At 39.2% G+C, this 261,134-nt stretch overlaps 1 protein-coding gene, 2 long non-coding RNA genes and 2 other non-coding genes across 10 annotated transcripts, besides 3 other annotated features; 3 read left to right on the top strand and 2 right to left on the bottom strand.

The window, feature by feature from the left end:
• Positions 25,375-26,069: an enhancer, noted in NCBI's record as "OCT4-NANOG hESC enhancer chr4:22524554-22525248 (GRCh37/hg19 assembly coordinates)". NCBI's record gives its function as "activates a minimal SCP1, AML or CMV promoter by ChIP-STARR-seq in primed H9 embryonic stem cells {active_cell/tissue: H9 hESC(primed)}" and the evidence as "EXISTENCE:reporter gene assay evidence [ECO:0000049][PMID:30033119]".
• ADGRA3 (adhesion G protein-coupled receptor A3) lies at positions 32,934-161,624 on the top strand. 6 transcript variants are annotated; one of them, NM_145290.4, is made up of 19 exons: positions 32,934-33,472; positions 75,157-75,228; positions 87,192-87,263; positions 94,063-94,134; positions 101,489-101,560; positions 103,867-104,027; positions 106,137-106,350; positions 110,580-110,744; positions 112,359-112,560; positions 113,534-113,689; positions 124,648-124,809; positions 127,911-128,114; positions 135,186-135,399; positions 135,610-135,818; positions 146,201-146,325; positions 147,446-147,569; positions 156,310-156,455; positions 159,817-159,912; positions 160,053-161,624. In NM_145290.4, exons 1-19 carry the CDS (start codon positions 33,216-33,218, stop codon positions 161,293-161,295), a joined length of 3,966 nt encoding a protein of 1,321 aa, NP_660333.2. In that variant the 5' UTR covers positions 32,934-33,215; the 3' UTR covers positions 161,296-161,624. The 6 variants fall into 6 exon arrangements, 5 of the variants coding, with proteins under 5 accessions (NP_660333.2, XP_005248194.1, XP_047305659.1 ...); XM_047449703.1 differs by lacking the exon at positions 32,934-33,472 and adding an exon at positions 46,108-71,376; XM_047449704.1 differs by lacking the exon at positions 32,934-33,472 and adding an exon at positions 73,710-73,727.
• Positions 33,615-33,688, bottom strand: MIR12115 (microRNA 12115). Its single transcript, NR_162129.1, has one exon. It is a non-coding gene; the product is annotated as a microRNA 12115 (primary transcript).
• Positions 132,427-132,627: a silencer, noted in NCBI's record as "peak5007 fragment used in MPRA reporter construct". NCBI's record gives its function as "represses an SCP1 promoter by STARR-seq MPRAs in K562 erythroleukemia cells {active_cell/tissue: K562}" and the evidence as "EXISTENCE:reporter gene assay evidence [ECO:0000049][PMID:32103011]".
• Positions 162,508-163,707: an enhancer, noted in NCBI's record as "P300/CBP strongly-dependent group 1 enhancer chr4:22386916-22388115 (GRCh37/hg19 assembly coordinates)". NCBI's record gives its function as "activates an origin of replication core promoter dependent on BRD2, BRD4, P300/CBP, MED14 and CDK7 cofactors, with strong dependence on P300/CBP, by STARR-seq in HCT116 cells {active_cell/tissue: HCT116}" and the evidence as "EXISTENCE:reporter gene assay evidence [ECO:0000049][PMID:35650434]".
• On the top strand, positions 172,760-182,428 carry LOC124900841 (uncharacterized). The gene is made up of 2 exons (XR_007058429.1): positions 172,760-173,270; positions 173,624-182,428. It is a non-coding gene; the product is annotated as an uncharacterized LOC124900841 (long non-coding RNA).
• Positions 182,429-199,445: 17,017 nt separating this feature from the next.
• LOC124900906 (small nucleolar RNA U13) lies at positions 199,446-199,550 on the bottom strand. The gene has a single exon (XR_007058548.1). It is a non-coding gene; the product is annotated as a small nucleolar RNA U13 (small nucleolar RNA).
• Positions 199,551-209,333: 9,783 nt separating this feature from the next.
• LOC100505912 (uncharacterized) lies at positions 209,334-221,646 on the top strand. The gene is made up of 4 exons (NR_037877.1): positions 209,334-209,420; positions 213,833-213,959; positions 218,996-219,143; positions 221,111-221,646. It is a non-coding gene; the product is annotated as an uncharacterized LOC100505912 (long non-coding RNA).
• Positions 221,647-261,134: the final 39,488 nt, after the last annotated feature.

Below are 261,134 nucleotides of genomic sequence, written 5' to 3'. Positions count from 1 at the left end.
GAATTCACTTCCAATCTCTCTAGGACTCTAGGTCAAGATGGCCAGAGGACAGGTAAAATTAAGGAACAGAAACTTGTGGAAAGAAGTTTGAGGTTTAAAATATAGATTTTGGAGCTTGACAGTATATAAATGACTTTTGAGGTAAAAATAATAAATGAGATTCATCAACGAGTGAAGAAAGAGCTAGAAAAATGTATTCCACGAACTGAACCTTGCCTTTAAAAAATGAATTATCTGCTGGGCGCGGAGGCTCGCGCCTGTAATCCCTGCACTTTGAGAGGCTGAGGCAGTTGGATCACCTGAGGTTGGGAGCTTGAGACCAGCCTGACCAACATGGAGAAACCCCATCTCTACTAAAAATACAAAATTAGCCGGGCGTGGTGGTGCATGCCTGTAATCTCAGCTACTCGGGAGGCTGAGGCAAGAGAATCGCTTGAACCTGGGAAGTGGAGGTTGCTGTGAGCCAAGATCATGCCATTGCACTCCAGTGGGCAACAAGAGTGAAACTCTGTCTCAAAAAAAAAAAAAAAAAAAAAAGATTTATCTGTGAAGTTCTTTTAAGAAAGACCTGTAATTGCAAAAGTTTCACTTTGTATTAACATAGGCTTGCTTTTGCCTTTCAGCAACCCAAATTCTTGGTTTCGATAAATATTGACTAGAAAAAAAATGGAAAGGCAATACAAAGATTCCTAAGTCTGGCAAGAGGTTTTGCATAAACCCAGTTCCCAAGGTATGTATCCAGTGAGATAGAATACTTACACATGTCAGGAAAAGCAAATGTATTACTCACAAATAGGCAACAAGAATCAACAGAAGCCTAGGATCTATGGCAAGCCCATTCCCCAAGGCTCCAGAAAGTTGCATAGGGTTGGATGGAGTCTTGTCTGCGCATGACTTATAGCTAAGGATTCCCTCAAGCACTCTGCTCTGGGTTTTACACCCTGGGCAGCACAGGGATGATGGAGCACAAGAACTGCAGAACATCCCATTCTGGAAAGAATCAGAACACAGCCCAGATTGTTCTAGACATTTTTTTCTTATCTCAGGATGTTGCATTCTCTGTATATTCTGCACAAGATTGCAAGCAAGAGGGGAAAGAGTGGAGTTGGCCAAGATTATTTGAAGATTTGTCCTCCTGTAGATGGAGCCAGAATTTTGTTCTGGAAGGTCAGGACTATAAGAAACTTAACTGATTTGCATAATGCAAAAAGTTGTTCTTGTTAGAGACAAAAAGTTGACTGCTCTCTTAATCTATTCTATGTGCTACAATAAAATAGCATAAACTAGGTAGCTTATAAATAGCAGAAATTTATGTATAACAATTTTGGAGGCTTAGCAAATCAAAAACCAAGGTGCCAATAGATTAGGTATCTGGTGAGGATCACTTTCTCATAGATGGTGTCTTTTTGCTGTCTCTTCACATGGTGGAAGGGGCAAACAAGCTCCCTCAGGTCTCTTTTATAAGAACACTAATCCCATTCATTAGGGCTCCACTCTCATTATGTAAACTCCTTCTAAAGGCCCCACATTTCAAGATCATCACCTTGGAATTTGGAATTTGAATTTTGGCAATAAAACGGTTTGGCTCTGTGTCCCCACCCAAATATCATCCTGAATTGTATAATAATCCCCACAATCCCCACGTGTGGAGGGAGGGACAAGATGGGAGGTTGTTAGATCATGGGGGTGGTTTTCTCTTTGCTGTTCTAGTGATAGTGAGTGAGTTCTCATGAAATCTGATGGCTTTATAAGGCAGTTTTCCCTGTGGTTGCTTGCCCTCTCTTGCCTGCCACCATGTAAGACATGCTTCTTCTCCTTCCACCATGATTGTAAGTTTCTTGAAGCCTCATCAGCCATGCAGGACTGTGTGTCAATTAAGCCTATTTTCTTTATAAATTACTCAGTCTTGGGTATGTCTTTGTAGCAGTGTGAAAATGAACTAATACAATACATTGGTACCAAGAGTGGGGTACTGCTATAAAGATACATGAAAATGTGGACGTGACATTGGAACTGAGTAACAGGCAGAGGTTGGAACAGTTTGGAGGGCTCAGAAAAGAGAGGAAGATGTGGGAAAATTTGGAACTTCCTAGAGAGTTGTTGAATGGTTTTGACCAAAATGCTCATGGTGATATAGACAATGAAGTCAAGATTGAGATGGTCTCAGATCATGATGAAGAACTTGTTGGGAACCAGAGCAAAGGTCACTCTTGCTATCTTTAGCAAAGAGATTGGCAGCATTTTGCCCTGTCCTAGAAATCTGTGGAACTTTCAACTTGCAACTTGAGATGATCTGAAATTTAAACTTAAGTTTAAAAGGGAAGAGGAGGATAAAAGTTTGAAATATTTGCAGCCTGATGAGGTCATAGAAAAGAGAAACACGTTTTCTAGGAGGAATTCAGGCCAGCTGTAGAAATTTGCATAAGTTATGAGGAGCAGAATGTTAATCACCAAGACAACGGGGAAAATGTCTCGAGGGCATGTCAGAGACCTTCACAGCACACCCTCCCATCACAGACCTGAAGGGCTAGGAGGGAAAAATGGTTTCATGGGCCCAGACCCAGGGCCCCATTGCTGCTCTGTGCAGCCTTGGGACTTGGCACCTGCATAACAGCCATGGCTAAAAGAGGTCAAAGTACCACTCAGGCCATTGTTTCAGAGGGTGAAAGTCCCAAGTCTTGGTGGCTTCCATGTAGTGTTAGGCCTGCCAGTGCATAGAAGTCAGAATTGAGGTTTGGAAACCTCAACCTAGATTTCAGAGGATGTATGGAAATGCCTGGATGTCCAGGCAGAAGTTTGCTGCAAGGGTGGAGCACTCATGGAGAACCCCTGCTAGGGCAGTGTGGAAGGGAAATGTGGGGTTGGAGCCCCCACACAGTGTCCCAACTGGGGCACTTTCTAGTGGAGCTGTCAGAAGAGGGCCACTGTCCTCCAGACCGCAGAATGCACATGGAAAAATTGGAGACACTCAATGCCAGCCAGGAGAGGGCTGTACCCTGCAAAGCCACAGGGATGTAGCTGCCCAAGACTGTGGGAACCCACTTCCTGCATCACCGTGACCTGGATGTGAGGCATGGACTCAAAGGAGATTATTTAGGAGCTCTAAGATTTAATGACTGTGCCACTGTATTTTGGACTTGCATGGGGCTTGTAGCCCCTTTGTTTTAGACTATTCCTCTCATTTGGAATGGGAGCATTTATCCAATGCCTCTACCCCCACTGTATCTTGGAATTAACTAACTTGCTTCTGATTTTACAGGCTCCTAGGCAGAAAGGACTTGCTTTCTCTCAGATGAGACTTTGGACTGTGGACTTTTGAGTTAATGCTGAAATGAGTTAAGACTTTGGAGGACAGTTGAGAAGACATGATTGTGTTTTGAAATGTGAGGATGTGAAATTTTGGAGAAATGAGGAGTGGAATAATATGGTTTGTCTCTGTGTCCCCATCTAAATCTCATCTATAATTGAAATCCCCATCATCCTCACATGTCAAGGGAGGGACCAAATGGGCAGTGATTGGATCATGAGAATGGTTCCCCATGCTGTTCTAGTGATAGTGAGTGAGTTCTCACAAGATCTGAGAGTTTTATAAGGCAGGTTTCCCTGCTTTTTTGCATTCTCTCTCACATGCCACCATGTAAGATGTGCCTCTTCCCCTTCCACCATGATTATAAGTTTCTTGAGGCCTCCCCAGCCATGCAGAACTGTGAGTCAATTAAACCTCTTTTCTTTATAAATTACCCAGTCTGAGGTATGTCTTTATAGCAGGGTGAAAATGTACTAATACAGGAGGGGACATAAATAATTAAACCATACAGGGTTAACTGGTCTTCATCCATGAATCTCTCACAAAAATATTCTTTTTCATTTTACCACAGTCTCTAGAAGTTCTGGCATACGCTTTGATTCAATCTAGCATAATGGCATTAAATGCAATATAAATAATAATGATTCTCAAATTTTTATTTATAGCCAAACCTTTTACCTTAGACTTAGGCTTATATATCCAAGCACCAAGTCATCTCCTCTACTTGGGCATCAAAAATGCAACTCAAAGTCAACATGTTAAAACCTAAGACTTGATTCCTTCCTATCCTTGACAAAATATTTTCCTGCAAGTTTTTGCCATTTCAGAAAACAGCAATTTCATTCTTCCAGTGGCTTATACCAAATGCCACAGTTACTCTTGCGACTATTCTTCTTCTCACATCTATATCCAATACCTCACTAAATATTATTAGTTTGAACTTCAAAATACATCCAGAATCTGCACAGGAAGCAGAGCTTTAGGAACAGTTTAGCCACTAGCATTCCACATATACAAAGCCAAGGAAACATCAATAGCTCTAACAATATATTAGTAACACTCTAAATTGTTTCCTTGTGTCTTTCCTTGCCTCCTTGCTTCTGACATGGATCCCAATAATTCTGCCTCCTGGTACCCATGCCTTTATATAATCTCCTCCCCTTGAATGTAGGCTGGACATAATGACTTACTTTTTTTAAAAAAGCATATATTTAAGAGGGGCAACATGATGTTTTGATATATACATACATACACATAGCAAAATGATTGCTATAGTCAAGCAAATCAACCTATCTCTCATCTCACATAGTTAAATTTCCTTTGTGTGTGTCATAAGCACCTAAAATCCACACAGCAAATATCCCAAATACAACATTAACTGTAGTCCCCATGTTGTACATTAGATCTCTATATTTGCTTATCCTATAAATTTACAACATTCTATCCTTTTACCTATATCTCCCCATTTCCTCTCCACTCCCACCACCCATAGCAAACACTCTATCTCTGTGGTTTTGACCTTTTTTTTTTTTTTTAGATTCTGTGTATAAGTGAGATAATGCAGTATTTTTCTTTCTGTGTCTGGCTTAATTCACCTAGTATAATATCCTCCAGTTCCATCCATGTTGTGGCAAATGGAAGAATCTTGTTCTTTTTTCTCTCTTTTTTAAAAATTTTATTTGTATCAATGTAAGGAGACAAATGCAGTTTTGTTATGTGAATATGTTGTGTAGTAATGTAGTCTGGGCTTTTAATGTAACCATCACCAGAATACTGTACCTTGCACCTATTAATTAATTTCTCATCCATCACCACCCCCTCACCCTCCTATCCTTCAGAGTCTGCAATGCCTATTATTCCACTGTATGTCCAATTATACACGTTATTTGGCTCCCACATACAAGGGAGAAAATGTGATATTTGACTTTATGTTTCTGAGTTGTTTCACTTAAAATAATGGCCTCCAGTTCCATTCATATTGCTGCAAAAGCTATGATATCATTCATTTTTACTCCTTCTTTTTTATTTTTTTATTTTTATTTTTTTGAGATGGAGTTTCATTCTTGTTGCCCAGGCTAGAGTGCAATGGCATGATCTTGGCTCACCGCAACCTCTGCCTCCCAGGTTCAAGCGATTCTCCTGCCTCAGCCTACTGCTTCTTTTTAAAGACTGATAATATTCCATTGTATATGTATACCACAGCCTCTTTATTCATTCATCCATCAATGGACAATTCAGTTGTTTCCATGATTGGTTTTTAATGAAACAAACACAGTAAAAGTGACAGAATATTACTTCTATGATTAGGTTACAAAAGACACTGACTTTTATCTTACTGAGATTTCCTCTCTGGCTCTTCATACTTGCTTGTCCTGATGAAGAGGACTACTGGGTAAGAATTGAGAGTGGCCTCTGGCCATTAGCCAACAAGGAGCTAAGGCCCTCAGCCCAACAACCCTTGAAGAACTGAACCCTGCTGACTACTGAATGAGGTTGGTGGCAAATTCTGCCCCAGTTGAACCTTGGCATTTCTGAGGCCCCAGTCAACACCTTGATTACAAATTTGTGAAGACCCTTAAGCAGATGACCCAGCAAAGCCATGCTCAATTTCTGACCCACAAAAATGGATGTTGTGTTAAGTTGCTGAATACTGATGCAATTTGTTACATAGTAATAGTTAACTAATGTATCTCGCTAAAGTCTAACGTTAAATGCAGCCAAAAGGACTGTAAAAGTCAGATCAAGCTGCTCCTCTACCTAAAATCAAGCAATAGCTTTCAATCTCACTTGGGGCAAAAGCCAAAATCCTGTGCTAGGCATTGAGGTCATATTTGATCAGGCCGCCATTAGTTCTCTGACTTGATCTCCTGTGATTCTCACTCTTGTGTTTTTGTTTCACGTGGACCTTTTGGATGTTCTTGAACCTGTAAGCATGCTCCCTTATTTAGAGTCTTTGTACTTGCTTTTTCATCTGCTTGAAAACTTTTCTCTTTATATCCACATGGTTTGTTCCTTCACTCTTTGATCTCTGCTCAAATGTCTCCTTATCAGTAAGACCTTCCCTAATCACCTTATAAAGTATAAACAATTTTCCTCCCTGGCCCTTTTACCTTCCCTAATATATTCTTCTCTCTATTTATTATATCTACTTATGCCTTTACCTATATACATATATATTATAAGTAATTATGTGTATTATTTTCCCCCTAACAAAATAAAAGCTCAAGGAAGGAAAAGACTGATGTGTTTGCTGCTGTATCCCCAGTGCTAGAACAGAGCTTAACGTGTAAATGTTCAATAAACATTTGTTGAATAAATAAATGAACTACTGTTTCTTTAGCAGTGAAATTGGTACATTTGACAGTTGTAAACATTTAAGGAGAGAAAAATGAGGATGGGACAGGGTTCTACTCAGGAACTGTCTTAGCAAACAGCACATAAATAGTCATAAGAATATAACTTGCTATTAACAACCCATCATTGGCTAGAATATGGAGCAAAATTATAATTTAATGGTATTATAAACTAGTAATTTTTCACATAAAGAAAAAAATCTGTTTCATAATCACAGACTGTACCCCTAATCTTGGCTAATCATCTTGCAAATGCCTGCGATTAGTCACAATGGCTAATGTGAAAGGGAGTGCCAGTGGCTCAGGCAGCACAATCCATCACCAACACAGGGGAAATAACTCAAATTTTGTATCCTACTAATGGCGGGTCAGTAGCTTCAATTTTGTATTTGAAGAGCAATCCAAACCAAATTCCCTAAAACACACCAAATTTTTTATAACTGGTCTTTGCTAAAACTAGCATTATCTAGCAATACAACAGATTCCACATTTTAAAAAAATTTTAGCAATTGGGAAAGCAAGAGAATTAAAAGCATATAAAAAAAAACCTTGTAAGGTAATCTTGTTGGTTGTTTTAATAGAACTTCTAAATGTATGGCTATCGAAAAGGACATAATTTTATCGAAATATCAGAATATCTTACTCATTTTTTAAATGGAACCTAACAATTTGATTCAAATTGCCTTTCAATACCCATGCTATGTATTGAGAACAGATTGAAAGGTATGCTATATGGCCCTATAGGGGATTACTGTTGCATCCATCCTATGATGTAATGTCTTAACACTGGAAGCTGAATATAAGAGAGTAATAGGAACCTCTAACAATACCCAGAAAGGCAAAAAGCTAAGTGAATTAGGTATCTAAAGACATTAAAGATGATAAGGATTTTTCAACTGTTTGGAGCAAGAAAATAAATCATGGAATAGGCCTGCTTTTCAAGGATAACAATGGACCCAGCATGGTGGCTCACGCCTGTAATCCCAGCACTTTGGGAGGGCGAGGCAGGCAGATCACCTGAGGTCAGGAGTTCGACACCAGCCTGGCCAACATGGTGAAACCTCGTCTCTAATAAAAATACAAAAATTAGCCGGGTGTGGTGGCAGATGCCTGTAATCCCAGCTACTCAGGAGGCTGAGGCAGGAGAATCACTTGAACCCAGGAGGCAGAGGTTGCAGTGAGCTGAGGTTACGCCATTGCACTCCAGCCTGGGTGACACAGTGAGACTCCATCTCAAAAAAAAAAAAAATGTTAACAGGTGAGAGAATACTAAAATATTTCTATTTGGTCTCCTTCAAGTTAGAAAGGTCCAATTTAAGGAAAAAAAAAAAAAAAAAAGGAATCCTAGCCCAAGATAGCTGAAAAGATAGTAAAAAGGGAACTTAGCCACTCTGAATTTAAGTCTCTAAGACCAAGCAAATTACATCCTCAGAAGCTGAAGGAATTTGTAGATGGAATCTCAGCACTGCTATTTGGTATGAAGATTAGTGTAGAAGTCAGAAAATTAAAGGTAGCTCTATGTTGCTCTGTTTTTTAAAAAAATAAAATACAGATTTTTTTTAAAAGCAACAGCCATAGATCTCAGACAAAATCCAAGAGAGGATGTATTAAGCAAATACATTGTAAACATCTGGAAAATAAAGTACTGATAGTTCTGCATCAATGTGGGCTCACAAACACAAGGTCTAAATTGAACTCATTGCCTTTCCTGTTGGTTTGCATTTGGTTTGTTGTTTGTTTTATTTTCAGAAGGCACAGGTTTGGCAGCAAGAGCTCCCTGAGCTTTGGAGTCAAGGAACTGAACATGGATTTGAATCCTGGCTCTAATACTTTCTTCCTGGGCAACAACCTTGGAGAAGATACATCACTCCCTCTCTAAGGCTGTTTATTCATAAGTCTGCCTCAAAGGGCTGTTGTAAAGATCCCACAGGCTAATCAAAATAAAGCTCCTTGCACCATTCCCAGCACATGGTTGACTTAGTATTAGAGACCGGTGGAAATCCTCCATTTCTCTATCTCTGTATTCTCTTGGAGAGTGACTTTAGCTATAGTAACACACATGAATTCTCTTCCTACTCCTCTTATTTATCTTATTTGTAAACATGGGAGAAGAAAGTTGGGTCTGTCCAGCTCAGACTCTTTTCTCTTTCCTTTTGCAGCCAGCTTACAGGAAGGATACATGCATTCATGTCACCTTTTTTTTTTTGCCAAGCACAAAGCTTATTGTGTCAGATTTGATTCATGCAAAAGGGAGGAACATGGTTGTCCAACACTGCCTATGACTGAGTAGGTAAAATCATCTAATGTAGGAGGATATCTGAAAACCCTGGTGGCCATGGGTTAAACCACATTCCTCAGTTCTGTTTTATCAGGAGTAAAGCTGATATCCTAATTTCCATCTAAGCCTGACTCCTGTGTCTTTATTAGGGGTCAATTTTGGAGACAGAAGCAGAGAAAAAGTATTATCAGGTAGATCAACTAGAACCTCAACAAGGTGACAATGACAATGGTGATGGTGATAAAACCAGTGTATTGGGATAATTCTGCATAGATATTTTACACTTGAATCTCAGTTTCTTAAATGTCAAAAGCTCTTAGTGCTGTCTGCTAAGAAAATGGTAAAATGCATGTAACTATATAAGTAATAAATTACATAGTAGCCAAAAAAGCATTGACTAATAATAGTTAATAATCCTTGTCACCAACCACTTAGCTAAGTGCTTCACATGCACCATCTTACATATTCTTCTCAACAGCCATATGAGGCAGATATTATAATTCCCCACTTTATAAGTGAAAAAACTAGAGTTCAAAGTGATCAAGTGACTTGCCCAAGGTCACATAGCTAACAAATAGGAAAGTCAGGATACAAACACAGTTCTGTCTGATTCCACAGTCCATACTCTGATAAAAGAACCGAAAAACTTCATGTGGCTTGTTGCCCATTTTTATGAATACAGTTTCATCGGAACACAGCCAGGCTCATTTACTTACTTATTGTCTATTTGCTACTTTTGTGCTATAATGGAAAAATTGAGCAGTTGCAACAGAAACCATATGGTTTGCAAAGCTGAAAATATTGAATATCTGGGCCTTTTCAGAAAAAAATTGCATACCTCTGCTTTACTATAAACTATTATGTAATGTTCTTTCAGTTGAACATCTTGAGGGATTCTATCTCATGTTATAAAAATGAATCAAAACTAGTTCTTCGCCTAACACTGGGAGACTAGATAAAATCTTGAAATCTTTGAGGTATACTCATTCCTTTTTCATAAATTGAAATTTAGCAAAATACTTTGATAGCCCCATAATGTTCTCTTTTGTTACTTACTTTTCTTCCTAGAGCTTCAGCACTGATTTCAAATCATTCCAAGCTCCCTAATGGTGTTTCGTTTTCTTTTGTTTTGTTTTTGTTTTAAGGTCTCACTTTGTCACCAGGCTAGAATGGAGTGGTGTGATCTTGGCTCACTGCAACCTCCGCCTCCTGAGCTCAAACGATCCTCCCACCCCAGCCTCCCTATTAGCTGGGAATACAGGCATGCACTACCGTCCCTGGATGATTTTTTAGGAACTTTTTTGTAGAAATGGGTTTTTACCCTGTTGCCCAGGCTGATCTCAAACTCCTGGACTCAAGAGATCCACCCCGCCTCCGCCTCCCAAAGTGCTGGGATTACAGGCATGAGCCATCACACTGGGCCTATACCTCTTGACTATAACAGATTTGACCCTTTGAAAGAACCAAAACGATTGCTAACAAATACAACTGTTAGAACCAACTTCCAAACTGAATATGTGGAGTTTTTTCCACTTTATATTATGAAAAATTTCAAACATATGCAAAAGTAGAGTAAACAATGTACTAAAACCCTATCCATCCATCACCTGGCTTCAAAATTATCTACCTCAAGGCTAATCTTGTTTCATCTATAAATCTTCTTCCCCTAACCCCCACCAGACTGTTTGAAATAAATTGCAGACAATATATGATTTTAGTTCTAAATATTACAGGTGCTTTTAACACAGAGTTAGGGCACATAAACCAATAGGATATGAGCTCCTATATACTATGAGTACATAGAAGCTGCATACTCTTTAGTACTGGCAAACCTGTAATTGGGCTCAAACTCAGATATTTATACTAATTCTCTGCTTGTAGGAATGACATTGTATAATACATTTTCTGTCAAAGGAAGGATTACTTTGAGAGAATATGCTGTTCAAAAGCCATTAGGAAAGGAGTTCAGGCACTGTCATAGCAGTGTATGTCTTGTGGTATCAGGTGATCTCCATTCTTCACCCAGCAGCAAATCCCCAGAGGGCCAGGAATAAGACAGAGTCCACATAATAAATGATATGAGGGCAAGAAAGAAGAAACCTCAGTCATGATGTGCCAACAAAAATAATAAATATCCCACCTGCCATATCTCCTTGCAAGATTTTATAGCAAAGTTACTAAGACCATTATATACTTCTCAAGATTACCATGATAATATAGCGATTGCTGTTGAAAGCTGTCTTCTAAATAAAGTTACAATTTATCTTTTAAAGAGGACAGCACAAATTGGCCATTTATAAATGTTCTTGAAATCTAGATGTGTAATTTTGCTCTATGAAAAACAACTAAAAAAGATCTTGTAGAAAGCCAGCTATTCAAATATTACATAACCTTTTGATAAGATGAAGCTAAGTATATTGTTCACTATATTAAGGGAGAATACCATTCTGCATAGCTTTGGTAATGTCTCAGTAGGGAAGCAAAGTCAGAATTTATTGAGAATCAGTTTAGTTCAAGGTAGGTCTTTCAGTGCAAGGAAGCTTGGTTAGAATTGTGTAAAGATTAAGATACAAAAGCCCAGGATTGCTGAAAACAGCAAGGTGAGACATTCGAAGAATCATAGAGTGCAAACCATCTGTTGATGATTTTCAGTGAAGAATTGATGGGTAATTGGGGAATGAAGACATACCAATGAAGACAATGGGAAAATAAAGTCATGTTAAGAGAAACAGTTAACTATGGGGGGAGTGAGAGGAGCAGGCATTTCTGCTCCTCAGTGTCCAAGCTGTGAGGGAGGGCTGGTGGGTTCAGTTCTTGACCTTCGTATTCAAATCAGAATGGTTATCATTGAATAATCTGCAGATAGGTAGATAAATTATATAACATAGACAAGATATATACATATGTTTATAGATAATCTCTCTATACATTTATTTTTAAAATGATGTAGCATAGACAGTGTTTAGATGATCCAGCAGGTTTGTGATTAAGATGCTAGTAAAGCATCTCTGAGCTGGACATAGGGGCTCATGCTGTAATACCGGCACTTCAGGAGGCTGAGGTGGGAAGATCACTTGAATCCAGGAGTACAAGACCAATCTGAGCAACACAGTGAGATACTATCTCTTCATAAGAGAAAAAAAAAATTAGCCAGGTGTGATGGCCCGAGCCTATAGTACCAGCTACTCCAGAGGCTGATGTGAGGGGATCACTTGAGCCCAGGAATTCGAGGCTGCAGTGAACTGTGATTGCACCACCGCACTCCAACCTGGGGGACAGAGCCAGACCCTATCTCGAAACAAAAAAAAAAGCGTCTCTAAAAATGATCCATTGGATATCTTTTCTCTTCTTCATTTATGAGTTCTGCCAATCTTCTTTCTTGTATCTTCTGAGGTGTGGCCCTACTTCATTCTCTCATCATTAATCAGAGGCTTATTACCAGCTTCAGAGAACTTTCAGTCTTGTAGAGAATTATTTCCAGTCTCTGCATCTCTAATTGTTCAAAGTTTACATTATTGATGCAGACACATCATAATCTCCAGTAAAAATGGAAGGTCTTTCATCTATTCTTTCCACATAATGCATACTCCTAGTTACTTAGAACTCAGGAATTTCTTTTCTTTCTCTGTATTTTGTGGTAATTCTAAAATGTGTTGTGGATATTAACACTATTAAACATCCTCCCTGAGAGCAAGAGTTTAGAAGCCTTAGAGTTTAATACTTCTGCTTCTTAACTTTATTTATTTTATTTATTTATTTATTTTTGGGACAGAGTCTCACTATGTTGCCCAGGCTGGAGTGCAGTGGTATGATCTCAGCTCACTGCAAACTCTCCCTCCTGTGTTCAAGTGATTCTCCTGCCTCAGCCTCCTAAGTAGCTGGGATTACAGGCATGCACCACCACACCTGGCTAATTTTTGTATTTTTAGTAGAGACAGGGTTTCACCATGTTGGCCAAGCTGGCCTGGAACTCCTGACTTTGTGATCCTCCTACCTTGGCCTCCCAAAGTGCTGGGATTACAGGTGTGAGCCACCACGCCTGGCCTGCTTCTTAGCTTTAAGTCCATGTGTCTACACTGTATTTATGTTATCGGCAGAAGATGAATTACAGAGACATTTGGGAGGTCCTAAATCATTGTAATATACTAGTTATATAAGTGAGGTGAAAAACCAAAGAGTTAAATTTCCAATATTGCTTTCTTATTTCATTATATCTTATGTCATTATATGGCTAGTGTTCACCCCTACTCAAAAGAAGGCTCACAATATACATGTTCTACCTGCCTGTGAAGTGAGAGAAAATGTTATGCTTTCTTAAAGTTGTTAGTGTTTCAGCTTAGAAATTGTCAATTCAGGAAGAATATCTGGTGAAAGAGAGAGTCAGACCTCAAAGACCTTGGTCTTGTATTAAGAGATTTTTCATTAATTTTCTCTGCTACCTAAAGAAGGTGTGGCTCCCTCCTTGACGTTTTCTTCTGGGAAGGAACACAGGACTCTCCTCTTAATACTTCATGGTGCAGCTGGAACCAGACTGAAAGACTGAAAGTAATTTACTGAGTACTGAAGGCTAAAAGGTACAAAAAGAGAAAGAAATACCAAAAGTAACTTGCTACAAAATGATCAACTTTATGCTATTTTCTTAGTCCATTTGTGCTCAAAATATCTGAAACTGAGTAATTTATAAAGAACATAAATTCATTGTTCACTGTGATTGAGGTTGGAAAGTCCAAGATCATGGTTTGGTATCTAGTGAGGATCCAGTCTTTGCTTCCAGGATGATGCACTGAATGTTTTGTCCTCACTTGGCAGAAGGCAAAGGGGTTCTGAGCTAGTTTCCTCCAGCACTTTTATAAGGCACTAATATATTCATGAGAGTAGAGCTCTTGTGACATAATCACTTCCCTAAGGGTCCACCTGTTAATACTACCACAAAGGGGATTAAGTTTCAACATGAATTTTGGAGTGGACACATTCAAACCATAGCAATTATATACTTTATTTATCTTCCACTGGGAGGTCCTTGTAGAACTTCTTTCTTACTAGTTCCATACCTAGTTCCAGATCTGCCTCAATCAAGCTAAGGTAATTCTTCTCACTACCTAGAAATATACTCTTACACATGACTGGACTTGTTGGAGACCAAACCCAGTAAAGTAATTCCAAAAGGAAGATGGAAATGTCCCTTTCTACCTGCCTTAGATCTGTCAAAGACACAAGCTTATCAAGTAAGGAGATTGATTTTATTCTTACTGTTGCAATAGGGAGTACACCCTAGATCTCAAGAATCAGAGTTTCTCAGCAGGGTGGTTTTCCCTTAGGCTTTTATGGGGGTCTTAGACAAGGTACAAGTAACTTACAGTTGAAATTGTTTTGCAATCAGGAGAGGCTTAGTTAACTAGCTAAAGAGGACACTTTTCTTTCTGTGGTTAATTTCAGGACAGATACAATTTTAATCTTAGCTAATCACTCATGAGACAAAGAATGAGAAGCTGGCTAAGGGGAAAAGGTGAAGGGTACATGTCTGGCCTTGTCAGCAGGTTGAGAAAATGGGAGAAAGTTATATGTTTGGCCTCACATTTGGCCTTGTGTATTAGTCAGGTTTCTCCAAAGAAACAGAACCAATAGAATAGAACAGAAGAGAGAGAGAGACAAAACGAGATATTTACTGGGCTTGTCTCATGTGATTATGAAAGCTGAGAAGTCCCATGATCTGTTTTCTGCAAGCCAGATCTGTTCTCCTTCTGTGACATTACCCAGGAAAGCTGGTGTTATAGTTCCAATCCAAGCCTGAAGAGGTGAGAACCAGGTATCTGAGGGCAGGAGAAGATGGATGGCCCAGCTCAAGTTGGGAGAGAAAATTTGTCCTTCTTCTGTCTTTTTTTTTTCTCTTTGGGCCCGCAACAGATTGGATGATATTCACCAACATGGGTGGGGGTGATCTTCTTTACTTAATCTATCAGTTCAAATGCTAGCCTCTTCTGGAAACACCCTCACAGACATCCTGAGAAATAATGTTTTACCAGCAATCCGGGCATTTGTAACCCAGTTACAATGACACATAAAATTAACCATCACACCTTATCACACCTCCCTCCCTCTTGTTTAAGACAACCATAAAGCTGGGCACAGTGGCTCACACTTGTAATCCCAGCTTGTAATCCCTTTGGGAGGATGAGGGAGGCAGATCACCTGAGGTCAGGAGTTTGAGATCAGCCTGGCCAACATGGCAAAACCCTGTCTCTCCTAAAAATACAAAAAAATTAGCTGGGCATGGTGGTGCCTGCTTGTAATCCCAGCTACCAGGAGGGCTGAGGCAGGAGGATCGCTTGAACCTGGTAGGCAGAGGTTGCAGTGAGCCAAGATGGTGCCACTGCACTCCAGCCTGGGCAACACAGAGAGACTTCATCTCCAAAAAAAAAAAAAAGAAAGAAAAAAAAAGACAACCATAAGCTTATTCTTAAATAACTACACAGGGCAATGAGGAATGTCCAAATTTATACCATTGTCAAATCAGTTTCAGTTTTGGTGTTTAAATCTATCCAAGATGGTATTCTTTATAGCTTTGCAGCAGTGTTGGTGGTTAGGAGGGCAGAGTTAGGTCTTTTCAACCTGGATTCAAGATTTTTTTTTCCAGAAGACTAGGTCTCTAACCTAAAATTCATGTAAGGGCTGTGGTGGGGTGTCTAGGGGAAAGACATAATTGACCTGCTGGTGATAAACAAAAGTGGATTTAATAAAACCTGGCAATACTTATGTATATTGGATGGAATCAAATAAGAGTCTCATAAAATCAAAAAGAGTATAGATCCCCCCTGGCTTGCCAGTAATTATTTCATAAGAGAATAATCAATGTTGACTGTAGAGGCAGGAATGAGGGATCATCAGGGCTCAAGTCAAGACTCTGAGTAGGCAGTTAACGTTCCTAGGTGAATCTAAGTGGTTTGGCTGGTTGGCTCACTCTGTTTTTCCAGAGGATTAAAGAGGGTACAGATGATGCAATTTTTGTGACTAAATGCACTTGTTGAATGTGTTGGATAACTTTACTGGTAAAATGAGTGTCCCTATTACTAGAGAGGAACAAATCATTGCCCTAGTGCTATCTCTTAGCAACAATGGTTGTGGCAGCCTGTTTGCAAGGAAAAACTTCTAAAAATTCTGAAAACATGCAGACTCTTGTTGGAATATATTCCTGTTATGAAACTTTAAGATGTGAATTAAATCCATTTGCCAATGGAGAAACACTCCCAAGGGAGTTGGTTCTCATCCTTATCTTTACATTTTTACCAGAATTGTGTTTCTTGTAGATGGTGCAAGTTGAGGTTACCTGTTCAATATGAGGGCTTGAGGCATTCCCACCAATATTTAAATTTATGATGGTCAGCCAGGAACAAATACAGAGAGTGAAATAACTGTAAAAAAGTTGTATCACATTCTATCCTACTAGACATTATTGGCCCAAGGTCATTTCAGGCTAAGGGCTCCTGAGCATTCAAAATGAATTTCAAGAATTCATACTGACTTTACAGGCTGATACCAAAAGAACTTCTTGGGTTAGATTCCCTCTCAAAATGGCTCTAAGTGCTTTTAATTACATTTCAAACATCTGCAGCAACAATCACAGCTCTGTCCTAGTTTTTGCAGCCCAAAGATTGACAGACACCATCTTTACTGACAACAGTTCTGATTCAACCTCAGCTTGAGTTGTGAGAATTTGTAGTTGGGAGCCTTACCTGAGCTGTCACCATTACGTCTTATAAACCACAAGCAAATGGCTGTCCTCAGATGGTGCAGACTACTAAGATTGCCTTAAATAAGAATGCTGGAGAAACTGAACTCTAATATTGCTAGGGATTTTTTTATCCCTAAGGTTTAACATTTTCATTTTCAACAACTGGAATTGAATTTTCTGAATTACTTATTAGGGGAGTGAAGCAAGTGGTGACAACTCAGGAGAAAAGCTGTCATGATGGTCTTCCTGTAGGGCAGGGGTCAATCCACCATCTGTTTTTATGAAGTCCACAAGTTCCAATGGTTTATGCATTTTTTAAGTGCATAGGGAGTAAATCAAAAGAATAACAACATGAAAATCATATAAAATTATAATTTCACATGAAAATTATATGAAACTCCAATTTCCATGGCTATAAATAAGGTTTAATTGAAACACAGTTGCATTCTTTCATGTATTGTCTATTGCTGCTTTCACCGTAGTAGTTGCAACTGAGACTGTTGTGTTAGCCAGCAAAAGCTAATGTATTTACCATCTGGTCCTTTACAGAAAAAGATTACCAACCTCTACTCTAATGTTCTGGAGACAAATAAAAATTCTCTCTGAAAGTCTGCCCTAATACTTTTATCTATTTTTGCCCAAAGAGGAAGCTTTTGCTAGAGACCTTGTAAAAATTAGACTAAATATTTATCTTTAAGGGCCACAAATGGGCAAAAGTTGGCCCTGATTCAGTGATTGACTTCTCAGGCATCCCGCCATTATAACTTGATGACAGTAAAATCCTCAGAAGTGCATCCTCAGTTGCCATCTGGCAAGAAATTTTTAGTTCTGTCTCCTGAGAACTGAGCAGAGACACAAAGAAAATAATTATTCTCTTTTGACTCTTGGAACAGCTGAAGAGGAGTCAGCTGGAATTCCGATACTTACTAGTAAAACTCAGAGGCAATTGCACAAAAAGCTGCGCCACCAATGGTAAAAGGATATATTTGCTCAGAGATGGGGATGGAGGTGGGGAGGACAGAGTGTAGCTGGGCATGGCATGGAGGACAGGGGATTTTGTGCTTTTCGTGTTGGCCTTTTCTTCCCCTTTTGTGTTTAAATTGGTGTTTAACTCCTTTGGTGTTTCTGAAGGCAATTTAAGCGGGGTTAATTTAAAATACATAGTGTTCTTGATAAACAAAGGTTTTTTGAAATCTTGCTTGACAGTAAGTGCTCTCATTAACTTGGCAAGGGAAGAAAACATCAAATGATCACAGGGATTTATCACTAGTTTCTGACTATGTTATTCGTAAGGAAATGCCACACTTAGGTTTCATTCTGTGTTCTCTTGTCATTCTTTCTCTGCTGTCAACACCTTCTCTTATTCCATCTCTGCATTTCCTTCTCCTCTCCCAGCATTTAAAAGTGGGCTTTCTTGGCAGGGTGCAGTGGATCATGCCTGTAATCCCAGCATTTTGGGAGGCCAAGGCAGGAGGATCACTTGAGGCCAGGAGTTTGAGACCAGCCTGGGTAATATGGCGAAACCTAAAAATATAAAAATTAGCTGGGCGTGGTGGCGGGCGCCTGTAATCCCAGTTACTCGGGGGGCTGAGACAGGAGAATTGCTTGAACCGGGAAGGCGGAGGTTGCAGTGAGCTGAGATCATGCCATTGCACTCCAGCCTGGGTAACAGAGTGAGATTCCATCTCAAAAAAATAATAAAAATAAAAATAAAAAAGTGGGCTTTCTTTAGGATAAGTGCTACCTTATCCTTTTTCCTTTCTCCTCTAATTTTTCTACCTAGGGAATCCCATCCACACATATGGTTTCAAATAAAGTTTATGTGCTCTAACTAAAAATAATAGTAATCTCTCACCCTTGCTGAAAACTCCAGACTATTTATAACACTACCTATTCAACATTGCCTCTTGAATGTTTAAAATGGACCTCAGACTCAACATCTCCCAACAGCATCATGCTATGGTGAATGGATGGCATCCACATCCACTCAGGGAAAAAAACGGAGTAATTTTTCACATTTTCCCTCCCTTATGTCTTCTATCCAAACGATCAAGAAAATGAGTCTTGTTTCTTAAATACTGTGTCATCACTTTCACTTCTTTTCATGTCCATTCCCATCTTTCTAGTTGAAGCTGCTTGAATCTCTGATCTACGGCTACAGACTCCTGATGGTTTCCCAGAATATATTATTGTGCAGTCTCTCATCACCTTCCAATCTCAACACAGGAGTCGAAAGAGGCATATAAAAATGCAACTTTTATTGTCTTCTTTCCTTTGCTTTAAATCCTTCAATGGCTTCCAACCTTTACTAAAGTGAAAAATATTCTTTTTTTTTTTTTTTTTTGAGATGTAGTCTTGCTCTGTTGCCCAGGCTGGAGTGCAATGGCATGATCTCGGCTCACTGCAACCTCCACCTCCCGGGTTCAAGACATTCTCCTGCCTCAGCCTCCCAAGTAGCTGGGAATTACAGGCGCATGCCATCATGCCTGGCTATTTTTTGTATTTTTAGTAGAGACGGGGTTTCACCATGTTAGCCAGGCTGGTCTCAACCTCCTGACCTCAGGTGATCCACCAGCCTCAGCCTCCCAAAGTGCTGGGATTACAGGCATAAGTCACCATGCCTGGCCAAAAACATCATTCTTAATAAACAAAGCCATAAGCCTCCCTGGAGCTTAGTTTTTTCTATATCACCAGTCTTATTGGATAGCACTCTTTCCCTGTGCTTCACTGCCCTGGTCTTTTCTCATTTTCCCAAATGTTCCATTTTCTTTCTAGCTACAAGATCCTTCCACAAGCTGTTCCCTCTCCCAGAGTGCAGCTAAAACGTTATTTACTCACAATAGAACTACCTCAAGACTACTTAAGGGAAACATAATGCTACTGTATGTCAGAAGGGTCTTGGTCTTCAGAGTCTCCATCCCTTCTACCAAGAATCTCCTTTGCCCCTATAAGTTTACTCACATGACACTTCCCCTACCCCTTTCACCACGATAGGAAATCCTGGAGGAAGACTGCTTTACAGGGGAGGATCGTGATGCTGTTGGGAGACATTGAGTCTGAGGACCATTTTAAACATTCAAGAGGCAATGTCGAATAGGCAGTATTATAAATAGTCTGGAATTTTCAGCAAGGGTATGAGATTATTATTATTTTTTAGTTAGAGCATATGACTGTGCTAAAGTTAAAAAGATGTTTAAAAGAACAGTTTTAGGCCAGGCGGGGTGACTCATACCTGTAATCCCAGCACTTTGGGAGGCTGTGGGTGGATCACCTGAGGTCAGGAGTTCGAGGTCAGCCTGACCAACATGGCAAAACCCCGTTTTTACTAAAAATACAAAAATTAGCTGGGCGTGGTGGCGCATTCCTGTAATCCCAGCTACTTGGGAGGCTGAGGCAGAAGAATTGCTTGAACCTGGGAGACGGAGGTTGCAGTGAGCCGAGATCACGCCACTGCACTCCAGCCTGGGTGACAGAGCAAGACACCGTCTCAAAAAAAAAAAAAAGAACAGTTTTAGTCAACCTATTAAAAAAAAAAAAAAGACCCCCTCAAGGCAATGGGTACCTTTTTGCTTTATATTTTTTATGCTTACATAATTAAGAGGTTTCCTTCAAATTGATGAATGGAGAAATACTATCCATTCTTTTGCTTATTCACTCTTTCAGTAAATATTTATGGACTGTCTATTGCATGCCAGGCACTGAAAGTGCCTGAAAATACAGTAATAAACAAGACAAAAGCTTTCCTCTCTCATGCAACATACATTCTGAAGCTTTTATTGAGCTGAACTTAGAATATATGTATATTAATCTGCAGAAGGATGGATATTCACTTACAAAGGGATGAGGATAATCGAGGTACTTCATTGGACAAGTAGTACTGTAAAACTCAGAAAATGTGAAGAATATGGGCTTGCCTTCTCCTGACTTTTCTGTATGATTGACTCAATTCTCCACTTTGCCTTGCTGGTGGAATTGTTGTCTAAGAATGTTCACAGCACTCACATTGTTGGGATTTAGAGATCTAGAGATGAAAAAACTGATATATGTAATTGCAATGTAGTGTTACTAAAGATTAAATGCTTTTCAAATTTATGTTTATAATGATATGGCTACATAGAATGTTTTTCCCTGTGGTTTCTCCCATGCGTTATCTCTTCACCTTTCTAATATTGCTGGAATGTAGGGGGACAATTATTACCCTTCAATTTTGCAGGTAGGGAAACAAATTTAGTGAGTGACTTATCTAAATCATAATGTTTTACTAGACTTATAAGAAAATCTGATTACAGGTTAATAAGGGAATGGAATTACACCACAACCCAGAGTTGTGGTTCAAACTTTTACATGAACCAAGGATATAACCTTAGACACATTCATTTTACCTCTCTTGGTTTCAGTTTCTTCATCTGGAATATGAGGCAATGGGCTAGATTCATATTCATCCAATCTTTATTAGGCATCTGTTATGTGAAAGTCATGTTTTCAAAGTTACATTCAATTAGATCAGGTACAGTGGCTCACAGTGGCATGTAATCCCAGCACTTTGGGAGGCTGAGGCAGGAGGATCACATGAGACCAGGCATTTGAGACCAGCCTGGGCAACAGAGCGAGACCCCATCTCTACAGAAAATAAGAAATTAGGCATGGCGGCGCACACCTGTAGTCCTAGCTACTCAGGAAGCTGAGGTGGGAGGATCACTTGAACCTAGGAAGTACAGGCTGTAATGAGCTATGATCATGCCACTGCACCCCAGCCTGGGTGACAGAGTGAGACCTATCTCTTAAAAATTGTTTTTAATGTAATTTAATTGAACCCTCACAGAAAATGAAGAAAACTAGGTATCAAGAAGTTAAGTAATTTGCCCAAGGTAAGCCAGCTAAAGCTGGAGTCAATATGTTAATCCAGATTTCCTGACTTCAAAATCAATTGTTTTTCCTGTCTATGTAGTGAACAGATGAAAATGGTGGAACAAACGAGAAAATTACTTATATGTAGTAAAGAATAGGAGGACTGAATGTATACCAAATATTTCTGATTCACTAAATATATATGAGGCACTCAATGCTTATTGAGTACTTTCGTTTAAATTTAGCATTCTTGGAGTTATACAAAAATATAATGTGTTTTGATTTATTGACATATCAACTAAAATAATCATATTACCAAAGTACTAAAAATGTTCGTGTAATGAGTAAAATAATGTATTTACGTTAATTTTTTTTTTTTTAGATGGAGTCTCACTCTGTCACCCGGGCTGGAGTGCAGTGGCGCGATCTCGGCTCACTGCAACTGCTGCCTCACGGGTTCAAGCAATTCTCCGCCTCAGCCTCCCAAGTAGCTGGGATTACAGGCGCCCACCACCACGCCCGGCTAATTTTTTGTATTTTTAGTAGAGACGAGGTTTCACCATCTTGGTCAGGCTGGTTTTGAACTCCTGACATCAGGTGATCCACCTGCCTTGGCCTCCCAGTGTGGGGATTACAGGCATGAGCCACCGCGCCCAGCCTTAAATTAAAATTTTTTATATTTCACTAATTTATACAACCAAATTATTTATAATGTAATAATGTTTGAGGCCTCTAAGTGATATAACAAAGTATTAAAAAATAAATGTAGAAGTCCAAATAACAGGAAGTTATTTGTGTTATCAACATACTGGTTCAGAGGTAGATTCAAGACTACCACTATAATTAGTTTGTTAAGAAAGACATAATTTCAAATATCCCTTCTCATTCTGCTTGGCTCAACAAATGGATTTTGGTATGTTAACTGACACAAAGGAAGTAGAATTTTTTTCCCTTGCTTAAGAAAAAAGATTTTGATGAAATTTCACGATTGGCAAATCTGCTACTGAGCCTATCATTAATAGTTATTAGTTGGCTGACAGATGATCTTCATTATAGTTGGTATTATCAGGACAAAATCTGATAATAACATAGATAGCCAAAATGAAAAGGCAGATTGTAATTATCTTTGGACAATAGATACTCAGAAAATAATGCTTTGGGGGGAAACTAGCTATATTTCTAGTGTGGGCTATATTTTTAAATTTCTCCCTAACTCTGTTCTTTCTTTTTTCATGTAATATGTTATCAGTATTATTTAGGAATATTTAATTCTGCTATGGAAAATAAGAGGCGAAAGGAAGGAGAATATATAATACTAAGTATAGAAGCCAATAGCTTATGACACATAGAAAAAGTAAGTTGAGTACTTATGTGGTAAACTGGCAAAAACAGTGGAACAAATAAGAAAATCACTTAAACATAGTAAAGAATAGAAGGACTGAGTATGCACCAAATATTCATTGATTCATGAAATATGCATATGAGGCATATGAGGCACTCAATATTTATTGCACTGAAAATAAGCCACCCATTGGTGACATACAGTCTGGCCGCATATATCCTCTGTCCAAGAGGAATAGTAAAGTACTTAAATGCTTACTGGGCTATTTGGCAAGTTATAATTGTGGCCCGGCATCATTGCCCTTGCATCTCTCTAATAAAGCAACTGGCCCCATGTATTTTACATCTGTTGGGCCACTTTGTTCTTAGACCTCCACCCTGGTTTTTGCAATCACACCGTCAGTGGGTAAAGCTGGTGTGGCTGAGTTTGGCAAGAGAAAGACAAAAAGGTGAATTAATCCAGGCAGTTCATGTGAGCATTGTGTGATATTCAGGTGACATGACCTTTCATCTGTTTGTACCCTATCCTTCAAGGATTAATCTACCCTCTTTCCTTTGCTTCTCACTGTATGTTTTAGATTGATGTAATAAACTGTGTGATTTGAGCATCTTAATTTGAACTGTGAACCTTCCTATTCGATGACATCTGTGCTCACCTGCCTGGTTGTATACCTGGAAACTACCATTGCATGAAAGTAATTCCCCACATGGCAGTGCTGGTCAATTTTTGCCTCATATTTCTTCCTTATATTTACAATTGATGGTAATTACACTGGAGTGGGTAAAGAATATACCATTTCAGAAAGGTATTTGAGCATCTAAAGAGAGCATTTAACTGTCACTATTATCGGAATACATTCCAATAATAGTCTGGCTGCAGCAGACAAACAAAAGAAGAATTCATGGTTCAGCAGGATAAAAATCATAGCACTTTAAAACTGATTCCAGTTCAAGCTTTCATTTTGAAAGATGAGATATAGCGACTTGCCAAACGTCACTATTTCTAGCAACTAGTAAGACAGAACAGGAGCCAATGCTGTCTAAAGAAGCTGGAGGTTATTTGAGATACTACTGCTGTTCCTATCCGGATCCTGAATAATGACCAAGCTCATATGATAGCACATGCTATGTAATGCCCAAAAATATAAACTACAGCTGTCAAAATTAACAAATTAACATTAAATGATGCAAAAATAAACAGAGAATGTCTGTTATTAACAGGGCTTATAGAGGTGTCATTGAGACTTTTCAAGTGCTAAAAATTGCTGTTCTGCTGTTAATTTCATCGTAACATTACAGATTTCCATTTGACTACAGAAGACTGAACTTTAGTCAATCATCTCAAGTTATTTGACTTTAGCTGGGAGTCTATGCCTAGTTATTCAAAATATTCATTTCTAACAAAACTTTTAGTCCTTAGCCAATATACACAAGGAACTGTGATGTTTAGAACATAAAAATGAATAAAATTTAACTACATGAATCAAGTGTTTTTGAGTTCTCTCTGTGTGTCAGGCACTGTCCTTGGCCCTAGAAAACCATAATAGGAGTGGCTTAAACCTGGGAATACTCGTTATTGATAAATAAATCCAGAGAGTTGACTGGCAGTTCAACTATGACCTCAGGGACCTAGATGGTTTCTGTCCTTCCGTTCCCTTTTATTATGTTGGACTTTTCCTTTAGGCTGTTTGTCTGGTGGTCACAAAATACCTGCTTCAGCTCCAGGCCTCACAAGACAATGTTCTCACAAGACCATGTCCAAAGCTTGAAGAATGGGTGTGGTGAGAGAGAGGTCTTCTCATGGAAGCCTCTTTTCATCACACACACACACACAAACACACACCACTCCATCCTGCAGCTTCTCAGTCAACTTCCCCTCACATTGGTGTCAACCAGAATAACTTTCTAAGATGTTGGAACTATGCTATAGTCTGTGTTATCAAAAATGGTATCCACCAGTGGCATGTAGCTTGTGAGCACTTGAGTATGGCTAGACTGCCTAAAGAACTGAATGTGGTCGGGCGCAGTGCCTCACGCCTGTAATCCCAGCACTTTGGGAGGCTGAGGCGGGCGGATCACGAGGTCAGGAGATTGAGACCATCCTGGTTAACACGGTGAAGCCCCGTCTCTACTAAAAATACAAAAAATTAGCCGGGCACGGTGGCAGGCACCTGTAGTCCCAGCTACTTGGGAGGCTGAGGCAGGAGAATGGCGTGAACCCGGGAGGAGGAGCTTGCAGTGAGATGAGATCGCGCCACTGCACTCCGGCCTGGGCGAAAGAGCAAGACTCCGTCTAAAAAAAAAAAAAAAAAAAAAAAAAAAAAAAAAGAACTGAATGTTTAGTTTTATTTCATTTCATTTTAATTAATTAAAATTAAAATTTATACCTAGGCAGAGTGGCTTAAGCCTGTAATCCCAGCACTTTGGAAGGCCAATGCAGGAGGATTGCTTGAGTTCAGGAGTTTGAGACCATCCTGGGCAACATAAGACCCCCATCCCTTAAAAAAAAGAGTTAGCTGGTCATGGTGGCGTGTGCCCATTTTCCTAGCTACTCAGCAGGTTGAGGCGAGAGGATTGCTTGAGCCCAGGAGTTTGAGACCACAGTGAGTTATGATCCCACCACTTCACTCTGGCCAGGGTGACAGATCGAGATCCTGTCTCAAAAAATAAATACATAAATAAATTTAGTTACCTACATGTGTCTAGAGGCTATGTGAAAGGAAAATAAATCTTGGGACCCCAGAATCACTAAGCTAAAGGGAAAAGTCAAGCTGGGAACCGCTTAGGGCAAACCTGCCTTCCAGTCTATTCAAAGTCATCGCACTGCTCACCAAGATAAATGCATATCTGATTGCCTCCTTTGGAGACGCTAATCAGAAACTCAAAAGAATGCAACCATTTGTCTCTCACCTACCTGTGACCTGGAAACCCCCTCCCTGCTTAAAATGTGTAAAACCAAGCTGTGCCCCGACCACCTTGGGCACGTGTCGTCAGGACCTCCTGAGGCTGTGTCACAGGCACATGTCCTCAACCTTGGCAAAATAAACTTTCTAAATTAACTGAGACCTGTCTCAGATATTCCGGGTTCACATCTACCATATTGAACAGCATAGCCTTTAATTCTTCTTGGCTACAACTGGGCCATATGACCACTAACAGAAGGTGGGAAAGTGATTACCCAGCTCTAAGTGAGAAAAAGTTTGAGAATGACTCTGTGGCAGCTACCAACAGTGTGTGTCATAAAAAGTAAATAAGAGCATCATAGAGCTGATATTAGTGGGGGAGGCTAACAACATAAAAATGTAAACAAATTAGAAAATAAGCTATGTGCAGGTTTGGACAAGCTGTGAAGATTATCAAGATTCCATCTAGATAATAAGTCTAGATTCTAGAGTAATGTAATAGGGAATAATGGAAGGTGGGACGGAGTGATTTAAGAAGCAGGTAAAGAAAAGCTCTCAGAAGCTCATAGTCTGGTAGAGAAGAAAGACAGACGTGAAAAAAATCGTTAATAATACATCTGGATACACATATATTTTATATAAACATGTATACTTACATATATACATACTCATTGTTTACACATATAAATATATATATTTACACACATACCTACACAGAGTTAATACAGTTTCTCTATTAAGAAGAAAAACAAAGCATATTTGTGTATTTCTCTTGACTCTCCTACGAGCCTTACATAACACAGCAAGACAGGATTCACCGCACAGAATCATTGGAATGTGGTCCATCTACCATCCTTAAAGCAACAGTTGATGCAATACAGTTCTGCTGGACAATATATGCCTGAGTATGGTTAACAAGTGATTTCTATAGCACATTCTAAAGTAGAACAATTACAAACACAGTGAGAACTTTCAAAGGACCTATTAATTTCTTCAGCTGCAAATGGTGTGATGCTCTTGAGGCCTGAGGGAGGATCACCAGTAGATAGACCTGTTTGGCAAGAGGCTGTCTGGGCTAGGGTAGCTTAATTCAAGCTTAGATGTTGGTGTGACTGAGGGGTAAGAGACAGTTTCAGAAAGTGTCATCCTCTGAGACCTTTGTAAGTGTAGAAAGGATTATTTGTCATGTCCTCATAAACCCACGCTGGGATATAATAATAACTCAGGGTTCTGGGCATTTGAATGACTACAGTGCTGAAAAATATACTTTCTCAAGTTAGTTCCAGCTTTAATATACTAGTGTATATGATCTATAAAGACCTTTTGTTTTTTTCAAAGATAGTATGAGTGATTTCTGTGCAACAGTGGCTGAAATTATCCCTATAATAAAAAACATTTTCTCCATATTAATCCCTGGATTCATGGTACCACTTGGATATCTCTTTTTTTCTGAAAATTCTGTACTTTTTAATAACTTTTCCAATTACAATGAAGTAAAAAGAGGATATATACCAAATTGATATTAGTATTAGTGGTAAACATTTCAAAATAGACACATTAACTTACTTCAAATATAGACTTCAAAATATTCCCATACTTTAACTTCACATGACTATTTCTGGCTACATCAATATAAATGGTTTTTATGGTTATTAAAAACTATATATTGCTATATAGGTTGCACACCTTATCTCAAATTCTTGGGATCAAAAGTTTTGTTTTGTTTTGTTTTTGAGACATGGTCTTGCTTTTTTCACCAGGCTGGAGTACAGTGGTGATGTCATAGCTCATTGCAGCCTTGAACTCCTGGCCTCAAGAGCTCCTCCTACCTTGACCTCCCAAAGTGCTGGGATTACAGAAATGAGCCACCATAGCTGGCCAGAAGTGTTTTTATGTTGGATTTTGGAATATTTGCATATATATAATGAGATATTCTGGGGATGGGACCCAGGTCTAAAAACAAAATTTATTTATGTTTCATGTATACCTTATTCACATAGCCTGAAGGTAATTTTATACAATATTTTAAATAATTTTATGCAGGAAACAAAGTTTGTGTCTATCAAACCATCAAAGAGCAAAGGTGTCCCTGGCTCAGCCACCCACGTGGATAATCTGTGGTTGTTTGGCATCACCATCATTCCTGACTCTGAATGTATATGCTACTGATAAATAATCATTTTCTTACATTTATTCACACATAAGTACTTAACAGTAGAAAACATGACATACCATTAATGCAGTGAAAAAATAAAGTGTTCGGGGTAACTAAGCAGCAGAGTAGCACCCCCAGAATACCTCCATCAGCTGTTAAAGAATAACAACAACAAGCAATAGCAGTGTTCAGTCTCCACCTATGATGCTGTGTTTTAATTATATAGTTACTGTACACTGTATTTTATTTTTTTAGATAAGAAGAAATCTTAGAAATAGTTGAAGGACTAGAAAGTGGGTCCTCTGAGGCATTCAGCTGGATGCCTTTTTAAAATGTTTTCTCCAGTCATCTGCCCCATTACCAACTGTTTTTGTCTTAGAAGTCCCTCTTTGATTATATAAACCAACATTATTTCTTGTTCTGTTATGAATGAACATTGCTTTAGTCCTTCAGTAAGCCCATCACAAATTTTCACCATGTCATTTATAGGCACTTTCTCTGTAGTGTTAACATCATCTTCATTGTCACTGATTATCACGATCAACTTGATTCAAAACCATTTCAGCTACTTCATCATTGGTCAGCGAATGAACAACTGGAGCCTCATTATCCATGATAAACATTGTTTGATATTCACTTCTTCCAGCTTACAGACAGACAGACATTGGGGGTATATTTTTTGCATGTGTGAGTAGATCAGCCGTTATTTTTTTTCTCACTTGACATACACAATCCTTCAAAGTCACTACCTTGTTTATCATCACTGAACATAGTTGCAGGCCAGAGATTGTGCCAGGCATGCACAACTTTGTCTATAGTCACTATGTTCCAAGCATAGGCAACAGCATATATGGCATCCTGCAGACTAAAATTTTTTTTTTTTTTTTGAGATGGAGTTTCGCTCTTGTCACCCAGGCCAGAGTGCAATGGCGTGATCTCAGCTCACTGCAACCTCCGCCTTCCAGGTTCAAGCAATTCTCCTGTCTCAGCTTCCGGAGTAGCTGGGATTACAGGTGCCCGCCACCATGCCTGGCTAATTTTTGTATTTTTTAGTACAGACAGGATTTCACCATGTTAGCCAGGCTGGTCCTGAACTCCTGACCTCAGGTGATCCACCTGCCTCGGCCTCCCAAAGTGCTGGGATTACAGGCATGAGCCACTGCATTCGGCCTCATACTAAACTTTTTTTGAAAACCTCCACGCCCATTCTTCTGTTTATTGCTGCTAGCATGCTGTTCAAGAAAGTATTTTTATATTTATCCTTCAATGCTTTAAGGATATCCTGGTCACATAGCTGAATCAATAAAGTCACATTTGTGGGGAAGTACATGGCATAAACATGATTTTTGATAAGAATTTCAGCTGGAGAATAAGCAGAACAGTTGTCAAGGAATATAAAATCTTGTAGTCGTCATCCAGTTCAGCTTTCCTGCAGTGACTGTATGCCTCTGGTACAAAATGTTTGTGAAATCAATCAGAAAAGATGTCCTTGGTCATCCATGCCTTTTTGTTAGCAGAATAATGGACTGATAAGAAATTCACTCCTTGAAAAAAAGAGAGGACAAACCTTTGCCTATCACAGCAAGTTTACACTTATGCGTGCCTGCAACATTAGCACATCCCAGCACAGCTATTCTGTCCTTGGCATTTTTAATTCCTATAGAGGCTGTCTCATCTGCCACCGTCAGTGTCTTTCTGGGGCAATGATGCCAAAATAGTGATGTTTCGTCAGCATTATAGACGTGCTCTGGTATCCAGTTTTCATCAGCGATGATATGGGCAAACTCATTAATGACTTTTTCCACAGCTTTCTGATCTGCAGATGCTTTATCACCACAAATCCTTAAACATTTAGTGCTGTGTCTTTGCTTAAATATCTGCAACCAGCCTGTTGAATAGTCACAGTTCCTTTCAATTTCAAATTCATTGTGATAGATCTTTGCTTGTTTCATGATCAGCATACCATTAAGTGGCATGTGGTCACTGTGATGCCGATGGATCCACTTTTTCAGTGCACAATTGAGATCTTCATATTTTGCATCATACAGTGTTTTTCTATTTTTCATTTACTTGTGTTTATCGCTTTTAGCATAGATCTTCAATTTATCCTTCTGTTTCTTCAGATTATACATGGCGGTCATTCTGTCACCATACTTTTCTGTAACAAATCTCATACCCATACCACTGTCCAGTTTCTCTAACAGCTGGACTCTGTTGCATAAACATAATAAATGCTTCCTCTTTTTATCACTGATAACCACAGATTAACTTCAGGCTTCTTTGATATTTCTTTTTTTTTTTCTTTTGTTTTTTTTTTTTTTTTTGGAGATGGAGTCTTGCGCTGTCACACAGGCTGGAGTGCAGTGGCACGATCTCGGCTCACTGCAACCTCCACCTCCCTGGTTCAAGCGATTTTCCTGCCTCAGCCTCCCAAGTAGCTGGGATTACAGGTGCCCGCCACCACACCTGGCTGATTTTTTTGTATTTTTAGTAGAGACGGGGTTTCACTATGTTGGCCAGGCTGGTCTCAAACTCCTGACCTCGTGATCCGCCCGCCTTGGCCTCCCAAAGTGCTGGAAGTACAGGTGTGAGCCACTGCACCCGGCCTGATATTTCTTTATACTAACAATAGCTTTACACCACAGAGCAAAGAAAAGGAAAACAAAAACCAAAAAACAACAAAAAAGCAAACCCACAGTGAGTAATGCACGTAGATGAAGGCCCAGTGTGGGCATTGTGGGGAACTTGTCGTTGGCAAATCCAGCCTGCATGCATGCCATTTGATTACCTTTGGGGGGCACGCTTGCATGGGGGAATTTAGGCATGCCCTGAAAAGATATATAGCAGCAGAAAAGGGCTGGGAGGGGCTTTTTTCCCTTGGGGATGCTAGTAAACTGCATAGTGTGTCTGCATTTTGATGGTGACCCATCACATGTGACCAGGTGTGGAATTTTGCACTTGAGGTATTACTTGTCGGAACTCAAAAAGTTTTGGATTTTGGAGCATTTCAGGTTTTGGATTTTTGGATTAGGGATGCTCAATGCTCAATCTGTAGTAAGGTTTTATCTTAATCAAAAAACAGATCATTATTTTGTTAGGGAATAATAATTCTTCAGATAAATTCAAGAGAAATGTGATCCATTTCACCCACCTTAACACAGAGGCACCAGTGTGCCTGCTAAGGTTATTTATAGATCCGAAGTCACTTAATGGTGCAGATAATCTCCCACTTTTTCTTCCCATCATAGTGTCTGGGCTTATGTTGTTCAACACCAACAGGGTAGCCACTGGGCATTTAAATTCAAATGTAAATTAATTAAAATGAAATGAAAAATTTAATTCTTATTGCACACTATCTACATTCCACACACTATGTAGCCACAGTTGGCCACCATATTAGACAGCAAAGAACTAGAACAGCTATACAATCACAGAATGTATTATTAGACAGCACTGGACATGGTTGGGTTGGTCAAATGAACTGCTATTCAAATTTAATACAACACTGATAAATGATAAATGGAGACCATTTATTTACTTCCCATTGAGAAAGCTCTAGCCAGATAAACAGATTCCTGCAAATTGGTCCCTAAGATAAATTTTGTAGGGGCCAGAGGCAGTAGTGTCCTTAGACCCAAGCAAGAAAAACCGTGTTCTAGGCCCTCCATTTTAGAGGACACCAACCTGACTCTTCTTATGGGGTGAAAAATCTCCAGGCCAGCACCCAAAGCCTGGGTACCCACTATGTCCCCAAGACCCAGGACCCTGGAATTCCCTGACTGGTATTACCAAAGCCACTTCTTGGCCCTGAGCTAGCTTCTTCTGAGAACTGTCCTCCCAATGAAGGACCCAACAACTGGTATAGGCACACCTGAGATCCAGACGCAGACAGAGGGTGGCTGTTAGAAAGTGTGAACAGAACTTGGTTTTGTGGGCTGCGGTGTTCACACACAGGTACAAAAAATCCCCTCTTGTCCTTGAAGATAGCTGGGCACAGGAAGCAAAGACGGTGAAGGTGTACAGGCCAAAGGTTTGGATCTGACTCTTTCCCACCTGCCATGTTTCAGGGAGAAACTCCAAGGTGTCTGAGAATCCTGCTTACAAACCTTCCAGGTTGTTATGAAGGTAATTTCTCAAGGCAGGAGCACAGAATATATTTTATTAGCATGATATAGTCCTTGTAAAATTTTAAACATAGGGTAGGTAAGCCCTGGGCTTGCAAATGTTAGGGCGAGGCTGGAAGTCAGAGTAATCAATTCTGTTGGGGTTTCTTGGAGGGTTTGCTCATTATTGCTCGAACTGGTGAACATCTCAAGTATCTTTGCCTGTCGAATTTCTTTCAAAAGGCTGCCTTTCTAGTGAGGTCCAGATGCATCCTTTAGAGACCATCGCTGTTGTTGCTGAAGGCCAGAAACAGCTTCAGATTGTTCACTGTATTGAAGAGGAACCTGTTTACTGGCTCCAGTGTATTTGGGACAAATAAGACTACCATAATGAGGTGAGAAGGCGATTCCTTCCGAAACACTTGGTTTTGGGTACTTTTCCCATAGGGTTGGTCAGGGAAATTCCCTACTCTCGTCCCTACTCCATCCTCCGGGCCAGGCTCCTTGGGCCACATGGGCAGTCTCCAGGAGCGCACAAGACTGCTTTGTCCTGTGCCCGCGGTGCGAGCGCGGTGGCGGCGAAGGGAAACGAGCAGGAGAGTGGCCACCGCGGGTGGAGTTTGGACTCGAACTTTCCTCCGTTCGGACTCGAACTTTCCTCCGTTCTCTCTACGAGTTACTGCCTTCCCGCGGGCTCCCCACAACTCCTGCCCGGAGGCCGAGGCCCGGGCGCGCACCGGGTCGGAGTCGGGCTCGGCAGGTCCCGGGAGCGCGCGCCTCCTCCCCGAGGTCCCGGGCAGCTGCAGACACGGGGAGAGCAGGAGAGCCGGGAAAGAGGAGGGGAAGGGGCGGGGGCGGCCGCCGGCGGCGGGCGGGGAGGAGCCGCCGCGCGCGGGTCCTGGCCAGGGGAGGAGGCAGTGGCGGCGGCGGCGGCGGCAGAGGAGGAGGAGGAGGCGGTGCTCGCGCCGGGCGGTAGAGCGGCGCTGGGACCCATGCGGCCGTGACCCCCGGCTCCCTAGAGGCCCAGCGCAGCCGCAGCGGACAAAGGAGCATGTCCGCGCCGGGGAAGGCCCGTCCTCCGGCCGCCATAAGGCTCCGGTCGCCGCTGGGCCCGCGCCGCGCTCCTGCCCGCCCGGGCTCCGGGGCGGCCCGCTAGGCCAGTGCGCCGCCGCTCGCCCCGCAGGCCCCGGCCCGCAGCATGGAGCCACCCGGACGCCGGCGGGGCCGCGCGCAGCCGCCGCTGTTGCTGCCGCTCTCGCTGTTAGCGCTGCTCGCGCTGCTGGGAGGCGGCGGCGGCGGCGGCGCCGCGGCGCTGCCCGCCGGCTGCAAGCACGATGGGCGGCCCCGAGGGGCTGGCAGGGCGGCGGGCGCCGCCGAGGGCAAGGTGGTGTGCAGCAGCCTGGAACTCGCGCAGGTCCTGCCCCCAGATACTCTGCCCAACCGCACGGTCACCCTGTGAGTATCTCCCGCGACGCTGGGTCCTCTCCCGCTCGGCTCTTTCTTATCTCTCCGCTCAACTTTGGAGCAGGGTCCAGCCGGCACCCACGCGCCTTTGTGTGGAGCTGTAGGCAGGGGGCGGTGCTAGGAAAGACCTCGTGTGCTTGGCATGGGTGCAGTTCAGGGAAAGGCAAGGGAATCTGCGTCCGAGCTGCCTCCCAGCTCCACTAGTTTGCAAAGTAAAGTTTTCGGGTTCTCAGGCGCTCCCCGCGCTGTCCCCGGCGCAGCGCTTTTGGGCTGCGCGGTGCCACGTGAGGATGCAAGTAAACACGCAGTCAACAGAGTTAAAGCTCATTCATCCTGGGCTTGGGTTTCCAGAAAACACAATGCTTGATTGCAAGCGCCAGTCCTTCTGCTTCTTTGCAAATTAAGTTACACTTACGTGGTAGAGTTTGCAAAACACAAGGACTGTGTGCGAGCCCAAACCCCAAGACGCTTCCTTTGCCTTTTGCTATCTTAGTTTTATTACAGTTAAAGAGCACCTTTTAAGATAGAGTTGTTATTAAGGGCTGGAAACATTTCAGATCAATCTGTTTATGTACCTTGCAGTCCCGTTTTCGTGTCTGTGAGGGCTTATATTTAAAAGCCAGGAACATTGGAACTGAAAACCGTGGGTTTATTGAGCCTTCCAACTCGAGGGATTTTTGATTTTCGGATTGAGTTTCCACCTGGAAGGAAAAATTTTGGTAACTCACTTGTGCTGGGATTCACGGTTCAGTTTTGCAAACGTAGTTTTGCCAATTCTAGCTGAACAGTTGGCCCCAGTGACTGTCGAGTTTGTTTTCAGAAGGATGAATTGGTTTGGAAAGTTTTGAGTCTAAGTGTTTCTCATGGGTATTTTGTTCAACTGAAATGTGAGTCCCTTGGCTCGGGGTTCCTCTATGTTGTTTTGGTTGGTTTCCTAAAAAAAGAATCAAGGCAGCCACTATACAAACATGAATGCAAGGACCGCAGCATGATCTATGAAAACACTTAAAGTATGGTTTTAAATGTAACCCAAATTCAGCAGGAGTATACACAGGTAGGCCAGGTATACATTTCATTACTAACACTTTTGTTTACCTTCATTTCCATTTTTTGAATTAGGAAACGTTTAACCATGAAAATTGTGTCTATGTGTCTATTTATGGAGGCATGAAGATGGATGAAAGAGTTTTTGTTTTATTTGACTCCGTTACTAACACGTTACCATGTGGTGGTGGCAGCAGTTATATTTATTTATTTCTTAGTCAGATTCTTTGAAGTGGAAATTTTCGGTATGGGACTTTAATTACAGTCCAAATGGAGAAAATCCCAATGTTGGAGGAGATTTTCTTTGTTACTCTGCAAAAATTAGTCATCATGCAGTTATGTTATAAACATTTAGGTTTTGGGTCAATGAGTGACATTTACGTTGACTCATGTTTAGGTCCAGTTTTTCTGACCTAAAAGTGTCCACAATTTCAGCTGGATTAGGTCAACTACTAGTAAATTGTTGATTTTGCGTTGCAGAAAAAAATAGGGGATATGGTGGTAAATTGATTTTCAGCATATTACCAATTAAACTATTTTTCTACAATTTTTAGAAACTGGTTAAAATATAAGTAACTATGAAATGTCATTTCAATCCAGTTTTTTTTTTTTTTTTTTTTTTTTTTTTTGCCTGAAAGCTTTTTAGATGAAAATAAAGTTAAGGTTGGGCATGGTGGGCTCACACCTGTAATCCCAGGGCTTTGTGAGGTCAAAGCGGGTGGATCCCTTGAGGTCAGGAGTTCAAGACCAGCCTGGCCAACTTGACGAAACCCTGTCTCTACTAAAAATACAAAAATTAGCCAGGCGTAGTGGCGTATGCCTGTCATTCCAGCTACTTGGAAGGCTGAGGCAGGAGAATCACTTGAACCCGAGAGGTGGAGATTGCAGTGAGCCGAAATCGCACCACTGCACTCCAGCCTATGTAACAGAGTGAGACTCCCATTCAAAAAAAAAAAGAAAAAAAAAATTTGTTTAGTGAATGGGAAGAAGATACAATTAAGGATCAATTAAAGCTGTTCTGCTGGTTGTGGTGGCTCATGCCTGTAATCCTAGTACTTTGAGAGGTGGAAGTGGGTGGATCACCTGAGGTCAGGAGTTCGAGACCAGCCTGGCCAACATGCTTAAAGCCCCATCTCTACTAAAAATACAGAAAATTAGCTGGGCGTGGTGGCGTGCACCTGTAATCCCAGCTAGTCGCTACTCGGGAGGCTGAGGCAGGAGAATTGCTTGAACCCAAGGAGAAGGAGTTTGCAGTGAGACAAGAAGGCACCATTGCGCTCCAGCCTGGGTAACAAGAATGAAACTCCATCTCAAAAAAAAAAAAAAAAAAAGAGGAAAGTTGTTCTGGCTGAAGAGGGTTCAAGGTATATGAGGCCCCCTGTAGAGGGGTCTTATGGGCCAGTTTCCTCATTTTACTGGGGAAAGAGTTAGAGTTACTGTAGATAAGGGACTTGCTCACCAGAATTCTCATAGTAGCATCAGAGTCCACGTCCCAGATTCCTGTCCTGCAGTTCAGATGCTTTCTCATTCCTCACCTTGCCTTCATCTTAGTTGAGCACAGTTTTTGTTGAGTGGCCTCTAGGTAGTAGGTAGCGTGTTGAAGTTTGGACTGTGTGTTAGTGCCTAGGGCTGCTGCAGATTACTACAGGCTTGGTGGCTTGAAACAACAAATTTATTCGCTCATAGTTCTGGAGGCCACAAACCCCAAATCAATCTATTAGCAGGGCCATGCTCTCTCTGAGGACTTTAGGAAGAATTCATGCTTGCGTCTCTCATCTTCTGGTTTTCCTTGGCTTGGGGCAGCATCACTTAAGTCTCCGCATCTGCCTTCCATTGGCCTTCTCCCTGTGTGTCTGTGTGTCTCAAGTCCTCTCCTTTCTCTTATAAGGATACCAGTTACTGAATTTAGGGTCCACCCTAGGTCCAGGATGATCTCATCCCAAGATCCTTTAATTAAATACATCTGCAAAGACCCTGTTTACAAGTAAGATCACGTTAAAAGGTCAGGACTTGGACATTTCTTTCTATGAAACACTGTCCAGCTCATGACAGAATACAAATAAAAACATGCTCTTTCTTCTCCAGGAAATTACAGATATTTGGGGAGAAAAATTCATGACTAAGTCTCAGAACAGTATGGTCAATGCTCTATTACCAGGGTGCACATGTAGCAAAAGAAACCCAGAGGAGGGCAACCAGGGCCTCCTTCTCCCTCAATCCTAGTGGGATTGAGGATCCTGAGCCAATTCTGGAAAGAGGAAAAAGATCACTGTGGGGCGGGCGCAGTGGCTCACACCTGTAATCGCAGTACTTTGGGAGGTTGAGATGGGCAGATCACTTGAGACCGGGAGTTCGAGACCAGCCTGACCAACATGATGAAACCCCATCTCTACTAAAAATACAGATATTAGCTGGATGTGGTGGCTTGCACCTGTAATCCCAGCTACTAGGGAGACTGAGGCAGGCAGGAGAATCGCTTGAACCCGGGAGGCGGAGGTTGCAGTGAGTGAAGATCGTGCCACTGCACTTCAGCCTGGGTGACAGAGTGAGACTCTGTCTCAAAAAAAAAAAAAAAAAAAGAAAGAAAGAAAAATATAACTGTGAAGAAAACGGTGAGGGAACAAGGGGAGGAAATGATAGGTTGGAAGTGGGGGACCCCAGGTGCCCACGGGTTTGGAGAGGACAGTATCTGGTTATGCTGCTGTGCAGTTGGTGTTACCGGAATGTCAAAGGTAAGTGTCTGGTGCCCAGGGTGGTCAGAGGAGTCTGTAGGGGCTGAGTCGAGGATGGCCAGGCTCCCTGGTTTGAGCCTTTATCACTTAGGTGTGGCCAGGTGTTTTCAGCTGAGTCGTGATGTGGCCACAGAGAGGAAAATTAACTGATGGGAACTGGGAGAATGGCAAAGATGGGATATAATTTTTTTTTAAATCATGAAAAATAAAGCCATTTCTATTTAATGGATGAACTGGTCTTCATCATAGCCTAAAAGTCAGATCCTTCAACAGTATTGATGAACACCACTTGTTTCTGTAGCTATGCTTAAAGAAAGGTCTGGCAGAAATCCTAGGCTTAACTGTGTGTTCCCCGTGTCTCAGGTAGACTTTTGTATTGAGGGATTAAACCGCTTCTATTATTATAACACAGAAATTGAACAAAAATTTACCTACATTTAGTGTTTTTGTTGAAAATATACTTATTTACTGTATTTCTGTGATTTATATTAAATCTTGCTCAATAATGTAAGTTTTGAAAGTTCTGAGGATTTCATTGATGGAAAGTTTTACAAATTTATCACTGCCTTTCTAAATGTGGGTTCCTCGTGATGCTACTTGGTGACTCTAGACAAATAAAAATATAAAACAAAAATTACTTGTAATTTGTCAGATAACCTCCAGGTTTTTCTCAGACTAACACACTAAAATAGTGTGTAGAGTTTTGGTTCTTCATGTTTGTTATCAAAGAACTAATAATTATTTTGGACATCACCAGTGTGGCTCAGTACAAAGTACAAGAAAAGAAATGCTCGTATTGTTCAGAGACTTAAATCTAGTTAGGAGGAAGGATTTGCACAATAGGAAGCAGACATTTAGGGAACAATTAAAAGACTATCCCTCATTAAGTAATAAATCCTGTGCTGGAGACTGTTTCAGTGCTTCAGGAAGCCCAAACAGGGGAGAGATCAGTGTGGCTGGGGAGTCCTTGGAAGGTATTTTATTTTCCTGGAGAAGTTAGGACTTGAGCATGGCCTAAAGGAAGGGAAGGATTGGATTGAGTGGGGAGAAGGCATTCGGGAGGAAGGGTGGCAGGTGGTGGCTGGCCCACTTGAAGTGGAGAGACGGTATCGGACGAATAGTGGAGAGAGCTTTTGGAACCATCGGCCCGGCCCGTATGTGGTATTTCAAACACAGGCCTGGTTGGGGTCAGTTAGGAGAGAGTGCACAGAGGGGAGAGGAGGTGACCCAGGCAGAACCACACTAGAACATAGAGGAACATGAACAGGAGGCTGAGAAGGAGCCTCTGCAGAGGCTGTGGGGAGCACCAGGGGAGAATCTCATCCTGGAAGCTAAGAGAAGTTTATGTGTCAAGGCTGGAATGGCCTTCCCAGTTGAGGTGTTGAGAGATTAAGCTAGAAAGACCAAGGAATAAACAGCACTGGATTTGATGGCCAGGAGTCTGGTGCCCTCCGTGAGCAGTGTCCATGCATCACAGGTGAATAAGCCAATTTGGGTGGCCTGAAAAGAGAAGTGGGATGGGAGCACAGATGAAGGGTTTGGCTTCTGATGGCAGCAGGGAAGTTCATTCTCTACATGTGTAGTCAGTGCACCAGATAGCAATAACTTAAGTGTAGTCTGAGAATGACTGTATGGCAGACGTATCTGAATGTGGAATGTGGTTTGGAGTTCTAAGCTTGGGAGCCTGGGAGTGGCCCACCCAGAAAGTCATTTCTTTTTTTTTTTTTTTTTTTGAGACGGAGTCTCGCTCTGTCGCCCAGGCTGGAGTGCAGTGGCGCGATCTCGGCTCACTGCAAGCTCCGCCTCCCGGGTTCACGCCATTCTCCTGCCTCAGCCTCCCGAGTAGCTGGGACTACAGGCGCCCGCTACCACGCCGGGCTAATTTTTTGTATTTTTAGTAGAGACGGGGTTTCACCGTGTTAGCCAGGATGGTCTCGATCTCCTGACCTCGTGATCCGCCCGCCTCGGCCTCCCAAAGTGCTGGGATTACAGGCGTGAGCCACCGCGCCCGGCCAAGTCATTTCTTATCTATGAGGAACACCTGAGTCTCCATCTTGTCCCATGGAGCATGGGCCATATGGGGGATCAAGGTCCTTTAGGGTTAATTGAAGGTTGCCAGGTGGAGACGAAACAGTCCTAGCATCAGAGGAGTAGTTATCCCTACCTACGGGGGAAGGTGCTAAGTGAAGATGCTGAGTGAACTGCATGCTTTTTTTTTTTCTTTTCTTTTCTTTTTTTTTGAGATGGAGTCTCGCCCTGTTTCCCAGGCTGGAGTGCAGTGGGGCGATCTTGGCTCACTGCAGCCTCCGCCTCCCAGGTTCAAGCGATTCTCCTGCCTCAGCGCCCCGAGTAGCTGGGATTACAGGTGCACGCCACCACGCCCAGCTAATTTTTTTGGATCTTTAGTAGAGATGGGGTTTCACCATGTTGGCTAGGCTGGTCTTGAACTGCTGACCTCGTGATCTGCCCGCCTCGGCCTCCCAAAGTGCTGGGACTACAGGCATGAGCCACCACTCCCGGCTGTGAACTGCATGCTTTTTGCAAGTTGTGAGTTTCTCTGCTGGGGCATGCAGTTCTCCTGTCCAGCCCGCCAGCACTGAACTCTCTCCCCTGCATGTAAGCCCTCAGTGAAACTCCATGTTCTGTTCACTAGCTCTGGGTTTCTTCTTCTTGAACCTGGTGCAATCCCATCTGGAGTGGGTAGGGGTTCAGCACAATACCTTGTCTTGGGAGAAAGGGTGGAACATGGGTGTCAAGGCAGGCGTGAGGGCAGTGGGGCGCAGGTGGGACGAAGAGGGAATTTTGGCCCCGTTGCTTCTATTTTCTCAAAGATATCTAGGCAGGGCAAGGGGAAAATGGGCCAAGAGGAAGGGGAAAGAGAAGAGAAATGTTCTTTTGGAATGTGAACCTACTGGGGATTGCAGAAAAGTCAGCAGGGAGGATCTTTTTGCAGTTTTGCCTTCTGATCAGATTCAAAGGGAGATGGTCAGTGCAATTGTTTTTCTCCACCTGGATTCAGCCTAGTGATGGGACTCCTTGGGTGTGGCCAGGTTGCTTCTTTGCCAGATGAGTGCAGCCAAGGGAGAGAGGAGCAAAGTGATTATAATCTGTAGGCCAGCAAGACGCCACAGCCTGAATTCTCACCAGCAGAGCCATTGGATCAAGAGTAAGATTGTTATCTTTGAATGCAAAATCTTACATACATCTGCAGCCTGATTTCTCAATACCCAGCACAGATTACTTTTTCCATGGACATCGGTTGAGGCAGTGTTACGTTGTAAACACAGTGGCCAGTGTTTCAGGGTTAAAATAAGACATGATGCTTTCATCCAAGGGTCAGTCTTTTATACAAATTATTTGCTTCACCAAAGTCTACATCTCAGTGTCCCCTGAGCAGTTTATATTTTGCTTCCTGTGTGCCTTTGCTGACACCCTTGCCTTGGAAGCCCAGTCTGGGAAATTCTGGGATATTCTTTAATACCCAACTCAGCTGCTACGAACTCTTCACTGTTCTGGCATTTTGATCCTTCCATCCCTGAACCCAGGTAGCTATTAGTGTTTGTGCTCTTGTGTCACTTTCTATGATACTGGTGCTTCTCTCAGAATGCATATACCCTTGAAAGCAAGGACTCTGACTTGTCTTCGCACAGCGCCTCGAGTATGGGTGGGTACGTAATTGTTCTTTATGGGCAAGAGTAATGCTAACAGAGATACGACTACGTGGTGGAAGAGCAGGAAAAGTTGGGGATAGAAGACGGATGCAAATTCGTATGTTTACCTTATTATAGCAAATGAGAACATGTCTTTATTTAGTTTATTAGGTTCATAGCTGTGGGATCCCTGATTCAAGGATGGGTATATTCAATCTATCTGCAGTCACATGTGATCTCCTTGATCTTATGTGTGTGGCAAACACACACGCATAGACTGTGTTGGGAAGTGGCTTGAATTCCTACCGGGAATATTGCTCAGAAATCTTGCAGGATTGGGGGCACAGTTTGGCATTTGGTCCATGAATGCAAGTTGTAAGCTTTTCTGATATGATGACAGGGTTGCTTATCACCCAGCCTCAAAATCCTGTTGTTTCTTGCCTGCTTGGAGTCCTCCAGCACCAGGAGAAGTTGGTGGGTTTGGCAGGATACCAAGTCCCAAAACAAACGAATATGATAATGTTTGGTGAGGTTGCTCCCAGTGCAGCTCCAGCTTCTGTTCCCAGGAGCCTGTAAAGATGGTTTAAAAAACAGACAAAGACAGAAGTAAAAACTCCTGAAAGTAACTCAGAAAATGACACGGGATGTAGTTTCTTAGAAGACTATTCAGTGACTTATTTTTCCATTCAGCTGCCTCTCAGGAAGCAGTAGTTTACTGGCTTGATGCTCTGGAGGAATCTTAACTCTAGAGAACAGAGCTAATTTATTGTGTCGACATTTTTCTTATAAACAAAGATTAGAATACAGAGTTCTTTGAGTATTGGTAGCTTATTTTATTTATTTTATTTTTTTTGAGATGGAATCTTGCTCTGTTGCCCAGGCTGGAGTGCAGTGGCGCGATCTCGGCTCACTGCAAGCTCCACCACCTGGGTTCACGCCATTCCCCTGCTTCAGCCTCCTGAGTAGCTGGGACTACAGTCACCCGCCACCATGCCCGGCTAATTTTTTTTTTAATTTTTAGTAGAGATGGGGTTTCATCGTGTTAGCAAGGATACTCTCCAGCTCCTGACCTCGTGATCCGCCCGCCTTGACCTCCCAAAGTGCTGGGATTACAACTGTGAGCCACTGCACCTGGCCGAGTATTAGTAGCTTATTAACTCAGTTTTTGCAAAGATTAGGAAGCTATAAATGCAAACTTGCTCAATAAGTTTTTAATGTAAAACAATATAATTTTAATGCTTGATGTACAGTTTAGCTTACATTTATGTTCAAATACACACAATTTTAGTCTGAAGAGGGAGCTTTACAAAAGTACACTATTCCTCCCAAGGATTTTTTTTTTTCCGTCTTGACTAAAGTTTCAGAAATGTTGCATGTCTAGTAAGGGAATTACCTATGTGTAGCGGGTAGAGTGGGACAGAGATGAGGTAGGTGCCTCCCAGAAGGCACATGTCTGTATTGGCCACTTTTAGTACCACACTGAGCACATTGCAGATACTAAGCTTTGCTTTTGCCTTGGTTTGTTTGTTTGTTTGTTTTTGAGATAGGGTCTCACTCTGTCACCCAGGCTGGAGTGCAGTGGTGCGATCTTGGCTCAGTGTAACCTCTGCCTCCCTGTCTCAAGTGATTCTTGTGCCTCAGCTTCCCGAGTAGCTGGGACCACAGACACGCACCACCATGCCTGGCTAAGTTTTGTATTTTTGCTAGAGATGGGTTTTCTCCACATTGGCTAGGTTGGTCTTGAACTCCTGACTTCAAGTGATTGGTGCACCTTGGCCTCCCAAAGTGCTGGGATTACAGGCATGAGCCACTGTGCCCGGCCTTATTTTGCTTTTCATCCAGCAAAGCATTTCTTGTCCTCAGATCTTTCCTGTTCAGGGCCTGAAGGGTAAAAATGGAAGGTTTAAGAGATTGATAGAAAAATACTCCAGCACCTTCCTGCTTCTCCCCCCATCTTCAGCACCCCTGGTTTTTTTGTTCTTTTTTGTCTGCAGGGGGTGAGTCCCAGGGTAAATCTGTGCCTTCCTGCATACAGTATGGGCTGGCCAAAGACCGAAACTTTCACTTTTGGTATTTACTCTTCTCCAGTTGCATTCTTGATAATTTGTATCCTAGTTTCCTAAATTTGTATCCTAAACTTGCTTTTGCATTCATTTAGCAAATATTCAGTGCCACCCCTGGTTGTGGATGTATGTGACTTCTTATCTCTGGGCTTGACTTTTCTTTTGGTCTACTAGACCAGTTTTATCTTAGTCTTGTACCTCTTCCTAGAGCTTCACCTCTTGCCTTCTAGCTGTTCAATATCTGTCATACCTCCCCTCGGTTAGATGTGACCCTGTAGCTCTTTTTGATGTGATTTAATCTGCATCTTCCTCTATTGTTATACTCTGCTAAAACAGCAGGGGGATAACCGTGGAATTTTAGAAATTCTTTTTTTTTTTTTTTTGAGACAGAGTCTCGCTCTGTCGCCCAGCTTGGAGTGCAGTGGCGCGATGTCTGCTCACTGCAACCTCCGTCTCCCGGGCTCAAACCGTTCTCCTGCCTTAGCCTCTCGAGTAGCTGGGATTACAGGCGCCCACCACCATGCCTAGCTAATTTTTGTATTTTTAGTAGAGATGTGGTTTCATCATCTTGGCCAGGTTGGTTTCCCTCAAATGATCCGCCCACCTCAGCTGCCCAAAGCACTGGGATTACAGGCATGAGCCACAGTGCCTGGCCAGAATTTCAGAAATTCTAAATGGGCAACGGGAGTTTCTAAAGGAGAATTTGCAAGACGGTTTTAAGAACAACCTTGCCAAAGGGACTGGTGGGTCTTTTTGCTCTGTGACCATCATTGCTTTTTTTCCCATGTCCCACTGCTGGGCACAAAACCTTTTTTCCACCTAGAATGTCTTAGACTTGCTAAGTGACTCACACAGTCATCTGCATTATTTATGGCAGTTCTAGCCAAGATTTTTCATGCCATGACACAGATAGACAATGATGATGTGTGCACTGGAGTGAAATGGTGAAGGATGCTCCTGGCCAGAGCGCTTTGCACTAGGCTTGCATCCATCCAAGTCCCAGCATCAGAGGAGTAGTTACCCTACCTTCCTGTAACCTGGTTGGTCAGTTTGCGGTTGAGGTTTTCAACCTTGCGTTTGAATCAACAGAAAGCATTAAAAGTTCAGATGCTTGGACCACAGACTTCATGTTCTGATGTATTGTTCAGGGATGGGGCCTGGACATTGGTATTTTTCGGAGCCTCGTTGGGTGGTTCTGGTAACACTTGGGTTGAGAACCTGCTGCTTAGTAGCCCAGCGACCTGAAGGGTTAATCCTAGTCACCATCTGTCATCTGCCACAAAAAAAGAAGGTAGAAGAAAGAGTACAGGAGCCAGTTGAGGGCAGCTACCTCATGTGAGAGGGAGGGGCTGGTACAAGCAGAGGAAAGACGATGAAATCAAGAGACATTTCTAGGACAGAGAGCTGAGAGCTTCAGGACAGGGCCTTATTCATAGAAGCCAGGAAAAACGACTATTGGTAAAGCAGAGAGTGGCGTGCTGAAGCCAAGGGTAAGGACAATAAGGTTTTAGAGATGTACTGTGGAGTTGAATGAATAAAATGAGAGGGCTAACAGCAGCAAGCATCTGTCCAACAGTATTTGAGGGCCTGCTATTGACAGGCACCTTGGAGAGACGCGAGATTTTCTTTGTCAGGACACACAGCTTTGTTGTCAGGCTGCGAAACTGAACCAACTTGGGTATCAGGCATTTGGTAGTTTCTTTTAGCGCCTCATCATTTCAGATGACTGACATTCTTGGTTCTTAATTTAAATAAAGTTTTTAAAACTTACATTTTTTGTCTTTTTTTTTCTTTCCCCTATTTTGCCTTCTGAAGTTTAAATTGCATAATATTTGAATTGTGCATATTTGCAATCTTTTTTTCTTGAGTACTCACCATGGTTGGGGGCAGGTGTGTAGAATTGGGTATCACACACACAGAAGGCTAAATTATCCATCACCCTCACCATGGACAATTTAGGCTTCATTCTATTTAGAATTTTTATTAAGCCCTTTTTATGATTCTGTCTGAAGACAGGGCTGTGATAAGCATGAGAAAATCTTTTGTCAAAATTGCTAACTCTGTATGTTAAAGTGCTGCGCCCCTCATGTTCAAGAATTGTTCTTGAAGGCTAAGATGTCTCCACACAAGAAGAATAAATGTGCCCCTACCAAGACTAGGGAGACATAGAGGTTCCCTTAAGTTGTCTAAGCTCCCCAGTCTCAGTACCATTCTCTGCCCTCTCCCCAAGTACTGTAAACATCATACACAGTATGTGATTAGTAAATGCGATCGGTAAATGTTCGTGAATTAAATTCACTCCCAATATGAGGACATTTCTCAGTTAGAATACATGGTTCCAAGTATGTGACCTGGTCCTATCTAGAATGTCAGTTCTATTGAGGTGTCAGTTTCCTCATGTATCCATAGTACCTAGTATAGTGACAGGCATTTAACAGCCAGTGCTGCCATGGCCTTGTATTGTGGGTGGAATAGTAGAAAGCAGGTTGTGCCTCCTTCTAGTTAATTGAAAGAAAGAGCAAGTATGGAGATATAACTGTAATGCAGGTTCTTTAACATAGTTGTTGAAATGTTCTTTCTTTAAGCCTGCTTGGATCTGAGTAATTAATTCATTTCCCATCAAGATAAGACTTAAAAGCATTCTTTGTTTTATTGTGCAATTCTTCCTGATTCTTTTCTTATGAGAAAGGCAAAGAGAGATTGACTACTGGTGTATTCATCTCCAGGGCAGTGTTTAAGATGGATAAACTTTCTATTAGATTTATTATTATTTTTAACCTGCTGTTTGTTTATTTGTTTTAAATGAGACCAAATGTAAACTCATCCTTTGTGCCTAAGATGCAGTTAGAATTCTAAAGTCTTTCCAGTAACCTGGAAGTGCAGTCTACCCCAGTGGACAGTGTTAGGCTGGCTCTTCATTCCTTAGGACCACCTCCTACCTCCTGTTTGCTTGCATTGTGACAGCTGTCATACTGTTTTGGAATTATTTATTTACAACCCTAGTTCTCCTACTAGATTGTAGACTCTTGATGGCCATATTTATCTCTGCATCCCTAGAGTCTAGCATGTAAGCACTCAGTAAATCTTTGTACAAAGAGGTCTCATTTTTCTTACTGTTTTTTTTTTTTTTTTTTTTCCCTTAAGTAGGACTGGTCAGAATCTTGCATTAGTCTTATGCAGGATGAATCTGTCATGGATAAACTTGAGACTCTTCAAAGCAACATAACAAACATACAAGGTCAAGGCTTAAACTCCCACTCTTCATCTGATAGTAAAAAGTGTCTTTCACCCAGATTTTTTTTTTTCATTTCTTGATCCAGTTCCCACCTACCTCTTGAGGAGCCATTGCTTTTCTTTTTTCTGTTTTGAAGTTCTCTCCCAGTTTGTGATGTTTCTCCTTGTTGCACATAGCCACTTCCTTTCTTCCTCTGTTAAAAAAGCTCCTCTCCCCAGAATACTCCCTTGTAGCACCATGATTGAATGACCACTCTTTCTTAAGTGAACTTCTTGAAAACTAGCTTGAATCCATCCTCTTCATTTCCTTACCTCTTATTTCAGTTTCAGCCTATTGCTGTCTAGCATATGATATATCTGCCATTCTGCATGTGATATATCTCAATGCCTGTCATCATTTCCAGCATTCCACCCTATATGTGGCCTATATACCGCCATCTTCTGTCCCATGCTCTTACTGAAGTCTGCCTAGATTAGACCATTTTAAAGTCCATCACTACATACTTCTTCCTCTTCTGGTCCTTTAGCTTGATGGACACACCTGGTTTCATACTTACTAATTATTGCATTTGGCAACTGTATTTACTACTTAAACCATTCTTTCACCCTTACGTGGTTTGGGTTGGCTGTCGCTCTCAGGAGTACCTGGCTAGCTTGGCTGCATGGTTTCCCTGCCAAAATAGATACAGGAAGGGTAGTACCTCCTAGGGGATGCTATGCTTTTTGAGATAAGGCTCCTGGAAATAGGTGTCATCCAGTCTGAACCTATGAGAAATGGAGATCGCTTGAGATTATTGCCTACTTAAAGAACCTTAGTGAACTGTTCTACTAGGATTTACTTTTCAGAGCTCCTTGATGGGGAAAAAAAAAATTACACATTCGAGTTCTTCCCTCAGGGATAAAGTTGAAAAACTTGTCCATCAGCTTAGCTAGACGTTAGCAACCACAGACAGAAACTTTGTAATACTTTTTTTTTAAAGTTTTATAATATTCTTAGTTCTCATATTAGTTTTTTTTTTTCATCTTTTCCCATTTTTTTGTGATTATAAAACTTTTTACATTGGAATTGTTCTGTTACTGTGTGGAGCAAAAAATAAGAGGGGAAATTGTTTAGACCTTTTATACTAAGTCTTAGTATATCCAGAGGGGAGTGTAGGTGGTGGCAGCTTTACAATGGAAAGGAAACGTGGGGAGTCCCCAGGACCTGCAGTCAATGAATAACAGGCTCCCTCCGTGACTGGTAAGAGAGTTTTGGGAGGTGAGTATAACATGACTCATTCAGGTTCTTTCTTGCTCTTTAATTTCTGTGATATTTTGCTGGTCTATGAAACTGATAAGCCTTAATGGTTGCAGTTTATTCTGACCCAGAGTTTATTTTCTAGTGATGCCTTTATTTTTTTGTTGGGATGTTGCTGGATAGTAAAGTAAAACTGAAGATCCTGGCCTTTCTCATTGTTCTCCTTCAAGAAAATGGGATTTCAGAAAACACTTGTCTTTAGCCTTCTCATGAAATTAATTTCATAGACCTGTTTCTTGTTTTGATGGAACCCCTGTAGAGTTACCTAATATAAAGGTATATTAAGATTTTCTAGAGAAACAGAACCCATAGGCTAGATGAAGAGATAGATTTAAGAGGAGAGTTCTTGTAGGTGTTGGCTCACATGGTTATAAGGAAGTCCCATGATCTGTAGCCTGGAGAACCAGGACAGCTGGTGATGTGTTTCAGTCTAGGTTCAAAGGTCTGAGAGTCTGAGAATCAGGTGGACGGGAGGGTGTTAGTCCTGGGCTGGGTCTGAAAGCTTAAGAACTTAAGGCCGGATGTCTAGGGGCAGGAGACGAGTGTCTCAGCTCTAGCACAGAGCGAATTTGCCCTGCTGCCTCTTTGTTTATTCAGGCCCTCAGTGTATTGGAAGATGCCCACTTAAAGTAGGCAGTCTACTTAAAGAGGACCAGTCTACTTTGGTCTTCCCCAAAGTGGATTAGGGAGGATCATCTACTTTACTCAGTTATCAATTTAAGTGCTAATCTCTTCTGGAAATGCCCTCATAGACACACCCTGAAATAATGGTTTACCAGCTATCTGGGCACCTCTTACTTTACATTCACAAGTAATGTTAACCATCACAACAGAGTAAAAAAACCTGTTGTTGTTGTTATTGTCTTGCTTTTTTAAAGGAGAGATTTATTTCTGCTGCTAGTTTAACTTCCTCCTAAAACTGGTTTGGTAATATTCGTGAACTCCCATGACTAGAGAAACTTCAGGTGTCTGTAGAGCTCTTTGACTTTCAGAACCGTGTTGCAAGTGTCCTTAACTGATTTGAAAGTTCTAATAACAACCAACGTTGGAATGTTGATCGTGTTCTAGGTGCTGTGCCAAATGCTCCCCGCATAACCTCTCACCTGATTGCTAAAACAGCTTTATGAGCTCCGTATTGTCTACATTTTACAGGAGTGCCAACTGAAGCCTGGACAAGTAAATTATCTTCTCAGGTTACACATAGGCTGCTGGGCCTGGCTTCTGGCCTTCAATTCTAACTATTGTTATTTTCATGAAAGTGACACCTTAAGTGCTTTCTTTGGTAGTGGTGTTGGGGTAAGCCTTTGTAGAACAGTTGTTACAGAAAACTTGTTTACATGGAAGCATTCCTTCAGCGATGACTGACAGACGGGAAAAGCAAAGTGCAGGTCGACCATCTCAAATATGAAAATGTGAAATCCAAAATGCTCCAAAATCCAAAACTTCTTGGGATTGACATGATGCTCATAGGAAATGCTCTTTGGAGCATTTTGGATTTTAGATTTTTGGGTTCGGGATGCTCAACCTGTAAGTATAATGCAAATATTCCAAATTCTGAAAAAAGGCGAAATCAGAAACACTTTTGGTCCCAGACATTTAGAATGAGGGCTATGCAACCTGTAACTGAGAATTTTTACCTAGTGCATATTATGTCCAAGTAACTAACAACTGTTGAAGGAAAGAATTTTAACATCCCATTTTACTCTCATTAAGTGGTTGTGGAAATGACCAATGGCATTTATACTTAGGTTTGTAACATCATCCATTTATTATACGGTCTTTCTTTGCTTATCTGCTGCATTCTTGAGATTGAAAATTTTATCCTGGAATAATAAATGACCCTATCTCAAACAGCTGCCATGTTAAGATGAATAAGAACATCATAGGGGGAGTAGATGCATTTTTGGGAGGCCTCCATCTGAAGTGACATGAATTCATAACACTCTAGTTCTGTCTACATGTCATGCTGTTACTAGGTGAGCAGGGAACTGTCATTCCTACACCTTATTTAATAGAGGTGATCAGAATGGAGGATAAAGGGAAATAGCATGAGACTGTGAATGGAAGTGGGGATTCGCATTGGTTTTGCTGCCAAGTAGAATCGTGTCACCTAGCAAATCACAACATTTCTGGCCTTCACTTTCCTGACTAGTAAAACGAGGTTTTTGAACTAGGCTGTCTTTACTGATTCTTTAACTGCTAAAGTTCTATGATTTTACATATGAAACCAAACCTAACAACATTGCTAACGTGTATTTTTCAAAGCCACAGAAGTTACATGCACATTTAATGAAGTTCCAGTGGCTTTATTAGAATTGGCTGATTGTACCATTATATTGCATTATAATAGCAAGGGTGAGGGTTGTTTACTTGTTCGGGGAAGGGGGGCATTGGGGCTACTTGTACTTAAGCCTCAGGCCTGCCTGCTTCATGATCTTTGCTTGCCTTTTCTCACTACTAATTGCCCCTCACTTACAAGCTGAGACCTGCCCTCTTTCCCCTAGGGCTAATGCCTGTGTTGGGATCTTGAGCTGTCTTTTTGTTAACTGATTCTCTGTGTTTTTTTGTTTTTTTTGTTTTTTTTTTGAGACGAGTCTCGCTGTGTCGCCCAAGCTGGAGCGCAGTGGTGTGATCTCTGCTCACTGAAACCTCTACCTGCCGGGTTCAAGCAATTCTCCTGCCTCAGCCTCCTGAGTAGCTGGGATTACAGGCATGCACCACCACGCCTGGCTAATTTTTGTATTTTTAGTAGAGACGGGGTTTCACCATGTTGGTCAGGCTGGTCTCAAACTCCTGACCTTGTGATCCGCCCACCTTGGCCTCCCAAAGTGCTGGGATTACAGGCGTGAGCCACCGCGCCTGGCCCTCCTTTTTTCTTTTTTGGGACGGTGTGTGGCTCATTGCTTAGGCTGGATTGCAGTGGCACAATCTCGGCTTACTACAACCTCCGCCTTCCTGGTTCAAGTGATTCTTCTCCCTCAGCTTCCCGAGTAGCTAGGATTACAGGCGCCCGCCACCATGCCCTGCTAATTTTGTATTTTTAGTAGAGACGAGGTTTCACCAAGTTGGTCTGGCTGGTCTTGAACTCCTGACCTCAGGTGATCCACCCAACTTGGCCTCCCAAAGTGCTGGGATTACAGGTGTGAGCCACTGCACCCGGCCATGTTAACTGGTTTTCTTTTTTTGTCCCTGAGTTCCTGTCTTTAGGATCTGAACACTTGATTTTTATTTATTTATTTATTTTTTGTTTGTGAAACTCGTTTCGCTTTTGTTGCCCAGGCTGTAGTGCAATGGCATGATCTCGGCTCACTGTGCAACCTCTGCCTTCTGGGTTCAAGCAATTCTCCTGCCCCACCCAGCCTCCTGAGTATCTGGGATTACAGGCTCCTGCCAGCACGCCCGGCTAATTTTTGTATTTTTTAGTAGAGATGGGGTTCACCACTTTGGCCTGGCTGGTCTTGAACTCCCGACCCCAGATGATCCGCTTGCCTCGGCCTGCCAAAGGGTTGGGATTACAGCTGTGAGCCACTGTCCCCGGCCTTTTTTTTTTTTTTTTAGATGGGGTCTTTTTCTATTGCCCAGGCTGGAGTGAAGTGGTTTGATCATAGCTCACTGTAGCCTTGAGCTCCTGGGCTCAAACAATCCCCCACCTCAGCCTCCCAAAGCGCTGGGATTATAGGCATGAGCTACCACACCCGGCCTGAACACTTGATCCCTTTTTTTTTTTTTTTTTTTTTTTGAGACAGCAATGATGCGATCTTGGCTCACTGTAACGTACGCCTCAAGTAGCTGGGATTATAGGCGCCCGCCACCATGCCTGGCCAATTTTTTTGGATTTTAGTAGAGACAGGGTTTCACCATGTTGGCCGGGCTGGTCTGGAACTCCTGACCTCAGGTGATCTTCCCGCCTTGGCTTCCGAAAATGGGATTACTGGCGTGAGCCACCGTGCCCGGCCTCACTGGAGCTCTTTTAATAGGTGAACTCTGGTTGCCCCTTTGCATGTCTCTTATTCCTTCCTCTGCTATAGGAATATAGGCTTTTAAACCCCAACTCCGTGAGTAGACCAGCCTGCTTCTCTGAATTTCTGAGTACCAGGTGAACCTGCAGGGTGTCATGTCAGAAACAGAGACTTTTTTTTTTTATAGTGAAGATGTCCTTGATGACTGTGTATACAAATACACACACATACACACTTTTTAAAAAAAGTTAATTTCCAGACTTTATGGACAGTGTGCAGATTCTTTATTATATCACAGTGTTATTTTTCTTGCCTGCATTTCCCCCCACCTTCTATGGCTTTGCCTGTATTACCACATATTTATTACAGAATCCTTTGACACCAGTGTTCTGGCTGATTCCCTGTCAACCCTCTGTTGTCTCCCTCTGTTCCCCACCTAACTCTCTCTAAGTGGGCAGGCTTGTTTTTGGTTATGATTCGCCCCAAAAGTTATAAAAGTACATTTGGATCATAGTTGCCTTTGATGGTTTCTGCGGTAGAACCAGTGGTGCCAGTTAATTTCTTGAATGGCTGCCCCCATAAATTGGGAGTAAGTATTGGAAGTGCTTTGTGAGCTTATCAGGGAAATGACAGGACTGAATAATGATCTGTCATGGGCATGGTATGGGGGGTGGTGGCACATGTGCCATCATTTGCCAGTGGCCCCGGAAGCCCAACACTCTGTTTATATATGTGTATTAATTGTTTCTTTGGTTGTCCAGCATTGGACTCATAATGGCCTTTTGTATATATCAGGGTTCCTCACCGTTTGAAGTAGAGTTTCCAATACCTACTTTAACATTGGCTCAGCCACTTATATTTACAAAAGGTCTCAAGATTTCTTACTGGTAGAATTATTTAGATTCTATACTTAATATTAAGCAATTTCACCCTTGAGTCATAATTTCCAAAGTGTGCTCTCCCAGTATATTCTAATAGCGGTTCCCAGGATTTGGACCACGGACTGTATTGAGGAAAAATGCTGGTTGCTAGGTATTAAGAACTGATGTAAATTAGTAAGAAAAGACAGATGATCCATTGAAAATGTGGTAAAATAATAATAGGTAATGTTTGCCGAGTGTGCCAGATCCTGTGGTAAGTGTTTTAAATGTTGTGTTGGTTGCTTTTCATAGTTCCCTAATGAGATCATTATGATTATCCCTAATTTGTGCTTGAGGAAGTGAGGCACAGAAGCTCATTAAGTTCCCTGAGGTCACCCATACTTAAGTGATGGAACCAGGACTTGAGCCGAGTCAGCCCAACTCCAGAGCCTGTCCTCATAACCAATGTGTTGTAAAGGTCAAAGGAGATTTCCGGATCTTCACAGAAAGGGAACACAAATTCACATTGACAGATATAAATTATTTTGAGGTACCGCTTTTCACTTCTGAGATTCAAGTGTGACTCTGGCAAGAAGGTGATGTATATACTTACATTAATGGAATATATAATATCTTTTTTTAAAAAAATGATGTTTAACAGCTGTTGGTATCATTGCCTAAATCAATTATATTATTAGTGTTGCAGAATGATGATACTCTAATTGTATCATTATTTTTTCATGTATTAACTCTGATACTTTTTTTTTTTTTGAGACGGAGTCTTGCTCTGTCCCCCAGGCTGCAGTGTAGTGGCGTGATCTCTGTTCACTGCAAGCTCCGCCTCTCGGGTTCACGCCATTCTCCTGCCTCAGCCTCCTGAGTAGCTGGGACTACAGGTGCCGGCCACCACGCCCGGCTAATTTTTTTGTATTTTTAGTAGCGACGGGGTTTCACCGTGTTAGCCAGGATGATCTCGATCTCCTGACCTCGTCATCCACCCGCCCTGGCCTCCCAAAGTGCTGGGATTACAGGCGTGAGCCACCACGCCCGGCCTATAACTTTGATACTTTTATAAAAGAAATTTACTCCTGATCAATTACTTTGCTTTCTGGAAGTCACTTTATCCAGGAAGGCCAAGATAAGTCCTTGTTTGTTTTCCTTTTTTGTCTATTTCCAAAATGGTAGTCCCCCACCTTATTCATGGTTTTGCTTTCTGTGGTTTCAGTTAAATGGAAAATTCCAGAAATAAATAGTTCATAAGTTTTACTTATTTATTTTTTCTAGAGATGGGGTTTCACCAGATTGCCCAGGCTGATCCCAGGCTCCTGGGCCCTGCGATCCGACTCTCAATGTGCTGGGATTATAGGTGTGCGCCACTGTGCGCAGCCATAAGTTTTAGATTGTGTACCATTCTGAGTAGCGGGAAGAAGTCTTGTGCTGTCCTGCTCCATCCTGCCTGGAACTTGAATCAGACCTTTGTCCAAGGTATCCATGCTGTCTCTGCTACCTGCCTGTTAGTCACTTAGTAGCTGGCTTGGTTATTAGATGGATGGATCATAAGAAGGGTGAAGAGAGTACAATAGGATATTTTGAGAGAGAGAGAAACCACATTCACATAATTTTTATTACAGTACATTGTTATAATTGTTCTATTTTGTTATTTAGTTATTGTTTTTAATCTCCTACTGTACCTGATTTATACGTTAAACTTTATTATAGGTATGCATATACAGGAAAAAGCAGTGTATGTAGAGTTTGCTACTATCCACGGTTTTAAGTATCCACTAGGGGTCTTGGAAGTATGCCCCACATATAAGGGGGGTCTACTGAAATAAGTTGGTTCTCTTTGTATATAGTTTTCACCTTTGACTTCTGTAAATGTATTATTTAGTTAAAAATAACTAAAAATAATCTTTTAAGTTGAAAATGAAACACACAGAAGATTTAATTAGAATTGAAGATTTTGACTGTATAACTTTAGTGTTCTAACAAAAAGAACTAAAAAAATGTAAAACTCCACTCAGTTTATAGTAATTTGTAGTAGTTTTATTTAGGATAATATGTGTAGTAGTTTTCTTGATTGTAGGATATAGCATATGTTACTCAGGAGGTTCTCAAATTGTTACAGGAAAGAGGTCCCAATCCAGACCCCAAGAGAGGGTTCATAGAGCTCGTGCAAGAAAAAATTTAGGATGAGTCCGTGGAGTAAAGTGAAAGCAAGTTTATTAAGAAAGTTAAGAAATAAAAGAATGGCTACTCCATAGACAGAGCAGCCCCAAGGGCTGCTGGTTGCCCATTTTTATGGTTATTTCTTGATGATATGCTAAACAAGGGATGGATTATTCATGCCTCCCCTTTTTAGACCATATAGAGTAACTTCCTCATGTTGCCATGGCATCTGTAAACTGTCATGGCGCTGGTGGGAGTGTAGCATTGAGGACTACCAAAGGTTACTCTTATTTTTTTTTTTTTTCTGAGACAGAGTCTTGCTCTGTCGCCCAGGCTGGAGTGCAGTGGTGCGATCTCGGCTCACTGCAACCTCCGCCTCCCAGGTTTAAGCAATTCTCCTGCCTCAGCCTCCTGAGTAGCTGGGATTACAGGCACCCGCCTCCACGCCCAGCTAATTTTTTTGTATTTTTAGTAGAGACGGGGTTTCACCATGTTGGTCAGGCTGGTCTCGAACCCCTGACCTTGTGATCCACCCGCCTCGGCCTCCCAAAGTGCTGGGATTATAGGTGTGAGCCACCGCGCCTGGCCCACCAGAGTTTACTCTTGTGGCCACCTTGGTTTTGATGGATTTTGGCTGGCTTTTTTACTGCAACCTGTTTTATTAGCGAGGTTTTTTATGACCTGTATCTTATGCCGACCTTTTTTATCCTATGACTTAGAATGCCTAACTGTTTGGGAATGCAGCCCAATAGGTCTTAGCCTCATTTTGCCTAGCTCCTATTCAAGATGGACTTGCTCTGGTTCACGTGCCTCTGACAAAATGAGTACACATTGACTCCTCCGGGAAGGCTTGTTAAAACAGATTGCTAGGCCCCACCTTCGGTAAAAAGTCCTAGTGCTTTACCAGACTGGTAACATAGCCCAATGCACAAAAAGGTTGGGAGTCTCTGCTTTGGATCTAATGCCAGTCTGCAGGTATTGCCAGGAGAGCAGAGAAACTATCAAAACAGCACCACAAAGACCCAGTCATTATTATTATTATTTTTTGTCTAACAAAAAGAGGTTGGATGGTACTGTTATGTTGCAAGGGACACACTCAAGATACACTTGTAGTCTTAGATACTGGTTTGGATAAACCATCTATGAAGGATCTTTTTGAAAGATCTTTGGAGGTCTTCTTTTAGAAACTTAATTATTGCCTGAGTGTTAGATGAGATTAAAAAGATACCGAAATGGAAAGGTGGAGGCTGGGCACAGTGGCTCATGCCTGTAATCCCAGTGCTTTGGGAAGCTGAATCAGAAGGATCTCATGAGGCCAGGAGTTTGGGACCAGCCTGGGCAACATAGCAAGACCCCATCTCTACGAAGAAATACAAAAACTAGCTGTGTGTGGTGGTGTACACTTGTGGTCCCAGCTACTTGAGAGACAGGGATGGGAGGATTTCTTGATCACAGGGATTGGAGGTTGCAGTGAGCTGTGATTGTGCCTCTGCACTCCACCTGGGTGACAGAGTGAAACCCTGTCTCTTAAAAAAAGAAAGGTGGAGATCAACAGCTTAAAAAGCTGGTAACAGTAGTATCTACAGTGTAATCTCATCTTGTGTGTGCAAAATGCACACTTGTAAATATATGTGGGTGACAGTGTTGGAAATGAGCTTTATTAAGGTGTTAAAATGGTCATCTCTAGATGATGGGGATATGCTTTTATTTTCTTGGTTTGGCTAGTCTTTGTTTTCTAATTCATTACATTGTATGCCTACTGTTACTGTAAAATAAAAATCATTTAGAAAAAAGCCATCTTTTCAGTGAGAATGTCATTTACCACACTCTTTAAAAGAGAAATCCACCCAGCTACACCTCCACTGTTTCTTATGTTATGTCTCTGTTTCTTATGTTATTTTTCTCCATAGAAATTTTCAACAGCTAACATATTCTGTGTTTTGCTTATTTATTTTTTCTTCCACCCACTAGTACATAAACTCTATAAGGGCAGGACTCTTTATTTTGTTCTGTTTTCCCCATCACCCTGAATGCTATCAAGCATTCAAGTAGGCACTCAGTAAATCTTTGTAATTAAATACATGAATGAAAAATATCCAATATCTATGTATATTGGGTTATTGAAGGAAAACGGTGAGTTACAGTCAAGTTTAAAAACCATTGTGCAAACTATTAAAAGTTCCAACCAGGCCTGGATTTATCTAGGCAGTAGGTTTCTGTTGTTTAAGATCTGTCTATTTCCAGTATTCTCTTTTTTTAATGGAACTAGTCCTAAGGAAATAGGAGGAGACGAAGCGCTGGTTGGGATGGACTTTCTCCCTTGATGTGCTTTTTCGCCTCCGCATTCCTGCATTCCCTCCTGAGACACCAAATGCAATTTTTCCAGTGCTACTGTGGTGCTGTAACATGGGCAGTGTATTGGAAGGAATATGTGTATTAGGATTTCTTAGCAATATTATTTTCTCTCCCTTGTGCATTCTAAAGAGCAAGGACCAAAAATCCCAACCGTGCCTGCTTTTATGTAGCTAAGAGTAGCTTTATACATTTGCAATTGATCTGACGATTGGGAACTCTGATTAAGTCAAATGTTATTCCCCCAACAGAAAGAAATCCGTTCTTCTCATAGTTGACCAGTGTGTTAAAGAAAAAATTATTCTCATACTTGTTAAAATGGTAAGGAAGACTTTGTTTAAGACTGTTGTGATGGGTTTCAAGACCGTCACAGTATGGGACAAAGATTGGGCTCAACTCCAGATACAACAAGAACAAGTGGAGGTTTATAGCTGAAGAGGTTGGAGAGTCAGTGGATGGGAAATTACTAAGAGGAAGACATCAAGGGTAGCGAGATTCTCGCTTAAAGGACCCTGAGGATTCTTGTTGAAGGCAGTACGGGATGATCAGATATCACTTGGTGGATGTTGGAAGAGAGGGGTTTGACCAGATATCGTGGGTGGGAGCATTCTCTCTAAACTGACTTCGGAGGATTCTTGCTACAACTCTGAAGGGACAGACACTGAAGGCTAAAGTAGAGGCCCCCTTGAGAAGAGGGCTCAAGGGAACCTGACTAAAGGTTTGGTCGAGAGTATCTTTGCCAAGTATTAGAAAAAATTATACCCAATTGTTATATTTTGATTTTTGTCAATAAAAACTTGTGTGATTATTTGTATCCTCTCATTATATAAGTACCTACATCATATTATGGATCTTGCCTCTTGGCCTGCAAAGCCCAAAGTATTTGCCGTCTGGCACCTGGCAAGTTTCTTGACTTCTGCCCTGGAGTTTTATTACTCTTCTCGTGAATTTTAACAGCCTTACATTTAAACAAAGTTTACCATTGATAGGAGGACCTTGTGCTCATTGCTCTCAGAGGGCTGGCTGCAGGCAGAAAGAGCTTATTTAATGTGGCACACATTGTTTTCCAGTTTTTTTCCTGGATGTTTTCAGCTGGACACCCAGAACGTCTGCCTGCCTGTCTTTTTCTGACCACTTGTTTGCCTTCTCCCTCCCTCCCTTGATCCATTCATGAACTCAGGAACACCCTCACTATTGGTATCTCGGTTCTCTGGGGCCATTTACACCTGACTAGAGGATCTGCTCACTCCCTGTGCCTGGACTTCCGACCTACAGAGCTGTGAGCTAATAAACAGGTGTGGATTTATGCAGCTCAGTTAGTGGTAACTTGTTACACAGCAATAGAAAACAAATACAGATCTTTGCAAGGTTATCTCACTTTAAATGATTTTCCCCTTCTTTGTCTGCCCTTTAAATTTCCACTAGTATTGTTTGTTTTTCTTTTTACAGCAAAGTTCAGAAATGTTTCCCCAATCATCTTACTTTTCAGCAACATTGAAATTCTGTATTCCCTAGGATTCAGTTACATATCCCTCTTGTAGCACTTAACACTTAGTGTACACTTGTGTAATATTAGTCTTTGAGGTCTGTTTTTGTATTTCTGCTCTCACTCCCAGGACACAATAGTTGCTCAAATATATTCTGAAATAATGAGTAATAGGTCCGACATCAAGAATTTTGGCTGAAAAAAAATCAGAGACTCAGACTCCTATAAGAACCTCAGGATGGTCCCAGTAGAAAGCTTTCAATTAGATTAAAATGCCAAATAAAATGGCTTTTATTATATTCATAAATATTAAGTGTCCAGTGTTCTTTATTGATATACAGACACCTTAAAAAATGGGTTGTCTTTTCTCTTGCAGCTAATGTGTTCATAAGATAAGGTGAAGTGTTATTTAATAAACAGTTTTTCATTTTTAGGCATTTTTGAAAGATATCTACTATGGCATTAAAAACGCTTCAATTTTTCTTAACGAAATGCTATTTAATTTCATGTAAACTTACAGTTTAATGCTAAGGCAGAAAAATAGGTTATTTCCTTTTTATTTATGACACTGCTAAATAAAGAATTGAAAATAGAAAAAAAATCAGGCCTCCTTTATTTTTTAAAATGTCAGATCTTTGATAAGAATGCCTGGAAACTTGAATCTTATTTATTGAACCGTTTCAGGAGTTAAGGGTAACCACGAGCCCAGGTTGGAATCTGTTGTCTCAGTGTAATTATTAATGGCAACTCTTTTTATCCTCCAGTGTGTTTGATGATAAATTGTATTGTGACCTTATAGTATATGCTACCTGTTGATATGTTTGACTTGCTGTCTCATTTTGAATAATTGTTAACCTTGCAGAGATTGAAGTTAGAAGTACTATTGTAGATGGTTTGGGAAGGCAGAATATACTGAACTCTCCCCCATTCACCAAATCTGTAGGAAAGATATTGAAACCGAGTGATGGAAATACCCACAAGTTTTCATGTCTGTTTGGAAACTTGAAGGATCATTTCTCTATTATGGAATTTGGAAATTTTAGTAGAATGTGTCCAGCTATGCATCTTTTTCATCAGTTTCCCTGGCTTGTAGTTAGTCTTACAAGTCTCTCTTCAAATGAAAGATATTTCCTTTTCGTTATTTTTTTTGCTCATGTACATATTTATATTTATACATTATGTTTTTGTTGTGGGGAAACATACATGTTTATCATTTTAACTATTAGTGTACAATTTAGTGCCATTAAAGACAGTTGCCTGTGGTGTAACCATCATGATCTATACCCAAAATATTTTCATCATTCCTGATATGGTTTGGCTATATTCCCACCGAAATCTCATCTTTAAGTATAGCTCCCATAATTTTCACGTGTTATGGGAGGGACCTGGTGGGAGATAATTAAATCATCAGCTGTTTCCTCCATAACTGTTCTCATGGTAGTGAATAAGTCTCATGAGATCTGACGGTTTTATGAGGGGCTTCCCGTGTTGCTTGGCTCTCATTCTCTCTTGCCTGCTGCCATGTAGGATGTGCCTTTCACCTTCCACCATGATTATGAGGCCTCCCCAGCCATGTGGAACTGTGAGTCCATTAAATCTCTTTTCCTTTATAAATTACCCAGTCTCAAATATGTCTTTATCAGCAGCATGAAAATGGACTAACACAATTCCCAACATAAACTCTGTGCCTGTTAAATAATATCTCCCCAATTTCTCCCTCCCTCAGTCCCTATAACCTCTATTCTACTTTCTATGGAGGCATTTCCTTTTATTTCTTTAATTATTGCCACTCTTCTCCTTTTTTTCTCCCAGGGGACTTGTATTACTTGCATATACTGTAGGAGTCTTCATGATTTGCTTCCCAGTAGTGGCTTTTGTTTACTGAATTAAAGTAAAATTATGTTTTCCCCAAATTTTAAATTTTCTGTGCTGTTATTGAATCTTCTTAGGTTGACTCAGGTCTGTCTGCTTTTGTATTTCTGTACTGTTACTTTCTGTCCCCTCTGATAGCCCCATGTCCTTAAAAGCAGACTTCTGGATTGTTCCCACGTTTTCTTTGGCCTCTAGATCCCCGAAGTAGCCATGCTTTTCTCTGCCTCCCATGGCCCTCTTCACGCTTGCGTTGGGTTAACCCCTTACAGCTCTTGTTAGCCTGTGAATTGTACGAGGCTCAGGGGTGGTCCCAGCCCCCTGAAGCCTGGTGCTGTAGGCACCAACTGAGCTCATCTGGGGAGTTAAATGATGTCAGATCTCCACAGCCTAAGATTTTGTCTGTTGATTCAGGGGGTGCCAAGGCTTTGACTTTTTTTTTTTTTTAAAGCTTCATAAATTATTTTGATGTGCAGTCAGAGTTGAGAACCAATGTTCTGCACCAAGGGTAGGCAAACTCCTGCTGTCTAGGCCTGGCTAGTAAGTATTTTAGGTGTACAGTTTCCGTTGCAACTACACAACCCTATACATGTGAAAGCAGCCATGAAACAATTCACAGATGAGTGAATGTGGCTGGGTTCCAATAAAACCTTGTTTATAAAAGCAGTTTACAGGCTACAGTTTGCTGACCCCTGCTCTAAACAGATCAGCACCATTATCCCTGTCTATGGATTCCGGCACTGAAGGTCAGAGCAGGGATCACTTGTCACTTACGTTTATACTAGTGTCAGGTAGCAGCATGGATTCAGATCTGGGTACCCTGACATCCGGCACCCCAACATCCGGCACCCCAAGCTCTGGCTTCACCCGCCACACTTTTGCCTTTTGCTTCCCAGGCGCCTGGCAGCTGTAATTCAACATTCTGTAAAGTGGGTTTGGCGGGCCATTGTAGTGTTATCACTTCAGAGAGTTTCTTGGTTAGATAAATTGGAGAAATATTTAACAACACAAATTTGAGTAAGCATCTTCAATTTAGAATGGTTTTATTTGGCAGGTAGTGCTTGCCGAATGCATTTGGCCAAAGAGCTTTTTGGAGAGGCTATGTATTCAAACTCTTGTCCTGCTCTGTGGCTCTCTTGTTGGTGACAATGGTGTAGTGTTTCCAACTTTAGATGAGTGCAGTGTGCCGTCATCCTGCTTTGTCATTAGATACCACTTATACTGTTATTTAGACCAAGGGTCACCAACCCCCAGACCTTGGACCGGTACTAGTCCATGGCCTGTTAGGAATGGGGGCTGTACAGCAGGAGTTGAGTGGCGGGTGAGCAAGCATTACTGCCTGAGCTCCACCACCTGTCAGATCAGCTGAGCGTTAAGAATTCTCACAGGAGTATGAACCCTATTGTGAATTGCACATGCGAAGGAGCTAGGTTGCATGCTCTTTATGAGAATCTAATGCCTTTGAAATCATCCCTGTTTCCCCCATCCATGGAAAAATTGTCTTCTGTGAAACCAATTCCTGGAGCTAAAAAGGTTGAGGACCTCTGATTTAGAATATATTGTCTCAATTTAAATTTTGCTCATTTAAAAATACTTATCTAAACAATATCTGTGAAGTTGTAGGTTTGAGTTATTTTACCATGTTAGTGAAAACATGTTAGAGGAATGTTTATGAACCCCAGAGGCGTTAACAGTTGGGGGAGACTGGTGTGGTGGAGCAGATGCTGTTGACCTTTTCAGGAGAGAGCACAATAGCCCAGCCTGGTTGGTATTCAACCAGAAGATGCTGATAATGAAAACGTCCACTATCAGCTTTATCATTCTCTAGCTGTGATGTCCAATTGCATGGATCTTAGAAAGCAGTCATAGGGCCTGCTTTAAGTGCTTCACCACACATTCTCATATATATTTACACAAGCCTTGTATTGTCTCTTAGAAAGGCCTGGGATGATATACAGATGAGGCATTAAGTAACTAAGAGGTTAAGAACTTGTCCAAAGTCATGAAGCCAAATCCTGGTGTTAAGATTCAAATTCTAGTATTTTGTATTCCGGAGTTTGCCTTCTGTGATTACTATTAAATGCTCGGTAATTATTGAGGGAGGGCAGAGACTGGAAAAATGACCCTAAATACAAAATAGGTTAGAGTTGCCAGCCAGGGCACTGAACCACATCCTCACCCCTTGGAGGTTCCCCTGCATCTGCCTCCCTTTCTTTGAGTTGTTGGAGCAGGATGAGTATGGCACTTTAAGAAGGGTTGTGGTCAGGGACATCTGACTGTTTTACAGAGGACCTGGGACTTTAGATTTTGGTTGATGTATGAGGTTTTCTTGTTTTACGCAGATACCCTTGTGATTAAAAGTAATAATGGTCAAGCTTTTTCTATGAGTTGTAGCTTTCCCTGGACGACGGGGAAAAGATGGGCTAGAAACCAAGCCGTCCATGAATCACTTAGCATCCAGAGAGGACATGTAAAAGAGGTTGGAGGCTCTACTTTTAGGAAATGACCCCTTTATGGCCCCTTAAGTAGATATACAGTGAGCTGCGTCTGTTTACTTTTTCTCCTTTCCTTTCAAAATTCTGTTGAAAATAATAGAAGAAGCATAAAAATATGGAAAGATCCATAACAGGGCTGCAAAATGAGAAAGTTGCTCCAGAGACCCCGGAAGCATTGAGGACGTTGTGGAATAAATAAAGCAGATGGGATCAGATTGATGGCGAAACTCCACAGCAAAGGAAGTAGGAACTTACAACCCAATAGAGACAGAAGTGGGAATAACTAGAAAAATGGATTTTCTTAACAGCATCCTGGATGATTCCCAAGAACTGAAACCATAGGGGGTGGCAACAAAAGTGACTAATGAGAGCGCCTGGCCAGGAATTAATAACCTGAAACAGCTGCTCCAGTTCTGCTCTCAGTCTGGCTCTGAGGGGATAGTGGTCCAGTTTGCTTCTGCAACAAGGCCATTTAGCTTAGTTTTAAATAATCTGGGAGATTTGCCAAGGCAGAATATAGTGGGCGACTGTATAGCAGGAGGGAGAAGTTGTAGCAGGTGCCAGGTATCTTTTGTGTCTCCATCTCCACGGATATGAGGTTTCTGAACCTAAAAGTAAAGGCAGTTCATTACCCATTATTTTCATGTGTGCTAAAGAAATCCTCTGCAGCAACTAATAGTGAGCGTTCTAGCCCCACATTTGTAAATATGAGCCAGCAACCAAGAAGGATCATCAGACATTTGAGAAGAAATCAACAGAATGAGAGGCCACCAAACCAGTCCCATGGAACCACTGGGGAAAAGTTAACACAGGAAAATTCTAATTCATAGTCTCAGATCCAAGAGCAGAGCAACTGATTAAAGAAAAAAAAAAGCATCTAATGGGAAAGGTTGAGCAAAGGAGGAGTTCTTACAAGTTAAGTGTGGGATTATAATGTTAAAAAGCTCTGGTGTGGGCCGGGTATGGTGGCTCACACCTGTAATCCTAGCACTTTGGGAGGCCAAGGCGGGTGGATCACTTGAGGCCAGGAGTTCGAGACCAGCCTGGCCAACATAACAAAACTGTCAAGTATGGTGGCCCATGTCTATGATCCTAGCTATTCAGGAGGCTGAAGCAGGAGAATTGCTTGAACCCAGGAGGTGGAGGTTTCAGTGAGCCGAGATGGCACCACTTCACGCCGGCGTGGGTGACAGAGCGAGACCCTGTCTCAAAAAAAAAAGTGCTGGTGTGGGGTCAGTAGGTGGGCTGAAGGGAGAAATGGAAACAACCAAGGACTTAAGAAAATTAGTCTTCTGGAAAATTAAGCAGAGGATTTATTCCACAATTCAAAGCAGAACGTTATTAAGATGAGAATTTTGAAGCAGAATTAAGAAATGTGAAGGTTGGAACTAAGAGATGGAATATCTGGCTAAGGAGCAGATGGAGAAAAAAAAAAGGCAGCCTAAACAATTCTTTGATTCAAGGATGCCATCAACAGTCAGATGCTTATTTCCAAACAACTTTTCAGCGAGGGAGCCAGAGATCTAATTATTCTTAAGAGCTGGTTTCTCTAAACGTGTACATATTTTTTTCCCACCCAGTGAAATGCCACTTCCTTAGCACCTCTGTCACCCCCAGCCTTCTCATGCTGAATCACTTAACCATTTGTATTCTGCATGGTATCATTTTAGTACAAAGCTGCTTACGCTTTTTTTTTTTTTTTTGGAAACAGGGTCTCACTCTATCGCCTAGGCTAGAGTGCAGTGGCGTGATCTCAGCTCACGGCAACCTCCACCCTCAGGGCTCAAGCGATTCTCTTGCTTCAGCCTTCCTAGTAGCTGGGATTACAGGCATGCACCAACACGCCCGGATAATTTTTGTATTCTTAGTAGAGACGGGGTTTCACCATGTTGGTCAGGCTGGTCTCAAACTCCTGACCTCAAGTGATCCACCCGCCTTGGCCTCCCAAACTGCTGGGATTATAGGCATGAGCCACTGCACCTGGCCTGCTTACACTTTTTATTTGAAAATAATTTCAAACTTACATGACTATTAAAAGAATAAGAATAATGGGTAGAACCTCTGTATATTTTTTACCCAGATTTACCTGATTTTCCCATATTACTAGCATTTTACCCCTTTATTTTTTCTTTTTATATATGCATGGAAAATATATTTAAAATCATTTTAGGGTATATTGCGTGCATTGTAATTGCACAGTTTTTCATAAAAGTAATCTTGACTTTTTCTTTAGCATCTTTAGGTTGTGATAATATAATTTGGATGCCTGTGTTAGGTTTTGCATTTTTTTACTTGGGGTTCATTTAACAGCTTTAAAAAAAATGTAATCATGCATCATTGGAAGTTTAACTGTTTTTCTTATAAGTTAGCTGGCAGCTTACCAGTTGTGACCTGCTTGAATGATAGTTCTCTATGACACATGAATGAATCCCTCCAGCCTCTCCTCAACTTCAAATTCTGAGAGATTTGATATTTCTCTGCCTTTAATTATGCTGACTGTCGTAGCATATGCAATCTTCTATTACACAACTGTTTATTTCAGTGCTGCATCATAGTGAAACCTTAATGTATAAACATTAAGCCATAATTAAGGATCCAGACTTAAAATTCAACCACAGTTTGTGTGTGTGCCAACAATGACAACCACTGATAAATGCTTAACTTCCTCCTTTTTCTAACAGCTGGAAGATTCTTTTGCTATCAGTTTTAAGATGGTTTTAAGTTTAGAAGGTCTAACATGTAGAAAAAGTATCTTAGGACACTTTTATTGCAGTATGAAGAGAAGGAAGAGTACTAGACATACTCTGGTAGAATTTTTGATTTCCAGAAAGAATCCCATAAGACTTAAGCAGGAATAAGGCTGGGACTGAGATTTATATTTCTGATCTGTACCACTGCATGCCATTAATTATAGGTGCTATGTCATTATGTCCTCAGGGAAGATCTTTGAACATAGAAACTTAAACCCAGTTTTATTTTTTACTTCATTAATTCATTGCACAGATGTTGTGGGACCTTTTCTGTTGGGTCTCCTGGGAAGCACATGCCAGAGGGAAGCACATGCCAGAGTGGAGCTAGGAGTTAAAGATGTTTACTAGGGGGAATTACTATGAAAAATAAAGAGAGAAAACAGAAGCAGGCATAAGAAGTCTTCAGATGGGAATTGCAGGTCTAGCACCTGTGAAAGGAGAGGGGAAGGAAAGGTCTGAGACTGTGTCACAGCTATGAGGAAGGCTTGGCCAGCCCTTTGCAAAGCTCTGGTAGAGATTGCCCACCAGAAGTCTGCTGGGTAGAAATGCAGAGCCCCGCTACCACTGCTGTGCTCAGTCATTGGCTGGGGACTGCCTGCAAAGTGCATGACTCTGCTTGAAAATTGACGGAGGCAGATCCTCTAGACGTCTGTGGCTGGGGGCCCTCAGCTAACTGCTCTCCTGCCCCAAGGCCCTCTTTTAGAAAGACAGCTGAGTAGGAGCATGTGGCTGCAACAGTCACTCATACTTGACACTGCTGGAATGTTAACTCTGCCATTTAGTCTGTGTGTGAACCTCAGCAAGTTAGCTAATTTCTTTTGCCTTGCAAATTTTTGGTAATTGTTTTGAAGAAAATAATAATATCTACATCATGGGTTTTGTTTTGTTTTGTTTGAGACAGGGTCTTCCTCTGTGGCCCAGGCTGGAGTGCAGTGGAACTATCATAGCTCACTGCAGCCTCAACCCCCTGGGCTTGAGCAATCCTCTCCACTCAGTCCTCCAAGGAGCCAGGACTACATGCTCACACTACCATGCCTGGCTGTTGTCTTTACTTTTTTTTTTTTTTTAAGAGTTGGGGTCTCACTGTGTTGCCCAGGCTGGTCTCTAACTCCTGGGCTCAAGCAGTCCTCCTGCCTCAGCCTCCCAAATTGCTGGGATTATAGGTATAAGCCACTGAACCCAGCTGTATCACAGGGTGCTGGTGAAGAATGATTGAGTATATTCACTGCACAATATGATCACTCAGATATTCACCATTATGTTCTTTTTTTGTGAGGATGCAATTATGGTCAAATTGGAAAAGATTTTTATACTTTATGTATTTTACTTTGTTGTGAGAGAAATGGTAGATACACAAATGCCTGAACAGAGTGATTTCAAATAATGAGAAGTGTTACAACAAGGTGAATAGAGTGAAGGCAAAACATTTCTTGACACACAAGAGCTAAAGCATACCACCCAGAATTATTTTCTGCAAAAATGAATGAATGAGTCAATGCATCCAATCAAAGGAAGAGACATTGATGAACCAAGTAACTAACCATGCTTATGACAAAATTGATTTAATTGCTGATGCCATGTGGGATTAAATGTAATTTTAATATGAAGAATTATCAAATGGATGGAGAATTTTGAGATTCAGTAGATACTCTCATTTTTGCTAGGAAGAATTATTTTAGAAAATGGCGTTTGATTTGCATTTATCTGAAAACAGAATAAGCTGAGACAGAGTAAAACAGAAGTTGGCAAACTTTTTCTGTAAAAGATCAATTAGTAAATATTTTAGGTTTTACAGACCAGAATGTCTGTTGCCACTACTCAACTCTGCTGTCCTAGCACATCCTCAATATTTGGTAACTCTTGGTCCTATTAAAATTATTGTAGGAGGTATCTTCTGAAAGAGGAAATCCTTTGTACACGTCTGTTTTACTCTGTAAAACTTTCACAAAAACATACAAATAAAAATAAAAAGCAGCCATCAACAATATGTAAACAAATGGGCATGGTTGTTTTCAACAAACCTTTAAGGGCATTGAAATTTGAATTTCATACAAGTTTCATGTGTCATGAGGTATTGTTCTGATTGTTTTTCATGCATTTAAAAATTTAAACACTGTTCTTAGAGGTCGTAGGCTTTAAAGAAAACCAGTGGCTGGCTGGGTTTTTTTGCTTTTGAACTAGAACTTTGAAGAATGTTGGGAGTCACCAGTTTTCATGACTGGGGTAAATGAAGGAAAGCACTGAAAATTTATTTTTGAGGAGTTAACATTCCTGATTTTTGCTTATCACAGGTGGCTCTAAAACTTTAGGATGTGTACCAATTGAAGTTAGTGACTCACCTGGCCCAAAATCTAGCCAACCTTCCTTTCTTATCTCTTTTTCTTGTACTTGATAAACAATGTTGTAGCAATAACACATATTATTATACAGGCCAAATCTAACACAGTGTCAATTTACATTAGTACAATTTGTAAAATGGCAAATCAGAAATGTCAAGGTGTGGAAATTTTTATTGTTTTGAGACTGGGTCTTGCTCTGTCACCCAGGCTGGAGTGCAGTAGCCAGATCATAGCTCACTATAAACTCAAACTCCTGGGCTCAAGCGATCCTCCTCCTTGGCCTTCCAAAGCACTGGGATTACAGGCATACTAGGGCCTCAAAGAGTGGAAATTTTAAATATGTAAATATATGCCTTGATCTTTCTGTGTGAATACCTAAAGTGCTTCCTCTCCCTGAGTCCTACAACACTGCATCTTTCTGGTATTTCATTTTGTAGATAGACAAAAGAATTCCATAAAGTCCCCTATTATTGGAACCAACGTAAGTATACAGCAATTAGCTTTTACAGACAGTAGTGCAATGAATAATTTTGCTGTATAAGTATATAATTATATAAGATGTAATATGTAATATATTTTGTACAAGTGCAAGTATGTCTTTAGGGTAAATTTTTAGAAGAGGAATAAATGGATGAAATAGTGTATATATGTTTATACTTTTACCCTCCATAGTTTTGTTTTGATTTTTTTTGTTTTGTTTGTTTTTAAGTGACCGGGTCTTGCTATGTATATCACCCACGCTGATATTGAACTTCTGGGCTCAAGCAATCCTCCCACCTTCACCTCCTGAGTAGCTGGGACTACGGGAGTTAAGCTACCATGCCCAGCTGATTGTACTGATTTATAGCAAAATATTGAGTGGCTGTGTCCCTCAGAATATAAAATGTGTGATCACATTTTTCCCCCACTGTGAAAAGTTATTTGTGACATCTCGTTTTAATTTGTGTTTCCCTCATGACTAAGGTTGTCGTACATCCCTTTATTTGATTGTGATCCATTGGTGTTTATTTTTCCTGAACTATCTGTTCAAGCCTTTTGCCGATTTTTCTTTCTTCTTTGTTTGGCAAAAGATTTTTAAATACTTTAAGTGCTGAGATACATGTGCAGGACGTGCAGTTTTGTTACATAGGTATACATGTGCCATGGTGGTTTGCTGCACCCATCAACCCGTCATCTACAGTAGGTATTTCTCCTAATGCTCTCCCTCCTCTAGCCCTCCACCCCGTGACAGGCCCCTGTGTGTTATGTTCCCCTCCCTGTGTCCATGTGTTTTCATTGTTCAACTCCCACTTATAAGTGAGAACGTGAGGTATTTGGTTTTCTGTTCCTGTGTTAGTTTGTTGGGAATGATGGTTTCCAGCTTCATCCATGTCCCTGCAAAGGACATGACCTCATCCTTTTTTATGGCTGCATAGTATTCCATGGTGTACATGTGCCACATTTTCTTATCCAGTCTATCATTGATGGGCATTTGGGTTGGTTCCAAGTCTTTGCTGTTGTGAATAGTGCTGCAGTAAACATACGTGTGCATGTGTCTCTATAGTAGAATGATTTATAATTCTTTGGGTATATACCCAGTAATGGGATTGCTGGGTCAAATGATATTTCTGGTTCTAGGTCCTTGAGGAATCGCCATGCTGTCTTCTACAATGGTTGAAGTAATTTACACTCCCTTCAACAGTGTAAAGGCATTCCTATTTCTCCACATCCTCTCCAGCATCTGTTGTTTCCTGACTTCTTTTTTTTTTTTTTTATTTGAGACAGAGTCTCGCTCTGTCGCCCAGGCTGGAGTGCAGTGGCGTGATCTCGGCTCACTGCAAGCTCCGCCTCCCGGGTTCACGCCATTCCCCTGCCTCAGCCTCCTGCTTAGCTGGGACTACGGGTGCCCTCCACCACACCTAGCTAATTTTTTATATTTTTAGTAGAGATGGTGTTTCACTGTGTTAGCCAGGATGGTCTTCATCTCCTGACCTCATGATCCGCCCGCCTCGGCCTCCCAAAGTGCTGGGATTACAGGCGTGAGCCACCGTGCCCAGCCCCTGACTTTTTAATGATCACCATTCTAACTGGTGTGAGATGGTGTCTCATTGTGGTTTTGATTTGCATTTCTCTAATGACCATTGATGATGAGCTTTTTTTCATGTGTTTGTGGGCCGCATCTATTGGGGAGGTTTTTTGTTTCTTAGTTTTTTTTTAGAGAATTCTTTGTATGTTTAGAAAATTAGTCCTTTGCCTTTAATAGGAATTATAAATATTTATTGTTTATCTTTTAACATTGCTTATGGATTTAAAAACAATCAAAAAGAAATTTTTAAATGTGCTACATTTTCAAATTTCCTATTTGCTCTTTTCCTTAGTTCTGGGAAATCCTTAGTTATTATGGCTTGTAAATCTGCTTTTCTTAAACTTCTGTCTCTTTCTGAGGCTCATCTCTGCCTTCATCTTCATAGAGCCTTGAACTCTGTCTTCTCTTCTTTCCTTTTAAGGACACTTGCATTGGATTTAGGGCCTACCCTAACTCAGGATGCTCTCCTCTCTAGAACCTTAACTTAATTACAACCACAAACACTTTTTTTCTAAACAAGGTCACGTTCACAGTTTCACATTCACAGGTTCCGGGAGATGCCTTTCAAACCACTTCAGCCATTCAACCTGCCACAATAACCCTATTTGATTGTTTATCTGATTTTTCCCTACAATGGTTGATGCCCCAAATTATAGCTCCAACACATTTGATCTGAATATTTAGTACTCTTGAAATATATTTTTAAATTTCTCTCAAAAGGATAATCATTTTGTGCCTTCTGATATACAAGGTGTGAGTGTTGTCAACAGTTTTCCATGATTCACTCCATTCTGGGACTTGCAATAGCAAGCAACTGAGAACTTCTAAAACTACTTAATTTTTATTTCTTCTGCTCCATAAACTTTTTGATTTTTTAAAAAAATATGTATAGTAAGTCTCACTCCTGTTTTTGTATTCCAGCATAAGCGATGTACCAAACTAAAACTTGGTACTGTGTTAAATGGTAGCAGTAGACATCAAGGACTTCCTTAATGGCGTTGAAATTCAAGAGGCGAGAGCTCCAAGTAGCGTTCCTAAGCATCGTCCATAGATCATGTGGCGGTAACATCATTAGTATAGAACAGAAATGGGTGTATATAAGCTTTATGACTTCGCTCAAGTTTTATATTTTTCATTTACTTACCTCCTAGAAAGTTTGAAATTTCAAAGATGTCAGCAAAAATATTGATTATGAATGGGTTTTAGGTTTATAATAATACATGATATTATGCATTTGCTAGTTCCACAGTCCCCTATTTCAAAATTGAGTGTAAAAGCTGTCTGCAGAGTAGATTTATTCATACTGATTCTGTTTTCTTGCACAAAATCCTTAAACACATCAAATAATGTGTAGACTGAATACATTAACTTGAGGTTGTAAACTGTATTTTTAAGGTTACAGTTATAACGTTTTAAGTGTGATGAAATGTCTTCCTTTTTACTTTCCTCAATAAAATCTATCATTTCTCGTACTAAAGCTTTTATGACTGAGGAAATGACAGTCCTTTGGCCGAAGCATTCTGGAATTGCAGTGAGTGTAATTCAGCCACTACCCTGGCCGTGTTTTATAAGCTACTCATGTTTGGGTTTCATTCTTTACTCAGAAACAGAACACTAATGTCACTGAGCTTGGTCGTTGTGTAGTTTTCATTTCCCTGTTCTTTGGTTTATTTTAAATTCTTAGTGACTGCAAAGTTTGACAGCTTTGCTCATTAAAACATAGTAATTAAATATAGAAAATTAAAACTAGCTGGAAAGGATCTCGATAATCACTCTAATTTTTTCTTTGTCTTAAAAATGAAGTTGAAGTCTACCTAGAAAAGTGAAGTGACTGTCACACAAACTGAATCATTTATTCCTTGTGGGGTCGCAGTTAAAACCCTAGACTCTGAATACAGCACCATTGTTATTTGCACTACTTTTAGTGCCTGTGAAGTTTCTAACGTCAGTCACTATATAAACATTTATTGAATATAAATAAATAAATGTGGCTCTTTAATCTCAAAGCATAAATTATTTACTTGTTTTTATTTCTAAGATACACTCAAAATAAACTCAACCTCAAGCTGTACTTAGCAATTAAGATTCTTATATTTATTACCAGGAGGAAAAATACTTAAAAAAATAAAAGTCTTATTTTAGAGATTTCGAAAGATATTGCAGGATTATAAAGAATAAAAGATAAATTGGCCAGGTGTGGTGTCTCACACCTGTAAACCCAGCACTTTGGGAGGCCGAGGTGGGCGGATCATCTGAGGTCAGGAGTTCGAAACCAGCCTGGCCATCATGGTGAAACCCTGTCTCTACTAAAAATACAAAAATTAGCTGGGTATGGTGGTGGGCACTTATACTCCCAGCTACTTGGGAGGCTGAGGCACAAGAATCACTTGAACCCTGGAGGCGTAGATTGTAGTGAATTGAGATCGTGCCACTGTATTCCAACCTGGGCAGCAAGAGCAAGACTACGTCTAAAAAAAAAAAAACCCAAAACAGAAAAACCCAAAAAGAATAAATTAATAGAAACCTCATCACTAAAATAGCGATCATTTTGATGTTTTCTTCCCAATTATTATTATTTTTGACTATACAGAGTCAGAAATATATTGTCAATCAAGGATATCAGTTTTGATGTTTGCTTTTTAAAAGCTTGTAAGCATTTTTCTCTTCATCAGGTTTCCTTTGAAAGAATCATTTTTATTGGAGGCATACAATTTTGTTGTTTGGATGTATTATAATTTGTTTAACTCTTCTTATAACTGACCTCTTTGGGAGTTTCCGATTTTTGTCTGTTTTACATCATGCTGACATAAAGTCGCTGGAAATACCTTTTGTCAGTTTGGTGAGTGCCGGCTCAGGATGGATACTGTTTGGGATAGCTAGGGTCATAGGCTCTTGGTATGCTCTGCCGGGCTGCTTGGGAAATCTTGTTCCGGAAGTGAGCTTTGAGTCCATATGTGAGTCTCAATTCTGTTTTGCCTGTGCTAACTGCTTTTTAAAAACAACAACAACAAATCCTTTGTGGTTTTGATGAGAGGAAATTGTATTTTAATCGGAATGTTTTTGGTCACCATGTTTTCTTCATTCCAATGATTGAAGACTTATCCTTGCTTTAGTAACTAACAAATAGCTTTGTCGGGTGGTGGAGGGACAGAATACAATCCAGTAATATACTTGGATTGTAAGATACATCTGGACTTCAGAAAACATTTTTTAAAAAATTTGTTTCTTTCAGTAGATTTTGGGGGAACAGGTGGTGTTTGGTTACATGAATAAGGTCTTTAGTGGTGATTTCTGATATTTTGGTGCACCCATCACCCGAGCAGTATACACTGCACCCAGTGTGTAGTCTTATCCCTCATCCGCATCCCACCCTTTCCTCGAAGTCCAATGTGTCATTCTTTTTTTTTTATTTATTTATTTTTTTTTCCGAGACGGAGTCTCGCTCTGTTGCCCAGGCTGGAGTGCAGTGGCACGATCTCGGCTCACTGCAAGCTCCACCCCCTGGGTTCACGCCATTCTCCTGCGTCAGCCTCCCGAGTAGCTGGGAATATAGGTGCCCACCACTACGCCCGGCTAATTTTTTGTATATTTAGTGGAGACGGGGTTTCACCGTTTTAGCCAGGATGGTCTCGATCTCCTGACCTCATAATCCACCCGCCTCGGCCTCCCAAAGTGCTGGGAACCGTGAGCCGCCGCCCCCGGCCTCATTGTGTCATTCTTATGCCTTTGCATTCTCGTAGCTTAACTCCCACTTGGGAGTGATAACATACCATGTTTGGTTTTCCATTCTTGAGTTGACACGTCAGAAAACATTGAAATGAGGGAGGATCTGTGTCTTAGAACCAAGGAAACAGAATTTGAAACTTAATGGATACTCATTGAGTATGTCATGGTTTTTCTAATTCCTTCTACTGTTCGTGAGGTAGATTTTATTCTTCCCATTTTATCAATAATGGAACTCTGTTACTGAGAGGAAGTGTGACTCGCCTAAAGTCAACATAACTTGAAAGGGATAGAGCTGGAGTCGAAACCCAGTTATGCTTCACTTTAGGAATTCCTAAAAGAAAAGGCTCTGATATGTTAATCTGCAGGGATTTTAAAATTTCACTTAGATAAAAGAAAATCAGATGCCAAATGGCTGTTTTGTATTAATACCAGGAATCCAAGTTGTTTTTAGACAAAATAATAATACCTAAAATCTTCTGATCCAGAGGTATGCTCCATTTACATTTGTATATACAAAGAAGTGCTGTGTTGCATTGTCTCAAAAAACACTAGCTCACACTGTACCCATTGTGAAGGGTGCCCCTGAAAGTTATGCAATGCTGTGTGTGATGGAGAATTTTCTGTCCCAGATGCCTGTAGTGTGCCTCGTGACCAACATTAGTGTATGTTGAAGAACTTGGCGTTTGGAGTAGGAACTCCTGGGTACAAAATCTGGGTCTGCCATTGGCTAGTGTAATCTTGGGCCCTTTACTTAACTCTTTTGTGCCTTGGTTTTCTCATTTTCTTACCTTGATATTCCCACTCCCCAATTCAGATAACTAGCATTTTCACCTCATTCATGGATGCTCATTATTGATATTCAGGCTCCAAAAGCTACATAAAGTTACAAAGCCTAGAAAGAGTGCCAGATAATATGAAGTCTCTTCTCAGGCAAGTCCGACCTTTGGGATAGGCGCAACTATGACTTCTTTGAGTCAGTTTTTGTTTTCAATTTAATTTTGATAAACATTGCCCAAAAGCATGAGATATATTATGATTCAGCTGCCTGTGTTTGTCTGTGAGTGCATGTGAAAAGCATATTTTTACACAAATGGACAGTAGATTTGTATATTGTTAAATTACAAATAGTATTCAGTCTTATTGAAATGATGTCTAGAAGATACCTTATTTCTTTATAAAGTCAGTATTTTACAAGATCATAGGTTATGCATTTTTCTGCTAAGTTTCCATTTTAAAAATGTGTATTCAACTTGCATAATATGATTAATTATATAAATGTACATGCTATGGTATTGTTTATGCTTATGTTGAACTTAGAGCTATTACATATTGACTTTTCTCTCTTAAAGTTTTGATTATGTGTGATAGAAATAATTTAGATGTGACAAGATGCATGAGTAAACTACTTTAAATAGTTGGTTTCTCAGAGAAAGGGGAAGACACTCACTTTTTTTCAGCCATCTCAAACATTCTGGCTAATAAATGATGTCTTAGAATTTCTCATAGGTTTAAACATAATAAGCTAAATTACTTTGATATTGGTAGTGTATATTAGGCAACTTATTATTTTTTTGGTATTTTTTAGGATTCTGAGTAACAATAAGATATCCGAGCTGAAGAATGGCTCATTTTCTGGGTTAAGTCTCCTTGAAAGATTGTGAGTATTCTTTAATTATCATCTCATTATTATTTTGTTTAATGCATTTTCATTGTAAATCTTCATTGTAAATCTGTGACTAAATTCCCAGCTATTCAAAATAAAAATTGAGTTTTTCTAACATTTTTTAATGAAAAATTTTAAGAACTTTATTTTAAAAAAGAAGTAACTAAATTCTGTAAAGGGCCAGATAGTAAGTAAATTGCGTTTTCACAGCTGGCCACAAGTGACTCACCTCTGCCGTTGAAGTGTGAATGCAGCCTTAGATAATAAGCCAATGAGTATTGCATAAGACAATACTTAGGAATGATAAATGAATCGACGTGGATGTCTTCCAGTAAATCTTTACTTATACCAGAGGTCATGGACCATACTTTGTTGACTTTAAGTATGCTAGTTTAAAGCATTGATGCTGTGTTGAAATTCTATATCCTGAAATATGTATGCCATGTTAGGCCATTCTTGCATTGCTATAGAGAAATACCTGATACTGGGGTAATTTATAAAGAAAAGAAGTTTAATTGGTTTACGATTCCGCAGGCTGTACAGGAAGCATGGAGCTGGCATCTGCTCGGCTTCTAAGGAGGCCTCAGGAAGCTTACAATCATGGTGGAAGGCCAAACTTGCATGTCACATGGCGAAAACAGAAGCGAGGATGTGATGTCAAGGGGAAAAACACTAGTATAAACTTTGATATTTTATTCAGATGTCTTTAAATGTGATATATTTGTAAATATATATTTTTCTTAGCAATTAGGTCTAGTTTTGCTTATGATGTGTTACAGGTAGCACTCATTTTTGCTTTGGTGAGTTTCAGATAATGGACATTTAATTTACTTGTATTCTGAACGCTGTACCGGGATCACATTTCAAATACCCTGTTAACTCATGCATTTAGGATAAAATTTCACAATACATAAGGGAGCTACACTGTAAGATGTCTCCGTTTCTGTGGAATAACACACTGTCCTCATTTTTCTCAATTCTCTTTGCTCAGCTTCACTTTCTCCACTTCTCTGCGTGGCCTTTTCTTGACTCTTTCACCTTAGAGGCTTCTCCTGTGATTGAACTCGCACAGGACTTCATTACTTAGGTTCCTGATGTGTATGTAAATATATATGATCTAGTGTTCTTCATTTCTTTATGCGTGTCTCTGTTCTTTTCATTTAGATCAGATGTCTTTAAGTTAGGTTATATACGTGTGTGTGTGTGTTTGTGTGTATATATATATATACAGAAACACACAGGAATATTTTTAAATGTTCTTGGCACGGTAGTAGCACTTTATTTCAATATTCCTATCATGTTCCATGTCGTCCATGTGCTTTAGTGTATGCTGATCACACCCTTGGCTTTAGGCCTGCCTAAGCTAAGGGCGGTCCTTCATACACATTCCATGGTCACTGCTGGTTCAGGAATGGACATTTGGGACTATCAGGAAAGCAGACAGGAAGCCTGGGAGGACCTGTCGAAGCAAGACTGCCTTGAATCATTGTGTGAGACAGTACATTCCTATTATGTTTTCTGTTCCCTGCAAAGAAAAGTTACTGGGTTGACAGATACCATTTGCATATAACACAGTGTCAGGCATTTAGTATGTGCTTAGTTGATAATGAAAGGCATTAGTGTGGTCTTCCCTTTCCAAAAGGAAGGATGGCAGGCACTCGTAGTTTATAAATAGTGTCTGTTGTGTTTAGAAACACATTTTATTTTTGGCACCTAAGATTGATGTGGCTGTTCATGCACACCATAAAAAGTATAGACAGCATAGCTAATGTTCTGTGCTGTGGTGTGAATTACTACCCTTTTTGCATCTATTTCTTAATTTCCCTTGTCTTTGACCTTATTTTCAGCCATTTAAAGCTAACAAATCTCTGTACATGTTAGAAACAAATTAATTAGCCATTTTGGGTGATACCAAGGTGCTGTGATTGTTTTCAGCCAGGGGTATGTTTATTCACGAATCCCAAAATACTTCCTCACTCCTTTGTTGGGACCACAGAGATAAATATACAGATAAGGGACTTTGAAAGACCATTTTATTAGTGGGGACTTCAGTGTGAAAACCGAGTGTTGACCCTGGGACCTGGGCCTCTTGTGTTAGAGAACATCTTTATCTACACTGCCCCTAAGCTCAGCACATCCAAAGTACACACACATCAAGGTCCAGACCGGAGTCCTGGCCTCAGTCTGACAGTGTGTGGCGGGGGCATGCATGCCCAGTTGGGACCTGCCTCCCATGCTGTTTTTGTGGGAGAGCAGCCCACTTTAGAAAGAAAGAAAAAGTGATGAAAGGGCTGGGCTCTTTTTTACCCATTTATACTTCTTTTATTTTATTTTAAAGAGGTTTGTTACGTGTCATGAGGGTTTGTTGTACCTATTATTTCATCACTCAGGTATTAAGCCCAGTACCCAAAAGTTATCTATTCTGCTTCTCTCCCTCCTCCCATCTTCCCCGCTCAAGTAGGCCCCAGCCTCTGTTGTTTCCTTCTTTGTGTTCATAAGTTCTTATCATTTAGCTCCCCCTTATAAGTGGGAACATAAGGTAGTTGGTTTTCTGTTCCTGTGTTAGTTTGCTAAGGATAATAAAGGCTGGGCTCTTAGCTGCTCTGCTCTGGCCCTGGGAGGGAGACACTCGGTGCTCCCTGCTCCTCTGGAGGAGCAGACTTTATTCCTTCAGCACTGACTGTTCCTGTGCGTCTCTCCTATGTCTTCCAAATGAAAGCCTGAGAACATTCTTGGCTCCGGTACTGGGGTGGAAGCCACCCCATCCACCCACTCCTGCTTTCAGCAACCCTCAACCAGCGACCGATAGCAGATGGTGGATAACTACCCTGCCTGCCTCACCTGTCAGGTGGGGCCGCCCTGAGGTGCTTTCTCCACTGGCCTCAGAGTCCCCAGGGACTGAGTCTCAGGTACCTCAGTGGTAACGTCTTCAGCAGCTCACCTTGTTGGACATCATTCTCTTTTCTCACTTCCCACTTTTCTGCTGGTGCATTCTGGGGTCACCCCCTGAGTAAAGCCATTATTTTCACCCTTGTCTGGGAGAATTCCACCTAAGAGACACAACTGGCCAAATAACATGTTTGCCATTCAGATTTGCCTAGTTAGAGAGTCCTGAAGATGAGAACAGAATAACCGGACGACTTGAAAATACAGCAGATAGGGTATGGTGTAAAAGACGGTTGGCAGAACAAGGAATTACTCACACCAAGGTCAGAATTTCAAAGCTGTGGCCTTGAAATTATAGGAGCCAAGTCATACAGAATAAAGGTTAGGATTTTGTAGGGTAAGGTGGGGAGAGTGGGCTGAGATAGTAAGAGCTGGCTCCGTTGAACTAATGAACATGACCCATTGTTTGTTTCTGATCTTGCCCCATGTAGGAAGATAGCAGTGTGTGTGTGTGCTTTATTTTCATAGGAATATTTAGGTTGATTTTTTTTTTTTTTTTAATTTAGGAGCTTGGATTTGGGGTTTTATTTTTTATGACAAAGTAACTAAATCCTGATGGTGTCTTGGAAGCTAGTTTTCTAGTTTTGGTTCACCTTTTTGAACATAGTTTGCTTTATTTTAGAAGTCTATGCAGTAGATAACTGATGCATATGTATTGTATCATATTAATTAAAATCGTAAAAAGATGGTTAGCTTAATATGAAGGTTTGGTGCAAGTATTGCCTCAACAGGTAATGAGTCTTTTCCATGTAGCTGATTTAAATTTATTCAACAAACATTTAAGGTGCGCACACTGTGCTAGGCTTGGGGTTTATGGAACATATGCAGTAATGGGGAGAAACATAGGATATACATAGTAAGCAAATCTCAAGTACTGTGGATAAAGAAAATGTGTAAGAGGATACCAAGTTTGGGAGTGCCAGCACTGTGAATGTCTGCGAGTTTGTGGTGGAATGGGATGAAATTTAGAAAGACTTTGAAGACAGAACCTTGCTCATGCTGGATGAGATGGTTTGGGATGGGGTGGAAGCAGGGAGCCGTGTCAGGTCTCAGGTAATTTAAAGCTCATACTCTGTTTAGAGACCAGTGCCCTAGACTAGACCATGGTTATCAAACTTCATGTGCATCAGAATCCCCTGGGGTTTTGTGAAGGCAGAGATTACGGTATCCTGTGCCACACTGAATGTGGGATAGGTTGACTTTTGAGATGGCTGTTAGGCTTCCACATGGAGACATTGAGAACTCAAAGAAGTGGTATGTTTGGGCTAGAGTTACAAATTTGAGTCTAGGGACTTAAAGCTGTAGATGGTGATGAGATTGTCTAGGAGAAAGCATAGTGTGGGAAGAAGTGGGTGTGGGTCAAGCACCAGTTGGTCCGATAAATACAGTGAGGATTCATTCATTCAATGAAGTGATTGAGAGTTACTGTGTGTTGGACATTTTTCAAGTGAAGAAGACAAGTAGTGTACACTCTCTGCCTCATGTAACTTAACAGTCTAGTGATTGAGAAAATAGACAATAAATGAAACGATTCAGACAAGTAAAGAAGATGATAGATTGTGGTAAGTGCCATGGAGCAAAACCAATTAGGAGGGGGCTCTCTGTGGGTTGAGGGTGTCCTCGGTTTTCAGTAGAGTGTGCAGGGACACCTCCTCCAGGAGGAAAGCACAGAACAGAGGGAGGTGAGGGAGGGAAGTGAGCAGACATCTGCAGGAAGAGTACATAGGCCCTTCTGTCACATCAACCAAGGGGTCTTTTTTTTTCCCCAGGTAATTGATGTTTTGGATCCTTGATCTTATAGGTCTCATACTGTTAGGCTGCTAAACTTGCATAATAATAGTCCCTGTTGGCCTACTTGCTAAAAAACATTATTATTAGAAGATGGAATTATCTAAAATTTATACTTCCTATAAATTTTCCTCTTGGTTTTTTGATAGATACCTTTTTTAGATTGTTTTTAGCACTGAGACTTTTATATCCATCATCCATGTGTTCACTAGTCTATAGCCTTCCTTCCTTCCTTCTTCCATCTCTATCTTTTTTTTTTTTTTGAGACAGAGTCTTACTCTGTTGCCCAAGCTGGAGTGTGGTGGCATGATCTTGGCTTCCTGCAACTTCCACCTCCCAAGTTCAAGCGATTCTCCTGTCTCAGCCACCCAAGCAGCTGGGATTACAGGTGTGTGCCACCACACCCAGCTAATTTTTGTATTTTGGGTAGAGATGGGGTTTCACCACGTTGGCCAGGCTGGTCTCAAACTCCTGACCTCAAGTGATCTGTCCGCCTCAGCCTCCCAAAGTGCTGGGATTACAGATGTGTGAACCACCGCACCGAGTCCCATCTCTGTCTTCGTTTTATGGAATTGACATTCTTGTATTGTGCTATATATTTTGTTACCAGTATTTAGTGACATACCTCCCCCATATTCTCTTCACTGCTGACACTACAGTTGCCTACTGGTCAGTGTGTTTGACTTTCCAATGTTAATCCTACCCCTAGGCCGCTAAGGTAATTCAGCATCTCTTCCAGCTATTGACAGAGTCTGTCCTAGTCAATAAGAGATGAGGAGCAGAGCAGCCTGCTGTGGGGTTTGGAGAAAGATTTCCTAGCTTTTAAGGAGAGGTACGAGAAGAAAGTCTGTTCCTTTTTATGACTTTGTGGTTGGAGGTGATTTCTGAACCTGGGATACCATAGGCTCAGCCTGAAGGCACAGTTACATTCTGAGGATGGTGGATCTGAGAGATGCGTGGAACCAACCACAAAGGCCTGACTTCTTGATTTCCTGTAATGCCAGATAATTACTTTTGTGATTGTTCAAGCCATTTTGAGTTGAGGGTTCTGATACTTGTAGTTAAAGGCATCTTACCTGGTATACTTCATGTTCTTTCCTATAGGAGGTAGTTCTTTTACCAAGAACTTAAAATATTCCTTTAGTTCTATTTAAGCAATTATTGTGCTTTTTTCATTTATGCTTTAATGATCCAATGTATTCAGATTTAGCCATACATCCTGAAGTCAGACTCCTGTTTACTAGGGAAGCTGTGGGTTGGTGGGGGAAAAAGGGGATGTTAAATGAGAGAATCTGACTATAAATATCTTTTGGCAATGCTTGATTAATATGGCTATTATTAAATGTTATATAATATGTCAAGAATTTTTTATTAAAGAAAACGTACATCTTTAAATCATATTACAGTGCTCAGTTATTCATGAGAGGTATTTTGTAGAAACATATGCAGTTCATCATTGACTCCAAATTGATGTACTGCTTTAGCTAACTAACTCAGTTCCTGTTGTAGATGCTGTTTAAAATCTGAAAAGGGAAACGTGTGTTTTTAAAAAATGGAACTGACATTATATATTTCTATTTACAGAGCTTTTTAGCTTATGCAAAACAAGTCAAAAACATACAGGTTGAATTTTTTCATAAAATAATCTTATCTTGTTGAAATGAGGGTCAGTTGGGGAGTTGCAGGGAGGGAGATAGGAACTAATAAGTAAGTCCTGATGATTAACTGTACCTCCTGGGACTTAAAATGCTGGGGATCAAACATTTGATTATGAAGAATTTTAAACATACGGAAGAATTGAAAGGGCAATGCCATAATCTTTCATATTACCAATTTACTTACCCAGTTCAACAATTCAGTAATTATTAAGAATATGCCATCGTTTTTTCTTCTATATTGGAATATGCTTACATATGTTTGGTGAATTATTCGAAGGTCAACTACAGATGTCATGACTGTCTACTTTTATGGAGAAATGGAAATGATTAGTAATGAGATACCGCATTCTCCACGTTATCTGGCTTTATGAACAGCCTTGTAATTTTGTAGCCAACCATAACTTACTAAAAATATTTTTATAGAAAGGTTAATGTAATTCTGTCTCCTAGCCTTGGTGTATTCTTTCGTCCATGAACATATCCATCCACACACTCTATATTGTGTGTCACCCCCTCGCTGAGTGGAGCAGAGCCTGCTCTTGTGGAACCTGTGGTCTCTCAGTGAGGACAGTTGAAGTAACTGAGGTGCACTTGGTACAGCGTGATAAGAGATGCCACAGGACAGGGCGCAGAGTGCTGTTGTTCACAAGTTTTTTTTTTTGAGACGGAGTCTTGATCTGTCGCCAAGCTGGAGTGCGGTGGTGTGATCTCGGCACTGCAGCCTCTGCCTCCTGGGTTCAAGCCTCAGCCTCCTGAGTAGCTGGGACTACAGGTGTGCGCCATCACGCCTGGCTAATTTTTGTATTTTTAGTAGAGACGGGGTTTCACCATGTTGGCCAGGCTGTTCTCGAACTCCTGATCTCAGGTGATCCACCTGCCTCGGCCTCCCAAAGTGCTGGGATTATAGGCGTGAGCCAATGCGCCCAGCATTCACAGGTATTTTTCTGGAGGAAGGAATGGAGTTTCACCCAAGGCCTCAAGGATACGTGGGTGAAGAGGGATGGAGGTGAAGTTGTGAGTTGGAGATTGAGATGCGTTCAGGACAGGGAATCCCAAGTGCAGAGGTCTAGAGGTGAGAGGAAATACCCTTTCTAGAAACATCTTGCAGTATGACTGGTATAAATGAAGAGAGACAGGGTGAGTGTTAAGGGAAGGTGTTGAGCAGATGGGAAGTGAGAGTTGGTGAAGGAAAGGTGGGCAAGGCTGGGACCACGGGTATCCTTGGAAGTTACCTTAACGCACCTGAACTTCCTTCTGAGGGACTGTGGATCTTTTTGAGGTTTAAATCAGAGCAAAGTCTTGATCAGGTCTGTGTTTAAAAAGATCACTTCAAATGGAGAATCGGACACAGGTGAGAACTTGTGTGGTTTACAACCTGGGCTAGGGTGATGATGATGACCAGGACAGAGAGGCAGTGACTTTGAGGCCTAATTGGAAGGGTGGGGGTTACCACATAAAATAACTTAGTTTTTCAAACATATGGAGAAGTTGAAAGAAAGTTATCTCCAGCAACTCAACTTGATCATGGCCAACTTTTCAGTGTGTTTGGTTTACCTGTTTTCCTATTATTTTAGCTATAAATTTACTTGGTTCCTTTAGTAAATCTCCACTGTGTCAGTCAGAAAGATACACTTAAATCCTGGCCACTTATTAAAATCAACAACTTGGCCGAATTTCTTAATCTTTATGTGCATGAGTTTCCTCATCTGAAACAATGACACTGCCTCCTAGGGTGATTATAAGGTCTTAATGGTCTGATAAGTGATAGACACCAACTCACTATATTTACTGGTTTGTGCATCCAAACAGCCCAGAGTTAGAGGTGGATTTCAGGCTTGGCTGGATCCAGGGGCTCACCATTTTTCTCGTTTCCCATCTGTTGGCTTCTTCAGATTGTAGCAACAGGGCCGTTAGCAGCTCCAGACTCAGATCTTGACCTCTTATCAAACCAGTGGGAATGTCTATGCTCATCCCTCCCTCTCCCACAAGTCCTAGGTTTAGTTAGACCAAAGTCGTATAATTGCTAAGACCAGAGTATTTGAAAAATCTGCACAAGGTTGGTCAGGTGTCATGCCTGAAGGGATGGTGTTGAAAATTTGGGGGTACTACCTGTACCATATGGAGAAGTAGAGGTGTTTCCATCTTAAAGCAATGGAGAAGGCTGCTCCCCCAACCAAAAGAAAATTAAACATTAAATAATTGATAGCAATAATTATAGTGTTATTAAATTTTGGAATCCTTGATAGTTGCAAACCTTTCCCACCTTCACTCATTGTAGAAGTTTGGAATTTTTGAATGGCTTCTGGTCTACACCTTTCACTATTTGTCCTCAGAATGGAGTGGGCAGAGTTTCCTTAGGTCTCTGCTTGGCCTGGGTACCGGCTGGTTCACATTACCAGGCTGATTTCCCCAGAAGCAGGTCCCCAGGTGAGCTTTCAGTGTAGTGATTTGGTTGGGAGGTTTGCCCAACAGCCCTCATATTTGGTACTGGACCATGAGACGCAAGGGCAGCCGTTAGGGCAGTGTCTTCCCAGGCAGCTCCTGCGGCAGGCAGCTGATACTGGGGACTGCTGGGAGCCAGCAAGGAGCACACTCAGACCCCCCAGCCCCCTGGGATATCCTGTTTTCATTCCAGGTGAGGACTCTTCCTATGGCCATTCATGCCCTTTACCTCTGACCTTCATGGGTTGACTCTCAGGAGGTGCCCAAGAGAAAGCTGCATGGGGAAGAGTTGCAGGTAGAGGGACTGCAGGCGTGAGCGCTGCCATGCTGTCAGTGTCTACTGCAGCAGGTGCCTGGAGATAAGGGATGCTGGGGCCATGGCATTCACAGCAGGGAACTTATCCTCTGCATAATATTCCTCTTTCTGTTGAAATTGCTACACCAGGGACCGTCTTTTTACTCCAAGTTAAGAGGAGAACTTAAACACTGGTTGGAAGAGAGAAGGATGGGATTTGTGAGTTTACCTGACTACTAAGACCTTTTCTGACCATTTAAATGTATTTCGTGAAGCTTCCTGACTTTTTCAGATCTTTTCAGATACTTTATTTAGAAAATGTCTTAGAGGCCAGGGTGCAAAACCCCAAAAAGTTAGGGTAGTTACCAGCATTGACAAAGCTGTTTTCTTCTTGTGGAATATGAAGTTTTCAGAATTCTGATTAATGAAATACCTACCCAGTGATGGTAATCAGAGCATAGATTTTATACTGGTGTTTAATAATCATTTTGTTTTTTAAAATATTGTGAAGTATTGGGGGTGGTGGTTGCAGGGAGTTTGGTTTTATTTAGAAAAACCTGGCTCTGATTGTGGGGAGGTGGTAGAATTGCAGTCCCAACCTTAGCTACTGAGGAGTGCCTGTGTGTTAAAATGAGGATTAGATGCAAGAAAGACCATAGAATTTGCTGGAGGTCACAGTGATCCCAGGATTCACAGGTTGCATTTCCAGAGCAACGTTCTTGAGAATTTCTAGTCCAGTCTCTATCACCAGGTGTTAAACAGCACACATAGCTTGGAAGCCACAGTGCCACTGACACATCAAAAATGCTGGGCTTACGGTAAATGAATGACAACCACTGCTGCTGAGCAAAGGGCCAACCTCCTCAGGATGCTTTTGTGAAATTTCTGGGGAATCCAACTAGTAACCAACTTTGATGTTGTAACTTTTTCTATATTGCTAGAATGAGCCTGAGAGAAAACTCACATGTTATGAGGCATGCCATGTATAGCAGTTCACTTTCATTAGCTGGTGGGACAGTAACGTTGAATGTGCCTGTGATTGGATGGAAGAAAACACGTGAATCTGTGCTCATTGCAGCCAGACTTCCTTGGAGCATAGGTAGAGAAGGGATGCCCGCTGCTTTCTGATTTGGAGAGGATGGAGAAGGCAAACTGAGGATTTTCCTCTAAATAATTTAGACTGCCTGGGCACGGGTGAGCATGGCCATGACGGAGCAATTGTTATTAAAGAGCCTAGCACAGTGTTGTGCTGACAGGTGGCGCCAGTGGTCCAGGGTCTACTTCCAGGAAGGTCTTGTACATTTCAAGTAAGTAAGGGACTAAGGAACCCTGGAGGTACTGGTTACTTTGGCTTGTACTGAGCATTTCTCTACATGTCTGTTTGGTTTCACCAATGTCATGTGCATCCTTAAATGAAGAATAGTGTTGGAAGCTTACACGTGGCTGTATAAAGAATGGGCAAGGTTGCCACTGTTATGTAAGGATGTCAGAAGAAAAACTGAAAAGCGTTTCAGTTCTCCATATGGCTTCAGCTTCCCTGGGAGATGAGCAGAGGCCACTCTGGCTTCAGTAGACAAGGTTGTAGGTGAGTCTTGACAAACAGACCCAGCTGAGGGTGTCCCATAAAGCGGAAGTGTGGGCCTGCCACTGGCAAGAGTGTGGTCTAGGGAAGGGGACTGTATTTAGACTGTCAGCTCTCCACAGAGGTCTAGCCAAACACTTGTATAGGCAACTGGCGAGTCCCCAGCTGAGCCCAGCCACCAGGAGGGGAGCTGTAGCCATAGTGTGTCTGCAAAACCACAGGAGTAGAGGGATGTGGCTGAGACATTCACTGCTGCCTCCCACCCCCAAGTGGTAGTGCTCTTGCATGGACGTGCCAGCATACTTGAGAAGAATAGGATAAATGGTGATTGCTATCAAATACCACATGGTAGGAAGCTTGTGCATCTTTGCTTTGAGCTATATATTGTGTTTTATCACACATTTATTTTATATCCTCACCTCATAGAAAACCTAACCGTAGGCTGAGTGCAGTGGCTCATGCCTGTAATCCCAGCACTTTGAAAGACTGAGGCAGGCAGATTGCTTGAGGTCAGGAGTTTGAGATCAGCCTGGCCAACATGGCAAAACCCTGTCTCTACTAAAAATACAAAAAATTAGCCGGGTATGGTGACAGGCGCCTGTAACCCTCTCTACTCAGGAGGCTGAGGCACGAGAATTGCTTGAGCCTGGGAGGTGGAGGTTGCAGTGAGTCAGGATCACGCCACTGCACTCCAGCCTGGGTGACAGAGCAAGACTCCGTCTCAAATGACAACAACAACAACAACAACAAAAAACCCCAAAAACCTAAATATAGAAGGCCAGGGAAGGGAAAATATATGAACAACCAAAAGACATGAATTTTAGAGTGTATATTTTTGAAGATGGTTTTTTAAAATTCAACTGAATGATGTTTGTCACAATTGTAATTAGATTTACTTTGATATTCAAAGTATGGCATACTAAAGAAGAAATTATAGAAATAATGTATATGATTGTAGTTCAGTGATAATTGTGAAGTTGAATAATATTAGGTCACATATTTCTTTTATGACGTATATTTTTATTATTTTATTGACCAAACCAAAAGGCTTTGGAGCCAGATTTGTCAAATTTGCATTCTGACTCTCCCTTTTACTACTGGGTTGATCTTGGCTTAACCCTTTTGGCTTCAGTTTCCTCCTCTTATTATTATACTTTTGTTTTTTTTGTATAGCAGGTAAGTGTATTGTGCCTGAATACTTGTTGCAGTGTTGATATGTGAATAACTTTTATTTTATTTTTAACAGGGACCTCCGAAACAATCTTATTAGTAGTATAGATCCAGGTGCCTTCTGGGGACTGTCATCTCTAAAAAGATTGTAAGTGTTTGAATTGCTTGCTTACGAGTTTGAATTGTTGCTTATATAAATAGCTGTCAACTTACTTTAACATGATGAAAAATGGACATTTAATAATTTTTTGAGCTTTACCTGGCCAGGTCCCTGATACAGAAAGAGGCTGGGCACAGTGGCTCACGCCTGTATTCCCAGCACTTTGGGAGGCTGAGGCGGGTGGATCACCTGAGGTCAGGAATTCAAGACCAGCCTGGCCAAGGTGGTGAAACCCCGTCTCTACTAAAAATACGAAAATGAGCTGGCATGGTGGTGTGTGCCTGTAGTCCCAGCTACCTGGGAGGCTGAGGCAGGAGAATCACTGGAACCTGGGAATGGGAGACTACAATGAGCTGAGATTGTGCCACTGCAAGACAGAGCGAGACTCTGTCTCAATAAAACAAAAAGAAAGAAAAACAAAGAGTATTTTATATAAGTAGCTGAGAAGGTGGTTGATTTGCACAGTGGTTTGATTTGTTTGGTGGTGGATGGCTGTGTTACTCTTATGCTACTAAAATCATTACCATGTCGGCTTTGCCGGCGCACATAATCTGTAGACGATTTTCAAATTATGAATCCATTCAAACTGTGTCTGTTGTAAATGCCATATAAACAGAGGTACCTTTTAAGTAATGATTTAAAGTCTTGCTATTTTCATGTGTATCTATATATTACAATTTTAAAACCTAAGGACCAGTTTTTATTGCTTCTGAAGCTAAACAACTCCCCTATCTCCTATACGAAGCTCCTTTCACAGTTGCTGTCTGAGCAGGCCCACATTTGAGAAGCGGCTCTACACAAAAGCCATGAGGACTGTCTCTCCATCCTTTATGCTTTCTGAAAGCGTTTACTGAGCACTTGCCACTTACCATGCCCTGACTTCTTCGGAAGATCTTGCAGACCCTTGGGGTGGGGAGGATAGATAATGTAGGGGAAGAAAAATAATTTTCCCTCTACCCTTCTAATTTCTCAGCTTGGACCTCTAACAAAAGACAGATTAACAGGAGAAAAACAAGTTTATTGAGAAAACTCAGGAAAAGAGTAATTCTCAAAAGAGGTGGCTTAGAACTCTGGCTTATGTAGCATTTCAACAAGGAGCAATACATTTTTAGAGAAGTGACAAGACAAAGGAAAAGGACCTTGAGTCTCTTAAGGGAAAGCAAATTGTGGGAAGGCAAATATATTGGAGACTAATGGTAGATAAAGTCCAGTTAGTAATGTTTGTTATGTAGATTCCTTTGGTGCCTTGTCTAGGCTGATAAGGGTCCAAAGCCCTCTCCTGGGAGGAACTTTTGTCCTTTCTGGTGGAGAGGGGAGGAGGGACACCTTTGTAAATTTATGTCCTGCTTTTAGTCAGATAGGGTAGAGCAGAGAACTTTTCTTGTATCTATCTGCTTTTCAATTGCCTGTAGCTGGAAATAATCCTTATGCCAACATGACATGTTTTGGGTGGCATGTTCTGCTACCCTTCAGTCGTTAGTGAAAATACGTCTGAACGCACACACAGGCGCTGTAACAGGTTAGATCATAAACAGAACCTGCTAGGGAAAGGAGAGAGCACCTGCAATGGGAACAGCCTGCCATGAGAGCCACTGACGTGTTTAGATTTGAACTTTCTCCCAAGGAATGAATATGTATTAAAAAGGCCTTCCAAACAGGGTGGGCGCAGGTGTGCAAGAATGTATCTCTTGGGACAGTAGTTTAGTTCTTTGATCAGAGCAGAAAGTAGAAAGAGGGAAAAGAATATTGGGAGATCAGGCCGGTCAGGGACTGGGATTTTGAAGACCTGCTATATTAAAAATGTTTAATCTGTTCTTTTGACAGTGCGGGGCTACCAGAACTTTTTTATTATGGAATTGACGTGATCAGATTTGTATTTCAGAGTATTCCTGATAGCAATAAGGAGAAACCACATAAATGTAGGGAGACCAGGGACAAAAGATCAGGGAGAGAGACCAGATCCATGGTTTTATTTTCCTTATAGTCATCCTTTTGGTGGGCTCTGTGTCTTGTTTTTTGGGGTTCTTATATACTTCTTTAAGTTTTCTTTTTTTTTCCGCCTCCAGTGTGTGTGGGTATTTTTTTTATGTCTTACTGGTTTTCTGTAGTATTTGCATCATAACACTGGGTATGGCTGCTTTTAGTTTAATTATGCCATGACTTAAATGTTGACATTGACTTTCCATCTTAATACTTTTGACATCGTCTGTCTTATTTAGTCGTTTAAAACCTATTTCTTTATTTTTTTTTTTAACTTTTTAGTTCAGGGGTACAAGTGCAGGTTTGTTGCGTAGGTAAACTTGTGCCATGGGGGTTTGTTACACAGATTATTTCATCACCCAGGTATTAAGCCTAGTACTCATTAGTTGTTTTTCTTGATCCTCTCCCTCCTTCCACCCTCCTCCCTCCAAAAGGCCCCAGTGTGTGTTGTTCCCTCTATGTATCCATGTGTTCTCATCATTTACCTCCCGCTTAGAAGTGAGAACGTGCAGTATTTGCAAAACCTATTCCTTTTTATTGTAAAATCCAATTGTAAAAATTGGTCATGCTCTTTTTTGCAAAAGATTTTTTTTTATTGCTTTTGCAAGTAAAATATCTTTCATCTAAAAACCTATCGTCTGTAGCTTTCCTCCTATTTTTCTCTCTCAGGCAGCCTTAAGGGTCAGAATTCTGTAAGATTAAGAAAGGTAGGAGTTAAAGGATTTTCTCTTTGTCTTTTAAAATTAGTTACAATTTGAATCAGTAGGGAATTTCCTACCATAGTTTTTGCTGGGGGTGAGTGGTGGTCTCCTGTGTTTATCAGTCTGTCTGCGCTCATTAGAAACTCAGGGCCATCTGGAGGAGATCTTGCTACTAATCAGTTTTCTTCTCTTCTGCCCATTCTGCACTTTATTATTTTCTAGTGAAGACTTTTAATGGAACAAGTTAGAAAAGCTGGCTGGTCTGGGGTAGGTGGTAGTGGAGATTGGAGTTCTAGGTAAGGAAGGTAAGCATTATAGGAGGGTAGACATTAGGCATCAGATTGCATGGGACCAAGCCAGGTTTAGAGTTCAGTAAAAGGACTATCAACCAGGTGTAGCAGCGTAATCAAAATGATAAGGTGGTGATCGGTGTCAGTTCAGTTCAACAAAAATTCATGAAGTTCATCCTGTGAGCCCAACTGTGAGCAAGGGTCTGGAGACACACAGGTAAATCAGGAAGCTCTCGAGGAGTTTGCAGTCTAATGGAATTACGAACACCGACCAAGAGTCTGGATATGGAATTGAAATACATTTACAAAGAGATGAAGCAGTAGCTAGAGTTTAGCTGCTAAGAGTCTTGGAAGTTGTTAGGACTCAGCTATCCAGACACAGGCAGGGGATATGGAGCATGACCGTAAACAGGCTGCACCTCCAGACACAGGTCATTAGGGAGTTGAGGGGCAGCAGCAGGTGAGCATGATTTATAGCAGTGACTCACTTTCTTTGTGCTTCTGTCTGTGCTGGAGTCAGTTTTGCACCCATGCCTAGGAACATGAGTCCTCAAGTAGAAAGCAAAAGTGTAGGGGCTAAGATCTACCCTATCAGAAACTCGGGCTGATGCTGAATGATTTTTATTTCAACCATCCCTCCCAGTGATTCTGATGTGAAAGTATGAGAACTTTTAGAATATTTTTCCCTGCAATCTATTTTTTTCCCTCAATGGGAGGAATGTGAAATAATACTGTCAGGTCCTTTTCTTATCCCCTCCCTCTGTGTTCCACACTGTTGTAGTCACAGCTTTTAGGTAATAAAAATATTAATGCTGATTTTATCTCTATGCTGAGATATAGTTTGAAGAAAACCTATTGTTAATAAAAAGCAGTTTCTTCAGTATGTTTTAGATACTGCAGACTATCTTAATGCTGATTTTATCTCTATGCTGAGATATACTTTGAAGAAAACCTATTGTTAATAAAAAGCAGTTTCTTCAGTATGTTTTAGATTCTGCAGACTATCTTAGATTCTCCATCTAGTTATTTATCTTTCAGTAAATAATCTCTCAAGCACTGCCATCCAAAATGAATTTTAAAAATTCTCATTCAGGAGTATTTAATATAATTACTGATATTGTACCAGGCATTGCCTTAGTAGTCTTTCACTGTGTTACACGTTAAGTAGTCTCTTGTGTTCTTGCTTAGGAAGGTAATTGCCATTTATAATATTCTTCCCACTAGAAGATACATTCTTAATTCCAAACAGATGACTTATAATTAACTTAGGGTACACAGCTTGCAAGCTGAAGAAGTCCTGTATGTAAACTCAACGGGATATAAAGATATTTGACAGTAGTGATGTTTGCTAGTTGCTCATAGATACAGACCGTTTTTCTTATGGGTTCTTAAGTCATTAATTTCAGTTGTGCATCTCCCTTAACAAGAACACATAAAGTATTTTTGTTATTAAACCATGCCTTTGCCTTTAGTTTATAAATAATTTGATTTAGGAAGTTGAAGTGGCTTTCTGAAGAATATACTATCAGAAGTAGGTGAACCCTAGATCCATCAGTTTCTCTTGTTTTATCAACGAATTTAAGTTGATTCTCAATCCAAATAACAACCCATTATCAATATCTAAATACCATTTTAAGTAGGTATAGCTGTAATGAAATTGTTTCCCAGAGAATCAATGGTGATTGCACCACTTAAAGCTCAGAATTGAGACAAGATTATAAATAGAGCCTAGATATGCTTGTTTATGCAACAATTTACAAGAAGATGCCTAATTTTTGTTAACAGTGAAACCCAGAATTAAAAGGAAAATCAACTGGGATTTAAAAGAAAAAGTCCCACGTGATTAAATACTTAGGAGCTACAGAAAAACGAGGACAGATAAAGACTTATATTGCTTAAGATTCTTTTATCAAATGTTGCCATAACAGAGGGAAGGCAGAACTATGAAATTATTGAAATTAGGATTACCTAAGGTGCTGTATTAGGCCTCTCCAGAGAGAGAGGACCAGTAGGATGTATGAGAGGGGATTTATTAGGGGGAATTGGCTTACATGATCACAGAGGGAGAGAGGTCCCACAATAGGCTTTCTGTAAGCTGGAGGGCCTATGAATCCTGTAGCATAGCTCAATCAAAGTCTGGAAGCCTTAGAACTGGAGAAGCTGACCTTGCAGTCCCCAGTCCAAGGCCGAAGGCATGAAAGCCCCAGGAAGCCCACTGATGCAAGTTCCAGAGTCCAAAAGACAAAGAACCTGTAGCCTGATGTCCAACAACAGGAGGAGAAGACATCCTGCTGTGGAAGGGGAGAGAGAGAGCAGAGAGAGACAAGCCCTCTCTTTTGCCTGTTTGTCCCAGCAGGGCCCCAGCTGACTGGATGGTGCCCACCCATACTGAGGGCAGGTCCTTCCTGTCTCTGTCCACTGACTCCCGCACCAATCTCCCCTGGAAACGCCCTCACAGACACACCCAAACCAATGCTTCACCAGCCATTGAGGCCTCTCAATCCAGCGAAGTTGACACCTAAAATTAAACCATCTCATTTTAACTTTTGAAATAGTCAAGGAAAAAAAACAAACGAGTTAGGTACCTGATTCAAACATTATGTTCTTAGAATTTCTGGTGAGACTACTACATGACCAAGTACACAGTTTGGAATCCAATACTTTTAGTTTGAAATGGATGGTGCAGATCGCCTTACTGAAGAGTAACTCGAAGAATGCGTACCTCTCTATGACAGAGAATAATAGGGACATTGGAGGCAATATGATGAAAATATTTTTGAAAGTTTGACTTAGGGAGCTTATTCTAATTATTCTGTCAGAATTCAAAGTGTGATGAATTATTCCAAGTCTAGCAACTAATAAAACTTAAGATTCATTGTTTTAGGGTTTTCTTGCATAGGGCTAAGTCCACTGAAAACAATGATGCGAGTCATGCCATGCCAGGTGTAAGTTACAGATATTGTCAGTGGTTATCTCCCAACATAAAGTTTTTACTTTTAAACCAGTGCAGGTGTCTGATTAAATGTAAAAATAAAATTGTGTTCATTGTCCTTGATGTCAAGCAAAGTAAATAAAGAGGGATAGAACAAAATATTAACTAAAACTTTTACATAGGTAAAAAGAAAAAGGTTTCATTGAGGAGAAGTAAAAAATATTTAGAAGGTAATATTTAATAGGAAATAGAAATGAGGAGTGATTGCAAAAATAATTGGGCCATATCATAGATATTGTTAAAGTAATTTGGCTAGGAGTCTGAATGATAGATCTGTAAACTAAAAGCTAACACAGTTTTTTTTTTCATTATAGTTGAAACTTCTGAGTATTTAAGGAATGAAGTCAGAAAGTGGTATTTTCAGATGTTTCCGAGGAAATGAAAGTTCCATCATTGTAATATTTTGCCCTTTTATCCATTATCTGTCATTTACTGGCTGAGTTTGGGCTCAGTTCTCCAACTGCCCCAGCATAATTAACTGTGTAGGTCATCTAAGGAATTGTATTGCAGGCAGCAAAATAGTTTGAGTCTCATTTTTACTACTCCAGTTTTATCTTGAGTAATTTTGCAAGAGTAAGTGCTTGAAATATAGAGGGCACTATAATTGAGCAGCATTGAGTCTGTGCGTGCCAGCAGTAAGTGAAAGCAAGGATCATTTTCAGCCTCACTGCTATCCTTATCTCATTTGCGTACAGTAAATATCTCAAAGTTGCTAGAATAAAGGTCTTGTGCGATACCTGGGTGCTGTTCTTGAATACTGAATGCATGAGACCTTCTTTAACCAAGAGAACTAATTGAAGACACTTTTCCACCCTTCTCCTTAGGGATCTGACAAACAATCGAATAGGATGTCTGAATGCAGACATATTTCGAGGACTCACCAATCTGGTTCGGCTGTAAGTATATCTTTTCTTTCCCATTAAAAGATAAGGAAGCATTTGAGCCAGTACCTAAATATGTATGAAACTTATGTATTTAATTATAAGTAGCAACTGTAGGGGTTATAGAAGCCATAGGGGACAAGGAGCTCACAATTTAATCATGGGGATGTAATCTCCTCAGAATATAATGCTACCTTACCACACCACACACGGACACATGTGCATGTACACCACACACACACACCAAATAACACAGTGTAGTACATGCAACAGAGAGCACGTTCATGCTGAGCAGTATGATCAAAAGCTTTGCTAGTCTGGGAAAATTTCTAGGAAATAGTAAAATGTGAGCTGATGGCCCAGAAGATTTGCAGAGATCTGGATAGTGAGAAAGGAAAAGAAGCCAAACTAATGATACATGAAGGTGGGAATGAGAACAAGGCCATTTGTCAAGGGGAAGGCTGGTGGCCTTGGAGGAAAATAAACATTTGAATTGTGCCTCTGACCATGTGATCTGGGGTGAATTGTTTGACTTTTCTGAACTTTTCTGTTTTTCGTCTACAAAGTAGGATTAATAGTAGCTCAAAGTTATAATGATTATTTAAAATTTAAGTTATCTATATTTGTTTATTATAATTTATATAGAATATAAATGTAGAAGAACTTTGTATAAGCCATCAAGTATGTTTATATCTTTTTTAAAAAAATAAAGAAGTTTTAAGCTAGGAACAGTGGCTCACGCCTGTAATCCCAGCACTTTGCGAGGCCGAGGCAGACAGATCAGTTGAGGTCACGAGTTTGAGACCAGCCTGGCTAACATGGTAAAACCCCATCTCTACTAAAAATACAAAAATTAGCTGGGCGTGGTGGCACATGCCTGTAGTCCCAGCTACTCGGGAGGCTGAGTCACGAGAATTGCTTGAACCCAGGAGGCAGACGTTGCAGAGGTTGCAGTGAGCCAAGATTACGCCACTGCACTCCAGCTGTGGGTGACAGAGCAAGACTCTGTCTCAAAAAAATAAAAAAAAAAGTAATAAAGAAGTTTTGTTTGGGAGTAATTAGACATAAGGCTGATTACTTATAATACAGCTTTATTTTGAAATGTATGAAAAGCAGATAGGGGCTTAGAACTGACTAAACAATAGGAAGCCACTGAAAGACATTTATGTTGGAAAATGGCATGAAATCATGTTTTAGAGACAAGTAGTCTGGGAATAGGGTTCCGCATGAAATGCTAGATGTGGAGTGGAAGGTCAGTGTTAAGGGTTGTCTACTTGTGGTTCTTTCTCCCTGTAGCTTTTTAGAATGTTTCTTGTATTTCAAGTTACCTTTGAAAAACCAATTAGGGGCTTAAATGAAGAGATTCTTTCATCTATACAGTAAGGGAAGAGATTTCAAATCAATTATTAGAGTAGAACAGAATGTTCGTGCTGCATAGGAAATTTGTAGCTGTTTTCAGTGTGTCCTTTTGTTTTCAGGGAAAGGTATATGGCCTGATTTTTGTTTTTAAATAAAAGACTGATTTGGTGTGCAGCTTTACTCATGACTTAAGTTAGTTAAATTAACTGCTTCTTAACTCCTTTGTAATTGCCCTGCAAACATTTCTATCTCAGTGCTTTTTAAAATCTCTTCTTGAGCTTTTTGTATTTTTACTTTTTCTTTCTTTTTTTTTTTTTTTTTGAGATGGAGTCTCGCTCTGTCGCCCAGGCTGGAGTGCAGTGGCACAATCTCGGCTCACTGCAACCTCCACCTCCCGGGTTCACGCCATTCTCTGCCTCAGCCTTGCGAGTAGCTGGGATTACAGGTGCCCGCCACCACGCCCGGCTAATTTTTTTTTTGTATTTTTAGTAGAGATGGGGTTTTGCCATCTTGGCCAGGCTGGTCTTAGACTCCTGACCTCGTGATCCACTCAACCCAGACTCCCAAAGTGCTGGGATTACAGGCGTGAGCCACCACGCCTGGCTGTATTTTTACTTTAGAGGACTGCGTTAGAATTGACAAAACCATACATCTGTGAAGTAGGCTTTTGTTATGTTTTTGGACAGCTATGACTGAAGTAATGAAAAACAAAATAGTAAAGTGGAGCCTACTATTTTGTTGATTTTAGTTTTAGATTGATTTCTAGCTTTGGCCTAGGGATTTGACACATCAGCAAATGTTCTTTAGGCAAAAGAGCTGGGTGAGACAGAGCTTCTGTTAGGGCAGGTTGCTATTTTCTTAGTATTTCCTTTGCCTTCTTCGTCAAGAACTAAAATGTTTGGTAGGTTTAGAACTTGGGTTGTCTCTTACATTTTTACCAGTTATCTTATACCTGTTATGAGAATGTATACATCATGGAACACAATGAACATCATCCAAGTAAAACATGAAAACATAAAAATAATATTGCCAAGCTTCCCACTTTGAGATTTGATTGAGATGATCTTATAGTTCATGTAATAATAGATTATAGTGGCCTTTAAATTTGATTTATTTGTATTTGTATATAGATTTCTGGGGTACAGGTGCAGTTTTGTTACAGGCATAGATTGCATGGTGGTCAAGTCAGGGCTTTTAGGTATCCATCACCTGAATCATGTACATTATACCCATTAATCTCATCATCCACCCTCTTCCTACCCCCTCATGCATGTGATTTTCCACTGTCTATCATTCCTATTGTGGATTTTCTAAATGGAACAGTCTGTGGCATATATAGCAGTATACCTGGCCTACATCTTTTAAATACCTTTTAAAGACAACGTGGCAATTAAGGAAACTTCTTACCATTCAACATTGTGTTGCAGTGACATTGCTTATCGTAATTTGGGTTGGCACAGGTCTAGAGCTGTGGATCAGGAAACTTTAAATGTTTTGCATGGGCTGCTACTGTCCCCAGATTTTTGAGCTCTTGAGCCAGGCCATATGCCAGTTGTGAAGGATGATAACAGCTCATATTTCAGATATGGAGAATAGCATTTTCTCAGTCCAATGAGTAGAAAAGAGAATATGATTAGGAATGGAGCATGTAATACATTTCTTAGATTAGGAATCAGAGATCTTCCTCTTACTGTTTCCCACCTGAAAGAGAAGGTATACAAAAAGAAGGAATTCTAGAGTGGATCACTGTTCTAGCCGTTTCCTCTGGTAACTCTTCAAATGGGGACCTCAAACTTCCTTGGCTAAGGGATGATGAGACCTTGGCGGACAGCCTAGGCATTCTCAGCCAGATTTCTCATCATTTTTGATCAAGTCTTGGCTTTGGAAATTTAATAATTTTTTTTTTTTTTAGAAAAAACAACCCTTTCTTTAAGTGTGTCAGAGGCCTTAGTAGACATGGGTGGAGTGGGGGTGTAAAGTTGATTAATTCTATATATTGATCTCTGCCTTTGCTGATGGAGAAGTTCTCTTGAACTGTCTCAGAGAAGTATAGTCCTACTTGCAAAGGTTCTCACTCTGTCCCACTGTAACAGTGGACATAACTGGCAGACCAAACGGGGAGCCAATAATGGACTTCTGTGAAGCCTGTGTCCTTCACTTAGGAAGTTAATTTGCAGAGAAATGTCAGGAGATCTGCAGACCAAAATCTGTCAGGAGATCTACAGATCAAAATTTTTTCAAATTGTTCTTTATGATCAATCTAATACCTGTATTTTTTCCTCAAGAGTTATACCTTTAATATTTCCCTATCAGAAATATATGTATTTATAAGAACTTCCCTTTACAATTTCCTTTATATGAAAACATGTGTATATATTTGTATATAAATACATACATACAACTTATATATATATGTTTGTATAAAGAACTTCCTTTATACAAAAAAGGTGGTTGTTACTGAGTAATAAAATCATATGAAGGAAAAATTAGATTTCCTTTCATCATTTCAGTCACATCATCCTGAGATAACTTGTATTAATGATCTGGTGTATATATATATATATATATATTTTTTTTTTTTTTTTCTGTTATATCCAGAAATGCATAGACACACACACAGAGCTTTAAAAATGCTCTGTACCTGGCAACTCAGTTTAAAAATAATTTACCAACATATTAACATGTTTTTAATAGAGTACATGTTGATTTAGTTCATGCTTGTCAGTGGCTACAGAATATTCTAGTTATAGAACAGATTGTAACTTAGTCATTCCTCTGTAGATGGAGATTGCATTTAATTGCATTTCCCCTTCCTTTACCAAATCTGCCCTGATAAAGGCTTCTGTATAATAGATGATGTATCATATACACATGCAGCTCTTAGGAATTCAAATGTTATCTATTTAGCATAAAATAAGTAAATAAAGTCAAATTAAGTGAGAGTAAGAAACAACAATGGCTGGGCACAGTGGCTCACGCCCGTAATCCCAGCACTTTGGAGGCTGAGGCAAGCGGATCACTTGAGGTCAGGAGTTCGAGACCAGCCTGGCTAACATGATGAAACCTCGTCCCTACTAAAAATACAAAAATTAGCCAGGCCTGGTGGCATGTACCTGTAATCCCAGCTACTCCGGAGGCTGAGGCATGAGAATCACTTGAACCTGGGAGGCAGAGATTGCAGTGAGCCACTGTACTCCATCCACTGCTCTCCAGCCTGGGCAACAGAGTGAGACTTGTCTCAAAAAAAAAAAAAAGAAGCATAAAGGATGGGGGTGGGTGGGTAACTTACCTGCTGCTCCATTCTATGAGCTTATTGTGATACAGGAGCAGTGACTTTGTTCTGGTCATTCTCAACTCCCTCTTAGTTTTATTTATTTATGTATTTATTTAGTGAGCATCTCAGAGCTAGACTGCGATTGTAATGTTGTAAAATATGTGTCATTGCTTATGTCCCCCCAAATCCAAGCTAATTACTTCACTTGTGTTCAGCCATACAAATGGCAATCTGTTCCAACACTCAAGGAAAAATTGGTTTGCGTTGGGATTTACTAAGAAGATGGCATGTCCTTCTCTAATGTGATCCCTTCCTTTGCGATTTCCAAGGGAAATATCTAATAATATGCATATTAGAACCTAGTGGTTGCTGTAAGATGCAATTCATTTTTTTTTTTTTTTGAGACAGAGTTTCACTCTGTTACCCAGGCTGGAGTGCAGTGGTACCATCTTGGTTCACTGTCACCTCCGCTTAGCCTTAGGCTTAAGGTGTCACCACCTTAGCCTCCCAAGTAGCAGGGACTATAGGCACACACCATCACACCTGGCTAATTTTTGTATTTTTAGTAGAGACGGGGTTTCACCTGTTGGCCAGGCTGGTCTCAAACTTCTCACCACAGGCAATCTGCCCACCTTGGCCTCCCAAAGTGCTGGATTACAAGTGTGGGCCACTGCACCTGGCCCAATTCTTTGAAGTCCTACATTTGTAGGATAGATATTTATTTCTAACTTACTGTTATGGAATCTTGCAAACATTTAAAGAAAATCGGAGACAATTGTACATATAAGGAATGTGTGTGTACCCATTACCCTGTCTTAGCACTTCAGTTTTACCTACCATGTCTTGTCTTGTAGCATTCATTATTTTAAACATATTTCAGTAATCATATATTTAAAATGGGATAGCTTCATAACATACACAGTTGTTGATTGTAATTGCATCTAAGTTACTTTCTTAAAAAAAATTTTTTTTTTTTTTGAGACGGGGTCTCACTCTGTTGCTCAGGTTGGAGTGCAGTGCTGCAGTCCTGGCTCACTGCAGCCTCTGCCTTCCGGGTTCAAGTCATTCTCGTGTCTCAGCTTCCTGAGTAGCTGGGATGACAAGCACACACCACCACACCCAGCTAATTTTGTAGTTTTAGTAGAGACGGAGTTTCACCATTTTGGCCAGGCTGGTCTCAAACTCCCGACCTCAGGTGATCCACCCACCTCAGCCCTCCCAAATTGCTGAGATTATAGGCGTGAGCCACTGCACCCGGCCAAAATGATTTTTATCTTTTTTATTTTCTTAAAATGTTATTGTGATGTATACTGCCATGGGCACACCTTTCTCACAATTCACATTTGGTATCTGCTCTGATAGGCCAAAAATAAAAGACTTCCCTTTCCTCCTTTCAATTTGCAAATACTCTTTTCTGTTTAAGTTCCTAGGTACTTATTCTGTGAGAATCACTGAATCCAGCCTTTTTCTTACAAAAAAATTATAAAATATAAAAACCAATCCAGTGTTGTTCTTGCTGAAGGTCATTGGAGGTTAATTTGTAAAGTGTTGGCCATTGTGTGATATCAGGTCTTCCCATCCAGGAATATGTTGCTACAGGTGTCCCAGGAACAGCTGACCTCTTCCTGATCAGTTCTCTTCTCCAACTCCACTTGGAAATGCATCTGCCCAATGGTCACTCTCTCTCACATGTGAAGAATTCAGCCCAGATTCCAGAGGAGAAGTTGCAGGACTAAGTTGCAGGACTCTGGATTTCTATCCCATCCTCTGCTGTGTTCCACCCCCACCTCATTTCTAGAACTTTAGGTCTAAATTCTGACTGTTCTTGATACCATAACAGGCATAGAACAGATCTTGTGGAGGTTGAGCATATGCGATTTTTCCAGAGTGCTCAGTCTCATTTTAGCATTAGAAGTCCCCTGAAGTTGAGGTGTACATCCTGAGCAATGGGCAATTATTGAGCACCATTTATATTCCAGCATGTTACTGGCTGTACACGGAAGTGCGTACACACACAGGCCGTCCTCCCCCGAGCTCTAGAGCTCATCGTCCGGTATGAAAGAAATAATTCGGTCAAATCGTTTTGGGTGTAACAAACCACTCACATTGTAGAATAGGGGTTTCTGAGTTCCATTCATTCAAAACGCTGCGAGACTCAGGTTATGTATTGAAGCCTGCTAACACAGGATAGACTAGAGAACTGATGTGCCCAAGAGCAACGTGGAATTATATCCCCAGTCTCTCATTTTAAGCCCTGAACTCATCCCGCTCCCCTCATATTTTCAGTCATGTTTAGTATGCTACTGCTGCTGATCATTGAGGCCATCCTTTTCCTTTTGTTATTTTTTAAAGTTTTAATTATTTATTTTCTATTTGTTTTTACATTTTTATTTGCTGCTTTCTTAAATTAGATGTGAGTGAACCCTTCGAGTAATTCTAGTGGGAATTCAGTTAGGGTACCTTTTAGGTTCACCTGATATTTGACAGAAAAATTCTTATCTAGCTTTAATATGCTTTTAATAATTGTATTTACTACTTTGTGTAAGGTGAAGCATAATTTTCTTCTTCACCCTTGGAGGAAGTGTTTTCTAATCGCTCCCTCTTTATAAGCATTGAAACTTTCATGAGTTCTTTACAACATTATTTAATGACTGTAGGATGCTTTAGAAAATATGAAATAGGATAAAATGATAGATAATTGTATTTTTAAAAGTGAAATTGTTTTCTGTCTTTCAGAAACCTTTCGGGGAATTTGTTTTCTTCATTATCTCAAGGAACTTTTGATTATCTTGCGTCATTACGGTCTTTGTAAGTAAGAATTTTTTTCTCTCTTTTTTTTTTTGATTTTCATGTCTTTTTGAAAATTAAAAACATTTATTATGTGGTTTCAGAGACTTTGTGAGGACAATCTTGTCAAGGTAGAGTCTCACTTGAGAGCTTGCATTCACATTGAAAAACATACAGTAACCCTGAATAATGTGGTTTAGACTAGGACAACTGTTTTCTCCTTAGGATACCATATTACTCTAATCTATATTTAGAGTAAGTAAACTGGTAATTGTTTCTTTTTGACTTTTTTTTCAAATCATAAAATGTTGCCTTGTTTGACTAATTAAATTTCCAAAGTATAAAATAACCCTTCCTATGAAGAATTTGTAAGAATATTTTATACTTTAGGAATTTAATTTTATCCTGTAAACCCCCCCCCCCACTTAAAATCAAACTTACAGCTTATTACTGATGTTTCTAGGGATATTCATTTAGAATGCTTACTTTATGAAATCAGTTTAAGTTCTGATTTACAGTTTCTTGTAGCTTTAGAATTGGTTGATTTTTTTTCCCCCAGTTTTGTTAACTGAGAGATTGCATAGAAGTTATTTTGAAAGTAACTATTTTCAGATAAACCTTAACATATCTCAGACTATAAATTATCCTAAGCTTATTGGAATTACAGTTAAATATAATGTTGTTCAGGTTTTCATTGTGAGTAATTTATGGGATTGAGTGTCTTTCTTCCAGGGAAAGAGTTTTTCTCTCCTGATTCCTCTCTTCCCTGTACTCTGACTTCTCCTCTCATCTCTGTTCCTTTCCTGCACCCGTCATTTAAATCTCATTTAGGAGTCTTCCTTGGGATGTAGCTAATAGCTATTAGGAGCCCCAACCAGCTCCTCACCATCATAGCAGGCATGTGTGTGTACTTCTGGAGTCACTTTGGCTCACACTCCATACTCCATCTTGTTTCTCTTTTTGGCACCCTTACCATTCTTATCCAGAAGACTACCTTTGAGCAGAAACATCTCCTTTTGGCTTATTTAGTGGGCTCAGGTCAACCATTTCTGCAAAGATTAGGAAATAAAAAAGACAAAAGCTAGTCTGGCTTTTGAGACCCTGGGTAGCAGGAACGTGGGAAGTATTTTCATCCCCCAAATGGGGGAAATTGCCAGTGTTTTTACCTGGTAGTGTTAGGAACTGACCATAAAGTGGTGCTTAGGAATTAGGAGTCTGTCACGTCCTCCTTCTGGTATTATTTAAATTTATTTTCTGTGCTGTATTACATCAGATCCTTTTTCTTTTTTCCTTATTCTTTTTTGCCAAAACTACTGAGGTGAACCCTGAGCCAACACTCTAGCTGTGTTAGAAGCACACACACTTAAACATTATTGCACTTTGTTGATTTATTTTTATAGAACATGTTGCATTCTATTTTAGTTATGTTTACATTTTGATTCTTCTATTATATGATGCCCTCCATGTTGGCATGAACAGGGTCCTGCATTCATTGTTATTAGCTGGACTTAGCAAATGTGTGGCACATGAATAGTCAGTGCTTAGTAATTATAGTATTTAAGAGATTTTGTGCTTATATCTCAGCTTTGTTTATCCTTTCTTCTTCTTGCACCCAAGTGCCAAATTATAAAGCTTTTTGCCTCATATAAAGACATTTCTTTACTATCTTTTATATCAAAGCTGAGGTATTCTTATTTGTATGCTTTTGATTTGTTGGGTCTTTATCTCTTACATTTGTAAATATCTATAGTGTCACTTGGCACATAGCAGGAGGGGTCAGAAACAGTCCCTACCCTAGGGAAGTTCACAGTCTAGTTAGACATACAGAATATAGCCATAAAACAATCTGTATTGCTTTAGGTTGCTGTTTGATTGCCAGAATCAGCAGAGTTGGTAGGCATTTAGGCCAAGAATGTGGCAATGATGGTGGAAAATTGGGGATGGCTTCAAGATTCAATATTAATGCCACACACTGCATGATAAATGGGTAGAAGTTCGATAGACAAAAAGGAATGGGATTTGGTATTCCAGAACTCTGGTGTTCAGTGGCTTGTTGCATAGAAGAGGGATATCTGCCAAAGAGTCTTTGTTTGCCTACAAAATTTCATCCAAAGCAGAAACCCGGGATCAGCAAGAACAGTGTTGGGGTCCAACACTCTGCAATTCAGCTCCTTGGAGAGAAACTGTAGCTAGTTGATGAAATGTACTTTAGGCATGGTATGGGTGAACAGTATTGTGCTTGCCACCAGAAATGTAACCCAATATAAAACAAAAGTGCTATTTAATTTTATTCACTATAATCTCTAAGTTGTATTTGCATGTTACAGGGAATTCCAGACTGAGTATCTTTTGTGTGACTGTAACATACTGTGGATGCATCGCTGGGTAAAGGAGAAGAACATCACGGTACGGGATACCAGGTGTGTTTATCCTAAGTCACTGCAGGCCCAACCAGTCACAGGCGTGAAGCAGGAGCTGTTGACATGCGGTAAGGGAGAAATCCAAACTGAGAAAGCATTTACCATATTTTGACTTGCTACCATGTTTTTCTTGACAAATTGTAAGATTCTCTTTATACTTGGACAGAACTAGTATGCAGCCAGTAATCATTATGGATTTGATAATATTTAGTTTATGCCAACGATTAAGCCAGCTAGATTAAATGACCTTTTTTTTTTCAGTTGTCTTTAAGGTAGCTGTTTTTAGGTTCACATCAGCTTTCTTTATGCAAACCAATTTCAAAGAATAGATTTTCAGATTTTCCATCAGTTGGCAACTCGTGAATTTGTCTGTAGTAACACAATCTCAGGATGCCCACATCCTGTGTGTGGGTGGGAATGTGAACGATACAGCCTTTTTGAAGCAACATGTTTCAGTGTTCTTAAAAGACTGATACAGGCAGGGCGCGGTGGCTCACACCTGTAATCCCAGTGGATCACTTGAGGTCAGGAGTTTGAGACTAGCCTGGCTAACATGGTGAAACCCTGTCTCTACTAAAAATACAAAAATTAGCTGAGCATGGTGGCAGGTGACTGTAATTTCAGCTACTCGAGAGGCTGAGGCAGGAGAATTGCTTAAACCCAGGAGGTGGAGGTTTCAGTGAGCCGAGATCGTGCCATTGCACTACAGCCTGGGTGACAAAAGTGAAACTCCATCTCAAAAAAAAAATAACTGATACAGTTAGATCTAGTAATTCTGTATCTTATAGTTAATTCTTAGGAAATGATCAGCTTTGTATGTAAATCTTCAGACTCTGTGTATAAGCATATCCTAAATTCTCAAAAATAGGGGATTGGTTTAATTACTTGTGACATATCCATTCAGTGAATGCAGCTATTGAAAATCATGATTTTGAAGAATATCTGGGGAAAGGAGGGAAATAACATATTTGCCACGTGTTAAATGAAAAAGAAACAAAAACAAAAACAAAAAACAAAAAAGCACACCTACACACACAACCCCATAAAACAAAAACAGTCCTAAAGTGATGGGGGGAGGTCCCAGTTTAGTCTTTGTTTGGAAATAAGCTATCATATTTTTTTCCTTTTCTCTTTATTATTATTGTTGTATCACAAGTAAAATATGCTCACTGAATGAAAATTAAGATTTGTGCAAATAAATAAAAGAAGCAGAGAAACAAAGACCATGTTTATGTTCATGACTGAAAATAGCTAGTGTTAAGACCTTTTTGTATCATCTTCTACGACTTTTTTCTATTTTTTAACCAAAATATCGTTACACTCTAATGATATTTTATAACCTTTTTTAAGTTGAATTAATGTAAATGTATTTTCTCATTTAAAATAGATGCATATCAATTCATTGTATAGATGAAGCCATAGTTTAACAACTTCTCTATTACAGCATATTTAGCTCGTTAATAATTTCTTGCTTCATAAATAATGGAAGGACTAATTTCTTTGTATGCATTTTTGCATATTTTCTATTATTCTTTAGGATACAGTACTACTAAAAGTAGAATTGTCATGTTAGAAAAATGGACTACATATTTAGAAGTCTTTTAATGAACTAGTGTCATTTGTGTACATTTTTGTACATATATTTAAAATATTTTATTTTTCTGACTGAAAGGAAAAAACTGATTAAAAACTGTTTACGGTATATGGGATCTTAACATACTGTTTTTTTCTGTTTTCTTTAAATGTTCTGATTTTTCTGGAGTGAACATGCATTAGTTTTACAGCCAAAAACTCGTGTTGTAATCAAAGGTATTGCAGTCTCCAAAGTGTATTTTAAAGTTGTAAATATCAACATTTACTTATCACTGATGCCATTTTCTAGAGCACAGCTTGTTCTTTTAGTTCATTTCTGTAATCATCTGATACTCTTAGGATGCCACTGAAGAGGAATAACTCTAAATGTCAGAACTGGTTATGAAATTGTTTCTTTTTAATTTTGTTTTAATCTGTTATCACTAAACTCAGTAGCAGCCTGGTTGATACTAGCAGTAGCATGCTGATTATTGAGGAATATTTGTTGTTCTGTTTTTATTATTTTACCTAGAATTTCTGTAACTTTTAATTATGGTGTTTGGAAATTATATTTGTTTACTGAATCTTTGTTTGATTGTCTCTAGACCCTCCGCTTGAATTGCCGTCTTTCTACATGACTCCATCTCATCGCCAAGTTGTGTTTGAAGGAGACAGCCTTCCTTTCCAGTGCATGGCTTCATATATTGATCAGGACATGCAAGTGTTGTGGTATCAGGATGGGAGAATAGTTGAAACCGATGAATCGCAAGGTATTTTTGTTGAAAAGAACATGATTCACAACTGCTCCTTGATTGCAAGGTAAACTTTTTTTTTTTTTTTGAATGAAGAATTGTGCCTGTGTATTTTATTTATCCTTTTGGAGGTGTAATGTTTAGTGGAATTTGAATTAATATTTCATCTTCTTGTATTTAAAAATGCAAACATCTGGCATTTCCTTTTCCTGGTTCTTATTCATCTTCTAAAATTAAATAGCCATCTTTTCATCCAGTTTTTAAAGAAAAGACTTAATTTCAAAGAAACTTTAGAAATTGAAGACTTTTTTAAAGTTTTTGGAGGAAAAATGTAAACTTTTAGTGCTAAACCTAATTTCCAACTATTTCCTGCTGCTAAGCTTACATTTTCTCTTTTAGTAATCACCTGATATTGACTCTAGTCAAAATATTGACTGATACAATATTTTAAGGTACTTATCTTCTCCACCTACTAGTATAAAAGAATATAACATCTGAACTATCAACCTCATAATTGGTGTGAATACCAAAATAATTAAAAGTAAAAATACTTTATAAAGTATAATAGACTAAGAATATATATGATATTATCACTTACCAGATATTTTACTTTGGTAAAATTTTTACCTTTAGACATTGAGTTTTCCACTCCCTTTCTTCTTTCTTTCCACCTACCTAGAACTTGGCTTATATTTTTATTTCAGTAGAGCTGCAGTTTTCAGACTCTCTGCCAGGTCCTCCTAGGGTAACATCACAGCAAACTCACAGGGGTGCTATGAAAGATTACTGAAAAACTAAAGGTTCTGAGTTGACATTCAAATCTCAGGGGTTCTCTGAGTTGAGATTCAAGACTTATGCAGTTGGCTATTTTATAATTTTTCTTGAGATTTCATGTCTACTAGAAGCATATTTTCATTTATATCTTCCAACATTTAGAGTAGATGCTTTAAATCCTTTCCTGCTAATTCCAACATGTGGGCAATCTTGTGGTTATTGCTACTGGCTGCTTTTCTTTTAAATATGGTTCATATTTTCTTCTTTTTAAAAAAGTATTGTTTATAGGTCTGACAGTTTTGGATTATAGACTGGACGTTATGAATGATTTGCTGTGGAGGAGAAGCTGGCTAGGTACAGTCTATGAACCAAATCTGGCCCACGGAGCCCATAAACTAAGAATGTTATTTATATTTTTAAATGGTTACATTTCAGATGGTTACATAATTCCCTGCATAATATTCTTAATATTGCTTCGTAGCCAGCAAAGCCTAAAATATGTACTGTCTGGCCATTGAAGAAAAAGTCTGCCGACCTCTGACTCTGGATTCTGTTATATTCTCCTAAAGTGAGCTAACTTTTGTTTGGTCAGGCAGTTAGCTTGGCTGAACTAACTCCTAGCTCTGTCCCCTCTGGTAGGCAGAAGCTAAAGTCTTGGTTTCTGCTCTCTACCTGCAAGTGTAGTTCAGGATCAGTAAGAGATCTTGGTGCATTTTATACATAGAAGTTTGGGCTTCCAGCCTGACTTCTTTCTACCTCTGTCTTCTGATTTTTTAAGCCAATAAGATTGTGAGTTTCTATTTGAGTGAGGCCTACCCTTGGGCAAAAGCCATTAAAAAAAAATCTAGTTACTTCCCAGTGCCAAAAACCCTTGTTTCTCATATCAACTCCTGTTCAGTTATTGCCTGCTTTTGATCAATCTTCATATGTTCAAATGATTGTCATTTTATAATTTGTCAGGGGCATATAATTGTTAGCTGTGGGAAGGGTGATTTAATATGAGCTACTCAGTGATTGCTAGAAGCAGAATTCCCTTATTAGGAGATACGATTAATCGTTCGAAATGATATATTCATTGTTACACTAGTTTTACTGTAGCGATAATTTCACATGCCTATACATATGTCAGAATTCATCACATTGTACACTAAGCAGTTTATTGTATAAACAGACAATAATTGATGTATAATTCAATAGTAAAGTTTTAAAAGTAGAACCATTTTCTATGTAGAAGAGCTTTGATTAATTTAGAACTCTAAATTATTTGACTATAAAATAAGTAGATTTACTGTATAAATCTATTTCTGCAAGTCATGCTTAAATTTAAATTATGTTTAGCAATGCAAAAAAAGTTAATTCTAAGGATAACAAGTTAACCTAACATTTTTTTTGGTAGGGACATGTGACTAAAGTGAAAATCTTTCATGTGAAGCCTGAGACAGTTCTTTACCTAGATTTTGCCCCAGAATAATAAAAGAAAGAAATATGTGGTTATTGCATTGGTTAATCTGAGATTCCTATTGATTTTTCATTGATCTCCCCATGTCTTTGATTCTTCATCAGTAAGAAACAGCATTTTTCTTAGGAGTTGAAATTGAAGCTACTTCTTTCTTTTTAAATCTCCAAATCTGCTGCCTTGAGGATTCCTGGAAATGTTATTCCAGTGATTGGTTTTAGATATTAAAAGTATTGCTAAAAGTTATCCAGGAAACATTTGCAGATTTGGAGATTGAAGGGGAAAAAAGTAGTAAGAAAACTAGAAACACTCCATTATAGTGTTTGGGATGCTGGACTTTGGACAGTTACTGTGGTACAAAGCAAGTGCTACGTGTAAAAGTCATTGTAGAACAAGAAATGAGCATCATTGTCTGATCCGAATCTGAGGTTAGATTAATTTTAGAGTGTCTAGCAGGCACACATATCTCATTAAGAAGTAGTTGTTATTTAAGAATACAATAAAAATTTTATTTCAAATTTATGTGTGTTACTTTTTTCAAATGGCTACTAAAGTATTTGAATATAGATAGACATTTGGGGGATTTAATTTAGTAATAGAAACCACCATCGGTATTTTTTTGAGCTGGGGTGGGGCACCATGACAAAGTTACTATGTCAGTGAAGTAAGACAGTGTTTGGGAACTTCTGGATTAAGGAATGATTTTCATTGACGAAATATACTTCTTCCTAGTTCAGTAAAGCCTTATAAAGTAGAATGTTGGACAAAGTTAAATTTAATGTCAAACTCTTTTTTGTGTCACTCTATTTTAAAAATATTAATTACAGTATGTTTATTTTTCTAACTTAGTAAAGACAACATTTTCTTTGATGATTCATAATATAAAAGTGTCTTGAGCCTTTATTAGAACATTTGCTGTAGCCGTCAATGATTTAGGAGATCGGACAAATGTGTATTTACTTTAAGACATAATTTTGTAAGTTAATTAAAATGATACATACTTTCTGTCTAATTATTTCTTATCATTTGTGTCTACATAACAGCAACGCATACTGGGTCCTGTGGGGGAAATAAAGGTTAATTGAAGGCTCTGACATTTGCTCCTTAATTAATAGGTTTTATATTAGAGAATTATGATTTCATCTTGGAAATTGGATTTACTGACAGCCATTTAGAAACACAGCTGTTTTATGAATTGAAATATACCTTAACACAGAAACCTTTTGTGAAAGTATTAATTGGTAATTTACTAAATCTTTTTAGGGAGGTAACTGGTTTGTTTCTAGTGTAACCCTTTATATTTTACCTTAAACATTTTCTTAATTATGTAAATTCGTAATAATCTTCTTTTTTCATGTTTGAATATTTTCTTCAGAATCTGTGAGAAGGGAGATGTGACTTGGAAACTTCTCTAAGTTTTGCTAAAGAATGTACGACGATGTTTCTGCCTTTGGGCTTGCCATTCCTGTTCTTTTTTTGTGTGTATGAAACAGAGACTTGCTCTGTCACCCAGGCTGGAGTGCAGTGGTGCTCTCTTGGCTCACTGCAACCTCCGCCTCCTGGGTTCAAGCCATCCTCCAGCCTCACTCAGCCTCCCAAGCAGCTGGGATTACAAGTGTCTGCCACAACACCCGGCTAACTTTTAAAAATATTTTTAGTGTAGACAGGGTTTCGCCAGGCTGATCTTGAAGGCTGGGCTGGTCTTGAACTCCTGCCACCCGCCTCTGTCTCCCAGAGTGCTGGGATTACTTGCCATTCCTGTTCTGTAAAGTGTTCTGCTCTCCCTATTTCTGCAAGGAGAATTCTCATGCGTCGTATAGCATTGCATTTGATTCATATGTCTCTTATTGCCCTGATTGTGTATTTTAAAGATCTCTTTCCTTTTTTGCCTTGAGATTGAAGGATTTAAAGGAAGGAATCATTTTTTAAATTCATTTTTATATAGCAAGTGCTTACCCCACAATATGCATTCAAAAATATTTGCTAAATTAATGATTGAGACCCATTATTGTCTCCTTTTTTGCCTAATTATATTTTCTCTCTTTTTAAAATCTTTCTTTATGCAGTGCCCTAACCATTTCTAATATTCAGGCTGGATCTACTGGAAATTGGGGCTGTCATGTCCAGACCAAACGTGGGAATAATACGAGGACTGTGGATATTGTGGTATTAGAGAGTTCTGCACAGTACTGTCCTCCAGAGAGGGTGGTAAACAACAAAGGTGACTTCAGGTCAGTGTTGTGGAAAATACGGGGAAAAGTTTAATTTGTCCCAGATCCTTCTGTTGTCTAAGACACATTATTGGTTTCCTGTCCTGAGTAACAAAATTTGAGAACTGCACATGTCTGAGGACTACCCTTTAGAATAATGATTTCAGAATCACATATGGAGATGAACAAAAGGGGTGCTTGAACTTTATCTCAGACCTGTTGATTGAAGAATCTCTGAAAGTAGAGTCATTTTTAACAAATGGTTTTGTTGTGTAAGAGCCATTGCCTTAGGGAAACATTGGAGATATTCTGGTAAAAGAGTACAAAATTCAAACAGGTTAAGTAAGGTATTTTCTGTTTTTTTTCCCCCCAGTGGCTCTTTTATAGATGAACCTTGGAAGGTTTTATATTGCTAAGGTACTTTTCACTACTGGCAGTTCAGTAGGCATCAGAATTAGAAGAAACACCTATCTAATTTTCTCCCCTTGTTCAGTTCTTCTGGAAATCAAGCAAGAAGGACTTTGGGAAATGAAAGCTGTTGGGTAGCCTGAAACTTGGGGAGCCATGGAATCCCAGGTGGGGTTTGTTAATCTAAGCAAAGGGAGTTATTTATTTATTTTTTTATTTTAGTAGAAAGTTTAGGATTTGCAAGAGATGACAGCTTTTACCTTAAACTCTCTTTACTTTCAAAGGTGCTTTAAGACATCTTTAAATATCTTATTTACTTGATCTTATTTATGTTCAGGGATTTAAAAAATGAGTTTATAGTTGATATGAACAAAGGGAAATATGTTATTCTTTGAAGCAGCATAAAGATTGTTTATTACCCAGTTTGCATTGTCTCTAATGGGTTCAGTTGTTACCTCCTGTCTCTAACCTCAGTGTTTCAAGGGTGGGAAAACCCTTTGGTGTTAATCTTTTAAATCCAAAGTAAAGAAGCAATAATAACATCTTTATCTCAGCTAGTTTGCCATTGCTCTTTTTAAAAAAGTTATTCTTGACATCAATATATGGAAATCAACATTTATTATTGCCAATGGATAAGTCTTTTATGTAGATTAGGTATTGATCTATAATATTTATAGTACATGCTTTTAAGTGAAATATATGATATTTGGTAATTTTGTTACATTCAACATCTTTTATCAAATAATCCTAATATGATATTTACTATTTATGGTAGATTTTCTATATTCTCATAGTTTTGAGTGCTTTACATTTTTAAAAATAGAGCAATTAAATGTTTATAGATCAATGAATTATTTGTCTTTGACACTCCTTAAGATATTATGCAATTAAATTCCCACTGCATTAATAAGATTTAGTTTAGTGTTGCTTGATCTATTTATGTGGTTTTTGTAATGAATTCTGTTTTGGTGTGACTGATACTGTCATTTAGTGGTTCCTGTGATGAGCATCCATGGTAACTTGTATTAAACATGTTGAATTTCATTCTCAGTTTTGGAGACATAGAGTTCAAATAACAAAGGTTTCTCCCAGCCCAGTTTTGATGACCCGTGTCAGGGTTGTATTGACATGACACATCTTCATCTTTGATTTTTTTCTCTGCTGTTGTTATTCTTGATGTACCCGTGTCATTTAGATTTTCTTGTACTATTTTGTCTTCATCTCTAGATGGCCCAGAACATTGGCAGGCATTACTGCATATCTGCAGTGTACGCGGAACACCCATGGCAGTGGGATATATCCCGGAAACCCACAGGATGAGAGAAAAGCTTGGCGCAGATGTGATAGAGGTGGCTTTTGGGCAGATGATGATTATTCTCGCTGTCAGTATGCAAATGATGTCACTAGAGTTCTTTATATGTTTAATCAGGTAACTAGAAAGTCTTCATGTTTACTTGGGTTGTGGAGAAAACATGGTATTCAAACCAAATACATAAGTTTTTTTTTTTTTTTTAATACTAGGCAAAACATAAGGATTTTGTGTTTTTACTTTAGTTGACTTAACTGTCTTCAGGATCAGGTCCATCTTAATCACTAGTCAAGGCCCTCTATAGAATCCTTCCTTTGCAGTCACCATCTCCCTTTGTGCCTTTGTTTGAATATCTTTTTTTTAATCTGTATCCACCAGACAGAATCCTAACCATCCTTCGAGTTCACATTGAAAGCCACCTCTTGGATTCATTTTATAATCACTTTGTTGAAAGCGATTGCTTAGAATACTTGAACTACTCATGTGCTTTTTGTTATCTTTGCTTCTATGCATCTTTTTAAAACTTACCAGACTATAAGCAAGTGGAAGATGGCTTTTGTGTAATGTATTTTCTTTTGCCCCTTAGCACCTGGTAAAAATCCTTTTGCAATGTTAGGTGCTAAGTCCGTGTTAGAGTCAGTAGATAAACACATGTAAAACATTACTGGCAGTGCATGGCAATAAAGATAAGTGCCAAATAAGTAGTTCGTACTCTTGTGCAGTAGGAGCTCCAAGGGAGGTATTGATCATTCCCAGCAGGAATACTCAGGAAAGGCTTTATTAAGCAATTGGAGTTGAGGTATGTGTAGAATTTGGATAGGCAGAGAAGAGATAGATGGTGCAACATGTTAACCTCATGTATTTTTATGTATTATTGTATTTCACTCCAAGCTTGAAAAAATTTCCCTCCAGTGAGTTTCCATTAAAATTCCAGTTTTCTTGGGTTTGTAAAGCATTTTAAGAAGGCCATGATGAGTAAATAATAAAGTTTTTAATTCGTTGCTGTTTTGAAATGCAAAGTTAAAATGTCAGGATTGTGTTGATCATTTTGCTAATGACTGTTTTGTTGATCATTTTTGCCTTTGAAATGTAGATGCCCCTCAATCTTACCAATGCCGTGGCAACAGCTCGACAGTTACTGGCTTACACTGTGGAAGCAGCCAACTTTTCTGACAAAATGGATGTTATATTTGTGGCAGAAATGATTGAAAAATTTGGAAGATTTACCAAGGAGGAAAAATCAAAAGAGGTACTTCTCTAAATTCAGATTTGTAGCATACAGTGTCAACAAATGGTAGTGTGACAGAGTTCAATCTATGTATTTTAAGGCCTGTTTATGTTTATCATATTTGAGCTAAAAGCATGCTTTTAAATTTCCAGAATTTTATTGAGATACTTCTGCCTCTTCTCTTATGACCTGTTTGCTGCTGGGACCGGGAGAGGTGAACTCTCAGTTCTTGGACGTTAAGGTCCAGAGATACAGCAGAGGTCGCTGGTGAGAAAGCAGTAAAAGCAGTGTTCTGCCTCCACGTTGTGGCTTAGGCAGAGCTGCTTAGCTCAGCCTGCTGGATTTCTCTTCTCCACATATCCTCGTGCTCATCTTTTGTAACGGGAGTTTTAGTCACCCAGATCTTGTAGTAAATTCCTTTTAATTGTCCTTGTAATGTCCTAGAGAAATGAGAGGCTGTTTAGGCACTTTTTTGAAATTCAAAATGATTGGACTATACAAGTTTTAAAAAATGCAGTGAATTCTAAAAGTGGCGTATTTTAACTTAACGGGACCACATTGAAACCATGATATGCTTGTCCACATGATATCTTTTAGGGGAAAAAAATTGACAAGCACAGTTTACAGAATGAATGAGCAGCAAATTAATGTTTTGAATAATTTTCAAGGGGCAGAATTATTGTGTTCTTAAACTTTACGTTTAAAGCTTCGTGAGAACTTTATATGTACAATTTCTTTTGTGATATAATCACTTATAAAGAAATTAATTATAGAGGTAGAGGGAACCTCAAGCAAGTTGTAAACTGAAGCCCACGCTTAGGTTAGGGCACGCCTGGAAAGAGAACCCAAGATCCCTGACTCATCCATAAGAGTTTTCTGTAGCATCACATTCACCTTCCCATACAATGTGGCCCTGACTTGGAACTCTAAAAGTGCTCTGTACACAACTGTGAGGAAAACACTGGGCTAAACAAAACCTGCGTATTTCTTTATGTAGAACTTCTCAGATCCATTAATATTGCTAAAATGTAAATAATAAGCCTTATTTTCCTGAATCATTCTAATATATTTTTATATATCAATTATATATACACACACTTATATATCACATATATATTCTAATATATTATATAATATATATTTAGATATATCTAATGTATATTACATATTTATGTATCTAATATAGATATATTGTTATATATAATATATATATAAGAATTAGTACTTGCAATGTGGTAATAAGTTTTTGAAACTGTGGCCCTAGTGCATTAGGCACTTTACTTGATAGGATGTAGTTATTAAAGGAAGGAAAATAGATACATGTATATAAACGGGACTTAGGCAAATAGGCCACCTCACTTGTCAGCGGGATAACATTTCATTTGTTTTCTGAACTTCAGGGGCCATGATTTTTTCTAATAACTGCTCCTGATACTTGATTGTGTCTCCAGGGCACAGCCCACTTTCCTGCAGTGAATTTTCCTTGCACTGGGAGAGGCCGTTTGGGTTCTGGCTCTGTGATTATATTGTGCTCCATTGTTGCTTAAGATGACAGGGTTGGTGCCCACAGGATTAGCAGTCATTTCCGGGAGTGGGATGTTTCTAGTTACTAGAATAATTGTAATGACATTTGGAATGTGGACATGGAAGAACATTCGCCATCGAAGAATACATGTTTATGATGTGAACCTGTTTTGCTCACCTCCCAACTTGAGCAACGTGGTGTCCAGAGGTGTATGTTGAACTGTTTGCCAGCCTGTGGAAGAGTGGTCGGCTGCGTTGACGGGTTCTTAGGTGGAAGCATTGTACTGAACTGGAAGTAGACATGGTTTCATTAGTTATTAATTAACCATGGGCTTATTCTTCATTTTTCAAATGGGGATGCTATTTTCTCTGTATAATTTGAAAAGTGTATGTGCACAAATACAGGCGAACAGTTTTGCAAAATAGTTGCAAAGCTTGGATATCATTTTATTAGGTTATGAAATATAACATTTTTATGACCTCAGAAGCTAAGAAGGAAGTCCTTTTAAATAATCATGAGTGCATCAGTTAGTTCTGTAAAAATTTAGTGTGAAGAAGATTGCTGTCACTTTTACTGGTTAACATAGGACGGAAAAGTTATGTTATCTTCGGAAGCAAGTGATGGCAACTTACTAACTGTCAGCACGAGAAACAGGAAAATATTCAGGATTGAATAATTGAGATATAAATGTGATAATATTGCGTGTGATGCAGTGACTGACATACAGTTCTTTGGCAATTTGAACCACAGGCCATAGCTTTCACCATTTATTAGTGTAGTGAAAAAAACTAGGAGGCTTGAGGGCTTCATTTTAAGTTAATTACCACAGCATAAAATTATGCCAAGTTATCCTAAAATGCACCTAGCTTAGATAGAGAAATAATTAATTAAATTGATTTTTGTATTATGTCTGAAAGTTATTCTTTTATGAGTGATTTCATAACAAAAGTATTGTGGGGGAATTGCTTTTTAATCTGTGATTGAGCCTGGCCAACACAAGCTGGCACTTTGTTGTCTCAGGATAGGCATTAAAAGCTCTCAAACTGCCAGATCTAAGTGATATATTTAGTGGATCCTTTTAAAAACAGTTAAAGGTTGTCTTGTCAGGCAACAGAAGTGTCTGTTATGTATTTACTAAAGTGATTTTTCTTATGAAAACAATATGCATATTTTATAAGATGGGAAAGTTAAATATAAAGATTAGATCTGATGATGCTTTCTGGCACCCTTATTGTCTCTTATTTTAAAATATGTGAGTGCGATATGCGCCTTACACTAGTTTATATATAGATTTTTACAAATATATGGCTTTTTCATTGATTTTAAAGTGTCATCGCTTCTGTATTGACAATTATGATTATTTTGTATTCTTTTTTTTCTTGATCTTACTTGCCAGACTTTTCTGTATTATTAAGCTTTTCTAGGACTTTGTTCGTAGAACTTCACCACACATCAGAATCACTTGCTGGATTTGTTATACGCAGTGATTGCTGCCTGAGTTCCCCCTCCCTGCCATTCCCAGTTGCCATTTCAGCAGGTCTGAAATGGGTTCAGAGAATTTGAATTTCTAGTCAGTTTCAGGTGATGTTTCAGGCAGCATGACTTTGATACTGGCTTTGAGAACCCCTGTAACAGCTCCATTTTCTATTGTTGCTTTAATTTTTTTTTAGGTGGGGGGTTTTAACTTTTTAAGAACTTTTTCTTGGAAAATTCAAAAGGATAGGAGAATATTATCATTAATACCTATGCTGTACCTCTGCTTGGCTTCAACAGTTTTCAATACAGCAAGCCCTCACTTAAGGTCATCTATAGGTTCTTGGAAACTGCAACTTTAACTGAAATGATATGTAATGAAACCAAATTGACCATATGCTAATTGATGTAAGTAAAACTTATAAAATCCCTAGAGATCATTTCTGGTCACAAAAATGTCACCAAACTTCCAAATAAAGACCCCAAACATTTCTAATATTAAACATTGAAATAAGTATGAGCCATACACATATTTAAGAAAGATTAATAAAAACAAGACAATTATTTACCCATTGTGTTAGTTTTCACTCTGCTAAAAATGACATACCCGAGAGTGGGTAATTTATAAAGGAAAGAGGTTTAATTGACTCACAGTTCAGCACATCTGGGGAGGCCTCACAATCATGGCAGAAGGCAAAGGAGGAGCAAAGTCATGTCTTACATGGCAGCAGGCAAAGAGAGAATGAGAGCCAAGTGAAAAGGGAAACCTCTTATAAAACCCCTTATAAAACCATCAGATTTTGTGAGACTTATTCACACAACAGCGGAGCAGTCAAATCTTAAAGCTCCAAAATGATCTCCTTTGACTCCATGTCTCACATCCAGGTCACACTGATGCAAGAGGTGGGTTCCCATGGTCTTGGGCAGCTCTGCCCTTGTGGCTTTGCAGGGTACAGCTCCCTCCCAGGTGCTTTCACAGGCTGGCATTGAGTGTCTGTGGCTTTATTGTACCCTTGTACAATATTGTTATATATAATATATATATAAGAATTAGTACAAGGCTTTTCCAGGCACACAGTGCAAGCTGTTGGTGGATCTATCATTCTGGGGTCTGGAGGACGGTGGCCTTTTTCTCACAGCTCCACTAGTTGGTGCCCCAGTAGGGACTCTGTGTGGGCGCTCTGACCCCACATTTCCCTTCTGCACTCCCCTAGCTGAGGTTCTCCATGAGAGCCCTACCCCTGCAGCAAACTTCTGCCTGACGATTCAGGAATTTCCATACATCCTCTGAAATCTAGGCAGAGGTTTCCAAACCTCAGTTCTTGACTTCTGTGCACCCACAATCTCAACACCACGTGGAAGCTGCCAAGGCTTGGGGGTTGCCCCCTGTGAAGCAGCAGCCCAAGCTGTACCTTGGCCCCTTTTAGTCATGGCTGGAGCAGCTGGGATACAGCTGCTAGACACCAAGTCCCTAGACTGCACACAGCACATGGACCCTGGGCCCAGCCTATGAAACCATCACAGGCCTGTGATGGGAGGGGCTGCGGTGAAGACCTCTGACATGCCCTGGAGACATTTCACCATTGTCTTTGGGATTAACATTCAGCTCCTTGTTACTTATGCAAATTTCTGCAGCCCGCTGGAATTTCTCCACAGAAAATGGGATTTTTTTTTTTCTATCACATTGTCAAGGTGCAAATTTTCCAAACTTCTGTGCTCTGCTTTTCTTATAAAATGGAATGCCCTTTACGGCACTCAAGTCACCTCTTGAATGCTTTGCTGCTTAGAAATTTCTTCTGTCAGATACCCTAAATCATCTCTCTCAAGTTCAAATTTCCACAAATCTCTAGAGCAGGGGCAGAATGCTGCCAGTCTCTTTGCTAAGATGAAACAAGAGTCACCTTTGCTCTAGTTCCCAAGTTCCTCATCTCCATCCCAGACCACCTCAGCCTGGACCTACAAGCCTCTAGGAAGTTCCAAAGTTTCCCACATTTTCCTGTCTTCTTCTGAGCCCTCAGACTGTTCCAACGCCTATTTGTTACCCAGTTCCAAAGTTGCTTCCACATTTTTGGGTATCTTTTCAGCATCGCCTCACTCTATTGGTACCAATTTACTGTATTAGTCCATTTTCATGCTACTAATAAAGACATACCTGAGACTGGGAAGAAAAAGTGGTTTAATGGACTTAAAGTTCCACATGGCTGGAGAGGCCTCACAATCATGGCAGAGGTCATGGAGGAGCAAGTCATGCCTTACATGGATGGTGGCAGGCAAAGAGAGAGCACTTGTGCAGGGAAGCTTCTCTTTATAATACCATCAGATATCGTGAGACTTACTATCACAAAAACAGCATGACAAAGACCTGCCCCCATGATTCAATTATCTCCCACTGGGTCCCTCTCACAACACTTGGGAATTGTGGGAGTTACAATTCAAGATGAGATTTTGGTGGGGACACAGCCAAACCATATCAATAAGTGTTGGTTGGTTGGGAGCATTAATGAGAAAGGTCTAATGTATCCTTAACTGTGATATTTGCTTGCTTCTGCCGAGTGCCAGTGTAGGGGGACTCATTTTAAAATTAATTTTTAGCTTGAGGTTTTTAAGAACACGAAAGTAGTATAAAGGACCTGTTTGAAGGTCAACTTGTGTTTCCAAATTGTCAGAGAATAATTTTTTTTTTTTAACCTCCTTCTACCTCTTGCCCAGGTCAAAACAGGCACGTTTCCTGGCTCTCCTTCCATGAAGCTGAGTGATTGCTGGCTAGGCCTGATGCTGGAGGTGGTGTCCTTTGAGTTTCTAGCTTTGTAACAGGGGGTCTTTTCCTGGTACCCTGTGTTGGCATGGCCTAGGCCCTGTGTGGAAGTCAAAACATACCTCGTGGTCATCAGAGTTCAACCTCAGAGCTCTTTGGATTTCTGCTGTTCTTTGGTGACTGGGTTTTGGAGGAGGATCTATTTTCCTACTTCTCAGTGATGCATTAACAAAGATAACTGTTTTCCTTTCAGCATTTTTTCACTTTCTGCTGGAGAGTTCTCCAGAGTACTCAGTCCTCTGTACTTCTAGAAAAGGAAGTGCACGTACGTGTTTGTAATCTCATTTATTTCAGTAACACCTTAGGGTAGAATCAGTATTTTGGCATGTTTTATCTTTTAATATATTTAATATTTACAGATTAGCACAATTACAACTAAATTTATTGTTCAGTTTTTTTTAAAGTTTTGAATGTGTGGACTTTATGAGGATCAAGCATGAGACCTGATGGTAGACACATCATCTCTCCTGAAGAATTATGATTATTACATGATCTGAGAACTCCTGCCATGCCTTATGTGCAATAATCTTCTTGACCTCTTTTCCCCTTCCACCCATTTCTTCAGTTCCTCCACTGTTACCCTCATCCTCATCATTCTCTTTACTCCTATACCTCAGTAAAATCAGAGCTTTAACCTTTGCCATAACCCTGATGATGATTGCAGTCAGACTCTTGTTGAATAGCAAATGCTTACCTAAGCAACCTGCTGAGAAGTCTGCAGAGGTATCCTGTGGCACGTAAAGCCAGATGTGAGTTAAGAGTGACAAATACACTTTTAAAACTTGACTTTCAGAATGCAGCAGTTCCATCATTAATCAGTGTAATAACATACCTTGAAATAGGTATGATCTCAGTAGTGTACTAAATTTGGAACTAGGAGAACATCGTGAAGACTACTTGAGCTTAATAGGATCAGCTGCTGCAATGATGATAATGTAGGTTCCTCTATTTGTCATCTCCAAAACCATTGCTCCACCTATGCATGTGTCTGTTAATTCTTGCTTTTCTGGTTGTTAGAATGAACAAAAGTATTCTTTTGCTACTCGATGATTGAAAATGTAAATATGGAACGGCCTAGATCACTTGGCCTTTCTCAAAAACTCCATGAATTGCTTAATTTATATTTTTACTGGGTATGTGAAGATATTTGTCTTCTGCTTTTTTTTTTTCTTATTTTACCATGGACTGAGATGTTCTGAGCACTTGTAGAGTTCTTGGTCCCATTTTACAAATGAGTAAACTGAGTCTCACAGAGGCTGATTTGCTCAGGGACATCTAAACTTGTGACAGACTTGAGATCTCAACCTAGGAGTATTTAACTCCAAGTCACATAGATATTATGTCTTCAGTGTTAAAGACTATACATTAAATATCATCAAGTTTAGTTTACGTATTATCTTGTATATTAATATGATAACATCAGAAATGTATTAAATTAGCAGATGTTTTTGACCTAATTTTGATAAAACTTCCAAGCCATTTGTATATTAAGAACTTGAAATATCCTGTCTCTTACAACATTTGACATTGAGCACTTTCATTGCCATTAATGTGGTGCATTTGTTTCTTCCCCATTTTATCTTCGATAAAGTCCATTTGCTCATGCTTTCGGTTGTTCCTCCCACTTTAGTGTGACAGGTGCAAGAACAGGTGGAGGAGTCCTTCTGACCCTTTTGTGGCTGGAGTGGCCTTCGGGGAATGAGGCCAAGGAGAAATCTGATGCATGCTCCTTACACTGGTTGCAGTTTTTAAATGAGCTTTGTGTGTCAAATTTCAGGAATACTTTTTTTAATCCAGTGTAATTTTTCATGCATTGTTACCCCTTTTGTGTCACTTTTTGCCACTGTGACATATTCAGAGCTACTTCTGTAACCAAGCTACAGAAGCATATAACATTTTCTGATTATCTGCTCTAGGGAATATTTTGGCAACAAATCCCTTTCCTCCATTCTTAGCCATTTGGAGTGAAATAATGAGAAAAATAGCTTGTTCTCAACTAAAGCAATTACTGTTGTTCGTCCTGTACCTTCTTAGAGATATTTGTTGTTTTTTTTTTTATAATTATTAACACAAGTTAATTTCTTTACTGGCATTATCTAGCAGGGCATAGCAGTAGTTCTTTGATCATGTAATAATGATGAATTTTTCAAGAAAGATGACGTGCCCATCAGATCTCATGTCAGGTCCCTATAAAATTCCTACATTTAAAACTTCAGAGAAGTATTAAACAATAAGTTTAGTTGTAACTTTGCTAATCTGTAAGCACTGCCTATATTTCAGTGGTGCCTTACAATAAAATCAATATTTTTGTGTATTTTAAAGTTTTGCATCCAGTGGGAATTTTATTAATATTTTTGTTAGCCATAAAGCATATTTCACCATGTTATCTCTTTTACCTCTTTTATTTTTGCATAAAATCTTCAAATAACAGTAAGTCAGAATAATAGACAAAATCTTAACTAAGTTATTCCAACTACTGTGAATTCCCATTAAGACTTTGGACTTACTAGTTTAGCATCTGTATAAACGGCTGATTGACAGATTCAGTAACTGACATAGCAAGAGTCAATACCCTTCTTTATAACTCCAGAAGTAAGGGCTTCTAGTAGAATGACATTCACCCCCATATCTGTCTGTTAGTAGGAACATGAACTAGGATGCTAATGTTCCAATGAATCATAAAAAAATGAACCAACTGAGGATTCTGCAGAGCTTGATTACAGGCTCTTCTTAATTATTTGTCATTTGATCTTGTTAATATCTTCGGTTTGGGGGGAAGTACCCCTTGAGAATGTGTTAGTTCATTAAAATAGGGTGTTTGGATTAAATTTCATTATTCTGTATCCTATATTTCTCTGCATATTTCCCTTGTAGCAGTTATCACAATCTAAATCACTTTTTAAAAATGGATTTATATGCTTGTTTTGCATTTTCTTCACCAGACTATAAGGTTGAAGATAGAGCTTGTTTCTTTCTTTTGCTGCTGTTGCACCAGTGTCTGGCTCACATTGGCCCTCAATAAATAGTCAGTGAACAGTAATCATGAACATTTAAAATGAATATTGATACATATCGGATACATGGACATTGATAACTGTTGGCTTCTGCATCAGCTCTTGTACTAGTGAATAAGGATATAAACGTAAGACATTTTGTTGTCTCTACCCTCAAGATGTTTACATTGGAGGTAAAATAAGGAAAAAGTTGTGATACATTATGGTAAGGGCAGTAAAAAGTCAGAAAACTTATTTTAATAGGATCAAGCTGGGGAGAGTGGGACTTTACAGAGGGTCAAGTGGCAGTTTAGTTGGATGCATTGGTCCTATTTTTACGTGAACACAGACATACAAATACAACCCTTCTACTACCTCTAGAGTCTATCATCTTAAAAGAGAGGCCAATTTCGGGATTAAAACAGTAAAAGCGCCAACATTTTTTGAGTGCTTGCCATGTGCCAGGCACGGTTTTAGGAACCTTGTATTTATTATTGGAACTTAATCTCCACAACATTCAGAAAGACAGGACTATTATTATCTGTAGTTACGAAGAAGGGAAGTGGAGATACCAAGAGGTGAAGTGTTCAGGCTAGGTACTCACGGTCAGCATTTGAAGTCCTGTTCTCATCTATGTATTTACTGTGGTTGCTTCACCCCGTGGTTCCAGGGTTGGGATCTGGTGGATTTCCAAAGGCCTGACTTTTTTGTAAAGTGAACCAGGGTGGGATGGACTGAACTTCTTCCAAACCCTCTTCAGCCCCCATAATTATACGTTGTGTGAAGTGTATTGGATACAAAACGGGATTGAAATCTCAGCGGAGATCTTCTGGGATGATCAAAAGACATCTCTTAAGACAGACCCGGCTTTCTGGCTTTGCACTGGGACTTAACGCCTTTTAATGCTTACTACTTGATTAGAGGTCCAGCCAGCTTGCAAATTGTCTGATCCTACCTCTGGAATGTTTTTGTTGCTCCTTCTGCTGCATGTCTCCCTCTTATAAACGTTTTGCTCAATACAAAATCCTCTTGACACCAGTACGTCTCATTAGCCCTAGACGGTTCAATTTATTTCTCTCAGGTGAGACGTATGAGTTATAGTAAACAATAGTTGGTTGACTTTTCAGTGGCATTTCCTGACAGATGTTTACATCTGTAAGTTACGAAGTGAGCGAATAAAAAGAATCCAGTAAATGAAACAAGTAAAACAAACAGTGGAAGAGTGCATTTATTTTATTGTATTAGATCTTAAAAGCATTCATTGAGTTGGGAGGAAGGGAAGATGCAGTTCATTCTAGGTATAGGAAACCACGTGTGCAAGGGGATGGGGGTGAGATCATACAACACATACAAGGACGTAGCAGTAGCTAGGCATCCCTGCATTGTTGAATATGAGCAGAGACTAAAGAGGTGGGTAGTATGCCTGCCTGCCTGCCTTTTTTTTTTTTTTTTTAAGAGTGTCTCACTCTGTTGTCCAGGCTAGAGTGCAGTGGCACGATCTCGGCTCACTGCAGTGTCTGCCTCCCAGCTTCAAGTGATTCTCCTGCCTCAGCCTCCCAAGTAGCTGGGACTATAGGCATGGGCCACCATGCCCAGCTAATTTGTTTTGTATTTTTAGTAGATATGGGGTTTCACCATGTTGGTTAGGATGGTCTCGAACTCTTGACCTCAAATGATCCACCCACCTCGGCCTCCCAAAGTGCTGGGATTACAGGTGTGAGCCACCACGCCCTGCTGGCGGTGTGTATTTCTTAATAATAATAGTTTGATTTAAGCTAATGCATGCACAAAAAGGAAGTGTTTATAAATGGTTTTCTAGATGAACAGTCAAGATCTTTTTATTCTGGTATTGTGTGACATCCTTTCCTTCTCTTTAATTAATCTAATTGCCTTTCTTTTCCTCCATTTGAGATAACACCTGGCAGTCTTTTCACCAGTGATGTGGTGGCCACTTACATATGCTCTTTTGAGCTAAATACCACCAAATGGCTATACTTGAAATAACTGTTCATATCTGAAGATGTTTTCATGAGAAACAAGTAAAGTGCCTGTTGGGTTCTCATGTGGAATTTGAGACTGAAGGCCAATCTCACTGTCCATTAGGATTTTGATTCTACGAAATAGTTTATGGTGGTTTTAAAGATCTTTCTTTTTTCTCCTGAACCCCTGCTAGCTAGGTGACGTGATGGTTGACATTGCAAGTAACATCATGTTGGCTGATGAACGTGTCCTGTGGCTGGCGCAGAGGGAAGCTAAAGCCTGCAGTAGGATTGTGCAGTGTCTTCAGCGCATTGCTACCTACCGGCTAGCCGGTGGAGCTCACGTTTATTCAACAGTAAGTGTAACATTATCATAGACTCCTGAGAAAAAAAGTGCATTTCACACAGCTCTCACCCGAAAGAGATAGGTGTCTTCTCCATTATGGGGTGGATATCTTCTCTTACTGCTGATTATTACAGAATTTCTTCTTAACATTTTATAAGTTATAACATTTTATAAGTTATTACAGAATTTCTTCTTAACATTTTATAAGTTATAACATTTTATAAGTTATTACAGAATTTCTTCTAACATTTTATAAGTTAATTTTGCTTTTGAGTAATGTTTTCTTGGGAACTGGAAAATACTTTCTTAATCTTTAATTTGAATGTTTATCACCATCTAATCCACCGAAAGTGTTTCTGCAATGGAAAATAAGAACACTATTGTATTGCCCCACTGGCACATACCCATAGTCCATCTGAGCCTAATACTCTGTTCTGGGCCCTGAAGGATATTTTGAGAGAATATCTGATTGTTTGCCCAGGTTTCAATCTCAGAAGAGAACTGGGATGCCTTCCAACACTTGTGAAGCTATTGGCATTTTCAGTCAATCCCACTCTTGGGATAATGACTTATTAATAAATAATGATCACTCAATTACATAGTATTAAATTTTATTTATGATAAATTGAACAGTTGTAAATTTCTTGATATACTGCTTACTTTTTCGTCCTAAAAAGGTGGTGAATACAGTAAATAATGTGATATTTCCTTAGCAATCATAGTTTGATCTGGTCCATGATTTTCATTTCCTAATTATTTTACTGGGCTGACATAGTGTAGAATATTCTACACTTCCTCCTGTGATTTTACACAATTCAAGATTGCTATTTTCCTGTTGATCTCTGAGACCTTTTTTAGATGTTACCATGTTTTATTGCTCCCTTTGCTCAATTAAGTTTAGTATTTTCTTTTTGGAATAATAAATGGAGTCTCAGCATGGCTACTGTCTTTGTTTTTTGTTGCTGTGGTTTCTTTTTTTTTCAATATTTATTTATTTATTTTTGGGGGGATGGAGTTTTGCTCTGTCACCCGGGCTGGAGTGCAGTGGTGTTATCTTGGCTCACTGCAGCCTCCGCCACCCGTGTTCAAGCAGTATCATGCCTCAGCCTCCTAAGTAGCTGGGATTATAGGCAAGCACCACTATGTGTGGCTAATTTTTGTATTTTTAGTAGAGACGGGGTTACATTACGTTGGCCAGGCTGATCTCGAACTCCTGATCTCAAGCTATCCACCCGCCTCAGCCTCCCAAAAGTGCTGGGATTACAGGCGTGAGCCACCGCACCTGGCTAGGTCACTGTGTTTGTAATGTAAGTCAGTGGAGTTTCCCTCTCAGATTCATGACCTCAGTTGAGACTAGCTTGTCATATTTATGTCCACCTCCGCCATTTAGATCCATTTTAAATCTCATCCTTTAGCCATGCTTATTAATCAGCTGAAAGAACTTCCCCCCTTTCTCTGAACTGCATTCGTTTTTCTGACAACCCAAGGGTACAATAAAGGTCATAGTAGGAATTTGCATACCATCTCTATGTGTAAACAAAGTTCCAGGAGATGATACATCTATGTATAATAAGTAAAATGATATGGCTTCACAGGTGCCTCAAAATGACAGATTTCTTTCAACCAAGGTTTCATGTGTTGGGCCTAATGACTGCTGCTTGTCAGAAGATCTGGTGGTTGTTTACATGTGTCTTTGACTAGCAAAAAATTAGAATACACATTATTAACAAATAAGTTGAATTAAAAAGACTTTTCACTGTGTTTACATTGTGAGGCAAAAACTAATACAAAGATTCTTTATGCTTGAAAAGTTTGGGAACCACTAATTATTTTCTCTCACATGCATAAGACTTGCCAAATTTTACTTTACTTTTTGTATTTTTAAATTTGTATCTTATTTCCTAATAGATTGTAAGCATCGTGCATCAAAATTTCATACTTTAAAGAAAAAGACATCCATATGTGATACGTAGAATGGTGCCTTGCCTGTGGGATAGGCATATACTTAATCATCCTTAAAGGAGGGAGATGCCATGTTGTCCCTAGAATTTACGGTAAATCCTGTCACTCTGCTGGATGTGAAGGTGTGGCTCCTTGTCACTTCTCACGCCCACTCTGTCCTCCAGCGAGTGGGCCTGGTGGCTGTCTGTATTGACAGGTTGTATGTTTTGGTGGTTCCCCTTGGTTCACTTTTGTTCCTGAATTCCTTTAAAACTCTAGGGCAGGTGCCATATTTTTCAGATGATTTTTCTGACCTAATTTGCTTTTCAGATGATTTTTCTGACCTAATTTGCTTTTTTTTTTTTTTTTTTTTTTTTTGGAGACTGAGTCTTGCTCTGTTGTCCAGGCTGGAGTGCTGTGGCACAATCTTGGCTCACTGCAACCTCTGCCTCCCTAAGTTCAAGCAATTCTCTTCCCACAGCCTCCTGAGTCGCTAGGACTACAGGTGTGTGCCACCATGCCAGGCTAATTTTTTGTATTTTTAGTAGAGATGGAGCTTCACCATGTTGACCAGGCTAATTTGATTTTTAAATCTGTCCATTTCCTACTATTTAAATTAACATCTGTCTTCCTTTTCTGAAGAAACAGCTTTGGAGAGTGTGTAAAGCTTTTATTGGTGAAACTTAATGCAAAGAGTTAATGATCTTCCTGTGAAAGAAATAGGTAAATATGGCCAGATGTGTCGAGTGCATTTCCCAAACTAATATTTAGCTCTCATTCTTCCTGTAAGATGAGCATTTAGAGGGTCCACTGATTTCTCTAGCTGAATTTTTTTTCAGGATGCTTCCATTTTTAGCTTGTTGTTTCCTTCGAAGTGCTCCTTAAATTATTTTTAATTGACTTCTTAGACCTGATCTTCTGTACTTCATGACTTCTTCTTTTCCTTTTTTTTGGTCTCCCTTCCATTTTAGGACATCCTTTTCATTCCAGGGTCTGTCTTTCTTTTTTTTTTTTTATTCTGCCAGTTATCTACACAGTGATTTTGTTTAGGAAGAACCTGGGCTTTCTGGTTTGGCTAATGCATAGTGTTTTGTGTTTGAAAAGTCTTTGAAAGTGCTTTTCCTTTGTGCTATAAATCGTTCATAACTCCTGTTTGATTGACTTTTCAAGTATTCACCCAATATTGCTCTGGAAGCTTATGTCATCAAGTCTACTGGCTTCACGGGGATGACCTGTACCGTGTTCCAGAAAGTGGCAGCCTCTGATCGTACAGGACTTTCGGATTATGGGAGGCGGGATCCAGAGGGAAACCTGGATAAGCAGCTGAGCTTTAAGTGCAATGTTTCAAATACATTTTCGAGTCTGGCACTAAAGGTATGTTACATTCTGCAATCATTTAAGACTATTTACAGTTAAATTAGAATGCTCCAAATGTTCTGCTTCGCAAAATAACCTTATTAAAAGATTTTTTTTTTGCAGGAAGATAGGTATTATTGCTTTTGCTACTGTTTTAAAGAAAACTAACCAGGAAGAACTGCATTACGACTTTCAAGGGCCCTAGGCATTTTTGCCTTTGATTCCCTTTCTTCACATAAAAATATCAGAAATTACATTTTATAACTGCAGTGGTATAAATGCAAATATACTATTGTTACATGTGAAAAAATCTTATTTGACTTAAAAGTTTATTTATTTGTTTTTTTGCTCCTGATTTTAAGACAATAAGATGTTTTCATGGGCCCCTAAAAGTATCATGAGCCTTTGGCACTGCGCCTGCCAAGCCTAGTGGAGAAGTCAACCCTGAGACCAGGTGTTTAATCAAGCAAGCTGTATATCAAAATTTTTGGCAGAAAACACAAATATGTCATATATCTTTTTTTAAAAAAAGTATTTCATTGAAGCAAGCAAAATGAAAGCATTTTTACTGATTTTTAAAATTGGTGCTTTAGATATATTTGACTACACTGTATTGAAGCAAATAGAGGAGGCACAACTCCAGCACCCTAATGGAACCACATTTTTTTCACTTAGCTTTCTGTGGGCATGTGTAATTGTATTCTCTGCGGTTTTTAATCTCACAGTACTTTATTTCTGTCTTGTCCCTCAATAATATCACAAACAATATTCCAGTCATTTTAATGGCTGCATAATAACTGATCCAACAGGTGTTAGGTGTTCTGGTTTAGTGTGAGCACTCAATAAATATTGAATGAATGAACGAATTAGTGTATTTTTGTATACTTTTTCTTGGTGACCACCATTAAAGAGAGCCAATTGGCTAAATTTAGAAAATCCCAACTGCCCAAGAAAATCTCAACTAGGTCAAAATGTCTGATAATAATATATTTACTTGATACCCTATACTCAGAGGAAAATTGGCAAGATTTGCCTGTTAATATTGGCGCTAAGAGAGTATTTGATGCACTGTGCCACACTCCTTTGGACCTGCTCAACTTTCCTTATTGTGTCTTATATTGGGGAAAAAAACAAAACAAAACAAAAAAACCACAAACATACTATAAAAGACTAGAAACAGCAACACAGAGAAACCCATGAGAGAAAGGTGTGTTTTTTGAGGAATACTTAAAATTGATGAACACTTCTGTCTTAGATGATCACAGTTGGTAGAAAGGGATTAAAAATGACGAAACCCTACATTTCATCAATTTCACAACCTACCCCTCTGGGTAAGGAGAGTTTCTACTTGCTAAAGTAGAAGGCTTTAGATGGACACTCAGATTTGTCAATTTCATGCCATTCTATCCTTTTAAGATCATCCTGTGGCCAGAGAGCAAGGACACATTACACTATTATTCATGCTTCATAGGTGGACACGATTAAACTGAATGAAAAAGGAACATATCCCTCGTGACAGAAAATTAGTTAAAAATTCTAATGTTAATGGCATAAAATGTGGTTAAGCTTTAGCGCTTGAACAAAAAACTAACTTTACATTTTACATTTTATACTAGGGCAGTTTTTGCTCTTTCTTTGCATCCTTTTTTTTTTTAATCCCTTGAATATACTAACTAGAAAACCTGAACATCCAGAAACTGATTGCACTGCCTTTAAATGGGAGCATATGCTGGTGTGTGAAGTTAAACCCATAAAGAGGCAGTCATTATTTAGCAGTAGGTGCCTCCTTGATTTGCTTCCTGCATATTTCAGAATCTCTGTCCTTCCCTCTATACTCCCTCCTCAGCCTGCTTCGGACTCCCATCCTGTATTGCACAAACCACGGTAACTTTGAGTCTCTGTGTCTCTAGGCTGGCTCTTCAGCTAACATGTATCACTACAACGATGCCACTTAGTAAAATATTGAAATACTTCCTTACTATTTAGCAAATAGCTGCTGCCCCAGTTCTCTGAGTGCTTCCTCAGCCCTCCTGCTTCTTCTGTTGGGACCACCACCCAGACCTCTCTTTTCACCATTTCACACCTGAAGGCCTGGTGCCTGCAGAACAGGAGGCCTCTGGGAGCCTTCCCTTCTGTGCAGGCTGTTCTGATTGTCAATGCCTGTGCCATTTCAGGTTGTTAATGTTGTGGGCATTCTACCTGGATCCTCCCCAAATGGAAATTGACCTTGTGCACCCCTTCATAAATGTCTCATGTCTCTCCAGAGACTGTTCAGTAGCTTTATCATTTGACGTCTTCCCTCTCTCTCCACAGTACTTCCCACCTCTCCCTTTTATCCAGCAACAGCAAACTTTCCTTGGTTCCTCTCCCTACTACCTGGTCATTCTCAAGCAGGCTTGTGCTAATTCTCCTACTCGAATCCCTACTCCTCCCCTCCCTTCCCAGCTCCTTGGTGATAACACCCAGCAGAAATGTCACTCCAAGAAATTTTGCCTAATCTCATTCAGTTCTCCACTCCCACCCTTGTCTCCTTTATTTTTCTTCCCGTTTTTCCCATAATGCCTTGTTCATCTCTCTCTCATTGCCTGTCACATTTGGGAGCCTGAGAATCAAGATGGGTTTCTTGGTTGCCTGAGGGCAGGCCTAGTGCTGGAATCACCAGTGACTTCATACCTGGCTTCAGTTGGTCACCAGTTGGTGACAGAGCTGCCTGATACTTGTCTCTTACTGACAGCATCTATCAAATCTCTTCCAATTTTTTCTCAATGAAATGTTTCCTTTCACTGTGGATACCATAACTCAGATATGTTAGCATAACAAAATAGTATCTGTTTTCAGTAAACTACTTTACTTTTACTGAGGGCTTTGGAAATAAGCTGGTGTTTTGAGTTCAGGTGTAATGTAGCCAAAAAGGAGAAATAATTAATTCTTTATACTTCACCTGACTAGAATTTAGAAATCAGTTTTTCTTTACACATCCCAGACATCTAGAGCTTCAGTCCAGCTGAAGTCTCATGAATTTTTCAGGCTAGTCATTATGCATCTTCTTGCTTCCTGCCTTCGTTTTTGCACTTTTCCAGTCCATCCCTGCTTGGTGAAATTCCTGCTACTCTCCCTTTAAAACTGCCTTTGGATTCTTCCTTCTCTTCTTCAGACAGAATTAACCATTGCCTGTTAATCCCGTTGTGCTTTGTTCATTCTTCAGAATAATTATAAGGTGATACAGTGGTGGAGCGAGCTGCAATGAGAGGCCATATGATACAGTGACTAAGACTGTGGTCTCTCTGTAGCCAGACAGTCTGGGTTCAGGTTCTCTCCCCAACTTAACAGCTGTGCAAATGTGGGCAACTACCTTAACCTTTCTGAATGTCAGTTTCTCGGCTGTTATGCAGATTATGAAATGGTCCTTAACTCGAAGGGTTGTTGAGAGGATTAAGTGAGGTAAATATGTAGACATTCACCACAGTGCCTGGCACAGAGTAAGCACTCAGTAAGTATTAGCTCTTACTGTTTTGTTGCTGTTGTTATCTCTCCTTTGTTAGACTATGAATTTTGGGGGACAGGGACCACAGCTTATTTATTGCATTTTATGTCTCCAGGCTCTGCATAGTTCCAAGCCCAGAGTAACTAAACATTCAATAAATGTCGAATAAAATTAACAGCCAAACTTAATTAGCAAACAAAGTCAGTTAAAAAATTAATTCTAAAGTCAAATGTAATTGCTGTTAATCTTCAGTGAGAAACTCAAAAGGTGGTATGCAGTTAATAATTATACACAAGAAAATAATTAGGAGATATTATAGCATCTGTCTGTTTAAAGTCAAGTAAGTGGTCAAGAAAACATAGATAAATTAGTATTTTATTGTTTTGAATCAGATGTTTCTTTGGCTCATTCTGATTTTCATGTTAGAATACTGTAGATTTTAACCCATAAAGATTTCTGAAAATTTTATTAACTACATAGTGGAGGAAGTCCAGATTTTTTGATAAGGAAAGATGTTAAGATGTAGTGAAAGTATTGGAATTAACCTCCATTATGCTTATCATTTTCCTTTTAGCTTAGTGTCATTGTAAATAGTGAAATATAGATGAATTTAGCAAAAAAAAGCAGCTGTGTGGTAACAGTCATTTCTTGTGTGTTCATATTTCATCAATTTTTAGTGTTAAAATGAACACTGAAACTGAATGGTAGAAGTCAAAACATGATGACGTTCTAGATTATTCTTGGCAATTTAGTTAAGGCATTTCCTCTCCCCCAGTCCCCAGATAACCATCTTCCACTGTGCTGCAGTAACAACAGTAAAAAATACCACCGACAGTTCCCTAGACTTTTGTGCTTGTCATGGTCCTGATCCCATCTGGTCCTCACAACCATTTGTTACAAAGATGATTAGCTGTGTTTGACAGATGAGACTCAGAGAGGTTAAACAAAGTCGTGCAGTGTTAACCAGCTGCTAAGTGGTGAGGCTGGAACCCAAATCCTTTATTTCAGATCTCATGTTCTCTACATGGTATATGATTTTTCAATAGTAAATACTGGAAACCGAAAACTTGTTTTTCCCAAAGGATCTTAAGAGAGATTTTTCTACTTTATTACCTCTCATTCGTGTGTTTGTTATCTGTTTCCATTGATATAATCCATATATTTTAAAATAAATGTATGGTTAAATGAACTTACAAACTTTGTGCTTGCCACCCTCGGGCCAGGTGGAAGAAGGTATATTCATGATAAATGCACCAAATGAAGTAAGTGTTTTGCGGTGACTAATAGATTTACAACCTTTCTGTAAATAATGATCAACATTTCTTTTAAAGAAATTAAATACACAAGTATTCCATTGTTAGTATAAAAGTCTAAACATTATTGATACGGCTGAAGTTTACCTTATCGGCACCCTAGGCCACTCTCTATATCTCAGGGAACCTGCAGTTATTATTTAGTAATGTTTGTATTGGACTTGGAAGGATATTTTAGAAGCCTTAAATATGTAACAGCCATGAGTATATAGCTCTGGTTACCCAGTAATATGTCCATACTCCTGGTTTTTTGTACATTGTTTTTTTTTTAATTGGTTCTACAGATTTAAACTTGTGTAGGAGACCTTTTCTAACTTCTAGAAAGTATAGATGTTATTCCCTATTTTAACTTTCTTTTAAAAAATGTAAATGATTTGTTTTAAATCAATTTGATTTATCGTTACTAATACTTCCCCAAAGAGCCATGCTTTGTTTTCAAGTCATTTTGTGTGTATAACGATATTATTTTATGAATTTTATAGTACTTGAGTTTTAATAAATGTGCATTATGTAATACTTTATCACGATTTTGAACTTTTAACTAATCTGTTTTCTCTCTTTGCATGTGTCATTATGTACTTAGGAGAAATTTGTGTACTTAATGGAAATCTAGATTAGTGAATAAATTTATAATATTTTTCACATTAGATTATATTTGTGAGTGAGAATAGCAGGAACCTTTTTATGCGTCTTCTCAAAATATTTCTACTAAATATTTTCTTGGCATCTTCAATTTAAAAGTAATATACAAACATCTAAAATACTTACATTGAAAAGATATTTATGGGTATCTGCTGTGATCTAACATCATTAATTCTAAAGTCAATCATTTGCTTAAGTAGAATTGTTTTTAAAATAAACATGCCATACAGACATTGTTCATTTCACAAACAGTGGATTATTTTGATCAAATGCAAGTGGTAGGAACTATTAACATAGAGGTTTCAAAAAGTGAGTGAGATTGACTGCACCCCAAATCCTCATACTCTGGCTTGAGGAGCAGACAGTGAGCTACATCATGGGGGACTGCAAGTGTGTATTATGACTAATGTGTGCAGAGTGTTGTGTGAGTCCAGAAGAGGAAGCAGCTAATCTGAAGATGCAATATACTGAGGAGATGCAATTAACTGTCCAAAAAAGCCCTGTTTCAAGGACTCTGTATAAAGTCTTCCCCCTGGCTGCCAACGTTTTTCATTCTAATCCACTTTCCGTTACACCAATTCAAAAGTTTGTGAGATGAAAGAATAGTGGAGCATTTCAGGTAGAGATGCTGGTCTGTGCAGTGAGCATGGTGGCATAAAAAGAATATAGGAGAACTTAAATTGATAACTCAGTGTAGCTGTGTTTTAGGTTGTGCTATAGGAGCATTCAGGGGATACATCTGAGCAATAGATTTTCATCAAATTATATGGTGAACTTAGGATTTGGGCTTAGTATTAAACATTGCAAAACCAAGGTGTTATTTAAACTGGAATAACATGATTCGATTTGTTTCTTAAGGGGAAATTCCGGTGAATATGGAATTAGAAGAAGAGAGGTTAGAAGCCAAGAAAAAGATTGTACAATAAATTCTTCAACTATGGAATGTTTTTAGATGGTTAATTGTTCACTTCTTTGGTATATATATATTTTTTACTGAATGCTGAATAATTTGTTATTTAAAAATCCTCAATAAAGAAATCTGAAAAAATTCAGTGATCAGTCAGCATTTTCAGTTGTTCCTATGTGTTATTATTTTTTTTTTCTAAATGTGTTTCCTAGTCTCAAGGAAATTTCTGCTAAGTGTACTGAATCTAAACCTCTATTATGTTTGTATAATTTCATTCTTTTGTTGTGTGGAGGTTTGAATTCATCATAAATCACCTTAAAGTTCCATAAGCCCAAATTAATTATACTCATATTTATGATATGCTACATTTGTGCTTCTTTATCATATTTTATCATTGTAAAATTGATACAGCCTGATCATTGAGATCCTTGATCTGTTTAATGCTATCTACTTCAACATATAATATCATGGGAAAATTAACTTTGTTAATTTGAAACACTTTTCTTGTTTACTTATTTAACTCTTTAAAGTTTGCATTTCTGTTTTATACTTCTTTTAATCTATGTTATGTGGTGTTGACATTTCGCTTGACTGATGATTTTTTTAACTGTTAAATTTTGTATATCCAATTTAAAAAATGAAGTCAACCTAATTATACCACTTTTGTAACTATCTGACATATTTTTTTCTGGTTTCTATGTACTAATGTAGTGAGCTTTTTTTATGTATATATATTTTTTCAGAATACTATTGTGGAGGCTTCTATTCAGCTTCCTCCTTCCCTTTTCTCACCAAAGCAAAAAAGAGAACTCAGACCAACTGATGACTCTCTTTACAAGCTTCAACTCATTGCATTCCGCAATGGAAAGCTTTTTCCAGCCACTGGAAATTCAACAAATTTGGCTGATGATGGAAAACGACGTACTGTGGTTACCCCTGTGATTCTCACCAAAATAGGTTTGTATGTGGCATATGTTATCCTGTAGTCAGTGGACAATAAGGCCTTGTAGTTGACTGTTCCTAAAAATGCTTATTTTAGTGTTTTCTCGTTTTAATGAGTCACTAGTGAAGAAAGATCTTGCAGAGTACCCATTACTGTAGAAGTTGACATTTATAATTGGTTATGAAGTTTGTTTCAGAAATATTTTTATTTCCCATTTTCTCCAGATGGTGTGAATGTAGATACCCACCACATCCCTGTTAATGTGACACTGCGTCGAATTGCACATGGAGCAGATGCTGTTGCAGCCCGGTGGGATTTCGATTTGCTGAACGGACAAGGAGGCTGGAAGTCAGATGGGTGCCATATACTCTATTCAGATGAAAATATCACTACGATTCAGTGCTACTCCCTTAGTAACTATGCAGTTTTAATGGTATGGCAGTTGTTAACTTTATGCATAAACACTATTCTACATTTTTGCTATGCATAATTAAGCTCAAATGAAGTGTTTTTTTGTTTTTTGTTTTTTTTTTTTTTTTACTTTTAACATAATTTGCTCCCTTTGATTATATGAGATGATATGTGTTCTAATTTTGATTTTAAAGGGAAATTAAGTTACTACCAAGTGAAATGTATGGGATTGAGTTTGGTATATAGGAATTTTAAATCAACTTTATAAGTCAATCAGTTCAGTTAGTCTTTGACCTTAAAACTTGGAGAGACTGTTGATGCAGATTCCCTCTGCCCAGAAAGAGTGATTTCATTTGCCGAAGGATACACAGTGAGTAGTGAAAGAACATTTTCCTACTTTGCAATCTAGCGCTGTTTCCCACTACATGTCGTAATTGTTAGACTCTATTTAAATTTAGAATTAATCATGATAATTTCATTTTTGTCATTGCAAGTGACAGTATTGACACAAAGAATGTCTTTTCAGTTTTAATGCCAGTCTAGTGTTGTTTTCTGTTATTTGCCGTTGTTAACACTAATTACAGGTTGAGTCTTATCTCTTATCTGAGATGCTTGGGACTAAAAATGTTTTGGATTTTGGATTTTTTCAGATTTTGGAATATTTGCATTATCACTTACCAGTTCATCATTCCTAATCCAAAAATCTGAAATCCTCCAAGGAGCATTTTCTTTGAAAAGTTTTAGATTTTGGAGCATTTTGGATTTAGGATTCTTGGGTTAGGGATACTCAACCTGTAATTTTTGGGGGGTAAAATAACAGTTATTAATGTACAGGAGCAAGTGTTTTTATTAATGAGGTCTTTAAGTGAATCTGACGTCTGAGCAGATAATTATGAAATAAACCATGCTAGTTCTTATTTTATATTGTAATTATTATAAATACTGACATCAAGGAGTATATTTAGAGTACGGTGGAAGGAATTACTGACGAGTGTGAAAGACATTTCCCAGAAATGGTTTGAGGTTACTCTGGGTGTGAGGAACTTCTATGTTATTTCTGATTCCAGCTGTAAATCTGTTTTCTAGAAAATGTTTTATCAAAGTGCTAAATACCTTGAAACATGATATATTTTACATTTCATGAATTTTTCTTTTCTTAAAAAAATAGCATTTAGCACTAGAAATGATCTTGAAGTAAACCTGAATTATAAATAATTTTCTTTGACTCTTGTATGTTTTTTTTTGTTGTTGTTGTTGTTTCAATTCAACTTATACCTTACCTGGTACACAGGTCAAGCAAGCAGAAAGGTGAATAGATTATTTATCAGAGTAAAGGGATTATCTTTTCATTGACATAATTGAGCATTTTATACAAGTGCAAGCAACATATTTAAACATGTATGTTTATAGACTCGGCTATATTTGTATATTTGTATATATAAAGGACCTTTATTCAATTGGGATTAACTTTAGTGTTGACAGTTTATGATTCTGATTCTCTTTGTAAATGGAAGATGTCTTGATTTCTGTAAGCATGAGTCTGGTTTCTATAAGTTCACATTTTATTATTGTGTAGTCAACTTATATTTATTTTTTGTTTTTTTGAGACAGAGTCTCACTCAGGTTGCCCAGGCTGGAGTGCAGTGGTGCAATCTCGCCTCACTGCAGCCTCTACCTCCCAGGCTCAGGTGATTCTCTTACCTCATCCTCCTGAGTAGCTGGGATTACAGGCAGGCACCACCAAACCCGGCTAATTTTTGTATTTTTAGTAGAGACTGGGTTTTGCCATGTTTCCCAGGCTGGTCTTGATCTCCTGGACTCAAGTGATCTGCCTGCCTCAAGCTCGGAAAGTGCTGGGATTATAGGCATGAGCCACTGCCACCTTTTAAATTAAAGCATGAAGCGTTAAAGTATGTGGCATTTTCTCTTCCATTTTGAAAGTGTTTTCTCATTCAGTTTTGAATATAAAATAAACTGTGATGTACTGATGAGAAATAATATTCAACATTGTCAGAAATTTATAAGTTAACAAGAAAAAATTGAGCAAAATAAATGAAACACAAAACATACACAAAAATGCATTTTATAAGCCTTCGCTGTGATATTGCACCATGTGAAACTTTTATTTTTATTTAGTCTAATACCAGTTTAAAGCATCTATTTGTGAACTTCCTAGCTGTTCTTCAAAACTATTAAATTAGTATAATCCTTTTCTGGAAGGAATAAGCTATTCTTTTATCTTTCAGACTTTTAATCTCTTAAAAAAATGTAATACACAATTCTTTAAAGTTAAAATACTGTAGTACTAAGATTTTTTTTCTATTTATTTTCAAAGACTTTTTCCTTTTCTTAAATGTAATTGTGCCATCTAGAGGCAGCAAAGAGAAATGTATTTGAAATTGTTGACAAAATTAAAGTTACTGCATGGGAGTTAGTTGCTAATTAAACATAAAGAAAAAGTTAATGAAATTATACCCACTTTTAGGTAAAGTTATGTTTAGGATTGAAAAAATTGTTTTTAAAAAATTAGAAAGCAAATTAGAAAGCAGTGTCTTTTTTCCTTATATTAAGCTTTTAAAAATTGATAAAATCCTATGTCTCTTGAATACCATCTTAATATATCCTTTTATATAGTAAGTCTAAATTCCTATCTTGGGATATAGTCCATAAAACTTTCCTTTATCTGATTTTAAGAGTTTTGAATTTTTAAAAAATGCGACATAAAGAATATACTTGTTCATAAATCTGAGTATACATCCTGCTATACCAGTTATTTACTAAGGTCTCATTGGGAGCCAGAAAAAAAAATTAAGCAGAAATTAGGTTTGCTTGAATGATATGATCTGGAATAGCCAGGTGGGGCAGGAAGATTCACAGGAGCTGGTGTCTGTAGGAAAAAACAAAGAAAGAAAACTGAATAGAAAGTAGGGTTATGATTAGGTTCAAACTATGTAGTGCTTAATACTTTAATCACTAGTGGTGAAGATAAGCTAATTTATATACATTGATTCCTCTTTTGTTGTGTTCACCTAAAAATATGAAACTAGAGAGCATTCATTAATTTTCTTTTTCTAGTGATTCTTTTACATTTGTTTATATAAAACATGCTGAATACCATCTTAATATGTCATTTTATAGATTAAAATGGTATTCAAAGCAACTTTGATATCATTTACTCTATAATTGAACATAAATGCTAGTGATGTTTTTGTTTAAATAATTTTAAAATAAGTACTATACTCACATGGATGTAATGTTTTATTTATTTCTACACATTAACATACAGTGAAAGCTGGAAGTCCTACCTATCTCTCGTATCACACTGATAAGTAACTACTGTTTGTTTCTCGCGTATTGTTGAGGAGACCCTCGTGTTTATGGAAACAAAAATGAGTATATGTTCCTATTTTTTTGCATTTTTGCACAAAGGTTGCATACTACACACACTGTTCTAAACCGTGCTTTTTTCTGTAGAGCAACATTTCTTAACTATGATGGTGATAATGTATCTTAAAGAAGAGGATGGTGATGGTGGTAGTGGTGGCCAATCTTTATTAAGCACTTATGTGTCAGCCACTCCTCTGATGTCTTTATATACATTCAGTTACTCAGCTCTTATAACAGCCTCATGAGAAATAGTACTGTCATCACCCCCACTGTACAGATGTGGAAACTGAGGCAGAGAGAGGTTAAATGCCATGCTCACAAAGCTAGTGCTGGTATTGGGATTTGAATTCACAGTCTCATTTTGGGATCTGTGTTAATAATCCCTCTGCTAAGTCTCCTTTCTGAAATCCTCTCAATATACGAGTTTCCTCATTCTTTCTTATCTCTGAATATTATGTTTCTACCATAATTTATTTAGATATTTCTCTATTGTGTTTGTTTCTAGTGGTTTGTACAGTGTCATTTTGCACATTTAATTGAGCATCTGTGAGACAAATTCTCCAAAGTGGAATTGATAATCAAAGGGACCAACTGGTTTAAATTGAGGTATTGAGCAAAGTGCACAAATATTGGTTATATTTTTACAAAAGAATGTATAAGAACAAGATTTGTAGTAGAGTGCTGGACAGTGCTCCTGTGTTTCTCTCTAGTCAGTTCCTGCCACCATCTCCAGGAACCACCCTTTTGATGTCTCTCACTATAGATAGGTTTGGCCTGTTTTTAGACTTTAGTTGTGTAGTATGTACACTTGTGTCAGGTTCTTTCCTGTCATTACATGGTTGGAATTTATCTTCATTTTTGCATTTAGCAGCAGTTTATTCTTTTCCATTGCAGTGTAGCAGTCCATTGTATCAATATGCCAAAGTTTGTTCATTTTATCATTGATAGCCATTTCTGTTTCTAGGTTTTGGGTGTCAAGAAAAAGCTGCTGTGAGTACTCATGTATATGTTTTATGATGGACATGTACACTCAGGAGTGAAATTGCTAGATTGTAGGCTTTCCATGTGTTTAGCTTTAAGTAGCTAAAGCCATGCAGTTGACCAAAGTGGTTATGTTGGTTTACAGTCTCAACAGTAATGAGAGTTCCAGGTGCTCTACATTTTGACCATGCTTGGAATTGTCAATCTTCAGTTTTAGTCTTCTGGTGGTAGTGTTGTGATGTATCATTCTAGTTTTAATTTGCATTTCTCTGGTGACTATTGATGTTGAGCACTTCTTTAGCTTTTTATTGGCAGTTTGGATATCCCCTTTTCCTGACGTTCCTGCTCAAGTCTTGCCTATTTTTAATTTTGTTGTCTTTCATTTTCTTAATTATTTATAGGACTTCTTAATATGGGTACTGAATATGAGCTCCCTGTTGGATTTATGTGTTGCATACATCTTCTCCCAGTTCATGCCTTTTTTTTTCCTCAATATTGTCTTTTTATGAACAGAGTTTCTTAAATTTTCTGAAGTACAATTTCTTGGTTGTTGTTGTTGTTTTAGTTAATGCTGTTTAAGAAATTTTTCTACCCCAAGATTATGAAGATCTTCTTTTTTGTTCTCTTCAGAAGCTTTAATATGTTTTACCTTTTATATTTAGTTCTGTAATTTGACTGGAATTGATTTTTTGTTGATGATGTGAGGTAGGGAGAATAAAATCTTTAAATTTGTATTCTTTGTTCCTTAGTGGGGAAAAAGCAACATAGAAGTAAGTCATAGTCGTCTTTTAACATTTTTGTTTTTTTACATTTCTGATTTCAATCTATTTTAAAATTTTAATGGTAAACTCTTATTATAATTCTTTATTCCCTTACACACAGGATGCCCTGATATATTTTCTTTGGATTCCTTTCCATTGTTCAGATCCTGGTACTTAGACAATTGCTTATTTTAATTATTCTTATTGATACAGTGATAATTATGGAAAATGTCCACTGATTTTATATTCAGTAATTCTGAGGCCTGAAGTAACACTTGTAAATATATGAATCTCTGACAAGTAAACAGTTCTAAAAACTTTTTCCATTGATTTGAATCCTTAGTAATGATCATCTTTGTGATTTTTTAACACACATTTGATGTTTAATTTCTCTGTATTAGTTCAGCTAACTTCTGTGGAGAACTTTATTTTTCATTTCTTGGCTTAGTTATTAAAGTTTGTACTGAGTAGAAGAGGAACTAAGATTACTATTTAGTGATGGACTGTGGTCATGTGGTTGCTGGAGGGCAGAGTCATTTTCTATTTTATTTATTACTGTGTTGCAAATGTGAGCAACAGTTTTACTTTTTCTACTCAAAGGTGTCTCATACCACCATTTTTATATAGTGTGTTTAGTAATGTTTTTGTTATCATAAAGCCTATATTTATTTACTACCATAATTGAAAATAATTTGATTCAGGTTTCTGCTTTCTCTCTCTCATTGTAGAGCTTTAACTTGTTTACTATCCTGGTATTCTAAAATTCTCAATTGCCGTAAATATTTTTATATTCTTTTTCTTTTTGAGGCGGAGTCTTGCTCTGTCGCCCAGGCTGGAGGGCAGTGGCTTGATCTCGGCTCACTGCAAGCTCCGCCTTCCAGGTTCACGCCATTCTTCTGCCTCAGCCTCCTGCGTAGCTGGGACTACAGGCACCCACCACCACGCCTGGCTAATTTTTTGTATTTTTAGTAGAGACGGGGTTTCACTGTGTTAGCTAGGATGGTCTCGATCTCCTGACCTTGTGATCCACCCGCCTCGGCCTCCCAAAGTGCTGGGATTACAGGCGTTAGCCACTGCGCCCGGCCTTATATTCTTTTGTATTGCCCAATCTAGCCAGATTTTTTTAAAGGTGGGAAAGCTAATAATGGCTTTTAATATTTTTTTTTTAAGGTGGGAAAGCTAATAATGGCTTTTAATTTTTTTAGTGGTTCTGTTTTACATGGTTAATACTACCTGCATAACAGCTTTAATTTGCCTCTTGGCCCCCAAAGTCTACAATGTTTACTATCTGGCCCTTTATACTATGCTTTTCCCTAGGTTCATTTTTCGGCAGGAGACCTCTTTGCGTGTGGGCAGGTCAAAAATGCTCTTGTGGGATTAATAACAGAATAATAAGGAACTGAAACAACTCAACATAAAAAATTTTTGATTTAAGAAATGGGCAAACGATCGGACTAGATACTCTGAAAAGAAGACATACAAATGACCAACAGGTGTATGAAAAAATCTCACAATCACTAGTCATCAGGAAAATACAAATCAAAACCACAATAAGATACCTTACCCCAGTTAAGTGGTTTGTATCAAAAAGACAAAAAATAACAGAATGTGGAGAAGAGAACTCTTATACATTGTTGGTGGGAATGTAAATTAGTACAATAATTATAGAAAGTAGTTTGTAAGTTTCTTGAAAAACTAAAAATAGAGCTACCGTATGATCCAGCAATTTCACTGCTGAGTATATATTCAGAAGAAAGGAAATCAGTATATTGAAGAGATACCTGCGCTCACATTTACTGCAGCACTATTCACGATAGCCAAGATAAACAATCAACGTTAAGTGTCCATCAGTCCATCAACAGACAAATGGGTAAAGAAAATATGGTATATATACACCAAGGAGTACTATTCAGTCATAAAAAAAGAATGAAATCTTGTCATTTGCAGCAACATGGATGAGCCTGGAAGTTATTTTGTTAAGTGGAATAAGCCAGGTACAGAATGACAAATAGTGCATGTTTTCACTCATATGTGGGAGCTGAAAAAGTTGATCTCATGGAGGTAGAAAGGAGAATGGAAAATACCAGAGGCTGGGAAGGGAAGGGTCTAGGAAGAGGGGGTGAAGTAAGGTTGGTTAATGAGTACAACCAAGTACAGATGGAATAAATTCTGGTGTTTGATAGCATGGCAGAGTGACTATAGTTATCAAAAATCTATTGCATATTTATTGCATATTTCATATTTCCCAATTTGATTTGGTCATTACACGTTATATGTACGGATCAAAATACTACATGTATGCCATAAATATATACAATTATGTGTCAATAAAAACATGTTGAGAACAAAATGCCCCTGTGGAAGCAGTGCCCTGTGCGACCAGTGACAGAGGTACTCATGCCTTTGTTCAGTCATTGTTGCCCTCTGTTTCAACATCTAGTTTCTTTTTCATTCTGTGTCACATTTGTTTGACTTTTGAAAAATAGCAGTTTCCTTTTAATTTTAATTTAATTTTTTTTTTTTTTTTTAGAAATAGGGGTTTGCTCTGTTGCCCAGGCTGGAGTGCAGTGGCGCAATCTCAGCTCACTGCAGCCTCAAACTCCCTGGCTCAAGTGATCCTCCCACTTCAGCCTCCCAAGTAGCTGGGGTTACAGGCACGCGCCATCATGCCCCATTAATGTTTTTATTTTTATTTTTTGCAGAAATGGGATCTCACTGTGTTGCTCAGGCTGGTTTCAAGCTCCTGGCCTCAAGCAATCCTCCTGCCTTGGGCCTCCCAAAACTCTGAAATTCTAGGCATGAGTCACTGTGCCTGGCCAAAAATAACTGATTTCTTCTAAACTTGAATGCCATATAGAGTATATTTTGAGAACTAAATCGGCTTTTAGTCGAATGTTTTATTCGATGGTATCCAGCTCCCCATATTGTTACTTTCTGCCAAGGGCTATGGGATGCACTTTTACCACCTTTCTTCTACCCCTTCTCCAACCCCCCTAAGATGATTAGAGGAGCCTCCATTTTACAGTGAGGTAACTGCCTCAAGTCTTATAGCTGGTAAGTGGCAACATGTTATTGAACATTTCCTGCAGTAATCTAAAGCAGGCACTGCTACAAAAGGACTTGAGAAGCTAAACTAGATATTGAAAGTTTATCCTCAGTTATTAGTTCTGTACTGGAATAGAAGCTTTTCATTGAATTTGGAGGAAAATATGTCTCTTCTCACTAGCATCTAACTGGTTTTCATTATCCCAACATTTCTTTGAATTTCCCTACTAATATTCTGGACTTTTAACAGAGTGCAACTATTTTGAGGCCATGTATTACAGGCTAGTGTTACGGGCATCTCACAAAGGCAAATTGCTCAGAATTGGTCCTGACACGCTTTTCTCTGGTCTTTTCCCTTTTGTGTACTTAATTTACAGACTGCAGGGCCTCCAAGGGTTGGAACTGTGTTCTGTCTATCCCTGTATATCCATTACTTGGTACTGTGCCTGACCATGGCCGGCACTCAATATTTGTCAAGTAAATGGGTGAATTGTAAGTTAGAGGCTCATCATAGTATAGTTGAGTAGTCTAGCTGGAATTCAGTTTCCTCTGTTCTCATCTCTGCTTCCCACTTACTGTGGTTTTTGTCATTAACTGTTCATCATTTGACAAGGTGAGGAGTTTGTTAGGCATCCTGATACCATCTTTTTAGATCTGTAATTGTAGATTGTGAACTTATGATTCTACCTTGGGAAAATTTGCCCCTTCCCTTCCTACTCTATTGAGGTCATCTTCCATTTCCTTGTCTGGTTGTCACTTATTCTCTTCCTTTCTTTTTTTTAATCTAGCTTTTCTTGTTTCAGATATTTTATTAATAACAGCTTCCTAATTGGAGGTATATCCACTGTGGGCTCCTTCGCTTATTCAGTAGTCACTTTTTAGCTATAAGAGTCAGTGCAGAAAGAGAATTTAGTGAAGGGATGTGGTTCTTACAACCCAGGTTATCTGGCATGGTGGCCAGGGTAGAGGTGTCTTTCCAACTTGCTTTGGTCTTTTATAAAGAGAGTAGCATTAAGATGCCCATTGTTTTCATTTCGGAGAGGCAGTGTCTGCATTGTTTTTGGGAGCAAGGACTTGGCAGCCAAGCTCCTTTGAATCTAATCCTTAAGGCACATAATTTTCTGTGCCTCAGTTTTTTAACATATAAAATGGGGCTAATAACATACTTACCTCATACAGTTATGGTGCTGGACACAGTCAGTGCCTAGATTGTTCACAGTCAATGTCTAATGTTCTATAAGTGACGTGCTGTTATTGCTTATTTATTTTTTTAAATTATTTTTCTTTTGAGAAAGGTTCTCACTATGTGGCCCAGGCTGGAGTGCAGTGGTGCTATCTTAGCTAACTGCAGCCTTGACCTCCTGGACTCAAGTGATCCTCCCAACCTCAGCCTACCGAGTAGCTGGAACTACAGGCGCACACCACCAGGCCTGGCTAAGTTTTTAAAATATATCTTTTGTGGAGATGCAAACTCCCTGTGTTGCCCAGGGTGGTCTCGAACTCCTGAGCTCAAGCCTGCCCACCTCAGCCTCCTAAAGTGCTGGGATTACAGGTGCGAGCCACTGTGCTCAGCCATTTACTGATTTTTGAGCTCTTACAGGGCTCTTCCTCTCTGCTGCCGTAATTGTGCTTGACTTATCTTCATCAAACATTGTTATGATCTGATTGTACATGTGTCTCCCCTGTGATTTTCACCTCTTCAGGGACAGGAACCATGTCTTACCGTTATGTCTCCAATGCCCTATGCAGTGTTTGGTCCGTTTGTATTTGAGGAACTTGAAGTTGAACTTGGCTACGGATAGTTAGGTGTCTTTGGGCTTTGTAGCCTCAGAGATACTGCTCTCATTGTGTCTGATCAGCTAGTGATTATGCAGAGTGATAACTGGGCTTAAAGGGCATTGAAAAGGATGAATTCTGGTTATGCTTTCTGAATTGCCTAAATGTAGGGGGCTGATTTCTCTTTTACCCTCATAGCAGAGTCAATATTTCAATTTATAAAATAGATGGTCCAGTGTAAAATGAGGGTATGCCGTAAGCAGTTAACACCATAGAAGTTAGGAAAGCAAAGTAACATGTTAGGAAAATAGCGTGAAACATTAGTCTGAATAAAATAAAGAGACATAAGGGCCAGAGTTTTTGTTTATTGATGTGTTTTCGTCACTCAAAAAAATCTCAGTAGTTAAATGTGGAGAGAAGTACTGCTAGAATGGATCTTTCTTTTTGCCCTCAGGATTTGACGGGATCTGAACTATACACCCAGGCGGCCAGCCTCCTGCATCCTGTGGTTTATACTACCGCTATCATTCTCCTCTTATGTCTCTTAGCCGTCATTGTCAGTTACATATACCATCACAGGTAAGAAATACATCTCGACAAAATAGATCTGCGGACTTTGATTTGAAGGACTTTATTTCACATTTAATTAGGATAAAATTGAGTTTGTTATCATCCTGTATTTCCAAAGTAAGGATGATGACTTTAGAATATATACATGCCTTCATTTCATGCCATTAGAAACATAAATAATTAGTATTTGAGATGATAAATTCTGTTTTTACAGCATCCAGTCAGTTTGCTGGGTTTGTATCTAGAAAAGAATATGGGCAATAGGTATTGGACACTGTGGGGCGGGTCACAGGCGCAATAGGAGGTAAAGTGAGGCGGAAGTTTCTTACCTGCAGAGGTACCTAAAGGGGTGTCTCTAAGTATCAGACTGTACTATTACTCTTATTTTATGACTTTTTGCCTATTATGATATTCTTTATTTTATAGATGACATTTTTAAGAAAATTTGTGGCATTTAAGCGTGGGATATGTTGTTTGTTAATCGGAGGCAAAGCTATAGAAACTTTTATTTTGTGGTGGGAAATAATGAACTAAAAGGATACGCTAAGCAGAAATTCGCTTTACAAAACGTTTTGCTAGAATGTGTCTTCCTGTTTAAGCTAGACATATATGGCATTTCTTGACATTTAGTTAAGAAACAAAAGGAGATTTTGATATATATTACTAAAAAGAAAGACTTCAACATTTTATTATGAAAGTCCAGGAAGAAATGCATTGAGTGTTTAGACCTGCGCCAGTGGGTCAAAAAAAGACCCATTGGCATCTTGCAGAAATCTCTAGGTGGCCAAGCAGGTAATCCAGTCATCTTAAGACATCGTAGTAACAAAAGCCCATGCGTTTCTTATTGTGGAGAATTTCTTTAGCATTTAGTGGGTGCAGTGGTTCTATAAATGGCTTTTTGTTTTTAAGTGCATAAAGTTAAATGTTAAGAAACGAGATCGAGTTAAATGATGTCTCAGATCTGTGCGTGTGTGTATGTGTGTGTGTGTCTGGTAGTATATGTTTGTTAAATGTTTAAATATCAAATATTTAACTTTTACCTTTGATGAAGTTGGAATTAAGATGAACATCATAGTTTTCTCCTTATGTACTAGCCTGAATATTAATATTTTCTCTCTTTTTTAAACAGTTTGATTAGAATCAGCCTCAAGAGCTGGCACATGCTTGTGAACTTGTGCTTTCATATTTTCCTAACCTGTGTGGTCTTTGTGGGAGGAATAACCCAGACTAGGAATGCCAGCATCTGCCAAGCAGTAAGTCAGAGTGAAAAACCGAAATGGAAAAAATTACTGGTATTAGAAGATAATTTCATTAACTATAAAAAGAAAAAATCATTCTTTAATACCTTTTCTTTAACTGATTAAAGTTAAATTTATTGTCTGTCACTTAAACAATCTGCCAGTTTACTTCCTGTTTTAAATTACCATTTTGCAACTGAATATATAACTTAAACAGCTCATCCCTTTATCATTGGGAATTTAGTGTTACACGTTATGGCTATTATTACAATGCCTGTTACTTATTTTTAAAATGTATGAAATTCTGACTTTGGCTGAAAGAGAAGTGACATTTTCTGATAGTAGAATTTTAAAAATTATTTTATGTGTTGATGAAAACAAAAATTAGAAAAAGAGTTAATCATAAAGATATAAAAATGACACTAGGTTAGATAAATATGAAGAATTTAAAAATATCTTACTCTTTGTTTCCAATAAATTATTACATATGTAGGCTTAGTGAATAGTCTTCTTGCAGCATAAATATAAAAATGGAAATTCTTCAATCTATGAATAGAAAATACGTAACATTTTATTTCTTTGTTTGTATATTTTTTTCACATGCATGATAGCAAGAAGTATAACGTAGTAATTGAAAGTTCAGGCTGCCTGGATTTGGATTTCACTTTACCATTTATCGGCTGTGTTTCTATGGGCAATCTGTTTAACCTTTTTTTTTTCTTTTGTTTGCTTTTAAAACTGTAATTAAAAAAATATATAACATGTGATCTCTGTAAACAAATTGTTCACTGTACAGTACAGTATTGTTACCTGTAAGCACAACATTGTACAGCAGATACCTAGAACTTTTCATCTTGTATAATTGAAACTCGGTATGCATTGAACAACGACCCCTTTTTTCTTCTCCTCCAATCTTATGGCAGTCACCATTTTCTTCTTGGCTTCTATGAGTTGTGACTACTTCAGATACCTCATATAAGTGGAATCATGCAGTATTTGTCCTTCATTGACTTACTTATTTCATTTAGCATAATGTTTCAACGTTCATCTATGTTGGTGAATATGATTTTCCTCTTTTTTATGGCTGAATAATATTCCATTGTATGTAGAGACCACATTTTCTTTATCTATTTGTTGTTGATGGACATACAAGTTGTTTCTATCTCTTGGCTACTGTGAGTAATGCTTCAGGGAACACAAGAGTGCAGGTATCTCTTTGAGATTTTGATTTTAATGTCTAACCCTTCTGTGTCTCAGTTTTCTCACCTATAAATTGGGAATGATAATCGAGTTGTTGGATGATATGATTATGTACACAAGTTATTAGAATTAATAGGAACGTTTAGCAGAGACGAACTGCTAGTGTGCAGAAATACAACTATGAGAAAACATAATGAGAAGGTAGCATTTACATGGTGTCAAAGACTATCAAGTATCTAGAAATAATGAAAAATGTTCAAGATTTATGGGTAAAATTAAAATGTGTATTAAAGAAGACCTAAATAAATGGAAAGATATAATAGGTCAAAGGATAGGAAGACTTAATATTAGCCAGATGACCATTCCTTTTAAGATTAATCTGTAGAATTTTTTATGAAACTCAATAAGATGATTTTTAAATTTATGTGAAAATAAATGACCAAAGAAAGACAAGACACTAATAAAAAAGAGGAGCAGAGCCAGAAGACTGTCTTCTAGTCATCAGGGTTTATGAGGCTATGGAAATGAAACCAGTGTGGTATTAGCAGTAGGCAGAGATAAATTGGCCAATGGGATAGAATGGAGAGTCCAGAGGCAGACCCATGGGAACTTTGATGTACAACAGAGGGGATGATGTGCCTTGTCAGCTGGGGAAGAGAGACCACCATTCAGTAAATGGAGCTGGAGAAAATCCATTTGAAAAAAGATTAAACTGGGTCTTTAATGCCTCATGCCACATTAAAAAAAAAAGTCAACTCTAGGTGGTTTAAAGACTTACATATCCAAACCAAAATCTTAAAACCCTTTAAAAAAAAGTTGGAGACCTTAAGATAAGGAAGGCCAATAAGACAGTGAAAGGCATCCACTAGAAAAAAAATAATTTTGACTAAAAATAAGAACTTGTATTTATCAAGAGCCCTTAAAGAAGCTGAAAAGGTAAGTTACAAATTGGAGGAATCTGTTTACAATCCACACAACTAACAGAGCATTTGAGTAAAAAATATATCAGTAACTATAATCAGTGAGAACATCACAACAAGTCAGAAGAAAAAGTAGCAGGAGAATGGATGAGCATGTCGTAGAAGAGCGAACACACGGGTTCAGCACATGTGTGCAGAAATGTTCAACAGCATGGGGGTCATGGAGATGCCAATGAAGACAATTAGTTACCATTTTATGCCTTTTCCATCAGCAGAAGTTAAGCCTGACAATGCCAAGTCTTGATGAACATGTGGACCCACAGGATCCTTTTACATAGTTGGTGGGAATGTAAGCGGACGTCCCCTGGGAGGCATTGCCTTCTATAGTTACATGTTCATGTACCCTGGAACCCAGCAGCCCCACTCCTGTACTCAGAGTAACCTTGCCTGTGTGCACGTGAATATGAGCATGGATATGAATATTCATTGCAGCACTATGCACAATATCAAAAACCTGGAAGCAACCCAAATGCCCAGCACAGAGAGAGTGAACTAACAAACCCTGTGTTATTATACAAGAGTCAGAACCAATGAATTATAGCAATGCAGAAAAGCACAAATTAGTTTTAAGTGAAAAGTTGAAAAGTAAGTCCGATAAATTAACATTCACCATTTGTTTTTTTTTAATAAAGGTAAAAATCACTAAAATAAACAGCCCACTTTAACAAAAAATAGGTGCAATAAAACTATAAAAGAGAAAGCAAGGGAGTGATGAACAGAGGTTGTAGGGTGATGATACAGAGGATATAATAGGGTGATAGTTACCTGTGATGAGGGGGTCATATGATTAGATAACAGATTATTGACAAGGTCCTACCTTGTGTCTTGCTGGTAGATTCTTATGTACTTATCATACTATTAACAGTAACTAAATAAAGGCAGGTTGTGCTGGGCCCACTCATTAGACTGTGAGATGATACTGTGGCTTATGATTAATCCAATATTGTATACCTGAGATCCAATTTAAAATGTGTGTGTGTAACAATTGTTGAGAGGATTAAATGACTCAAGCATCTCAAGAGTACCAGGCATATACTAACTGTTCAATAAATGTTACCTGTTACCACTATTATATTAGTATTATTGATGAAATTACCTCTCATCTGTGTGATATATTTTTGTTTTAGGCTGTTACTACACATCTGTAAACAAACTGCCTACAAGAAGTCAGATGATGGGTCTCAGATCAACTACATCCATGTGTAGAAGATAGCTCCTCTGTGTTCTCAGTCTTTCTCCTCTTCTTCATGTCGCTGACTCCCACTTACCTTGCAGGTCTCACTTTATTGTTACTGTTTCGGAGATTCTGTTCCTGTATCCCCCAGTGTTATTCTGTGGACCTGTATTATTCTGTTTTCATGCTGCTAATAAAGACATACCCGAGACTGGGTAATTTATAAAGGAAAGAGGTTTAATTGACCCACAGTTCCACATGGCTGGGGAGACCTCACAATCATGGTGGAAGGCAAAGGAAGAGCAAAGTCATGTCTTTCGTGGCAGCAGGCAAGAGAGCGCATGTGCAGGGGAAATCCCCTTTATAAAACCATCAGATCTCATGAAAGTTATTCACTTTCGCAAGAACAGCTCAGGAAAGACCCACCCTCATGATTCAGTTACCTCCCACTGGGTCCCTCCCATGACAGATAGGAATTATGGGAGCTACAATTCAAGATTTGGGTGGGGACACAACTAAATCATATCAGGTCCTTACTAAAATTCCATACTGCCTATGAAACTTTATGATTTACTGTTTAACTATCTCTGAACTCTAAGCTCTCCCTGGACTCCAAGCTCTACAAGCATAAGAATTATAGTAGTTGAACTTTGGGAGGCTGAGGCAGGCGGATCACGAGGTCAAGAGATCGAGACCATTCTGGCCAACATGGTGAAACCCCATCTCCGCTAAAAGTACAAAAATTAGCTGAGCGTAGTAGCGCTCGCCTGTAGTCCCAGGTAATCAGGAGGCTGAGGCAGGAGAATTGTTTGAATCTGGGAGGCAGAGGTTGCAGTGAGCCGAGATTGCACCACTGCACTCCTGCCTGATGACAGAGCGAGACTCCATCTCAAAAAAAAAAAAAAAAAAAAAAAAAGAATTACAGTAGTTGATTCACTGGTGCTTATCCAGGGATCAGTACAAGGCCTGACCCATAATAGATGCTGGGCAAATGTTTACTGGGTGAATGAACAAAAAGAAGCCTCTGTCTGCACATTAGAAGGCATTCAAACCTGGAGCCATTTTGACTCTATTAGGAGAGTACTCAGCACACAGTGGCAATAAAGGTCTTCATTGTGTCTAAAAGTATTCATTGATTTCTTGAAGCAGACACATAAATTTATTTCACTAAGGAAATGAATGGAAAGACGCTGTTGTAAAGATGACTGCCTTTCATTGTCCTGAGTGGAATTTTCTACCATTTCTAAATGGAAAAAGAGAGGAATTGCAATGAGTTTTTAGGGCTTCAAGAACAAATGCCATTAAAGGTTTACAAAAGGGAAAGGCAAGTCTAGACGTTTCATTGTCGTTCTCTTCTATGTTTATAATGTGTTTCCCTTTGATGAAAGACATAGCATCATTCTTATATTTCTGACTCAGACATTCTTTGCTTCACTTTGTCACTGTAATACTCAATTCAGGTAATCACCGGCCGAGAGCAGAGTGGTAGAATGCAAAAAGGACTAGTCTAGGATTCCAGATCCTAGTAGCTGGGTTCTAATTTTGTGTCCTGCCAGAACAGCTTATGTGAATAGTCCCTTAACCTAGTAGGGGCTTAACGTTTCTTCTATAAAATGGGTCAGGCTAGTTAAGTTAAATGATTGTTAAGGTTCTTACCTCTGACAACCTGAGCCCTCATGTGTACATGTTTTTATGTGCAGTTTGTCTTTATTATTCCCTTTGCGAGCTTACATATTTTATGAACAGTATAAATGGGTTGTAATGTAGTTTCTTCCCTCACAGTGATTGCTTGAAGTTATTAAAGGTGCTACCAGCCAGGTACTTCTCACTCTGGTTTCTAAATTCATTTCAGGTAGGACCTTAGGTGCTTTCTACGGCCTTTAACTCTCTTTTGCTAAAGGTGCTGAAGGAGAACTAAGAAGTTGAGTGACGAAGTGCAAGGGCCGTTGACTCAAGTCTGGAAGGGATCTGTGTTCTGGTTCATGATACACTGCCAAATAATTGGTTGTTAATTTTTTGGTCCTTGGTTTTCTTAGCTCTGCCATAAAAGGATTCAGCTGGATCTTATCTAAGATACCTTGTTGCTCCACCAATCCATGATTGAATTTATTAAATGTAGTGCCACCCACCCTTGTTAGGTGCCCTTGAGATCTGTTATTTAGAGGATTGCTGCAATGGCACAAGAGATGTATTTGGAAAAATCTGATCAGTGAATATTAAGACCATTCTACTTGTCAACTACTGTGCATGTTTTATGTCTTAACCTTCATATTAACCCTAGGAGGTAGTTTTTCTTTGTGTATTTTATAACTATATAAACTGAATCATAGACAACTGAAATAACTTCCCTAAGTCACTAGGACCATTAGGTGGCAGAGGCATGATTCAAATGCTAGTCCGTTTGATTCCGAGTGCCTCTCAGCCCCCATCACTCTGCTTTAGTACTTAGTAGTGGACACCGTAGGGGAGAAGAAAGGGCAAGGGCTTTGGAACCATCTAACTTCAGTTTGAATGACAGCCGTACTATTGACTGTGTAATCTCTAGTGGGTGACTTCTCTCAGTCTTAGTCTCTGTTTTCATATCTCAAGATTAACACTGACCTAATGGTGATGATAAAAGGATAAAGTGAAATCACATGCAAGAATATGTTTTTGGATACATAGCAGGCATTTATTAATGGAAGCTGTTAATATTTTAATTGTTTACATATTCATCATCTATATGCTTGTATTCATCATAAAGTTTATTTTTTGGCACAATTGTTATGCATAATGCACTGCTGTAGGCGTATTGGTTGTTAAATGAACTCTAGTATGTGAGAGTTTACAGTTAGATAACAAATACATAGAGTGGAACTTTTTAGGATAATTATTTTATACCCATTTTACAACTTTGGAAATTAGTGTCCCGAGGTAAGGTGGCTTTCTTGAGTAATAATCTACTGCATTTAACATTAGTTAATAATAGTAATTATTTACATGCCTTATGAATTAGATTACTTCTAGATAATTTACAGAATTGCCATGTACATCTCTGATTTATTTGGAAGAAAATGTGATAGCAAGGTTGTATTTCATGTAGACAAAGTGTGAGATGGAGAATACAGTAGGAAGTACTACATTCCAAAAGATTAAAAAATCTTTCCTACTAGATTTTAATCACTCATTTTTTCTGAAATTTGTAGAATATTTAGTGATTTGCTTTCCTGACTGTGTTAGCAGATGTCATCATACCCCTAAAATTCCACTATTGGTAATAATCAGGCTTCAGTATCTTTAAGAGTAAACCTCCTCTGGAAATTTAGAAATGCCATAGAAAACACTTCAGTGCCTAAAGATGTGTTTTGTCCCCTGTAGAAAATTCTTTGTTTGACACCTCCTATGTGGGAGTTGCCTTTAACCTGTATTTTTACTTTTGTATTTTAGAGCCCTACCTCATTCTTTTGACCTTTGTGTCAGAGACACCTCCAGCAATAGTAGAGTTGACCATTTTGAGTCAGCATCTGATTTGTTTTGAATTTATTGGTTTCTATGCATCAAATTCATTTATACTATTTTTACTTACAGTATTTGGTGTGACTTGATAGCTCAAAAGGGTTATTTTATGCTTTCTGTTCCACTTCTGTCTATAAATTTTGCTTTCACAGCGCAGTCAGCAAAACTAATGGGAACCATGAAGCCACTTTTCTTTTTAAGACGATCATTTCTGACGTTTGTAGTTGGGCCAAACTTGATCCCACCTCCCAGCACCTCAGAGCCACTGCAAGGTTTATCTGGAGAGGGGCCACCCTGGCTTTCTCCTGCAAAAGAAGATTTGGGCTTTCAGGTCACCAAGTGTTTGCTGCAGATTGGTTCTCATTAAAATAAACTCTGGACAGTGGTCCATAATTTTATTATCGACCTTTGATTTTCTTGAGGTTGGAGAGGCATCCCTTTAGAATGACAGATTTTTTCTTGGAATTTCATAATTATATAAAAAAGCAGTGATTAAAAAAAAGCAAGTTACTGGTTAAGAAAGCTGGATTATGTCCTTGATACTCCAGTGACATATGACATTTACTTTTCTTAAACTAAAATTTAAGCTTCTCTCATTTCCTCACATCTTCATCTAGAATTTCATCCTCAACTAGAGTTGCTTCATGTATAGGTCATGTGATAAATAGAAACTGTAAGTGTATCATTTGCATATATTGCAGTTATCCTATACTTACTGAGCACCTATTATATCCCATGAATTGTGTCCATTCAATTCCTACGAAACCCCTAGAGGTGGCGATTGATAATTTTCTACTATTAAATTGAGGAAAGTTAATTTCAGAGAGGTCGCATTATTTCCTCAAAATCACATTCTTAATAAGTAATAATATAGTGATTTCTACTAATTGCTTGTCACACACTAGGCGATTTGCTAAATGCTTAATGTGGACCATCTTACTTAACCTCACAGTACTTTTATATTACTCTTGGTTCCCAAGTGAGGAAGCCAGCACTTTAGGTCTTACGTGACTTTGCTCAGATCACCCAGCAGGTAAGAGGTGAATACCAGTTTAAAAATCAAGGAAAATTTCATTTCTGAGTTCACCCTCTTAACCATCAATATATTATTATATTGCTTTGTGATTGTTACAGTGTATAAAAGCTCTGAATCATATCTCAGGTCTCTTACTCTGGAACTTATTCTGTGTGTGCTGTGGCCTTCACCCTGTAGTTAACCTGTGCCCTCTGTATATTCCTCCTTAAAAAGAATGTTAGAAAATGGACTCTAGGCCGGGCATGGTGGCTCATGCCTGTAATCCCAGCACTTTTGGAGGCTGAGGTGGATGGATCACCTGAGGTCAGGAGTTGGAGACCAGCCTGGCCAACATGGCAAAACCCTCTCTCTACTAAAAATACAAAAATTAGCCAGGCGTGGTGGTGCGTACCTGTAGTCCCAGCTACTCAGGAGGCTGAGGCAGGAGAATCACTTGAACCCAGGAGGCAGAGGTTGCAGTGAGCCGAGATCACACTGCAGCACTCTATCCTGGGTGACAGAGCGAGGCTCTGTCCCAAAAAAAAAAAAAAAAGAAAATGAACTCTAATGTATAATGTCACATCTATGAAAAACACACTTTTGGTTTAATGTCTGGGAGCCAGTTCTGTCCTGTATTAAGGGTCGTCTTTGGTATAAATGGTAGTTTGTGGGCTTCCTAGAGCCAATTGTTGGTTTGTGTATTTGAGGATTGTGATTCCCTGTCACATGTCTATTAGAACACAGTGTTGCCTTAGCAGGCAACAGAGTTGATTATTAGGATAGGCCTTCCTGCTGCTTTCAAATCAGACTTCTGAGTTACTTACCAATTTTGAGGTAAGCCTTAGTAGGAACATTTTTTTTCTTTTATTTATTCTTTGATCTTCCTTGTAGGTTGGGATAATTCTTCACTATTCCACCCTTGCCACAGTACTATGGGTAGGAGTGACAGCTCGAAATATCTACAAACAAGTCACTAAAAAAGCTAAAAGATGCCAGGATCCTGATGAACCACCACCTCCACCAAGACCAATGCTCAGGTATCTCATATCTTTGTTGTATTAATTGTTTTGTTTGCTTTCATTGAAGCATAATCATAAATTATAACAAAATTGCTGAGTGAATTTTGGGAAGTAAAAGAACGGACTTGTATGCAGGACTGCCTGGTTTTGAAAATGGCTCAGGCATCCTTCCCGCTGCGAGTCCTCAGACAACTTCTGTACCCTCTCTGAGCCTTCCAAGATCATCTCAAAAGTGGGGCTGATTCTCCCATCCTCGAGTTGTGAGGAATAAATGAGTAAATGGGCAAAGCACTTAAGAGGGGATTGGCCATATAATCGGCTCTATGAAACTGTCAGCTGTTTTTATTTCCTTGAGGTCTTATGTCATACTCAAGTATGTATCAGTTTAATTATTCTATGCAAAGGACAAGAAGACTTGTGTGTTTTTCCTATCCATTATAATATGAAAAGTGGTAAATGGATTATCATGCTGGATGAATAAAATCTATCAGTGATGACCAAGCTTGTTGAATGCCTGATATGTCACTGGCCCTGGGCCAGGGATTTACAGAAGACTCCCTTGCCCTTTGGGAGTTTATAGTCTGCAGGAGGAGAAAGGCATGAGCACTGACTGCGCTGTGTGAGAAGCATAGTGGAGATAGGTTCTTTGAAAATGTAAAGAAAGAAGCCATTAATTTTGGGGGCGGGGGGTTGTTAGGAAATGCTGGACCACTGGCGTGAACTTTACTGTGATCATGACAAAGTGTAGAAGTGAAGAGTGAGCTGAGGAAACCTTGAGGAATGCAGTTTGGCTGGAGCCTCAGATGTTTGGTGTCAAGTAGCAGGAATTCAGGATGAAAGTTGGCTTTGAGGCCTTTGTGTGTCCTATTTAAAATGTGGGCAGCCACTGAAGATTTTTAACTAAGGGAGTGGCCTGACATGGTGTCATTTTAGAAGGATAGCTATGGCTCTAGTATGGAGTATAAATCAGAATTCCTAAGAACAAGGAATTCTGCTGAGGTTATTAGGGCAGCCCCCATGAAGACCAGAACAGTGTCAGGGAGAACACAGAAGAGGACACAAGTTTGAGAGGCTTGAGGCAGTTTCTCTAGGATTGATGTCCAGCTGGATTTAAGAGAGTTGTGTGAGGGAGAGAAATTTGAAGATGGCTGCAAGTTGTCTATTCTAGCTAGCTAGCGTGCCTTGACGGAGGGTGTTTCCATCAACTGAGAAATAAGATAGGAAAAGCAGAAATGGCAGGTGGGCGGGGGAGACATGGAGAGGGGAAATGGGGTGGCAGGCTCCTCAGTACTTTCTTGTGGAATGTTTACATTTTTTAGAAGTCCAGGGCTCAGCAGAGAGGACAAGCTAGAGATTGTCTAGGAGGAGCAGGAGACATTTCCTTATGTGGTCACTGAAGCCATGATAATGAATAGGAACTCCCAGGGAGAAGTTAGTTAAGAAAAGAACGATACTTGGACCTTATTAATGTTTAATAGATGGGCCGTGGAAAAAGTCACTGGATTTTTGGCTGCAGAAAGAGAACACCCGAGAACATGGATGATTTGTGGGAGAGTGGTTCTGTGTTTGACAAGGAGCAGCAGGGGTGCTCCGTGGCCCCAGAGTTATGTTGTAGGATGAGATTTGACACCTCCCTCACTTCTATTAAGAGAAATGAGAGATGATGGTGTTTGGCTTAGAAACTTGGGAATCTTAACCTTAAGCAGCTGTTCATTCCTATAAGGTTCTGAGAAGAAAGATAAAGAGTTAAGGAAAAGGCAGCTGGTGCTTCAAACTCTCTGCAGTCCCCAAATGACACACAAGTATCCTCTTTGCATTAGACAGCTCAAGCTCCGCCCTCTAGCCCTGCTTCCCCCATATCCTTGAGCTTATGGAAGCCTGAGCAACACTGCTGCCTACCTGGAGGGTGGGACACGAGATTTGCCAGTGAGATTCTTCTGACCCCAGAGAGGACATTTTTAGCATCATGGTGGTGAGTGGGTACAGCTGACAATAAGGTGATAAAGGCGAGAAAGTGGTGGTACCAGCGTTGGCAGAAGGAAGAGAGAAAAGAAGTGGTAGTTCAAGGAAAGTTTTAGAAGATGGGGAAACTTGAATATATATATAATACGTATTTTATATATATATATAATACGTATTATATATATATAATACGTATTTTATATATATATATAATACGTATTATATATATATAATACGTATTATATATATATAATATGTATTTTATATATATATATATATAAGCAGTAGAGAAGCATGCTAGAAATAAGCAATAGAGAAGATTTTAAAGATGCAAAATAGGGTTATTTGATAACAAGAACGGGGGTAGGGGGCGTTGAAAGAAGACAGAGAGGGTGATAGGACCCAAGATTAATTTTGGAAATAATACTTTCTTTTCAGGTAAGAAGCAGATGTGAATTAGTACAGCAGGAAGAAGGGGAAGGTCACGTATTATTGGCATCTCTCTAATCTGTGGAATAGAAGGCAGAATTATAGTTTTATAGGGTAATTAGTTTTCAGCAGTACTAACATCATGTTAAAGGATTTTAGTAACTAGGTACAAGGAAGAAACAATATATGGACAAATGTATCAGAGATATTGCCTTTATCCACCCAGTGCAAGATTTGGGGCCATGTCTCAGGAAGGAGCAAACGCAAAATTAAGATTCTGACTTACCCAGAATGGAAATTTATTTTCAGAGAGATCAAGGAGCTCAGAGATGAGCACAGAGTTTTTCTTTGTAGGACCAGTCACTGCTCTGTTTCAATCAGTTTTTATTGCACCATCATTTCCCTTGCTGTCCCCACCTCTCTTTGGAAAAGGGGTCAGGTAGGGCCTCTGCACTCTGTGAAGCTGCTGGGATCCAGATACCTTCCTTACCTTAATCTCAGTGGACTGGCGATGAGATACACAGCAGTGGGCAGTCCTGGGACATGCAGGTTGAGCTGAACATTAGTCAGTAATTAATATGTCATTACATTTCTTGTGTGAACTAAGGCACTTTTCAGTTCACCGGCTGAATCTAAAAGAAGCCAGTTCCTGCTACAAAAAAAAAAAAAAGTAAGAGTAAGTAAGCTGAAATCCTACCAGCAGGCTCAGAGTGTTACTTTGCCTGTCCACAAGGTGGCAGAAGCCGATCAGCTTTCCTCTACTCAGAAACTTACTAGACCTTGTGCTTTAAAACAAGAAATCTAAAAAACAAAATAAAAACACATTACTGCTAATAAATCAGCCTCCCAACTTAACTCTCAGCTTATTATTGGAATAAAGATAATAATTAATCTTCAGGGAATGACTTTTGAAGTACTGAGACATTATGAGAGATACATGTTAAGAAATGGAATGATGAGTGGTTTTTCCTGTGATTCCTCCTTCTAGATTTTACCTGATTGGTGGTGGTATCCCCATCATTGTTTGCGGCATAACTGCAGCAGCGAACATTAAGAATTACGGCAGTCGGCCAAACGCACCCTAGTGAGTATTTTATATTCTCTGTGTACTTGACCCAGTTGTTTCTCTTTTAAGTATTTTCTAGGCATTACAGGTGATTGCAATTTCGTAGATAATTTGTTGAAACATGTAGCATCGATCTGGTTTACCATTTTCTTTTCCAGTTGCTGGATGGCATGGGAACCCTCCTTGGGAGCCTTCTATGGGCCAGCCAGCTTCATCACTTTTGTAAACTGCATGTACTTTCTGAGCATATTTATTCAGTTGAAAAGACACCCTGAGCGCAAATATGAGCTTAAGGAGCCCACGGAGGAGCAACAGAGATTGGCAGCCAATGAAAATGGCGAAATAAATCATCAGGATTCAATGTCTTTGTCTCTGATTTCTACATCAGCCTTGGAAAATGAGCACACTTTTCATTCTCAGCTCTTGGGGGCCAGCCTTACTTTGCTCTTATATGTTGCACTGTGGATGTTTGGGGCTTTGGCTGTTTCTTTGTATTACCCTTTGGACTTGGTTTTTAGCTTCGTTTTTGGAGCCACAAGTTTAAGCTTCAGTGCGTTCTTCGTGGTCCACCATTGTGTTAATAGGGAGGATGTTAGACTTGCGTGGATCATGACTTGCTGCCCAGGACGGAGCTCGTATTCAGTGCAAGTCAACGTCCAGCCCCCCAACTCTAATGGGACGAATGGAGAGGCACCCAAATGCCCCAATAGCAGTGCGGAGTCTTCATGCACAAACAAAAGTGCTTCAAGCTTCAAAAATTCCTCCCAGGGCTGCAAATTAACAAACTTGCAGGCGGCTGCAGCTCAGTGCCATGCCAATTCTTTACCTTTGAACTCCACCCCTCAGCTTGATAATAGTCTGACAGAACATTCAATGGACAATGATATTAAAATGCACGTGGCGCCTTTAGAAGTTCAGTTTCGAACAAATGTGCACTCAAGCCGCCACCATAAAAACAGAAGTAAAGGACACCGGGCAAGCCGACTCACAGTCCTGAGAGAATATGCCTACGATGTCCCAACGAGCGTGGAAGGAAGCGTGCAGAACGGCTTACCTAAAAGCCGGCTGGGCAATAACGAAGGACACTCGAGGAGCCGAAGAGCTTATTTAGCCTACAGAGAGAGACAGTACAACCCACCCCAGCAAGACAGCAGCGATGCTTGTAGCACACTTCCCAAAAGTAGCAGAAATTTTGAAAAGCCAGTTTCAACCACTAGTAAAAAAGATGCGTTAAGGAAGCCAGCTGTGGTTGAACTTGAAAATCAGCAAAAATCTTATGGCCTCAACTTGGCCATTCAGAATGGACCAATTAAAAGCAATGGGCAGGAGGGACCCTTGCTCGGTACCGATAGCACTGGCAATGTTAGGACTGGATTATGGAAACACGAAACTACTGTGTAACATTGCTGGGCTTCCTAGGCAGAAATTCATATAAACTGTGATACTCACATTCCTTGAAGCTATGAGCATTTAAAAACTGTTTACAGCCACCATAGGGATTCAAAAGAATTTGGAATAAACTTTGAAGTTTTGGATTTTACTTATTTTTATCCCCAAATTGTTGCTATTTTTTAGGATCTGAAACAAAATCTTTCTAAAACATTGTTTTAGTTGTCAAAGCACCAACAGGACATTTTGGGATGTGAAATGTAATTTCTTGGAATCTGTAATTTGTACTTAATATTTCAGGCTTGTATTTAATATAATAAATAGGTGTTTGTTATTGTGTCGATCTGTTATTTTTATATTTTACAATATAAGCATTTAGTTCTATTTTAATGAAATTAGTGGTTTGGGGTATTTTAATTAGAGTTACACATAAGTCAGTTATATATATATATTGCATGGTTAAGTGTATTGATTTTGGCACATAAATCAAAGTGATTTTTGGGTTGCTGTATTTTATAAGTCTAGTTTTAAATATTACCAGGTTTTAAAAGGATCTCTCAGGATGTTTTTTGAAAATGGAAATGCCTAAAAAACTTCCTACGTTGCCTTACTTTTGCGTTATTCCTTGGATCCTATTAATACTATTTTCAACATGGTCGTGGCCTTTTCATTGCTTTATATTCGGTCTTAAGTTTCTTACTCTTTTTGGTGTGGCCAGGTGGGGGTGATTGCTGCACGAAAGTTATTCTTGAATGCAAATGAAGAGCTACCACTTAAGGTTCACATTCTTCAATATTGGCTCTTATGTTGACTTTTATTTTGTACTTAAACAGATAAAGTTCCTTAGATTCATGCTGAAGTACTGATTAAATCCCATTCCGGAATTCTAAAAACAGCTCTACTGCAAAAGTTCTCGCTCACTGGTCTTTGCTACACTGCAGTCTAACCCATCTCCTGTCCTGAGTCTCACTGTGGTTCTCAGTTCTCTCGTATGCAAGACAATGTCTGCAAAATTGACACAACTTTGATCTCTTTTCAGCGGAAGTCTAAAGGTTTGAATCAGATTGGATTCAAAAGTACATATTCGAGAAATGCAAAAAAGAATCAAGCCGTTTAGCTTAATAAACTTCAAATTCTGAGAGATTAACTGCTTATGTACAGAGAACAATTCTCTGAGCCATCCTGAGATTACCCATTCTAGTGTAAATGTTCACTTTTCACTGGGTTACTGCATTAGAAATGTTATTTTGCTTGACAATAATAAAACCGATAGTTCTACTTAAGCCTTTTAGGTTTGAGTTTTAGAGATGTTATTTTATGGTGGGGGAAATAAAGCAGCCAGTGGATAGATTTGGCTATATTTCCTGGTTTATGGTCTCCTGGTAAATTGATATATTATGTACAAGATGGTGTTTGGAAATGACAAAGATAAGCTAATAAGAAATGGAGTGAATAATTCTTATTTATCACTATTTTTTTGTTTGCTCGGTGTTTAACCTGTTTGACCTGCTGGTCAGCTGTACCTAGGGAGATAACTTTCTTGTTCTTCTTTTTCCTGCCTCTGCATAGGAAGTGAGGAATTTTCCTTCCTGGAAGATGTTGCCCATTCAGCAAGCATTTATTCATTTAAACATGCCTTATTTTAGGTAACAGAACAGGTGCTGGCGGTGGGGAAGGACTGGAAAAGAAATCAAACACTTGGAAGAAGATGGAGATTCTGCTAAAAATGTTCAAGGGGATTTTGTTACTCATAGCGTGGAGAGTGATGAGCGATCACTTACTCATCCTTAGTATTTCAATTAGAGTTTTGATATTTGTATATAGGAAGTGAGTAATATATTGTATTCCTCCCACCTTTGTCGTTTATGATTTATAGCTGAGATTCTCTATTTTTCATAGAATTGTAAACTGCTAACAGATGTTTCAGTTTTCTTAGAGATCAGCATGATCATTTTCCTAATTTAAAAAATTTGACAACTAAGATCCAAAGAATTTCTGGCTTGCTGGACATGCTGGCAGGTTATACCATGCCCACGGCTAGAACCATGTTTGCCAATGCTGAGGCCGCCGTGCTTGGCAACACATTTCATTGCTTTTACGGTGTTTATTATCTATAAAATTGTATCAGACTTTATTCTTATCTTAGTTGTTTTGAGTTTTAGTTTCATAATAAGGTATAGTTGGTTATATTCTGCTTAAGGAAACAGTTATGATTCTTTTATTTCATGACAGTTGTTTTGTTTTGTTTTGTTTTGTTTTTAGAGTTGAGGTCTCACTCTGTTGCCCAGGCTGAAGTGCAGTGGGGATCATAGTTCACTGTAACCTCGAGCTCTTGGGGTCAAGCCATCCTCCCACCTCAGCCTCCTGAGTAGCTGGAACTACAAGAACAAGCCAGTAGCCCGGCTGTTTTTCTTTTTATTTTTGTAGAGATGGGTCTCACTGTGTTGCCCTGACTGGTCTCAAACTCCTGGCCTCAAGTGATCCTCCAACCCTTGCTTCCCAAACTGTTGAGATTATAGATACGAGCCATTGAGCCCAGCCAAAAGTTGTTTTCTTAATGTAAACATTATATCTACAGATTACATATATAATGTTATATACTAACCTGCTTTTTAGGTAACAGTTAGAAATTAGATTTGTGTATGACTATTTTTGTGACTAGATTTATATACTAACGTACATGTATATTAATATTTCAGGTCATTAATAGGTGGCAACTGATTTTTAAATCTCAGGATATTTTGGATAAATGTAACAATGTAACTATATGTATGTTCAATATATTTATATTAGTAATATATACAGATGGCAACTTAGGTTTAGTTGCTGATTGGAATCTATACATAGGTCTCATTATAGAGAAGCAACAATGTTAGAACAGACTTACATGTTTCAAGTATTGAGTTCAGAATGCCCAAACTGAAGTTGGTTGAGAACATACAAAATTAGGAAGTAAAAACATTAACTGAAAACATCTGATGCAGGAATTAAACTAAATCATCAAGGTAAGTGAGGCATACAACAGCAATCCAAAATTTAAAACAAATCTTAATTCTGTTTTTCTTTTTGGATTCCAGTAATCATTTAGTTATTTTAATATTGACTCCAGTGCTTTTATCTGAGAGGTGATTTGATTGTTCATAATCACTTAATGATGTTTTCCAAATTTGAGTCATTCTGTCACTTTTGCTAATTTTGTTATATTTTTCTTAACACTTGTATTAATGCTGTCCATGGATTATTGCTTATATTGAAATATAAGCAATAATAAATTATATTTATTATATATATAATATATTATTGAATATATTGAATATATAATATATTATTGAATAATATATAATATATTATTCAATATATTATATTGAAATATAAGCAATAATAAATTCAAAATAAAATCAATAGATTTATTTGTATAAACAAGGCAATTTCTCCTGAAGGAGAAATTTTTCATTGTTTGTAATCTGCCAGTGCTAAAAATGTGACTGCATGTTGCTAGGTCTTAGACAAAGGTGAGATTGTAACCAATGAAATTCTGCTTTTTGTTTGTTTGTTTAGTTTTGGTATGAACTCTCTTGAATCCTTCTGACCTACTCAGATCATTTCACAGCCATGTCTTTTATTGGCCATGAGAAGCTCCTAAGCAGTGGTCATAACTGGGCTACGGGGGATACTGATTGATGAACATGTACAGTGTGTGTTAACTTAGTTGTTGTTGGCTGATAAACGTGGTCTTTCCACCTTTTTTGTAGACCCGACCCAGCTTTGTATTATGTGAGGCCCCAGGCAGCCTTTGGATAAAGCTTTTTCTTCAGCCTCCTTTCACTGGGGATGCCAGAGGCTTAGAAGTAGATACTGAATGTGAATTTACAGGACCATAGTATTAAGAAGCTTACATTTATAGAGTCATTGATGGAGGTGGACCACTACGTTCTCTGATAAAGTTCAATGCTTAGAATTACTTCCTGGCCCAAATCTCACTAGTCTTCTGTTCAACAAACTTGTTTGATGCTGCTTAAAACACATATTAACCTAATTGCATCATATTTACAAAATGGTAGGAGAAAAGAGACTGTGTGTGTGTATGTATATGTAATCCATTATTTACTGCTGCCATCTGGTTTAAGAAGACCTTTATCAGGTATTTTCAAAAAGTTCAAAATGTTTTCAGAAGACTCTTCAGATGCATTCCAAAGAATCCAGCTAATCACATCTTCAATTTTGTAATCATTGTGTTCACCCTGTTTTGGCATATAATACTGATGAAGGTTTGCTTTTATGGATAAATTTTGATGTTCTAATCAGGACCTATATTTGCAAGACATGGTTGCTTGCAAAGCTGGATTTGGTCATGAGTACTGTGAATGGAAATTGATCTCAGGACCCCCAAATCACTAAGCCAAAGGAAAAGGTCAAGCCAATGGGAACTGCACTGGGCAAACCTGACTCCCATTCTATTCCTAAAATAAGATAGCTATGAAGATAAAAAAAAAAAAAAAAAAGCTACATACTTCCTCACAATGTGCCCACCAGGAAGTTCCTTGTGGACAAAGGACAAACAGAACTCAAAGTCATCCCTCTGCTCATGTGAGACAAATGCGTATCTGATTGCTTCCTTTGCCCTGTTGTTTCACTAAGCCAGACTAAGGCATAAGTGACTATAAATTGTGTATTCGATGAAAAGGTAATCAGAAATTCAAAAGAATGCAATAGTTTGTCTCTTATCTACCTATGATCTGGAAGCCCCCTCCTGGCTTTCCAGACCGAGTTGTACCACCTTTTCAGACCAAACCAGTGTACATGTTACACATACTGATTGATGTCTCATATCTCCCTAAAATGTAAAAATCCAAGCTGTACCCCTACCACCTTGAGCACATGTCATCAGGACCTCCTGAGGCTGTGTTATGGGCATGTCCTTAACCTTGGCAAAATAAACTTTCTAAATTGACTGAGACTTGTCTCAGATGTTTTGAGTTCACAGTGTTACCCGAAAGCGGTCCTGATCCAGACCCCAAGAGAGGGTTCTTGGATCTCGTGCAAGAAAGAATTCAGGGCAAGTCCACAGTGCAAAGTGAAAGCAACTTTATTAAGAAAGTAAATAAAGGAATTGGCTACTCCATAGAGCAGCCCCGAGGGCTGCTGGTGCCCATTTTTATGGTTGTTTTTTGATGGTATGCTAAACAAGGGGTGGATTATTCATGCTTCCCCTTTTTAGACTATATAGGGTAACTTCCTGACGTTGCCATGGCATTTGTAAACTTGTTACGGTGCTGGTGGGAGTGTAGCAGTGAGGACAACCAGAGGTCACTCTTTTGGCCATTTTGGTTTTAGTGGGTTTTGGCTGGCTCCTTTACTGCAAACTGTTTATCAGCAAGGTCTTTTTGACCTGTATTTTGTGCTGAACTCCTATCTCATCCTGTGACTTAGAATACCTTAACTGTCTGGGAATGCAGCCCAGTAGGTTTCAGCCTCATTTCACCCATCTCCTATTTAAGTTGGAGTTGCTCTGGTTTACATGCCTCTGACATTTCCACCCTCCCTTTTATAACAGAACCCTTAATCCTAAGGGTTGCAGATGGACAAAGATTCATCTTCTGTAACTTCTTCAGGCTGAATAGGAATGATGATATTCCTGCCTAACTATTAGGGTCTCTTGTGTTCAGGGTAGACAGAAGCTCAATCAGAAAGCATCAGTATGGCGAGGGCCGTTTACGACTCGAGTTTCGACAAGAGGTGTTATCTGGAAGATTAATAAGTGTTCAATTTAAAACATTCAGTAAGCTTGTCCTGTATTCCTGCACGAAGAGTAGAACAGCAATATATTCCATAAAAGTAAAGCAAAATAAAGTTATTCCAAGTAAACTAAATTAGAAGGCTTTTTATGAACTGGGCAACTGTTGGAACTAAGCTGGTATGGGGTTGTTAGCTGATTGTAATGTGCCCAGCATTAGAATACTAATCCAGATTTTTATATTACCCATCCTTCTTGTTTCTTCTGAGCAGCAGTCAGAGATCACTGGTTGGTTCACAGGAATAAGCAGGATTAGCCTAAATTGCAGAAACAAACTTAAAACAACAGATGAGACTAGAATTTAATAACAAGTTTACCATAGTTCTTGAAACATACTATTTCTCTCTCCAGTTTCCTATTTTTACTAAAGACAATTGATGGTAAGACTGATTTACTTTATTATAATTGGCCTGATTATTTGTATAAAGTGCAGCAAGAATAATTATTTTTCACATAGACTTTTTAATTGGCTTTAAAGGAACTCTGTTTCATAAGGAATCTCAGATAAGACTTTTTTAAAGCCGAGCCCCTCCATGAGTTTGTATCCTCAAATACCTATAAGTTGGGTAAATTCCTTTCTTTTTGAGGTCCCAAGATAACTTTGGGCTCCTAGGCCTGTAAGAAAGTGACATTCTTTACCATAGTTCAGAAACCCTATACAGGGACTATATAGGCGAGGTATGAGGCCAGTTCCCCAGAGGGCTTTTATTGGCTCTACAAGTCAGGTTTGATTCCTTAAAGGAAAACACACCATTCCAGTCGAAGCCTTGGTAAAAACCAATTTCTCCAATTGTGTCCGGTTACAAAAGAAAACAGATTGTTATTGCACTTATGCAAATAACTATATAGCCATAAATTAAGAATACTCACAGTTTCCAAATTTTGGAGAAATCATAGAGAGAGAAACAAATAATGCTCCAAATTTTGTTCACAGGAGGGTATTTTACTCAATTGCTGAAAGCTGTAAATAACTCAAAAGAAAAGTATTCTTAACTCTGAAAAGCAAAACAAAGGATCAGCAGCATTTTAAGCAAAGTTAAAAAGATTACACTTCTTCAGTTTAGTCCATGTAGTTAACTTCTATTTGATAGTTATGAACATTTCAGCTCCTTGTGAGGGTTCTGAAAGCTTTTTCCTTTATTCTGATGTCACAATCTACAAAGTTATCAGAAAACCTGCATTTAAGAACACCTGCTAGAGTTCTATAGTTGATTATAAACCACCTTCTAAAGAGATTAAAACAACAATTGTCTGTGAACGATTCTGGAAGTTTTAGGACAGCCACTATTAAAGCCACAATTGATAAGGAAATTTGGTTACTTCTGTGGCACACAAAATTTTACATAACAATTAACACATTAAACCATATTAGAATTATAGGAGTTTCCCATAGCTTTGGAACATATACCAATAACACATTTATGTAACTATAGTCCAAAGAAAGCAAAGCACTATTTCACATTTGATAATGCTTCCTGTATGATTTTTATACCAAATAAGCCAAATTTTACCTTTACATTAATGTACTATTAATTTGAAACCCGTTTTAATAAAATCGTATGGACATATTTACCCAATTTTAATGTTTAACTGTAAGATAAGATTCTTATAAAACTTTTATAACCCTTTATTTTTGTGAAAGAGCAGATTAGTGCTCTAAGAAAAACCTGTGGTGCTTTTATTCCAATGTTTAATTTTTAGAAAAACTGAATAATACCCCTTTAACTTTAGCCAATATGTTTGCACACAGAATCTCTCACAATTAATTTTTTCAAACCTTCCACAACTGTTCAAACCGTTAGCTTTATTCTAACTTAAAACAATTCTTTAACCTTTTGGGCAAAAAATCCACATTCTCATGCCTTCTTATAATATTTACCAAAAGTACATTTTACTTTCCTTACACACCTTGCATGTAAAACTGTTTCTTCGATAGTCTCAATTACATGTTACAATGTTAACTTTTAGCAACTTTTACTTTTGGTGAAAACCCTGGTTAGTAAGAAATTTTAATTGTGTACTAGGTGTGGTGTCTAGCCTAGGACACACCAGGCAGAACTGCAGATAAGAAACTGATGCTCCAGCATAGCTAGGGGACGTGGCTAAGTCCACATGTCCCCAGGCCTTATCTGGAATCTAATGGCTTTAAAGTAGGTAAATTGTTATGATTTCCATCTTTCGCATTTGCTGAGGAGTATTTTACTTCCAATTATGTGGTCAATTTTAGAATAAGTGTGATGTGGTGAGAAGAATGTATATTCTGTTTATTTGGGGTGGAGAGTTCTGTAAATGTCTATGAGGTCTGCTTGGTCCGGAGCTGAGTTCAAGTCCTGAATATCCTTGTCAAATTTCTGTCTCTTTGATCTGCCTAATATTGAGGGTGGGATGTTAAAGTCTCCCACTATTATTTTGTGGGAGTCTAAGTCTCTTTGTAGGTCTCTAAGAACAGTGCAATCAAATTAGAACTCAGGATTAAGAAACTTACTCAAAACTGCACAACTGCATGGAAACTGAACAACCTGCTCCTGAATGACTACTGGGTAAATAACAAAATTAAGGCAGAAATAAATAAATTCTTTGAAACCAATGAGAACAAAGACACAATGTACCAGAATCTCTGGGACAGAACTAAAGCAGTGTTTAGAGGGAAATTTATAGCACTAAATGCCCACAGGAGAAAGCCGGAAAAATCTAAAATCGACACCCTAACATCACGATTAAAAGAACTAGAGAAGAAGAGCAAACAAATTCAAAAGCAAGCAGAAGACAAGAAATAACTAAGATCAGAGCAGAACTGAAGGAGATAGAGACATGAAAACCCCTTCAAAAATCAGGGAATCCAGGAGCTGGTTTTTTGAAAAGATTAACAAAACAGATAGACTGATAGCCAGACTAATAATGAAGAAAAGAGAGAAGAATCAAATAGACACAATAAAACATGATGAAGGGGAGATCACCACTGATCCCACTGAAATACAAACTACAATCAGAGAATACTATAAACACCTCTACACAAATGAACTAGAAGATCTAGAAGAAATGGATAAATTCAAACCCTCCCAAGACTGAACCAGGAAGAAGTCGAATCCCTGAATAGACCAATAACAAGTTCTAAAATTGAGGCAGTAATTAATAGCCTACCAACCAAAAATAGCCCAGGACCAGAGGGATTCACAGCCAGATTCTACCAGAGGTACAAAGAGGAGCTGGTACCTACCATTCCTTCTGAAAATATTCCAAACAATAGAAAAAGAGGAACTCCTCCCTAATGTATTTTATGAGGCTACCATCTTCCTGACACCAAAACCTGGCAGAGACACAACAAAAAAAGAAAATTTCAGGCGAATATCCCTGATGAACATCAATGCAAAAATCTTCAATAAAATACTGGCAAACCTAATCCAGCAGCACATCAAAAAGCTTATCCACCACTATCAACTTGGCTTCATCCCTGGGATGCAAGCCTTGTTCAACATACGCAAATCAGTCAACGTAATCCATCACATAAACAGAACCAATGGCAAAAACCACATGATTATCTCAATAGATGCAGAAAAGACCTTTGATAAAATTAAACACTTAATGCTAAAAACTCTCAATAAACTAGGTATTGATGGAATGTATCTCAAAATAAGAACTGTTTGTGACAAACCCACAGCCAATATCATACTGAATGGGCAATAGCTGGAAGCATTCCCTTGGAAAACTGGCACAAGGCAAGGATGCCCTCTCTCACCACTCCTATTCAACATAGTGCTGGAAGTTCTGGCCAGGACAGTCAGGCAAGAGAAAGAAAGACAGTGTATTCAAACAGGAAGACAGGAAGTCAAATTTTCTCTGTTTGCAGATGACACAATTGTATATTTAGAAGACCCCATTGTTTCTTAAGCTAATAAGCAACTTCAGCAAAGCCTCAGGATACAAAACCAGTGTGCAAAAATCACAAGCATTCCTATACACCAATAACAGACAAGCAGCCAAATCATGAGTGAACTCCCATTCACAGTTGCTACAAAGTGAATAAAATACCTAGGAATCCAACTTACAAGGGATGTGAAGGACCTCTTCAAGAAGAACAACAAACCACTGCTCAAGCAAATAAGAGGACACAAACAAATGGAAAAAACATGGATAGGAAGAATCAGTATCATGAAAATAACCATACTGCCTAAAGTAATTTATAAATTCAATGCTATTCCCATCAAACTACCATTGACTTTCTTCAGAGAATTAGAAAAAACTACTTTAAACTTCATATGGAACCAAAAAATGCCCCTATAGCCAAGACAATCCTAAGCAAAAAGATCAAAGCTGGAGGCATCACGCTACCTGACTACAAACTATATTACAAGGCTGCAGTAACCAAAATAGCATGGTGCTGGTACCAAAACAGATATATAGACCAATGGAAAAGAATAGTTACCTCAGAAATAATGCCACACATCTACAACCATCTGATCTTCGACAAACTTGATAAAAACAAGCAATGGGGAAAGGATTCCCTATTTAATAAATGGTGTTGGGAAAACTAGCTAGCCATATGCAGAAAACTGAAACTGGACCCCTTCCTTACACCTTATACAAAAATTAACTCAAGATGGTCAAACTCAGTTTGACCTTAAAGCATTTAACAAATCTGATATTTGACCTTAATTTAGACCAAATGTCTACATTTTCAAGTCATTTTACCGATAATATTTAAAACCGTCTTTATTTTTCAAAAGATTACTAAAGTCATATGAACAAAAAGGCATTAAAGTTTCTATTTTTCTGACAAAATATTTAAGTGCTTATTTTTAAAGCCAATTAATTAGAGCCCTTTTACATATAAACATACAACACATAAATAGACAGAAGATTTACCACTTGTAAGATTCTTTATTTGCCAGTTTCTTAATTGTATTACTGGCTTCAGGGTGGAGCCCTTGGAGCAACAGGGCCAGGAAAGCATGTGTTTCTAGGGCCAAATAAGTAGCAAATAAGCAGCTGAAGGCAAAGACAGATCCCTAAAATTAAGGGTGCCATTTTACACTGGATCCTGGATCCCCAAAAGGAGAGAATTCTATGGGGGAAGACAGTGCAGTGCTTCTACCCTGCATTTCATTGCAAGGCAACCCAAAGCTAATCAGCCCATTTTGTAATCAGCCCATCCCTCATGGGAGTCTCATCTCCCAGCAGGGGTTGGGGATGTTTCCTTATCTTCCAGGTGGCCAAGAGCATGCTTCTCTGATCCAAGCGTGCAAAGAGTTAAGTATTCCTCCATAACTACTATTAGTCATCCCTTAAAGTATATTTCCTACCTAGTTGTTACATACCAAAGCTCTCTCATAATGCAAAGTAATTTTTGATACCCCCAAAACTCAAAACCGTCAGATAACACAATGCAAAACAGAACACAGCCTTTGATTTTGAGAGGGAGCTATCTGTTTTTAATTCCTCAGGTTTCATGAGGAAAACAAGTTTTTTTTTTTTCTCAAAATGGGGTCTGTGGTGCCTCCTCTGTTTTTCCCAAGGAGTCCCAGGCTACCAGAAGTTACCTTAGAGCTTCTCATGTATGCATTGAGTGGCAAGACAAAACCAACAAACAAAAAAAGAGAAAAACCATTCAGTCGACTGAGAAGAAAAAGACCTTTTTCAGGAAAACAAGTTCCAAGAAGAGGAAAACATAAAGGCCTTTTAAATATATCTATAGTTTATCCACTTTTAATTAAGCTAACTTTTAACCATAGTGCTCTTTAAAAAAGAAATTGTTTCAGATCTGTTATTACCCGACTTTAGCCTTGCCAAGTGGCCAATATTTCTAGCTTCTGAACTTTACCAAAGATAACCTCCTAGGTGCTTAGAGAAAGGAAAATTTAAGACAGTCCTCAGAGGGGAAGAGAATAGACAAAGTCACACAGATATTAAACCAGAAATGACTTACTTTCTAGGTGGGGAATTGAACCCGGACCGCCACTGTTAAAGTGCAGAACCCTAGCTACTGAATTACAGGACGGGGCAGTCTCTATTCCCTTTCCCAGAAGAAGTCTAGGGTAGTTAATTTTGAGCTTGCAAAGACTTTTTAACTATGTCATATGATTTTTAGAGCTAACTATGACATAAACCCTAAAATTTCTGTTTCTTAGAAGGCGAAGACCAAGAGAATGTACTTCCACGTGGTTAAAAGGTCAAGCTCCCAAGGACTTAAAAGAAGGTGGAGACTTCATCCAGTTCTTTTTTTTTTTCTTTCTTTCTTTTTTTGAGACGGACTCTTGAGCTGTTGTCCAAGCTGGAGTGCAGTGGCGTGGTCTCAGCTCACTGCAACCTCCGCGTCCCAGGTTCAAGCAATTCTCCTGCCTCAGCCTCCCAAGTAGCTGGGATTACAGGCACCCACCCACCACACCTGGCTAATTTTTGTATTTTTAGTAGAGACGGGGTTTCACCATGTTGGCCAGGCTGGTCTCGAACGCCTGACCTCATGATCCTCCCATCTCGGCCTCCCAAAGCGCTGGGATTACAGGCATGAACCACCGCGTCCGCCCTCATTTAGTTTTTTATTTGTTTCAGGGACCTGCAGCCAAGTTTGTTACTGATGAGCTTGCTGGGTCATCTTGAAAAGCAGGCTTACAGGTATTCTAAGCCCATGTTTTATCCTGAAGTACCCCTCAACACAGAAAAATTAATTCATGGCACGAAATACACCAGCTTAAGACTAGCCTTAGAATTCTTTTTCACACTAATTACAAACTTCTCAGAGGAGATAAACTCTGAATTTTTTTTTCTATTCGTTCAACCATTTGCATAGAAAGATAGAAGCCAGAAATCTGGTAAGAAATTCTTACCCTTCTGCCGGCATGCCAGGCTTCTGGGTTCCCTTTCCCTGACCAGCACTAATGATCCAGCTTGTGGCACCATCGCCTTGGGGGCCAAGCCACATTGTAAAGGAAAATCGTTATTTTTTTTTGTTCTGGCCAGAGCAAAATACGTGTGATAAAACATAGACATTAGCCACTCTGCTTAGTACCCAATATCAAACTGGCAAGGCTTACATTTGCCCCACATGGGCCCCTTCATCTTTAATCCAACCTCCGACTTGGAGTTTCAGCACGTGGTCTCTAGGCAAGATGGTTGCCCTGAATAACAAAAAAGACGGGAAAGGAGAGAAGGAAAATTATTGCCTCTAGTAGGGTGGGACAGGTGAAATGCTCAGGGAGGCCAGAGAAAGACCCACCCATTGCAGCGACACTGAAAAGTTCAGGTGGCTGCTTCTTGGTAGCAAAGGGATCTTTTCCAGCAATCCTATTAGCTCTCAACTTTCCCCTTTTAGGGAAGAAAAAGCTTCCCATGTCCCACGATCCTGTACATGCCTAACCCTGTCACCCACAGCCATTAGCAAAGAGTACAAGGCAGATTAATCCAAAGAGAATAGCAGTTAACATCTGGTAGTGCCAAACCTGTTGTTAACCAAGGTGGACTTTACTGAGAGGGGCCTCTAACCCCCTAAATCTTAGAAGAGACTCTAACCCTCCAAAGTTGTGCCTCTAACCCAAGGTTGGTCAAGCGTCCTTGCCTTTTATTGAGAGGAGCATTTAACCCACTCTGTTTTAGGAGAGTCTCTAACTTCCCTAAGTTGGGCCTCTAACCCAATCCCATTCTTTACCCGGGTACCCAACCACTTACCCAAAGTCGTCCAATTAGTGCTGCAGTCTACTTCCTTTGGGTCAGGGGTCTCCTCAATATCGTCTCTTCTGTGGTTCACCAGAAATATGTTGCAGGATCCGAACACTTACCCAAATGGAGCTGTTGGGTCCGGGTTTCTGCACTATAGTCCCTTCTGTGGTTACCAGAAATACATTACCAGAAAGGGGTCCTGATCCAGACCCCAAGAGAGGGTTCTAGGATCTCACACAAGAAAGAATTCAGGGCAAGTCTGCAGTTCAAAGTGAAGGCAAGTTTATTAAGAAAGTAAAGGAATAAAAGAATGTTACTCCATAGACAGAGCAGTCCTGAGGGGGGCTGGTTGCCTGTTTTTATGGTTATTTTCTGACAATAAACTGAACAAAGGGTGGATTATTCATGCCTCCCCTTTTTAGACCATATAGGGTAACTTCCTGACATTGCCATGGCATTTGTAAACTGTCAGGGCTCTGGTGGGATTGTAGCAGTGAGGACAACCGGAGATCACTCTCGTGACCATTTTGGTTTTGGTGGATTTTGGCTGGCTCCTTTACTGCAAACTGTTTTATCAGCAAGGTCTTTTTGACCTGTATTTTGTGCTGACCTCCCGTCTCATCCTGTGACTTAGAATGCCTTAACCATCTGGGAATGCAGCCCAGTAGGTTTCAGCCTCATTTTACCCAGCTCCTCTTTAAGATGGAGTTGCTCTGGTTTATACGCCCCGACAACGGTACCAAGTTAGGTTGAAGACTATGTTGAGGAACAGATTCAGCAGGAAAACTGTGAGCTTCACTACTAAATAGGATATTTTGTTACCGACATCCACTCCTTTATACAACTGAATAAAGATGTTAATTTAGTGGTCAACCATGATTGACAATTTTTATTGCTATAGAAAAAACTTTCATGTTGAGTCTGGGTAAACTACTATTTTTTAAAAAATGCAGTATTTCTGAAGCTTAACACAAAAGTTTCTCACTGAATAATCATCTGGCATGTATGTTACTAAGCTGGCAGCTCTCCTCAGGGGCTCTCCTCACGCAGGCGTCTGCCATTATGTGGCTCTGTCCTCTAGGTCGTTACTCAGACAATAGAGGTTAGCACATGGGAGGGTTTTATGGATCATGCCTGGAGATGGCTTTTGTCATTTGTATCCACAGTCCATTGCCCAGAATGCAGTTGTGGCCATGCCTAATTGCAAAGGAAGTTAGGAAATATAGTCTAGCTATGTGTATAGGAAGGAAAGGGAGATAGTTCAGTCCATAAATAAACACTGCCACAGGATAGATTCCCAGTATGTACAACAGTGAGCTTTATTCCTATCTAGTCTGTCATTATGAATAATGTAAGCACAGATCGATTGTTGGTTCTAACCAGAAATGTTAGATTTCAAGTCAGTTTGAAAATTATATGATGGTCAATGTCTTAGTCACCCTGGGTGGCTATAACAAAAGTGACATAGACTCATTATTACACTCATCACTACTACTCATTATGACACCACCAGCTTTTCTGGGTTTCTAGCTTACAGAGGGCAGACTGTAGGACTTCTCAGCCTTCATAGTCATATGCGCTACATTCTTATAATCTCTTCTATGTCTCCATCGATGTGTCTGTATCTAACTACTATTCTTTTTCTCTAGAGAACCCTAACACAGTCAACATTAAAAAAATTGACACATACTAATTGTACACATTTATGGGGTGCATAATGATGTTTTGATGCATACAGTATTCATCACCTCAAACATTTATCAAATGAAAGTAATTTAGCACATCCATCACCTCAAACATTTATCATTTGTTTATTTTGGGAAACATTCAAAGTCCTGTTTTCTAGCTATTTGAAAAATATATAATACATTATTGTTAACTATAGTCACCCTACAGTGGTATAGAACAGCACAACTTATTTCTTCTATGTAGCTGTAATTTTGTATCTTTTAACCAGTATTTCCCTGTTCCCCCACCCCGACCCTTCCCATCCTCTAGTAATTACTATTCTATACTCTACTTCTTTGAGATCAACTTTCCTAGCTATGGCATATGAGTGAAACATGAGATATTGATCTTTCTGTTCCTGGTTTATTTTACCCAACATAATGTCCTCCAGGCTCATCCATATTGCTGTGAATGACATGATTTCATTCTTTTTTATGGCTGAATAGTGTTCCATGTGTATATATTTTATTGATTTATATGTTAATGAGCACTTAGGTTGATTTCATATTTTGGCTATTGTGTGAGTAGTGCTGCAATAAACATGGGGTTGCAGATATTTCTTCGATATACTCATTTCCTTTCTTTTGGATATGCATGAGTTCATTCTCACATTGCTATAAAAAACTGTCTGAGATTGGGTAGTTTATAAAGAAAAGAGGTTTAATTGACTCACAGTTCCAAAGATTGTACAGAAAGCATTGCTGGGGAGACCTCAGGAAGCTAACAATCATGGTGGAAAGGTAAGAGGAAGGAGGAACGTCTTCACCTGGCCAGAGCAGGAGGAAGAGAGAGAAGGGGGAGGTGCTACAAACTTTTTTAAACAGAGAAATACAGATCTCATGAGAACTCACTATCATGAGAATAACAAGGGGGAAATCCTCCCCCATGATCCAATCACCTCCTACACAGGCCCCTCCTCCAACACGAGAGATTACCATTTGAGGTGAGATTTGGGAGGGGACACAAATCCAAATTAGGAGATATACCCAGTAGTGGGATTGCTGGCTCATATGGTACTTCTATTTGTAGTTTTTTGAGGAATCTTTATACTGTTCTCCATAATAGCTGTACTAGTTTACACTCCCACCAACATTTTATAAGAGTTCCCTTTTCTTGGCATCCTTGCCAGCATTTGTTATGTTTTGTCTTTTTGATAATAACCGTTCTAAGGTGAAATGATACTTCATTGTGGTTTTGATTTTCATTGCCCTGATTAGTGATGTTGATGTTGAGCATTTTTCATATGCTTATTAGTCGTTTCTATATCTTCTTCTAAGAAATATCTATTCAGTTCATTTGTCCAGTTTTTTGAATCAGATTTTTTTTGAGTTTCTTATATATTCTTAGATATTCTAGATATTAACTCCTTGTCAGATGAGTAGTTTGCTAATATTTTCTTCCATTCTGTAGTTTGCCTTTTCACTCTGTTGGTTGTTTCCTTTGATGTGCAAAAGCTTTCAGTTTGATTTAATCCCATTTGTCTATTTTTGCTTCTTTTGCCTGTGCTTTTGAAGTCTTATTTATAATGTCTTATCTCAGACCAATGTCCTGAAGTGTTTCCTCTAAGTTTTCTTATAATAGATTCATAGTTTGGGGTCTTACATTTAAGTCTTTAATCCATTTTGAGTTGATTTTTGTATTAATGGGAGAGATAGGGACCTAGTTTCATTCTTGTGCATATGTATACCAGTTTTACCAGAACCATATATTGAGGAGACTGTCCTTTCCTCAATAAATGTTGTTGGCACATTTGTCAAATATCAGTTGACTGTAAATAAATAAATTTATTTCTGGAAGCTCTATTCTGTTTCATTGGTCTATGTGTCTAATTTTATACCAATACTATGTTGTTTTGATTACTATAGTCTTGTAATATATTTTGAGGTCAGGTAGTGTGACACCTCCAGCTTTGTTCTGTTTACTCAGGATTGCTTTGGTTATTTGGGCTCTTTTTTGGTTCCATACAAATTTTAGGATTTAAAAAAAATTTTCTGTGAAGAGTGTTATTGGTGTTTTGATTGGGATTGGATTGAATCTGTAGATTGCGTTGGGTAGTATTGAAGCAGGATATTTCCCTGACCCCCTCGTAGGTGGGACCTGGAGTGCACAGGTGCTGGAACTAGCTGGCCACTTTGGCACCAGCAGGGGTGAGCTCCACTCAGTGGCTGCTCCACCCCTTGCTAGTGGGGAGTGCTGGTGAGTGAGTGCAGGGGCTGGGGTGAGGGCTTTTGGGTGCCAGCAGGAGCAGACCCTGTACTGGTCCTGCGGCAGTGCCTGGGGGCAGTGCTTTTGACCCCTGAAACCCCAGAGGAAGTGTTAGGCTACCCTTTTAGTTCTGCCATCTGTGGACAGCTTAAGTGTTAACAGCTCAGTGGAGGATTAGTGTGATAGCCTTTTGCACCTGCACTCAGGGTACCTGAGTTTTTGTCAGGCGTCCAGGAGGAATGAGGTTGCAAGAACAAATTGAAGATGGTAAATGCGAGGGATTTTATTGCTGTTGAAAGTGGCTTTTTCAGCGGGAAGGGGAGCCAAAAAGGGGATGGAGCAGGAAGATAATCTTCCCCTGAAGTCTGGCGGTCCTGGCTGGACTCCTTTCTGAAGCTACGCCATCAAGCTGTCCTGAAGGCAAGCTGCTTCTCTCTGACATCCAGCCATAGACTCTGATATTCTGCTGCTTCTCCTCACTGCTGGCTGAGTTCTGGGGATTTTGTAGGCACAGGATGGGGGACAGGGTGGGCCATGGATGGTTTTTGAAAAGGTAACATTCAAGTGGGAAAGCAGGGATGTACATTTTCACTTTGGGCTGCGGTTCCAGGTTTTTCAGCTTGAGGTTATGGCCCTCACTGGGGACTTGCCCTCTTCTGCCCAGAATTTTCCTGCCTCCTGTCCCTATCACTATGGTCATTTTAATTAACTAATTTTTTCAGTCCAAGAACATAGCATGCCTTCCAGTTTTTTTTGTGTGGTGTGTCCTCTTCAATATTTTTCATCAGTATTTTATAGTTTTTCTTGTAGAGATCTTTTACCTCCTTAGTTAAATTTATTCCTAGGTATTTATTTTTTGTGGCCACTAACACAGTCAACATTTTGATGTATATTTGCAAAGAATTCAGTAAGTAAATAAAAAAGTAGTATCTATTATAATGGCCTATAATATTTATATTAGAAATGATTGTATTGGCATGCTCATTTTCTAAAAGTTTGACTTGGTCATAGTAATGTTGCAACATTGAACTTATAATTACAATTTATTAAATTTGTAGCAAATAAATGGCCTTGGAGCTGTTTCTTAAAATTGTGTTTTATTATTTAATATACAGTAAAATGCACATATGTTATGTGTATGGCTTGCTGAACTGTCACATATGTTAACAATCATTTAAGTACCACCTATATCAGGTGTAGAATATCGCCAGTGCTCCAGCAAGCTCCCTTGTGACCCCCTCTAGTCAATATGTTCCCCAAAGGTCACCACCATTCTAACCTCCATCACCATATGTTAGCTTACTTTTTGTTTGCACACTTTACAGGTAGAATAGTACTCTGTATATCTTACATCTTTTTTGTGTTTGTTTTCTTTTGTTCAACACTATGATATTTATCCGTACTGTGTTTAGCAGGAATTCATTCTTTTTCTATTGTGATATTCTAATATTTGACTATCAAAACTTCCATTCTTGTATATTGAACATTCTTACATTTGTCTGTTGGTGGACATAAGGACTCATTTCTCTTGGATATATGCTGAGATCATAGAACATCTACTTGTTTAAAATAGTTAAACCACTCACATCAGCAATGTATGAATTCTAGCTACTCCACATCGTCACCAGTATTAGCCATCTGGTAGAGGCAGAATAATATTTCATTGGTTGTAACTTGCATTTTCTTGATGGTTAATGATGTTGTGTACCTTTTCAAATGCTCATTGGTCATTTGGATATTTTGTTCGGTGCTTGTTCAAGGCTTGTTAAAAAAATTGAGTTGTCAGTCTTTTTTCTTATAAAAGGCCTTTGTCAGATATATCAGTTTTAAATATTTATTCCAGTCTCAGGCTTGCCTTTTAAATCTCTTAATGTATTTTGTTGAATAAAAGTTCTTAATTTTAATGAAGTTCAGTATATCAATCTTTTATCTTATGGTTAGCATTTAATGTCTTATGTTTAAAAAATCGTTGTCTACCACAAGATTATGATGTTATTCTCTGTATTTCATTCTAGAAGCTTGATTGTTTTAGCACTCACATTTAGAACTTTAATCTGCCTTAAATTATTTTTTGTAGTTTGACTGAGGTAAGAAAGTTCTATGTCTGACTTTCTGGCGGTATCACATTATTTTGATTACTGTAGTACTGTAATAAGTTTTGAAATAAGAAAGTGTGAGACCTCCAACTTTGTTCTTCTTTTTCAAGATTGCTGTATTAGTTTGCTAAGGCTGCCATAACAAAATATCACAGACTCCGTGGCTTAACCCACAGACATTTATTTTCTCAGCTCAGGCCAGAAGTTTAAGTTCAAGGTGGGCAGGCTTGTTGGCTGCAGAGGCCTCTGTCTTTACTTGCAAATGACCACCTTCTTGCTTTGTTCTCACATGGCCTTTCCTCTGTAGACTCACATCTCTGGTGTCCTTCAATGTATCAAGTTTTTATCTTTTTATAAGGACACAATTCTGATTGTATTAGAGCCCACACTAAAGGCATCATTTTAACTTAATCACACTTTTAAAGTTTCTGTCTCCAAATACAGTCATATTCTGAGGTACTGAGATTTAGGGCTTTAATATACAAATTGTGGGTGGTCACAGTTCAGCAAATAACAATCGCTTAGGCTATTTGGAGTCCCTTGAGATTCCATATGAATTTTAGGAAGGGGTTTTCTCTTTTTTATAAAAAATGCTGCTGGGATTTTGATATGAATTACATTCAGTCTAGAGATCACTGGGTAACGATGACATCTTAACAATGTTAAGTCTTCCAATCCATTAACAGGGATGTCTTTCCATGTTTATCTGTGTCATCTTTAGTTTCTTTCATCAATGTGGTACAGTTTTCAGTGTACAAATCTTTCACTTCCTTGGTTAAATTTATTTCTAATTATTTTATTGTTTTTGATGTTAGTATAAATGGGATTGCTCTCTTAATTTTCTCTTCAGATTATTCATTGTTAGCATATAGAAATGCAACTGATTTTTGCATGTTGATTTTGTACCTTGCAGCTTTGCTGATTTCATTTAGAGTTTTCCCCATGTACAGTCATGTCATCTTTGAATAGAGGTAATTTTACTTCCTTTCCAATTTGTATACCTTTTATTTCTTGCCTAATTGCTCTGGCTAGGACTGCCAGTATTACGTTGAATAGAAGTGGTGAAAGCAAGAATCTTTGTCTTGTTCCTGATCTTAGAGGAAAAGTTTTTAATTCTTTTACAATTCACTATGATGTTAGCTGTGGGCTTTGTACATATGGTCTTTATTATGTTGAGATACTTTCCTTCTGTTCTTAGTGTGTTGATAGTATATATCATGAAAAAGTGCTGAATTTTGTTAAATACTTTTTTTGTATCAATTGAGATGACAACATTATTTTCTTTCATTCTGTTACTATGACATTAATTTGCATATGTTGAACTATCCTTGTATTACAGGAATAAATCTCAGTTGTTTTGGTGTCAAATCAGTTCAATATGCTTTAACTGGTATTTTGATCAAGATTTTTGCCTCAATAGTCATCCTTTATTTCTCCTTTTAATATATTAGAGTTAGGTGTTTTATAGATACCTTTTATGATATTAGGAAAATTTTCTTATCCTTAGTTTGCTTAGTTTTTACTATGAATGGAATTTAGATTTTATTAAGTGCCTTTTCTGTATTTATTAAAATGTTTTTTTTCCTATTTTACTGTTACTATTGTCAAGCACATTGAGTGAAAGTTGAATGTTTAACCTTGCATTCCTGGAATAAACAGTTTGATCATAAAATATTATCCTTCCTATGTATCACTGGATTTGATTTGCTTGTGTATTTTTAAAATTTTTTATTTACATTTATGGAAGAAGTTGGTCTATAATTTTCTTTTAATTCCTTATTAGGTTTTAGGTCAATTAATATACTGGCTCCATTAAATAAATTGTGATGCTTTAGTCATTCTCTATTCTCAGGAGGAGTGTTTGTAAGATTGGTATTATTTATTCCTTAAGTATTTGGAAAAGTTTTAAGTGAAGTCATCTGGGCCTCAAGTTTTCTTTCATGGCTACTTTTCACTTAAAGCCTCAATTTCCTCATAGATACCGAGCTATTAAATATTTCCTATATTTTGTTGTTCAGTCATGGAAAGTTATATTATTTTCTTAAGAAATATGTTTTATCCAAGTTAATTTATTGTTGTAAAATTATTTATAATATTCTTTCTTCTTTTAAAAGTGTGTGACAATGTCACTTTTTTCATCCCTCATAATGCTGTTTTGTTCTGTTCTTCATTTAAAAAATTGAATATTGTTAAGGAATTGTTACTTTTATTAACCTTTTTAGAAAAGCGATGCTGGCATTGTTGATGGCCTTTATGGAATGCTTGCTTTCTACCATTACTGCCTTTTGCTCTTATTTCCTTCTTTCCATTTTTTGGAGTTTAAATTTTTGTTTTTTTCTAATTTCTTAAAGTAGGTTTTTAATTATTTTCCTTTGTAAATATATATATATATATATATATATATATATATATATATATATAATTTTCCTTTTCAAATATATATATCTAAAGCTATATGTTGCCCTCTGAACATTGTTTAGACTACTTCTGTTTACCTTAAAGTTCAGTGAGAAACTGTTTTTTAAATTTGTTCATAATTTCTGTTTTTACTCACCTTCCAAAGATTCCCTTACCATCTATATATAATATATATATATATAGTGTGTGTGTGTGTGTGTGTGTGTATACATACATATTTGCACATATTATTTTTTGAGACAGGGTCTTGCTCTGTCACCCAGGCTGGAGTGCAGTGGTGTGATCACAACTGCCTGCAGCCTCAACATCCTGGGCTCAAGTGATCCTCCCACCTTAGCCTCCTGAGTAGTTGGGACTACAGGCATATGCTACTGCCCCTGGGTAATTTTTAAATTTTTTTGTAGAGATAGGGTCTTGCTATGTTGCCTAGGTTGGTCTCAAACTCCATGCCTCTAGTAATCGTCCTGCCTTGGACTCCCAAAATTCTGGGATTACAGTCATGAGCCACCATGCTGGCTTTTGCTTATATGTTATAACTCCTCATTCTGGTAGTTTTTTCTTCTTATTTCATGACATTAGTGATTTTGGAAGTGAATCCCATTTGGTGAAGATTCTTGAATGTGCTCTCATTTGAGTATACATTATAATGTACATTTGTCTCAGTGTAGGCAAAAATCCTAGGGGAATATCTTACTGTAGAACAGTCCTAGCCATGTTCCTGAAGACATGAGATTTAGATTATCTCCTCACATGCAGCAATCCCTGAAATAGTTTAGCTTCATGAAAAGCCAAAGAAAACCCTGTATCTTTAGAATGATTATAACCAACAAGTAAAAACAGGATAAAAGGGTAAAATGATTTGAGACTTTATTACAATTTAAAGTTCCTGACATTAAATGCAAACCGTATTTAATAAGTGGTGTTTATATGAGATTTCCATACACTTTATTGACTTCAGGTTTAAACTGATAAGTTGGCACCATGGTAACCTGGAGGGTTTTGTGAACTAAAGGCCTTGTCTCTTAATGACCATACAGGACAGGCCAAAGGATGCATACAGAAGCAAAGAGTTGCAGCTGAGATGAGTAAATAAAGCTGAGTCCCTCAAATAGCCACATCCACAGGAAAAAATTAACCCAGGTTTAGGGGTAGAGCCCTGGATAGTTTATAAGTCATGACTTGGGCTTTGATTTGTCTCTTCTGTAAGTTTACGACCACTTGGATTTGGTGGTTAACCTCATACTGCCTGCATTTTCTGGTTTTTACAACCAGAGATGATAATATAAAAAGTGACCTTTCTAGGTGCCACTTTTGGACATAGAAGAAGCAAACATAATACAACCCTGAAAACAGACACTTTCAATGACTTCTGTGGTATTTATATGCCCAGATGTGAACAGCCTCTTAGGTATTCAGCACTGGTCTATCCAAACACTTTTTTGGAATGGGCTGCTATAGTTGTCTCTCTTGTACCCTTTCATCTTACAGCAGGATACAGCATGGATACAGCAGGAGTAACCATCATGCAGTGTGATCACGTGGCCATGGTCAGCTATCCAGGAATGGGTACCTGACTCCAACCAGGGTAGGTAGTCTCTTCCCTGGGAACTTGAACTAAGAAAAAGTTGTTATTTTCTATTGGCTGAATTGGTAATTTAGGAACTCTTCTTGGTGAATTAAACCATTTCCCAGTATGTAATCACAGTCTTTTTTGATCTTTGTTGGTTTAAAGCCTGTTTTGTCAGAAACTAAAATAGAACTCCTGCTTTTTTCTGCTTTCCATTTGCTTCGTAGATTTTTCTCCCTCCCCTTATTTTGAGCCTATGTGTGTCATTGCATGTGAGACTTGGAAAGGTTTGGCAGTGATAAATTCTCCTACGTAACACTGCAGCCAGAGAGGATGATAGAGAAAAACAGAGGGTAAAGAGACAAAAAAGCCCCAAGGTCTTTTAGTGCTTAGGTTTAACATTCTCTCATTGAATCCCTTCCTCCCACTCCACCTTTTTTTGTTTTGTTGTGGAAGCTAGAGTTGATTTCTGTTACTTGCATCCAAAAAGAATTTAAACTAATACACCAAGAGAGCCTCCATTTCATTTTTTGCATGTTCTCAGAGATGTTTAATTTCAATGTTTGATGGAAGAAATACTCCAGATCTGATCATGAAATGCCATAATTCTATAATTTAGATAAACACTCTAATTCATTCTTGCCGTTGGAATAAAAATGTGAATACAATTTATTTCATCATAAATTTATAGATTTTAAAAGTTATTTTAACCATCCATTATACTAGTAGAGAGACATTTAAGAATGAAGTAATATATTTCTTTCAGCAAAATAGAGTATGCCAATCTCACATATCTGCATTTAACATTTTGCAGGTGAGGTTTGCTCTCCAGCTAAAATTATTCTCTTTCATATGAACAGGAGATTGGTTGAGTGATAGTTCTTAATTCAAGAAGGAGCAGTGTAACTGTGACTGAAAAGCTATTCAGAAGCAAAAATATTCTTCTAAAAATAGTTTTGCGTTCTATAGAATGTTACTCATTTAATAGTCACCTTTGAATATTGAAATTCCTTTTGACTCATCAGATACATTCTGTCATGACATAAAAGACATGCTTTAAGAATTTAGCGATTCATGAAGAACCATTTATAATTTCATATTTCTACTTTAGGGAAATAGTTATGGGCAGAATGTTGGAATGCAACTCTCCCTGCTTCAGTGTCAACTGAGGTATCAATTCCATGAGTATCAGGGCACCAAATGGTGTGAAAGCATCACATGCAAATTTTATGAAAAAAATGTAAAGGGAACTGTTCCAAAATACTAGATACATCTGACATGCTAAGGATAAAAGAAGAGGTCACACAGACTTTTGAGAAGGGGACTGGGGAAGACAGATCTTTGCAGAAGCTATTGCCATATTTGGAGAAGGAGAGGGGTGTGCTGCCTTCTGTGCCTCCAACCTAGTGGGAGGGATTTCCATGAGGAGACCTAGAAAGGCTGCTATGTTTTTCTTTTTTTTTTTTGAAACTGAGACATAATAAGTAATATATAACTTAATAAGTAATAACTTACCTACTCCCAAGAAATGTACAGAGAGACAGGATGTGGTGGGCATAATGCCAGTCCCCCAAAGATACCTATGTCTTAATCCACAGAATCAGTGAATATGTTACCTCACGTGGCAAATGAGACTTTGCAAATGTGATTCAGTTAAGGACCTTGATATGGGGAGACTATCCTGGATAATCCAGGTGGGCCTAACGTAATTGCCAGGGTCTTTTTGAAAGGGAGGGAGGAGGGTCAGAGTCAGAGAAGGAGATGTGACGATGGAAGCAGTGGTCAGAGTGACGTGGCAGGAACCAAGGAATGCAGACAGTCTCTAGAAGCTGGAAAAGGTAGGAAACAGGCTGTCTCCATTTCACCAGAGCCTTCTGAAGTAGGTAACTGATTTCATGTATCTGACCTCCAGAACTATAATAATAAGTGTGTGATATGATAATTTGTTACTGAAGTAACAGAGAATACATAGGCTGATGCTTTGTTGGCAGAACTCAGAGATGAAGGCCAATAATGGCCTTGTCTATGTCAAGGGAAATGGAACAGAGTGGGTCCCAGAAAGCTCAAGGGCAACTTAATGATACCTCCACTCATTTTTCCAACATGTAAGTCCTCATAGAGGATAAAGCCACCTTTAGATTGATATGGAAGATAAGGTGTAGAAATGGAGAAACTGACTGTCACCAAGGCTTTGAATCATAGCAGTTCCAGCAGTCTGGAAGATAGGAGAAGACTTGATATTAAAGCAAACTTACAACTTTATTATCTTGAACTGGACTTTCTAATTACTTAATCAAGAATTTTTAATGGTATAAAGGGATCATGGAGCTTTCCAGAATTTTCTTCTAGGGAGAATTTTTGTCTCTTACTGCATAAACAAGAGAGTAGAAGATAAAATATAGTTATGCTTTTAAATTCTATGAATGTTTTCAAATATCTAAAAAATTAGACTAGGACAATGAATTTTCTTCTACTATGGACTTAATTGTTTCTCCCCCAGACTCATATGTTGAAGTCATAACCCACTATGTGACGTTTTTGGAGTTAGGGCTTTTAGGAGGTAATTAAAGATGATGGGTTCATTAGGGTAGGGTCCTAATCCAATAGGATTTGTGGCCTTATAAGAAAAAGAGAGAGCGAGAGACAGAGAGAAGGAGAGAGAGAGAGAAAGAGAGACACAGATTTCTATCTCTCCAATTTGCACACAAGAAGAAAAGCCTTCTGAGCACACAAAAGTTGGCCACCTACCTGCAAGGCGCACTCACCAGACCTACCCATTCTAGCACCCTGATCTCATACTTCCAGCCTCCAGAACTGTGAGAAAATAAATTTTTGTTGCTTAAGCCACCCAGTCTATGGTATTTTGTTATAGCAGCCTGAACAGACAAATACACCATCTATTAATGTTCTATATTATCAACATTGTGTCCTACTTTATCTATTTTCTCCCTCCCTTCCTCTTTTTCTTTCTTTCTTCCTTTCCTTTATTCTTGTAAAGCTCGTTTTAAATTAAACTTAGACATAATGTGATTTTCACTTCTAATTTTATCCATCGATGTCTTTAAAAAATAAAGATGACTTACAACTTAACTATTGGGACAAACATCATTACCATTTATTAGCATCTAAATTCCCAAACCTGCTGGGTCCATGGGACTTTGAAGTGAGTTATGTGCATGTGAATTGCTCTCAGTACTGAAATGAAAGCAGAAGGAACATGTATCAGTTAGCTATTACTGTGTGCTAACCCCTACCAAGATTTAGTGGCTTAAAATAAGAATTTCTCACTGTTCTCTTAATCAGGTGGACATTTCTTCTGGTCTGAGATGGCGTGGCTGATGTCTAGGGTTAGCTGGCTTATTTCTTGGTTGTGGCTGGAGGGTCTAGGAGAGCTTCAGCTGAGATGCTATCTTTGCTCCACGTGTTCTCTTATCAGCAGGCTGGTTTTGAATTTTTTCCTATGGTAGTCCCAGGCTTCCAAAGACCATCCAGAGAGTAAACTCCAATGCACAAGCACTTTTCAAGCATTTGCTCCTGACACATTGCTAATGTCCCATCCACTAAAGTAAGTCACATAGCTAAGCCCAAATTCAAGGAGTAAAGAATAGACTTCATCTCTTGATGGGAAGAACTGTAAAGTCATAAATGAGTGTGCATACAGGATGAGAAGACTTTATGATGTGGCCATTTTTACAATTTGCTATGGGTTTCTGAGTTATGATTAACTGAAGGCTCTGTTTTCAATATGGTGCATGAGGAGACTGGATAACAAATTAACAGTTGGGAACTGGAAGTGGAAGAAAGTACAACAGGATTAACAAGAAAAGCAGCAGGATAAAATACAGGAAAACAATAAATTTACATAAATATTGATTGCCCTGCAAATTTACTTAACTATTATCATAAATTTCTTGTACATTCTTTTCTGTGTACATGATCATGTTGCCTACAAATAATGACAGTTTTAAATTGTTCTTTTTAGATGCTCTTTATCAAGTTGAAGCCATTTCATTCTATTCTTTTTTTAATGTGTGTGTGTATTTATATGTATGATAGATTTTTAAAAAATTTCAGCCTTGATTTTTGATACAGGAAGTACATGTGAAGGATTGTTACATGCATATATTACACCCAGATAGTGAACATAATACCAAATAGGTAGTTTTTCAACTCACACCCATCCTCCCTCCCTCTCTAGTCTAGTAATCTATAGTGTCTATTGCTCTCATGGTTATGTCCTTGGAAAATCAATGTTTAGCTCCCAATAAGCGAGAATATTCATTTGGTTTCCTGTTCCTGCATTAATTCCTTTAGGATTATGCTCTCCAGCTCCATCCATGTTGCTGCAATGGACATGATTTCATTCTTTTTTATGGCTGTGTAGTATTCATGGTGTATATGTTCCACATTTTCTTAATACAATCCACCATTGATGGGCACCTAGGGTCTATTCCATGTTTTTTTCTATAGTGAATAGCATGGCAATGAACATATGAATGCATGTGTCTTTTTGGTATAATGATCTAAATTCTTTTGGGTATATTCCCAGTAATGAGTTTGCTAGGTCAAATGGCAGCTCTGTTTTAAATTCTTTGAGAAATCTCCAAACTGCTTTCCACAGTGGCTGAACTCATTTGCATTTTCACCAACAGTGTATAAGCATTCTCTTTTCTCATCAGCCTCAGCATCTGTTATTTTTTGAGATTTTTTTTTTAATAACAGCCATTCTGGCTGGTATGAGAAGGTATCTGATAGTGGTTTTGATTCGCATTTCTCTGATTAGTGTTGATGAGCATTTTTCATATGTTTGTTGGCTGCTTGTATATCTCTTCTTTTGAGAAGTGTCTGTTCATGTTATTTGCCCATTTTTTAATGGGGTTATTTGTTTTGCTTGTTGATTTAAGTTCCTTACAGATTCTGGATAGAGCTTTGTCAGACGCATAGTTTGTGAATGTTTTCTCATAATTTGTAGGTTGTCTACTTCCTCCGTAGGTGGTTTCTTTCACTGTGTAGAAACTCTTTAGTTTTTGCTCTTCTCAAGGAGTATCTTTGTGGTGTTGTCTGTATTTTCTGAATTTGAATGTTGGCCTGTCTTGCTAGATTGGGGAAGTTCTCCTGGATAATATCCTGAAGAGTGTTTTCCAACTTGGTTCCATTCTCCCTGTCACTTTCTGGTATACCAATCAAACACAGGTTTGGTCTTTTCACAGAGTCCCATATTTCTTGGATGCTTTCTTCATTCCTTTTCATTCTTTTTTCTCTAATCTTTTCTTCACACTTTATTTCATTAAGTTGATCTTCAATCTCTGATATATATATGTTTTTTTCTGGTTGTTCGATTCAGCTACTGATACTTTGTGTATGCTTCACGAAGCTCTTGTGCTGTGTTTTTCAGTTCCATCAGGTCATTTATGTTCTTCTCTAAACTGGTTACTCTAGATAGCAATTCTTCTAACATTTTTTCAAAGTTCTTAGTTCTCTTGCATTGGGTTATAACATGCTCCTTTAGCTTGGAGGAATTTGTTATTGCCCACCTTCTGAAGCCTACTTTTGTCAATTTGTCAAACTCATTCTCCATCCAGTTTTGTTTCCTTCCTGGCGAGGAGTTGTGATCCTTTGGAGAAGAGGCATTCTGGTTTTTGGAATTTTCAGCCTTTTTGCGCTGGTTTTTCCTCATCTTCGTGGATTTATCTACCTTTGGTCTTTGATTTTGGTGACTTTCAGATGAGGTTTTTGTGCAGACGTCCTTTTTGTTGATGTTGATGCTATTCCTTTCTGTTTGTTAATTTTCCTTCTAATAGACCTCTCTTCTGCAGGTCTGCTAGAGTTTGCTGGAGGTCCACTCCAGCCCCTTTTCACCTGGGTATCACCAGTGGAGGCTGCAGAACAGCAAGGATTGCTGCCTGTTCCTTCCTCTGGAAGCTTCCTCCCAGAGGGGCACCCGCCAGATGCCAGCCGGAGCTCTCCTATATGAGGTGTCTGTTGACCCCTGCTGGGAAGTGTCTCCCAGTCAGGAGGCATGGGGGTCAGGGACCCACTTGAGGAGGCAGTCTATCCTTTAGCAGAGCTCCAGAGTTGTGTTGGGAGATCTGCTGCTCTATTCAGAGTCAGCAGGCAGGAACGTTTAAGTCAGCTGAAGCTGTGCCCACAGCTGCCCCTTCCCCCAGGTACTCTGTCCTAGGGAGATGGGAGTTTTATCTATAAGCTCTTGACTGGGGCTAATGCCTTTCTTTCAGAGATGCCCTGCCCAGAGAGGAGGAATCTAGAGAGGCAGTTGGCTAAAGCGGCTTTGCCGAGCTGCGGTGAGCTCTGCCCAGTTCGAACTTCCGGGCAGCTTTGTTTGCACTGTTAGGGGAAAACTGCTAGCTCAGTGTCTGCCCAAATGGCTTCCCAGTTTTGTGCTTGAAACCCAGGGCCCTGGTGGCATACGCACCTGAGGGAATCTCCTGGTCTGTGGGTTGCGAACACTATGATGAAAGCATAGTATCTGGGCTGGAATGCACTGTTCCTCCTAGCACAGTCCTTCACGGCTTCCCTCAGCTAGGGGAGGGAGTTCCTTGACCCCTTGCACTTCCCAAGTGAGGGAAGCCCTCACCCTGCTTCGGCTTGCCCCCTGTGGGCTGCACCCACTGTCTAACCAGTCCCAATGAGATGAGCCCGGTACCTCAGTTGGAAATGCAGAAATCTCCCACCTTCTGCATTGATCTTGCTGGGAGCTGCAGATTGGAGCTGTTTCTATTCGGCCATCTTGCCAGCCACCTGGGTGGGTGAATTCGTGAGCTTGGTTTCATAGGCATAATTTTTGGTATTATAGTTTAGGCTGTTAGCCAGTAGATGGTGCTTAAGAGCAATGGCTGGTAGCTAGGTTAATACCCAGCCATGTCGTTTTTGTACTTCCTCTTGTTTTCAGTCCTGCTCTGTGGTAGGCAGAGGAGACAAATGGCCTCCTCACCAGGTCCTCTCTGGGCTTTGGGGAAGTCCCCAAGGATCAATGGTGCTGCACCTGCATTTCTTTTCTTAGGTGTTCCAGGCTGCAGTATCCCCTCAGGCAGAGGCTGGCAGGGATATATTCCACATCTTTCTGGACTGGCCCTGCAGAGGATGGCATGCACCACTACTGCCCCCGCCCAGGAACACATGCTTCTCACCCCTCTCACTGCTCTGATGGTGGGGGCTGCTTCTCTGCTTGAGGGCCGGCCACAGATCTCAGCTCCATACTCCTGAGCTGCATGTTGCAGCCCTGGGGCACTGGGATGTCCTGCAGCTCGGGTTGGGATTCTGGATCTGATGTATTCCTGGGTTGCCAGGAAAGTGCTCAGGTGCAGCAATACTGGGCTGCAGGGGCTGCACTGTGCACCAGCTTATGCAGCACAGCTTGGTATGGACCCTGGGAGGGGCCAACGAGCAGGAGGGCCTGTAGAGCAGACATACTTCAGTCCCATGGGGAAGCTGCCCACTCTTTCGTGGCTGGAAGGTCAGCTGGGGCCCGTGCCTCCTGGAGGGGTGTGGGGAGCCCTGGGGGATGAGTGTCTATGGCCACATTCCCTAGAACTGCCCAGCACACAAAAGCTCCTATACTTTGTGCTGTCTGAAGGCCTGGCAGTCTTTGCTTGCTCCCCGAGGACATCCCCTGCCAGTTCATGCATCCATGGGGACATGAGGTCCCCTATAGCTAGGATCCCAGAGGTCCATTCTGAGAGAGAGCCATTCCTCAATTCCCTCACTCACCCCTTTCCCAGTCGACAAAGTCAGGAACCATTCCCTGGGTTAAGGTATCCGGTGCAGGGTTCCCCGCGACCTCCCTCTTCAGCCTTGGCTTTAGTCTTGCCTCTCCACCCACTTTTGGCATTTTCTTTCTGAAGATCTGCCCAAATTATGGTGGTTTACTTAATAATCTGATCCCTCTGGGTGGGAGCAGAACTTTTTGGCTGCATCCAGTCAGCCATCTTGTCCCCCTCCTCGTTCTATTCTTAAGGTGGAAACTTTGTTCATTGGTATTAGGTCTTTCTTTTTACCTAGGATAAGCATTTAGAGCTATACATTGTCTTCAAAGTTCTGTGTTAGCTTCATCCCTAAAATTTAAAAAAATTGTCAGCCATTTTGAAATATTTTCTAATTTTCCTTGTCATTTCTTGTCTGACCCTTGCATTGCCTAGAAGTGTCTTAGGAGATTTTCTAGATATGACTATTGTTATTAAATTCTAATTTAGTTTCTTTTGCATTAGAGAACATACTTTGTATGCCCTTAATCCTGTCAAATTTGAAACTTATTTTATGCTGAGCATGTGATCTACCTTGAATATTTTATAAGCATGGTAGAGAATGCGCATTATACTGTTGCTGGATGTGGTGTTCTGTAAAGGTAAATTGGGTTAGATTTTCAGTGTTGTTCAAGATGTCTGTACCCTTGTTGGTTTCTGTCTACTTTTTCTCTCAGTTGCTAAGAGAAAGCTTTAATCAAAATTTTCTATCTACTTCTCCTTTCTGTTATGTTGTTTTCCTTATTAATGTATTTGAAATCTTGCAACTACATGCATGCAAACTTAGGACTGTTGGGTCTGTTATGAATTAATAATTTTATTATTTAAAAATATTTGACTTCATTATTGGTAATATTTCTTGTATCAAAGTCTATTTGACTTCTATTAATATAGCCTTTCCAGTTTTCTTTTCTTTTTTTTTTTTTTTGACAGAGTTCTGTCTGTCACCCAGGCTGGAGTGCAGTGGCAGGATCTCGGCTCACTGCAGTGTCTGTCTCCCGGATTCAAGCGATTCTTCTGCCTCAGCCTCCTAAGTAGCTGAGACTATAGGCACATGCCACCATGTCTGGCTAATTTTTATATTTTTAGTAGAGACGCGGTTTCACAATGTTGGCCAGGATGGTCTCAATCTCTTGACCTTGTGATCTGCCCGCCTCGGCCTCCTAAAGAGCTGGGATTACAGGTGTGAGCCACTGCACCCGGCCCCAGTTTTCTTATTATTAAATTTTTCATATATCCCTTTTTCCATCTTTTTATTTTAACCCATCTTTGTGTATTTAAAATGAATTCTTCAAATATATCACATATAGTTGAATCTTGCTTTATAAAAAATACAGTCTGAAAATCACTGCCTTTTGTTGGAGTAGTTTATAATTTAATATTATTAATATTGCTGGGTTAAAATCTTACTGTTTGTTTTCTGTTGTCCCATTTCTAGTTTGTTCCTTCTTACCATTATTCCTGGCTCTTTTTTTGATAGGGTATTTTTAATATTTCTTTTTATCTTCACTATTGGTCTGTTTGATCTTTTTTCTTTTTTCTAGTGGATATCTCAGGGTTTGCAAAATACATATCTAATTTCTTTCTTTTTTTTAACTTTTATTTTAGGTTTGAGAGTATTTGTTATATAGGTAAACTCATGTCACAGGGGTTTGCCGTACAGACTATTTCATCACCCAGGTATTAAGCCTAGTACCCATTAGTTATTTTTTCTGCTTCTCTCCTTTCAACCACCCTCTACTCTCAAGTAAACCCCAGTGTCTGTTGTTCTCTTCTTTGTGTTCACAAGTTCTCATCATTTAGCTCCCACTTGTGAGAACATGTGGTATATGGTTTTCTGTTCCTGTGTTAGCTTGTTAAAGATGATAGCCTCCAGCTCCATCCATGTTTGCACAAAAGACAAGATCTTGTTTTTTTTTTATGACTGCATAGTATTCCATGGTGTATATGCACCACAGTTGCTTTATCTGATCTGTCATTGTTGGGCATTTAGGTTGATTTCATGTCTTTGCTATTGTGAATAGTGCTGCAATGAACATTTGAGTGCATGTGTTTTTATGGTAGAATGATTTATATTCCTCTGGGTATGTACCCAGTGATGGGATTGCTTGGTCAAATGGTAGTTCTCCTTTAGCAATTTGAGGAATTGCCAAACTGCTTTCTGCAATGGTTGAATGATTTATACTCCCATCAACAGTGTATAAGTGTTCCCTTTTCTCCACAACCTCACCAGCATTTGTTATTATTCATTGGTGTAAGATGGTGTCTCATTGTGGTTTTGATTTGCATTTCTCTAATGATCACTGGTATTGTTAATTTTATGCCTTGATGATCTGTCTAATACTGCCAGTGGCAGTTGAAGCGTCCCATTATTATTTTGTGGGAGTCTATGTCTCTTTGCAAGACTCTAAGAATTTGCTTTATGAATCTGTGTGCTTCCATGTTGGATGCATATATATTTAAGATAGTTATGTCTTGTCGAATTGAACTCTTTATCATTATGTAATGCCCTTCTTTGTCTTTTTTGATATTTGTTGGTTTAAAGTCTGTTTTGTTAGAAATTAGGATTGTAACCCCTGCTTTTTTCTGTTTTTCATTTGCTTGGTAGATTTTCCTCCATTCCTTTATTTTGAACATATTTGTGTCATGAGTTTCTTGAAGACAGCATAACATTGAGTCTTGCATGTTTTTTTTTACTCCAACCTGCCACTCTGTGCCTTTTTCATGGGGTACTTAGCCCACTTACATTTAAGGTTAGTATTGATATGTGTGGATTTAATCCTGTCATTGTCTTGTTAGCTAATTACTGTGCTGGCTTGTTTGTGTGGTTGCTCTACAGTGTCACTGGTCTTTGCATTTAAGTGTAATTTTGTATTAGCTGATCATAATTTTTCTTTCTATATTTAATCCTCCTTTCAAGATCTCTTGTAAGGCAGATTTGGTGGTAATAAACTCCCTCAACATTTGCTTATCTGAAACAGTTCTTATTTCTCGTTTGCTTATGAAACTTAGTTTTGCTGGATATGAAATTCTTGGCTGAAGTTTTTTCCTTTAAGAATGTGAAATGTAGTTCTCCAATCTCCTCTGGCTTGTAGAGTTTCAGCTGAGAGGTCCACTGCTAGCCTGATGGGGTTCCCTTTATAGGGGACCTGCTCTTTTTCTTTCATTTCAACCTTAGAAAATCTGATGATTATGTGTCTTCAAGATTATCTTCTTGTGTAGAACCTTGCAGGAGTTCTCTGTATTTTCTTAATTTGATTATTGGCCTCTCTGACAAAGTTGGGAATATGTTCATGGACAATATATTGAAATATGTTGTTCAAGTTTTTTGCTTTTTTCCTATCCCTTCCAGGGATGTCAGTGACTCATAGATTTGGCCTCTTTACATAGTCCCATAATTCTTGGAGGTTTTAGTCAATCCTCTCAATTATTTTTTATTTATTTTTGTTTTACTTCTTATTTCAGAGAGCCAGGCTTTAAGTTCTGAGATTTTTTTCCTCACCTTGGTCTATTCTACTGTTAGTACTTATGATTGCATTGTGAAATTCTTGTATTGTGTTTTTCAGCTTTGCCAGATTCATTAGGTTCCTTTTCATACTGGCTGTTTCATCTTCCAGCTGTGGTAGTGTTTATTGTGATTCTTAGTTTTCTTGATTTCAGTTTTGCCATACTTGTGAACCTCAATGATCTTTGTTTCTATTCATATTCCAAATTCTGTTTCTGTCATTGCAGCTAGCTAAGCCTGGTCAAGAACTCTTGTTGGAGAACCAGTAAGGTTGTTTGGAGGACATATGACACTCTGGCCATTTGAGTTATCAGAGTTCTTGCATTGGTTGAGTACAGTCAGTGAACTTCTTTACTGGATGTTTTCTCAGTACCGTGCTTTGTGCAGAGTCTTTATTTGAAGCAGACTTCTTGTCTTTGGTCTCACAAGGGGGTATGTTAGCAAGGTATTTTGGTGTTGAAGCTTTGGGGTGTGATCCAGTAGATGGTACTTTGGCTTATTGGTCACTTGGTAGACTCTTGTTTGGTTATGTGGCTCCCCTGTGTTTCCTCACAGTTGCAACTGGGTTCCCTCTCAATGCTCTGAAAGTTTGGGCTGCTCTCCCCATTGAATGCTGGCTGTAGATTTCAGTTTGTCACTCCTGCACTGCCCACTGCAGCACTAAGGCCATCTCAGGGTTTATGTTTCTCCCCCTACTTGGAGGCAACAGAGGAAGGGACCTTAGTAGTCCTTGTGGCCAAGGGTCTTTTGTTTGTCTCCTGAGGGCTCCACCCCAGAAAGGTGCAGGTCAACAACTGTTCAGTGCAATCATCCCAGGATGGGGGATCTGTGTGTGGGCACAAGCCAAGGGTTCCTTGTCTGGTTATGAGCAAGCTGGGGTGGGGGTGTGCAGAACCTGTGGGAGATGGACTGGTTTCCTCTCCTTGGGTCAACTGCAGCTTGTTGAAGGTATGGATAAGGCACTTAGGGTTTTTGCGTCTTAATGAGTCCTAGGGTAGTAAATGCAGTTCCACTGCAGAGGGCAGAGAGGCTTTCAGTTGCCCTCAGCAGCTCTCTCCAGGTTGTTGCATAGCTGCTACTGGCTCAATAGCCTGGCAGAGGGTGGTCGGAGGCCTAGGCTTGGAGGACCTGCCCGGTGAGGAGCTATGGGGACAAGCACCTATGTAACAGTCTGGTCACTTTTCCGAGGAGCTACTGTAGTATGCTGGGGGTCTACTCCAGTCTCTAGTCACCTTGGATTTTCCAGTACCTGGAGTTATCAACAGTAAAGACTATGAAACAGCAAAGATGGTGTCCTGCCCCTCCCTCTGGGAGCTCTGTCCCAGGGAGGTTTCAAAACTCTGTCTGCTGGAGAACACTGATGAGGGTAGCTGGAGACCCCAGTTGGAAGGTCCTGCCCAGTGAAGAGGAACAGGGCTGGAGGCTTGCTTAAAAAAAAGCAGGCCATGTTTGCATATAGCCACTGTGCTGTGCTGGGGGCCCACTTCAGGCCCCAGTCACCTCAGACTCTCCAAAGCCTGAAGGCTAAAACGGTGAAGTCAGCCAAACAGCAAAGGTAGTGGCTGGCCTTGCTGCTGGGAGCTCTTTTTCAGGGAAGTGTAACACTGCTACCAGTGGCTGAATGGAGTTCCAAGCCAGTGGGTCTTATCCTGTGAGGTGCCATGGAAGCAGGGCCCATAGACTATTGCTTCTCAGCCCACTGGATTCTGCCCCTTTTCTAATGGTGTGTATGGAGCCCTGACCTCCTGCTTTGCCAGAGTTTCAGCTCCTTTGCGAGGAAGCCCGGAAAGCCCAGGTATCTAAGGCTCCCAGGTCTCTGCATGTGACTGAGCAGAGATTCCATGATCTGCTGGGATTCCATGTAGGTCTGTGTGTCAGACTGAAGGCCTGGTGGAATGGGTTCATGAGGGTATCTACTCACCTGAGGGTTGCAAAGATCTGTGGGAGAAGCATGGGTTCCTGGGGTTGCATATTTACTCACCACTTCCCTGGACTGGGGAGGTTCCCCTGTGTTGAGGAGGTTCCATTCCTCTCCATGACAGCAGTGCACACTAGCTGCTTTTAGTTGGCCATCTCAGCTACCCCCTCTAATTTCTTATGGCATTCTGATGACATAACACTACTTCATTGACAATGGAGGAACCTTGCAACAATATTCTATTCCATTACCCACTTCTATATTTGGTTCTATTTCTAGATATACTTTACTTCTCTCTATATTATAAACCACACAGTTCATTGCTGTTATTTTTTCCTTACAAAACAAAATATCTTTTAAACAAATTTAAAAACAAGAAAAAGTTTCAAATTTTACCCATATATTAACCATTTTCACCATTTTGTATTCCTTTATGTAGATCCAGGTTTCTATCTAGTATTCTTCTCCAACCTGAAAACCTTTTAATATTTTTTATAGTTCCAGCAAAAACCCTTAGAATTTAATTCTTTTATTGATTTCTTTGAAAAAGTATTTTGTCTTTAGTTTTGAAGGACATTTTTATTTAATACAAATTTCTAGGTTAACTTTTTTCCCAGGACTTAAATGCTTTTGCTACATTGTCTTATGGCTTGCATTTTTCTGATGAGAACACTAATAATTCTCTACATTTTTCTACTATATATGATGTCTCTTTTTTCCTCTCTGATTACTTTAAAAATTTTCTTTTTGTTCTTGGTCTTCAGTAATTTCGTTATAATGTGTTTGGTGTGTTTTTCTTCGTGGTTTTTTTTGGCGGGGGGATTTGTATGTTGTTTTCATCAAATTTATAAAATATACAACCTTATTCCTTTGAATATTTTTCTTTTTCATGTAAGTGAAGCCTAATGTTGTCCAAAAACCACTGAAGTTTTTTTTGTCTGTTTGTTTCTTTTGTTTTTTGAGACAGAGTCTCACTTTGTCACCCAGGCTGGAGTGCAGTGGAGACATCTTGGTTCACTGCAACCTCTGCCACCTGAGCTCAAGAGATCCTCCCACCTCAGCCTCCTGTGTAGCTGAGTATAGGCACATGCCACCTCACCTGGATAATAGAGATGGGGTTTCACCATGTTGCTAAGGCTAGTCTCAAACTCCTGGGCTCAAGCAGTCTGCCTGGCTCAGCCTCCCAAAGTGTTAGGGTTATAGGCAAGAGCCATTATGCCTGGCCTCTGTGTATTTTTCTTTCATCTATTTTTCTTTCTGTGCCTTAGTTTGTGTAGTTTCTATTACTCTATCTTCAAGTTTACTGATCTTCTGCAGTATCTGATTTATACTAAGTCAATCCAGGATAATTTTTATCTTAAGTATTGTATTTTTCATCTTTAAGACTTGATTTTCTTATCTGTATTTTGTATTATGTGTATGTTTTTATTTAAAATTAAATATTCATCATATTAACAATAGCTCTTTTAAATCCTTGTTTGATAATTTCATCATAAAATTCATTTCTAGTTTTTTTTTTCAGGTCAGATGCCCATTGTGCAGACATGGTAACAAGTTTCAAGTACGGCACATCTCACACATGTGCGTGAAACACCCAATCATCATGCTCATGAACTACCAGAGGATCATCATTTCTAGGTTTTAAAACTTTTTATTCAGACAACCTCACTCTGTCACCCAGGCTGGAGTGTAGTGGTGCAATCATGGCTCACACTGCAACCTCTGCCTCCCGGGTTCAAGTGATTCTCTTGCCTCAACCTCCCAAGTAGCTGGGACTATAGGCATACACCCCCACATCTGGCTAATTTTTGTATTTTTGGTAGAGACAGGGTTTCACCATGTTGGTCAGGCTGGTCTCAAACTCCTGACCTCAGAGGATCCACCTGCCTCAGCCTCCCAAAGTGCTGGGATTACTGGTGTGAGCCACAGCGCCCAGCCTAAAACATTTTTTAATGACTTTTTTCTTCCTGGATACTGGGTTCCATTTTCCAGCTTTTCAGTCTATTATTATTATTATTAGTTTACTTAATACCACATGTTTTGATTCTTGTTATTGAGTGTTGACTTTTATGTTGTTGAGTTTTCTTAAGGAGCACTGGCATTTTTTCTGGAAGGGAGTTAAATTACTTGCAGATTTGCTTGATATTTTAGAGGCCTGTTTTAAAGGGCATGTCTAGTGTAGCCTTTACTGCAAGGCTACTTTATCATTTAGAAATGATACCGCTCAAGTCTCTACTCTTGGTAGGGAATGTCGCAGGTGGGCAATGCAGCCTCTCCAACAATAGTTTGTTGAAACTCAGAAGTCTCTCATTCCTTTGTGAGCTCTGAGAATTGTCTCATTTATAGTTTCTAATCGTCCTTTCCTGACATTGTGAAATTTTACCCCATGCAAGCACAGCTTAGCATTAAGTTATAGTTTGGAGCAGATCCCTATCAGATTCCTGGAGCTCTTTCCTTGCCTAGTCCCCTCATCTCTGGTTCTTTCCTACAGATTCCAACCACATGAGCGTCCCTGAATTCCAATCTTCCCTTCACAAACTTAGTGACTCTCCTATGCTCTGCCCGGGTTCTTTCTTCCAGCATGGATTGTAAAGTACCAGCAGGAAGAAAGCCAGAGTGATTGTATTGTCCATTTTGATTATTTATCTTAACTTAGGGATCATAGTTCTTTGAAATATATGTTCCAATTAGCAAAAACAGTTGTTTCACATATGTAGTCCATTTTTCTAGTTCTTTATGATGGGTGGACAAGTCTATCTTAGTTACTCCTTTACAACTGGGAGTAATGTCCTCCACTCCATTAGATTTTAAGATAACTTATAACATGGTTTATTAATTCCCCCAGAGGTAACCAAGGCATATAAAACTGTTTGCTCAAATATATTTTCTATTAATAAGATAGAAATTTTATCACTCTTACAAATTAAAGGAAATGATTGCAAAAGATCTAGAGAACTGATGGTTGAAATAGAGGCTTCAGTAGCTAATAAGAATGTTTCTCAATTAGCAACATAAAACCATGTAATTAAGCATCATTTGATCAGTCAAGCATCGTTGTTGAGGATCTGTATAATTTCTTACTCTCTTCTGAATTTGGCAGAACATTTTTTCATTGTCCATACATATTATAATAATGTCATTGGTTTTTATCATTTTCTAAAGACTGAGTCTGATTATATTTTGAGGAACTATTAATTCTTGGCTTACATGGCTCTTAGAAAACCTTTTTTTCTGATTCAATTTGTCCAATGCAAAATGATGTAAATTTCTTCTCTCTCCTCTCTTTAGCCCTAAAGAGTCTTGGGACATTACTTTGGAATTATTCATTCATTTAGAGAAATCAAAGAAAGCTAGCTAAGCATTTGGTTTCTTTTCATTTTCATTATGGAAATTCCATTTTCACAGATTTTGACAATATTGGGTTCCTAATAAGTAAATACTTAAACGTCAGAGTTATCGGATAAACAAAGAAGAATCTTTAGAGGTGAAGTGTCCCATATTACTACAGATGCGAATAAAACACATAAACACAAAAACAAAAAGGCTAATAAGTATGCCAGATTCTATATTTCCTATCCTGCCCATTCCTGACACCTCAAGCTCATCAGAAATTTCTTAATAAAATGACCATATTAAAACCCACTTTTTACGCTGCTGCCACTGATATGTGCGCAATCAACCGGAAACCATCAGAATCAGAACCAGAAACAAAACAAAGGGTCAGATTTAGCACTGGTCAATTACCTGATATGTGGTGCAATACACAGGCCTGTCTGAGATAATTGCAGATGTGGCTTTTGGAGTATAGAGTAAGCCCAAATAAGTTTCACAGGACACTCATATAATTTTAGAGAGAAGTATGCCAATACAAGCACTGCCAGCTTGAACCAAAAGGGACAGAAACAGTGAAATGAAAAAAGACCTTTGGGATCCCAACTTTCTATGATCAGGAGGAAGGCTGAGGAGCAGTCTGCTGTGAATGTGGGACATTTTTTATTGAAAAGAAAGAATGCTGCAGAGGGAGCAGATGAGCTCTGAGGGTGGAGCAGAGGGTAACCATTCCCAGGGAGAGGAACTGAGTCCTGATCATCACAATCAAGGAATATTTCCTGCTCCCTGATGACATATACTTGCCTGGATTTCACGATTGATATAGTCTGGTATATTAGACCATTCTTGCATTACTGTAAAGAAATACCTGAGACTATGTATTTTATAAAGAAAAGCATTTTAATTGGCTCATGTTCTGCAGGCTGTACAGCAGTCATGACGCTGGCATCTGCTTGGCTTCTGGGGAGCCCTCGGGAAACTTACAATCATGGCAGAAGGTGAAGGAGAAGCAGGTATGTTGCATGGCCAGAGCAGGCGCAAAAAAGGGGGATGGGGGAGGTGTCGCACACTATTTACCAACCAAATCTCATGAGAATTAATTCACGAACATGATAATGGCATGAAGGAGATGGTGTTAAACCATTCATGAGAAACCAGCCCCAGGTGATTCAATCACCTTCCACCAGGCCCCATCTCCAACAATGGGGATTACAATTTAACATGCGGTCTGGTGGGGGCACAGATCCAAGCCATATCAGCTGATGACTACTATTTGCCTCCTGCCTTTCCTTTCTTTGAATGGGAGTATGCATTGTGGTTAACCTGTTTTTGTCTCACCAGTGTATGTTTTTTGAAGGGAGATAGATAACTCATCTTTTCAGATCAAGAAGATCTGCTCTTGTTGATCTGTGGCTAAGTAGCCCCATCTGCATCTGGGCTTGATACAGATTATGAGATTATGGGCGTTGAGCCTGACATTATAATTGGACAAGATTTCTTGGGGCCTTGGAAGTGGGTCTGCATATTTTCCATTTGGGATTATTGGAAGTGATTGTGGCTAGGAGGTGGACAGTCACTGTTTGCCAAAATAGTCATAATATTTTAAGCCCTTCCCCTCAAAAGTTGGGGTCTGCTTCTCTACCTCTTGAATTTAAGAATAATCATGTGACTTTCTTTTGCCAATGGGTCATTAGCAAAGTTGATACAAACAGAGGTTTGAAAGTTACTTGTTCATGGAGTTTACTCTCTCTTGCTTCTCTTTGGAACCCTGGACCACTATGGAGAGAAGCATATGAAATATGAGATCATGTGGATCAGAGGCAGCTGTCTCAGTGGGTGTCCTTATCATACTAACTAGCCTGCCAACCATGAGATCTATGAATGAGTCCATTGTAGACCGCCTAGCTCCAGCAGTGCTGGCACAGAACAGAGAAAGTCCTCAGCAAACTCAGAGAGCCATAAAAAATAATAAGCTATTAAGTTTTGGGATTTTCTTTATGCAGCAAAATTAATTAATACAAGTAACTGTGAAGAAGAGTGAATGTGGGGATATGGCTTCCTTGAACAATGAAGAGGTGGGCAGAGGTATTACTCTGAGACATTTGGGCCTTTTTTCTCCTTAGAGGAACATGATACTGTGCTTGTTGAAAACTTGGTTCAAGAAACAAGACACCTCAATATTTGTAAAGCTTACTTAAATCGAAAGAATAACAAATTGTTAGCATAAGTTTTGTAAGAATCGTGGTGTATATTCTGACAGTAAGACTTAGGAAGTTAGCAAATATTTGCCTATTTTCTCAACTCTTTCCTTCCTGGGTAGAGAGTAACACTGAAAGAAACTAATTGGTAATTAGTTACAGATTAGTGATTGCTAATTAGAGATTTCTAATTGTCTTCCAGTGTCCATTCTCCAGTATGGTTTTGGGGGAGTATGGCTTCCTACCTACTGCGGACCACCTGTCAACTCTGGGCTGTAACATGAGAGAATTGTGAACTTCTGTCTTGTTTGAGCCATGGTTTCATTCTCTTTTTCAGCCATGTAGCCTGTGCTGTAACTCAGTGCCACATTAGCAACTAGTGAAAGTCAATGTGGGTAAATTTGTCATTCTTCAGGTTAGAACATTTCTTCCTTTTATTCTTGTGTTTTTGGCTAAATAAACTGGGAAATTATAGTAGAGAGGTGTGTGGAGTCTCTTTGCTCAATTCTATAACCCATCTGGAGAGGTTATAAACTTGTAAAGAAATCTGTGATATGTAAACTCAGTTTGTGATTGTAATGTATATAATTTTTGAGTCAGGATTTCTCTCTAATTGGACTATGCTTGTAAATGTTTAGTTTATATGTGTTAATGGAATAGGGCCATGACACAAGTATCCTAAATTAAATTTAGCCAGTATTAATGGAATAAGTACTCAATTAATACTCAAAATGTGCCAGAAATGATCCTACATGGGATACAGAGTTATAAAATACGGTTCTTATCCTTCGGGAGTTAACATTTTGATGAGGGAGAAAGGAGATTCTTAATTATAATTTCCCTAAATGGCAATTTCAATAAGAGTAGTATAAATGGTGAATTCAATTTTAGAGGAAAAGGTGGGATGCTTTATGAAGCAAATAAAAAATAATGCAAAGTTTACTTCTATATGGCTTTGGAATGCATCAAATTATCTTTCACAGGATCACATTGAAATTATTCCCTGCCCCCTGCGGGGCACATTCAGGTGGCAGAAGGAGAGGGATAGAAACGTTACCTTGAAGGCAGAGGGCTGCTCTATGAGGTGTGAAAAGTTGCTATTAGATACTGTTGTAGTTTACAGAGTTAACTTTTTTGTTTCAATTATAGCTTTCCTTACCAAAGATTTGCTATTCTAGTACTAGTGGTAAGCCTTAATCAACCAGAAATTATATACAAAATAATTAGCTTAAAATAACAATGTTTTCTTTCCCATTTTATGAAGAAGAGAAAAACGATTCTTAATAGAATGATGCCTGGATTGGTGGAATCCTCACATTTCCTAAAATTCTTCAGTACTAGAAAAGCTAATGCCAATCCACTTCCACTATAGTTTCAAGTTGGTGGTGCATGGAAATTTTTCATTTTTGGCTTCGTCTCTAAACTCAAGTGATTACATTTTATAATAAAGAGAAATTTAAAATTAATATAATAGCAACTTAAGTTCTGAGCTATTGAACACTAAACTTATGCTATTTAAAAAAAATTTGGCTACAACTGTTTAGTCTATACATTCTTCCTTTTCTTCTCTGAGATAATTCAGGTCAATAATTCCAATCAAAAAATGTTCATTGAGCTACTGCTAATATATAAGGCAATGTGCTATGTAGGCCCAAGAGTTAAAGGCAGTTTCAAGCTAGTGAATAAATGTGCATACTATATGATGGACATGTCAAATCAAGTTTGAATCAAGTCCTATGGGTCTACCACAGAGAGAGTGATTCATTCTAAGTTGATAAGTGTCCAGTAATATATTCACCAGGGATGTGGCATTTAAATTGGCCTTGAATGCTATATTAGTTTCATACGGCTGACATAACAAAGTACCACAAACTTGATGGCTTAAAGCAACAGAAATTTATTCTCTCATTTTTCCCGAAGCTAGGTGTCTGAAATCAAGGTGTCATCAAGGCCATACTCCCTCTAAAGTCTTGAGGACAGGATCTTTCCTTGCCTCCTTCAACTTCTTGTTGCCCGAGGCATCCCTTGGCTGTGACAGTATCACCACAGTCTCCGTCTCTATCTTCCCATGGTTATCCTCCCGCTGTGCATCTCCATCTTCACACAGTATTCTCCTTCCTATGTCTCTGCTTTCTCTTTTCATAAGGACACCAGTCATATCAGATTGGGAACCACCCTAATCTATTATGACCTCATCTTATCTGGATTACATCTGCAAAGACCCTTTTACATTTCCAAACAGGGTCTTATCTTCAGGCAACAGGGGTTAAGATTTTGTTTTTTTTTGGAGGACATAATTCAAGCTCTAATATTGTAAAGGATAACGCCCTTAGTTCATGGATACATTTCTCATTCCCTTCCTCTATATTCTGTCTTTGCTACCTGATTTCCCTAACAATTTGCACCATCTGATCTGCTTTTGGTTAACCCCAATTTCAGGAAGCTCTTCATTAGTGTATCAGTTAAGGTTGTTTGGACTGATGACTTAGACTTCATAGGCTCAGAGATGATTGGATTGTGAATTGGAGTGTTGGGATCATGCCTTGTTCATCTTGTGATAATTAAAAGTATTTAACCTTTTGGAGTATCATTTTAATAATCTAAAAGTGGACACAATAATAATGAAATATACCTCATAAGGCTGTTGTGAGGATCAAAGGCTTCATATGTACAAAGAATGAACACATATTTAAGACCTTTGATAAGTGTTAACCCTTTAGTAAGTGTCTGAGTGTCCCTGGTTAGTCAGTATTTGGTAAGAGTCTAAATAAATTAATGAATGCATGCCTTGATGTAAAACAGAGTTATCCAATAGTTAGAGGCTGGGAATTTTAGAGTTAGAACTTTCATGCATTGGACTAATTGCAGGTGAAGTCTGCATAGACAACATAGGCTCTAACATGGCATGAACTTGGATAAGAGTGACACATTCAGATGGGTGAAAAGATTACAAGAAAGCAGCTGGCAGCAACTCACTGTTATAATTATAACCTTTTGGCTGCAGTGACTTGCAACCTAGGGTGCTAAGACAAATTGTGAATGAAACTGTCAAATGGCTGTGGACATTCTTTGAGGAATTCTGAGAAGTAGAAAAATTCAAGAAAAATCAGAGTCAGGTAAATTTATTATTTTTTTTAAAGGAAAGTTCCACAAACTTTCAGACTCACCCACATTTACAAGATAAGGCAGAGACAAAGCCCAGTGATTAACTAGAATTTGGATTTGGGCTTTTTTTATTATTGTACTTTAGGTTCTGGGGTACATGTGCAGAACGTGCAGGTTTGTTACATAGGTATACACGTGCCATGGTGGTTTGCTGCACCTATCAACCTGTGATCTACATTAGGTATTTCTCCTAATGCTATCCCTCCCTCTGATGTATATATATATATATATATATGTATATCAGACTATTCTGTTTGCTGCTTTGCCTCTGCTGTCCATTACGGTAGCTATGCCTACCTTGCCTTTCATGGTTGAGTGCTGCCACTTGGCTCCTGCCACCCCACGATCCAATTATTCCCACTGCATTTAAATTTTGTAGTTGAGTGACTGCAGTTCCCACTATAAGATCTGGCATACAGAAAAGAGCAATCACAGAGCTCTTCAAGGATGCAGGTGCTTCCCTCACAAATCTATTTTGCAAAGTATTGGTGAAGGGTATATCTTCTGGACCCTCCCAGTTGGGATGAGTAGATCTAAAGTGACTAATCCACTCCGGCACTTCACTCTCCCTAAGCCTTTGGATCCCTTCCTCTACATTAAACCGAGGAAGATCAGGCATTTCCAACTCACTCACAGTGGGCCATCTTTTGATCCATGTTTCAGCTAATCGAGCAAATCAACTATTGGAACCTTTTTTAACTCCCTGAGCTACAACATTAAATGCAGAATCCCTGTTTAGTAGGCCCATGTCAATAAATTCAGCCTGATCTAACTTTATGTCTTTCCACCATTATCCCACACCCTTAATACCATTCCCATTCCTGTTCTCCAGATTTCTGCTTATATAAATTAGAAAACTCAAGCAGTTCTTTTGGCATGTAGCACACTGCCTCGTGGGTCACACTCTGAACCTCACCTTTAGGGGCCTGTCAGGACTTTAGTTATAGGTCTAGAAGCAAACAGGGGTGTTGGGGGTGGGTCTTGAGGAGAATCAACATTGTTTTGCCTGGCAACTGCCTCAGGGGAGGCCATCACTGTTGTGTCAGGAAGTGAAGGGTTTATCTCAAACAAAGGTGGAAAGGCTGGGTTGGGGAGGGGAGGGGAGGTGGTGTGGGTGGGAGGCTGTTTCCCTGGCAAAAAAAGGCTCATCAGAATTTAGGAGCTGAGTGCTTCTGGCCTCATCAGGGTCCTCCCACATGTCCCCATTCCAAGTTGCAGAGTCCCATTTTTTTTCAATCAATGCCGTCACCTTAACAGTAGACACCTGACAAGTCTGTGCATGCATCTTTTATTGCAGGTCAGCCATTCACAGGATAAGAGCTTGTTCTGATTTTCCACAATTTCAGCTCTTTCCCTACAGGAGGTAAGACTCTCACTCAGGGCAATATTAAAAGATTTGAGGGTCAGTATGGGCTTCTGGAGCTGAGAGACAGAATCTCGGAGTTAAATGTTTCCTTTCATCACTTTGGCTAGTGAACTTAGGAGCAACCAACCAACCAACTTCATTATATTCCTTGGTTCCCACATATGGTCAAAGATATTATATATAGAATCACTAAATTCCTTGCCTGTCATGAGTGGTGAATCAGAAGTATCAAATGCATTTATTTTGCTTAACTGTCTAAACAATTCATGCCAAAGACTCTCCGTGTTCTCCATACTAGTAGAAGTAGAGTCCTTAGCATTTTGGGGTCTAGTCATATTAAGCAACCAACTCCAGAAACCCCCAGACCAACTAAAGAACTTCATCCTTAAAATTTTTTTCCTCTAGAACCACTCCTGATACCAAAATCTGTGTTAATCAGGGTTCTCTAGAGGGACAGGACTAATAAGGTGTGTGTGTATATATATACATGATCCATGATGGATCATGTATACAGATCCTCTATGTGTGTGTGTGTGTGTGTGTGTGTGTGTGTGTATACAGGTTTGAACAGTGTGGATCCATTTTTATCTGGATTTTCTTCTGCCTCTGCCATCCCTGAGACAGCAAGACTATTCCCTCCTCCTCCTCGTTCTCCTCCTTCTCAGCCTCCTCAACATGAAGGCAGTGAGGATGAAGACGTTTAGGATGATCCACTTCCAATCTTCCAATTAATCAATAGTAAACATATTTATCTTCCTTATGATTTTTCTTAATAACACTTTCTTTTCTCTACCTTACTTTATTGTAAGAACATAGCATATAATACATGTAACATACAAAATATGTGTAAATCAACTGTTTATGTTATCAGTAATGCTTCTGGTCAACAGTAGGCTTTTAGTAGTTAAGTGTTGGGAAGGCCAAAAGTTACATGTAGATTTTTGACTGCACGGGGGTTTGGTGCCCCTAACCACCAAATTATTCAAGGGTCAACTGTATTTTTGTTGTTTAAGCCACACAGTCTTTGATACTTTATTATGGCAGCTGTGGAGGAAGAGTTAAAATATTATATTTGAACTCAATTGAACGTGGGCACAAACAACGGTCACCAAGTCCCGGCACAGGTTGTGTGAGCTTCTTGAGGCGTTTATCCAGTGCTGTTTTGGAGAAATCTCTATTTCAATCTATTCTCATACTTTAGTTATTGAAGAACAATAGACACTGGCAAAAACAAGTTGATCTTTTTGTGTTCCTTGAGCCCAGTCATGAAGGGCCCTCATGACTGGGCCTCATGCCAAACAACTCGTTACAAAAAGAGCTAGAGTCCCAGACTGTGCCGAAGCTTCATGAGACCTCTCCTCGTCTGCACGGATGAGTGGCCAACTCAGGAGCCAAGGCTGTTGCTTCCCAGTCTGGTGGTGAATCTTCCATATTCTGGTGAGTGTAAATATATATATATATCTGATTTCCCTTCTCCCCTTCCCATTGCAATTTGCTTATTATATTAATTTGCTTATTCTATCATTTGCTTATTATATCTGAATTGCCATTTACTTGGGACAAAGCTTGTTTACCCTTAAAGGTATCGTGTGTGTGTCTTTTCTTCTCCCCTCATGCGTTTCCCGCATAGAACATTTTTGGCGTCACGAACAGGATTTCATAGCAAAAGCATGCCATTTTTTAGCTGCAGGGTCTGGGCTGGGAACTCAGGGTCTTCCCCCATCCTGGGATGGGAACTCCCTCAGTTTTCCTTCTTGGTGATTGAATGGCCCAGGGGAACTGGCTTTTGTGATAATTGGGAATCTAAATCAGTGCGATTTCAACATTTGAGTGCGTGAAGTGCTGCAGGGAATCCCAGTTGGTAAAGGGGATGCTGAGGGAATTTCCCGGCATAGATGGTGCTTGCTTACTGCTTATAATTTAATGTGTCAAGATAGGGACTGGTTGCTTCAAGAGAAATGTAAGCTGGAAAAGGAAAATGCTAATCTGACTTCCAGACTGGCCCTGGCCCAATGCCAGGCCTATGTCTTGACTGATTAGGCTCAAAGCTATCAGCTTATTGCTGAAAAAAGCAGCTATCTGAATGGCATGGTTAGGGTAAAACTGAAGAACTAGTCAGCCAGGGTTTGGAGCAGGTAAAAATCCATCTCCTATCTGAAGGCCAGGAAATTAACCCTAGTAAAATTCAAGGACCTGCACAAACTGTAAAATTCCTTGGCATCCTATGGAATAAAGGAAATAGTCCATTTTAACAAAGGCTAAGGCTAAAATACTAGAATTTGCAACCCCTACCACTAAGAAGGTGGCCCAGAAATTTATTGCCTTGTTTGGATTCTGGAGACATCATAGTCCCACTTGGGTAACATTTTAGAACCTCTGCATGCAGTCACTAGAAAACGCTACGACTTTCACTGGGGAGAGAAAGAGAGCATGGCTTTTGAACAAGCTAAACAAGCAGTGCAACTGGTCTGAAATCTACGGCCCATACAGGATGGGCCAGTAGAACTACAACAACAGGCTAATTGGAGCCTTAGGCAGAAACAAGATGGGAAGAGGGTACCTTTGTGGTTTGGATCTGGAAACTGCCAGAGACCAGCAAAGCTTATACCCCTTTCAAGAATCAACCGTTAGCTTGCTATTGGGCTTCGCTGGAAACGGAGCACCTCTGCTTCAACCATGATGTCTTTATGATTATGATTTGGGTCATGAGTTCCCCCAAAACTCACTGGTTCTGATGAAGGAAACGGTGGGAGCAACCAGCTGGCTGAATTGGTAGCCATCCTCCAAGCTATTCAGGAGGAGGCCAGAGGGATTTGTCACCTGTATACCAACTCTTGGTCAGTAGCAAATGGTCTTACTACTTGGGATGAAACAAATGGTTAATTGGGAATGAAGAGGTTTGGGGAAAACAATACTGGGGAGATGTCTGAATCCTGGCACACACTACCATTAGCGCTGTTTTCCATGTTGATGCTCATGCGTCTCTGCTTATTCTTAACAGACTATTTAATCAGCAAGCAGATCAACAGGCCAAAATTTCCACCGTAACTGCAAATTCGAATGCAGATAAATGGATTACAACATGTTCAAGCCTTGCAATGGGAGGCATTATAATCTATGGTGGTATAATTGATAGTGATTACCAGGGAGAGTTAAAGGTCATTTTATACAATACCACTCCAGATTCTTTTGCTATACAACTGCAGCTGCGGGTTGCTAAATTGTTAGTGGTACCTTGTCAACCACTGAGGAAATTTCTGCCCCAATAGAAACAACATATAGAACTGGAGAATTCGGGTCCACCAGAGAGGGCAACTTATAATCCTGGAGCCAAAATATGGGTACAGTGTCCATCAGATTCTGCCCCTAAGGCTGGTGACCTTGTAGCTATGGGAGCAGAAAATGAAGGCATAGCACAATTTCCTAAAGATGAAAAACAGTATCATGTTCCCCTCTATTTTTATTATTACAGAGAATAACCTGTCTGCTAGTAATCAGTACTTGGGTCATCATGTCTGAGGCCGAGAATGAGTTCATCACTTGGGTAGCCACTGCGACAACAGAAGCCAACTGCAGTCAGTGCTGGCTATGTGTCGAGTTGCCAGAGGCCGCCAGAAATGGGCTACCTTGGAGAATCGTCCTTGCTAACATTTCCGAATGGATATGCCAATACCAATGGGGGTGGGATAATAACCTGGACTTCTTTTAACCAGACCAAACAGTCTATTTTTGCCCAAGCCCAAATGAAACACAGCACCTTTGTTACTTAAATTACACATTACAGCAATACAATTATAGGAGAACTTTTCCTGTTCTCTGGGGAGCCCTCTGGGTATGTGGATTCTATGGGTGGTGATAGCTGCCCCCATACTGGAGGGGGAGATGCACTTGGGGGAGGCCATTAATTTCATTCACCATCCGGGATGATTTTCCCCTCCCCAGTAATCTAAATGCTTACAAACATCACTGGTTACAAATGCACCGGGCCCTCTGGTGGTGGTACCCTATCACAGTGTTCGCCCCTGCCGCTGGTACGATCCTGCTACAGAAATAAAATATTAAGCTTACATGTAAAATAAAGCTCTTAATGACAGTGGTACTGAACTTATGTTGTTATCAGATAAATTTGCTCAACTGCGTACTGTTGTATTGAAAAATGGAATGGCATTAGCCCTTTGTCAGATGAGTAGATTGCAAAAATTTTTTCCCATTCTGTAGGTTGCCCGTTCACTCTGATGATAGTTTCTTCTGCTGTGCAGAAGCTCTTTAGTTTAATTAGATCCCATTTGTCAATTTTGGCTTTTGTTGCCATTGCTTTTGGTGTTTTAGACATGAAGTCCTTGCCCATGCCTATGTCCTGAATGATAATGCCTAGGTTTTCTTCTAGGGTTTTTATGATTTTAGGTCTAACATTTAAGTCTTTAATCCATCTTGAATTAATTTTTGTATAAGGTGTACAAAGACCTCAAACAAATTTACAAGAAAAAAACAAACAACCCCATCAAAAAGTGGGCAAAGGATATGAACAGACACTTCTCAAAAGAAGACATTTATGCAGCCAACAGACACATGAAAAAATGCTCATCATCACTGGCCATTAGAGAAATGCAAATCAAAACCACAATGAGATGCCATCTCACACCAGTTAGAATGGCGATCATTAAAAAGTCAGGAAACAACATGTGCTGGAGAGGACGTGGAGAAATAGGAACACTTCTACACTGTTGGTGGGACAGTAAACTAGTTCAACCATTGTAGAAGACAGTGTGGCAATTCCTCAGGGATCTAGAACTAGAAATACCATTTGACCCAGCCATCCCATTACTGGGTATATACCCAAAGGATTATAAATCATGCTGCTGTAAAGACACATGCACACGTATGTTTATTGCAGTGCTATTCACAATAGCAGACTTGGAACCAACCCAAATGTCCATCAATGATAGACTGGATTAAGAAAATGTGGCACATGTACACCATGGAATACTATGCAGCCATAAAAAAGAATGAGTTCATGTCCCTTGTAGGGACATGGATGAAGCTGGAAACCATCATTCTCAGCAAACTGTTGTAAGGACAAAAAACCAAACACCACAAGTTCTCACTTATAGGTGGGAATTGAACAATGAGAACACTTGGACACAGGAAGGGGAACATCATACACCGTGGCCTGTTGTGGGATGGGGGGAAGGGAGAGGGATAGCATTAGGAGATATACGTAATGTAAATGACAAGTTAATGGGTGCAACACACCAACATGGCACATTAACAAACCTGCATGTTGTGCACATGTACCCTAGAATTTAAAGTATAATAATAATAAAAAATTTACTTGGAAAAAAAAGAAAAACGGAATGGCATTAGATACGCCCAATGAGCGGTCTGGGCTTTACTGCATATTGAATGTTATGTGTATGTCCATGACAATTCTCACAATATGACTCTCCTTGCAAAGCCATGGTGGGTGTGGTTTTTATTAGTTGTGCTTTTAATTCTCCTGTATCTGTAATCTATATCAACTGTGTCTTTCCCATGTATCTGTAAGGGTATTTTCCTACAATTGAGTATCAATTTGAGGCCAAATGTGGAGGAAAAGTTAAATATTAAATGTGAACTCAATTGAACATGGCCACAAACAATGGTCACCAAGTCCTGGAACAGGCTGTGTGAGCTCCTTGAGGCCTTCATCCAGTGCTGTTTTGGAGAAATGTCTATTTTAATCTATTCCTATATGTTAGTTATTGAAAAACAATAGACAATCGTAAAAACAAGTTGACCTTTTTGTGTTCCTTGAGCCTTGTCGTGAAGGGCCCTCGTGACTGGGCCTTATGTCAAACAACTCATTACAGAAAGAGCTAGAGTCCCAGACTGCACCGAAGCTTCATGAGACCTCTCCTCATCTGTGCACGTTTGAGTGGCTGACTCTGGAGCCCAGGCTGTTGCTTCCCAGTCTGGTGGTGAATCCTCCATGGTCTGGTGAGTATAACTATATATATATATATCTTTTCCCTTCTCTCCTTCCCATTGCAATTGGCTTGTTATATTAATTTGTTTATTATATCATTTGCTTATTATATCTGCATTGTCATTTATGTGGGACAAAGCTTGTTTACCCTTAAAGGTATTGTGGGTGTGTCTTTTCTTCTCCCCTCACGCATTTCCCACACAGAACAGCAGCCTGAGCGAACTACTGCAAGGAATTCAATTTGTTTCATATTGAACATGTATTGAGTAGAGAGTACAAAGATTGAAGAGTCCCAGTCCTTGAGGAGCTAAAGGCTTACTAGGAACCCAAGAATGTCTCTAAAATGGAATCCACACAGAGAGAGAGATTTGGACTTAAAAAAGGGGGTAACTTTCTCTTAGAGGAGTCCCCAAAATATATTTATTGGGTTTCCTTGGCTTAAAGATTTTTCTGATGAAATATAATTCAAGGGTATCTAGACTAGATAATCCTTATGGGTGATGTTGATGAAAACATTCTGACACTCAGCAGTTGTTTAGACTAGATAATCTTCAAAGGTTCATGTAATTTTCACCTTTTATCTCTGCTCTTTGTACCTTAAGCTTTAAATGTATATTTTTAAATGCAATCATGCATTGCTTAATAACAGGGATATGTTCTGAGAAACTCATCATGAGGCAATTTTGTCATTGTGCAAACATCAGAGTTTACTCACACAAACCTAGATGTTACAGCCTACTACACACCTAAGCTGTGGTATAGCCTATTTGTCCTCAGCTACAAATCTGTACAGCATATTGCTGTACCGAATACTGTAGCAATTGGAACACAATGGGAAGTGTGCGTGTATCTAAGCAGATCTAAACATAGAAAAGGTACAGTAAAAATATGGTATATAAGATAAAAAATGGCATACTTGTATAGGGTACTTACCGTGAATGGAGCTTGCAGGACTGAACTTGCTCTGGGTCAGTGAGTGGTGGGTGATGAATGAATTTGAACACCTAGGACATTACCATATACTACTGTAGACGTTATAAACACTATACACTTAGGCTACACTAAATTTAATTGAACATGTTTTCTTTCTTTAACAATAAAGTAACCTTAGCTTATGGTAACATTTTTATTTTATGAATTTTTAAATTTTCCAAAGCTTTTTGACACTTATAATAATACAACTTAAAACACAAACACATTGTACAGCTATACAAAAATATTTTCCCTTTATACCCTCATTCTAGAAGCTTTTTTCTATTTCTAACTTTTAAAGTTTTTCTGTAACTTTCAAACTTTTTTTGTTAAAAACTTAGACAAGCACAGCATTAGCCTAGGCCACATCAGGATCATCAATATCACTGTCTTTCACCTCCACATTTTGTCCCACTGGAAGGTCTTCAGGGGGCAATAACACTCATTGAGCTGTCACCTCCTAGGATAACAATCTCTTCTTCTGGAATACCTCCTGAAATACCTTCCTGAAGCTATTTTTTGGTTAACTTGAAGAAATTAAGCAGAAGGAGTATACTCTAAAATAATGGCAAATCATTATATTTGAATAATGGTAAATATATAAACCAATAACATAGTTGTTATAATTATCAAGTATTACGTACTGTATGTAATTGTATGTGCTATACTTTTATACAGCTAGCAGCCGTATAATAAGCCGTAGGTTTGTTTACACCAGCATCACCACAAACATGGGAATAATGCATTATGCTACAACACTACTGTATTAGTTCATTCTTGCACTGCTATAAAGAAATACCTGAGACTGAGTAATTTATAAAGAAAAAAGGTTTCATTGGCTCACAGTTCCACAGGCTGTATAGGAAGCATGGCTAGAGAGTCCTCAGGAAACTTACAGTTATGGCAGAAGGTGAAGGAGAAGCAGGCAGGAGCTGGAATCATGGTCAGAGGAAGAAGAGAGCAAAGGGTGAAGCAATGCACACTTTTAAACAACCAGAGCGCATGAGAACTCACTCAGCATCCTGAGAGTAGCAAGGGGGAAATCCACCCTATGATCCAGTCACCTCCTACCAGGCCTCTTTTCCAACATTGAGTATTACAAATTGACATGATATTTGGGTGAGGACACAAATTCAAACCATATCAAGTACCATGGCTCTGACATCACTAGGCAATAGGAAATTTTCAGCTCCATTATAATCTTACAGGGCCACCTTCATATATGTGATACAGTCTTTCTGCTCCTTAGCTCAGCTAGGTTTGAGTTCTTGTCTCATGACCAGAAGAATTAGGCTCATGGACGCGGGAGTGTGAGTGAAGAAAAGTTTATTAAGCAAAAGGAAAACTCTCATTGGAGAGGGGATACAGTTGGGGAAGGGTGGTTCCCCTATCCAAAGCCAGGGAAATCCACCCCCCCCCCCCCCCGGTGTGTGGCTGGGCCTAGGGCACTTAATGGATGCAGAATGGGGAGTGCCTGCTGATTGGTTTGTGAGTATGTAAAAAAGGTTAAAGCAAAGACACCACTCCAAGGTGGGCATACAGTATAGAAAACCAATTAGGAAAGAGTAGATATATGTACAATAGGTGAAGGGAGGGGATCAATCAGAGGAAAGCATGCCAAACAGGAAGACAAGTTTTCAATCCGGTCTGAGGATTTAGCTTGTAGCTTGTTTTTCAAGACTTTAAACTGTCTTTGGCTTGGAGGTAGGGTTTCACCAGAGACCCTCTCCAATCTGCCTAGGTGTTTGGCTGCCTCCTGTCCCTATAATTTGCAGTCTGCTGTTGACTGAAACATCATTATGCAGGTCATAACTGTAGTTTTATTATAATTACAAAGAAGTTGCAAGGATAGTATAGAGAGTTCCTATATACATACCTCCAGATTTCCCTTGTCTTTAAAAAAATTATGTATTTATTCTAGAAACAGGGTCTCACTCTGTCACCCAGGCTGGAGTACAGTGGCATAATCTCAGCTAATTGTACCCTTGAACTCCCAGGATCAAGCAATCCTTCTGCCTTAGCCTCCTGAGTAGTTGGGACTACAGGCATGCACCACCATGCCTGAGTATTTTTTTCATTTTTAAATAAAGATTGGGTCTTGCTACATTGCCCAGACTGGTCTCAAACTCCTGGCCTCAAGGCATTCCTCATGTTTTGGCTTCTTAGAGTGCTGGGGTTACAGGCATGAGCCACCATGCATGGCCCTTTTCCCTTTTGTTAATATCTTACATTTGTCACAACTGATGAACCAATATTCACTTGAGCTTTGGGACCTATTTATTTTAGAAAAAACTGCAACTTTATTTTGTTTTCAGTTTAATCACACTGATGTGTTTCCTTGCTTTGAAAGTAATCATCAAAAATACACATGCTGGATGGTTCTTTTAACAAGAAATTTGGTTGGGACTTTGAGTAAAAATGTTGCAAGGAAAAAGCAAAAACTTACCCCCTCCCCCGAAATATCACACAAATGGGTGAAACAAAAGCTTTAAAATCTTGAGAAGTGTAAGATATTCCAAAATGGAGACTGTATAGGCAACAAAAGCTTTAAAATCTTGAGAAGTGTTAGGTATCTCTAAATGGAGACTGTGTAGGCTCTGATATATGAATTCTGATATATGTCTGAGAAAGAAAAGTAAAATACAGCTGCTTCTGGAGCTCTTTTATAAGAATGTAACTAGACTGAACTTATGTTAAAGCAGAAGGCAGAGAGTGGTTCTACTCTTTTGTTGTTGTTGTTAAAATACATAGTCTTAAAGGCAAAGACAAGATTTTATTTTGTTTTCTTTGCATTTAGGATAACAGATTCTCTCATACTTTTTAACGTAGCTGAAATATGGATATTCTTTCTGATTGACTTCAGAAGCTTCCTACACCATACTTTTGGGTTGAAGATGTTTGACCTTGAATGCTTTTGGGTTTCCTGTGTGGACTCCAGTTCCCAGTGCTGCAGATTACTTAAGAGTTCGTATCTGTGCACTGGTTATCCGAGGTACCTTAGAGATCAGAGGTGCTTACCGCAGAAGCATAAGAGTAACTAACTCTTTCAATTAGCACTGTACTGTTTATGAATTAAAAATGTTTCAGATTAAAAATCATGCAATGAAGGATGTAAAGAAAAAATATATCATCATGCTATTTATCCCTTTTTCCTAGAAAATTAAATTATCCCTGAAAGAAGTAATTGGAAAAAAAATAATCAGTTGTCTCTATACAGGTCTTGGTGTGTTGACAATTTATTTTTTTATGACAGTTTATTCCTACCTAAAAAAATCTAATTTGTGAAATTCCAGACTTTCCAAGAACACTATAAATGTCTTTCTTTTGCACCTTAAACTGCAACTGCAACAAGTGGATTTTGATGAAACTCTATCTGTATCACAAAAGAACCAACAGAGTAACATTAACTAAGCTTGTGCAACCCACACAGAAGGGAGAATGAAGGGGAGTCGTATGTTTAAATAGCAGCATCATTGTGGGCATTGGATTATGTGACACATGCTAAAAACTGTCAAACCTGCCATTTTTGGAAACTGTTTTAGACATCACTCCATTTGGCAGCCCTGCTCTTCCTGTGAAAAGGGAAGGCTGCCTCTATCATCCTCACTGGGTCATAACAAAGATGATATCCATCCCCATCTGTCGCAGCTGGATATGGTCAACATATTCACCAAGTTGGAGGAAAAACAAGTTTTTAATTCCACGCAGATATGTATAGTACCTAATAAAAATATGAGTAACCAAAGATATAGAGGTATAATTGATGAAGATCTTTATGAACAATTACAAATAGTCTAAAAATATTAAAATTAGCACAGTGTACCACATGCCGGAATTGACATTCACATTTGTGAGGCAAGATAAGAATCAGTAGATCCCATTAAGCCAAGTCAAATAAATGAGGAGTCGTGCAATAAGAGGACAAAAACATTACCCCCACCTCATCTACGCTAAAGCTTCTTTAGTCATTCTGTGAAGAGGAATGAGAAATTAACAGCTCCTAAGAGTTTGCTGTATACATGTTTGTTTACATTAACTGTTGAGTAAATAATAAATATTTTATTCTACATTCCAGGTTGAGTCCTTTTCAACTAGTTTTTGTGTTGTTTTTTGAAACCTCAAGTCACTGACTCCTTCAGCAGTGGTTTAAGGAAGTATCTTAATTTTTAAATCACATGTTGACCATGCAGCCAATTGTTGGCCCGTAGAGTGAACAAAACCAGGTAAGTGGCCTTCTTTCCAAGCGCTATCTGAGCAAAGCATGCATGTCAAAAACAGCCACACATTTCTCTGACTTCATGTGCCTCTGATCTGTATTTTCTGAAGTATGAGGGGCTAACCATCTGCATCAGAATTCCCACAGGGATTATTTAAAATACAGATTGGGACTGGATAAAGAAAATGTGGTGCATATATAGCATGGAATACTACACAGCCATGAAAAAGAAGGAAATCACGTCTTTTGCAGCAACATGGATGCAGCTGGAGGACATTATCCTAAGCAAATGAATGAAGGAACAGAAAACCAAATAATGCATGTTCTCATTTATAAATGGGAACTAAACATTGAGTACACATGGACATAAAGATGGGAACAATAGACACTGGTGGCTACTAGATAAGGGAGTGTTGGGGTGGGGCAAGGATTGAAAAACTACCTGTTGGGTACTATACTCACTATCTGAATGACGTGATCATTCATATCTCAAACTTAGCGTCATGTGGTTTACCCAGGTAGCAAACTTGCACATGCATCCACTGAACCTAAAATAAAATTTAAAAGAAAAAGTCATCAAAATGTTATTCCTATCAATAAAATACCAAAATATCACACACACACACACAAACACACATATATACACACCCACACACACACACATATATATATATATTTCAGACTTTGGGGTCCTTTCCAGACCTAATGAATCAGAAGCCCTGGAGGTGTCTCAGAATCTACATTTTAAAGATGTAACTAGCTCCTTTGAATGAACGAACTAGAGATTGATAACTATTGCTTTAGATACTGCCGAGATAAGGGAGGAATTAATTCTGTATAGAAAGTCTATGGGAAACCAAAGGTAATTACTAGTTTGTTATTTTTCCTCTGTAACATTTCTATTTGTGTCCATAGATGATTCTCTCTGGAAGATTTTATTTGGATGTTCAGAATATTTATAGCAAGTTTACAGAGATAGCTATCATTACGTACCTGAGAATTCATATGAAATAAATATGCTATATATCTGTAGATGATTTTCAGATTACTCAAGCAATGTATAAAGCACTTATTTAAAAACTTAATTGAAATCATACAACTGAGACAAATCTATTTCGGCAATTCCACGTTTCTTCAGATATCTAACGACCACCTACATATTTTCATAGCAAGTTATATGCAGTTTTGTAAATCATCAATATAAATCAGGGCAATTAACTAGTTACTGAGCATCACTCTGCTGAGAGTCTAACAGAAAATATTCTCAATATGATTTCATTCTCACTAGACATTGGTAATTCTGCTTTGGTAGCTGGGCCAGTACAGGAGCCAAGGAATCTTGATTTTTAATTCCCTGACTTACATGAAATAATCTTTCTCTACAAGGTAATCTTATCAAAATAATATTTATATTTGAAATAATACCCAGAAGTGTTGTTGTTATTGTTTTAATTAGGAGAAATAGCAATTCAGCAAAACTAAGAACATTACATCTTTAAAATGTGGAGTAGTGATCAAGAGTGTAGAATTGGAACTGGACAGCTTAGACTCAAAATTCTCGTTTCGCCAGTGTCACCTTGGCCAAAATACTTAACTTCTCTGCGCTTTGGTTTTCTTATCTGTAGAATGATAAAAATAATTGCACCTTTCTCATTGGGCTGTTGTGATGATTACATAAGTTACATGTTTGAAAACAAAAGTTAAGTGTTTAAAGCCCACATAGTAAGCACTAAATAGAGTGAAACCATTTTATTATTATTAATCTGTTTAATAACCTGGCAAGGGTATGTCTCAGGCCATTAATGTTTGTTTTCTATGTATCTTCCTACCCTTTTTTTTCCCTCTCACTAGTATCTTGAGAGTTTTTTGCCTACTTCAGCCACACCAATGCTGAAAAAAAGATTCAAAGAAATTATTGACTTAAATGCTAAACAGATTTTTGGGTCATGTTTTGTTTTGTTTCTTTTCCCATAGACCACAAGATTGAGGGCTTGGAGCTGGAGAAAGGGAAAAGAAAAAGCAGACTGTGACTCTCTGGGGAAAGAACTGAAAGATGACACTAGGAATTCTCAAAGCGAGAGGAAAAGGAAAGGCCCTTTTTCGGAAATGACCTCTGATAAACACACCCTCCAGGGTTACACCTGCCACTGTGTCTTCCACGGACAGACAAGCTGCACTTTAGCAGTCCTGAATACCTAGAGACTTCCTTAACAGAGAGTGGGGAATCTCGTCATCTTGCATGGGGATGGGAGCTCGAAGGGAGAACCTCAGCCTTCCAGAAGGTTATATAAAACCAGTTGAGAATTTCCCTAAGAATGGAGCAGTGGACAAACAATTGTTATTGTAATCCAAATACATGAGTCTACCTACATAATGGAGAAATGCTAACTTACAGAAAGGTCAGGTTGGTGTTTGAATGGTTTTAATTTCCTTTTATAAAATTACAGGAATTATACAATTACATTGATTAATTGTAATCAGTTTTGAGTCTAGCTAAAAAAAAAAAAAAAATCCGTTCCTTCTCAAATTCTTTCCTCCTGCATTTTAAATCTCTCTCTCTCTCTCTTTTTTTCTGAGACAGGGTCTCACTTTATTACCCAGGCTGGAGTGCAGTGGCACGATCTTGGATTACTGCAACCTCTGCCTCCTGGGCTCAACTGATCCTCATGCCTCAGCCTCCCAAGTAGCTGAGAGTACAGGCGCAAGCTACCGGGCTTGGCTAATTTTTGTATTTTTTGTGAAGATGGGATTTCACCATGTTTCTCAGGCTGGTATTGAACTCTTGAGCTCAGGCAATCCACCTGCCTCAGCCCTTCCAAATTGCTAGGATTACAAATGTGAACCACTGCACCTGACCTAAATATCTCTCTTAAATGAATCATTTCCCTCTATCCCTTAACAAAAAATAACTTTTTAAAAATCTTGAAAATTACTTCCTCTTGACAAAACCTCCTCAATCTCATACACCAGCTTCCATGTCTCTCATAACTTATTTGTACCCTGAGCAACTAGTATACCACTCCTAGTTTTATATTTTCACTATTCTCTCATCTATCTTTCTATCATAATATATTTGTATAGTAAATAAGTATAGTATATTTGGAAAATCGCATTTCCCAAAATAACCAATAACTTACTTGTACAGGTCTCTTTCAATCATTATTTTCTTTGACTTGTCTGAAGTATGTAACATCAATTCTGATATGGTTTGGCTCTGTCTTCTACCCAAATCTCATTTTGAATTGTAATCCCCAGAATCTCCAGGTATTGAGGGAGGGACCTGGTGGGAGGTGATTGGATCATGGGGGAAGTTTCCCCTCATGCTGTTTTTGTGATAGTGAGTTCTCATGATATCTGATGGGTTTAAAAGTGTTTGACAGTTCCTCCTACACACACACACACACTCTCTCTCTCTCTCTAGCCTGCCACTATGTAAGAAGTGTCTGCTTCCCCTTCCACCATGATTGTAGGTTGCCTGAGGCCTCCCCAGCCATGTGGAACTGTGAGTCAGTTAAACCTCTTTCCTTGATAAATTACCCAGTCTCAGGAATTTCTTTACAGCAGTGCGAAAATGGACTAATACAAATCCCCTTGTTTATTTCCTTGAAATTATCCTCCTTTCGTTTCTATAGTATTATAATTATGCTAATGTTTCTTCTTCCTTTATAAGTTCTTTCTGATATCTTAGAGGTCATCTCAGACCTCAAGAAACTTCCAGTCTAATGTAAAGACTGACATTTTGCATTTTGGGCCAGCCACTCTCTGCACAAACCTCTTCTTCCAAGCGATTTTTCCTGTAAACATTTGCTGTACCCGATTATGTGTAAAGCACATAATGTACCATATGAACATGGATGGGGAGAGGTAATTTGAATGAAAGAGATAGGGAGGTTTTGTACAAGAGGTGATACTTGGGATGGACATCCAAGGATGGAAAACTTCAACAGTAAGAATTGGAGAAAAGGTATTCCACATTGAAGTGACTACTTGAGCAGTGACACTAAAGTAAGAAAAAAATATTGCATATTCTGGATAGTTCTGGTAAAATATGAAGGGGGATGAAATAAAAGATTTGACTATAGTACATTGTGAGGTTTGGGGAGCATGTAGATCATGGGTGAATGCTTTGATGCCTGGACATTTTTATGTAGGTGAGAAGGGGCCATCAACAATTTACGGACAGAGGAGTCTCACTATTAAAGCTATATTTTAGAAACAGAACACAAGTGTAACTGTGGAGAATATATTAGTGAGGAGGAGATTTTAGTGGTGGGGTATCTGTTTTTTTATGTATATCATTCAGCATCAATTATACATTATTCTGTTGTATTACTTATTTATCTTTTCTATTGCTAAATATTTACTTAGGTGTTAACTTCCAAGATATTAAGCTCTAAGGCAGGGCAATCTTGTTTTCCTTTCAAGTATACTATTTCATACACAGAAGTTATCACTCTGACTCAAACATTATCATTATTGTTATTATATTAACTAACATGTATGGAAAACTTACCATGTGCCAGGCACTGTGTAAAGTCAGTTACACGCATTATGTGGTTGAATCCTTAATATGATTGTTCCCATTTTACACTTGTATAAACAGAGACTTAGAGGACTTAGTCATTTTCTGTAAGTCATATTGTTGTTAAGCAGTGGAGCCAGGATTCAAAGCAAGTTTTTTGTGACACCAAAGATACTGACAACAGTGTCAAATAGACTCTCCATAGTGGTCAATCAATGAATACTTTTGAATGGTTGGATAAATAAAAAATAGTGGATAAAAGAGTAAAGCCTTTTCAACTTGAGTTGACTCATATAGGCAAATGAAACTTATCCACTCATATTGGGATGATACCCTGTGTTTGAATTGTACATATATGTTTATCCAGAAAAGAAAGGTAATAATACCTTTTAAGATAAGAAAGGTAATAATAATGGTATAGGGCATTATTTTTTTAAGATAAGAAAGGTAATAATAATGGTATAGGGCATTATTTAGATAAATAAATGAACATCCTGTGTGTCCTCAGGATTTAACATTCTTTTGTTGGTGTCATTCATAAACTATAGCAATTTTTTGGAGGACTTTCTTCAACCTACTGAAGCCTTTGACTGAACACATGGGAATTTCCATCCTCCTGGTGTGACCCTTAGCCCATGACTATGTGGGAATTTGAAAGCCCAACTCTCTTGACACAAATTAGTACAACTCTGAGATGTAACTTACTCTCCAGAGCTCCCCTCTGGGATTAGGCTGAGGTTATCCTGTGTGGGAAAGGCTTGAGGTCACACTCTTATCTGGCTTCCTCGCCTTCACTTTCCTGCTTACTTCACCCTTTTATTAGGATCACTAATAAGCATTTACTTGATAAATCACTGGCCTATGAACCTTCATCTCAGGGTCTACTTCTGGGAAAACTGACCTAGAAAAAAATTATACACCAAGGCCTAATGGGTGAGCTCATTATTTCCTCTTAAATAAACATTAGTTTTTTTCAATATTCAACATGGCATGTGCACCTTCCTACTTTGTTTTGGGTGAAAAAAAAATCAGCAACCAACATTACATGCCCTCTGTTATTATATAAGCTTTCATGAGTTATTATTTAACCTGTAATACTTTTTGTAGCAAGCCATACAGAAAAATTTTCTGGGTGTATTCATATATAAAAGTACACCATATATATTTATTATGTAAAAACTAAAAATTGCTTTAAAAATTCCACTAGCGAATTTCTGGGAGTTTGAAATACTGTTCTTAAGTCGTATTCTAAATATAGTAAATGTGTTTTTGTCATGCGAGTACTTTCTGAATTCATATGGTTCAGATAATTCTATTTCTCCCAATATTATGGGCAAAACATTGATATGTTTTCTTCCTTTATTTCCCAAACTGAGCATTTTCTTTCCTCCAACAGGACTGTAGACCAGCAAATCATTCCAAATTTAGCACAGGGAAACATCTCATGTTTAAATCATAAGTGTTTTTATGGGTTTTGAGCCTTTTGCCAACTTCATCCTCCACTTTGTTTCAGATAACATTCTGAATGACGGCAGTTATTTCTGTATTGAGACTGGTGATGATGAGAAGTTCTCACAACTGGCTAGGCCTTGATTAAATACATCTTGTATTCTTTAAATAGAAATCAATGGTCCTCAGGTCTTGAAAACTAGTTGGCCCCCTTTGCTTCCACCCACTTTCCTTAGATTTTAAGCAATTAATGTGACCCCATCAGCATCCTAATCCTACTCATGTGACTGAGTACCACTCACATGGAATGGAGCTACCAAACCTAGAAATTCTCCTTAAACTTATAGAAGAAACAGACATGAGGAGAGATTTTAGTTTAAGAGAAGATATATGTTCATTCTTAGTCCTTTTCCAATACAAAATACTAGCTACTTCCTGTGTCTTGGAAGCTACATATAAAATCCTGATAAAGGTATGTCCTAAAGCTTTGCAGTAGAGTAGATGGTCTTTTCTTAGGTTGTTATGCAAAATTATGAACCATTGTTTCGGACTGAGCCTCTGCACTAGGCCCCAATAGACCAGACCAAGCTAAATTGGAGTCACTCATGCTAAATGTCACATCATCAAATTGAAACTTTAAGGAAGTACATAGATTCCTAAACAGACTGTTTGATTTTTCCTGAAAACAGATTCCAGTCTAGCTGAGCCAGCATAAAAAGGAAGTCCCCTCTGCATTAACCCTTATAAAAAAAAAGGAACTTGAAGTAACCTGATGTTAACCAATCAGTTTTTTCTATTGTTGTTTTCTTGTTCCCACCTTATAAATCCCACTGTTCTGACATTTCCCAGTGGGATCCCTTATTCTGTTTTGTAGAATGGAGGGTGCTGTGATTCATGCATCACAAATAAAGTTAATTAGTTCTGAAACTAAATATATTGTAACTTTGTCTTTTGACAAGGGGTTAGTTGATATCCCCTCATGGGAGGGCAGGGTGTGGTAATTCAGGGAAACTAGCGTAAGATAAGAGAAGCAGATGAGATAAGCAGATAAAAGACGGAAGATTAATACCCAACCATGACCAAGGAGAAATGCTGAGATTAAACTCTATCATTAAGTTTGATGGCCCATTGGATGCTGGGCATGAGAGATGAATATAAAAGGGCAGGAATTGATTAAGGCTGGGAATGGATGGAAAGGTGAAGGAAATAGCAGGAATGAGGCAGGAAGTTTTGGGACATTTATAGCATTGTGAACTGAGCTGACAGAGGCTGTCTCATTATGCTTTGGTCGTTTGGTCCCTGTTAACACTGTAGGATCAGAAAAACAAGTAACATATTAAAATCCTCTTATGTAATAGTTAAGAGTGATTCATTCTATAATTGAGGGGCACAGCAGTAGGCAGTGGGGTTATAACTAATAATCATAATCATCATTGTGATAATTATAGTAATAAAAATAGCTCACACTTACATGGGGCTTACTTGTATGATGTATATTATGTACTGGATATTTTTCCGAGGGCTTCATATATATTAACTCCTTACAATTACCCTATGAGGTGTTACCATTATAATTCCCATTGTATAGATAATGAATCAGAAGCACAAAAAGGTGAAGTGCTTTGCTTAAGGTCACTTAGCAGGTAAGTGGTGAAGCCAGGATTCAAACCTCAGGAAGTCTGGCTGCAGGTCTGTAATAGACTGCCTTCCAATACTGACATTTAGATGAAGAGGCAGGAAATGTACATAACCATATGTATTAGCCTGTTCTCACACTGCTAATAAAGACATACCTGAGACTGGGTAATTTATAAAGGAAAGAGGTTTAATGGGCTCACAGTTCCACATGGCTGGGGAGGCCTCACTATATGATGGAAGGAGAATGAGGGGCAATGTCATGTCTTACATGGCAGCAGGCAAGAGAGCATGTGCAGGGGAATTCACCTTTATAAAACCATCAGATCTCGTGAGACTTACTATCACGAGAACAGCATGGAAAAGACCTGCCCCCATGATTCAGTTGCCTCCCCCTGGGTCCCTCTCACGCACATGGGAATTATGGGAGCTACAATTCAAGATGTGTTTTGGGTGGGGACACAGCCAAATCATATCATGATGGAAACGACCATATAAGTCACTTTGCCATAAACACTGAATTAGTGCAATACACAGTAGATGCCTCAGAGGCATGTAGGTGGGAAGAATGTTGTGGGTGGTTATTTAAAAAGATGATGAGTCTTTAATGATTCAAAAATCAAACTCAAACTTCCAAAGAGAAAGGTATTCATTGGTGTTGTATCCGAAAACTCAGGAGTTCATCTTCTAGCATGGATGTATCTCAGGACTCAAATTACATTATCAAGAATGTTTCTCCTTTTTTATCCTGAATTTTCTTTCTTCTTTTGGCTTGTCATACATGTTTTCTTCATTTGGGCCTCCTAGCAGCTTCAGAATTACATTCTGCCAGCTTGTCACCATCAGTAAGGAGCTTCTCCTACCCCATGTTTCAGCAATAGTTCCAGGACTGATGCTTATTGATTATAATGTCCACAGCTATAAAGACATGTTTACCTTGGAGCCAACTACTGTATGTTGGCCTGGGCTACATGGCTGGGTCACTGAGGCATCCCATGCGTCAGAAATGTGTCTCTTCTAAAATTATACAAATTAAAAGCATAGGAGAGGCATTTTTCCAAAAGAAAATCTAAGTTCAGTGGCTGGAGAAAGAGAAGAAGATAGACTTCCAGAATTGTGAGAAATAAATGTGTAAGCCACCCAGTCTATGGTCATTTGTAATAGCAGCTCAAACTGACTGAGACACCATCATATTTCTCTACTCTGGAGCCTTGCTCCATTAATAGTTTTTTTTCCATTGCACCTTAATTCTCTCTGTGCACTTCATCTCTTCAGCCTAAAAATATGCTCCTGTCTTTCCATACCTCTTTTTCTTTCCTTTTCTTTACTCTGGGACTTTATTATTTTTTAATGACTGACTCCACCACATCACCCCTAATACTTTGCACTTGGGCTGAAGTTACAAGATGAGGCAAATAAAAAAGAAGGGTGGAATTAAGGGCATTGATATTAATGAAAATAATATGATAAAATGATAGGCCCTTCCCACTTACAAATTTAAGTGCTGAACTGTAAATAAACATTAAATCATGATTAAGCAGGGGTTTACCTGAGGAATTCAAATATGTGTAATAACAGAAATTCATTTCACTAATGGATTAAAGGAGAGAAACCACATTAACTGAATAGGTGCAGAAAATACATTTGATGGTATCCAATTTCCATTTATTATAAAAATTCTGGAAGACTCTAAATAAATTGAAAATTACTTAATCGATAAAAGGCTTATGACAAACAATACTTAATGCCACTTAATAATACAGGAGTCTCTACTCCCACCTTGTATTATCTGCCTCCTGGTATTGGAGATCCTGACACAATGCAATCAGCTAAAAAAAAAAAAGAACCATATTAATCAGAATGGGCTCACTTATGTTGCAGTTCATAAAACTCAAGCATTATGCTTGTTTAAGAATCACAGAAATTTGTGTCTTGCTCATGCTAAATGATCTACATGATTGGCAGAAGGTCTGGGCTCATTATCACTAAGGTGAGGTTGGCATAACCACAATCTTAAACATGCCAGTCATTGTATCTAAGGGAAATAACAGCTTAGCTAGATGTAGCATCTACAATTAAATGCTCAAAACTTCATTGTTCAGAAATAGTCATGTAGCCCCACTGAGGAGCAGGGGAGCTACAAAGTAAAATCCTTATACAGATCAAGAAGGGGGAAGATAAGAAAATATCGATGGATAGTACTAATCGCTATGACAGAGGGCTATCAATTGGAAAGGAAGACAACGTATAAAACTGTCCTTCTTTGCAGACACATGAGTATCTACATAAATTAACAAGAACTACAAAAAATAGGAAATTATTATACTGATAAGATCTTGTAGCAATGTTGCTGAATACATGATCATTTTACAAAACAGAGAAATATGATATGTCATGGAGAGTGTTCCTATCCATTGCCTCATCTCCTATTATGGGTGAAATATATGTGCTCCTTGCCACTTCAGAACCAGATTCTGTCTCCTCTCACTTGTTAAAACATAATGCAATCTCCACTTCCTCTTGTGTACCATCCATTCTCCCTTCATTCTTGAATATTTCCCGTTAGCACTCAAACATTCAAAGATCTTAAGAATAATTATTCTCACATCCTAAGAATAATCCTTTATTGATTACACATCTACCTTCAGCTCCCATTCCATTTTGTTGTCATTCTTTGTTTTAATATATTTCTCTTTTTTATATATACTTTAAGTTCTGAGATACATGTGCAGAACGTGCAGGTTTGTTACATAGGTATACACGTGACATGGTGGTTTGCTGCACCCATCAACTGGTCATCTACATTAGGTATTTCTCCTAATGCTATCCCTCCCCTAGCCCTCCACCCCCCGACAGGCCCCAGTGTGTGATGTTCCCTTCCCTGTGTCCATGTGTTCTCATTGTTTAACTCCCACTTATGAGTGAGAACATGTGGTTTTCTGTTCCTGTGTTAGTTTGCTGAGAATGATTGTTTCCAGCTTCATCCATGTCCCTGCAAAGGACATCAACTCATCCTTTTTTATGGCTGCATAGTGTTCCATGGTGTATATGTGCCACATTTTCTTTATCCAGTCTATCATTGATGGGCATTTGGGTTGGTTCCAAGTCTTTGCTATTGTGAACAGCGCTGCAATAAACATACGTGTGCATGTGTTTTTATAGTAGAATGATTTATAATCCTTTGGGTATATACCCAGTAATAGGATTGCTGGGTCAAATGATATTTCTGTTTCTAGATCCTTGAGGAATCGCCACACTGTCTTCCACAATGGTTGAACTAATTTACACTCCCACCATCAGTGTAAAAGTGTCGCTTTCTCCATAGCCTTGTCAGCATCTGTTGTTCCTTGACTTTTTAATGATCGCCATTCTAACTGGTGTGAGATGGTATCTCACTGTGGTTTTGATTTGCATTTCTCTAATGACCAGTGATGATGAGCTTTTTTTCATATGTTTGGCCGCATAAATGTCTTCTTTTGAGAAACGCCTAAGTAGCAAAAAGGGGCAACAATTTGCAAATCTTTATAAAGTACAGTTTCTAAAACTGCCACCATGATGTCTTACATTTTTTGTGTCAGACATTAACCACAGTCTTTAGTCTTTGTCTTTCTTAAAATATAGCTACTATTGCTTGAGCTGTTACTATGAACTGTGAAACATAAGCTGATAGCTGCATCTTCTGTTCATATTTCAATCAAACTAATGTAAACTGTTCCTAGATTGCTTGGTATACCCATCAGAAAATGTCTTTGCCAGTCTGATCTGTGATTTACCTTGTGTTTAAAAATTTAAATCTCCAGTTTTATAGGCAGCTCTCCAATTATAAACCAATTTTATTTAAAAAATTATTTTGTGACCTTATTGTTTGGAAAGGAGAATGTCTTTTCGCATAAAAAGAATATTATAAATGGTTGTAGTTTTCCAGGCCAACCCACTTTCCTGGGCACTGGGCCCACCCTAAGCAAAATTTTTGAAAAGTCTGACATTTATTCTTGGCAGTTTCCCTGTAATAGTTGTAGGTTGTTCTTCATATGCCTGGCATTCCTACACACAAGCACACACCTGCACACAAGGAAATTATGCTGATTTTTAAAGTAAAGAGATAATGGGGAGGAATTGCAGGCAAAGCAATGAATAGTGATACATTGCTTCCCTAACTTAGTGGATCTCCCTCCTGTGTGGGTGTCAAAATCATCTCTACATGTTCTTCAGAGGAGGAAATCAGAATCCCTACAGGTAGGGTGCAGGTGCAGAAGTTATATAGGTGATTGTGCTGCACAGCAGCAATGCATATCGGCACCATGGTGATTCAAATTTTCTATTCTTTCTTGAGCCCACTTGTGATATGAACCAATGCTGCAGGAACAGCAGGCAACACCAGGCATCCTTTGCTGTAAAAAGTGAATTTAAGGTGGAAAGGTGACTTAGTGCTTACAGGTGACTTGAAGATCCTTGCTAGTTGGTGGAATTTATCTCATGCCCAGATGGACAATCCCTTATCTTTTTTTTTTTGTTTTTTGTTTTTTGTTTTTTTTTTGAGACGGAGTATCGCTCTTTTGCCCAGGCGCCGGACTGCAGTGGCGCGATCTCGGCTCACTGCAAGCTCCACCTCCCGGGTTCGCACCACTCTCCTGCCTCAGCCTCCCGAGTAGCTGGGACTACAGGCGCCCGCCACCGTGCCCGGCTAATTTTTTGTATTTTTAGTAGAGATGGGGTTTCACCGTGTTAGCCAGGATGGTCTCGATCTCCTGACCTCGTGATCCCCCCGCCTTGGCCTCCCAAAGTGCTGGGATTACAGGCGTGAGCCACTGCGCCCGGCCGACAATTCCTTGTCTTAGATGAAGCCTTACCTGGATCTGTATAACTATGAGATTCTCATGGAAATAATAAACCTCCTGTTGTTTTTATAATGGATTAATAGAATTTACTTTTGCTTTCAACAAACATAATAAAAGAAAAGTCAAACCACATTGTCTGAAGGGGGAAGAAGCAGGTCAAATCCCGAAGCGTTTCTGTTGGCAGCCAGGCTGCAATTCATTTGTTCATTTGTTCTTGTATTCCATCCACAAATGCTTCCTGGGACTCTGCTCTGACCCAGGCACTTCTCTAGGCTCTGGAGCTATAGAGGCAAACAAAACAGATAGAAGTCCCCACTTCAGTGATGGGGACAGAAAGGAAGTAAGCAAAATGTGTAAAATGTATGTGAGATGACAATAAGTGATAAAGAAATAAGTAAGTTAGAAAAGAGGCCTAGGCAGGTGTGGTGGCTCACGCCTGTAATCCCAGCACTTTGGGAGGCCGAGGCGGGCAGATCACGAAGTCAGAAGATCGAGACCATCCTGGCCAACACGGTGAAACCCTGTCTCTACTAAAAATACAAAAATTAGCTGGGCGTGGTGGCACGTGCCTATAATCCCAGCTGCTTGGGAGGCTGAGGCAGGAGAATCTCTTGAACCAGGGAGTCGGAGGTTGCAGTGAGCCGAGATCACGCCACTGCACTCCAGCCTGGCAACAGAGTGAGACTCCGTCTCAAAAAAAAAAAAAAAAAAAAGAAAGAAAGAAAAGAGGCCTAGGGAATTTTCAGAGGTGGGCGTGGGGTCGGAAGGCCTCATGAGAAGGTGATTGAGTAAAGACTTGAAAAGGAGAGTATGTGCCATTTGGAGAAGCAGGTGACATGTTTGGGGCAGTGGAGAAATGGTAGAGATAAATAGCCTGGGTGAAGTGAGGGAAGGAGACTGTGAATAGAAATAACAAGAAATGGGAAATAAGATTTATTTGATGTAAATAAAAAATTAAAAACCCTTTAGAGACAAAGAAAGGATACAATATTTCCTCTCTCAATACCCTCCTTGGGTCTTAGAGGCTTCTCATCAAGACTAAAATCGTCTAGGTTCTTATTTTCCCACATCCCTTAATAAGGTAACATAGTAGTCTTACCTATGACTTCTCCAACGTCCTTCCTCAAATTGCTCATATTCCCTGGTTGTTTTCTTCTCTCCCCTCTTAAACAACATCCCATGATTCCATGAAGATGAAAGTAGCAGTGTGTTAGGAAAAACCAATCTAATCTAGCTCTCACTAAGGTGCTTGCCAGTAAGAATAAATCTCTAACTGAAATAACATCGAGTCCTGGGAGGAGCAAAGCTTCTGAACTGTTGCTTTCACCTGGAAATTTGCTCTAAGGTCAGGGGTCTTGGTTGTGTGTTTTTTTTTTCATAGTATTTTTTCTTCCTTACTCTGAAACTCACAGTCTCAAGTGTCAGGACCTCTGCTTGTTGGTTCTTTGGAAATGATGGCTCACGTCCTTCAGTGGGAAGGGCCAAACATGACTGGCCCTTGGACAGAAACCTCCTCTGTGAGTTGGCATTTGTGGTTTGTTATCTGCATCACTTGCTAAGCTGAAGACACCCCCTTAGTGAACTCATGAGCCTAGCGTGGCCTTCTGGAAGAAAGTGTCACAGAATGCCCTGAGCCTTTGCTGCTATGGCAAAGTGACTCAGGGAGCATGAGGTGGAGGAAGCAGCTGGAGAGAAAAGCAGAAGAGGATAAATTAGTCCATGAAACAGCAGGCCCTGACTTCCAGAGGAGCTGCTGTTCCTGCATGCTGCTTTGAAGTGAAAGAAAGCAAGCAGGCTAGAGTCAAATGGCTCAAAGAGAGTGAGAGGCGAGAGAAGAAATATTCTCTGAGCTCCATCAGCACCAAAATAGGTTTTAATTCAGGATGACCCAAAGTCTGAAAGATCAGACACACACACATTGTATCTATCTATCTATCTATCTATCTATCTATCTATCTATCTATCTATCTATCAATCATCTATCTATCTATCTATCTATCATCTTTCTATCTATCAATTTATCTCGCAAAAGGAAAAGTCAACCCGCATTGTCTAGAAGGAGCAGATGTTTCCTCTGGCATCCAGGCTGTAATTAAGAGATAATTAAGAGATTCATTTACTCTCTCAAAAGGTATTTATTATCTGCTCTGTGTCATAAAACACACTCGCGCATGCACACACACATACACCCCTGCGAGAATACTTGTCACTTTTTATTGGAATATCAGAGGAATATACACCCACAGATGCATAAAGCCCCAAAGTCACTCCCAAGACCCAAGTGAAAATTTAAAGTTTTAACTAATTTGGGTTTTTAACTCAAGGTTTCCAGTATAGGTTGACTGCAGGACTTCCAGGGCAGTGCAAAAAAGTCGAGACTGAAACAGTGAACACCAGGGCCTGGGACAGCACTGAGGAATGAATACACCGCATGGCCTCATCTTCCAGCGACTGTTGTGAATTGTTAGCAGGAAAAAAACTGAATAGTACATTTTTAGAGAAATGACACGGCAAAAGAAAAGGACTTTGAGTCTCTCGGGGTGGCAATTTGTGGAAAGGCAAATAAATGACAGATAAAGGCCAGTTAGGAGAGCCTGTCAATGTAGGTTCCCCTGTGCCATCCATAGCCTGGGAAGGGTCTCAAGTTGTCTTCAGTGGTTAAACTTTGTTCTCTCTGGTAGAATCGGCATGTGGGGTGGGATACCTTTTGTGTTTGTAAATTTATGTCCTGCTTTTAGGCAAGTAGGAAGGGCCGAGAGCTTTCCTGAATCTGTCTCTTTTCAATTACCTTCAACTCAAAACAATCCTATGCAAAACAGGCATATTTTAGGGTGACATATTGTGGTTTCCCATAAGAACTAAGGTAATTTGAGGAAAATGTATGAAATGTTTGGAGATGTTTTGATAATGTGATAGAATTTGTAAGATCATAGAAAAACATTCAATAGTAGTTTGCATTGTCCTTAAAGACTATTTTGCATAAACACTTTAAATTTAGATTATTCACAATAATGAATAAGAGATTTGCAATACAAAATTTGGTTTGATTGATTTCCATAATATTTCTCCCCCCTCAATTCCCTCTTATATACCAGTTAAATAATATTGTGAGGTTAATAGAATTTTTTAAGTAGATGAACTTAGAGGTGTGTCTACACACAGTAAAGTCTTTGAATAGATTCCTGTGTAGTAAATGAATGAAGCAAAGAAAAAAATTTTGGATTAGAATAGTTTTTTAAAGCAAAGTCAGCAAAATTGAGAAAATGAAAAGAGAAAGGAAAAAGTTGCTTAGTTTAAATTGTGAAATTAAAAAGACATGGATATATAGCAAAAATAAAGTGCATATTCTTAGCTGTGGCAGATTGGGACCTAAAAATAAATACAAAGAGAAAAAATATTTTATAATGCATCTTATTATACATTTGGAGTTGACATTAGTTTTATAATTTGTTAAGGTTCAGTATATGGTGTGTATATTTGGCTATTCATTTATTCCTGTGATAGAATATTGCAGCAAATCAGTTAGCAGTTTAAAAAAGTGATCGCCTAAAGATTTGAGGGAAATTAAAATGTTATTTGGTAAAATCCTGAAGGAGGAAACAAGTTGACCTCAAAATATAATTAACTGAAACAACAACAAACATGAGGTAATTAAAATTTTTTTTCTGCTGTAGCTTTAGTTATCCTGGTATGGAGAAATCCAGGTTGCTACTGCCAATCTTTCAAAAGCATAAACATTAGAAAACTATTGATTAGCCTTTTTAGAACTGTTTACCCAAATCATCTTCCCTCCAGTCTTTCCCTGCCACTAGATTATCCTTCCAAAAAACACCAGTTGACAGTGAACTCTCTCTGCTCCAAAACATTCAATAGTTTTGTCTAATGCAGCATTTCCCAAAGTGTATACTCTATGGTACAGTAGTATTCCACAAGATGCTTAAGAGATGTTTCTTTCAAAAAGGGCATTGTGATTCAATAGTATTGAGAACTGGTAAATTAAATGGATTTATTACTGCAGGATTTGTTGGTGTTTTAAAATTATTACAAACATTAAAAAGTCACAAAAAGTTATAATATGCAGTATTTTCTACATTATTTGGCCACGAAACACTTTTACTCTTTTATATTTTTAAACCTCATAAGTCATTAGCATTCTACAGAAGAGTTTTGAAATAAGGAATAAAGAATAAAAATAATAAATTCTAAGCTTCTAAGTCTGATATTTAGAGAGAGCTCTCCAAGATTCAGCCTTACTTTTGCCTTCAAATATTTTTTTTCTAAGGTAAGCAATTTTAACTCATTTATTAAACATATTTTTAAAAATATCTACTAAATGCCAGGCACTGTTCTTGGTGCTGGAATTTCACAATCAACAAAAATAGATATAGTCTTGGCCCTAATGAAGTTTAAAATACAGTGGAAAAGAGACATGGCACCATAGTCACACACATTAGTATATAACTATAATTGTGACAGTTATTGTGATAGACTGTTAGTTATTTCCAATGTCCATTCTTCTCTCCTTTGTAATAAAACTTTGATTTAAAAAAAATCTGGGAAAAAAGCCCCCAAGAATAGTAACCATATTTCTCAGTCTCTGTTATAGCAAGGTGGGAGCAAATTACTAAGATCTGGCTAATAAGACATGAATAAAAGAGCTCTCTGCACTTTCTGCATCATTTTTTTTCTGTAAAGCTAAAACTGCTCTAAAAAATAGAGTCTATTAAAAGAAGAAAGAAAGATGGTGCAGCTTCCAGTTGTTAAGAGTGTGGCTGTGACAGTGAACTGTTCTGGACCGTGTGGAATGGACAATGTTCTAGAGCTGGAGGAAAAACAAGCAGAAAGGAGCTCTGGCCTCTGCTGGCTTAGCAGTTAGAAATTTTATATGCGAGACAAAAATAAAGTGGTATCTTGTTTAGGCCATTGTTATTTTAGATCTCTGTGACTACAGCCAAACTACTGGCCCCCTTTATTCAAAATTCCACACTTCGGAGTCCTGGATTTAACAGAACCTAAAAATGTGATATTGGCTTAGCAACTGGTGATGAGCTGCAGGGACTCAAATGTGCAGGTTGGACAGCTGGTGCCTCTTGTTATGTGTGTATGCTGTGGTAAAACAGTAACTTTTTTACTAGTGATGCCTTTGAAAACTGATCACATGCTGACTAAGCCTTTAGCTTTAGGGAAAAGGAAAATATTCAGAATATTGGTATGTGTTCTCGTTGCTTTTTTGCTATCGTTGTTTTCTGACGATTTACATTTTTTCTTTTACTTTTAGTTGACAAATAATAATTGCATATACATGTTTAATTTCTTGTTGCTTTTTTCAGCCAAGTTCTACGTAAAAGATGAACTGAGGTCAGAGCTAGCCAATCTGCAATCAGAGAAGGAAGGGAACATAACTCTGCTCACAAGGCTCTCTTTCCACAGACTAGAATGTTAAATGACAGAGAATTAAGTCATTTGGGGTACGATAGAGTTCTGCACTCCACATGGAATCAGTTAACAGGTGGCTCCAAAGAGGCAACTTAGCAAGACTATGTTCTCAAACCTTTTCCCCAAACCTCCTGCTGTGATCTCTGGCAGGCAATATGAGACAGCCCTGTAGCAAAAATCAGATTTAGGATGCTACCTTCTCACCCAATCTAGTTTTTCGCATGGCCTTGTGGTAGCCACGTCAAAAGCTAGGGGTTAAGAGAACAGGTAGACCAGTTAATCAGAGGTAAGAGTTTACAGCTAAATGTAATAATTGACCATCTTATCCATTTGACGTCCAATTATTCTATTTTTCTCTTTTTAGTAGGTAGCTATTGCTAACTTTTTTTGGCTTCTGGGAGTTTGGGGTTGTCTGTCATCCCTTCCATCCACCAGGCTCATGTGTTTTCATAGTTTGCATAATCACCTGTTTCAAAGACACCCCGATGGCCAGGCTAGCCTTCTTACCTAAGCACCATGCCCATGGTTTTAAATGACCACAGGACATTTCCATGCAGAAGCTGCACTACCCGACAAATTTCAGTAAGCCTCACCTTAATCGAGATTGCCTTTGATATCCACTTATGTCTATCCTTCTTTCCCTCATCTCCCTCATTCCCTTCCCCATACTTCGTCCCATCATGCCCTCATTTCTTCCATTTATTAGGTAACACAGACTGCAGTATTATATCCTGGGTTAATCTGTTCTTCTAGTCCTGTTAGTTACACACTTGTACAGATATCACCACACCTTAACCAAGCCAATAATCCTCTTATCTGCCTCTCTGCTTCTTATTTCTTTGACCTTCAAATCCAGATATATTTCTCAAAGATAGTGTTTCCAGCATAAGAAGGATTAGAAAGGGATCCAAGAACAACTCTTCATTTACCATGAAAAGAGGAGCTTCACGTTATCTGTTGAAAGAATTCTCAGTAGCTGATCTTAGTGTGTAAGGCTCCACCTCCTTTATTTCTGGTAAGCCTGCCATCTAGGTCATCCTGTCTTGTTGCTGTCCTCTCTCATTTTTTCAGGTGGCCCTCTGTCATTTTCACCCTGGATGGCTTCCTCTCTTTTAGTCACTTACCCAAGGTTATTTTTCCTTGAAAGCACTTGTCAAATCTCATCTCCTCAGAGAAATGTTCTCTGGCCACTCAACATCCATTTTTGTCTTCAGCAGTATAGTCTCATGCATTGCTCTCTGTGCCTAGATCTTGTCTCCCTCATAAGAACATGGGTTTGTAAGCCAGGGATGCTTGTGTCTGCTGCTGCTGCATCTTTCACAGAGCTAAGCACTTTTTTTCAAAAAATTTTATTTTATTATTATTATACTTTAAGTTTTAGGGTACATGTGCACAATGTGCAGGTTAGTTACATATGTATACATGTGCCATGCTGGTGTGCTGCACACATTAACTCGTCATTTAGCATTAGGTATATCTCCTAATGCTATCCCTCCCCACTCCGCCCACCCCACAACAGTCCCCAGAGTGTGATGTTCCCCTTCCTGTGTCCGTGTGTTCTCATTGTTCAGTTCCCACCTATGAGTGAGAACATGCGGTGTTTGGTTTTTTGTCCTTGCGATAGTTTACTGAGAATGATGATTTCCCGTTTCATCCATGTCCCTACAAAGGACATGAACTCATCATTTTTTATGGCTGCATAGCATTCCATGGTGTATATGTGCCACATTTTCTTAATCCAGTCTATCATTGTTGGACATTTGGGTTGGTTCCAAGTCTTTGCTATTGTGAATAGTGCCACAATAAACATATGTGTGCATGTGTCTTTATAGCAGCATGATTTATAGTCCTTTGGGTATATACCCAGTAATGGGATGGCTGAGTCAAATGGTATTTCTAGTTCTAGATCCCTGAGGAATTGCCACACTGTCTTCCACAATGGTTGAACTAGTTTACAGTCCCACCAACAGTGTAAAAGTGTTCCTATTTCTCCACATCCTCTCCAGCACCTGTTGTTTCCTGACTTTTTAATGATTGCCATTCTAACTGGTGTGAGATGGCATCTCATTGTGGTTTTGATTTGCATTTCTCTAATGGCCAGTGATGGTGAGCATTTTTTCATGTGTTTTTTGGCTGCATAAATGTCTTCTTTTGAGAAGTGTGTGTTCATATCCTTCGCCCACTTTTTGATGGGGTTGTTTGTTTTTTTCTTGTAAATTTGTTTGAGTTCATTGTAGATTCTGCATATTAGCCCTTTGTCAGATGAGTAGGTTGTGAGAATTTTCTCCCATCTTGTAGGTTGCCTGTTCACTCTGATGGTAGTTTCTTTTGCTGTGCAGAAGCTCTTTAATTTAATTAGATCCCATTTGTCAATTTTGGCTTTTGTTGCCCTTGCTTTTGGTGTTTTAGACATGAAGTCCTTGCCCATGCCTATGTCCTGAATGGTAATGCCTAGGTTTTCTTCTAGGGTTTTTATGGTTTTAGGTCTAACGTTTAAGTCTTTAATCCATCTTGAATTAATTTTTATATAAGGTGTAAGGAAGGGATCCAGTTTCAGCTTTCTACTTATGGCTAGCCAGTTTTCCCAGTACCATTTATTAAATAGGGGATCCCTTCCCCATTGCTTGTTTTTCTCAGGTTTGTCAAAGATCACATAGTTGTAGATATGTGGCGTTATTTCTGAGGGCTCTGTTCTGTTCCATTGATCTATATCTCTGTTTTGGTACCAGTACCATGCTGTTTTGGTCACTGTAGCCTTGTAGTATAGTTTGAAGTCAGGTAGTGTGATGCCTCCAGCTTTGTTCTTTTGGCTTAGGATTGACTTGGCGATGCGGGCTCTTTTTTGGTTCCATATGAACTTTAAAGTAGTTTTTTCCAATTCTGTGAAGAAAGTCATTGGTAGCTTGATGGGGATGGCATTGAATCTATAAATTACCTTGGGCAGTATGGCCATTTTCACGATATTGATTATTCCTACCCATGAGCATGGAATGTTCTTCCATTTGTTTGTATCCTCTTTTATTTCCTTGAGCAGTGGTTTGTAGTTCTCCTTGAAGAGGTCCTTCACGTCCCTTGTAAGTTGGATTTCTAGGTATTTTATTCTCTTTGAAGCAATTGTGAATGGGAGTTCACTCATGATTTGGCTCTCTGTTTGTCCGTTATTGGTGTATAAGAATGCTTGTGATTTTTGTACATTGATTTTGTATCCTGAGACTTTGCTGAAGTTGCTTATCAGCTTAAGGAGATTTTGGGCTGAGACCATGGGGTTTTCTAGATATACAATCATGTCATCTGCAAACGGAGAATTTGAGTTCCTCTTTTCCTAATTGAATACCCTTTATTTCCTTCTCCTGCCTAATTGCCCTGGCCAGAACTTCCAACGCTATGTTGAATAGGAGTGGTGAGAGAGGGCATCCCTGTCTTGTGCCAGTTTTCAAAGGCAATGCTTCCAGTTTTTTCCCATTCAGTATGATACTGGCTGTGGGTTTGTCATAGATAGCTCTTATTATTTTGAAATACGTCCCATCAATACCTAATTTATTGAGAGTTTTTAGCATGAAGGGTTGTTGAACTTTGTCAAAGGCCTTTTCTGCATCTATTGAGATAATCATGTGGTTTTTGTCTTTCGTTCTGTTTATATGCTGGATTACCTTTATTGATTTGCATATATTGAACCAGCCTTGCATCCCAGGGATGAAGCCCACTTGATCATGGTGGATAAGCTTTTTGATGTGTTGCTGGATTCGGTTTGCCAGTATTTTATTGAGGATTTTTGCATCAATGTTCATCATCACCATTTAGATATTGGTCTAAAATTCTCTTTTTTGGTTGTGTCTCTTCCTGGCTTTGGTATCAGGATGATGCTGGCCTCATAAAATGAGTTAGGGAGGATTCCCTCTTTTTCTATTGATTGGAATAGTTTCAGAAGGAATGGTACCAGTTCCTCCTTGTACCTCTGGTAGAATTCGGCTGTGAATCCCTCTGGTCCTGGACTCTTTTTGGTTGGTAAGCTATTGATTATTGCCACAATTTCAGAGCCTGTTATTGGTCTATTCAGAGATTCAACTTCTTCCTGGTTTAGTCTTGGGAGGGTGTATGTGTCGAGGAATTTACCCATTTCTTCTAGATTTTCTAGTTTATTTGTGTAGGGGTGTTTGTAGTATTCTCTGATGGTAGTTTGTATTTCTGTGGGATCGGTGGTGATATCCCCTTTATCATTTTTTATTGCGTCTATTTGATTCTTCTCTCTTTTTTTCTTTATTAGTCTTGCTAGTGGTCTATCAATTTTGTTGATCCTTTCAAAAAACCAGCTCCTGGATTCATTAATTTTTTGAAGGGTTTTTTGTGTCTCTATTTCCTTCAGTTCTGCTCTGATCTTAGTTATTTCTTGCCTTCTGCTAGCTTTTGAATGTGTTTGCTCTTGCTTTTCTAGTTCTTTTAATTGTGATGTTAGGGTGTCAATTTTGGATCTTTCCTGCTTTCTCTTATGGGCATTTAGTGCTATAAATTTCCCTCTACACACTGCTTTGAATGTGTCCCAGAGATTCTGGTATGTTGTGTCTTTGTTCTCATTGGTTTCAAAGAACATCTTTATTTCTGCCTTCATTTTGTTATGTACCCAGTAGTCATTCAGGAGCAGGTTGTTCAGTTTCCATGTAGTTGAGCGGTTTTGAGTGAGTTTCTTAATCCTGAGTTCTAGTTTGATTGTACTGTGGTCTGAGAGACAGTTTGTTATAATTTCTGTTCTTTTATATTTGCTGAGGAGAGCTTGACTTCCAAGTATGTGGTCAATTTTGGAATAGGTGTGGTGTGGTGCTGAAAAAAATGTATATACACTTTTTTAATTTTAATTTTTATGTATTTATTGAGACAGAATCTCACTCTGTCACTCAGGCTGGAGTGCAGTGGTGTGATCTTGGCTCACTGAAATCTCTGCCGCCCAGGCTCAAGTGATTCTTCCGCCTCAGCCTCCCGAGTAGCTGGGATTACAGGCTGGCACCAGCATACCCAGCTAAATTTTTTGTATTTTTAGTAGAGACAGGGTTTTGCCATGTTGGCCAGGCTAGTCTCAAACTCCTGACCTCAAGTGATCCACCCATCTTGGCCTCCCAAAGTGCTGGGATTACAGGCACAAGCCACCATGCCCAGCCAAGCATTTTTTAAAAAACCTTAATAAATATTGAGAAATCAGTATTTATATATCAACAAAGAATCTGTCTAGTATATATGCTCCATGAGGGAAGGACTCATGCCTGTTCTGTTCCCAGCTTCACATCCAATGAGTAACATAATGCCTGGCACCTAGTAGATGTCCTAAATATATATATATTTTTTGATTGAGAGAATTAATGAACAAGAACTAAGAGAATCACTTGTAACAGTAAAACTCCCCCATGTCTATTTTTATAGGGCACATTTAAAAGCAAGGGTAATCAAGAGAAAGAAAGGTACCTAAGATAGAATCTCAAATCCAATGCCACCTAAAAATAGGTTGAAAATAGGAGTGATAGCACACATAGGTGAAAAAACTATCATAGGAAGAGACATCATGACAGTGAGAATCCACCTGTTGAACCCGTTGCTTTGATATTTTGACAACGTTTGGTCAGGTCTGGCATGGAGGGCAGGGTGTCAGGGAGCAAGAATGTATAGTTGCTTCAGGCAGTTGGAAAGCAAGGTCAAGGCTGCGAGTAGTAGGTCACGCTCCAGGAAGCAAGTGGAGCTGTCCAAAGAGGGATGTTCACTGCTCTGCCATATGTTCTCAAAGAACATAGTATTTTAGTTATCTTCTCCTCAGTTTTAGGGTTAGGTCTGCATGCTAGATGCTCTTATTTCATAATCTGTATTCTGTACGAACATTAGCTACGGCTGCATTGAGATGTTTTTTTGTTTGATGTATTGCTTATATCTGTTACCCTTGCAAAGTGGAAGCTCTAAGAAGCCTTCTTATATCTCCCATGCCTAGAATGGAGTGTGGAAAATAGTAGGTGCTCAATACATATTGGCTGAATGAATGAAAGAGGACCTCTAGGTCTATACTTTAAGAAGTGTGTGCATGTGTATGTATGTGTGTGTGTGGGTGTGTGAGTGTGTGTAACAGAGAGAGAGAGGGAAAGAGAGAAAGTTCTGGGTAGACCTGAAGACTCTGAGAAGGTCTCAGAGAAGCAGTCAAACCCATAAGGAAAGAGAAAATGAGTGCTAAGAGAAAAAAATGTCAGAGTTGACGCGAAATTTAAAAATAACAATGTTATAGAATGAGGCAGCTCCGTGAAGCCAAAAGTGCCTATTCCTAGCTGTCTTATTTAATTTGTATCTGCAAAATGGGGATAATAGTAGTTTCCCCTGACATTAGGGTTAACTGGGGTTGTGTATGTGAAGCATTGAACCGAATGCCTGGTTCCTACATGAATAATTGCTCACCCTCTTGACAATTTTCTTTTAATTCATGATCTCATAGGCTATTTCTTTTGGGAATATAGTGAAACAAATTTCAGATAAAAAGAGCAAAACATACAAAACACAGTGGTAACAGAATGGATTGTGCATGTTCAAAACCATTAATCCCTTGCAAAAAGTAACTAGAAAATGTTTCCTCTGATTTCATCCCATCCTAACCACTATATTTGAGTGTGTATGTGTGTGTATCTATCTTCTATTTATCCCTAAAACCCAGACAGTATTCATCTATATATTTTAATTAGTAATAGATTCCTTAGTATCAGTATGTAAATGAGTTAAAAATGCAACTTTATAAAACAAATAAAAGATTGAAACCATCCTTCTTATTCTTCTTTTTCAACTAAAGTAACTAGATCAAAATAAATACCAAAATCCTTTTTTCCCCATTACTTTTGAATACCTTATGCAGTTTTGACAAATGTAAAATTTTGCTTCAGGTACTAAGGGCAACAATTAAGTTTTTAAAGTAAGCACCAAGGTAAGTTCTGCTGACTTTTACCTCTGGTAGGTTAGGATGTTTTTCTTTATTCATAGGCTGGGCAATAATAATTTTTGTAAGGGAATTTCTCCATGACTTAAGTGCCCAGTATGGTTGTATTAGTGGGTTTTCATGGTGCTGATAAAGACATACCTGAGACTGGGCAATTTATAAAAGAAAGAAGTTTATTGGACTTACTTACAGTTCCACCTGACAGGGGAGGCCTCACAATCATGGTGGAAGAAAAAATGAGCAAGTCACATCTTACTTGGATGGTGGTAGGCAAAATGAGATTTGGGTGGGGACACAGCCAAACCATATCATTCTGCCCTGGCCCATCCCAAATCTCATATCTTCACATTTCAAAACCAATCATGCCTTCCCAACAGCGCCCCCAAATCTTAACTCATTTCAGTATTAACACAAAAGTCCACAGTCCAATGTCTCACCTGAGACAAGCCAAGTCCTTTCTGCCTATAAACCTGTACAATCAAAAGCAGGTTAGTTACTTCCTAGATACAATGCGGGTACAGGCATTAGGTAAATACAGTCATTCCAAATGGGATAAATTGACCAAAATAAACAGCTACAGACTCCATGCAAGTCTGAACTCCGGGGTGGGGCAGTCAGATCTTAAAGCTCCAAAATGATCTCCTTTGACTCCATGTCTCATATCCAGGTCACATAGATTTTAGAGGTGGGATCCAATGGCCTTGGGCAGCTCCACCCCTGTGGCTTTGCAGGGTATAGCCCCTCTCCTGGCTGCTTTCATGAGCTGACATTGAGTGTCTGTGGCTTTTCTAGTCACAAGGTGAAAGCTATCAGTGGATCTACCATTCTAGGGTCTGGAGGATGGTGGCCCTCTTCCCACAGCTCCCTCAGTAGGGATTCTGTGTGGGGGCTACCACCCCACATTTCCCTTCTGCACTGCCCGAGCAGATGTTCTCCATGAGGGCCCCACCCCTGAAGCAGACTTCTGCCTGGGCATCCAGGCATTTCCATATATCCTCTAAAATCTAGGTGGAAGTTCCCAAACCTCAGTTGACTTCTGTGGAGCTGCAGGCTCAACACCATGTGGAAGCTGTCAAGGTTTGGTGGCTTCTACCCTCTGAAGCAACAGCCTGAGCTGTACCTTGGCCCCTTTTAGTCACAGCTGGAGCAGGTGGGATGCAGGACACCAAATCCCTAGGCTGCACACAGCAGGGCAGCCCTGGGCCTGGCCCCCAAAACCATTGTTTCCTCTTAGGCCTGTGATGAGAGGGGCTGCCTCAAAGGCCTCTGACATGCAATGGATACATTTTCCCCATTGACTTTAGGATTAACAGTTGAGTCTTTGTTACTTCTGCAAATTTCTGTAGCTGGCTTGAATTTCTCCTCAGAAAATGGAATCTCTTTTCTGTTGCATTGTCAGGTTGCAAATTTTCCAATTTTTTATGCTCTGTTTTCCTTTTAAAACTGAATGCCTTTGACAGCACCCAAGTCACCTCTTGAATGGTTTGCTGCTTAGAAATTTCTTCTGCCTGGTACCCTAAATCATCTCTCTCAAGTTCAAAGTTCCACAAATCTCTAGGGCAGGGGCAAAATGCTGCCAGTTTCTTTGCTAAAACACAACAAGACTCACCTTTACTACAGTTCCCAACAAGTTCCTCATCTCCATCTGAGACCACCTCAGCCTGGACTTTATTGTCCAAATCATTATTAGCATTTTATTCAAAGCCATTCAACAAGTCTCTAGGAAGTTCGAAACTTTCCCACATTTTCTTGTCTTCTTCTGAGTCCTCCAAACTGTTCCAACCTCTGCTTGTTACCCAGTTCCAAAGTCTCTTCCACATTTTCAGGTATCTTTTCAGCAGTGCCCCACTCTACTGATACCGATTTACTGTATTAGTCTGTTTTCACAGTGCTGATAAAGACATACCCAAGACTGGGCAATTTACAAAAGAAAGGTTTATTGGACTTACAGTTCTACATGGCTGGAGAGGCCTCACAACACAGTGGAAGGCAAGAAGGAGCAAGTCACATCTTACATGGATGGCAATAGGCAAAAAAAAAAAAAAAGAGCTTATGCAGGGAAACTGCCAGTTTTAAAGCCATCAGATCTTGTGAGACTCATTTACTATCATGAGAACAGTGCAGGAAAGACCCGCCCCCATAATTCAATCACCTCTCACCAGGTTCCTCTCATGAAACACGGGAATTATGGGAGTTACAATTCAAGATGAAATTTGTGTGGGGACATAGCCAAACCATATCAATAGTGGCATTAAAACTTGTGTGGTTCTTAACTAACCACCTTCCAGTGGGAAAGCTGATGGAATTAACACAATTGTGGGCTGGGATCTTTTCTGAAATATGTAGGAAGGAATTTGAGATCTCCTCATTGAAATTAAAATTACTTAAAAAATTATTTGAGAGTAAAAATGATTTTGTTTATAGAATTGACTGCATCAGTCAAAACCCCTTCTCAACCAAAGCCCTGAATGAAGCTCCACTGTACTATCAAACAAACAAACAAACTATGGTTACAAGTGAGATTTAGGAGATGGTTGAAACATAAGCAAAAATTCCTCTTAATAGTTTCTGTTAGTATTTTGTCATTTAATGATGGGATAACTACTAATACCACATATTGGACGTTTCACATGGGCCAGAAATTTTGCATATGTTACTTAGTCTTAGCGGGAACGTTGTGTGATAAATATTACTACTATTTTTGTGATTCCTCTTTTATAGATGAGCGGACAGAGACACAGAGAGATCAATGATCACCCTCATGCCACACACCCAGGAAGCGGCCGAGCCAGGGTTTAAACCCAGGCAAATGAATTCCCAAGACCATACACTTAACCACTATGCAGTTGTGCTATTGTCGGCTCATCTCTACAACAATCGGAATCTGTCCTTAGATTAGGGGCCACCAGTGGCTGGCTTACATATGATTATTTTTTTAAATGATCCGAACAAAGAGCTATTTTGTTTTATTTACTTCTGGTGAAAAACAAGTGCATGTTTTCTGCCAAGAAATGAGGAACCTCGACCTCCATCAAGGTCTTAATACTTGGCATGACCTATGTGATAATTTACTTGATTTGTAGTTTGCCTGTTGCTGACCTACAATGGTAGCATCTGACTTTGCTTACTGAAAAGCAGGGTCTCATGATTGACTGCCTTTGACTGCTCTTTCCCCAGAGCTATCTTCATCTGCTGTGTTTTACAACTGGAATTTTCAAACCAACTCCTCCTGACATGAGAATTCACTTACCTACAAACACGGTTTTATTTCAGATAGGAAAATAAGTGGAGGTTATCATAATTCAGAGCTACATTCAAAGAAGCAGAGCCCCAAATAACACATGGATTAAATCTGTTTAGACCAAGTTCTTAAAAAAAAAAAGGGAAGTTGACAGGTAAATTTACTTGCCCTTTCTGGTTTCCCTGAAGAGTTAACATCACTAACCACACTGTTAGAGTGTATTTGAGCATGTGGGAGGGACCTTATGGAAGTCATGAACATTTTCCTGAAGGTTCTTGAAGAAAGAAGACTTGTCATGGCTAGCATTTGGGAGGGACAATGTGTTTTAGGCAGAGGGGGGAACGTGAGCGAAAGTACAGGGATGTGGGAGGAAACAGAGAAGTTTAACAAGGCTGGAAGACCAAGTGGGAGAGGCAGAGTGGCTAGCCAGATAGGTGGGAGGCAGATCTGGAAAAATCTTGTACATTATGCAAAGGAGTCTAATTTTGTTCTATAGGCAAGGAACCCATGAAAAAAATGTTAAGCAGAGTCATGGCTTGATTAGTTTCAGATTTTAGAAAGTTCTCTGTGGAAGCATGGTAACTGTTGAATTAGAGAGAAGTAAGAATGGAGCCAGAGAGAACTAGTCAGGAGGCTGTTGGAACGACCCTTGTAAGAAAAGATGTGGGCTTAAACTGAAGCAGGGGCTATGAAGTGGGACTGGGTAAGATGTCCTTAGGAGTCTGACTCTCTGGTATGGTGACAGATTGTGGAGGTGGAGAAGAGGCAAGGATGACTATTAGGTTTCTGACTTGGGTACCAGGAGAATGAGAGAGACTCATATCTGTCTGTCTGCTAAGAGCAAGGAACCAGGGATGGTAGAAAATATTGCCTAGACGGGACCGACGGAAGCTGTTTGATGATGTGAGGTCTTGGAGACCCAAGAGGACATGGGATGCCTATGGGAGGAGAAATATCATGTTTTACAAGTTGGGAGAGTGGAGAATAAAGAGGGAAGAAGGTATAGATAAATCTGTGCTGACTGAGTAGATGAGATTGCAATATTCCCAAAGTTGAGGGACTTACTAAACTTTTCTGAGAGGTAAGAGACAAGATTTTGGCTGACTATGAAAGCTGAGGTGTTAGGGTTAATGACTTGAGGGTGTGGTGAAGGTTTGAACTACTGTGAACAATACAAGGAGATATTGCTTAGGAAGAGGCAGAAGGGTAGCTGGACAGGTTGGCAGCTTTGAATGAGCTGAAGGAAACTGTAAACTTGTTGTGGCACCACTCTACTCATTCTTTGATGCATAGCTTCAGCCTCCACTGTATTATAACTAACTATTCCCGAGACCACAGTGATGGCAAGGACCATATCTCATATAAGCTGGAGAATCTTCAGTATTCACAACAGGGCATGACTCATATTAGATGCTCAATATATTTTTATTGACTTGAAATTTGTGGAGCTATAGAGCAGTAGACATGAAATACTGCTAGAAAACAGAACTTTTTGTTGGTCTTTTTTTTTTTTTTTTTAAATTCAAGTGCATTAAATGGCAGTACCTTGGAGAACACTGAAAAGTAGAACAGTCAATATTTTAGGATGATTCTCCCAGGAGTGACTGTTTTCTGTGTGAACAGGTGTATTTGAAAAGACCAATTTGCTGCCAATAGTCACTTTTCTGCCATAGACTCAGGGTTTAATGATTTAAGGCAAAGCAGAGCACCTGGCATTGTTTACAGTGCTCTTTCTTCACAAAGTGACAATCTAAAAGAGTCTGCATTGTGTTTTCAGGGAGAAAAGTGAAGGGAACTGGAAAAAGGGATAGAAAGGGATAATGATGGAGAAGGGTGAGCTGCAGCTAACTGCCAATTGAAAGTTGTTGATTGACACTTAAGAGCGTATGCAGTAAGGCAAAGAACATGGAGTGAAAGAAAACACTCAAGTTCTCAGTTTCGGCTCAGCCTCTAACTTATTACATGACCTTCAGATGTGATCTCCCAACAGTTTTCTGAGACTCAAGTTATTTTCAAAGACAAATCATGCTCCTTGCCTCAGATGATTCCTTTAGTAAACATTTTGTTTAGTTTCCAGCATTCTCCAAATGTGTTTTTTTAAATATCGTTAAGGGCTACAGATAAGAACATTGGTCCAAGGAAAACTTGAGTTGCAGGCATGACATTTCCATCTCTTTCCCCACAGTATTTACCTTTGCTTCTGCCGACCCCACACCCAAGTTGTCTCTGTCTCTTTTTCGTCAATGTCTTCAGAATTTTATTTCCAGAAAAATCATTATATAGAAGTTGAAACTTAAATCTAATTCAGCATTTACTTCCCAAGATATCCTTTTCAGTTTATGATCATTGTTCTAGTCTCTGAAAATTTGTAAATATGGAGTTGTTTGCCAATGCAATCCAACAAATGCTTACCGAATTGCTATTATTTGCCAAATTCTGCTAGATGCATGAATACAGTGATGAGGTATGATAAAGAAGGTGGACACAACTGATTCTGTTTAAATAGATGCTAAATATTCATATTAAAATATAGTATAAAATATTAATAGAAACTCAGAAAACAGAGTGATTATTTCTATCTGGGTAATTTAAGTAAATCTTCCTAGAGGTTGTGATATTTGATGTTGGCCATAAAGAATAAAAGCAAGTGATACAATTTTCACCAGACAGAGAAGGAGCAAAAGACATTTCAAGAAGAGGGAAGAGCATGGGCAGAGGCACAGAACTAGACCAGACTGCAGTGTGTTGAGAGGAATGGCAAGTGCTCTGGCTGCTGAATCACTATTCTCCAATGTTAAGTTTTTATTAGTAGCACACAAAAAATCAAACACAGACACAAAGGCCTCAAAAAGGGTTAGTCTCATTGCTTTCAGAGGGTTGTGGCTATCAGAGCATCAGGAAGTATTACATAGAAGTGTAGTGATGCTCTCTGTTTAATATCCAACAAGAGCTATTACTAGGAGCAACACCTAGGACCAGTGGACTAAGCCCCATATTTTGTGGAAGGGCCCAAAGATGGCTAAATATTTACTGTGACTTAGGAAAAAAGTAACACAGGAGAAAAAAGGAGCAAGTGAGCTGATGTTTTACAGACACACACACACAGTCACCATGTGATCACTTGAGATGTTGGGATACCTGTAACGTGTATGGATGCCTACTCCTTCCCCCTAAATTCTTCTAAACTTCATGGCAATTTCATAGCTATAGCTTGCTCATAAGAGCTTGAGGTGAAGCTGTATTTAGTCCCAGGCTGTGCTACTTGTTATATGTGGGAACATATCCAAATTATTTGACTTCTATAAACCTCATTTAGCTTATTTGTTAGAAAAGGTGGGAAGAAGAATACTTATTTTATAGGATGGTGGTGAGAATTCACAATGAGGTATGCAAAGCAACCTGCAGAATGCTTTACATTTGCAATGTGGTCAGTGAATGGTTCCCATATTGCTCTTGTCTTATCATATTGCCTTTGCTCTATATTTAATAATCATGATGGTTTAATATGGCAAATTTCATCTCCAGATCTGAAACTGTATTTTAAACATCATTATTCCCAGGTAGCTGGCTTTCTTGGAGCCAGAGCTCCTGAATAGGAATTGATATGAGCAATAATTTTCTTGTGAGAAGAGAGGTAAAGAGTTGTGCTTTACCAGCTTTATAGATGCTGATACTGAGGTAGAAACCTTGGATGCACCCCAAGAAATTCAAACTCTGAACTAAAACTATAATTAAATGCCTTTACCTCCGAGCGTGCAGACTCTGTCATCTGCTTCTACAATCTTGTCCGTTCAACCGTATGTCACCAGAGTGCTGAAAGGAACACTTACAAAGCTCTCTGTGTACCTCCGCTAGCATTTCACAAAGAACAAGATTTTTAGAAAAATCCAATTTGAAAGGAACAAGAACAATAACAAAACAAGGGATTATAATTTAATCATATCAAATCAAAGACTTTATATATATAAGGTATATATATATATATATTTGGTAATGGTAAAAGGAAAGAGTAATTCACTTTTGTGGTTCTAAAATTGGATTTTCCCAAAGATCAAAAGAAACTAGAGCTCAATTCTTTGGAATCACGTTGATGATACTGTTGCTAACAGAGAATGCCTGGAGCAAGAACTGAAGGCACTGAATGTTGAATAGCTTCCCTCTAAATTTATTGTTCCATTTATGTATTTGAAAATCTGAACTGTAAAAGGAATGATATATGTCTCAGTTAGGTATGGCCTTATATAAGATTTTTCATTTTGGAAATTTATTAATATTCTTTGGCAACTCTTCCTTCATGAGAAAGGCAGTGGTGGCACAGCATTTAATAAGTTTGCAGTGACATTAAGCTCTATTGATCTGAATTAGTATGTCTGTCTTTTGCTTTGATAGTTTATTACTGTGATTCAAAGACAGCAAGATGTACAGTCACCCAGTTTATGTTGAGTATGCTAGAAAACGTATTACATGTCATTGCATATATTGCAAGTCATAGGGATAATTTACACAGCAGTATTTTTTGTGTATATTAATTTTTTATCCTGGCACTAATGTCAGTGAATAAATACATAAAATAATGCTCAGTAAAAACTGAGTGAAGTAATGAATAAATGAATAAATATTTTGTATAAAATTAAAGAAAGTAAGTGATGGATTCAATATTAAAGGTTTATGCTTGAGGCTGGGCGCTGTGGCTCACGCCTGTAATCCCAGCACCTTGGGAGGCCAAGGCGGGCAGATCACTTGAGGTTAGGAGTTGGAGACCAGTCTGGCCAACATGGTGAAACCCTGTCTCTACTAAAATATACAAAAAAATTAGCTGGGCTTTGTGGCACTTGCCTGTAGTCCCAGCTACTTGGGGGGCTGAGGCAGGAGAATCGCTTGAACCCAGTAGGTGTAGGTTGAAGTGAGCAGAGATCATGCCACAGCACTTCAGCCTGCATGACAGAGCGAGACTCCATCTCAAACAAACAAACAAACAAACAAACAAACAAACAAAAAACTTCAAAGGTTTATGCTTGAGAAAATTCAAGACCTAATCAAGGAGAATCAAGCCAGTTGGTTAGGCCAAGGTTAAGCTCAATAGGTTGAGATTCAGATCTTGTACTATTTTGGCTGCATATTCTCCTTACACATGGTTTAAGTCAAGAGAGCCAAGAAAGTTGAGTTGAGTCAGATTTCTTGAGGCAGCATTAGTAGCTAGAGATACCAACATAATACAACATGAATATCAATAGGAAACTAGATTTACAAACTAGGACCCCGGTGGAACAGATTCAGGAACTGGTTGGCTATAATTGAGGGAATTCCTGGAAGATTGTTGTGAACATGGGTGTTTGTGGCTGGCTTTACTTGTTGATATATATGTGGGTATGTTCTTTTGGCTCAAAGCTACCAGGTCAAGATGGATTAAAAGTATTATAGAATTTGGTTTTGAGATATAATATGCCAGACATAGTGCTGAACTTTTCCATGGATTATCTTACTTAAACCTAATATTATTATTACCCTCTGTTTAAATGGGGGGCTGAGGCCTACAGAGTTTTGATAATGTGTACAAGATCAAGAAAGTGGTAGAGTCAGAACTTGAAACTTTTATTTTTATTTTTAATTTTTTTAAATTTTACTTTAAACTCTGGGATACATGTGTAGAATGTGTAGGTTTGTTATATACACGTGCCATGTTGGTTTGCTGCACCTATCAACCTGTCATCTAGGTTTTAAGCCCCACATGCATTAGGTATTTGTCTTAATGCTCTCCCTCCCCTGCCCCTCACATCCCTACAGGCCATAGTGTGTGATGTTTCCTTCCCTGTGTCCATGTATTCTTATTGTTCAATTCCCACTTATGAGTGAGAACATGCAGTGTTTGGTTTTCTGTTCCTGTGTTAGTTTGCTGAGAATGATGGTTTCCAGCTTCATCCATGTCCCTGCAAAGGACATGAACTCATTCGTTTTCATGGCTGCATAGTATTCCATGGTGTACATGTGCCATATTTTCTTTATCCAGTCTATCTTTGTTGGGCATTTGGGTTGGTTCCAAGTCTTTGCTATTGTGAATAGTGCTGCAATAAATGTATGTGTGCATATGTTTTTATAGTAGAATGATTTGTAATCCTTTGGGTATATACCCAGTAATGAGATTGCTGGGTCAAATGGTATTTCTGGTTCTAGATCCTTGAGGAATTTTCACACTGTCTTCCACAATGGTTGAACTAATTTACACTCCCACCAGCAGTGTAAAATTGTCACTATTTCTCCACAGCCTTGCCAGCATCTGTTGTTTCCTGACTTTTTAATGATCGCCATTCTAACTGGCGTGAAATGGTATCTCATTGTGATTTTGATTTGCATTTCTCTAATGACCAGTGATGATGAGCATTTTTCATGTTTGTTGGCTGCATAAATGTCTTCTTTTGAGGAGTGAGTGTTCATATCCTTTGTCCACATTTTGATGGGGTTGCTTGTTTTTTTTCCTTGTAAATTTGTTTAAGTTCTTTGTAGATTCTGGATATTAAACCTTTGTCAGATGCGTAGATTGCAAAAATGTTCTCCTATTGTGTAGGTTGCCTAGAACTTGAAACTTTGGAAGCTGACTCCAGCGCACAGTCTCTAAATAAGAACTCTCCAAAGGTAGGGCATAATGTAGCCATGCTGGGGAACATTTTTCTGATTTTTTCTGCCCCCTATATCTAATCTGGTTTTCTAGAAATTCCAACAGTGATTTCTGTGACAATAAATAAATAAAAGATTTTACCCTAAACAAACAAGCCAACAGAAAGATCATCTTTGGAGTACAACTCTACTTTTAAGTCACCACTTCCCCAAATTGGCTTCTTCTGTATTTGGCATTTTGTGTGGAAGTCTGCATTTACTCACTGATTAAATATTTATTGAGAGCTCACAATGTGCCAGATAGTGTTGGAGATGTTGAATTCTATGATGAATGAAACTGACAAAGATCCTTGGCCTCATGGATCTTACATTCTAGCAGGGGATATAAGAAATAAAAAAAAAATAGAGCATATAAGTAAACCATAGGGCTTATCAGAAGCTGTTTGTAACTACAGATAGAATAAAAAGGAGAGTAAGGAATGTCAGGTGTGCCTTGGTGGGAAGTTTATCATTTAAAATAGCATGACCAGCTCAAGTTTCATTGAGAAGGTGATAGTCAAACAAAGGCTTGAAGTAGGTGTCTAGGTGCAATAATGATCATTGTGACCAGGAAGCCGAGGGATCTTAGATACCTAACCTGGGAGACTAAGGGTATACCTGTGGCCATGGGCAAAGAGGGAGTTAAAAGTTCTACATGCAAATTGGTCCTATAACCTTGGCCTCATCAGACTTTTGAGAAAATTAAAGACATAATCTGACATTTATTAGCAACAGATTAGCTTTACCTTAGGGTGGTCACAAGCTTCTTCCAAAGACCTCATACACCCTTCAGTCAGCATGAGCCATCAGTATGGGCCTTTCTCAAGAATGACATCCCAATTGCCTAATTTGGGGGTTCCCCATCTATGAGCCCTGGTACTGGGGGTCAGCACTCCAACCTCTAGGAAGAGTACAAGGTTTTCTTTCCCTACCACTTCTTTATCTCATCAACCTCTTCTCACCCCCTAATAGTCTGACTTTCTCATCCTCTGAGATGTTAAGTCCTGGGACAGTATTAGACCTTTGTGCTAAGAGTTGGGGCTTTCTGGATATGAGTACATTAAGTCAGAATGGTAATACTGATGCATTCTGCTAATCAGAATCTCTGACATTCACACAGGTTTGCAATAACTAAAAATGATGAGATGAATTATTACTTTGCAAATGCAATATACAGGGCCAAATATTTCAAAAGATGTGTTCTGAGGAGGGAATACCTGTTCACCAGATGAAGACAGCTCCCTTTTTAATTTACTATTTGTATTACTGTTCTCTTTCTTCTCTCACTGCAGCTTTGGCCTTCAACTAGGATTGGCTATTTGACAGCTGAACCATGAAATCAGGATAAAAGTAACAACTGACAAGAAGATAGTCATAATCGGGTCACTGTCTTGTTGAGGCTGGGTTAGCAATCTAGGAGAAGAGATTTTTTTCTTTGCAGAAACTTTTACACCAAAACTGGCCTTCTTGACAGGGGGTTTGTTTAGCTACAAGCAGTTGTCAAATGCTGTGAAGTCTCTGAAGAATGCTGACACAGGCCTCTGTCCAGGGCCCTGTCAACACTTAGTGTCAAGCAGATGAAGACTGATTTTTAATTATTCATAGAATCTTTGGTGAATAGATGTGTGCGTGTGTGTGTGTGTGTGTGTTTGTGTGTGTGTGTGTGTGTGCATTTGTAGTATTTTGAGTTTGGATTTCTGATAAAATCTTATGTTAGATTAACTCTGGATAAAATGGAGAGTTCTCTATCCCTGATATGGTTGAAGAGATGCTTAGCATGGTTTAGTGCAAATGAGAGACTTTGGAGACTAGCAAAGACTGGGTGGAAGTGCACATCACGTCTTATCTTTATAGACCACTTATTACCTTTATCTTTTTCACATCTGCTTTGTGATCATGGGCAAATTGCTTAATCATAGAAAGCCAGTTTCCTGATTTCTATGAATCAGTATTGAAAGAGCTCCCACTTTGCAGATTTCTTATAAAGGCTAAATGAGAGGAGATGTGGGTGACGAAGTGAAAAGCAATCCATGGCCTCATGCAAGGCCCTTGATTTCCATACAAGGAAACTGCAGTTGATTTCTTAACAAGGCGTAAACCCAGGACTCCATCTTCACATGCTTAACTTAGCACAGTGGTCTTTCTGTCACATATGCTGAGGAAAGAAAAGCACTTATAAAGAACACATGTTATGTAACTATACAAAGCTCAAAAGAATACACGTTATCTAGTTTTAACTCTAGGAAGCTGGATTCCAACAGGTTAAAAGGATGCAGGAAGTGGCTGCAGCTAGTTTGATTTCTAAACAGTGCATCATGGGTGAAGGGTGGTAGAGTGGGTTGAGTTGTGGCTTCCAAAAAGGTATGACCACGTTTTATCCCCAGAGTCTGTGAATGTGCCCTTATTTAGACAAAGGGTCTTTGCAAATACAATCAAGTTAAGGATGTTGAGATGAAGTGATCATCCTAAATTATCTGGGCCCTAAATCTAATGGCAATAATGCTTACAAGAGAAACACAGAGGAAGACTTACAGAGAAGAGTAGGAGGCGGTGTGATCCTAGAGGCAGAGATTAGAGTCCTGCAGCAACAAGCTCAGAGATGCCAGCAGCCACCAGAACCTGGGCGAGACAAGAATGTCCCCTAGAGCCTCTGAAGAGATCACAGTTCTGCCAACACCTTGATTTTGGCCCTGTGATACTGATTTCAAACTTTTGTCCTCCAGAACTAAGTGAATACATTTCCAACACAAATTTACATCACCAAGTCTATGGTAATTTTACGACGTTATGGCACTCCTAGGAAACTAACAAGGGTGGTTAAAAAATCTGAGCAAAGAACTGAAAGTAGTTGTGTGCTAGCTAGAACGTCAGTCACACACAAGCACTGGCAGGTGGAGAGGGCAAAGGTGCCCTTCAAAAAAAATCTCTGCTTGCTTACATTCAACAGGCAGTTGGAATGCTTTATTGGAGCACTGTTTCTTCACACATTAATACAACAAATATTTGAGAAATATAGGACGCTTGCCTTCAAGTTACTTAAAATCCTTGACCAGTCAACAAATGAATGGAAAAATAAGTTGCAATACAACACACTAAGACCAATGGTAGAGGGAGTGCACGAATGCTGTGAGTTGCAGAGAAAAAGGGAGCTCAAGCTCTTTTCAGGACCGGGGAGCCACCAGGACAACTTCAGAGAGGAAATGATGCCTGAGTTGGGACCTGAACTTGTGGACTTAGAAAGGGAAAGGTTTTCCTGAGAGGAGGAGCAAGATGTGCTATTTTCTCCACCCTTTACATGGAAATCCTGAAACCTAGAGGTTCTGTCTGTTATCATGTATATTCCCTCTTTCCCATGACCTGACATGTCTATCTGAGAAACACTGTAGTTGTTTGCTGGATTGAGATAAATATTAAACAAAGAAGTGTGCCTGACTAACATAGGTGAGCCAGGTGTTTTGGAAAGATAAGCTCCGAAGTGGTTAAGGGCAGAGTCATGGGGATGGAGGACAGAGAGCTTCCGTTGTCCAGGCGGGAGCTTATCCAGCTAGACAGTTGTCAGTTTTGCCTGTGGCTTAATTGTTCCTTCCTCAGAGGCCCTGCCCACTCCTAACTCCAGCCTCTAGCTGCCCTTCATTTGATCACCCTAGCTTCCATTGTGGACAATGGAACTAAGCAGGAAAGAGAGAGAACAAATCTTTTTTTGCATGTGGCAGCATTATGCAAATTTATTTACACATGTAATCTGATTTCACCCTCAACACAGTCCTCTGGGACTATTTTTCTAGTTCTGTTTTTCAAATGAACTGAAAGGCATGGAAGTCCTTCAAAGATCTGGCTTCTATTTGCTCCTCCATCTCCCATCCTCTCTTCCATATACTCTTTGCCTCCTGTAGCTCTATCAACCTGCTTCAACTTCTTCCTCCCATGCTTAGTTCAGTGTCTCTTAACTTGGGGTAATATTGTCCCACAGAATTAAAATTTAAGATGTCTGGAGACATTTATGATTGCTGCAACTGAGGGAGGGAATGATACTTTTACCTAGTGAACAAGGATCAAGCCAAGCATGCTGCCAAACATCAGACAATGTAATGCCCTCTCACTCCAGCAAAGAATTATCTGGCCCAAAACGTGAGGAGTGCTGAGATTGAGAAACTCTGCATTTGAACATATTATTTCCTCTGTCTGGACTGTACCTGTCTCTTTTCCCCTCTCAGATGGATTTCTCCTTTCCATTGGAAACCCAGCTGAGGTGTCACTCCTTCTAGTAGCCTGTTCTAATTTCTCCAGGCTGAGCTAGGTGCTCCAGCTGTGTGCCCTAACACACAGCCTACCTAGCATTGAACTTATTATTGGTTCTACACTATTTTGCTCATAAATCTGAGGCTCCTACTGGGCAAGAAACCATATTCCATCCATCTTTATATCTTTAGACACTAATGCAGGGCCTGGCAGTTCCTGAAAGTGTATCTGTTGGATGAATGAAGTGGTAAGTTTGGATTTATACAGTACATAGAAGGAAACATGAAAAACTTGAGAGACTGGTTCTCAGAGCAGAGTGATTGGTGTGAAATAAGACTGGCAGGTAAAAACCATGTGATTTTCTCAATAGATGCAGAAAAAACCTTCGATAAAATTCAACATCCCTTCATGTTAAAAACTCAGTGAACTAGGTATTTAAGGAAAATACCTCAAAGTAATAAGAGCCATATATGACAAACCCACAGCCAATATAATATTGAATGGGCAAAGCTGGAAGCATTCTCTTTGAACACTGGCACAAGACAAGGATCCCCTCTCTCACCCTTCCTATTTAACATAGTATTTGAAGTTCTGGCCAGGACAATCAGGCAAGAGAAAGAAATAAAGGGTATTCAAATAAAAACAGGGAAAGTCACATTATCTTCATTTGCAGATGACATTACCCTACTTCTAGAAAACCCTGCTGTCTCAACCCAAAATCTTCTAAAGCTGATAAGCAACTTCATGAAAATCTCAGGATACAAAATCAATGTGCAAAAGTTGCTAGCATTCCTATTCACCAAAAACAGGCAAGCAGAGAGCCAAATTATGAATGAACCCCAATTCACAAATGCCACAAAGAGAATAAAATACCTAGGAGTACAGCTAACAAGGGAAGTGAAGGACCTCTTCAAGGAGGACTACCAACCACCACTCAAAGAAATCAGAGAGGACACAGACAAATGGAAAACTGTCCCACAGTCATGGATAGGAAGAACCAGTATCATGAAAATGGCCATACTGCCCAAAGCAATTTATAGATTCAATGGTATTCCCATTAAACTACCACTGACATTCTTTACAAAATTAAAAAACAACTATTTTAAATTCCATATGGAACCAAAAAAGAGACTGAATAGCCAATAGCCAAGACAACTCTAAGTAAAAAGAATAAAGCTGGAGTCATCATGCTACCCAACTTCAAACTATACTACAATGCTACAGTAACCAAAACACAAGGGCACTGATATAAGAACAGACACATAGACCATTCAAACAGGATACAGAACTCAGAAATCAGACTGCATATTTACAATCATCTGATCTCCAACAAATGACAAAAACAAGCAAATGTTTGTTTATTTAATAAATGAGGCTGGGAGTTCTGGCTAGCCATATGCAGAAAATTGAAACTGAACCCCTTCCTTATACCTTATACAAAAATTAACTCAAGATTGATTAAAGACGTACATGTAAAACCCATAAGTATAAAAACCCTAGAAGAAAATTTAGGGAATACCATTTAGAACATAGGCATAGGCAAAAGTTTTATAACAAAAACGCCAAAAACAATTGAAACAAAAGCAAAAATTGACAAATGGGATCTAATTAAACTAAAGAGTTTCTGCACAGCAAAATAAACTATCATCAGAGTGAACAGACAACCTACAGAATGGGAGAAAATTTTTGCCATCTATTCATCTGACAAAGGTCTAAAACCCAGAGTCTACAAAGAACTTAAACAACTTTACAAGAAAAAAGCAATCAACTCCATTAAAAAGTAGGCAAAGAACATGAATGGACACTTCTCAAATGAAGACATTCATGCAGGCAACAAACATATAACAAAAAGCTCAACTAATCATTAGAGAAATGCAAATCAGAACCACAATGAGATACTATCTCACGTCAGAATGGCTGTTATTAAAAAGTCAAAAAACAACAGGTCCTGGTGAGGTTGTGGAGAAAAAGAAATGCTTTTACACTGTTAGTGGGAGTGAAATTATTTCAACCATGGTGGAAGACAGTGTGGTGATTCCTCAAAGACCTAGAGGCAGAAATACCATTTGACCCAGCAATACCATTACCAGGTATAAACCCAAAGGATTATAAATCATTCTATTATAAAGATACATGCATGCATATGTTCACTGCAGCACTATTCACAATAGCAAAGTCATGTAATCAACTTAAAAGCCCATCAATGATAGACTGGATAAAGAAAATGTGGTAGATATACACAATGGAATACTATGCAGCCATATAAAGGAATTAGATCATGTCCTTTGCAGGGACATGGATGGAGCTGGAAGCCATTATCTTCAGCAAACTAATTCAGGAACAGAAAACCAAACACCACATATTCTCACTTATAACTGGGAGCTGATTGATGAGAACACCTGGATACATGGTGGGAAACAACACACACTGAGGCTTGTCAGCAGGGGGCAGAGGGGAGGGACAGTATCAGGAAGAATATCTAATGGCTGCTGGGCTTAATACCTAGGTGATGGGATGATCTGTGCAGCAAATCACCATGGCACACATTTACCTATGTAACAAACCTGCACATCCTGAACTTAAAAGTGGAAGAATACATACACACACACACACACACACACACAGAATGGCAGGCACCGCCGCTGCAGGGATGCAGACTCATTTCTACTGCTTTTACTACTGGTTTCCTGAACCTGGGAAGTGAATAAAGAGGGTCTCAGAGAAAATGAAATGTAATAGAATATGCTAGATGCATGTCCTTTTCTTCTTAACCTCCCATTTCCTCCTTATGTGTGATAATTGAAGGAATGAAAAAAACATCCTAACTTGAGCTGAAAAAAAAAAAATGAGGGCTAGCTGTTGTAGCCTAAACAGCTCTCACACCCAATGGAGGAAGCGTGGAGAAGTGACAGTGTTTGTGCAAGGATACCAATTCAGGAAAACCTAGTTGGCCCTTTCCTTGTCTCTGTTAGAGAAATTCAAGTGACAGTGTGCTTGTGCAAGCTGCCAAAGGAATTGGCTGAAAGTAGGAGATACTG

Source organism: Homo sapiens, chromosome 4 (genome assembly GCF_000001405.40).
Source record: "Homo sapiens chromosome 4, GRCh38.p14 Primary Assembly".
NCBI classification, from domain to species: domain Eukaryota; kingdom Metazoa; phylum Chordata; class Mammalia; order Primates; family Hominidae; genus Homo; species Homo sapiens.
The sequence above is the reverse complement of the archived record's forward strand: the minus strand, read 5'-3'. Positions and strand labels throughout refer to the sequence as shown.

Excerpts from the sequence above, each read along its gene's own strand:
- ADGRA3 (NM_145290.4), top strand. The coding sequence starts at position 33,216 with ATGGAGCCACCCGGACGCCGGCGGGGCCGCGCGCAGCCGCCGCTGTTG. Across the intron at positions 112,561-113,533 it reads TTCTTTATATGTTTAATCAG|ATGCCCCTCAATCTTACCAA; the intron begins GTAACTAGAAAG and ends TTTGAAATGTAG. Across the intron at positions 146,326-147,445 it reads AGTTACATATACCATCACAG|TTTGATTAGAATCAGCCTCA; the intron begins GTAAGAAATACA and ends TTTTTTAAACAG.